General features: G+C 44.1%; 8 protein-coding genes and 1 non-coding gene across 20 annotated transcripts; 7 read left to right on the top strand and 2 right to left on the bottom strand.

Moving 5' to 3' along the window:
• The first annotated feature begins 22,173 nt into the window (after positions 1-22,173).
• LOC121443367 (procathepsin L) lies at positions 22,174-28,978 on the top strand. Its single transcript, XM_041645109.1, has 8 exons — positions 22,174-22,306; positions 23,532-23,668; positions 24,248-24,370; positions 24,463-24,609; positions 25,514-25,738; positions 25,930-26,092; positions 27,354-27,471; positions 28,589-28,978. The coding sequence occupies exons 2-8, from the start codon at positions 23,543-23,545 to the stop codon at positions 28,689-28,691; spliced, it is 1,005 nt and encodes a 334-aa protein (XP_041501043.1). The 5' UTR covers positions 22,174-22,306; positions 23,532-23,542; the 3' UTR covers positions 28,692-28,978.
• A 45,190-nt stretch (positions 28,979-74,168) lies between these two features.
• LOC121443356 (protein SPT2 homolog) lies at positions 74,169-76,199 on the top strand. The gene has a single exon (XM_041645088.1). It carries the CDS (start codon positions 74,169-74,171, stop codon positions 76,197-76,199), a length of 2,031 nt encoding a protein of 676 aa, XP_041501022.1.
• A 1,309-nt stretch (positions 76,200-77,508) lies between these two features.
• Positions 77,509-94,532, top strand: LOC121443371 (peroxiredoxin-like 2C). Its single transcript, XM_041645115.1, has 6 exons — positions 77,509-77,744; positions 77,903-77,971; positions 81,410-81,463; positions 81,617-81,722; positions 88,927-89,058; positions 93,026-94,532. Exons 1-6 carry the CDS (start codon positions 77,553-77,555, stop codon positions 93,151-93,153), a joined length of 681 nt encoding a protein of 226 aa, XP_041501049.1. The 5' UTR covers positions 77,509-77,552; the 3' UTR covers positions 93,154-94,532.
• Positions 94,533-95,307: 775 nt separating this feature from the next.
• On the top strand, positions 95,308-95,414 carry LOC121443407. The gene has a single exon (XR_005973662.1). It is a non-coding gene; the product is annotated as a U6 spliceosomal RNA (small nuclear RNA).
• Positions 95,415-108,015: 12,601 nt separating this feature from the next.
• LOC121443361 (dual specificity protein phosphatase CDC14B) lies at positions 108,016-182,831 on the top strand. 11 transcript variants are annotated; one of them, XR_005973655.1, is made up of 15 exons: positions 108,016-108,912; positions 135,710-135,800; positions 136,370-136,445; positions 139,176-139,268; positions 153,443-153,519; positions 157,313-157,379; positions 158,702-158,764; positions 162,031-162,118; positions 162,536-162,766; positions 167,935-168,073; positions 168,186-168,345; positions 169,125-169,222; positions 172,702-172,848; positions 179,235-179,294; positions 179,585-179,595. XR_005973655.1 is itself a non-coding variant. In XM_041645093.1 (15 exons), the coding sequence occupies exons 1-15, from the start codon at positions 108,753-108,755 to the stop codon at positions 179,619-179,621; spliced, it is 1,557 nt and encodes a 518-aa protein (XP_041501027.1). In that variant the 5' UTR covers positions 108,016-108,752; the 3' UTR covers positions 179,622-182,831. The 11 variants fall into 11 exon arrangements, 9 of the variants coding, with proteins under 9 accessions (XP_041501027.1, XP_041501028.1, XP_041501029.1 ...); XM_041645093.1 differs by lacking the exon at positions 172,702-172,848 and adding an exon at positions 177,306-177,422 and having other exon boundaries at positions 179,585-182,831; XM_041645097.1 differs by lacking the exons at positions 108,016-108,912; positions 172,702-172,848 and adding exons at positions 134,372-134,500; positions 177,306-177,422 and having other exon boundaries at positions 179,585-182,831.
• LOC121443362 (40S ribosomal protein S16) lies at positions 129,223-129,763 on the bottom strand. Its single transcript, XM_041645103.1, has one exon. The coding sequence runs from the start codon at positions 129,713-129,715 to the stop codon at positions 129,275-129,277; it is 441 nt and encodes a 146-aa protein (XP_041501037.1). The 5' UTR covers positions 129,716-129,763; the 3' UTR covers positions 129,223-129,274.
• A 5,433-nt stretch (positions 182,832-188,264) lies between the features above and the next one.
• On the bottom strand, positions 188,265-220,298 carry LOC121443329 (intracellular hyaluronan-binding protein 4). The gene is made up of 8 exons (XM_041645047.1): positions 219,829-220,298; positions 214,651-214,810; positions 210,941-211,102; positions 210,540-210,608; positions 208,119-208,202; positions 202,307-202,478; positions 198,709-198,894; positions 188,265-189,629 (listed from the first exon to the last, which is right to left on the bottom strand). Exons 1-8 carry the CDS (start codon positions 220,172-220,174, stop codon positions 189,573-189,575), a joined length of 1,236 nt encoding a protein of 411 aa, XP_041500981.1. The 5' UTR covers positions 220,175-220,298; the 3' UTR covers positions 188,265-189,572.
• An 11,273-nt stretch (positions 220,299-231,571) lies between these two features.
• Positions 231,572-246,319, top strand: LOC121443402 (zinc finger protein 367). Its single transcript, XM_041645163.1, has 5 exons — positions 231,572-232,147; positions 238,772-238,922; positions 240,141-240,260; positions 241,531-241,669; positions 243,902-246,319. Exons 1-5 carry the CDS (start codon positions 231,728-231,730, stop codon positions 244,122-244,124), a joined length of 1,053 nt encoding a protein of 350 aa, XP_041501097.1. The 5' UTR covers positions 231,572-231,727; the 3' UTR covers positions 244,125-246,319.
• A 4,040-nt stretch (positions 246,320-250,359) lies between these two features.
• LOC121443368 (UDP-N-acetylglucosamine/UDP-glucose/GDP-mannose transporter) lies at positions 250,360-283,443 on the top strand. 2 transcript variants are annotated; one of them, XM_041645111.1, is made up of 12 exons: positions 250,360-250,588; positions 257,302-257,335; positions 258,539-258,625; positions 260,728-260,795; positions 265,504-265,575; positions 266,933-267,001; positions 271,472-271,574; positions 272,810-272,902; positions 275,023-275,090; positions 281,345-281,423; positions 282,294-282,376; positions 282,942-283,443. In XM_041645111.1, exons 1-12 carry the CDS (start codon positions 250,467-250,469, stop codon positions 283,042-283,044), a joined length of 981 nt encoding a protein of 326 aa, XP_041501045.1. In that variant the 5' UTR covers positions 250,360-250,466; the 3' UTR covers positions 283,045-283,443. The 2 variants fall into 2 exon arrangements, with proteins under 2 accessions (XP_041501045.1, XP_041501046.1); XM_041645112.1 differs by lacking the exon at positions 250,360-250,588 and adding an exon at positions 254,219-254,270.
• The last annotated feature ends 3,690 nt before the right edge of the window (positions 283,444-287,133 follow it).

The raw sequence follows: 287,133 nt of genomic DNA, 5'->3' as shown, positions 1-287,133 counted from the left end.
TGAACGTATAGATCACATTTGTACGTCAAAACATTTTAAAGTAAATGAATTATATACTGAAAAACTATAAATTTACATGAAATAGAAGGCAGTGAGGAAAGTTTACTAGTAGTCTGTATGATCACATAAGAGCATAAATTCCTTCTATTTGTCTACCACTAACAGAAGTTATTCTGACAAATATGAAATATTATCTATATTTCTTTAATAATTAGTGGCAATCAGATTCTTTTTTTGTTTTGATTTTTGAGAGAGATGGTATCCTGTAGTCTAGGTTGGTCTCAAGATTAACTAACTATATAGCCTCCTGCCTCCACCTCCTGACTACAGGGGATGAAACATCAGCCTGTAAGGAGTCTTTCTTAGGAACACCAGCTCCTGAATAATGACATGGAGACTTTTCATTAAGCATGAAAGTGTGGCTTTAGTTTAGGCTTGTTCCCAACTAGCTCTGGAAACTTAAATTAACCTGTTTATATTAATCTCCATTCTGCCACGTGGCTCATTACCTCTCCTCGGTACTGAATGTCCAACTTCCTCCATTACTGGCTGGTGAATCTTCTGAGCCAGATTCTTCCCAAAGTTCCTATCTCTGCCCAGAAGTCCCACCTATCCTCTCCTGCCTAGCTATTGGCCATTCAGCTCTTTATTAAACCAATCAGAAGATGTTTTAGGCAGTTGAGGTTAAACAGAGATACATCTTCACAGTGTGATCAAATATTCCCCAAGATTGTCATTGTTGTGGGATAGTTTGATCAAGCTCTGATACTCCCTGGACTGCCAATAAAGTTTACCTTGAATCAGAGGGCAAAGATAACTAATAGCTGACCAAAATTAGCCATAGAGGTTTTGGAGGACCCAGGACACAAAAACACAGGAAGTAATAGGGAGAGAATTAGAAAGATTCTAGGCCTTTTTGGATCAAGAAAGAAGATAGAAAGGAGGACATTGGTCATTTCTCCTCTGCTTCTCTGATCAATTGGGTTCTTACCCCAATATCTGACTCCCAAGTTTTTATTGACGAAGAATAATTAGATAAATGTTTCAGGCCATCATGGTGTTCAGGGCTAAACCCAAGGCTTTGTGCACAAAAGATGGACACACCATTGGTTGGGCTTCATGCTCAGCCCTGCTGAGCATTTAAATGCATCTGCTGGATGTTTGCTTGCATTCTTTAGAGAAACAGGGAGAGGGGTGTTTGGTTTGGCCTTAAGGCAGTGTCTCACTACATTGCCCCATCTGTTCTGGAACTTACTAGTAAACCAGGCTGACCTTGAACACTCAGCGATCCTCCTGCCTCTGTTTCCCAAGTACAGTACTTGAATTCAAGGCAGGTGCCATCACACCCAACTGCTACCTTATTTTTTGAGAAAGGAGAGCTCTGAACCTGAGGCTCACTGGTTTAGCCAGACTGACTGGCCAGTGAGCTCCTGGGACTCTCTAGTTTCTGTCCCACAGAACCAAAATATAGGCACAGATGGCCATGCCCTGGCTTTTATGTGGATGCTGGAGATTTAGGGCCTCTTACTTTCACAGCAATACTCTTACCCACAAAACCATCTCTCCAGGCCTCTTTTTTTTTTTTCTTTTTTATCGGAAGGCAACATGTGGGAATTGGTTCTCTCTTTCTACCGTGTAGGTCCCAGAGATCAAACTCACATCAGCGAGCATGCACACAGGTGCCTTTACTTACTGAACCATTGCCTCATCCCTTAAACTAATTTTTATTCTTACAGTGGCAGGAACAAAACAGTGTCTCACACATCCAAGGAAGCAGTCTGCTGCTGAGCCATATCTGCAGCTCATCAATTGACGTTAATTGTGTAATTATTTAAATGCCTAGTATGTGTTTGCTGGTGAAGGCATTAGATCTTTGACTTTTCCTTTTTAATTTTTTTAAAATTAGAAATAGATAGTACTAGAGAGAGAGAGAGAGAGAGAGAGAGAGAGAGTTAGTTTTGTTTTTGAGATGTTTCTTTGTATAGCCCTGGCTATTCTGGAAATCTCTCTGTAGACCAGGCTGGCCTCAAACTCAAAGATCTACCTGTCTCTGTCTCACTAATACTAATCTTAAAGGTATTCACCACTATGCCTGGCTCTTGGATTTTCTCTTATGAAAGAGATTTTAGTACTGATTACCTTCTTTACTCTTTATTAGTCTACCCAGATTGTTTTTGGTTTTGTATTTTAATTATTGCTGAAGGTTTTTGAGGTGCGGGCATTGTTTGAGATCAAGCCTCATTAAACCCATACTGGTTTCAAAATCATTACATAGCCGGGCGTTGGTGGCGCACGCCTTTAATCCCAGCACTCGGGAGGCAGAGGCAGGTGGATCTCTGTGAGTTCGAGACCAGCCTGGTCTACAGAGCTAGTTCCAGGACAGGCTCCAAAGCCACAGAGAAACCCTGTCTCGAAAAACCAAAAAAAAAAAAAAAAAAAAAAAAAAAAAAAAAAAATCATTACATAACCGAGAATGGCCTTGAAAGTCTGATTCTCCTGCCTTCCACCCCCCATCCTCCAGAGCCCCTGGAGTTACAGGTGTACATCATCACCCCCAGTTTTACAAGTCTAAACCCAGGGCTTCACACATGCTAGGCAGGTACTCTACCTAGTGACCACACCCCCGTCCCAAAGTTCCTATTTGAAAGATATTTTGAGGTACATATTTTTGGTTTTTTTTTTTTTTTTTTTTTTTAAAGATTTTATTTATTTATTATGTACACAACACTCTGCCTGCATGAAGAGGGCGCCAGATCTCATCACAGATGGTTGTGAGCCACCATGTGGTTGCTGGGAATTGAACTCAGGACCTCCGGAAGAGCAGCCAGTGCTCTTAACCACTGAGCCATTTCTCCAGCCCCATATTTTTGGTTTTGAAGGGACTACTTATCTTCTAGAAGTGTGCTCCCTTCTACTCACACCGACAATACGACATGATCTTGGAGTTAGGGAGTCCTCAGAAGCAGCTGACTTCTTCTCTGACTTCTTGACCCAAAAGTTTCTCCTCACGTGAGAGGAGGAGGAAGTTTGAGGCATCCTCGTCCCCTAAGAAGAAGGCTGAGAATGATCTGCTTTACAGGGTCCTTCCAAAAGTGCAGGCAGATGCTTACAGAGTATTTGTCATTGTTCATCCTGACTATCACGGGTCTGTGAGTCACGTCTGACTTCCGATGCAATCCTCAAGTAAAACAATGAAGAATCTTATTGCCTAAGGTTCAAAATCTGAATTTTCAATTAAATGCATATGTGTGTCTCATGTCAGTCAGATTGTTTTTATTGTCTGACTCAGGCTTCTTGCTTCATCTTCTCATTTATTTAATGGTTAACTTCTGTGGGAGTTTTGGGAAGTTTTGGTAGATCTTGAGCCATAAGAAGCAGCTGTGTCCCTCAAATAAACAGTCACCCTATACAGCCACTGGCTTTCAGAAAGTCTCTAACCAGAGATGCCTTTGGGGCTTGGTCTAGAACAGTGACTAAGCACTGTCAAGCAGAATGTCCTGTGTTGCTCTGAGGTATGAAGCATTACCTGTTTGATGCAGAGACATTACATAACTGCTATGCCTGAGCCTTTCCAGTCCGGCGACTCATCAGTTTCATGGAGCCATTCATCAACATCATTATCCTGGTCACCATCAATTACTGTTTGCAGAGCACCCACACGGAGATGACAGTGTGCTCAGGGCCTGGGAGAGCACAAGGAAGACAAAGAATACAGGTGCTAAAGTAAACTTCTCGGGCCACACATCTGAATATGAACCATAGAACAAACATACCTGTGAGTCCAAGCCTACCAAGTCACACGCGGTAGAACCAACTCACTGAAACGCACCCTGGTTCTGCACAATGCTGATTTGTATTGCAGAGAGCACTGAGCAGATGGTCTTCCCACACGAGGAATCTTGAGAAAGGCTCCCAGACTCTTTGAGGACCCCAGAATCAGGCTCTAAGGGTTAAGAAAGGCAGTGAGGCGTGGTGGCTTGGGCCTATAATCCAGTCCTAGCACTTGGGAGGAAGGGAAGAGACAGGAAGAGTTCAAGGTCATCTTGGCTATGTAGTATCTCATTTTTAAATTTCCAAGTATTTGTGTGGATTTTTTAATTATTTGTCACATTTTGTCTATTTATTTCTATGTGTGTGGCGGTGCACACATGCTGTGGTGTGCATGTGGAGGTCCGAGGACAACTTTCAGGAATAAGTTCTCTCTTTCCACTATTGGATTCTGGGGATTGACTGACCAGAGCCTTTAGCTGCTAAATCATCTAACCAAGCCCCTACATAATGAGTCTGAGAACAGCCTGGGCTGCATGAGACATTGTCTCAAAACAAAATCAACAAAAGAATTTGGAAAGGCCATTGTTAACCAATGAACCAAACTCTCCAAAATCCTTTTAGAATATCCCTGACTGAGAATAATGTATAATTAGTGATCACTATCTCTAAAGATTTGGAGAGTGTTCAAATTCCAGGGGAGATTTCTTGGGCTAAGAAATTGAAATCTGGGGCTAGAGAGATGGCTCAGTAGCTAAGAGTACTAGCTCCTCCTCCAGAGAACCCAAGTTTAATTGCCAGTACCCACATGGCATCTTACAACTGTCTGAACTCCAGTTCCAGGGCATTCAACACCTTCACACAGACATACATGCAGGTAAAACACCAACGCACATAAAAAATAAATAAATAAATAAATCTTTTTTTAAAAAAAATAAAGACAAGTAAAGAAAAAAAACCTGAAATCTTAGAAAATTCTATGAGGAAATTATAGTGCTGGGAACTGACTCCTTGGGTAAGGCAATTGCTGTATGAGTTTGAATCCCCCAAATCTACACCAAATCCGGACACATTAAGATGCATCTGAAACCCCAGTTATCTCCTGTCAGTAACTTCTGATTTTCAGGTGGGTACTGGCGTTGAACCAAGACCATTTTCTTCCATCATCACTAATTCCAAATTCCTCCTCACCGTTTTACACCCTCTTCACTTCCTTTTGGTGCTATATTAAGGAAGAACAGAAAGAAAAACAAGTTGACAACTCTAATTTGATTCTTAGGGCTGGAGATACCACGCGCAGAACCCTGAGTTCCGTTCTCAGCACTCCATAAACTGGGGATGACCACATGTACCTGTCACCCCAGCACTGGGAGACTGAAGCAGGGGGATTCTCAGGACATTTAACAAGTTCAAAGCCAGCCTAGGCTCCATGAGCCCTGTCTCAAAAAGGGACAGACAGGCAGGCAGGCAGACAGACAGGCAGGCAGGCATCAATTTGTTCCCATGTCCTCCTGAGGAGCACATTCAAGCTTCCTATAGGACTTAAACATGAACCCGGCAGTTCATAAGCAGGTCTGAGTCCTTAGTATGGGACCATTCCCAGTTCCGAAAACAAGGCATGTGTCTGCTATCACCCTGTGCTTGGTAGCTGGGCACTGAGATTGGCTGGTACATAGCAGCTTCTTGTTTGGAAAAATACCAGAAGGGAATGCCACACCAATCACACATTACGGCTAACCCTGTAAACAGAACGTTTTCCCCCAGGAAGCCCAGTACTCACCTGTAGAATCAGGGCCTCACTTCCCTCTCACTGCCCAGTGCAAAGCTACCAGAGGCAGGGAGGGCTCCCTAGTGTCTCCTGATACTGCAGCCTAAGAAAAGAAGAGAAATGGGAGCCAGGATCCCGCCAGCCAGCTCTAGGTGCTGAGCAAGGAGACCTCCTTGCCTGTCACGGCAGCTTTCCTGATCCACAGACCTGTCCAGTATGGCATTCTCACTCAGAACTGGAAAGTGGCCACTGTGGAGATGCCCTGCCCTCCGTGTGTTCATAGTTCAAGAAGCAGAGCTTGATGAGGTCAGGGTTCTTCTGTCTGTTGACCATGTAGGGTGTCCGGTCCTGGGCTCATGTGAGCAGAGATAATAAACAGAGGGGCTGGAGCTGTAACCTCGGCTGAGTCAGCCATGCATGAATGAGCGACAAGGAGCAGGAGTTGAAACGGTTGCTCTGTGGACCCCACCTCTCTGGGCCCTGGTGAGATTCAGAACAGGGAAACCCAACAGAGGTTGCACCCCCAAGCAATTTGCAGAGAAGAAGGAGCCAAGCATGTCCAACAGTCACTGTGTGAGAAGACATAGTCAAGAAACTTTAGAAAACCTAGAAGTAACCTTCATATTACTCACTGACATTAAATAATGAACTTACTTTAAAATGAATTTAATTTTTTTTAATTTTTTTTTTTCGAGACAGGGTTTCTCTGTAGCTTTTGGTTCCTGTCCTGGAACTAGCTCTTATAGACCAGGCTGACCTCGAACTCTCAGAGATCCGCCTGCCTCTGCCTCCCGAGTGCTGGGATTAAAGGTGTGCGCCACCACCGCCCGGCTTTAAAATGAATTTATAATGTGACCAATGACCTAATAGAAATTATACAAAGACAATAAAACGTTTGATTTTTTTAAAGAAATACAGACAGTATGAAATAATGCCATATCATTTAGCATCATGCTAAATGAAAGATGTAACAAAGAATACGTAATACACATGCCTGTTCCTACAAGGTTCATGGCCCAGACTAGTCTTAAACTTGATATACAGCACAAGGCAGCCTTAAATTCATGATCTTACTGCCTCCACTTCCCAAGTGCTGGGATTATAGACCTATGTCTCTATGCCTGGTTATATGAAATTCTAATAAAGCAAAGCCAGGGGCTATAAAGATTGCTCCAGTGGTTAGGAGCAGTTGCTGCCCTTCCAGAGGATCTCAGTTCAGGTCCCAGAACCCATGCTAGGAAGCTTATGCCTTCCTTTAACTCCTGCTTCAGGAAGTCCAAGTTCCTTTACTAGACTCTATGGGCACTTGAAAACACATGGCACACACATAAATTAATTGATTGATTAAATTTTAATATAATTTAAAGTAAAAAAAAGCAAAGCTAGGGGGATGGAGAACAGATGGGTTGATGTCAGGTATGGAAGAGGGGGTTTGGGGGATGCAGATATTCCTTAGCTTGATTTTGATAGATATATATTTTTATGTATTTGAAGCTTACCCAAATATACACTTAAAACTGGTGAATTCTATTGTATGTAAACTATATCTCGATTGTACAGTCAAATGAGGAAGTCACATAAAAGGTCCAAGGAAAACACTGAACTTTCTTTTCTCTTTTATAAATGGAGAAACTGATGCCCAGAAAGGGGTTTTTATTATTCAGAATTACACAACCCTGCTCACAGACCTAAGCCTGTCTCCTTTCTTATTTCTTTCCTTCCTGCCTGCCTGCCTGTCTGCCCTTTCCTTTTCCTCCTCCTCCTTCACTCCCTCCTTTCCTTCCTTCTTCCTTCTTTCCCTTCCTGACTCCTTCCTTTCCCCTTTCCTTCCTATTTTCCCTCTTGGCCTCCCTTTCAACTCCTCTGCCCCTCCTTCTTTCCTTCCTTCCAGAGAAGTTAGACCTGGACCATCACACAGGGGCTCACAATGACTCCAGTTAATGCCTGCAATCTTTTTCTACAGTATCTAATTAACTTATTCCTTGGATGATACCACATCAAGTACAGCAGGTAATAAGAGATCTTTTTTTTTTTTTCTTGTGAGACAGGATTTCTCTGTGTAACAGTCCTGGCTGTCCTGGCATATGCTTTGTAGACCAGGCTGGCCTTGAACTCACAGAGATCTGCCTGCCTGTGCTGGGATTAAAGGCGTACACCAGCACTGCCTAGCAAACATGAGATCTTTTCATTCTTCCTGTTCTGCTTCCTTGCCAGCACATTTAAATTTTGTTGTCATACATATAATTCACAGGCATCCTAACCCGATTTGCAGATATTCAGTAGTTTCATCTGAACACATCCTCCCTGTACTCAGGAGGCAGAAGCAGTAGGAGCTCTTAACAGACTTATTGCAAAGAAATGATTGGTACATTGTGTGGGCTCACTAGGCAGAGCAGGACATCAGGAAAAGCTTGCCAGGACTTGCCGGAAGAGTCAAGACCGTGGGTGGATTTCCCTTCCTCCCCAAGGAAGCCGTAGTCTAACAATTAATGCTCTATGAATATTGACATAGAAGACATCCGTGGTATGACAGCAGATATAAAACAGACAGAAGAAGATACCCATGGTAATGCTGCACATAAAAGACACAGAGGGAGACATGCATGGTGACCCCAGATGTAAAATAGACAGAGCAGTTGGAGAGATGGCTCAGCAATTAAGACAATGGCTGCTCTTCCAGAGGATTTTCAGCACCCACATAGTGGCCCATAACTGTGTGTAACTCCAGTTCCAGTGGTTATGATACCCTCTTCTGGCACTAGCCATGAATGTGGTGCACAGATATACATGTAGGCAAAGCACATAGAGTAAAAATTTTAAAAATAAAAACAAACAGGCCACATACATGGTGACTGCGCACACCATTAATCCCAGCCCTTGGGAGGCAGAGGCAATCCAATCTCTGAATTTGAGGTCAGCCTGGTTTAAAGCATGAGTTCCAGGACAGTCAAGGCTACACAGAGAGAGAAACCCTGTCTTGAAAATTTACAAGTTAATTAATTAGACAAAGACAGCTATGGTGTGACACCAGATGTAAAACAGGAAGATAGTTATATAGCGGTGCTGGTTGTAAAAAGTTGCAGTTCTATGCCATATAAGCTCCTAGATGTTTCTTAAGACCCTAAGTGGTAGACGTTTTAGATTTTTGGATCTATTCTACTAACACGATTCTTCGGCCTCTGAGAAAGATCTGATGGTGTCTGGTTTATACTCCATGTCTGCAAGCCTGACAGCTACACTGCCCCAACCATCACCTGTTCTCTGCTGTGGAAATAGCCACCTTAGTACTCCAGGTCACCACTACAGCTATGCAGGATCTACCCCTCAACTACAGTTATAGATGCCTTGAAAACAGGGATCAGATGCCAGGTCCCTGTCAAAGGAGCTGGGGCAGAGCCAGTAACAGACTGTGAGCCTTACAGTTTGGGCAGAGTCAAAGAATCACATTCCATCCATAGTGAAGGCAACAGCCAGCTTTGTCAGAGTGTCTGTAGCACGATTAATAAAAACCCAGACACTGATATTGGGGTTCAACCTGAAGGTCCGAAAAGTGAAACAGCCAGCCACTGGCTCTTACTTCTACCTCAGTCCGAAACGGCAATCCTACCTCCAGGAATCCTCAGAATGAGACTGACTAAGATCAAGGTAAGAGTTAGTGGCTGACTCTTTTGCTTTTCTCAACTTCAGATTGAACCCCAATACCTGCTTCTGGGTTTTTATTAATTGTACTACAGGTGTCTTTAAAGACAGAGAGTAACAAACAGCACATCGGGCTTTTCCAAGATGAAATCTCAAGGAACAGAGGCCCCTCAACTAGAGAGATTCGGTGTCAATGTGAACCTTATGCTATGTAAGGACTCAATCTTCCCCTCAAAACTTTCTGTGTTAGACTCTTGGTCTCCAGTGTGGCAGTATTGAGAGAGGCGGGGCCTAGTGGATGGTGGTTTGATAATGGGAAAGAATGCTGTTCTTACAAGACTAGGTTAGTTCTGCAGTAGGCTGATATAAAAAGCAAAAGTCTGACCCCTCCTTAGGTTTTTCATTCTCTTATGCATGTGTCCCTTCAGAAAACACACATTTTCCTATCCTCCTCTCTAAATATTATGACATAGCCAGGAAACCCTTCTTATGATTCCTGGACCTTTATCTTCCAACTGTGAGCCCAAGTTAATCTCTTTTCTATATACATTATCCAGCCTCATGTATTTTATTACAGACAAAAAATAGACCAGGACATTTCACTACTTAGGGACCCCCAAAACAAGAAAATTACCTGGGATGTTAGGTTAATATTAAAAAAATTATTCAAAGGAAATATTGATCACTGTCTACTGCTTCATTGAACTGAAGCCACCTAGCACAGGAGTGGGTCATACTGAGGCCTGACATAGAAGAGACTCAACAAGGGTTTTCAAAATGAAAGAACAGGAAACCACCACTTCCTGCATCCAAGAAGTGAGCATCTATCATCCCAAGCTCCCTGCCCTTTTCATCTCAACACTTCACACTTTCTCCCTATCAGGAACAGGAACATGAGGAGGCTACTTAAAAAATAAGAGTCCAGTTCCACAGATCTGACCAAAGCCCTAGAAGTCAGAACCAAGCCTGTTATCTGTGTTATTCTGGCCTCCTTCCCCAAGTGAGCACCAAGCAAATCAAATCTGAACTACTCAAGACCCTCTGCCTCAAAGCCAACACCTTTTCTCCAGTGGAACTGGAGTATTTTATAAGGAAGAAGGGGAGGAGCAGTGGGAGAGAAGAACGAGAAGGATGAGGAGGAGCAGAGAAGAAGAGGAAACTGAAGTAGAGGTGGAAAGGATGAGGAAGAGAAGAGGAAAGAGTAAAATTTGCCACGTTCAGGTGCAGGATTTGTATGGCTTTACGTTGACTGGTGACTCGTTTCTCAAGGATATATGTGTCTTCAAGAGAGAAACTCTGGAAGTGGTTGGTTTATATCACAACTGTTATCCCATCTCATTGTTTCATGCAGTCTTATGAGGTCATCATCACTCAATATTTTATAGTAGATGAAGCCAAGGCTTCAAAAGAGCACATCACGCCGGGCGGTGGTGGCGCACGCCTTTAATCCCAGCACTCGGGAGGCAGAGGCAGGCGGATCTCTGTGAGTTTGAGGCCAGCCTGGTCTACAAGAGCTAGTTCCAGGACAGGCTCCAAAAACCACAGAGAAACCCTGTCTCGAAAAAGGCCGGGCGGTGGTGGCGCACGCCTTTAATCCCAGCACTCGGGAGGCAGAGGCAGGCGGATCTCTGTGAGTTCGAGACCAGCCTGGTCTACAAGAGCTAGTTCCAGGACAGGCTCCAAAACCACAGAGAAACCCTGTCTCGAAAAAACCAAAAAAAAAAAAAAAAAAAAAAAAAAAGAGCACATCACTGGTCTCAAGTTTCTGCTTGCAAAAGTGAGACTGAAATTCTCCGCGTTTCAGTCCTCATAAGTTGGATGGTAAACTGGGCTAAAGGATAATGAAAGTTGTTCCTGGGATTGATTGGCTCATTATTTTTCCAATGAGGGTGGATGAGATGGCTCGGCAGGTGGAAGAAGAGATCTGATTTCTCTCTGATTGCTACACGTGTGCAATAGCACTAGAGCACACACACATACACAGGCTGCAATAATAATAATAAATAATAGTAATAACGGCTATCATCATCTCCTCTTGCAGGAGAAGCAGAACTAAGTAACATCTCCATCTCTCCACAGAAGCACTCAAGGCCAGAAGTTTTGTTTCACACTCTGGGATCTCATCTGTGGTAGACACTCACTAAATTAGCACTGTAGGTGGCGTCTCTTAGACTAAGAGAGAAGCTGCTGCTAGTGTGGCTACAGTTTCCTGGAGATCCTGGGATGTGACCCCAGAACTCAACAGGTCTCAAACAGACTCCTGGAAACCCTTGGTCCCAGGACATATAAAACCCATGAATTTCTCATGTCCTTTGTAAGCTTTGAAATGTTCCCAGGGAGCCTGGATCTCCCTTGTTGCTTCTTTCTGGGTGTCTGCAGAATGTGTATATATAGTTGTCTGTGTTCACACATGTAAACATGAATGTACAAGCAAGAGATTGATGTGAGTCTGTTCCTCAGCTACTCTCTCCACATTTTGTTTTGTTTTGTTTTTCAAGACAGGATATCTCTGTAACAGCCCTAGCTGTCCTGGAACTCACCACCCACGTGGACCAGGCTGGCCTTGAACTCACAGAGATCCACCTGCCTCTGCCTCCCAAGTGCTAGGATTAAAGGTGTGTGCCACCACCTCATTTTTTGAAACAGAGTCTCTTGCTGAAGAGCTCACTGATTAGGCTGGATAGGATGCCCAGCAAACTCCAGGAATCCTGTCTGAATCTCCAGCTCTGATATTACAGGTACATACCTCCACAACTGATACCTTAACCTGCTGAGACATCTTGCTTTCTTTTTGCTCCCTGGGTGTGACCCTCCTTGAATGAAGGCACTAAGAGTCACACAACAGCAACGCTTCACATGGAGTTCCTTTAGAAGCCAGGAAAGTGTAAGGGGCTGGAAAGGCTGTGCTGAGGAATTGGTGCCTTTCTGGAACACGGGGCCTTATCCCAGTATATATGCTAATTAGCCTGAGAATACCCACCTGTGTGATCCTTGCTCCCTAGTCAGAAAACCTAGAATGCTGTGTAGACACTGAGGTAGAACAGCCAATCTCCAAGCCAGTCGCCATGTGGCAGGGTTACAAAGCCAGGATACCTCCTTCTGCCTTCATCTGAACCTGCTTATTGACGGGGAGGGGCAGCATCTGGGCAGAGGATCTTATGAACAGGATGCATTTAAAAGAAGCAATTCTTCCTTTAAGGCAGGCAAATGCAGAGAATAGCTTAGAAACCTGAGAGGCACACACCCCTCTTCTGTCTAAACACTTGGCAATCTAGGACCCCGACCTATCATGCTGTGTACAAACACCTCTCTCCTAATAAGGCATCTAGTAACCAAGCACCTCATCTCCTGCATTTACTTCCCACTCTAAACAATGGATTAAGTTTCTCCTTGACAAGCATAAAGTGTGAATAATTTCTACCCAAACAGTTATAACTGTAACTGGATAGAAAGGGGACCACCAACCCAGCCTGAACTGGCTTTGGATGTGTGTGCAGTAAAACAAACCATGTCCACCAGTGAACTTTCAGGGGGAATTTCCTATTTACTATCTTATACCTATGCATAATTGGATGTGTATGCAATTAAAGTCAGATGAATTCTGGGAAGGAACATTCACAGTCAAGATTACATGACTCAAATCTGTCAATCAAAATAGAAAACTACCCCCTGGACATTATGGCACATGCCTGTTATGGGATAATCTTTTTGTACACTATAAAGATGTGTCTCTGCCTAAGGCACCTTCTGATTGGCTTAATAAAGAGCTGAATAGACAATAGTGAAGCAGGAAGAGGTTAGGTTGAAGTTCTGGGCAGAGATAGGAACTCAGGATGAAGCTAGGTGTGGAGAGGGACACTAGTGAGACATGGAGGGAATCAGACATTCAGAATGGAAGTAAGGTAAGAGCCACACACCAGAACATAGATTAATAGAAACAGGTTAAGTTAAGAGCTAGTTTGGAACAAGCCTGAGCTAAAGGCCAAGCTTTCACCAACAATAAGTCTCTGTGTCATTATTTGGGGCTGGCAACCCAAAGAGAGTCTGACAAGAAAACTTACCACACATACCTTTAGTCCCACCCCTAGGAAAGCAGAGGCAGGTAGCCTCTGAGTTCTAGGCTAACCAGGGAGATGTAGCAAAACCCTGTCTCAAAAACAATAAGTAGAATCAGGGCTGCAAACCCTTAACCCCAGCACTTGGAAGGCAGAAGCAGACAGATCTCTATAAATTCAAGGCCAGCCTGGTCTACATAGTGAGTCCCAAGCCAGTCAAAGCTATAACAGAAAGACCTGTCAAAATAAATAAATAAATAAATAAAACAGATCAAACCCCCTTATGTATGCAAGTATTCTACCACTGAGCTACGACCTCAGAGATTTATTATATATGTGTATATATGTGTGCATATATATGTTTATAAGACACATACACAAATAAAACCTTTGCTGGTAATAAATCATAAAGAAAAAAAAACTGTGGTTTTGGCATACACATGGGAGACACAGGCATAAGATCTCTGAGTTTCAGACCACTTTGATTTACTGTGCAAGTTCCAGGATAGCCAGTGCTATACAAAGAAACCCCGTCTCTTATTTAAGGTATTATGATTGTGCAGATCATTTTAAAAAGTGATGTATAATTGAGAAATAAAATTAATAGTCAATTATAATAGTCAAACTGTAAAAAAAAAAAAAACAAAGAAACCCTGTCTCAAAAAAACAGGAAGAAAAAAAACCTAAAAAGTAGAGCGAACCACCCAAATTACATTCCTTAGTAATCAGCCCCTCATTCCTTGAGACCCATAAAAAATTAAAATGAAATAAAATAAAACAAAGCCTGACAACCTGAGTTTGATCCCTGGGACGCACATGGTAGGAGAGAACCAACTCCCAGAACTTGTCCTCTGACTTCTACATGCAGGTCGTGGCACACGTATATACACACTCATAGGAACACAGAATAAAGGAACTGGAAATACCCAGCTCAGACCCTGGCCATGGTGATGCTTGCTTGGGTCAGACTATATACGTTATACTGAGCCCTTCCTTTGCACTTCATCTTAGCAGTGAGCCCCAGGAAACAAAGGCTTCTTTATTCAGAAAGAGATCCGTTCTTCAAAGACATGGCTTCTTTGTTAGCGCATGTAGACTTCAGGATGAAGCTCAGATGTGCTTATTTAAATCACAGTCATGGGTCTGAAAGCTATTTAAAGAGGCAACAGCTGTTGCTGTGGGGAAACTGGGGGAGGGATCAGGGGACCATGGAGTCAGTAACTTAGCAAAACTTCCTAAGTGTATTATGGGGAGAGTTCCTTGATTTGGGTTTTTGAGGGACTCCTGGAGAGAACTTGGGATGCTTGACTACATGATTCTAGTTCTTTCTGTGAACTAAAAAAATATATAAAAAATGTTTTATTACTGGGTCTTTGAATTGATGAATAAATGGATCCCACTTTTTTAGTACCTAAGATTGTCACTTAAGCACAGTACCTAATTAGGCTTAGTAACCTGACCTTGAATCCATCCTAGGGAAGGTGTCTCCTAGCCACACCCAGGAGGCACAAGGCAGAATGACCTCCTGAAGTCTGGCAGGGCAGGAAAGTTCAGATATCAGCCCAGACTGAGCAACATACCTTCTGCATGGCTCATCTGTCTTTTCCTCCTTCCAGGGTGACACCAGATGAGCTGGCATCTGCATCAAAGTCAAGAGACTGGCCAGGGGAGTCTTGAAGCTTTACTTCCTATGGCCCCAGTAATCACATTCTACTTCTCCAGGTGTCCTGGGACTGAGCAAGTGATGGCAGAAGAACATACAGCAAAAGCTCAAAAGCTCAGCTTCCTTTTCAAAGCTGCGCTGGCCTGTCTCGCACTTCTTCACTTTAGGAAGGGACCTGACATGTTACCCATCTACAGTATCTGCATCTCTTAGGAACTTTTTTAAAAAGCAAATTCTAGAGGCTAGGGAGGTAATTCAATGGGTAAAATGTTTGTTGTTTAAACCTGAGGAGCTGAGTTTAGATCCCCAACACCCACATAAAAGCCAGACACCAAAGTATGAGGCTGTAAACCCAGAGTTAGGCTGGGAAAAGAGGCTGAGACAGGCAGATTCCAAATTGGTGATTTCCAGGTTCAGAAAGAAACCATCTCAAAATAATAATAATAATAATAACAGTAATAATAATAATAATAATGTGGAGAGTGACTTAAGACCTCTGGCTTCCATGTGCACACACTCATGCACACACATGCACAGGCATCTGTGGGCACGTATATACACACATGAACCTGCACACACACAAAAACAAATTCTAGAGTTCTGTCCCAAACCTACTGGATAAAAAGATCCAGGGGTGGGCTTCAATTACCTGCTTTCCCAAGCCCAACAGGAAGTTTGAGAACCATCTCACAGTGGTCACAGGAGTGACAGCAGGAGCATGTGTGAGGTGCTCAGAACTGTGCCTGAAGCTCCGGAGTTGCTCAGTTACAATACCATCTGAATCAGCACTACCACAGCCTGTTCCAGCGAGGCTTTCATCGCTGCCGTAGCACTGGGTTCTCACAGATGGTGACGTCCTTCCCCTGAAACAACCCAGGTCAGGTGTGTGTGCACCTGACTGTCACATTACAAAGATCTTCACTGTCTTTGCCATGAACCATAACGAGACACACAGAATCGGGGGGTGGAGGGGGAGCAAGTCCTTGCATGAGTAAGGGAATAATTTATTAATTGGGTCTACCGTAATAGAGCGATTCTCCTAGCCTGAGCCGGAAACATTGCGGGGGGGGGGGGGGGGGGGCTGGCTGAGCAATGCTTTCACAGTTAGGGTTCATGTGATGGATGGCTGTGGAGAGAGTAAAGGTCATGGCAAAAATTCTTGTGTAGGGGGTCCTGACACTTACTTTAAACCCTGGGACAATGGCTGAACGGGAGATGGATCACTGGGTAGCAGCGCTTACTGCCAAAACCAGTGAACTGAGTTTAACTGCCAGAACCCATGTGGTGGAACAAGAGCCCCAACTTCTGCAGTCATCCTCTGACTTCCGGGGGCACACCATGGCTTGTGTGCATACAGGCGCACACACTTGTGTCCGTGCACATACACACTTAAAATGTTTTATTTTCTTAAGTTTTTTTCCAAAACAGTGGATCAAACACTGCAAGGCAAAATTGAAGCAGAAAATGTTTGCAGGAAGGCACGCAAGGCATAGATTTGAGACTTATATGGAACAAAGAAGTGACCATATGGGAAGTTCCCTGGAGCCTGGGACCTAAATGTCCTAGTTAGAACAGACTCAACTTTTCACTTTGTTATTGTTTTGGTTTGGTTTCGGTTTTTCCAGATAGGGTTTCTTTGTGTAGCCTTGGCTGTCCTGGAACTAGCTCTGTAGGCCAGGCTGACCCTGAGCTCACAGAGATCCGCCTTTCTCTGCTTTCCAACTGCTGAGGTTAAAGGAGTGTGCTACCACCACCTGGCATGGGCCGCCTTATCTAATAGGGAGCACAGTGTTCTTCAGATTTGTCACGAAACAGACCCTGCGGCTGGGATTATAGTTGGGTAGAGTGCTTGCCTAGCGTTCATGAAGCCTAGGGCTGGATGCCTAAACCACATAAACCAGACGTGACGGCACACACTTATCATTCCAGCCTTGGATGGTAGAGGCTGGGAGATCAGTTCAGGGTCATCCTCTGCTATACACGGAATTAGAGGCTAGCGTGGGGTGCAAGAGACCCTGTCAATGAAGAAAAGGAGGGAGGGAGAGCGACAGGAGGAAGGAGACTTACTTACGTCACATGTGACAGAATGAACATAATTGCCAAAATATGAAAGGTTAATTCCTGGAACCAGAAACTTATATTCTACAGCAAAGTTTCTGCAAATGTGCTTAGGATCCCGGGGAGGAGAGACTGTCCCTGAATGATTACTTGTGTGAGTCCCAAACACAGTCACTATGTCTGTGGAGGACAAAGACAGAGAAAGATAGGACAACTGTAGAAGAAAGCAGTGTTATCACAGAGATTAGAGTGCTGCTCTGTCAGCCAAGGAAGCAGCAGAGGCTGCTGACACCTTGTTTTCGGTCCAGTGAGGACAATTTTGGACTCCTGACCTCCACCATGTGAGATAATGAAGCCAGTCCTGGTCTGCACAGTGTGGGGGGGGGAGGGGGACACAACTACATATTGTTTCTTTCATTCTCTTTTTCTCTTATATCCCAGCTGGCCTTGAGCTTAGCGTGCAGCAGGGGACAACACTGAACGCCTCATCCTCCTGCCCCAGTTCCTGAGAGCTGAGATTCCAGGCATGTACCACTGGTTTATGCAGTACTCAGGATCAAATCCAGGACTCCCAGCATGCTTTGCTAGGCAAGCACTCTTCCAGCTGAGCTACAACCCCAGTCTGGATATTGTTTTTAAAGACTAATTCTCAACTTCATGAATTTTAAAAATGTGGAGGGGTGGTTACACTGGAGAGACGCCACTGTCCTGAATACCACGGGATTAAACATGTCAGTATATACACATCAGGAAAACAGGAGTTGGGAAATTCAGCCAACTGTATTTTATCAAAAAATGGAGCTAAGGCTCAGTCACATGACTAAAACATGACTGTCTTAAGAATTAGTATTCATCAAGATAAGTAGAAATCAAACAATAGGAAACAGCCAAAAAAGAGGGGTTAGTGGTGAAAGCACTGGCCTGTTAGTGAACTTAGAAATGTGCTATTAACAGTGATTAGGATCCTTTTCATGTTCCAAACTTTTCTTAAGTTATTGGTGTGTGCGTTATTTCTCAATACTGTAACAGGCTATGGGTAGGTATAAGTAGACACTGATTTGGAATAGTGACCTCCACTCCTATCTAATTGCTGTCTCCCACGTTTCCTGTATTTAATATTCTTTGACTTAAGTTAGGTTTGGGGGGGGGGCATAAAAGGACCTAATGCTTTCTCCAAGACGACCGCATCACACACCAAAAGGCAGAGGAATGCCATTCTCTGGGGCACTTCTGCTTGGCCTGCAGCCAGAGAGATGATAGTTGCTTAAGGAGAGGGAGCTTAGAGCTGAGGCAGGTTTTTCCGCCCCAGTGCAATCTTGGGAGCCGTGGCCCAAGGGCAGCTGTAAAACCCACGTGTTAAAATAACTTAGATTGCTTGTGATAGACAGAGTAAACAAACACAATGGGACAGCTAAGCAGCACAGAACTCTGACCCACAGAAGAAAAGAAACAACTGCCTGGATGAATAGCTCTGAATCTCGATTTACTCAATACCAGATGACTTCATTTGTTCCTTCTATTTCCTTGGATGAACCTGAGAACACCAGGTATGTTCTCCAAACCCAAGTCCCCCATATCAATCCCAAGGATGTCCCATTTCTGGTCACTCCTCCTCCCCCAGCTTCCAAGTGACAGACTCCAATCAGTTAGGGCATACCCGACTGGGTCCCCACCCTCACCCCAAAGCATCACCTTCTCTCTCTTTGCTTCGTCTCCTTGTTATAGCAAGTTATCTGCTACCCCAGCCCACCTGAGGTGGTGGGTACTTATTCCCATCCATGAATGGCTGTTTTGAAAACTATGATTATTACCATTATAAATGGCTTTTTAAAAGTTCCCCCAAGAAAGGGTTTCTCTGTAGCCATGGCTGTCCTGAAGCTCACTCTATAGACTAGCCTGGCCATGAACTCTTAGAGATCCACCTGCCTCTTGCCTCCCAAGTACTAGGGTGAAAGGCATGTACCATCACCACCCAGTTGCTAAAAAAAAAAAAAAAAAAAAAAAGGGAAAACTGATTAACTTGAGGGTAGGAGATACTTTTTTTTAATCAGCTGAGAACTTCTAGTTCTAGTTACACTTGAGAGAACTCAACTAGAACTTCTAGTTCTAGTTACACTTTACAACTCGAGCAGTAAAATGATGCCAAGAAAAATTTCAACAAATTGTCCAGGCATGGTGGCTCAAACCTTTAATCCCAGCCTTCAGGAGGCAGAGGGAGGCAGATCTCTGAGTCTGAGGTCCACTTGGTCTATTGAGCAAGTTCCAGGACAGCCACGACTACACAGAGAAACACTCTCTTGAAAACCCAAACCAAACCAAACAAACTTGCTTGAACCCTGGTCTGGAGACTCCACCCTGGAAATCCAGCTACTCAAGAGACCAAGTTCAAAGTCAGCCTGGGCAACACCACAAGACTGTTTCAAAATAAAAGAAGGGGTGTGAAAATATAAATCCGTGGTCTTCCTCAACATGTTCCAGCAACAACAGAATTTATTCCAGCTGAATTCTGTGGCACATACTTGTAACTCCAGCAGTCCAGAGGTTGAAGCAAGACAATGTTCAGACTGAGGCCAAGCTGGACTATATATAAGGAAGACTGTCTCAAAACAAACAAAAAAAGTTCCTGTTATTTAAAAAAAAAAAAAAAGGCCAGGCAGTCGTGGCAAATGCCTTTAATCCCACCACTTGGGAGACAGAGGCAGCTGGATCTCTGTGAGTTCGAGACCAGCCTGGTCTACAAAGCGAGTTCCAGGACAGCGAGGGCTACACAGGAAAAACCCTGACTCAGGGAAAACACACACACACAAAACTGCCTGTGTTTCTAGAAAGCCTGTCTGTTTGTCTTTGCTGTTTTTTCACCTTCAATTTAGATTTTTTAATTTTTTTATGTTTACACATATGCATAGTAAGTCCATTTGTGTGTGTGCTCACAAGCTTATAAGTATGCCACAGTGAGCAGTCACTTGCACAGGCCAGGAGAGGACAGCATATACTCTTTGGAGTTAGAGATACAGGCAGTTACAAACCACAGTTTGCATCCTGGGAATTAATCTGGCTTCCTCTGGGAAAGCTGAGCCATCACCTCATTCTTGTTTAAAAAGAAAATTAGAAGAGAACTATGGGGAAGACTATTTTTCTATTTTTTTCTGTAGTGAATATGCTTTTTGTTTGTGTGAATATGTTTTTTTGTTTGGTTTGGGTTTTTTTGTTGTTGTTGTTTTGTTTTGTTTTTGAGACAGGGTTTCTTTGGAAGCCTGACCTAGAACTAGGCTCTTGTAGACCAGGCTGGCCTTGAAATCCCAGAGATCCACCTGCCTCTACCTCCCAAGTGCTGGGATTGAAGGTGTGCGCCATCACTACCTGGTATGAATATGTATTTTAAAGAAGACACTTTTAATTAAAAACTCATTTTGCATAGATGTGCATGTGCCAACAGCCCATAAGGCCAGTGAACAACTTTAGGGAGTTGGATCTCTTTTTTCACCATATAGGTGTCTGAGTTTGAATTCAGGTCCTTAGACTTGGCTTCAGACAACCCTAACACTGAGCAATCTCACCAAGCCCTGAATATGACTTTTAAAATTATTAGCATTATTGTTGCTCTTTTGGAGTTTTTGTTTGTTTTGTGGTTTAGTTTGGTTTTTCAAGTTAGGGTTTGTCTGTGTATCCCTGGAACTCACTCTGCAGACCAGGTTGGCCGTGAACTCAGAGATCCACTTGCTTCTGTCTCCCAAGTGCCTGTCAAAGTTATTTTTAAAAAATTACCATTTTAACCAGGTGGTGGTGCAAACGCCTTTAAACCCAGTACTTCAGAGGCAGAGGGAGGCAGGTCTCTGTGAGTTCAAGGCCAGCCTGGTCTACAAAGCAAGTTCCAGGACAGCCAGAGCTGTTACACAGAGAAACCCTGTCTCGCAAAAGCAAATAAATGAATCAAAATAAAAATACTATGTTAAACCTCATTATAAAGGCATTGCAAATTTTAAAGATCACATATTGAAATTAAACTTTATTCAACTCAATGAACTAAACAAAATCGCCAATAGAAAAAAATCCTTTTTTTGTTTTTTGTTTTTGTTTGTTTTCTTTTGCTTTTCGAGACAGGGTTTCTCAGTAGCTAAGGAGCCAGTCCTGGAACTCACTTTGTAGACCAGGCAGGCCTCCTGCTCACAGATATGTGCCTGCCTCTAACTCCTGAGTGCTGGGATTAAAGACATACACCACCACTGCCAGGCAGAAAAAAAAAATTCTTATGTGACTAAAAAAATGACACTTTTCTGAATTATTGTCCTTAAGTCCTTATATCTGTATATTTTTCCCTATCCAAATAATTTCTTCAAGCTACACAACTACAGGCTTCATATTAAATATTACTCCTCTCGAGTGAGGGGAGGCTGGGAGGAGGAAACTGAGAAGGATAGCACCAAAATACCTTGTGCCGGACTAGTGTTTCACACCTTCAATCCCGACATCTGAGAAGCAGAGTCGGGAGAATACCTGTGAGTTCAAACCCAGCCTGGTGTACAGAGTGAAACCATATAAAACCCTATCTAAAAATAAATGTATATACATTTCCAGCGAATTCATCAAATTCCAGAAGCATTTTAAGACTAAGGAAAACAATTCACAACGCAGAGAAGGAAAAGCAGCTTTCATCGTTTTCAACCCCCCCTCTTTATTTTAAAGCCACCACCCAACCTTTCCTGCCACACACACACCACGTGAATAATGTCTAGTAGGTTTGAGAGAAAGGCTCCTAAGGAATAATTCGTGAATAGGTAAGACAGGAAGTACGGTGCTGGGAGAAGCTACGTGTTGATCATGACTTCATCTTATTGGATTTATTTCCTCCATCTCTAGACTTTTCTAAATTCTATGGAAGCCCGCTCAGACTCTTGCCCATGGCTCTGCCTTCTTCCACTTAGACCCAGCCTTGTGCGTTAAACAGAAATCACGCGATTATATATAAACTCCCACCCCGCAGATTTTAATCCAAAACTCTTAAAACTAAAAGCAGAAGGGTTGGGTGGATATTCCGCAGCAGACCCTCGTTCCGGAGCTTATCTTTTTGGAGCGAGGCACCACACGGACCCGGATCCTCTAGGGAGGAGGTCAGCCGGAGCCCCAGGCGATCACACAGCAGGACAGGTTAGGACCTGGCGGCGTCACGCGCCTGGAGCCCACAGGCTCCGCCCCCAGGCAGACACAGCCAATGGCGGTGCGGGGGCGGGCCCTGCCGGGGCCGCAGCCTGGAAGGCTTTAAAGTCCGAGCCCAGCGTTCCTTGGCCAGATTTTCGGACCTCGGCGACCTCCGGAATATTAGTTTGTGGAGTATTCGTAAGTAGCTGGCTGCTCCAGGTGAGTGACCCCAGCGGGCCTAAACGCTGCGCGAACGGTTATAGGGAGGAAAATGGAGATCCCGGGACCACAGCATCTGCAACCCGTGCTGGGGACCCCAGGATGGGCCAGGACCTCGGGGTGGGGGATCCCTCGGCCTCCCTGGAGTGACGGAGTCCGTGTTGCCAAGCGGGGTCGTCGCAAGGCCGCTTGACTCCGGGCCTGATGGGACCCGAAGGGGCAGCAGCAAGACCCCCTTGAAGCTGGTCACGGGGGCCCAGGGCTCCCTGTGCCGCCATAACACCCGTGGGCGGTGGCTACGAGGGCGGAGCAGACGACAAGCCCCCCCCCCCCCCACTTCCCCCGGCCCAGCGTGGGCCCCTAACCCGAGCCGGGATCACCCGGGGGAGGGTATCGCCTCGAGGCTTTCGTTCTGGAAACTCGGTTCAGACCGGTCCCCAGCTGTGCATTAAAGTGTGAGGGGACTTCTATATCCCCCGTTTGGGCTCACTCAACACTGTCAGCACATGTAGCACATGACCTGGACCAAGTTGTCCCCTTAAGTTTCTTAGTCATACAGTACCGGGAGACTCAAGACTATCATGCCACTATAATGGAAAAGAGTTTATCCCAGTTTCTATGCCACTTACTTGGCAAGTTTTCATTATCATTATCGACACAGGGTTTCACTGTGTAGCCCTGGCTGTCCAGGAACTCTGTAGACCAGGCTGGCCTCGAACTCAGAGATCCTCCTGTCTCTGCCTCCCGAGTGCTGGGATTAAAGGCATGCACCACCACCACCCCACGAATCGAGTAAATTTCAAAGATTAATTTCTGGCTTGTTTTTCTCCACTCACACCCATACTTATTAACACGTGTAAAGACATTTCTGTTTTATTAAGGTGGTTTTAACTAATATTTTAAATGAACCAGTTTGCTGCTGGCCTAATGGCTCATGACTAAAAATCACAGCGCTTGAGAGATGAAACCAAATAAGAGTGCAAAGTCTGCCTGAACTACCAGAGATCCTGTCCATGAAAGAAAAATGTTTAAATGTTTAGCCGGGTGGTCCTGGCATGTGCTTTTAATCCCAGAACTCGGGAGAGACAGGCATATCTGAGTTCAAGGTCAGCCTGGTCTGCAGAGTGAGTTCCAGGACAGGCTCCAAAGCTGTCTGAAACCAAAAAAAATTAAAATAAAATAAAAAGGCTTTGTCAGATCCTTATTTCCTCTTTTCCTTCCCTAGGTGTTTGAACCATGAATCGTTTACTCCTCCTGGCTACCCTGTGCTTGGGGACAGCCTTAGCCACTCCAAAATTTAATCACACGTTTAATGCCCAATGGCACCAGTGGAAGTCTACACACAGAAGACTGTATGGCGCGGTATGTAATGTTTCCAGTGTCTCGAGAGAGTGAGTGGTCCTCCTTGCCCTTGGACGTTTAATGCTAGACAGTAGTAGTCTCTAGAAGCCAGCTCTTAGTGGGAACATCCCAATCACACACCCACTGTGAACGGAATAGAGCACAAATATCCCTGTTGTATGCTTTCGGGAGGAGAAATGCTTTCGTCGGGTGGGTTGGATTTTTTAAGACTTATTTATAGACTTACAAAGAGTGTTTTGCTTGCATTTATGTCAGTGCATCATATGCATCATGGAACTAGAGTTATGGATGGTTGTGACCTGTGTGTGGTGCTGAGAATTAAACCTGGGTCTTCACCCACAAGACAAGTGTTCTTAACAACTGAGCCATCTCTCCAGCCCCTTAGCCCCTCTTTTTTGTTGGGGTTGACAGGGTTTCACTGTCGTGCAACTCACTAGAGACCAGATTGGCCTCAAACTCACAGACATTCGCCTGCCTCTGCCTCCCCAGTACTGAGATTTAAAGACATGTGCCAACCTACCTGGCTTCCCCTCGATTTTTAACAAAAATAAAAACTGCCAGTTCTATGTTTGCTTCTAGAATGAGGAAGAGTGGAGGAGAGCAGTGTGGGAGAAGAATATGCAGATGATTGAGCTGCACAATGGGGAATACAGTGAGGGGAAACACGGCTTCACCATGGAGATGAACGCCTTTGGGGACATGGTGAGTGTGATGTGATACAAGCTCTCTGGACTTTGTTTTCTTTTTACAAAATTATCTCACCTCTTCAATTTTTTTTTTGTCTTTCTCGGAAGACCAATGAGGAGTTCCGGCAGTTGGTGAATGGCTATAAGCACCAGAGGCACAGGAAGGGGAAAGTATTTCAGGAGCCTCTGATGCTTCAGATCCCCAAGTCTGTGGACTGGAGAGAGAAAGGTTGTGTGACTCCCGTGAAGAATCAGGTATGAGGGCTGGGAGACGTCTCAGCTGTGTGAGTGGGAGAACCTGAGTTTTATCCCCACAGCCCACACCTGGGAGAGAGAAAGTTGATGTGGTAGCACTTCTGCCAGTAAGTAGGAAGCAAGGCAGATAGGTTCCCAGGGCTTACTGGCCCACCAGCATGGCCAAGTCAATGAGTTCCAGCCAAAAGTGAGACAGCCTGTCTCAGAAAACAAGGTAGATAGTGACTGAGAAGCAATGCCCAAGGTTGGCCTCTGGCATGAACATACACACATACACACACACCTAACCCTGCCTGCCCCTCAAAAAAATCAGGTGTTGACCTTGTCTGGTTCATACCTTTTCCCACAGAATGGCCAAGAAGGTCTGGAGTTTGCTATAATGCTGTGTGATGTACAAGTTCTTTATTATTATTCTTGGCAATTTTATACACTCAGCCCCCAACATCCTCCCCTCAACCATATCAACACCAACACCCCCAACGAGTACCCATCTCACCCTCAGGTCTTTTTGTTCTGTAGCCCGTGGAGTTTAACCAGGGCCACCCAGCCTACCGTGCACACATAGGTGTGGCGTAGCTATCCACCCACTAGAGCCTGGGCAACTCCATACTGACAGCATCACTGAAGATGACTCCCCTCCTCCGGTAGCCACCAACTGCCTGTCGCTCCTGTGCTTTAGCCTGGACCCTACACAGTATTTTGGTCTGTCTGCTCTTGGGCATATTACACCTTTGGAGCGTGAATGGAACAGGGTCTCAAGATTGCCTAGCCTGGCCCCAAGCTTAGAATCTCCCAAGTGGATTTCGGCCACGCATCGCCACATCCAGTTTCCTGTTTAAAGGCACATGTAAAAGCTGTTGACTATCTTTGTCTTGTAAACCCCCTTATCTCTTTCTCTTTCCAGGGCCAGTGTGGTTCGTGTTGGGCTTTTAGTGCCAGTGGGGCCCTGGAAGGACAGATGTTCCTTAAGACTGGCAAACTGGTCTCCCTGAGTGAGCAGAACCTTGTGGACTGTTCCCGGGCTGAAGGCAATCAGGGATGCAATGGTGGCTTGATGGATTATGCCTTCCAGTACATTATGAACAACAAAGGTCTGGACTCAGAGGAGTCCTATCCCTATGAAGCAAAGGTAATTGGTTTGTTTCCTCTCTGTTTTTAGAAACATTACCAGACATGGTTTTCATAGTTCGTGCTTTGTGGATAGCTAACAGCCTTTTGTTTTGAGGGTTGGTTTGTGAGTACTGACCTGACATTATGAACTGAACGTTGCTAAGGGTTTTGTTTCTAGTTGTGATCGAGTCTCTCCTTTAACTTTCAAAGGAAGGACCTTGTAAGTACAGATCTGAGTTTGCTGTGGCTAATGACACAGGATACGTGGATATCCCTCAGCAAGAGAAGGCTCTCATGAAGGCCGTGGCAACTGTGGGGCCTATTGCTGTGGCTATGGATGCAAGCCATCCGTCTTTCCAGTTCTATCGTTCAGGTAATTGTTAGAATTAGTGCCACCCTGCCTTTGCAGATGAGTTTTGCTTCTACTGTTGGGGATTTTGAGTCTACGTTTAATATACAGATGTTTTGGTTTGATCAATTGGGCATTTTCAAGGTTTCTTTTTTTTTTTTTTTTTTTGGTTTTTCGAGACAGGGTTTCTCTGTGGCTTTGGAGCCTGTCCTGGAACTAGCTCTGTAGACCAGGCTGGTCTCGAACTCACAGAGATCCGCCTGCCTCTGCCTCCCGAGTGCTGGGATTAAAGGCGTGCGCCACCATCGCCCGGCATTTTCAAGGTTTCTTAATTAATTATGCTGGGGACAGCGGTGCATGTAAGTGCAGGTGCCCTGAAGTATCAGATCCCTTGGAACTGGACTGAGAGGCAATTGTAAGCCACCCAGTGGGTGCTGGAACCAGACTCAGGTTCCCTGCCAGAGCAGTGGATACACGTAACTGCCGAGACATCTCTCCAGCACCCCTCTCTTTAAATCTTAATGCTTTTATTTGGGGATGCGTGCGACTGCTATGCATGCATATGGAGGTAAGAAGACAACTTGCAGGAGTTGGTTCCTTTCCACTGTGTGTGACCCCAGAATCAGACTCAGGCCCTGAGCCTTTTTAACAAGCACCTTTACCTGATAAGCCATCCCACCATCTGAAATGTTTCTTTAAAGATTATGAATTACTTCTATAGATAGACCCTAATTTACCTAACTCTTCTCCAATAGCTGGATCTTTTTCCAAAAGATTTATTGCTGTAATTAGGACTTTTAAGGAGCCTGTCGTTCAATAGAGGAAAGCGGGGAGAGAGCTTGTTCATCCTTTTTTTAGATTTAAGAGTAGCAGGGTTTATGGTTTTGGTATGCTAGCTAGAAGATGGAGCCTATCGCCATAGGCTTTAAAACAATAGGATTTTTCTTTTATAATTCATTCCTGTAATCCCAGCTCTCAGGAGGCAGAGGCAGGATCAAGGTCAGGCCCATCCTTGGTTACATAGCCTGTTGGAGGTCAGCTTGAACTACATCAAACCTGTCAAATACTGAGACAGGATTTCACTATTGTCGACCAGGCTGGCCTTCTCTGCTGTGCTGGGATTAGGGCATGCACCAGGTCACCCAACATGTCCACTACTATTTTTTGACTAGTATCTTCTAGTCAAATTTGGGACTTTGGGATCTGTGACATTGTGGGGAACAAGGTGGATCACAGTCCCATGGTGACTAGGACCTCTCACCAATTGTTCATTTAACTCTGCCAGGCATCTACTATGAACCGGACTGTAGCAGCAAGGACCTCGACCACGGGGTTCTGGTGGTTGGCTATGGATTTGAAGGAACAGATTCAGCTAAGAATAAATTTTGGATTGTCAAGAACAGGTAAGACTCAAAATGTTTTATTTTAAATTGAAAAGGGAATTCTTTTAGGGTTTTCAATATTTGGATGCAAGTTCACAGACATTCAAATTTTATTTTATTTTATTTTTATTTTTTTTGGTTTTTCGAGACAGGGTTTCTCTGTGGTTTTGGAGCCTGTCCTGGAACTAGCTCTTGTAGACCAGGCTGGTCTCGAACTCACAGAGATCCGCCTGCCTCTGCCTCCCAAGTGCTGGGATTAAAGGCGTGCGCCACCACCGCCCGGCTAGACATTCAAATTTTAAAACTCTGGACGTCTTACAGAGTGAAGGGTTTGTGTTTTAGATTCTGAACTAAGCTTGTGGAGGAGATTCTTACATATTTGTAACATTGAATTTCCAAATTTGGCTTAAATTTCAATAAGCCTATGAGACCTGTGTGATTTCACCTTGCTTTTTAGTCTTCAGCAAGAGATGGCCAGCAGAAACCTTAGCCCATCTCCCTGTATTATCTTCATTTTGCTCTCAACAGCCTTAAAGCCTGTCAAAATTAAGTCTCACAACTAATTATCTTTCACTGAGATAAAACATAACATTGGTTGTGGAGAAAATCATTCTGTTAAAATCTAGTTTGCCTCAATGATGTATCTTGCCCAGAATATGCAGAACTCTGGGTTCAGTCTCTAGCACCACCATGTAACACCTGGTGTGTGGTGTGGTTGGACCTTGACCTAACACAGGAGGTCAAGGTCCAAGTATTCAAGGGCATCCTCTTAGGGAACCAGTGAGGTTAACCTTGGCTACACAAAACCCTATCTCAAAATAAGTGAGGGGCCAAGGTGACTTGTCACCCAGTCCTGTGGACCTATGTTCGTATCCCCAGCACCCTCAAAAGCCGTGTACTGCAACACACACTGTACCCCCAGGGCTGGCCATCAGGGGGCTGTGAGCTCTGGGTTCAGTGGGAGATCCTATCAAAAAAGTAAAAGAAGGAGATGACGGCACCAGCATTGACAGTAAACAGGAATGAATGCCTCTGTGTATTTTATGTGTAGATCTTAGAGCACTCAGCGCTAAGTTCAGTCCTATTTTTTCAAGTGTTAATTATTAATCATTCTCATGTTTCCTTGAATCTCTTTCAGCTGGGGTCCTGAATGGGGTATGGAAGGCTTCGTCCATATAGCCAAAGACAGGAACAACCATTGTGGACTTGCTACTGCGGCCAGCTACCCTACCGTGAATTGATGGGGAGCGGTAATGAAAGACTCCTGGACACTGCGTCCAAAGGGATGTGTCTTAAAACTGACCAAACCCTTACTGAGACCATAGTACTTGAATCACTGAAGATCCAAGTCATGATTTGAATTCTGTGACATTTTTACCTGGGTTAAATGTTACCACTACTTAAACTACTCTACACACAGCTTTATCATATTGAACACTCATTGCTTAATTCTGAGTCTGGAATATTTGTTTTATAAAGGATGTATAAAGATTTCTTTAGCTTTTAAAATAAATTTCAGTTCAGTGTATGTAGGTGGGACTTCCTTTTGTAATGTGCTGACAAGTGTTTGGGGCTAAAGACTGGCTTGGGGTGTTGTGGTACAGCATGGAAAACGACCGGTGCTGCTGGGCTTTCTGATTTTAAAGATAATAGATTTAACCTCAGTTTCCCATCAGGTATATGATAAGTTAGCTATGGGGTAATTGTTGTTTGTTTACACCTTCATTTTCTGTTTCTGTGTGTGTGTGTGTTAGATGTGATGCATGCATGCTGCAATACATGTGTGAGGTCAGAGCCTAACTTGGTGGAGTCAGTTCTTCTACAGTGTTTGTCCTAGGGATCAAAATCAGGTTGTGAGGCCACAATGCCTTTACCATGGAGCTGTCTTGCCAGCCCCACTTGTTTTAAGTGGCATATAATTACATATGTTTTTGAAATACAATAAAATGTTTTGATACATGTATAATATGAAATAATCAGATAGGGCTAATAAGTTTACCTCAAATATTTTATCACTTTATTTAACTTTTTTAGCTGTTTTTTTAAAGTTCACAGTATGTTACTATTAGACAGTCTTATTTATATACCCTAGTCTGGCCTTAAACCCATGATCCCTCTCCTTCATCCTTCTAAGGGCTAAAATAACAAGCATGTATTATACCCAGTCTCAACTCATATCTGGAAAAACTTGACAAATCCAGAAGAATAAGAGCAAATTGTTCTACACAGTGGTTCTCAACCTTCCTCATATTGTGACCCTTTAATATAGTTCCTCATGTGGTGACCCCCCCCCCACCATAAAAGTATTTTTATTGCTACTTCATAATGTGATAACCTCCAACCATATTATGTGTTGTTTCTTCATAACTTATTTGTGCTACTGTTACGAATCATAATTAAATATTTTTGGAGACAGAGGTGTGCCAAAGGAGTCTAGAACCACAGGCTGTTCTAGAGTATGCAGACTCAGATGTGCAGGTTTTATGCGTTAGAAGATTGCTTCCCTGCCTGGAAGGGGCTAGGTGTGACAAGGTTGAGGTGCTAGTTACAGGCAAAGACCACAGTACTGCTTCGAAGTTCAAGAAAAGACCAGGCACAGGTGGCTTGCAGGAACACCTGGCTCCTGGGAAACCTCCTGCTGCCCAGGATTGGCAACAGCACATTGAGCGGTTGTGATTAACATCGAGGTGTTTGTGACCAGAAGTGTGTTCAAGGTCATTGAGAAATCAGGTGAGACCACAAAAGTTGTTCTCTGGCTTTGAAAGATGACTGAGAACCCATGAGGGAAGGACAGGGGAGAAATCTCTAGGTCAGTAGTAACCTAATCCCTGACTTAATAAACTTGGAAGGGGATAAAATAGACAAACATAGTCACACAGCTAGTAAGTGTGGCTAAAACAGTATTTTTTGTTTTTGTTGGTTGGTTTGGTTTGTTTCTTGGTATTACCTTTTATTTTTTACATATCAACCCCAAATACCCCTCCCTCTTGTTCCCTCTCCTCCCCTCCCCACACCTCATCTGCTCCTCAGAGGGTAAGGCCTCCCCTGGGAAGTCAACAAAGTCTGTTTTTAAGACAGGGTCTCTACGTAGCCCTGGCTATCCTAGAGTTCTCTTTGTAGACCAGGAAGCCCCAAACTTCCAGATCCACCTACCTTTTCCTCCCAATTGCTGGGATTAAAGATGTGTGGCACACGCCTTTTATCCTAGTACTTGGGAGGCAGAGGCCGTGGATCTCTGAGTTCGGATCTGAGTTTGAGGTCAGCCTGGTCTACAAGAAAGAGCTAGTTCAGAGAAATTCTTGTCTCGAAAAACAAAACAAAAAAAGATGTACACCACTACGTCCAACAATATTATTTAAAAGACAGTGAAAATATCCCTTGTGTATGTGTGAAATGTGTATGTCCTCGATCAAATAAAGAAATACAGGTGATAAACGGGTGACATACTTACCAGAGACACAAGTTGTGACAGAAATGGGTGATGAGAAACAGGAATGAGGTACTATGAGGTGACTTTTTTTTTGGTTTTTCAAGGCAGGGTTTCTCTGTAGATTTGGAGCCTGTCCTGGCACTAGCTCTTGTAGACCAGGCTGGCTCGAACTCACAGAGATCCGCCTGTCTCTGCCTCCCTAGTGATATGATATGCCTAGATCTTAAATTTCTTTAATTTTTTTATTACACATTTTGAGGAAGAATGTATGTGTCTCACACATATATTCAGTTGAGGACAAGCTGTGGGTCATTGTTCTACCATAAAAATGATAGAGATTGAATTCAGATTATTCTCCACTACAAGTCTTTATTTTTTAAAAAAATATTTAAAAAAAAAAAAAAACTCTTTTTTCCTTTTACGTGCCAAATCCCTTTCCCACCCCCTCCCCTCCTGCTCTCTGCCTTCTCCCCACCCCCATCCATTCCTCAAAGAAGGTAAGACTTCCCTTGGGGGAGTGAACAGAGTCTAGCGCATTGTTTTGAGGCTCAGCTACAAGTCTTCACACTCAGAGCCAGCGCTGGGGTGTGGAAATCAGGGTGAGTTGACCTGCTGTCTTTCTGGGTCAGAAACAGAAAGTTCTACCCAGTTCTCCACGGCAGTGTAATTCAACATTGACAGTAGACTGCTGGACAGACCCTAGACTCTTGGGAAAATCTGAGCACTAAATTGGGCTAATATGTGGCAGCTTATTTAAACACAATTTCAAGGTTGGCTGAGCAGAGCCCTCCGATGTCTTGAACTATGATACAGGAAGGTTTTGTCATTTCCAGAAGTTTTAAATAAACTTTCAGATGACAAGCCACATTTGTCATCTGAAAACTGTTTTAAAAGGGTTAGTTTGTAAGGCAGTGATGGTGCACGCCCTTAATCCCAGCATTCTGGAGTCAGGGACAGCCTGGTCTACAAGAGAGTTTCAGGACCTATAGAGAAACCCTGTCTTGAAACACACTGTGTTTCAAGTGACATGGTACATTTACCATGTCAAGGCCAGATGAGGACATCAGATTCCCTGGAGCTGATGTTTTAAACAGTCTGATGGGTACTGGGAACCACACTCAGTTCCTCTGAGCCTGTCTTAAGGTTTCTGCTGTGAAAAGACAGCGTGACCTCAGCAAGTTAACAACACCCTTAATACCAGCACTCTGGAGGCAGGAACAGACAGATCTCTGAGTTCAAGGCCAATCTGGTCTATAAGAGCTAGTTCTTAGAACAGGCTCCAAAACTACACAGAGAAACTTTGTCTCTAAAAATGAAATAAAAAGTCCTTCTGCATTGATTGGCCTGTGATAGGGCAGAATAGAGCTAGGCAGGGAAAACTAAACTAAATGCTAGGAGAAAGAAGGACTCAGAAAAGCCATGCAGCCCCACTGGAACTGGACGGAACTTTACCTGGTAAGCCATAGCCCTGTGGAGATGCACAGATTAATAGAAATAGGTTAACCGAAGATTTAAGAGCTAGCCAATAAGTTGGAGCTAATAGACCAAGCAGTGATTTTAAATAATATAGTTTTCTGTGTGGTTATTTAGGGTCTGGGCAGTCGAGAACAAACAAGCGGCCTCCCCTTACAGGAGACAGAGCATTTAGTTGAGGTTCAGTCCATTATTATGGTGTGATATGGTGGCCTGCAGGCAGACATGGTACTGGGGGAGCAGCTGAGAGTCCTAGATCTTGCCAGAAGCGAACTGAGATTCTGGACTTGAGAATATCTTGAACACTCCCTGAATGTTTTTCAAAGATATTGATAGGCATGAAATCAAGTCAGGGGACTGGAGAGATGGCTCAGGGGTTAAGAGCACTGACTGCTGTTCCGGAGGTCCTGAGTTCAATTCCTAGCAACCACATGGTGGCTCACAATCATCTGTAATGAGATCTGGTGCTCTCTTCTGGCCTGTAGGCATACATGTAGAAAGAATATTGTATACATAATAAGTAAATAAACCTTTAAAAAAAAGAAAAAATCAAGTCAGAAGCACAAACCTACAGTAGAGTTTTCTAGCATCTAAGTATCATAATGTGTATTTAACTCTTGACTTTTAGGGGCACTCACCACCCAGTTCCCCCCCAAAAAAATTATACACGGAGGTTTATTCATTATGAATGCCTAGCCTTTGCTTGGCTTGTTTCTTGCCAACTTATCTTAAATTAACCCATTTACCTTTTATCTCTGGTCCTTTATCTGTGTATCTTTACTTCTTCCTCCGTGGGTATCTAGGTGACTGGCCCCTGACGTCCTCCTCTGCTCCTAGTTCTCTCTTCTCCCAGATTTCTCCTATTTATACTCTCTGCCTGCCAGCCCTGCCTGTCCTTGCTGCTACTGCCTTGATATTGGCCATTCAACTCTATTAGGATCATCAGGTGTTTTTAGACAGGCAAAGAATCACAGCTTCACAGTTAATCAAATGAAGCATAACAAAAGTCACATACCTTAAAATAATATTCCCCAACAGTTAAATTGCAATGGAAGTCTAGAAAGGTGGAAAATGATTGCATATCAAGATAACCAGGTCAGGTCACAGGGAAAGTTATGACACAGGCATCTTAGAATAGGGAGGGGCTTAGAGTAAATAGGAAGCCCCCACAGCACGGGGATGTCTCGTTTGTGTTTACCTGTGGCATTTAAAATTAATCCTTGCTAGGTGGTGGTGGTGGCACACACCTTTAACCCCAGCACTTTGGGCAGAGGCGTACAGATCTCTGAGTTCAAGGCCAGCCTGGTCTACAAGAGCGAGTTCCAGGACAGGCTCCAAAGCTACACAGAGAAACCCTGTCTCGAAAAAAATAAATAAATAAAAATAAAATTAATCCTTTATTATATTTATTTACTGGAGGTGGAGCATGCATGTTGTAGTTTGACTCTTTATCTCTTACATTTGAATGCTTGCTTGGTCTGCAGTTGGTGAAAGTTTGGGAAGGATTAGGAGGTGTGGCCTTGTTGGAGGTGTGTCAAGGGGACTGAGGGTCTTCTGAAGCCTATGCCCATCCAGTTAGCTCTTTATTCCTCCTAGTTGTTAGCTCAACACATAAGCTTTTATCTAATGCTCCTGTGCCATACCTGCCTGCCTGCTGCCATGCTTCCTGCCATGGTGGTCCTGGACTAACCTGAAATTGTAAGCAAGCCTCTAATTAACTGCTTTTATAACTTGCCTTATTTATGTTTTATCATGGCAATAAAGATAACTAAGAAGTAAACATTGAAATATATAAATGTTCCTTATTCTCCATTTTTAAATTAAGGCATTACCAGAACTGACCCTACTTCCTATATTTTAAAACTTTTTTTGCTTTTTTTTTGGAATGGGGAGTGCTACTTCATTTTTTTTTTTCAAGACAGGGTTTTGCCAGGCGTTGGTGGCGCACGCCTTTAATCCCAGCACTCGGGAGGCAGAGGCAGGCGGATCTCTGTGAGTTCGAGACCAGCCTGGTCTACAGAGCTAGTTCCAGGACAGGCTCCAAAGCCACAGAGAAACCCTGTCTCGAAAAAAAAAATAAAAAAAAAGACAGGGTTTTTCAGTAGCTATGGAGCCAGTCCTGGAATTCTCTCTTGTAGACCAGGCTGGCCTCACACTCACAGATCTGTGTGCCTCTGCCTCCCAAGTGCTGGGATTAAAGGTGTGCACCACCACCGCCTGGCTCATTTTAAAACTTTTGTAATTCTTGTTACTTACATTGAAATGTGTGTTAGACACCTAGGCAACAACTCTGAGCTGCCTCTGGGGATGAAAGAATTAAATGAATAGTCATGATTCCTCCCAACCTACACATGGCCGCTTGTTTGGGTCATACTGTGTGGCCACCGGGGAAGGCCAGCAGGCACCTATAATCAGAAACCCTCTCCTGTGATGTCACCTTCCACCCACCCATTTTTTTTTCTTCTGCTCCTTCCAAGTTTCTGAGCAGTCAAACCCTCAGCCACAGACCATGAAATCAGTATATAGATGTGTCTAGTCATTTCCTTCTGAGCAAAATGAATTATCAGGGCTCCCCTCACCCTGTCCTGTAGGAACATTCCAGACAAGCAATGTAGGACCGCCTCTGTCACTCTGGTGCTGTACGCATAGTGCTACAAACCCACTGGATCCAAGTTTTCTCTTAATTATCGAGAGCTTTCCATGATACCCTGCTTGTAGCTAAAGTGACAGGACCAAGGGCCATCAGCCTTTAAAACATATTCCTGCATTACTTATCGGTATTTCATCAAGCTCAACCATATGTTTCACTTCCATCGATCAAATTTTAGGTCATGGTGGATCACACAATACTGAATTTATGGCAAACAACTTGCTTCACAGGGTAACTAGATGTCATATGAACTGACCTGGAGAGATAGCATGGTGGGTAAAACCACTTGCCATGGAAGGGCAAGAAGTTGAGTCCAGATTCCCTAAAGCATATACAAAACCAGGTAAAGTAGCACGTGCCTCTAATTCCAGAGCTTCTACAGTCAGATAGACCAGAATCCCCAGTAGCTCCCAGGTATCATAGGTATGCACCCACACACACCCCGCTTTTAATGAAATACTAGAGACCAACCATGGGACTTCGTGTGTGCTAGGCAAGTCCTCTCTACCAACTGAGCTATGATTCCAGTTCAGAGGAGTATTTTTACAATTTTTTTTAATCCATAATTTCTGGTTGAAGTGCTCTTTTGATGGTCACCTAAAAACCCTCATCAAATAATTATAATATCTTATCTGTCTTGGCATTGCTGTCTACTGGCATTTCTTCTTATTCTTGTGATGTTGCTGATTCTTAGTGTAGCACATGACTTTGCTGTATCCTACAGACAGAGGCTGTGGATCCTAACTACCTTTAACAGCTACAGCTCAAAGGTCAGGCGTGTGTGTTTGTTCAGCTTCCTGGTTAAGCTTCTCCAAACCATCCAGACGGACAAAAAAACAAAAATGGGGCTCTGACTCACACTGCATAGCTGCAGAGGGTGGGGTGAAAGTTCAAACCCTCCCTCCCCCACAGTCACCTTCCCGGTAAACTGGGGCAGTGACTCAGGCAGTGGCCTTATTGACTCTGAACTAGATTGTGTGATCAGAATATAAGCTCCATTCTACCTCCTTGTGATGCCAAAGAAAATTGGTCAGCTTTGTTAAGAATTTCTCCTAACACGAGCTCCCAATCAAGTCAAATCACAACAAGCCAAATTAAAAATATCCAGGTTTAACGGGATTCCTGTGCTCTCGGGTGTCCCAGAGGGGGAATGGGGGGAGGGGGAACCACGCATTTCTCTTCTGGGAGCTCACTTAAATACCCTGTGGGAGTGGTACTGCCCCTTCCCAGGGAGGGGTCAGGACCTGGCATGCTGGGATTTAGAATCCAGACCGATACAACTCCCAGACACGGGGGCTGGGGGCTGGGGGCTGGGGGCTATGCTCCCAATTTAGCAAGCTTCCCAGATGGTCTTGACAGCCGGAGTTGGAGGAGAGAAGCCTAATTTGAAGCTAGCTTTGCCTTATACTGCCTATCAGAATAAATTAATGTTGGGTGGGGACAGAGGCTCGGCTGCCTACTAACACTACCCTGGTGGAGAATCCAAGTCCTGCCTGCTTCAGGCAGGGAACAGAACCTCAGCTCCTTCAACACTACCTTGCAAATTCAGATTCTGTGTTCACTTCTTCCAAAGTGGAAAGAAGATCAGCGCCACTCGGCTTTGCTAACACCGTTTGACTAGAGAATGGGGGTTGGGTGGTTTGCTTGCTTCTGCCAGGGAAAGGCTTCTGCAGTGCCCTGTCTGCCTCACGTCAAAGGCATGCAGAAACCTGGGCAGTTCAGTCCCTGCTCTCACCTCCGTTTTCATCGATTCAGGAGGTCTTTGGACGGTCCTTCCATGTAGGCTTCAGTGTCCTACGTTTATGGTTTAAACATAGAGTCTTTTATTTGTACGAAGCACTGAGGAACGGGGCTACTCTGTCTTTGAAGATCCAGAAGTCTTACTAGCTTTTGTCATTAGAGTTGGATAATAACAATGCCACATTATGAATAGTGGTGACTGTGTCCAGCTTTCCCATGGCCTAAGGCTGTTTCCATTGGGTAAATAGAGTAAAATAGAAATTAAGCCATTTCTATTTTAAAAATTCAGGATCCGTTAACCTTTCTTACAATTTTAGTATTCTTTTCTCCACAGAGACCCATTGAAGGCAAATTGACTGGGGCTGGGATGTAGCTCAGCTGGTAAAATATCTCATCAAGGAATGAGGATGAATTTGATCCCCCAGCACCCACGTTAAAAACAATAAAAACACCCAGGTATAAAGGCAGCCAGTGCCTATAATCCCAGAGCCTGGAGGTATGGAGATCAGCAGATCCTTAAAGCCCACTGGCCAACCAGTCTTGTCTTTTAGAAAGTTCTAGGTTCAAGACCCTGTGTCAAAAAATAAGGTGAAGGCTGGCAAGGTATCTCAACAGGCAAAGGCATCTGCTGCCAGATCCAAAGAGCCCTCTTCCATGTTTTGTTCCCTAACCTGCAGATGTGTGAGCCATGACATGCATTCATGCACACAAGTGTGTGTGCACACACACATACACACAAAGCTAAAAATCAAAATGTACTGTATATTATTATACCCACAAAACACATTACAACCTGGTATAGTTTATTTCACCAATGCAAAATTGGTTCAATATTTGAAAGTCAACTAATGTTATCTGAAAATTTGATAAGGCAAAAACACATGATTGTGACAGCTGGTGTAGGGAAAACACAAGACTGCATCCGATATCCATTCAGTAATAACTGTCAACAAACTGTAAACAGCAGGACCCCTCCAGCCCGATAAGGAGAAGCTACAAATAAAGCCGAAGGTCTTGGTGCTTTTTCTTTACTATCAAAACTAAGGCAAATGTGTCAGTTCTCCTTTGGATTCATAAAATATTGCAGCCTAAGAGACCAGCTCCCAGGACTGTACCCAGGGCTGCAGGAAGGATGCCTTCAGTGTAGCAGGACGTAAAAACTTTTCTATGTATCTGAGGGAAAAGGACTTACACACGCAATCTGCCGGTCATGTGCTTTGTTCTTTCCAGCTCTAATTCCCCCTCGATTCTGTTTACACAGCTTATATATGCTTCAACAACAAACTTTAGGCAATAAAAAAGGTTACAAAAGCTGTTTCTCAGGGTCATAATGCATTCCTTGAGTAAACAATAAGGAACACCTGCAAAATAAACCGGTCAGCTTTCTCATTAGCAGGCAGGTGTAAAGGGGAGTTCAGCTATAATCTTAACTCTTTTTTTTACACAAAGTCAATACCGAGTAAAACAAGTGTGGTAGTACAATTGTGTAATTCAAGCACTCAGGTGGCAGAGGCAGGAGGATCATAGATTCAAAGTCATCCTCCACTATGGAGTTCAGGGTTAGCCTGGGATGATCTGTTTGTTTTGTTTGTTTTGGGGGGATGGTGTTTTGAGACAGGGTTTCTCTGTGTAGCTTCGGAGAGCCTCTCATGGCACTCACTTTGTAGACCAGGCTGACCTTGAACTCACAGAGGTCCACCTGCCTCTGCCTCTCAAGTGCTGCCTGGGATGATCTGTACAAGTCTTTCTCAAAAATAAATTAATTAATGGGTTCTATAATGCTATTTCTGTGTTAAATGTAACAATTAATAAAATAAACCAAGGACTCAAAGGTACCAGTGAGTTGAATACACAAGTAGTTCATCCACGTGGAATTTACCCATATGCTTCCACGACATGACCATCAGCAGACTTCCCAGATCCACGGAGAGCCACTTTACAGCGGGGAGAAAAAGCATCCGACTAGTTAATAGATAGATTTGAAACGTGTGGAGTGTCACCTAAAAGTGAGCGATTACTGTATCACAACCTGTTCAGGGAAAGAAGACTCTGGGAGACTATGATAATATATATAATATAATTCTCTAGGCAGAAGGAGGCACATTTGGTTGTTTTCTTCATCTGAATATAAACATAACTGATAATCCAGGTCTAGGAGAATATAATGGGAAAGTTTGCAAGGAGCTATTGGTATAACTATGCTGGCCTGCCCCGTCACTTGGGTGCAGTGTCCTTTAAAGGACAGGCTCTGCCCACTCCCAGTCTCCCCCTTCCTGCCAAGGCAAGCCCGATCTCTTGGATCTCCTGCCTCCTCTCTTCATTTCTCTCTCTCTCTGTCGTTCTTCTTCTGAAGAGGCAGCCTCTGCACCCCCTTTCCCCTCTATCTCTTTCTCTATCTCTCTCTTTCTCTCTCTCTCTCTTTCTCTCTCGCCTTCGTGACCTCCCTCTATATAAACTCTAGGACTAAGATCTCTCCACATGGTGTATCTGTCTCCCACCCACCGTGGCCTCTCCCACTCACAGTGGGACCTGCTAGGGTCACCCCACACCATAAATCATAACAGCTAATATGAATTCTAGAGACGATGGCATGTAGCTCAGTTGGCTGGATGTCTGCCCTAGCATACATGAAGGCCTGGGTTCGAGCTTCAACACCCCACAAAGCAAGTGTACAGTACACGCCTGTCATCCCAGCTTCAGAGTACAGCAGAATAGGAGAGTATAATAAGTGCTCACAAGGGACAGGGTATCACTGGTAACCCAAACACAAAGTTTGTTCTAATTTATCCCTTCGACAGTCTTATGCTGACCCATGAGCCTGCCGTCACAAGGTTCTTCTTGAGCACATGACTCTGGGGTTGTCTTTGAAACGCCTTAGATGTGGGACTCGAGGGAGATGCTGAGACAGACAGTCTTTTAGGAGTAGGAAGTTTGTTAGAAGACTCATTAATGCCATGAACCAAGAAAAGAAAATATCAGCATAGTGAGACTCAGAGTTGAGCTCCAGCGCCAGAAAGAGACAGCAAGTCAGCAGCTCTAGGGAGAACTCAGGCCCAGAAAGCAAAGCGGGAGTTGCCTCTTGAAAGGCTGTCTCTGATACCCCAGCAGGCAACGAGGAAAGGGTGTATTAAGTTTCTCTTCTCTTGCTGTGATAAAATATCATGTATATCATAAAATACCAAAAACAACTTAAGGAAGAAAGAGTCTATTATGAGTTACAGTTCCAGACGGCTCATGTCCATCGTGGCAGGGAAGGCATATCATAGTGGCAGGAGCATGAAGCTGGCTGATCACATTTTTACCCAAACACAAGAAGCAGTGAGAGCAGGAAGTGGGGTGAGACTACAGACGCTCAAATCTCAACCCTACTGGTGTACTTCCTACAGTAAGACTATTCTCCTGGAGGTTCCATAACCTCCTCCAAACAGCCACCAACTGGGGACCAAGTGTTTAAGTATGTGATCGTAGAGGGGCGTTTCTCATCAAAACCACCACAGGTCCATCAGTAGCCCCCTTTTCTGTGTCTGGTGTGTCCTGCATGTTTGCACACTCACTTGGAAAAGTAAGAAATCTGGGTGCCTGGGTGCTAGAGAGTCAAGGCAGACTCTGAGACTGGTGCTTGCTGGGATCCGTGAGACCAGGAGGAGGGGGAAAGGCTGCTGCCATGGTTGTTGACTGAGCAGCAGTCTGGTCTGAATTCAGCACATTCTGGTAATTTTCTATTTCTCTTTGAAGAATGCCTGGTAGTGACAAAAGCTCCCTCTGCCAGTAGGGCCGGGAGCCTCTCTGAGACAACCGTGTTCAAGCTCTTTGTCAAAGTCTCTTTCATCACAAGCCCTTAAGTATCCCATTGTTTCTCAACAATGGACCATACCAGAGTGGGCCATTTTATCTCTTTCTTCCTTGTTAGTATGACATCAGTGTTGGAATGATATCTCATCACACAAAAGGTTGGGTGTGTAGACAAATGTGGTGGCCAGAGGAAAGCCTTGAGTGTCAAAGGGTCATCACCAAGTCTGTCAAGATGACTAGCCAGAGAGCCCCAGGGACCACCACCCTAGCACTGGGATTAAAATCAAAGACAAGGTCTCCTGGAGCTCAGGGCATTGTGGAGGATGCCCCCAACTCTGATCCTACCTTCCTAGTGGGGGTTAGCACTGGTAGCACAGCAGCAGGGAGCAGGGTTCACGCAGGGCTGTGAATGGTAACCAGGGCTTCCTGCATGATAGACATGGTAGACACTCTGCCAACTGAGCTTCATCTCTAGTCCGTTTTTAGATAGGTTTCTCTAGGTTTCTCTGTGTAACAGCCCTGCCTGTCCTGGAACTAGCTCTTGTAGACCAGGCTGGCCTGGAACTCACAAAGCTCCGCCTGCCTCTGCCTCCCAAGTGCTGGGATTAAAGACACGCGCCACTACCGCCCAATTTAGCCATAACTTTTTAACTCTACCCCTTCCCCCTCTTCCATACGAGTTAGGATCCAAAATGTAAATTTATTCTTTCATGAAAGAAATGACTAGTGTTAATATCAGCTAATGGGTTTTCCGTACCCAATAATAGATTTCTCTGCCAATGCAGCAAGCCAAATCAAGCCTAATTGAAAAAGTATAGCAAGCCGGGCGATGGTGGCACACGCCTTTAATCCCAGCACTCTGGAGGCAGAAGCAGGCGGATCTCTGTGAGTTCGAGACCAGCCTGGTCTACAGAGCTAGTTCCAGGACAGCCACAGAGAAACCCTGTCTCGAAAAACCAAAAAAAAAAAAAAAAAAAAAAAAAAAAAAAAAAAAAAAGAAAGAAAAAGTATAGCAAGAGGTTTGTTTGAATAAAGCAACTCCTGGACAGGTCCGCCAGTCCCAGAGATGGAGGCCAGAGAAGCTTCGCACCCGAACTAAAGCAGGGAAATACAGCTTGTAGGCGAGGGGTGTGTCATAAGCTGGGTTTATGGGGTCTGGGCTACTGCAACTTTAGGGGAAGGGCAGCCTTAGCCACCGAGAATGCGGAACTGGGCTTTTAGGTTCCAGAGTTTGGAGAGAAAGACAGAAATGGGGCTTTCCGGCTCTTGCAGGGGTGGGACGAGCTGAAGGTTCCAACAGAACATTACCCAAACACATGTTTCACATATCTGATTATGCCCATGTGCCCCTAATTTAAGAAAACAAAAAATAAAAAACACAAGGATGCTGCCTTAAGGTCTAAGGTTTAAATGTGGCAGCTCTGACAGATGCATTCTCTATTATTTATTTATTTATTTATTATGTATACAGCGTTCTGTCTGCATTTTTGCCTGCAATCCAGAAGAGGGCACCAGACCTCATTATAGATTGTGAGCCACCATGTGGTTGCTGGGAATTGAACTCAGAACCTCTGGAAGAACAGTCAGTGTTCTTAGTCCTCTGAGCCATCTTCCCAGCTCTTTTTTTTTTTAAGATTTTTCTTTTTTTTTTTTTTTTTTTGGTTTTTCGAGACAGGGTTTCTCTGTGGCTTTGGAGCCTGTCCTGGAACTAGCTCTGTAGACCAGGCTGGTCTCGAACTCACAGAGATCCGCCTGCCTCTGCCTCCCGAGTGCTGGGATTAAAGGCGTGCGCCACCAACGCCCGGCAAGATTTTTCTTTTTTTAATATTTATTTATTATGCATACAATATTCTGTTTGTGTATATGTCTGCAGGCCAGAAGAGGGCACCAGACCTCATTACAGATGGTTGTGAGCCACCATGTGGTTGCTGGGAATTGAACTCAGGACCTTTGGAAGAGCAGGCACTGCTCTTAACCACTGAGCCATCTCTCCAGCCCCCCAATTTTTTTTTTTTTTTTGGATTTTTTCGAGACAGGGTTTCTCTGTAGCTTTTTGGTTCCTGTCCTGGAACTAGCTCTTGTAGACCAGGCTGGCCTCGAGCTCACAGAGATCCTCCTGCCTCTGCCTCCCAAGTGCTGGGATTAAAGGCGTGCACCACCACCGCCCGGCCCGCATTCTCTACTTAGTAACTATCACTATTGTATTTTTCCATTTTATTTAATTTTAATAGTTTTTTTAATGGAGGTAGAGGGTGTTCCTGAAATAAATTCTGTTAGTCCCAGATTTTATAGTGCTGTTGTACTTCATGTGTAAAGAACTTTAACTTTCCCATGAGATATTTATTTTGGTTTCCCTTTGAGTTTAAAGGGCATCTTAATGGAGACAGAATCCTTACCACATTTTGCCTTTAAATTGCAAAAATTTCAGGGACACAAAAGGTAAAAACTGACAAAGTGGATAATCATCTGTAGCTATACCCTTGGTTTAAGAAAATGTACTCTTTGTACTCTTTTTTATGAGTTTCTTTGAATATTTTTTGTGAAAATAAGTTGTAAAGTGAATTAGCAAAGAATTCTAAAGTCAAGTACTTTGCCATGTATTCCTTTGTAAGGATTAATATTGTTCAATATTATTCCATTTAAAATAAGTGTAATATTTGTTAAAATTGCTTTATTTTATTTTATGAGGCAGAGTCTCACTCTGTAGCCCGGGCTAGTCTGGAACTCGCTGTGTAAGTGGATTGGACTAGACTTTGTGGCAACCCTCTTGTTTCAGTCTTCCAGAAGAACGTTGGAATTAAAATGTATATGCCATTACCGCTAGCTGATTCTGTAAATTTCTCATTCCTAGCCCACATTCAAATTTCTCAAATTGTCCCCAATGTCTTTGATAGCTGTTTTCAATCGGGATTTTGTGATGGACCACGCGTTGTATTGGGCTGCAGAATTGAAGTTTAGTACACAAATAAAGTCTGGGGGTGGGCGGTACACACTTGGAGAACCCTCCAACCAGAGGTGAAGGATTAAAGTCTGCAATGTCACCTCCTCAAGGCTAGGAGATTTGTGGGAAGTGTAGTCTGGAATGAGCCTAGTTTAACTCCACCCCGAACTCCCAAAGCTGCCTTGCTGGACTAGGTTTCCAGGCTTCCATCAACTCAGTCCAAAGCTGTAACAGGTTGTGAGCTACACAGAGGATACACAGATGGAGTGGGATGGAGTCCGGGGACAGTTTCCTTGAAACCTGGCAAAAAAAAAAAAAAAAAAAAAAAAAAAAGTCCAGATGTCCTACAGCGTAGGAGAGGGAAGCTTGGGGGTCCAAGATCCAGCCCCCTCGTGTGGGAGCGCTGGGGTGCTGGTGGGTGTGAGTGTTCCTGGCCGTCGCTGCAGCCAGGAGTGCAGGACCCAAAGCCTGCCCGACTTCGTGCTAGGGCTTGCGGGCGCGGGTCGGCTGGGAGACCCCGAGCTCCAGAACCACAAAATCCCAGCAGATTCCATCTCATTGCCCAGCTGGACATGAGGATTTTAATCATTATTGGTCACATGGTCTTGTTTCGAAACAGATCACCTGCATAGAGAGACAAACAACCCTGTGCAGGTTCCTAAGTCCTGATTGACAGCTTCTGTTCTGTTTAGAAAAGACGTTGTTTGCATTGGGAGTCTTACATAAACTTCATAGCACGATGAGGTCAGCATAGCTGTGCTCATTAAGGATAACAAGCTAGGCTCAGGTGGGTGGAACGATGTGTGTGCAGCCTACAAGCTAATGTTGAGGAAGCGCTGTTTCAAGGGTAGGCATGACTGACTTCCTGTCTCTGGCACGAATTCTGTACCTGCCCCAAGTCAGCATCTGGGCCTTCACAGTAACCTGTCAGCATGTAGGTCCGTGGTGGAAAATGAACCTCATATCTGATGTTAGATTCTAAGAATTCTGGTGTGTTGTCGGGTTCTTAGCTGAGGCAGGTTCCTTCTTTGCAAGGCTGCGTTTTCAGTCTGATACAGAAAATTACAGAGGGTCAGGTTTGTGTTATAAAATTGGTTTTCTAGTCCCAGGTTTTAGCTTCTGGTAACCATAGTTGTTTGAGAGTAGTGAGCTGTGAACTAGGAAGCGGGGAACCACAGGGATTGAACTTTACTCCAGAAGAGAGAGCCGTCTTCTGACCTCCCTGACAAACAGGAGCAAGTGGCAGTTGCCAGAGTTAGGGGTCTTGCTATGCATTCCAGGCTGGCCTCAAGTTTGTAATCCTACTACCTCAACCTCCAAGTGTTTAGATTACAGGTATGTGCCATCACACCTGGCTTCCATGGTCATTACTTCTGATTCATTTCCAACTTTGCTGAAACTGGATCTTTGTCCATGGCAACATCATTTGTGAATGCCCCAGAAATCAAGGGCTCGTTGCACCAAGTCTGCCACAGGCATGATGTTCATATTTTAGTTCATTGTTTCTGATGAGAGGTGATCATGACATGGCTAAGCCACAATTTATTCATATATGTGAGTGATTTCCACATAAACATTGAATGTCTCCGTTCTCTAAGGTTTACAACAAGAATTAAGCAGAAATTCTGGGTCAGTGCACAACACTGTAAGAACCTGTCAGGGGCCACTGTCAGGGCAGGTGAGATGGCGCTGCTGGAAAAGGGCTTTACCACCCAAGCCTGGAAAGAAGAACCCACATGCTGGAACGAGAGACCTACCTCTGAAAGTTGTTCTCTGATCTCTTCACCCCGCCACACACAATAATAATAAAAATGCCAGGTGTGGTGTGGTACTGCAGGACTTTAATTCCAACACACAGGAGGCAGAACTAGGCAGATCTCTGTGAGCTCAAGCCTGGCCTGTTCTAAATATTGAGTTCCAGGAGAGCCAGAGCTACAGAATAGAGACCCTGCTTTTAAAAATTATTATTATTTAATACTTCAATAAGTTATTTATTAAATTTAATAATAAAATAGAAACCAGTCTGGATGGTTTTTTAAATATATTACAAAGTAGCATTCTATCAGCACTGAAGATTCTAGGGATGCTAAGACTCTGCATGTTTATTGCTGTCTGTCTGTCTGTCTGTCTGTCTGTCTGTCTGTTTTAAGACAGGTTTCACATTTATCATAGCCAGAACCCGGAAACAACTGAAATGCCCCTCGCTCGAAGAATGAATAAGGAAAATGTGGTACATTTACACAATGGAGTACTACACAGCAGAAAAAAATAACGACAGCTTGAATTTTGCAGGAAAATGGATGGAGCTAGAAAACATTATTTTGAGTGAGGTAACCCAGACACAGAAAGACAATTATCACATGTACTCACTCATAGATGGTTTTTAAACATAAAGCAAAGAAAGACATCCTACAAACCACAGTCCCAGAAAACCTAGACAATAATGCGGACACTAAGAGAGACTTACATAGATCTAATCTACATGGGAAGTAGAAAGTAGAAAAAGACAAGATCTCCTGAGTAAATTGGGGGCATAGAGACCTTGGGGGAGAATTGAAGGGGGAAGGGGAGAGATGGAGAGGGGAGCAGAGAAAAATGTAGAGCTCAATAAATATCAATAATATATATGTATACATATATATATATATATATGAGACATTAGTTACAAAAGAGTAAACCTTAAAAAAAAAAAGAAGAAGAAGAAGACAGGTTTTACATAATCCAAACTGGTACTGAACTCTTGATCTTCCTGTCTCTATCTCTCAAGAGGTGCAATTATAGGCATGTGCTGGAATACCCAGCCAAACTCTGCATCTTTTTTGTTAACTTAATTTTATTTATTTTTATTTATCATTATTACGATTATTGTGTGTGTGCACACTTGTAGAGCTCAGGAAACAACTCTTAGGAGTTTGTTCTCCCCACCATGGGCTCCAGGGGTTGAACTCAGGTTGTACAGCAAGCACCTCTTGCTGATCCAAGCCCCACATCTTTACTAGCATTCAACAGCATCCTTGTTACTTCCTTTTACATTTGCTCCATTACATTAGGCTTGTAACAGTTTTTCAATTTGGTTTAAATTTGCCTTCTCCTAATGTTTAATAATGAGCTTTTGACCCGCCCAGCAGGTCCTAAGTTATTCCAGGGTCTGAAGAGGCACTATCTGAAAGACATGGGCGGGGAGAGAAACGGACGCCAAGCAGTATTCCTTGTCAAGGGATCCCGTTTATTGAAGCAAATTTTATGTCTTATATACTCCTCAGTGAGGAGCTCGGGAAGGGGGAACTGAGGAAGGGGGAAAAGAGGGAAGGAAAGGAGGGGCTCGGTAGCTAGGCAGCAAAGTGGGGCAGTTGCAAGGTCAGTGGCTAGAGCACCTGCTGTTAGTGATAAGCAGCAAACAAAGAAGACGCTCTGAGGTGCCTTCTGGAAGCTTGAATCTCCAAGGTCAGTGTAAAACGTCTCAGTTAACTTTAAGTTTTTCTGTCTGAAGATTTCCACCTCAAGGCCCTGTGAGACTTGAGAAAGGAGAAGCCTGAAATGGCTCCTGACAAGCTTTTTTTTTTTTTTTTTTTTTGCTTGGGAGAAGTGCCCATTCAACTCTTTTCCCCCATATTTATTACTGAGGTAAAGAGTACTGTATTCTATAAAATATTCATTTGGGATTTGTGACTGTTTTCTCACATCGTTTTTGAAGGGACTCCAGCCAGCTCGAGCACACAGGACTCTGGCAGGCCTTGCCCTTCTGCCCCATTCCCTCTGTCTTGCTAAAAACAAAAAACTGTTAGATTGCATTCCTAAAGCTAGCTGCCAGGATCTATTCCCTTATTTGTCCACTTCCTCCTCCTCAGGCTGACTACCAAGGTCCAGATATCAAAGTATTAAAGTCTGGCAATAAAAAGTCCCTTTTGATTTACCTAATTAACATTCCTAGTCAAAATATACCACTGCATCTTATTATAGCCCTTTCTAACACAGACTTTTTTCTTTTAAAAATTACACCTACAGGGCTGGAGAGATGGCTCAGAGGTTAAGAGCACCGGCTGCTCTTCCAGAGGTCCTGAGTTCAATTCTCAGCAACCACATGGTGGCTCACAACCATCTGTAATGAGATCTGGCACTGTATCCTGGAAAGTGTATATATAATAAATTAATTAATTTAAAAAAATTACACCTGCAAGGTTATTTGCTGTTGTTTTCTTCCTCAGTCAGAAAGCAGACACTTTAACTTTTCTCCCTGACCCCCACCCTCAATAAAGGCTCTCTCTGTGAAAACAGGAGTTTGGATGTGGTTTGTGCCTAATCTGGGGTCCAGGAGGGAGCCTCCAATGTGTGATGATGGAGGGTCTCCTTTATTTTTCTTCATAGACTTCCTTTCTTTCTTAGATAGGACCTCACTATGTTCCCCATATCAAACTTTCTGTCTTCCCACTTCAGTCCCCTGAGTCCAAAGCATTATCGTATCCAGCTTTTTCTAGGTTTGTTTGTTTGTGTTTGTCTTGAGACAGCCCTGGCTGGCCTGGAATTCACTAAGTAGACCAGTTTGGCTTTGAACACATAGAAATATGCCTGCCTCTGCCTCCAAGGTACTGGGATTAAAGGCGTGTACCACCAAGCTGGACACCTTTTCTAATCTTAATAGTAATTTCCTCAGAGCAAGAGGCTTTGTGTGAATTAATTTTTCTTAAATTTTTTCTCTTATGAATATGTTAGTCTGCTCAGGTCACCATAAAAACATACCACAGACAGATGAGTTAAACAGCAGAAATTTAAGTTCTTAGTGTTGGTGGCTGGAAATCCAGAATTAAGTTTTGCAAGATTGGTTTCTGGAGCCTCTCCTGGCTTTCAGACAGCTGTGGGCTCCCTGTGTCCTCACATGACCCTTCCTTTGTACTCATGGGGAGGGAGGAGGGGAAGACAGAGGGAAAGAGACACTAGTCCCTTCAGCTACTCTGTGGCTTCATTAGCCTTAATTACTCACAAACCGATCTATAGATGGAGTCACACAAGGGATTAGGGTTTCAAAATATAAGTTTATGAACACCTATGATAACAACCCATTCAAAAATAGGCAAGAGTTTTGTCATTTCTGCAAAGACACACAAATGATTAATCAGCTCATTAGAAATGCCCAGAGCTGCTGGCCCTTAAAGGACTATAACCCAAGTCACATTGAGGTGTCACCTCGTATCCAATAGGATTGCTTGTATGAGGAAGCAAAACAGAAACTGAAGCACTGTGGGAATGAGAAGAAATGGAAACCTCTCTGCACTGTTGGTACAGAACAGCAGCTGCTGTCAGAGGCAGGAGGCCACGCCTGTGTTAAGGAAGCATTCAGATACAGTAAAGAGCAGCTCCGCTCCGAAGTACAGATGGCCTCCATCTCAGAGGTTCAAATTACATTTTTAAATCTTTTATAATGCTTTGAAGCGAAGCACATTCAATAGGAACTTCACTTTGTATGCAGTGGTGGTAGTGTGTGTATATGTACGTGGTAGTGTGTGTATATGTACATGTTTGTGTGGTATGTGTATATGTACGTGGTAGTGCGTGTATATGTACGTGGTAGTATGTGTATATGTACATGTTTGTGTGGGTGTGTGCACATGGTAGCCAGAGTTGGCATCAGGCACTTACCTTTTTTTTTACACACAAATGCTGGGGATCCAAAGTTAGTTCTTCATACTTGCGTGGTGTGCCAACTTCTCAGTCCCAGAAACTATACTTTGACTTTGAAATTTGGTTCTTGTCCTGGGCTAAATGTATGTGGAATAATACTCTCTTGTTTTATGGGAAGAAGGCAGAAAGCTGTGTTCCCTATTAAGCCACAGAAATATGAAGATAAACACCTCTATACTGAAACCCAGTGGTGGTGGCATACATCTTTAATCCCAGCACTCTGGAGGCAGAGGTAAGGGATCTCTGTGAGTTTGAGGCCAGTCCGGTCTACAGAGTGACTTCCAGGATAACCAGAGCTACACAGAGAAACCCTGTCTTGAAAATCAAACAAAAAATCACTATACTACAGGGGAGAGTATCTAATATGAGATACTTGTCACCTTATTATATTGCTTATGTTTGATTATTTTAGTCCTCTGTCAGCTAACATATGTATTCTGAAGCATATTTTGAGTAGGCTAGGGCCAGTGAGTTGGTTCAGTAGATGAGGGCACTTGCTGCCAAGAATAATTATCTGAGCTCTGTCCCCAGGACCCATTTGGTAGAGACAAGAACCAACTCCTGCAAGTTGGCCTCTAACCTCCAAACGCATGCTGTGGTGTCCACATGCCCACACAAATACATAGATACACACAGTAAATAAACGTAACTTGTTTGTTAATAATGTCAACTAGACCAAGTTATGATGTTTGGCGGGTTACAAGTATTAAATTTGATCCTGACATACAGTATTTCAACTTATGATGGGTTTTTTAGGACATAACCACAAATCAATGAACATCTGTATGAACCCAAAGGAACTGAAAGCAAGGGCAAAAATAGTTACTTCTGTGCCACGCCCAGAACAGCACTGCTTACAGAATAGGTATGGTGGGCACAACACAAATGATCATCAACACGTAAATGGATTGTTTTGTTGTTATTGTTTCAAGACAGGGTTTCTCTGTGTAGCTCTGGCTGTCCTGGAGCTCACTCTGTAGACAGGGCTGGCCTCGAACTCACAGACATCCACCTGCCTCTGCCTCCTAAATGCTGGGATTAAAGCCATGAGCCACCATCGCCTGGTTTATAAATAGATTTTTAAAAGTGACACACATTTTTTTTTTTTTTTTAGTTTTTCGAGACAGGGTTTCTCTGTAGCTTTGGAGCCTGTCCTGGCACTAGCTCTTGTAGACCAGGCTGGCCTCGAACTCACAGAGATCCGCCTGCCTCTGCCTCCCGAGTGCTGGGATTAAAGGCGTGCGCCACCACCGCCCGGCTGACACACATATTTCATAGCGTGTCATTGACCCTTAAAAGGAATTAAATTCTGACACATTCTACAATCCTGAAAACATGCTAAGTAAAATAAGCCAGATATAAACAGACAATCATTGCTATGCAAATACAGTCAGAAAGGAATAGACAGGTCCCAGAGACTGGAGGATGAGGTCATGGGGGATTATTGTGTGGTATAATGTTCCTGTTCTGGGAGAACGCCTTTAATCCCGGGACGTGGGAGGCAGAGGTTCTCTCCGTGTGCTGTAAGAGAGGGATGGAGAGCCCAGGTTGCAGAGTTGAGATAAGGTTTGAAGGTGATCTGTCTGTGACATGTCACCCCATTGATTGCCAGACTGGCTAGGCGGGTATCCTCATGAGTCTCCCTCCAGAAGCTACACTCAGTGGGAGAGAACTGTCGTCTTTCACTAAGAGAGAAGGACCAGCTGGACGGTGGTGGCGCACGTCTTTAATCTCAGCATTCCATTCAGGAGGCAGAGGCAGACAGATCTCAGTGAGTTCAAAGCCAGCTTGGTGTACAAAGCAGTTCCAAGCCAGTTAGGACTGTCACACAGAGAAATCCTGTCTCGAAAAACCAGAAAGAGAGAGAGACACACACACACACCTGTCTTCAGCCAAAGTAATTACTTTCCCCTGTGCCAAACATGCTCTCAAGTAAATAAACAGATAGATGTTTAAAAAAGCAAAACAAAACAACAACAAAAACCGCTTTTATGCCGGGCGGTGGTGGCGCACGCCTTTAATCCCAGCACTCGGGAGGCAGAGGCAGGCGGATCTCTGTGAGTTCGAGACCAGCCTGGTCTACAAGAGCTAGTTCCAGGACAGGCTCCAAAACCACAGAGAAACCCTGTCTCGAAAAACCAAAAAAAAAAAAACCGTTTTTATGTAACTTCACTTTTCACATACTTCCCAATACAATAGTAATTTCCCCAGTTGTTTCCCAAGTCCTGTGTCAGAAAATGCTGTTATTTCATTCGGGATCCAGCAAGACACTCCTTTGCTTTTGGTAACAGTGCAGTCTTTCAGTTTCTTCCATCTCCTTCACAGCCTTTCGGGAACTTTATCCTGAAGCAATCCTAAAAGCAGAAAGTGGTAAAAGGGCCAGAAATTTAGGGGAAATGTAGTTTTGAAATGTTGGAGGTTTTTGTTGTTGTTTTGTGCAACTCCCCCCCCCCCCCCCCCCCCCCCCCCCCCCCGCCATCCCTGCTTCCTAGCTTCTCCTTAGCCTTTTCCTCTGGCTTTTGTACTGGGCAGAAGTGGCGTGGCAATCTCTTCAGATGCATGCTGAAGGAGAGGGCCGGCACCTGGGTTGAGTGTGTGGAACTGCCCCTGGAAAGGAGATGAGAAAATTCCTGGACCTCCTCTCTGCACCGCCAACATTCTTAAACACTGGTGGGCTCTAGGCGGTGGAAGGCTAGTGGAGAGGCTTCCGGGTTCTGTGGGATGCAGGGACTCTGAGCCGGGACCAGGATGCACTAGACGGGTTTGTAACCTTAACAAGTAAAGCGAAGGCAGGAGCTAGGTCTCCCGGAGCTCTGGAGTCAGAAAGAGCCGCTTTAGTCCCGGCTGTCACCAGCAAGCCAAGTGACCTGAGTAAGATTTCTGGTTTCTCATCTGTCAGCTGATGCCTCTTACAAGGTGTGTATAAATTTCTAGACAAACCAGCATCTGTAAGATCAAGAGCAAAGTACAGGTTGGTGAGCCCCGAGTAAGAGACAGTCGGCTACCGTGTTTAGAAGATGCCGGCTTGTTTTTAAAACTGGATGCAAACCTGACATCATTCTGAAGAAGTCAGTGGAACCATTGACATTAAAAATAACCGAGGCACTGGGACTGTAGCTCAGTGGGTAGGGTAGCATGATAGGTGGATCATGCTAAAGGCCCTGGGTTTGATCCCCACCCCCATCTTCTAACCTGGGCACTGGCATACAACCCCACAGAGGATCAGCCAGCTTCTGGTCTCCCTGGGCTACCTAAGCATCTGCCTCAAATCAATCACTCAACAGAAAAGTTAGATCTCTTTCCTCATTCATCTTGTACGAGTATGAAGATGTTAAAGAAGAATACAAACACTGAGGTTCAGGTTCTTGGAGATGTAATCTCTTTCTTGTCAGCTGATGTAACACCTCCCTATGCCAACATCACAGTGGCTGCCCCCAGTATGGAGGAGCTTGCCTGTGTCGGGTATGTTCTGGGGTTTCTGATGTTCTTCTTTCATGTCCACCAGCCCTTTCTTCACCTCCCTCCTGTGGGACGGAAGTTCTAGTGAGTTCCAACAGTCAGATACTTGTCCCTAAAATGAATTAGTTTTGTAGATCCATGTCTTCGAAACAACAGCTCCTGGGGAGTGGGAAGCAGAGGGCCTCTGTGTACAGGCTGTTCACCTGGAAGAGAAAAGTCAGGATTCCTCTCCGACTCCTCTCAGAGCAGAAAAACAAGAGCCCAGAGAGAACCACTTCTTAGATAGGAAGCCATTCTTGGTCGTACAGCCGCATAAGACCCAGGCATGACGACAATGCCGCTCTCAGAGCTACCGCAGTCTATTTGATAATAGATGCAGGCCAGCTTTGAGAATAGCAGGTGAGACAAGGAGGTCCAGCCTAGGCTACCAGGGAAAAGCCACGTCATGGCAGAGCTGGTGTGGCGAGGTCTGCAGAAGCAGATATGGGCAAACAGTCAAAGCAGAGGTTTTTCCCGCTGTGCCCGGACAGCCCCAGTCCCTTCTCCGCTCTATAGGGTCTTCACTGACCTCACACAACATCACAGTATTTGACACTCGTGATTTTACCCTGGTGTCAGAGAATCCCAAAACAATGTTACAGTTCACACTTTCCAAAGTTGCCTGTTTTGACTCTGGGAAACTTAAAGAAATAAAATAAAATAAAAACACAGGAAACCAAACCAAACAAAAAGACCTTAGATGTAAAAAGTTTGCTGACTTTGCAAGGGTTTCTCAGTTGACAATAACAGGAAAACAGGGCAGCTCAGTAGTTCATGGTCTTCCTGGGTGAGTCACTGAAGGGATCTTATCTAAAAGTTTTACACGACATTCATCCTGTGAAACAAAAAGTTAAAAGTCCTTGAAATGTTTTAACATTTCATCTCTCTCTGTGTGTATATGGGTGTATTGTTGGGAGCTGTGAACCCCCAGATCCTGAATTTCTTGTAAACAACTTGTTTTCCTCTACTTGAGACAGCCTGCAGCTGCTCTGAGCACCAGAACCTCAGAAGTTCCTGAAGGCAGGAGAGTGGGTCTGGTGGGTTTGGCTGGGGCGTGGCTGTTAGTTATGGATCCCTATATAAGGGGCTCTGGTACACAGTAAAGGGGGCATTCCTGTTTCAAGGATGATCCGTGTCTCTGTCTCTGTGTCTTTGTGTGTTTCAATCTCCAGCCCCTTGCCCGGTTCACGAACTACGGTGGTGCATAGAGCATAGACAGGCGTGGTGCACTGCAGTGTATGTGTGACTGTATACGTATGTGTGTGAAAATCGGGGAAAAAAGGCATTTCATCTCTGCCAGCAAGGTAACTCAGTGGACAGAGGTACTTGTTGCCAATCCTGACAAACTGACTTTAGTTCCCAGGTGGGAGAGACCTGACTTTCACAGGTTACACTGTATACACACACATACACACATAACATGTAATACACAAACAAATGAAAACTTGGGTTTTTTGTTTGTTTTTTTCGTTTTTTCAAGTCAAGGTTTCTCTGTAGCTCTGGATGTCCTGGAACTGTCTGTAACCCATGCTGGCCTCAAACTCAGAGATCTGCCTGCCTCTGCCCCCCAAGTGCTGGGATTTAAGGTATGCGCCACCACTGCCTGGCTTTAGTAAATGTAATTTTTTTGAAAAACCATTAGGAGCCAGGCTGATCCAAGGCTTTCCCTGAAGCTCTGATGCACGGAGAAGGAGCATGCTGCGTTCCCCACTAAAGGGCTATAAGTTCCAAGGCGGCTGGGTCTGTGACTCACTTGAGATGCCCTGTGTTCCTTTGTGCAACATTGCTTGACTAGCTTCCTGCTGGCATTGCAATCCCTGGCAAAGCTGAAGCATGTATGGGCAGCCCATGTATGGTGGTTCTGTTGAATTTGTCCATATTAGGTTTCATGGTCTAAGTTGGTGAGGACGACTCACCAGTCTCTTCCTCAAGATAGCACCAGACCAGACCTCATTACAGATGGTTATGAGGCACCAGATGGTTGTTGGGAATTGACTCAGGACCTCTGAAAACTTTGTCTTGGAAAAAAAAAAAAAAGCTTTTATTATTTTTTCAGACAGAATCACAGGTGTTATTCTTGCACAATAAAAGTGAACTCGGAGCCGGGCGGTGGTGGCACACGCCTTTAATCCCAGCACTCGGGAGGCAGAGGCAGGCGGATCTCTGTGAGTTCGAGGCCAGCCTGGTCTACAAGAGCTAGTTCCAGGACAGGCACCAAGGCTACAGAGAAACCCTGTCTCGAAAAAAAAAAAAAAAGTGAACTCGGTTTTCTAAATTTTGTTTCAATGTACACTTTTGTTCACACTAGCTGTTCGTATATGTCTTCTCTTGGTCACTCTAAATTTAAGAACACTTAGGAACTGTGTTACATGACTTCCTGGGGAGACATGAACAAATATCTCTTCCCCTAGACAGGGCATCAACCACAGGCCAAAAAAGAATTCAAGTCTAGTTTGACGAGTCAGTAGATCTATTGGGGTTACTTGCAGGAGCAAAAGTGACTGGCCAGTATCTGCGCCACTGAAGAACCCCACACACCAACATGGGTGGCAGCTTTCAAAAGCTGACGTTTCCTGGGGTAACATGCAAACAGATATGGATTAACCTTCCTTCTTCAAACAGTTTTGCTGTGGAGTTTTGTAGATCTCTTGAGTCTGGATGCCTTTCTCCGGGCAAGAGAAAATATTTCTGTCTGTAGGGAAGAGCTATGCAGCTAAATGGACAGTTCAGATTTTCCCTGGATAAGCTTCATACTAAAATATTTTTTTTTTCCGAGACAGGGTTTCTCTGTGGCTTTGGAGCCTGTCCTGGAGCTAGCTCAGTAGACCAGGCTGGTCTCGAACTCACAGAGATCCGCCTGCCTCTGCCTCCCGACATACTAAAATATTTTGTCCAAGGCTAGCAAGATAGGGCAAGATGGCTCAGACGGTAAATTTATTTAATTTTGTTTTATGTGCATTGGTGTGAGGTTGTCAGATCCCCTGAAACTGGAGTTACAGACAGTTGTGAGCTGCCATGTAGGTGCTGGGCATTGAACCTGGGACCTCTGGAAGAGCAACCAGTGCTCTTAACTACTGAGCCATTTCTGTAGCCCCGGGTAAAGGTATTTGCTGCCAACTTTGACATCCTCAGTTGAATCCCAGGACCGACATAGTGGAAGGAGAGAACACTATTTCAGCCCTCCACCGGCACATGCACACACATGCACGCACGCACGCACGCACTTTTCCTCACGTAAAATGTGGGAAACAAAAAAACATGCCTAAACTGGGCGTTGGTAGCGCATGCCTTTAATCCCAGCACTCGGGAGACAAAGACAGGGAGATCTCTATGAGTTCTACAGCGTGGTCTACAGAACAAGTTCCAGGACAGCTTCCAAAGCTACAGAGAAACCCTGTCTCAAAAGAAAGAAAGGAAGAAAGAAAAGAAGAAAGGGAGAGAGAGAGAGAGAGAGAGAGAGACCTAGATTCAATAAGCGAACATATACAATATCTCTAGCCCAAAAGTACACATGGCATGCTTGAAATAAATTTGAAATGCATCGCTAAGAAGTGACCCCCAATTACCTACCTAATCCCAATGCAGTTACAAGAACAGAAGTCACGGTAACTTTCTTAACAGAAGTGTAATATCCAGTCCATAGACAAGCTTCCCTTACTGACCCTTGATGCATTTTGCAGCTTGGGCCCCCTGCAAACAAGATGTTGTACAGGACACACGTTGCATTTACTCCTGAGTTATAAAATCTAACTCATAGTCTCTGAAGCGCGGTAGAACTTGCGCTCCAGGCATCAAAATAGACTTTCCATAGTATGTTACTATTCCCTAAACCTTCCAAACACACCCGGATGAGCCAACTGAGCAGACGCGGAGCATTCTGGGAGATGTAGTCTTAATTAGCTAGGGTTACTGCGCAGCCTTCTGGGAATCCATCGCAAGCTCACTTAGCCCTCGCCTAGCTTTGCACGCGAGTGCAGGCTGCACAAGGCTTCGCTGGACTTCTCTGTCTTTTTGCTGCCTAGGTGAGAGCAGAGCCTCGCTGTGGGCTCCAAGGCTTTGAGGGTTGCAAGGAGAACCACGCCTATGGTTGGGGCCGTCCAGAAGACTGATCCTGAGGGAAGAAGCTCCCTGAGGATGGAAAACAGAAATCGCGGGACTGGAGCGCACAGTGTGGTCAGGTAGAGGACAGTATAGTTGTAGCCTTGACCCGCAAACCTGCCACGATTGCGAGTGGGTCCCTTAAAGGCCCAGGCTCAGGATTTTTTTTTTTGTCTTGCAGCATATTTTAGGATTTTTTTTTTATAGCTGTTTCATCACTAAAGAATGAGTGTTGGATGAGGTTCCAAAGGGCGATGGATTCAATATCAGAGACACTTCACTCCCCGTGAAATTTCTAAACTCATACTCGTCAGGAAGCAAAGCAGCCAGCCCTCACAACACTAGACTGATTGTGAAGTAGGTGTGGGCAGACTCACTGAAAAACTGGGCTTTCTGGAATATCCCCAGGGCCTGCGCTCCATGTCAAAGAACTTTTCCATTCAAAAATAATTACACTGTGGAGAACATGCCTATCAGTCTGATTCCCAGGCCAGAATCATCTTCTCCTGGTCAAATGGACTGTGTGTGGCAGAAGGAAGGAGCCTCAGGGTAGGGGTTCCACCCAAAAGAGAAGTCTTTCCCCTATTAGAGGCAATAAGTTCCCTTGCCCAGAGAGGGAACAGCCTTGGTGATGTCATACCTAGAGCAATAGGTACTATGATGGTAAAGGCTGTAGATGAACCTATAGAAGGAAGTTGTTGCCCAACTGCAACAACCACCCAGCTGCAACAAGCATTCTTAATTGCTGAACTGTTTTTCCAACCTCATCAAAGCTAACTTTTGGGTTTTTTTTTTTGTTTTTTCGAGACAGGGTTTCTCTGTAGCTTTTGAGTGTGTTCTGGAACTTGCTCTGTAGACCAGACTGGCCTCAAACTCATAGAAATCTGCCTAACTCTGCCTCTCGAGTGCTGGGATTAAAGGCATGTGCCACCACTGCCTAGCCAAAGCTAATCTTTAAATAAATGTTGTGACCAAACTTGGTGGTACACACATAAAATCCTAGCGCTCAAGAAACAAACATAGGATCACAGCAAGATTGCAGCAAGCTTGGTTTTATCAAGTTCAAGGCCAGCCAGGATTACACAGCAAGATGCTGTCTAAACTTAGCAAAACTCAAATTGCTAGTGTCTCTGCCCCGGGTGTAAGAGAAACAGGAATGACAGCAGTGACTCCAGCTTGCCACATGTTGGCCCCATGAAGGCTAAGGCAGAACATGAGGTCTGTCTGGGGTCCACAAGGAAACCCCACCTCAAACAGACAAACCAAACAACAGAAGGGGCGGGGTGTTAATGATAATCTTCCTGAGGCATGTCCATCACTTGCTGCTCTCGGAAGGGAGTGGAGCTCAGGGAAGTATCAGCTGTAGGTACGGATAAGGTCGTAAGTCTGGTGAACTTCTGACCTACTTCATACTTCACCACATCCCATAGGACAAATGTTTTCTGGGAACTGAGACCAGCAACAAGCTCCAAAGACAGTAACTCTCAGATTTGTGTATCTCTCTCTGTTTCCTGCTGGGCAGTGGTGGCGCACACCTTTAATCCCAGCACTCAGGAGGCAGAGGCAGGTGAGCTAGTTCCAGGACAGGCTCCAGAGCTACAGAGGAACCCTGTCTCAAAACAACAACAACAACAACAACAACAACGAAGAATGCTTATTGCCCTTCTAGAAGACCTGAGTTCAATTTCTAGAACTGGCAGCTCACGAGTGTTTTAACTCCAGCTCCAGGGAATCCACCTCCTGGGACTTCAGCTCCCTCTTCTGGCCTTCACTGGTACTACACTCACATGCACAAACCCCTCACACACTTGCACAGGTAAATAAAAATGAATACGTATTTTTTTTTTTTAAAGATTTGTTTGATGCAAAGCAACCACATTTAGATGCCCAATGGAACCTAAAGCATTGAAATCAGGGAAGAGATCTTAGTTGGCCTTTGTATAAGGGACAATGCAGTCATCCCAATAACAACTTTGAAAGACAAGCTATGTCTCTTCTCCTTCAGTGCACACAGAGGATGTAGTATCCAAGTGGGGCTTTCAACTCCATTTTCAGGGGAAAATAAAACAGATTGAGGTAGACAGTTTGTCTCATTCTCAACCTTTCAGATTAAACTGTTACAGGGCCTCTGTGTCATCTGAGGATGTGACCGCGGAACTCGGCTGGGAGGTGTGACAGCCATGGGCCTTTCTCAGAGGACCCTGTACAGAAATGTGATGGGGAGAACCACGGCCATCTTCTTGCCGTGGGTGAGTGGTTAAGTGCACAGCTCACATATGTGCCAACGTGAATACTTGTAACACAAACACCTGGTCTCATTCTTACTTTTGTTATATTGTTTAGTCCAAGCTGGTCTCAAAATCAGTCCTACTACTTGGGTGGTCACAGGTGCCGCCATGCCAAATATTACTCAAAAGGTTTGATTCAGGAATCCGGAGTAACTAAGCCCTTGGAAGACAACAAAGAACGTGTGTGTCATCAATACCCGGGGATAGATTCTACTGAACACCCTCAGGAACCCACTCCCCAATCTGTATCTCCCCCACTTTGGAAGATCAGAGATCTCATAGTTTGGGCTGGACTTCGGCCCTCACTGCCAATAGCATCTTTTCCTCCAAACTGATCTTCAAGTTGCAACAAGGAGAAGCACCTTGAATTTCAGAGGAGAAATTCTCAAACTGCAGTCACCCAGGTGAGCTGCTGAACACTGATAAATAGAACTAGCAGTGGTTGTTAAACCCAGGAGACTCAGTTTAGGGGCAAATACCTTTGCTTTGCAAGGCTTGTGTGAGAAGGCTAAAAACACAAAAAGTCAAAATAGTGAAAAATTATCGATAAACTTGACTCTATCAAAAATTTAAACCTTCTGCCAGGCGGTGGTGGTGCACTCCTTTAATCCCTGTACTCAGGAGGCAGAAGCAGGCAGATCTCTCTGAGTTCAAGGCCAGCCTGGTCTACAAAGTGAGTTCCAGGACAGCCAGAGCTGTTACACAGAAAAACCCTCTACACACACACACACACACACACACACACACACACCTTTCTAATGCTGGGTGTGGCAGTACTCTTGAGGTCTCAGCTACTTGGAATACTAAGCTGGGAGAATTGTTTAAGTCCAAGAGTTTAAGGGCAGCCTGAGCAGCATAGCAAGACCCTGGCTCAAAAAGAAAAAAAATTTTAATTAATTTTGAGAGGGGTCTCACTATGTAACTTTGACTGGCCTGGGGCTCACTATGTTGACCAGTCTGTTTGGAACTCACAGAGATTCACTTGCCTCTGCCTCTCCAGGCTAGGATTAAAGGCATGCTCTACCACACCTGGTCAAATAATTTTAAAACTTTGTTTCTAGCTGTGCAGTGGTGGTGCACACCTTTAATCCCAGAACTTGGGAGGCAGAGACGGGTGAATCTCTGTGAATTCAAGGCCAGCCTGGTCTACAGAACAAGTTCCAGGACAGGTTCCAAAGCTACAGAGAAACTCTATCTTGAAAAATTAAAACAAACAAAAACCAAGTTGTTTATATTAGGTAACATTATGGCTCTGTCTTGGTTAAGGTTTCTATTGCTGCAATGAAAAACCATGACCAAAAGCAAGTTGGAGAGGAAAGGGTTTATATGGCTCACATTTCCACATTGTAGTCTATCATCGAAGGAAACCAGAATAAACACTAAAACAGGCAGGAACCTAGAGGCAGAAACTGATGCAGAAGCAATGGAAGGGAGCTGCTTACTGACTTGCTCCCCATGGCGTGCTCAGCCTATAGAGGACCCCAGCCAAGGGATGGCACCAAGTACAATAGGCTGGGACCTCCCCCATCAATCACCAAGGTTCCTCCTCTCAGATGACTCTAGCTTGTGTCAAATTGACATAAAACTATCCAGCACAGGCTTGAGAAATGGCTCCATAGAGTGTTTGTCATACACGCATGAGGATCTGAATTAGAATCCTCAGCAACCACATTAAATATATAGTCATGGTCACATGTGGCTGTAACCCTAATATTAGGAGACACGCAGATTCTAGGAGGCCAGCCATCCTAGACAAGACGATTAGTTTTAGACTCAATAAGAGACCCTGTCTCGAATAAAATGAGACAGGAAGACACTGATATATATAATATATACTTCTGACCTCAGCATGAATAGGTACAATACCTTAAACAAAAGTAAAAAAAAAAAAACCTTACATTTGTATCAGTATGTGAAAAATACCTTAAACAAGAGTAGAAACATTTGTTTTAGTTAAGGTTTTTATTATTGTGAAGAGACACTCTGACCACAGCAACTTTATTGTTGTTTTGTTTTTGTTTTTAGAGGCAGGGTTTCTCTATGTAACAGCACTGGCTGTCCTGGAACTCACTCTGTAGACTAGGCTGGCCTTGAACTCACAGAGATCTGCCTGCCTCTGTATCCCAAATGCTGGGATTAAAGGCGTGCCCCACCACCCCCTGGTGACCACAGCAACTTTTATAAAGAAAACATTTAATTGCGGAAAGTTGCTTACAGTTCAGAAGTTTAATCCACTACTATGATGGGGAGCATGTAGGCATGCAGGCAGGGGGGTGCTGGAGTTACAGCTGAGAGTCCTATATCTTGTAGGCAACAGGAAGTCGACTGAGACACTCAGTGGTATCCTAAGCATGGGAATCCTCAAAGCCCACCCCTGCAGTGACACATTTCCTCCAGCAAGGGCACACAAATTCCAACAGACATATCTGCTAATAGTCTATTTCCTATGAGATTATGAGGACCAATTACATTCAAACCACTACAATAATACAACAAAATAACTTTAAATTTGTATCGGTATACAAAAATACCTCAAACAAGAGTGGAAACATATATACAGTATAACACCTTAAACTCATCACACAATGTGACTAGAATCCATTATTCTGCCTCTTGTTATATTATTGCAACTAAGCCATCCAAACCTGTTTACTAAGATGAGCAAGTGTTGCCTCTAATATTTGAAATTGTTATTAATAGTTTCACAGCTACTCAAGAATGAATATTTGATAATAGATTTTGGGATGAGTGCTATAGGAAAGGAAAGCGGGTTGGTTTGTTCATGGAAAGCTGTAAACTGTGTTTGCCATCTGAGGCTGATATTGCAATGGATGTATTTTGCCTAGGTAACTGACTGTGATCTCACTGACTTGACATTTTCAAATAAAGTTAAGAAGTGACTGACTTTAAGGGACTGGAGAGATGGCTCAGAGGTTCACAGCACTGACTGCTCTTCCAGAGGCCCTGAACTCAATTCCCGGCAACTACGTGGTTGCTCATGGCTTATCACTCTCTGTATTGAGATCTGGTGCCCTCTTCTGGCTGCAAGCATATATGCAGGCAGAACAGTGCATACATAATAAAGTCTTGAAAATAACGATGACTTTGATATAGACTCATAACAATACTCAACTCTGCCTCGTCTTTCCTATGAACTACACCACACAGCAAAATCTACTTTAGCTCTCAGATAGCAGATGTTACCACTGTATGAAAACTTGATGTTAGCTACTTAAGCTTCTCTATAAAGACTTTTTTCAAAAAATATTTTATTTATTATGTATACAGTGTTCTGCCTGCATGTATGCCTGCATGCCACCAGATCTCATTATAGATGACTGTGAGCCCCATATGGTTGCTGGGAATTGAACTCAGGACCTCTGGGAGAGCAGCCAATGCTCTTAACTGCTAAGCCATCCCTCCAGTCTCTTTTATAAAGACTTAAGAGGCAAAATGATATGCTTGTTTACTATAGTAAATTGTCTGACTTGACTTCTCTCTAAAATATTTTATCCTATTTTATAATACTGTTATGAAAATTCAAAAAGCATGGCTTAAGACAGAGGCTCTCAATTTGTGGGCTGTGATGTCATTGGCAGGGGTGGTTGATGCCATTGGAGGGGGATGGTGGGGTGCAAGGACACTTTCACATAGGTCGAATATCAGATACCGTGTATATCAGATTATGATTCTCTTCCTTATCCATTTAGAGAAAGGCAGAATGGCAGTACCTCCCTTACAGTTCACAAAAACTTGCACAACCAACTTCCTAATATTCCCCTTTAAGTCCTGTTTGAAACGGTGTGGCCTCCTCTTGGATGTTGATTCTGATTTTAATCAAGGACAAATCAAAGACATTGATGTGTATACTCACTTATTTCCACATATACAATCTTATATCACTTTACTGACACAATACTAATTTCAATAGATGTACAACACAGATTGTTTATATTGTCTCTGTTACTATGTGCACATGCTATGCTTAAGAACTAAAAATACTAATATTGTGATCCTATTATCACTTTTGTCCGAGAACCACAAATTCAAAGCCCTGACTTTGAACCCCAAGTATCCATATGAACACACGAGCTATTTTATCTTATTTATGTATAGAAAAATCTCAAATGTAATAACATACTGCACGATTTTAAAATGTTCCAAGTTCAAATGTCTGATGTCAATAAAAGGTTTAAATATTTGAAAAAATAACCTTAAATTTGTATCAATATACTGTACTGTCCGTGCTACTATGTGTACTACGGTACTACACGTGGGGTGTACTGCCTGCACTATGGGGCAGTTCGCAAACCAGGCAAGGGGCTAAACATTAGAACACACATATACACAGACAGACTTAGGTCATCCATGAATTCCCCAAGAATGCCCCCTTTATCGTGTTCCAGGGCAGCTTATATAGGGATCCTTAACTGATAGCCATGCCCCAGCCAAACCCACCAGAAACCACTCCCCTGCCATCAGGAACTCCTGAGGGTCTCATGCTCAGAGCAGCTGCAAACACAGGAAAACAAGTTGTTTTGCTCAGAGCAGCTGCAAGTATAACAAGTTGTTACAGAAAATTCAGGGTCTGGGGGTCCACAGCCCCCAACAATATACGAAAATCCAGATGAATGTAAAACATTTAAGACTAGTTGCCTTTTAGTTGAAAAGTAGATTCGATAATCTACCCTTTTTATCCTATCATTCCTGCCCCTGGGCCTGGAGTTCAGGTGATGTGAGGTGCCTGGATAGGTGCTGGGAAACACGCATGGTCCCTCTGCAAGAGCAGCAAGACCTTCCTTAACTGTGTCATATTTACACAAGGCCTCCATGATGCCCCATTTAAAACTACACCTCAGAAGTCGGGCGGTGGTGGTGCACGCCTTCAATCCCAGCACTCGGGAGGCAGAGGCAGGCGGATCTCTGTGAGTTCGAGACCAGCCTGGTCTACAAGAGCTAGTTCCAGGACAGGCTCCAAAACCACAGAGAAACCCTGTCTCAAAAAACCAAAAATAAATAAATAAAAAATAAAAAATAAATAAAACTACACCTCTCCTGTCACATCAGATGGGGACTCTGAGGACAGTATGGCCGGACGCATCTCCTTTTGAGTTCTTCTAGAATAAATCAGTGATGACAGAATGGAACTATAGATCACATGGAGTTACGGGATGGGCTTTCTTTTCATCAGATTATACAGTACTTGTGAATCACAGCTCAAGGATAAGTGGGAGGTTAAGCAATAACTCCCTCATATCGACATAGGAAAGTTGTTGCTGTCGGGTATTATTAGGTATTATCACTGAAGAGTCCGTGCTAATGAAATACATCGTATTGGAAGATTGTGAAGGATCCAGTGTAGCAGAAAAGGCGTTTCAAGAAAACCCCTTCAAGGGGCTGGAGAGATGGCCCAGTGGTTAAGAGCACTGACTGCTCTTCCAGAGGACCCGGGTTCGATTCCCAGCACCCACATGGCAGCTCACAACTGTCTGAAAATGCAGTTCCATGAGATCTGACACCTTCACACCAACAAACATAATAAAGTTAAGTAAATAAATAAATAAAAAAGTTTAAAAAAAAAAGAAAACCCTTCAGTATTCAGGCCACTCCTATTTGTTCGGGTTTCCTGTGACTCATAGGGCGTGAGCTGGCCAAGCTCTTCTGAATCTGTCATTAACAATACAAACTATTCAACAGAAAACATCAGGTTACCATAAGAGATGTGAGAAACTGCCTTTCACAATTAGGTTTGATAGGACTCCAACAGGAGAGAGCTATTATGAATGTAATAAAAGGATGAAAACCCTCAGCTATACGGAGAATCTTCCTGAGCACCTGAAGTGTCAAACATCAAAACAAGATTTCAATGGTAACAATTGGAAAATCTACATGTGTTCAGGTTGACTGTGTTGTACTTAAGAGTTCTCATGCAGAAGAGAAACCCTGCAAAGAAGATGAATATAGGAAGCACTATGGTAAGACAACTGTCTCTGACCACAGAAGAAGGAGCACAGAGAAACACTCTTGTCCTTACTAGTGTGGGAAATCCTCTAAAAAGTCAACTCTGAAGGGAGACAATTAATTGAATCTGAGTCTGAAACACCATGAACGCATTGCGTGTGGGAATAACTGTAGGCATTCACACGTCATTCGACCCCAGGAAACTTTCACAGGAGGAGAGTGCGTTAGAACCTAATGACTGGACTCAAACTGAGGATAAGTCCTCTAGCTGCTATGAAAATATGCCCTTCTGGGCATTACACTAAATTCGCCAAAGGATTCATGGTGAGATAAATCCAGACAAATGCAACAGATGTGGAAAATCCTTCTGTCAGGAAGGACATCTCATGCAAAATCATAGAATTCACAGAGGCAGGAAACCATTTGCATGTAATGAATGTGGAAAGGCTTTCTCCCAGAAGTCACACCACAGTAGATAAACCATATAAATGTAACGAATGTGAGAAAACATTTGTCCAGAAGTCAGCTCTCAGGGACATTAGAGAATCCACACAGGAGCGAAACCATATAGATGTAGTAGGTGTGGGAAAACATTTGTCCAGAAATCAGCCTCAGAGATCATCATAGAATTCACATAGGAGAGACATCCTTTCAATGTAATGTATGTGGAAATCTTTTAGCCAGAAATCAAACATCAAAATAAATCAAAGAATTCATGGTGGATTAAAAACAGCACTGTAATGGCAGGGAAAAACCCTTCTGGCAAACGTATCATCTTCTTCAACATCAAAGGATTTACACAGGAAAGGAACTGTTTAAATGTCAGACTATGGGAAAAATTTGCCTGGATATCAACCCTCAGAGCACCAAAGAATCCACACTGGAGAGAAACCATTCAAGCGTAATGAATGTGGGGAAAGGCAATCCTTAGTGTCCACCAGAGAATTCACACAGTGTAAGGAATGTGTGAAAACTTTTGGCCAGAAATCAAACCTAAGAATACGTAGTGGGAAGAACTCTTATGAATGCAATTGTATAAGTCAGCTTTAAATGTATACCAGAGAATTCAGCAAGAGAGGATATCCTGGTTATGTAATGACTGGAAAGCCTTTCTGACAAAAGAAACATCCACTGACCTAAGAAGATTTTGACAGGAAAAACCACTTGAAAGTCTGTTTGTAAGAAAACAGTTCCTGCCGGGTGGTGGTGACGCACACTCGGGAGGCAGAGGCAGGTGGATCCCTGTGAGTTTGAGGCTAACCTGGTCTACAGAGCAAGTTCTAGGATAGCCAAGGCTACACAGAGAAACCATCCCCCCAAACAAACAAAAGCAAACAGTTCTTGTTGTCGACACACAGAGAAACAGGATTCCTACAGGAGAACCCATATTGAACATGAATGCACAAAACGCTTTGTTCAAAAGCTGCCAGCCGGATATATCAAAGAATCCACAGAGCTTCCTGGTTCTTTCAGAAGACTATGGAAACCCCTTCTAGATGGAATGTTTGTTTTGTTTGTTTGTTTGTTTCTAGGCAGTGTTTCTCTGTGAAGCTCTTGCTGTCCTGGAACTCGCTTTGTAACCGAGTTGGTCTCTCTGGGTACTGGGAATGAAGGCATGTGCCACCATGCCTGGAGAAATCATTTCTTGTTAGATGATTCTCACAAATAATGGAGTCATTATTCTGTTTGTAAGTGATAATTTTATTTTTCCTCCATGCATGTAGCCACTCTAATATTTCCAATCTCCACTTCATGTAGGTCTCACTTACAGACCAACCCACATGACCCACTCACGTGACCGACTCACGTGACTGACTCACGTGACTGTCGGTATTAGTATTTAGGCATCTGCACTAGCCTGCCCTTAGGTCCTAACCGGATACTTTTCAGCTGTAGCCACTAAGAGCACTTCTGTGCACACTCACTATGTTCCCTTTTAAAAGGTGGGCCTTGCCCACCTCCCATCTCTTTCTCTTATTCTCTCTTCCTCTTCGGCCGCTCTTGTCCCCAGGGACTGGTCTCTGACCCCCTCTATGTCCCCTTCTCTAACCCTTCTCTCTGCTCTTCCAATAAACCTCCCATGGAAACCCTGTTGCATGGTGTGATTTCTCTTGGCGGTGTTTTTTTAAGTTACAACAGCTGGAACTGGGATGCCTGTGATGTATGCCACAACCAGGTCTGACAAATACAAGATCCCCCTTCAGAATAAAATGAGGACCGAAGAGATGGCTTAGTCATGGTTACGCAATAGGTCAGCTGACATGTAGATTTACACATCAGATGGAGATTAAATTCACACAGGCACGGCCTGTGAAAAATACTCCTTTTGGCTGTCTCTAACTGCAAATTCTCCTGTGTGTTAACATGCCCCCTTTTAGCTCAACTTCGGGACTCTGAAGCAGTGTATTCCTCATTTGCCAGGCATAATTTTCCTGTGTTGTGTTAGTAGGATGACTTTTCCCCCAAACTGTGTAAGTCTAGCAAGTAAGACAGTCAAACTTTTTGCCCCTCACTGCAATAAACAAACAAACAAACAAACACTTAGAAGCTTGTTCTCTACAATTAACTTCCTGACCTGACAGTATGCTTTGGCCGGACACGAGTCCTTGTGGAGTGATCACAACAGCAAGTTTCACAGAGTGGAGTTGCAGATGTCTGGCCTTGCTAGGTTTACGTCCTTCAAAGATTATGACAAGTTAGAGAGGTATTACAGGTGTCTGTCCTTATTGTACAGCAGTCCTTGGGGAGATCAATGGCACCTAAGTTGCCCTAAGTTTCCTGCATGGACACCTCCCTGATCTGAGCGATTAACACTTTGTACCAACTTTTGATGCACTAGAATAACTGTTTTTGTTTAGGTCCTGAAATTCAGGTGATTAAAAAAAAAAGACTGTTTAACTGATGACAATTTATACTGGAGAGATTGTGGTGGAAAGGGAACACTTTTGCATTGCTGGTGGGAATACACGCTGGTACAACCCCTTTGGATGTCAGTGTGGTGATTTCTCAGAAAACTAGGAAACAACCTTCCTCAAGACCCAGTGATATATCCACTTTTGGGTATATATCCAAAGGATGCTCAATCGTGCCACAAGGACATGTGCTCAGCTATGTTCATAGCAGCTTTGTTTGTCATAGCCAGAACCTGGAAACAACCTAAATGCCCCTCAACTAAAGAATGGATAAGGAAAATGTGGTATATTTACACAACGGAGTACTACACAGCAGAAAAAAATAACGACAGCTTGAATTTGCAGGAAAATGATTGAAGCTAGAAGACATTATTTTGAGTGAGGTACTCATACACAGAAAGACAATTATCACATGTACTCACTCATAGGTGGTTTTTAAACATAAAGCAAAAAGAAAGCCATCCTACAAACCACAATCCCAGAGAACTTAAACAACAATGAGGACACTAAGAGAGACTTACATAGATCTAATCTACATGGGAAGTAGAAAGTAGAAAAAGACAAGATCCCCTGAGTAAATTGAGAGCATGGGGAGCATTGGGAGTGTGGGGAGCGTGGGGATCTTAGAGGAAGATTGAAGGAGGGAGGGGGAGGCAGGAAGGGGAGCAGAGAAAAATGTAGTGCTCAATAAATATCAATTTAAAAAAAACAGAGAAAAAAAGACTGTTTATTGACTCACCATGTCCAGATACTATTAATCACACTTAAGGAATGTATAATAAAGCATGTATTCTTTGCCTTTTTCTTAAATCTCTTAATGGTTTAGTTTTCTCCCTTTGTAAACTGTAGCAGCCCCTTTAAGAGAGGGCTGGAGGGGCTGGAGAGATGGCTCAGTGGTTAAGAGCATTGCCTGCTCTTCCAAAGGTTCTGAGTTCAATTAACAGCAACCACATGATGGCTCACAACCATCTGTAATGAGGTTTGGTGTCCTCTTCTGGCCTGCAGACATACACACAGACAGAATATTGAATACATAATAAATAAATAAATATTTTTTTAAAAAAGAGAGGGCTGGAATAGCTGCGGCTGTGGTTAGCTACAAACTAGCTGATTAAGTTTTGCTACATATCTTCAAAGGATGCCTGTATCCCTGAGAATTTTCCTTGTAGTTTTTTATTACTAACAAGTTACTAGTGAATATATATGCTTGGGAATTTGTAACAGCAGAAGAAATAAGATTGGAAGAGTAAAGAATGTAGAAAGATAAAGAATGTAGGAAAAGGAAGAAGAAGGAAAACGTAAATAATTGGAACAAAAACAAATTAGAAAAGAGATTTGTAACTGGAATTAGAATTGAGACAGAGAATTAGAGCAAAGAAATTATAGACAATTAGGGCAAGAAAACCAGAATTAAAGCAGAACAAGAAAGAGACCTGACTGGAAGGGCAAGCCTGTGAGTCCTTTCCCTCAGATTAGAGCTATCCTGAGATCCCTTTCGCCACGCTGAGGCAACCTGGCCGAACCCTGGGCAGAAGTCAGCAGAACTGGACTTTGATGGCTTAACTAGCAAAAACACTTGCCACACAATGCTTATAACCCGAGTTACATTCTGGAAACACCTTAAAATGAAGGATATGGTGGCAAGGATCTGTAATCCCAGCTGTGAGATGGGAGCTGGATAAAAGGAAATCAGCTGAAATTTCATGAGTCGACTACCGTTGAGTAGATGCAGGGGAGGAAACAAACAAAACTCTACTTCAAAACAATCTGAAAGGAGAGAGTTCTCTGACCTCCAAATGTGAGCAGAGGACACTTCCAACTCCACCCCTAAAACTCCAAATAAATTAAAAAATAATAAAATAAATCTGGCTTATAAGTCTCACCTTGGATATCATGCTTTAATGCCATTTTTAAAGAAGGATGCCTGAATAATTATTAGGAGTAAAACTCTCCACATCTTTAGTAGTTGAAGTTAAACCTTAATTATATTTCTCTCTCTCTCTCTCTCTCTCTCTCTCTCTCTCTCTCTCTCTCTGTTTGTGTGGGGTTGGTTTCTCCAGACAGGGTTTCTCTGTGTAATTCCTGGCTGTCCTGGAATTCACTTGTAGACCAGGCTAGCCTTGAACTCACAGGGATCCACCTGCTCAACCAGGGATGACCTTCACACTCATGACCTGGAACTCACTTGTAGACCAGGCTAGCCTTGAACTCTCAACCAGGGATGACCTTCACACTCATGTGCATTTGCACACATGTGTACACACACACAAAGAAAAAAATAAATTTTGACATCAAGTCTGTTTTGTAGATAGTTTTATTCCTTGTGGTTCATTGTCCCAATACTGTCCCTAACCTTACTTCTTAAGTCAAAGGAAGGAATGAGGTGTTTGTTTTATTTGCCATCTGTTTAACAAGAGCCCACTGATTGCCCATTATGTACCAAGGGGTATTTTAGTTGTGGTGGGAGGCAGAGTAGTGACCGAGACAGATCCGCTCAGGAAAGTGTCATGTTTTAGTAGACACAAAAGTGAATGGATGGATTACGCAGCACTTTAGATCATGATGGGTGCTAACGTGGTGACTGAAGAAGACAGCAGTGCTTGGGTGACCCCATGGGATTCGCTGAGAAATAACTGGTCGACGTGAATTTTTGTAGTATGAGTTGTCTTCCCACAGCCTGGCTCCTGGCCGCCTGGCTAGCTTATACCCCGAAATAACAACACACAAACTGTATTCATTTAAACACTGCCTGGCCCATTTCTATTACTGTGTGTAGCACCGAGGTGAGCTTACCGGGAAGATTCTAGCCTACGTCCATCCTAGGTTGGAGCTTCATCGCGTCTGCCCCAGAGAGGAGAAGAGAGGAGATGGCTTCTGTCTGAGGCATCTTACCTCACTTCCTCTTCCTTCCAGAATTCTGTTCTGTTTACTCCACCCACCTAAGGCTTTATTTTAACTCTATTTTGTTTATTTTTACTTTTTGAGACAGGTTTTCTGTATATCTTTGACCTGGAATAACTCTGAAGACCAAGATGTCCTTGAACTCTCAGAGATCCATCTGTCTCTGCCTCCCAGGCGTTGGGATTAAAGGTGTGTGCTACCACACCCAACTACTCTCTTTCTTCCTTTTTTTTTGTTTTTTACTTTAAGAACTTTAACTTTTAGTCTGCAAATATTTTTAACACACTGTAAATCATTTAGAGGTTTTCTTTGTTTTTGAATCTCTCTTTACTGTATCTCTCTCTCTTTTTCTGAACACATGAGCCTTTAAATTACAGAGCAATATGGGTAGGGTTAAAGCCGTGGCTTTGGCAGCTAGATCCAGCCTCATGGCGGAGGTACAGGTTGTAGCCATGTTTACTGCCACAACTCTATGGCATTTTAAGGTCCCTGCCAGCAAGCAAACTGCAGCATTCTGCTCACAGACCACATTCAGTCAGACTACCTGCTTGAGTCTGAGTCAGAGTTTGCCCTGGCAGGACGGCCCAGAAAACTGGCATTTTAAAACAGCACAACTTTTTTCCTGCTACAGCTGAAAACAAACAAGCATTCAGTCGGCTTTTATCAACACCATTTAAGTATTTCGTGGCAGGACCTCTTAAGAGCTGCAGGGTTTTGCAGCTAAAGCTGAGTCAGGAAGCCTCTCTTAGATGAGAGTGCTTGCTTGCCTCTAGCAAGCAGAGCAGACCCGAGAAATTGCTGCTACCACATCGGGCGCCATTCTGTAGTATGAGCTGAGGGCCTCTTCCCACAGCCCGGCTCCTGGCCGCCTGGCTAGCTTATACCCTGAAATAACAACACACAAACTGTATTCATTTAAATACTGCCTGGCCCATTTCTATTAATGTGTGTAGCACCGAGGTGAGCTTACCGTGAAGATTCTAGCCTACGTCCATCCTAGTTTGGAGCTTCATCGTGCCTGCCCCAGTGATGAGCTACATGGCGTCTGTCTGAGGTGTCTTACCTCACTTCCTCTTCCTCCCAGCATTTTGTTCTGTTTACTCCACCCACCTATGTTCTAATCTATTAGGTCCAAGCAATTTCTTTATTAATTAACCAACGACCTTCCTCCATCAAATTTTTTTTTTTTTTTGGTTTTTCGAGACAGGGTTTCTCTGTAGCTTTGGTGCCTGTCCTGGAACCAGCTCTTGTAGACCAGGCTGGCCTCAAACTCGCAGAGATCCACCTGCCTCTGCCTCCCGAGTGCTGGGATTAAAGGCATACGCCACCACTGCCCAGCTGACGTGAATATTTTTGACAATACGTTTTCCACAATGAGTGTGATTGACAAATAAGGAAGTAAGTCCCCAGAGACCATTTTTAGTTAAGGGCTTCACAAAGCAAAATGTACGTGAACAAATGTGCATCTATAAGTCTTCCATGTACAAATATAAACAGTGTCACCTACTGGATGTCTCTGGTAAGAATAGTTGTCTGTCTAACAGTCATTTATAAAGCATTGCTTATGCACACCTCCGCCACAGCACCTGTGTAGAGGTCAAAGGTCAGCAGTTCTGGGAGTATTTTCTCCTCCCATCTGACCTCGATCAGCTCAGACATCTTACCAGACCCTATGACAAACATTAAATATTGTATATGGCAGTTGTATGTAAAAACTGGTTTTCAACAAGAGGTGGTTGGTGGGGGCTGGAGAGATGGCTCAGTGGTTAAGAGCATTGCCTGCTCTTCCAAAGGTCCTGAGTTCAATTCCCGGCAACCAAGTGATGGCTCACAACCATCTGTACCGAGATCTGGCGCCCTCTTCTGGCCTGCAGACATACACACAGACAGAATATTGTATACATAATAAATAAATATTTTAAAAAAAAAAGAGGTGGTTGGTGCACACCTTTAATTCCAGCAAGTGGGAGGCAGAGGCAGGTGGGTCTCTGTGAGTTAGAGGCCAGCCTGGGCTATGGAGTGAGTTCTAGAACAGCCACGGCTACACAAAGACAATCCTGTCTCAAAACAAAACTGGTTCTTGGGGGCTAGAGAGACGGCGGTTAAGAGCATTGCTTGCTCTTCCAAAGGTCCTGAGTTCAATTCTCAGCAACCACATGGTGGCTCACAACCAACTGTAATGAGGTCTGGTGCCCTCCTCTGGCCTGCAGGCATACACACAGACAGAATACTGTATACATAATAAATAAATAAAAATTAAAAAAAACCTGGTTCTTCATACCATGTTGGTTTTTATCTTTTTATTTAGTGAATCACCCCATATGTGAAATATAACAGGAATTCTGGTTCATGTTTTCTACCATGCTGGATCAATTCATAGACTGTTATATTTTATTTGACTTCTGAACGGTGAGTTGTGATTTTCCTTTGTTCTAACCTGTCAACAATCCTCAGAAAGAACTTGACTTCAGGGACTGGGGTTATGGAGAACACATACAGGTCAAGGCCTTCTTCAGAGTTGTGCCCCAAAGTCACCAGCACTCAGAATCCAATCTTTATAGTTAAAGTGTTTTTTTAAAAAGGCCATTGAGGGCTGGAGAGATGGCTCAGTGGTTAAGAGCATTGCCTGCTCTTCCAAAGGTCCTGAGTTCAATTCCCAGCAACCACATGGTGGCTCACAACCATCTGTAATGAGATCTGGTGCCCTCTTCTGGCCTGCAGACATACACACAGACAGAATATTGTATACATAATAAAAAAAAAAAAAAAGGCCATTGAAACAGCTCAACGGATAATAGCTATCAGGAGATGTGGTGATGTTTTAACAAATAAAGCTTGCCTGAAGATCAGAGTGCAGAGCTAGCCAGTAGTTAGCCATAGAGGCCAGGTAGCGCTGGAACACACGTTTAATCGCCACACTCTGAGATCTCTGAGAGCCCAAGGCCATCCTAGGCTATGCGAGTTGGAATCCACCTTAAAGAAAGTACTGCCGGCAGCTCACACCTTTAATCCCAGCACTTGGAGGTGGAGTCAGGAGGTGGTGGCACGGTGGGCGGGGCTTAGAGAGGATATAAATTCGGAGGGGAGACAGGGGCTTGTGTTTCAGTCTGAAGTTTCATAGAGGCAGCATTCAGTCTGAGCACTTGTAGAGAGAGGATACCGTATTCGGTCTGAAGATTTGTGGAGATAAGAACTAGTGGCCTGCTCTATTTCTCTGATCTTTCAGCTTTCACGCCCTAATATCTGACTCGGGGTTTTTACTATTAAAACCAATTAGAATTCGCACTGCCAGCGACAAGACTCGCGTCCCCTGCGACCCGAGACCCGGGCCCAGCCGGATTTTTCTCTTCGGGCAGACATGGACTTCAAAGAGATCCTCCTGATTGCTTCCAAGGGACAAGGTGTCAACCATGTTCCGAAAAGATACAGTTTGGCAGTGGGGCCTCCTAAGAAAGATCCAAAGGTGAAAGGTGTCCAGCCGGCAGCTGTGCAAGCTTTCCTGCGGAGGAAAGAAGAGGAGCTTAGGCGGACCGCCTTAGAGGAGAAAAGGAGGCGAGAAGAACTAGTCAGAAAACGAATTGAGCTCAAACATGACAGGAGAGCCAGAGCTATGGCCAGAAGGACAAAGGACAATTTTTATGGCTACGACGGGATTCCTGTTAAGGAAAAGACAAAGAAGAGCCAGAGAGCAGAAAGCCGCCCAAACCAGGGCACTGACCCAGAGTATGAGGTGGAGACAGGAGAATTCCCAGACTACAGTCAGGGTGAGATGGAGCAGGAATTCAAGGAGGACCAAGAGCCTCTCAAAGCTGAAAGCCAACCAAAGGCCTCCCTTAAAAGGACCCCTCCCCCCATGACCTTCACTGAATTAATGAGGTTAGCTGAGAAGAAGCAGTTTGAACCAGTGGAGGTCAAGGCAGTAAGAAAAGCAGAAGAGAGGCCCTTGACTGCAAAGGAACTCAGGGAGCAAGAGTTTCTTGGACGAATGCGTAAGAACAAGAAACCTGAGACAGAAGCCAAATTCCCTCTGCCTGTGTCTCCCTTTCATAGAGACAGTGTGGGCACAAAACCCAGCAAGGGTTCTGGGGACAGGCAGCCTTTTTCCAAAGGATTGCTGTTTCCTTGTGCTGAGAAGACATCCAAACCTAGCACAGGCAAGGAGAAGCAAGTAGCTTTGTCTCCATGCAAATCCACTCCAGGAGAGAGGATTAAGGCCGAATCTGGCAGTAGCTCCCAGGCCTCACACAATAGACCTGTCTCCCATGGGGCTGGAAAGCCCCAGCCCAGCACCTGTTCCTCAAGTGTCCCAAAGACTTCTGCTAGTGGGACTCAGAAGTCTGCTTCTGAGCAGAAAGCCAGAAAACCTCTTCCTTCTCATCCAAGTCATTCCAAACCTGGGCCCACAGTCTTCCCACACAACAAAGCTAAGAGTCCAGGTATCAGACAGCCAGGCAGCAACACCAACTCAGCTTCTGGACGACCTAGCCCAGGGACAGCTTGGCCCACAGTTAGTTCTGGCGCCATGCCCAGGCGCCAGAACAGCAGCTCCAGCTCAGGACCCGAGCAATCCATCAGTGGGATCAGAAAGCTGGCCAGCAATCCGCATCCCTCTGGACGAACAGTCAATGGCACAAATGGTACTGGACTACCTGCCAGCAGCTCCACTGGCCCTGGGCAACCCATCAGTAGCCCTGGTGGTTCTGGAAGATCTTCGAGCAGTTCTGGAGGTCCTAGGGGGCCTGTAAACAGTCCACATGACATCCGACGACCAGTGAGCAGCCTAGGTCCCCCTGGACGGTCAGTCAGTGGCCCTGGGAGGTCTATAAGTGGTTCCGTTCCAGCTAGAAGGACTGTCAGTTCAGGCCCTGGAAGACCAGTGAGCAGCTTGGGACCTGGACGCACAGTTAGTAGCCCAGGCCTCCCCATAAAACCCAAGTGCACTGTTGTCTCAGAAACAATTTCTTTAAAGAATATTATTAGTCAGTCAAGCAATGGACAGATAAATGGAATGAAGCCTCTGCCGTCTGGCTACAGATCTGTCCCAGGTCCTCAAAGGCTCCCCTTCCCTACTGGCTACAAAAGGCTTCGAGAGTGTAAAGAAGAAAGTGATGATGAATATGACCCAGACATGGATGATTTCATCGAAGATGAAGGAGACCCTCAGGAAGAAATCTCCAAGCACATTCGGGAAATCTTTGGCTATGACCGACGAAAGTATAAAGATGAAAGTGACTATGCTTTACGTAACATGGAGAGCAGCTGGCAGGAGCAGCAGAAGGAGGAAGCCAAGAGTTTAAGACTAGGAAAGCAAGAGGACCTCCAGGAGATGAGACGTGAGGAGGAAGAAAGGAAACGCCAAAAGGCCAAGAAGCTGAAGCTTCTGAAGTGAGCTCCTGCTAACTTTGTGAATCTAGGACACTGGTGCAAGGATTTCTGCCTTCAACTGAACAAGCCCCTTACCAGTTTAGATGGACACCTGGGCACTCAGGGGGAAGGAATGAGAGAATGCAGACTGTCCTGTCATTGCGGGCTATCATTTGAGTGTACTGCGTTATCAGTGTTCTCAAAGAGACCAGGGTGGAATCTATAATGCATGTGATACGATGTGTGCTCTGAGCTCTGGTGAAGTTATCCCTTCACTGGTGCCGGCTTAGATCCTGAGGAGCTGTGCACGCTCATGTCGGGGACAACTACCAGTCAGCTGGTCTTTTATTGTTCCTTTGCTACTTTTGAATGGAGACAAAGATTGATGTGTGAGTGGGGTACTACCCAGAACTCAGTCGTACTTGTCCTTAGGAACGGCCTAGCCCTTCTTTGAATGCTGCAAGCAAATAAATAAAAGCTCATACCCACACAGGACAACACATACATGAATACAAAATAAAGAAAATGTAACTTAAATTTTGTTGGTTTGTTTGTTTATTCAAGACTGGGTTTTTCTATGTAGTTCTGGCTGTCCTGGAACTTGCTCTGCAGACCAGGCTGGCTTATAACACAGAGATTTGCCTCCTGAATGATGAGATTAAAGGAGTGTGCCACCACCTCCTGGCCATTAACTTAAATTTTTAAATGAATTGCTCTATTTTTAATCCCTCCCCTTTCCCTTCCTTCCATTCTGTGAGGGCAGATGCCTGAGTCCCCAAGGAGGCAGTCAGAAGTTACAGGCGGTTGTGAAGGTTTGATGTGGGACCTGAGAATCTAACGTGGGTCCTCTGCAGGAGCAGTAGACACTCCTCTGAGCGGTGCCTATGGAGGCTGGGATAGAGTATCAGATACCCTGGAACTGAAGTTACAATCGAGCTACTATGTGGATGCTGGAAACAGAATCCTGGTTCTCTACAAGAGAAGCCAGCGCTCTTAACCAGTGATCTTTCCAGCCCCGTTTTTAACTGGGAGGTTCAGTAGGCAGTAGAAAGAGGTACTACCACAACTTCACCTACCATAGCATGCTCCTCTCCATTGGCACTAAAACTGAAAGATGGGTTTAGAGCTTAGTCCCCCGCCCCTGCTCCTGTAGCCCCGACCCGCCCCCTCGTGGCCACGCCCCCTAAGGATCCATCCTGTCTCGCGTGGCTCAGCTCCCTGAGAACTAGCCCCTGTCCACTCTCGCGACTCCGCATCCTCCGGTGTGGATCGGCTTCCGAGCCTCAGCCCCGCCCCATCCCGCTGCGCCCTGCCCCATCCCGCTGGGCCACGCCTCCCCCGGCCCCGGGCGGACCCCAGCGGTCGCCCTACCCCCGCTATGGCCGCGCCGGTGACGCGGCAGGTCAGCGGCTGCGCGGGTCCAGTCCTGACCCCAACCGGCTCGGACACAGAACCCGGGCAGCCCCTAGCAGCTGCCGTGGCTGATCTGCCGGTGCTGGATGCATCCGGGAGACGGGTGTCGTTCGGCGCGCTTTTCCGGGAGCGTCGGGCCGTGGTGGTGTTCGTGAGGGTGAGCAGGGTAGGGCGGGACGGGAAGGGCCTCCCGGAGGCCGCCCCGCTGCTGGGTCCGTGTGGGTACCGCCCTTCACCCGGAATCTAGCGCCTGAACCTTCCAGACCCGGCTGCTGCCTTGCTGACGTGCTCTTCCGCATTGTTGTTGCCTTTCAGCATTTCTTGTGTTACGTCTGTAAAGAATATGTCGAGGATCTGGCCAAAATCCCCAAGAGCTTCCTCCGAGTAAGTTTCCTGAGTGAGCGGCAATGACCTGTGCGATGGGGGAACCGTGTGTGGCTGTCACCTCTTCTTCCGTCTTCTAGTGAAGCAGAGACCTAATGAGCTCCTTTGCGCCCTCTTGACTACGTACTAACCATCATTTTTGTTACCTGTAAGCTGCCTGTGTCAAACCCAGTGTTGCGTAAGAATGCAAAATCAAAACAAGACATAGGCTTCAACTGCCTTATATTTTTGACGCTTTAATTTTATAACTCAAATAGTTATTTGGTGCTCCTCCTTGCAACAGTTATTCATTATATGAAAATGTTGTCATATCTTGGAAGTGCAGGTTTGTACTTGCCAATAAGTTCCAAGTCCCGAGCCGGGCGGTGGTGGCGCACGCCTTTAATCCCAGCACTCGGGAGGCAGAGGCAGGCCGATCTCTGTGAGTTCGAGACCAGCCTGGTCTACAAGAGCTAGTTCCAGGACAGGCTCCAAAGCCACAGAGAAACCCTGTCTTGAAAAACCAAAAAAAAAAAAAAAATTAAAAAAAAGTTCCAAGTCCCACGTCCCTGTTTTTCTTCGGTCACCAGATGTGGGTGGAAAATGTGAGTGGAAGACATCCAGATGTGAATGTGATGTATGGATAGAAGGTGTAAATGGAGACACATCCCCGTCCCCAGATGTGGATGGAAGATCTGAGTGGAAGACATTTGTAGAAATAAAGCCTATTTTCAGCACACATGTATCAGTTAGGGTGTATGAGGGAAAAAATGGCCTCTCTTCCTTTTGTTTGCATGTTAATATTCTGAAGCCTCTTTCCAATGTAAAGGCATTACATCTACCTAATATTTTTAATATTATTGACATTGTTGATTTACTGAACATACAAATGGGTCTTCTTATATTTTCATGTGTGAATACTTTGTTCTTATTTGCTGCTTCTCCCTTCCTCCAGAGCCACACTGACTTTGCTGTCTTCATACATATCTTCATATTCCTTTACCCTCTCATGCCCTTCTACCGCAGACCTCATCCTCTCAGCCTCCTTTCTACTTTAATATCCTACGTAAATGCATGCATAGAAATTTAAACCTAGATCCTACATGTGAGAGAAAACAAACATATATGTCTTGCGTGGCTTCTTTGACTTGGCACGCCGATGTCCACTTCCGCCCATTTCCTGCACTTATCATGACCTCATTCTTTATGGCTGATTGCATTTCCATGTGTCTCTGTGATGTTTTTGTTGGTATTGATTTTTTATTTGTTTGTTTTTGTTTTTTGTTTTTCAAGATAGGTTTTCTCTGTGTAGCTCTGGCTGTCCTGGAACTCACTCTGTTGTCCAGGCTGGCCTCAAACTCACAGAGATCCACCTGCCTCTGCCTCCCAAGTGCTGGGATTAAAGGTGTGTGCTACCACACCAGGCTATCAAAATACAAAGAACTTTAAAGGGGATGGATTTTTGGTGATTTTGAAATAGACAGCATGTTGCTAGTCACTATGTCAGTATGCTGGGCAGTAGATTTCTGAAATGATCGTCTTCCTCATATACAACTGAAACTGTACCCTTTGAATGATTTTCTCCCAGACTGTGGTAACCAGACACTGTTTTTTTTTCCTCTACATCCATGAGTTAGACTGTTTGAATCCATATGTATTATAAGTAGAATCGTCTAGTTTTTGTCTTTCTGTTCCTGGCTTATTTCACTTAGCATAATGTCCTCCCTGTTTTCACAGTTGACAAGAAAACAAACCTCCTTTTCCACGAAATGCTACTTCATAGGGATTTATCCTATTTGACCGCTGATAGACACTTGGGTCGCATCCTTGTCTTAGCTGCTGTTGATCGTGCTGCAGTGAACATGGAAGTGTGGGGTCTCTTTGCACGCCCATTTCATTTACTTTTAGTGCATAACCAATTAGTGGCATTTCTGGATCATGTGGTAGCTCTGCCTTTAATTTTTTGAATAGCCTGTGTACTGTTTTCATAAAGTCTATCCTAATTTATTCTCATTAATGCCACAGAAGGATTCTCTTTGTTCTATGTCCTCACTGATAGTTACCTTTTTTTTTTTTTTTTTTTGGTTTTTCGAGACAGGGTTTCTCTGTGGTTTTGGAGCCTGTCCTGGAACTAGCTCTTGTAGACCAGGCTGGTCTCGAACTCACAGAGATCCTCCTGCCTCTGCCTCCCGAGTGCTGGGATTAAAGGCGTGCGCCACCACGGCCCGGCGATAGTTACCTTTTTTTAAAATATGTATTTATTTATTTATTATGTATACAATGTTCTGTCTGTGTATATGCCTGCAGGCCAGAAGAGGGCACCAGACCTCATTACAGATGGTTGTGAGCCACCATGTGGTTGCTGGGAATTGAACTCAGGACCTTTGGAAGAGCAGGCAATGCTCTTAACCGCTGAGCCATCTCTCCAGCCCCCTAGTTACCTTTTTTTGGTTAGTAACATTGCTCCTGGGGTGAAGAGATACTTAATTGCTGTTTTCATTTCCATGTCTCTAATGACTAGTGATGATCATTATTTTTGTGTCGAGAGTGTACAAATTCGTATGCACAGAGGTCAGCCACAGGTGTTGTTTCTCAGGTGCCATTCACCTTGTTTTTTATGTAACGTCCCTCGTTGGCCTGGAGCTTGCTGATTTAAACGGGCTGGCTGAATTGGGACCCCCAGGATCCACCTGTCTCCAACCCATTGCTGGGATCACAGCACTCGCTGCTGCACTGGAATGGATTCTGGGATAGAACTCAAATCATCATGCAAGCACTTCACCCACTGAGCCATCTCCGCAGCCCAAGAATTTTTCATATAGCTACTAACTATTTGTATGTCTACTGTCTTTTGAGAACTGTCTAAGTTTTAACCCCCTCATTGCTGGAGATCAAATCCAGATCCTATGCATACTAGACAGGCCCTGATCCCTAGCCCATTAAGTCTCTTGACAAGTGCATAATTTGCATAGTTTTTCTTAGTCCAGTCAGTGGCCTCTGTCTTTGTTGTTTCCTTTGCTATATAGAATAACACAACTTCTTGTGTGTTTACTTTCATTGTTCTGCTTTATTGATTTATATGTGCATGTGTGGAGGTCAGACAGCCTGCAGGAGTCAGTTCTCTCCTACCTGTGGGTCTCTGAGATGGGAACTCAGGTGATCAGGGACAGCAGCACCTTTACTCACTGAACCAAATCATTGTTATACTGAATTTCCCCCTGTGTTTTCTTCTGGTAGTTTGATGTTTAATGTTTAAGTCTTGAAATTCTTACATAGAGAAAACAAATTATCTGAATTACTCAAATATTGTGCCATATATATCCTTCTACTCATGGAGTTTTGTTTTCTATTCTCCTAGAAGCCTATAGGTGGCATCAGAACAAAACGAAAGAGCTGCTCGAGGGACAGTTCTTAAGGCATGCTTTCTAATAATATGCACTTGTCCCTCTTTTCCCAAAGGAAGCGGATGTCACCCTCATAGTGATTGGGCAATCATCGTACCATCATATTGAGGTAACTAACAAGACAAGAAGCCCCATTTAAATGTGTTTCAGATATAAAAACTGCATTTGCTGAGCCCCTGTATAGTCTCAATTGGCAGAAAAATTTTAGATTGCCATTACTTTTTAGTTGTTCTAATAGGAAGTCTAATTACTCTCGTTTTAGCCTTTCTGCAAACTGACTGGATATTCTCATGAAATCTATGTTGATCCTGAGAGAGAAATTTATAAAAGATTGGGAATGAAAAGAGGTGAAGAAATTTCCTCCTCAGGTAAGACATTGCACATACAGTGTAGTTCTCTCAAGCACGTGTGTCTTCTCACACTAGAGCATATATGCATAGCAAAGCTGTGTTTGATCCTTTTCCTGTTGTTGTGACAAAATAGATATCAAAGGGGCTGGTGAGATAACTCAGTGATTAAGGGCACCTGCTGCTTTTGCGGAGGACCTAGGTTCAGGTCCCAGCACCAACATAGTAACTCACAACAACTTTTAACTCCAGTTCCGAGGAATCTGACACCCTCTTCTGACATCCAAGGGCTCCTGCACACACACACTTAAATATTATTTTTTAGATAATAACAATAAAAATACATCTTAAAAAATTTTGGAGCCGGGCAGTGGTGGCGCACGCCTTTAATCCCAGCACTCGGGAGGCAGAGGCAGGCAGATCTCTGTGAGTTCGAAACCAGCCTGGTCTACAAGAGCTAGTTCCAGGACAGGCTCCAAAACCACAGAGAAACCCTGTCTCGAAAAACCAAAAAAAAAAAATTGGCAAAGGAAATTGTAGGCAGAAGTTTCTGTCCCACAGCAACTCCCAAATACCCAGCAGCTGCTTCTGAAATTACAACAGAGAAGCTTATATTATAAATGCTCGGTCGGTAGCTCAAGCTTATTACTAACTAGCTCTTACGCTTAAATTAACCCACACTTCTTATCTATGTTTAGCCACATGGCTTGGTACCTTTTCTCAGTACAGCTTTCTCATCTGGCTTCCTCTGCATCTGCCCTTCCTCTTCCCAGCATTCTTAGTTTGGTTCCCCAGCCTATCCTTCCTGCCTGGCTACTTCTAATCAGTGTATTATTAAACCGATTCAAGTGACAAATCTTTACAGTTTACAAAGGGATTATTCCACAGCAGGGAATTTAAGGTATCAACACTGTTCAGAAGTCCAAAGGCTCCCCTGAGATTCAGGCTTTTAACTGTGAGCTCTCAAAAAAAAGAAGACAAGATCTCCGGAGTAAATTGGAAGCATGGGGGGGGGGGAGTAGTAGGGGGAAAGGTCAAAGGGGAGAGGAGAGGAGGGAAGGGAAGTGGGAGAAAATGTACAGCTGTTGGGGCCCATGCTTCAACAAGGATACCACTTACCAGGGTCGGGGCATGGGGATTAGGAAAATAGTAAAGAAAATGAAGACGTTAATGGAAATAATAAAACAGAAAACATAGGATAGAATTGGGAGGGCGTTCCAGTGAATCCTGAAATTCACCTACATTTAATTTTCCATACACTTTTATACCCCAGTCCCACAGGGGTAAGAAGACAAAAGACCATGTGATACAAAGGAGAACTCAAATAGTTACTTGCTTCAATACTTTGAGACATCAAGTCAACATTTTGTTGTTTAGGCAGTGAACCCGCCGTAGACCAAGTATCCTGAATGCAGCCACTCCCAGGGTCAAACCTCCTATTTTCCTGCACTGGGAGGGAGGGAAGAGGTAGCTGGATCTCTGTGAGTTCGAGGCTCCGCCTGTTCTACAGAGTGAGTTCCAGGACAAGCTCCAAAGCTACAGAGAAACCCTGTCTTGAAAAACCAAAACCAAACAAAAAAATCAAAAGAAGGAGCAGCAGAAGTATGCTTGAATTTCCTGACCCTTGGTCAGGGGATAGTGAATCTACCATCTTAATGTCAAAAGGACCAAGTAAGCCTGGCGGTGGTGGCGCACGCCTAATCCCAGCACTTGGGAGGCAGAGGCAGGCGGATCTCTGTGAGTTCGAGACCAGCCTGGTGTACAAGAGCTAGTTCCAGGACAGGCTCCAAAACCACAGAGAAACCCTGTCTCGAAAAACCAAAAAAAAAAAAAAAAAAAAAAAGGACCAAGTAACCACACCCTCGGTCAGGACGTGTCGACAATTTTGAGCAACCTCTAACTCTCTGACCTTCAGACAAGGTGGAAATCGTCTCACATTTTTGGGCCTCCACGTAATAGCACATTCTTATCTAAACAATTAAAATGAGAAGGATTTTAAAAATAAATAAATAATATCTTAAAAATTTTACATATTATAGCTGGGCGGGGGTGGCACACACCTTTAATCCCAGCACTCAGGGAGGCAGAGGCAGGCAAATCTCAGTGAGTTTGAGGCCAGCCAGGTCTACAGAGTGAATTCCAGGACAACCAGAGATACACAGAGAAACCCTGTGTCAAAAACCAAAAAGGAAAAAGAAAGACTTATTTTAAATGTACATATTTTATTAATTTTATAAAATACAATGGTGCAGAGTAAACACTCCCATTCCAGAAAAAAAGAAAGGAAAGCTAATTGGTGTCTTAGTAAGGATTTCTGCTGTGGTGATGAAACACCATCACCAGAACTAACCTAGGGGAGGAAAGGGCTCATTTCGTCTTATACATCCACGTCACAGTTGTCGTTGAAGGATGCCAGGGCAGGAATCAAGGCTGGGACCTGGAGGCCTGAAGTGAAGCAGAAGTCTACTTATTGGCTTGTTCCCCATGCCTTGTCAGTCTGCTTTCTTATACACCCTAGGATCACCTGCCCGGGGGTGGTACCACCCACAGTGAGATGGACCCTCCCACATCAATCATTAATTAAGGAAATGCCCCACAGATTGCCTACAGGCCAATCTCATGGAGGCATTTTTCTCAATTAAGATTATCTCTTCCTAGATGTTTCTAAGTTTGTGTCAAAAACTAACCAGGGCAGCAAGGAAAGACCAAACACTGCAGGACTAGCACCAAATCCTGCAACTCCAGGTCCCAAATCTGGAACTCCTGGTGGAATCCTCACCCATCCGGTTCTACCGTCTGCAGCACGGGTTGCCTTTCTGTTGATCTGGCTCCACTTCATGCCTGAGGCTTGCTTCCTTAAAATTTATTTATTTATTTACTTGTGTTAATTAAATTTAATCATTTATTGCCTGAGGCTTTCTTTAGCAGATGTCCCACAGCCTTGGCATTTTTAGCATCGTGGTATTCCCAGAGCAGCCTAAGTTTCACCTTCACACCTCTGTGCCATCCCTGCCAAGCTGCTTGCCAAGAATGTGACCCTGCCACACACTGCCTGGCCCCAGTGGCTCTGTGGGACATGGGTGCAAGCTGTCATGACCTCACAACTTTGCATTTCTTGTGTCCACAAAACCACACAGGCAACGCTTCCTAGCTCTGCCAGCTCAAGTAGCAGAGGGGCCCCTTCTACAACAGTGTTGATGACCTGAGTCTTGGCTATTGAACCTGGGCAAACACTTCCTTGAGCAGTTGTCTTGGACTGAGAGCCCCTCTGACGGACAGAGTACTGTCAGTTCATGCTCTTCTTAGGTGGATTTACATTCGCACAAGTCTGAGGCTCCAGTCTTGGGGTCCTGCCCTCAAAGCAGCTCTCCTGTCTGTGAAGAGCTTTCATACGTTCTGTGGGGGCATTTACTTCCATGATTAATATAAAAATATGATGAGTTTACATGCTTTTGCCCTGTCTCTGCCTCCCAAATACTGGGATTAAAGGAGTTCACACCACTGTTTGGCAAATACACACATTTTAAATGAAAAATACTAGATTCTATAAAGCAATTTTTTTTTTTTGAGACAGGGTTTATCTGTGTAGCCCTAGCTATCCTGGAATTCACTCTGTAGACCAGGTTGGCCTTAAACTCACAGAGATCCACCTGCCTCTGCCTCTGAGTGCTGGGATTAAAGGTGTTCATGTGTACCATCTGGAAAGATTTTATAAAGTGATTTTTAAAGTTTTATTTTTATTTTATGTGTGTGAGTATTTTGCCTGTATGTACCATGTGCAGTGTCCATGGAGACCTGAAGAGGGAATTGGATCCCTTGGGGCTGAAGTTTCAGACTGTGAACTACTTGGGGTGCTGGGAACTGAGCCGTCCCTTTACTTCATAAAATGCTTTGAAAGGTTCTTCACAGTTCTGAGAGTCATTCCTAGGATATTCAAAAGCTAAATCACTAAGGGTGGGGAAATGGCTTAGTGGTTAAGATATTGGTTGCTCTTTCAAAGGACACAGGTTCATTCCCAGCACCCACATGGTATCTCACAACCATCTGTAATTCTGATTCTAGGGGACCTGATGCCCTCTTCTGGCCTCTGTGGGCACTGCATGTACATGGTGCACAGCTCTATGTGCAGGCAAAATGCCCATGCAAGTAAAATAAAAATTTAAATAATAAATCTGCTAAGTTTATATTTTATGCTAAATGTTAAGTGATTATGTCATAGTTTCATTTCTGCGGCTGTGATAAAACATCCTGCCAAATGCAACGTGAGGGAGAGAAGGTGTACTTGGCTCATGATCCTAGACTATAGGCCTTCAGTACAGAAAGTCAAGGTTGCAGGGACTTGCCGCAACCAGTCACATTACATCACAATCAAGGCGAGAGCCTTGAATGAACGTGTGCTTGCTTGTGCTCAGCCTCCTTTCTACTCATACGTAATCCAGGATCCCCTAACCAGAGAGAGAATGGTGCCACCCACAGTGGATACACTAACCATAATTTCCCACAAACCTGTCATCTAGACAGTTCTTCACTGAAATTCCCTTCCCAGATGATTCTAGACCATCTCAAACTAACATTAGCATTAACCACCATAGACTGTTTGCTTGAATCTGTGAGTCAGTCAAGAAAACTCATTGCATTCCAAAAGGGCTTGTAGGAATCCCACTATAACCAGTCACAGTCTTCTGGTGTGCAGACATATATAACACCCATATACATAAAATAAATACATTTTTTTTTAAAAAAAATTTGTTTTTCGAGACAGGTTTCTCTGTGTAGCTTTGGAACCTGTCCTGGCACTCACGTAGACCAGGCTGACCTCCAACTCACAGAGATCCACCTGCCTCTGCCTTCCAAGTGCTGGGATTAAAGGCGTGTGCCTGGCTCAGTTTTGAAAAATTAAACGACCTAGGCTTGTGGTTACTGTCTGTATTAGATAGGGACTTATCTTGAAACCTAGCCTTCCACCTGTCTGATCTGACATTATCTTCAGGTAGATTTTTGTCACCACCAAGTTACTGCTTGCTTGGCTTGTAGATAAAGGTGTCTTCACGTAGCTGGAGCCAAACTGATCTGAGTCAGAAGAATGCAGTAGAGGAAGGTAAGTTTAGTCTGAGTGGTTTTTTTTCTGTATAGTCATCAAACTTTAAAAGTCAGACATAAACAAGGCAAGAATAAGAGAAAAATAGTTATAAGATACAGCAGAGACTGAGTTTCTCAGCTCAAAAGGAGCAGGAATGTTAGTCACAGAGCAGAAACTGTGAAAAAAAAATCAGTCACTGTGAAAAGAGAAGTAGATGACAGGCATCAAGCCTTCTGAGACCCAGGCCTTGCCCTCCTGTGACTGTGTCATTTCCCATCCAAGGTTTCCAAGATTTGGAGAGAGGTTTTGGGAGCTTGCTCCAGAAGCAACCCCTTCACTCAGTAACTAGAACATTACCACAGCTAATGTGAGGGAAACCGGAAAGGGCAGCCTAGTCATGGGCCCAGGAAGGCAAGGTGTTGACCGTCGCTGAACAGCCTGTGCAGACTGTGTTCTGGGGAGGAGGCAAGGAACCAAGCAAGTGTACATGGGAGACTAAGAAGCAAGACAAATGAGAAGTTTGCAGTGATGTTCTCTGTGGCAGATTGTAGTAATAAGGGCGGCGGGGCTGCGTTCCCAGCACCCCGGCTGCCTGCTTAGCTTATGCCCAAAATAACACACAAACTGTCTTCATTTAATCACTGCTTGGCCCTTTAGCTCTAGCCCTTACAGGCTAATTCTGATATCCCAATCAACCCATCTCTAATAATCTGTGAGCACCGGTTTTACCGGGAAAGGTTCAGCATGTCTAACCTGGCGGCTTGCTTCATCGCGTGCGTCTGCCCGGGAGAGCGGAGCATGGCATCTCTCTGAGGCGTCTGCTCCCGAGAGGAGAGCTGTGGAGTCTGAGCTCACTTCCTCTTCCTCCCAGCGTTCTGTTCTGTTTACTCCTCCCACCTATCTTCTAACCAATGAGGGCCAAGCAGTTTCTTTTTATTTAACCAATGACCTTCCTCCACCAGCAGATGGCCCAGGTCCATCCCTTCTTCCTTTAAGACAGTGTCCTCAGCAGACATTACCCTCCTGGCATGTTTGTCCTTCACTGGAGATAGTTTTCGGTTGTCCAACTCAGTGACCAGTGTTATGGACATTTAGCAGTTGTAGAAAGCAAGGATGTTGTTGCCAAATGTCTTACACTATACTAGAAAAGGACTGCCTCTGCCAGTGCAGCGGCAGGGTAAGCCGTTGTTAAAGTTCAGTACTGTGCTTTCTGCTGCAGAGTCAGGAAAGGATGATGGCCCCAATACAGAGTGCTTCCAGACTGGAGAGATGATGGCTCAGCCACTGGGAGCTCTCACTGCTCTTGTGAAGGACCCAAGTTCAGTTACCAGTGCTCACAACCACTTATAACTCCATCTGCAGGGGATTCAGCACCTTCTTCTGCCCTCCAGTGGGCACAACACGCACATGTACAATCACACACGGATACAGACATACATACAGACAGACAGACAGACATAATTTAAAGTAAGTCTTTTTTTAAAGAATGTTTTATACAAGAACTGACGTGTTTTTTAAATTTATTGTACATGCTGACCACAATTAATCATCCCTCCTCTTCTCTTCCCTCTCCCCATCCCCATGCACTCCTCCTCTGTCTCCATTCAGAAAGGGGCAGGCCTCCCATGAGAGTCGACAAAGCATGCACATCAAGTTGAGGCCGGACCTCTAAGGCAACCCAGCATGGGGAATGGGTTCCCAAAAGCTAGCTCAAGTACCTGGAACAGGTCCTAATCCCACTGCTAGGAGCCCCACAAACAGAGCAAGCTACATAACTGTCACACACATGCAGAACGCCTAGGTCAGTTCCAGGCAAGCTCCCTAGCTGATGGTCTAGAGTCGGTGAGCTCCCATGAGCTCAGGTCAACTGTCTCTCTGGGGTCCCCTGTCATGACCCTGACCCCCTCCCCCTGGCTCATACAATCCTCCCTCCCTCTCTCTCTTCAACAGAACTCCCAGAGCTTGGCCAGTGCTTGGCTGTGGATCTTTGCATCTAACACTTACTTGCTGAATGTTCTCTAATGCAATTAGGATAGTCACCAGCCTGATAACAGGAGGAGGTCAGTTCAGGCCCCCTCTCCACTATTGCTAGGACTGACATCTTATTGGAATACAAACACCTAAAGACAATTTTCAATATTTCAGGACAGAGCCCCCACATAAAATCCAACCTGCTTTCAGGAAGCCTTCAGAGCCTGTGGCGGGCAGTCACTGGCCCGCTTTTTGATTTCCAAGGAGACCCAGCTCAGCAAGGCGGAACCTTCATTTTAGGTCCAGGTGAGCATCAAGGACAGGTTATGTCTCGGTGCCCTCGGCAGTCTAAGAGCCATCCACCTTCCTTATGTGATAGATACTGGTCTAATGAGAGGGCGTGCTCTGATAAGGAGCATCTTTCATTTTCAGAGACTTCTGGGTATTGATGTCTGTGTTTGATGAGGGTCCTCATCACTATAGAGTGAGGGCAGGGACTTGGGACACAGAGAGTAAGCTATGAGTTGCTGATTAAAAGTTCAACGGGGCTTAAAGAAATTGCTCAGCGTTTATGAGCACTGTGTGCTCTTGCGATGGACCTAATTCAGTTCCCAGCACCTATATCAGGTGACTCACAACCACCTATAACTTTAGCTCCTAGGGATCTGATGCCCTCTTCTGGCCTCCTTGGGGACCTACACTCATGTGTACAACCTCCCCCTCCCCACATACTTATAAATATACATAATTAAAAATAAAATAAATCTTAAAGGAGTTCAGTGCTCACTTTGGCAGCACATATCCTAAAATTGGGACAATGCAAAGACGAGCATGGTCGCTGCATAAAGGACAACATTCGGATTTGCATCCTAGTCCACATTGTTCCTTCGGCACTCAGAAGAAATCTGGAAATTTCCATGAACAAAGTGGGGGATCCAGATGTGCACAGTGATACCAGGCTGGTCAGAGCCATCTGGCCCAAAGGAATAGGAATGCTCCAGAGTGGGCCCCTGTCCATTTGTCCAGAAAACGAATTGAGGCTGAGGAGTCACCAGTCTCTACACTTTGATAACCTGTGTCCTTATCACCCATTAAAAAAAATCTCCAGACAGAAAAACAGACATAGTTGGGAGGTAGAGGCAGGTAGATTTTTGATTTCAAGGCCATCCTGGTTTATAGACTGAGTTCCAGGACAGCCAGGGCTTAAAAGGAAAAAAAAAAAAACTAAAAAGCAAAAAACCAAAACAAACAAAAAACCTACAGTTAGTGCGAATGAGAATATGGAATAAAGTTACAGAACTGTCAAAATATAAGTTCAATAGGGGCCTGACCAGATAGCTTCCCAGATAAAAACACTTGCTATTCAAGCTTGGAGAGGTGAGTTCCTTTTGTAAATGAAAGAATCTTTACTTTTGCTGACTGAAGTAAGAAACCCACACAGTGTTGGAAAGCGAGCCAGTACCAGGGTTAGCTCGTTCTGAAGTGAGGACTGCCATAAGGCACGGCTTCAACAACCGCATTGACCGTGTCTGGGCCAGCAGTGTGGAAAGCAGACTTTCTCCACATTCACGGTCTGCAGTAACAGACCAAACAGCCACTGGCGTAGGCAGATTTTTCTTCATTCTCTGCCTCTTTAAAATTGTACCTCCTGGTGAATTATTAACACGTCTACCAGTCCCAGACTCTTCAAAGGCCTGCTTTTGACTAAGTGTTTTGTTTTTTGTAGCAGGCACACTTGTACCCATCTCTTACAAATGTAGATCATTTAAAAAAATAAAGAAAAAGAAAAAGCTCTTTGGAGCTGGAGTTGTAACTCAGTGGAAGGTGCATTGTCTCCTAGGCTCATCATCGATAAATGACTAAGTAAATACGTGAGCCCATTTTGAGCTCAGCTCAGAGCTCGCTCCTTTCCATCCTCCCCCCCTTTTTTTCTTTTTTTGAGACAGCGTCTCCTGACGTACCTGTGGCTGTTCTAGACCTCCCTCTGTAGTCCAGGCTGGCCTTCAACTCACAGAGATCGGCCTGTCTCTGCCTCCTGAGTGCTGGGATTCTTTAATCCACTACCTCCCAGCCTCCATATTCTTTTCTTTCTCCATAGTATCGGGTATTTCACCCAGGATCTTGTGTACTATACCGGTGCTTCCATCACTGAGCTACACCCCAATCTTCCAGACCCATATTTTTGCATAACTAATTTGCATCCCCAGACCTGGAAGGTGTTGTTGGAGGCTGTTCGTTTGTTCCCAGACATTCAGACCCAAAATAATTACACAGAAACTATATTATTTAAAACACTGCTTGGCGCCGGGCGGTGGTGGTGCAGGCCTGCCTTTAATCCCAGCACTCAGGAGGCAGAGGCAGGCGGATCTCTGTGAGTTCGAGACCAGCCTGGTCTACAAGAGCTAGTTCCAGGACAGGAACCAAAACCACAGAGAAACCCTGTCTCGAAAAACAAACAAACAAAAAAGAGAGTAAAACACTGCTTGGCCAATAGCTTAAGCGTATTGCTAGCTAGCTCTTATATCTTAAATTAACCCATTTTCATGATTTTATATTTTACCACAAGGCTTGTGGTTTACTGGTAAAGTTCCCAGGCATCTGTCTCCTTCCGTGGCAGCTACATGGCATCTCACCGACTCTGCCTACCTTCTCTGTACATCTATGTTTGGATTTCCCGCCTGGCTTTACTCTGTTAAGCCACTGGCCAAAAGCAGCTTTATTCATTAACCAATAAAAGCAACACATATACAGAAGGCCCTCCCACACCAGGAAAGGGTTGTTGATTTTTACCCCATTCCTCATCTCATGTCACTGAGTCATTTGACCATTGTCTTAGTATTTCTACTGCTGTAGAGACATCAACAGCAACTGTTGGTGATGGTGATGATGATGATGATGATGATGATATACAGTGTTCTGCTTGTGTGTATGTCTGTACTCCAGAAGAGGGCACCAGATCTCATTACAAATGGTTGTGAGCCACTGCGTAGTTCCTGGGAATTGAACTCAGGACCTCTGGAAGAGCTGTGACTGCTCTTAACCTCTGAGCTATCTCTCCAGACAGGGTTTCATCAACTGTTATATAGGAAAACATTTAATTGGGGCTGGCTTGCAGTTCAGAGGTTGAATTCATTATCGTCATGACAGGAAGCATGGCAGCATGCAGGCAGACATGGTGCTGTAGAGATAGCTGAAAGTGCTACATCTGATTTGTCAGGCAGCAAGAAGAGAAAGTGCCACATGGGACCTAGCTTGAGCTTCTGAAACTTCAAAGTGGTCCTGTTGACATAGTTCCAATAAGACCTTACCTACTCCAACAAGGCCACATGTCCTAATCCTTTCAAATAATGCCTTATAAGCCACACCATATCCACAGGGGATGAAGAATTAAACCTGTTGCTATAGATGTGGCCAGTGGACATGATGCCAAAAAGCATGTTCTTTGAGCTAATGTTTCAAGTTAAATTCTGGTTTTGGCTGCATGGTGGCACATACCTTTAATCCCAGCATTTTGGAGTCAGAGGCAGGAGGATCTCTGTGAGTTCAATCTACATAGTATTTCCAGGCCAACCAGTGCTATATAATAGAGAGATCCTGACTCAAAACAAACAAAAATTCTGGTTTTGAGTTGCAGGTGGAACTAACAGGATTTAGGCGATAAATTACAACTTGAGTGTATAGGATTGTGGGTGTCTAGGTTTACTGTAGCTAGCTGGCTTCCTGCCTTCACTCCTAACCTCTTTGGTTAGTTATAAAGCATTCTATGAAATCAGTGTTTTTCTTTCCTTCTCGCTCTCTCTCTTTTTTTTTGTGGCAGTGCTAGGGATGACCCAGAGCCTCATGAGTACTGCACCCCCTAGCCCCCAGGAGTGAATTTTTTGAAGCAAATGATTTATTTTATTATTGCATATGCTAAGGAAATAGATCTTAATTTCCCAGCTGATACCTATGTTAGTTCCAAATTCTGCCTGTCTGGTTGGATGTTTTATTTAATTATACTTGAAACTGAATAGAAGGGTATAATTTAGGATGCTGTTCCCTCAGAGCTCATAATTTGTTAAGAAACACTCTTATTCAACCATTGCCTTGTCATGGTTAATTGCCATGATGCAGAATTATGGTGGCATTACATAGGAAGTATAATGGACTCCAGGTAATTAATTTTTCCCTTTGGACTAATTAGCAATTGCAATACTTCCTTGATCCCGGTAAGCAGTAAATCTAAAGACTAGCACGGCATTTGCCCTCAGCATTTGTCCTTGTTCTCTTCTAGGTAACAGCATCCACTTTGTGCACCGAGACAGAAATAGGTTGGATCACAAGCCCATAAACTCTGTTTTACAGCTTGTGGGAGTTCAGCCTGTGAACTTCATGAGCAGACCTACAGTTATCCATGTGTGAATGGGCCCTTGAAACGTGAGACAAAATACCAGGCTTCATGAGATTATGAAAATAAAACTCATGTGCCTATAGAATTATATTGAGAGGCATCAGGAAAAAGCATTTTAAATTTTATAGCCTCTATAATTATTCATTCAATGAAAGATTTTTGGCAACTAAAATATAAGAAGGGGGCTGGAAAGATCACTTCGTGATTAAGAGCACTTGCTTCTCTTGCAGAGGACCTAGGTTTGGCTCACAATCATCTGTAGCCCCAGTTCTAAGGTATCCAACACCTTCTTCTGGCCTTGGGGACCAGGTGCACATGTGGTAAACATGCATAAATGTAGGCAAGCACATGAAAGAAGGATAAATAAATCCTATAAAACTACATACATATGTGCATACATGCATGCATGTATGAAGGAAGGGAAGAATGGGCCAGGTATGATGGCACAGGTTTGTAATCCTAACACTGAGAAATGGGACAAGAATTCAGCCTGCCCAAGCAATGGGTGGTACACACCTTTAAACCCAGTGCTTGGGAGGCAGAGGCAGGAGGATCTCTTGTGAGTTCGAGGCCAGCCTGGTCTACAGAGCTAGTTCCAGGACAGGATCTAAAAGCTACAGGGAAACCCTGTCTCTAAAAACCAAATAAATAAATAAAATAACAAAAAGCAAATAAATGTACAGCCAGATGTGGTGGTGCGTGGGGAGGAGGCAGGAATTCTAGAACAGACTTACATTTCTAGATACCTGCTTTTCTCACCCCCAAATCTGTCTTATTTAGAAAACTATTGTCATATTTTACTTTTTAAGAATTTTAGTTTGGCCAGGCAGTGGTGGCACACACCTCTATTCCCAGCACTCAGGAGGCAAAGGCATCTCTTCAAGTTGGAGGTCAGCCTGGTCTACAGAGCAAGCACCAGGATAACCAAGGCTAAATAGACAAACCCAGTCTCAAAAACCAAAGGAAGCAGGGGAGAATCTTAGTTTTTTTTTGTTTGGTGTTTTTGTTGTTGTTGTTGTTGCTGTTGTTGCTTTTTCTATTCTTTGAGACAAGGTTTTTCTGTATAGTCTTAGCTGTTCTGGGACTCCTGCTCTGTAGACCAGGCTGACCTAGAACTCAGAGATCTGCCTGCCTTTGCCTCACAAGTGCTAGGATCAAAGGTGTGTGCCACAACCACCCAGCTAAGAATCTTAGTTTTGTCTCAGAAATTCTCAAGAAAACTATCTCAAAATCAAAATATTGATAATTCTTAGCAACTGTAATACTACTATGACCTTATACTTTTATATAAGCATATTAACTCACAAAACTATTTAATGTATTTTCACACAAATATATATGGACAGTCATGGTTTTAAATCAATAAATTTAAAATTAAATTTTTTTGCTATTTTTTGTTTGGAATATTTTGTTTGTTCTGGGGTCCTTTGGGGGTGAGGGAGAACAGTTCCTCATTATGTCGTAGGCTGGCTTAGGCTTCCCTAGCCCATTGAGAGATGGCTCATCCTCCTCTTATAGAGGTCCTGGGTTTGTTTTCCTGCACCCATACCAGGCCTCTCACAAATGCTTATAACTCCAGTTCCAGGGGATCTGACCTCATCAGCATGTGCATGCAAATGGCGTACATGTCCTCTGATACACACACATACAATGTGTAAGGAATAAATCTTAAAACAACCACAAACCTGTCTATCTTAGGCTGGTCTTGAACTCTCAAGCCTCCTGCCCCAACCTCTCGGTGCCGGAATTAATACAGGTATATGCTGTCACACCCAGCCTGTTCTATTTTGAACATAAAAGAAAGAATAATAGCCAGATCCCCTTTTGCCAGTTTTAACCAAAATTTATATATTTGCAAGTATAAATAAGTGTTATATTTGTGGCTTTAGGGAGGTACAGATCCATAAGGACTGTGCATACGGTTGCCACCCGAATATATGAATACCAAGGCAACAGCTGGGTGTGATGCTGTCTGTGAAGGGGTACCATGATCACGGCGACTCTTTGTTGTTGTTGTCTTCGAGACAGCCTTGGCTGTGAAACTTGCTTTGTAGAGCAGGCTGGTCTTGAACTCACAGAGATCCACCTGCCTCTGCCTCCTGAGTGCTGGGATTAAAGGCATGTGCCACCACTGCCCAACTCTTTAAAAAAAAAAAAGCATTTAAGTACTCGCTTTGGCAACATACATACTAAAATCTGAATGATACAGAGAAGATTAGCATAGCCTCTTCACAAGCATAACATATAGATTTGTAAAGCCTTCCATATTTTTGTAGAATTCTGCAGTTTAAAAAAGGCATTTAATTGGGGATGTGTTTACAGTTTCAGAGACTCAAAGCATTAGCATCATGGCAGGAAGCATGGTGGTATGTAGGTGTTGTAAGACCTTTACATCCTGATCTGCAGGCAGAGACAGACAGACAGACAGATAATGCTTATGGGCTTTTGAAACCTCAGAGCCCACCCTCCAGTGGTATACCTCTTCCACCAAGGCCACATCTTCTAACCCTTCTAATCCTTTCAAACAGTCCAATTCCCTGGTGACTAAGCATTCAAATACATGAGCCTCTGGGGACCATTGTAATTTAAACCATCACAGGTAACATGCACCTATAGTCTCACTTACTTGGGAAATGGATCATTCACTGGCGCCCAGGACCAGCCTGGGCATTGTGTGTGTGTTATAAAATTATAATGCACACTGAACTATATAAACATACTCCCACCCAGGTCATGATTATACTAAAATCGAAATCCTGAAACTCTTTCTATGAAAAATGTAGACATTGTAGATAAAACAATAATATTGGACTGGGGAGTGTGGCTCAGTACTTACCTAGCATGTTCAAGGCACTGGGTTCTTACACAATACCACCAAACAAAACAAAACTAAAACATTTTTGTGGTGCTCTGTGTTCACCTATACACTCTTTGCACACCGTGTGGAATTACTATTATAACCATCATCCAGAACACACATTTCACAGAGAAGAACCTTTTTTACAAGAAACTCCAGAGGGGCCACAAACAACCTGAAAGCAGGCTGATGACAATGTGTGAAGTCACGGATCACCTGGGAGGCAGGAACTCATTCCCAGCTTATGAGAAAGCTGTTCTTTGGCCACTTCAAACAACAGATAGAGTTAACTACGACCCTTGCATGAAACCCTCTGAAGACAACACCTGGGGTCCGAGACCCATGGGCTGCACCTTCTCAGAACGGTCAGATTCCCCATGGGCCATGACCCCATGAGGGAATTCACTGGGAACCTTCTGCAGTGAACCTCTGTGCAAACAAAAACCTCGATGACATAACAGCAGATTTTGAAAAGTATGGCTGAAAGCAAGGAACAGTCAACTAAACTGCAGTCACAACTACTCAGGACGCTGAGGCAAGATCTCTTAGCCCACAAGTCGCATAACAGCCCTGGCAACAGCAGCCCCTAGCTAATAAAGGAAAACAAACCAATCAGGCTGGCCTGTAGCTCATTGACAGTATTTGTCTCACGTTATCTTGAGCACTGGGGGGAAATCATGCTCAGATTTTTGTTTTAGGGGAAGGGTATGTAGTTCCATGGTAAAATGCTTGCCCAGCATGTACAAGGTCCCTGAGTTCCATCCCTAGAAACAAAGTAAATCTTAATTTAAAATAGAGAATGAACCCCAAGAGGACTTGGGATAGACGAGAAATCTGCAAACACTTGCTAAAGTTACCTTCTACCATGCAGCCGAGGTGAACTCTGACCATGTAGATGGAGAAACGTCTAAGGATGTGTAGTGTTCTACTTCAAAATCAATAGTCATTTTAAGCAGAGCGTTCTAGGGCTGGGTTGTGACATGGTGGTAGATGCTTGCTTAGCAGCACAGGCAGATGAAAGAATGGATGATGGATGGATGGATCATTTAAGACGTGCTCTTGACATGCATACATTTTGTAAAAAAATGGTTTTCAATTTAGCTTAAAAAATTCATTTTAGCTAGGCATGGTTGCATATACTTTTAATCCCAGCATTCAGAAGGCAGAAGGAAGTAGATCACTATGAGTTTGCGCCAGGCTGCTCTACATAGTGAGTTCTAGGCCACCTAGGTATATAGTGATGCTCTGCCCCCCAAAAGAAAAACCTCAACAAACCAAATCCTCCATAATTGTTAGGGGCTAGTGAGATGACTCAGAGAGGAAAAGGTACTTGTCACCAAGCCTGAAAGCTTGTGTTCTGTTCTTGGTAGAAAGGGGGAATCAATTTCTGAAAGTTGTTTTCTAACCGCACATGCACTGTAATGTTTATAAACACATATGTACACACGTGCACACCACCACTGCCTACGTGTTTTTTAAATCACAAAAAACAAAAAAAGTTCCTAGAAAAATATCAATGATATTTTGGATTTAGACAAGATTCAGACAAATAAAATAAAAACAGGCTAAATAATAAAAACATTTAAAGAACATTTGTTGTTCTGGTTTTTTTTTTTTTGTTTTGTTTTCTTTGTTTTTTTTGTTTTTCGAGACAGGGTTTCTTTGTGGCTTTGGAGCCTGTCCTGGAACTAGCTCTGTAGACATTTATTGTTCTGTTTATTTTATTCTTAGTTAAGAATTATTCAATATTAAGATCACATACTGAACCAGGCAGTGGTGGTGCACATCTTTAATCCCAGGCCTTGGGAGGCAGAAGCCAACTTGGTCGACAGAGCTAGTTCTAGGATGGCAAGGCCAAAGAAACTGTCTTGAAAAGCAAAACAAAACAAAAAACAAGCAACAACCAAAAAAAAAAAAAAAAAAAAAAAAAAAAAAACACTGATCTTCAGAGGACCCAAATCCAGGTAGCTCACAACCACAAGTGACTCCAGCTCCAGAGGACCCAACACGCTCTTCAGGACTCCTTGGGCACTGCACACATATGTGCATACACACACACACACACACACACACACACACACACACACACACAATCAGCCAGGCATGGTAGTACACACCTGTAATCCCAGCACTGTATACATCTCCAGAGTCTGCCTCACATAGAAGCCAGACAAGAGGCTGGAGGATGCCAACTGTAACACTGTCACAGCTATGAACTGGAGATGCCCCAAATGTCCAGCACCAGAAAAATGGTCAAGGACATTGTGTTTATCGTATATACCCGTGAGATACAAACCAAAAGCGTGCATAGCTGAGAGGCGTGTCTTAGTTACTTTTTATTGCTGTTCAGAGATGTCACGACCAAGGGAACTTACAGAGGGAAACATCTAAAGGGACTCAGTTTCAGAGGGGTTAGAACCTGCAACTGTCGTGGCAGGCGTGTACTGTAGCTGAGAGGTCACGTTTAGACAGTGAGACAGAGAGCCAACTGGAATGGTACGGGTTTGTAAACCTCAAAGCCCTCCACTGTGACACACCTCCTCCTTCCCAAACAGGTCTACCCACTGGGGACCAAGTATTTAAATATGTAAGTCTATGGGGATCATTTTCACTTATGTTACCACACAACATGATCCCAGAAAACAAAGCAGTTACAGAGAAAAAAAATCCTTTATGTAATACACACATTTATATATATACATATATGTGTACTGTATATATATTATACATGTATATGTATACATACATACACATATACATACACACATACATACACACATATTTAGGCTGGGCAGTGGTGGCACACACCTTTAATCCCAGCACTTAGGAGGCGGAAGCAGGCAGATCTCTTTGAGTTCGAGGCCAGCCTGGACAGGCCCCAAAGCTACGAGAAACTCTGTCTCAAAAAAAAAAAACAAAATAAACAAGCAAATAAACAAAATTTATAAATATATATTTAAATGTGTGTGTAGTTTCTTGCTTTTTTGTTTTATGAGGCAGGATCTCACTATGTAGCCCTGTTTGGCCTCATGCTCACTATGTGGATTAGACTGGTTTAAAATTTACATAGCTTTACCTACTCTGCTTCCCAAATTAAATCCTGATGAACTGAGTTCAATTCCTGGGACCCATTTGGTGGAATGAGAGAACTGAGTAATGTATGTTGTTCTCTGACAGCCTTCTAACATACACACACACACACACACACACACACGCACACACCTACACACACATGTGCACACACACATGCTGTGGCAAACACGTGAATACATACATATATACTCACACACAAAAACAAATAAATGTAATTTTAAAAAGAAGGCTAGGGAACATAGCTCAGCAAGTAGAGTGGCTGACACCCATGAAGCCCAGATTCCCAGTGCTGCATATGCCCAGACACAGTGCCACATCTCTGCAGCTCAAGCACTTTGGAGATGGAGGCAGAAGGACCAGAAGTTCAGGTCATCCTCAGCTACATAGTGAGTATGAGACCAGCCTGGGCTACTACATAAGACCCTGATTCAAAAACAAAGTACGAAATGAGTGACAAGCATCCCTTTGCATGGGGCAGACTAGTTCACAGGAACTGGAAGGTTGGGGACTACAGTCAGTAGAAGCTCCAGAGTTCAGAGCAGCTCCCAGCAGCTACGCATCAGCCTTGTTCATCACAGTAAGACACTGGATCAAAGCACTTACAGAAGTCAAACTGGTTTCAAGAAAAGCATTTTGCATGCTATGCCGATCTTCGTACAATGACTTAAAAATGTAGGTAGGAAGTCAGAATGTTTTAAAAGGTTCTTTAGTGAGTCCTACAGCTGGCTGTTATTTAGTCTTATTCAGCTAGCAGTCTGGAATCGGTGAGTCACTGGCATTTCTAGATTTCAACCATTAAGGCCTTGAAATGTCATACGTGAGCACATTTACTGACTTAATGTAAACGGAACAGCTTTTCATTTCCAGGCATTGTGTGGGAATGGAGGCCTGCACTCTCACCTCCACAGTACAGAATGAGAGACAGGAGGATAGTAGTTTGAGACCAGAGACCCTGTCTCGCAACCCTCTTTGTCAGAGGGCTGGGAGTGTAGCTCGGTGGTTGAGTTCTTGCCTCGCATGCTTGTGGCTATCATTTGCTTCCCAGAACCTTAAATATGTCTACCTACACAAATGATCCATATTTGTTAGGATTTTGGGAAATTAAAATTTAGCCCCAGAGACTTCCTGGTATGGAGACATGTCACCACACTTAAACACCATAAGCACTGACACTTTTGGAGGAGAGAAAAAAAGTGTCACTTCCCTACATTGGAAACTAGTGTGTGGATGGAGAACTCCGGGCTGTCAATGACATCACACAAAATTCATTAAAATCCTAGCACTCAGGAGGCAAACAGAGCTCTGTGAGTTCTAAGCTATCTTTGGGGTTGCTTAGCAAGAAGACTCTGTCTCAAGCAAAATAACAACATCCCCCAAAACCCAGTAGGGAGAGGGATGTAGGTTAGTGGTAGGACATTTAGCTGGCATAAGAGATAACGTGGGGGGGGGGGGCTGGAGAGATGGCTCAGAGGTTAAGAGCACCGACTGCTCTTCTAGAGGTCCTGAGTTCAATTTCCAGCAAACACATGGTGGCTCACAACCATCTGTAATGAGATCTGGTGCCCTCTTCTGGCATGCGGGCATACATGGAGGCCAAACACTGTGTACATAATAAATAAATAAATCTTAAAAAAAAAAAGAGAGAGATAATGTAGGGGCCGGGCGATGGTGGCGCACACCTTTAATCCCAGCACTCGGTAGGCAGAGGCAGGCAGATCTCTGTGAGTTCGAGACCAGCCTGGTCTACAGAGCTAGTTCCAGGACAGGTTCAACCCTGTCTCGAAAAAAACAAAAAGAGAGAGAGAGAGAACGTGGGACTGGCTGGTGGTGGTACAGGCAAATCTCTGAGTTAGAGGCCAGCCTGGTCTACAGAGTGAGAGAAACCATGTCTCAAAAAACAAACAACAGGGGGCTGGAGAGATGGCTCAGAGGTTGAGAGCACTGGCTGCTCTTCCAGAGGTCCTGAGTTCAATTCCCAGCAACCACATGGTGGCTCACAACCATCTGTACTGAGATCTGGCGCCCTCCTCTGGCGTACAGGCATACATGGAGGCAGAATGTTGTATACATAATAAATATTAAAAAAAAACAAACAACAAACAAAACAGAGAGTGCACGAGAGAGCAAGGGAGAACATGGGTTCCGCTCCTAGCATCAACACCCCATTATAATGTATCAAATTATTTATATATACATATATTTATATATTTTTATTTATATATACATTTTATATATACATATATATTTTTTCTACTTGTATGCCTTCTTAAGTTTTGTCTCAGGATTGAAAAATAGACCAGAGCCAACTGTAGCAGTACGCACCCTTGGTCCCAAGCCTGAGTCAGGTGGACCTCTCTGAGCAGAGCAAGAGCAGGGATCACCTGCAGAAGGCAATGTGTGTCCTAGAAGGGATGTAAGGGTAGCAGCAGGTGAGTCCCTGAAGTCCCTTAGCCATCCAGCCACTGAATCAGATGAACATCAAACTCAATGAGAAACGCTGCCTCAAAAAATAAAGGTGGAGGGGCTGGAGAGATGGCTCAGAACACTGACTGTGCTTCCAGGTTCTGTTCTACATGAGAGCTCATAGCCATCTGTAACTCCAGTTCCAGAGAATCCAAGGCCCTCTTTGTCCTCCAGGCACCAGGCACCAGGCATGCAGGCAAACCACCCACACATATAAAATCAAAAATTTAAATTAACATATAAAAAGATGGAGATTTATTGAGGAAAGACACCTGTCAACCTTTGGCTACCACACACACGGGCATAACTGTATATGACCTTATGTGTATACACACAACACACACAGAGGCACACACATAAACTCACGCAAGCACAGACATGCACAAGACATGAGTCACTTTCACTAATTTTCATAATTTGGTTGCTTGTGTTATGGGTTCCTTAACCTTTGGATGTTTTCCCTCTTCCCTAGCTACTGACTTTGGATTAAAGGATTCACTGTTTGCATGATTGCATTTAAAAACAGAATGAGGGCTGAAGAGGTGGCTCAGGCTGTTTTGTTACTGCTCTTGCAGAAGACCAGGACACATATGGTAGATTACTCCTGAAACTCAGGTTCCAGGGAATCTGAGGCCCTCTTCTGGCCTTTGTGGGAAAACGGAGACCTAAGGGTGGACTAGGACTTCCTCCCCACACAGGGGCTTGAATAAAAAAAAGGCCCAGAGGAAATCACTGTATTCGAATTGGTAGTTAGTTCTCTTCTCAAACTGGACAATCTTCGAGAATGTTCTTCCTAGCCCCACCAGGAGATGAAGAATAAATTGCTTTTACATTGCGACAGACTAAGAGACTTGAAATTGATGTCTTTCAATTACTTCCATATCTGTAAGGGGAGAGTTAGACAAGAATGTCTGTCTTGTTTTGTAATAGTTGGCAAAAAAAAAAAAAAAAAAAAAAAGGTGTAGCGTGGGTAAAGGAGCAGGTTGGCTATCTCCAGTTACATGATTATCTTTGCTGATTTTGACTGTGAAGCCTACTGTCTCCTGCCCTGGGAGGAGGCCGCCTAGTCTGGCAGCAGGGCCCATAGGCAGAGTCTACTTGGATCTGCAGCCACTTCCGAAGAGTCTGGGAGAAACTGTCCAAGCCCCGTGTGTCTAAGAGTACCTGGATTCAGCCAGAAGAGCTGATCCAACTCGGTCAGGATGAGAGCGCCAGAAATAAATTTCAGAAGCCAAAGTAGCGTGCCAGAAGCTATATCTGACCTGGAGAGTAGAAAGTGAAGCAAAAAGAGGGAGTTGGAGGCAGGGGAATGGCTACAGGACATGGTTTGGGTAGAGGTCTGACCTACAGAATCATGCTCATGTCTGTATGTAGGGTTAGCTCATGGTTATTACTGTAACAGAATACCAGAGGTTAGTTATTTCAAAAAAAAAAAGAGATTTGTTTAGCTCACAGTGTTGGAAGTTTACTAGGGTGATGGCACACACCTTTGACCCCAGCACGTGGGGCATAGCCCCAGTGTGTACTGGGTAAATGGTGAAAACTGCAGCAGTTTGAGAGTAGCAAGTGACACACACAGAAGAGAGATTCAGGTGAAGTGCTAGCCTCTCCTCTATTAATCTACCCTCTTAGGGGCTAACCTTGGTGTAGGACACCTGTATTAATCCCTTCTAAAGGTGGTACCCCCAAGACTTACTAACTTTCTACTAATCCCTTCTCTTAAAAGTTCCATCATATCAATACCCCCATGTTGAACACCAAGCCCCCAACATAAATGAATCTTTGGGAAGTAGGAGGCATGGGCATGCATGGGCAGCCCATATATGGTGGTTTTGTTGAGCTTGTCCATATTGGATTTCATGGTCTAAGTTGATGAGGACGACTGGCCAGGTCCTCTTCCTCAGGAGGGCACCAGATCTCATTATAGATGGTTGTGAGCTACCATGTGGTTGCTGGGAATTGAACTCAGGACCCTTGGAAGATCAGGCAGTACTCTTAACTGCTGAGCCATCTCTCCAGCCCTTTGGGAGGTATCCTCAAATCAAATTTAAACTACAGGAGGTGATATTTTAAAAAGACTCATTGGGAGCTGGGCATGGTGTCACATGCTTTTAATACCAGTACTCAGAAAGCAGAGGCAGACAGAGCTGGATCCAGGTCACCCTGATCTACATAGTGAGTTTCAGACAGTCAGAGCTACATAGACACTGTCTCAAGAAATAAAACAAATAAAAAAGACTCACTGGTTATATAACTTGTTTTGGTCAGTGGTTACCTACCATAAAGAATTTTATAACTCACTGAACTAATACCTAATGTGTTAGCTTTCATTTCTGTAAGAAAATACCTGAGAAAATCAACTTAAAAAGAAGAATTGTTATATTGACTTATAGTTTCAGAGGCTTACACTTGGTTGGTTCACTGCTTTGGGGCCATTGGTGAGACAACAGATATGGCAAACATAAAGTGTAGAATAAAGCTGCTAACTTCATAGTCAAGAACTGAAAGCCGGGCGGTGGTGGCGCACGCCTTTAATCCCAGCACTCGGGAGGCAGAGGCAGGCGGATCTCTGTGAGTTCGAGGCCAGCCTGGTCTACAAGAGCTAGTTCCAGGACAGGAACCAAAAGCTACGGAGAAACCCTGTCTCGAAAAATAAAAAAAAAAAAAAAAAAAAAAAAGAACTGAAAAATGTCTCACAGTTCCCTATAATGGCATGCTACCAATGACTGAAAACCTCTTAGTAGGGCCTGCCTCTTTGATTCCCACCATTTCCCATAGTGCTTAGGGAGAACCAAACCTTTAACACACGAGCCTTTCGAGTCCACTCAAAATCCTTGTACAATCTTTGTTTTTACCATTGCTAATTATACTTTTTAAAAAATTTACTTTGAGCCAGACATGGTGGTGTATACCTTTAATTCCAGCACTTGGGAGGCTGATGTAGCAAATCTTTGTCCCATGAGCCAGCTCCCAAATAACCACATGGAGACTTCTTATTGATTATGAAAGCTCAGCTGATAGATTAGGCTTGTTAGCTCTTATAACTTAAATTAACTCATTTCTACTAATTTACTTTCTGCCTTGTGGCTTTATTACTTCATCTCTGTAGTGTCCTTCTGCTTGTTCTGCATCTCTTGGCGTTTTCACCTTTCTTCTTCCCAGCATCCTCTCTGCCCCAAAAATCCTGCCTAAACTATTGGCCTTTCAGATTTTTATTAAACCAATCTGAGTGACCATATTCATAGTGGCTTTATTACCTCATCTTCATAGTGCCCATCCTGATGACTCTGCATCTCCTGGCATCTCTGCCCCTCTTCTTCCCAGTGTCCTCTCTGCCCCCAAAATCTTGCCTTTCAGCTTTTTATTAAACCAATCTGAGTGACACACATTCACAGTGTACAAAAAAGATTATTCCACAACACGCCGAGGCAGGCAGATCTCTGAGTCTGAAGCCGTTGTGGTCTACATTCTGAGTTCCAGAACAACCAGAGCTACATAGTGAGGCTCTTTCTCAAAAAACCGAAAACAATTAAAATTTACTTTGGGTTTTGGAGATAATGTCTCACTCTATATTCCAGCTGACATGAAGTTCACTAGGTGGCCCAGGCTGACCTCAAACTCACCATACTTCTCCGGCTTCAACCTCCCATGGGTTAAAGGGGTGTCATCATGCCCAGCAGGAAACAGTTTTATTTTAAAAAGAAATGATTTTACAGGCTTGGCGTTTTGTCTGCGTGCATGTCCGTGTGAGGGTGTCAGAGGCCTTAGAACTGGAGTTGCAGACTATAGTGAGCTGCCATATGAGCACAATTTAACTCGGGTCCTCTGGAAGAGTAGCCACCGCTCTTAACCATGGAGTCATCTCTCCAGCCCCATGGGATGAGTTTATTTTTAAAAGATATAAAACACACCAGCCCCTGAAAATATTTCTATATAAAAGAATATTGAACCTTTGCAAATTAGGCTTTACCAAGAAGACTTCAATTTGAACCTTTACAACAACACTGTGCTGGAATTGTGTGTGCGTTCATGTGGGTGCACAAGCACCTGTGTGTGTGTGGAGGCAGACTGGCCATGGAGCCTCAGAAATCCTCCTATGTCTGTCTCCTCAATGCTGGGATTATACATACTTATCCGTGGGTTTTTTTTTTTTTTTTATTTACATGGGTACTAGGGATCCAAACTCAGGCCCTCATTGTTACATCAAAATTACTTTACCCGCTGAGCCATCTCCCAGTCTGGAACTTTTCTGGAATTATTCATGTACCGCAGTACATATGCGTTCAGGTGCTTAGGTTGCCAGATTCTCTGGAGCTGGAGTTTCAGGCAGTAGTGAGCAGCTTGACCTGGGTGCTAGAAACCAAACTGCAAAAGCAGTGTTCACTCTTAACTTCTCAACCATCTCTCTGGTCCTAGTCTGAAATTCTTGGTTCTCAGCTGCTAAGATCCTTCAGTGAGAATTCTGAGTAAGGGGCTTCTCCTTCCCAGGCCCCCATAATGTTCCCTGTCTTTCTATCTTGACTGACCACTCCTCTGTGTCCCCTGTCCTCACTGTCAAAGGAGAGCCTCAGACCAAATACTGTTTAAGGTGCTTTCAAACTCTACAATTCTGTGGCCAGTGAGCAAACAATGAACAATAATATACTCATACAAGCAAACTCAGGCACTTTCCTGCAGCCAAAGTTTCAGAACCTAGAAACCAGACCATTCAAAGGCAATGTCACACACACAACAAAGATCAGCTGAGATAGTTCCTGCCACTATATAACCATGACAGGAAAACAAAATATAAGGAGAGCTTGAGGTTACATTTACTTATTTCTTTATGTTTGGAGGGGTATGCGGCAGAAGACAGTTTGCGGGAGCTGGTTCTCTTCTAACAAATGGGTGCCCAGAGATTGAACTCAGGTTGTGACATTTGCTGGCATGTGCCTTTTCCCATGTGCCATCTGACTGGTCTTAAATCTTTTTATTTGGATCTGGTTGTAGCCTAATTTAAGAGAGGATGATCTTAAACTCCGTATCCTCCAGCCTCCACCTTCCAAATGCTTATATATTATAGGCCTGTGTGGCCATACCCAAATGATGAACATGTTTAACACGTGGCTTCTAGTTCCCCAAAATGAAAGACATGTCTGAATAATTAGAAGGTTTAATCAAAAGCCTTGATTTAAAAATACTATTTCAGCAAGATCACAAAATTATGAATTTGCAAAATACGAAAATGCTTACATGGTATAATTGTGTATACATAAGCTCTCCCCCTTTACTTAAGCCATATATGCATTTTGTTAGAATTTCCAACAACTAGAATCTAGCCCATACACTCTATTTGAAGGTGAGAGGAAATCAGCTGAATATGGAAACTACTTGGCTCTTAGACATTTGACAAAGCCAGTCTCAAAAAATAACGTGGGCCAGGAATTTGATTTACTAATAGATCACGTGCAAGGCCCTGGGTGAAAATCCCAGAACCTCGAAAAGTGTAACACACTGGACACACGCACAGAAAAAACCCTGTAAGGTGCCTGCGGTGGCCCACATCTGTAATCCCAGCACTGGAGAGGCTAGTCTGCTTAGTAAGACACAACACATAATCTTTTAGAATACTTTCTTCTCTATAATCCTAGGGACCCACTGGAGTAACCCTGATGTAATTATTAAAAAAAAATCTACTCTTAAAATTTCTGATTGTGACACGTGGTGGCCTTTCTACTGGAACAGTGTGAAAAGACTTCCTCTTCCAGGTCAAATGTTTTTGCTCCCACGACAAACATGTAGAACATTTTAAATCTAAGGCCTACGTTGGCATCCTTACGGAAAACCGAAAGATGAACACGAAACCGAGCAAGTTCTTAAGCGGTTCCTGGCTAAGGCGACGTCCCACTCTCTTTATTTTCCCACTTAGCTGTTTTAATGGATCGCTTTAAAACAAAAGCCAAAACTACCCTAGAGCGAGGAACTCCGTGAAATCTGCATTTCTGAGAGGTTCCTTGGGGGAAGGGAAGAGGTGCTGAAATTTATTCCTGACTCTGGCTTCCCTTGCAGACTGGGAGTTAAATCGCTGTGGACAACAGGAATTGTCCTGCAGATGGAGAATTTGGGACCACCGACTCCAAAGGCAGTTTCCAGACTTCTCGCCTATTTAGATGCTACGGTGGAGCTAGGCCCTTCAAAATGGCAGCTGTGGTCAAGTTCCGAAAAGGTCTGACAAATTTTTAACACAGTAGCAAAATATGGGACTGCATTCCTGCAGAACTGAAAGAGCAAAGTCCGAGGGCCCCGCTGGCCACGTGCTCCTACACTTCTTGTTAAATCAGACCGTGGGCACCCGGGCTACGCACGGCAGGAGTGAGCGCAGCTCCAGGGTCCCGGGACGAGGTGCGGAAGGGGCAAACCACGGCAAATCAAGTCTCCAGGTGGCTTGTCTTTTTTTTTTTTTTTTTTAAACCGACTCCGAGAAGCCCTCATTGCTCTGTCCCGATAGGTGGAGAAAAGCAGCGCGGGGCTGAACTTCCAAGTTCCGAGGTACGCTCTGCCTTGTGACCACTGGGCTGCTGACCTCTTCAGCAGGCTACACTCTCCTAGCAGGCGGCCATGACAAGGCTCCCTTGGCGCGAATTACAAGGAAACCCAAGAAACACTTTTAAAAAAGAAAGAAAAGAAAATTCCATCCCAAAGCCCCGGAGTGGAGTCACTTGGGCAGGGCTGTGCAGGAACCTGGGGACTCACTCGAAGAACTGGGGGCTGGGGCGTCGCACCTGGACACGGGAGACAAAAGTTAGGGGCATCCCACCCAGGGGTCGCCAGCATGCTTTCTGCCCGATTGGCGGAAGCGCTCAGACTTTTCTTTATGGCGTCACCGGGTACCTGCCTGTAGGAAGGCCCCGGCTGCGTGACGTCACGCCGCGCTGACCAATGAACGGCCCTAGCCGGCGGGCCCCGAGGAGGGTTGTGGGCCCTTCTTTTTTGTGAATGAAGCTCCACGGAACATCCCTCCTGGGGGTCCCCGGGAGCTGCGGCCCGCAGAGCTCGGACGCCCACGCAGCAGCGTTCCAGGGCGCGCGCGCTTTGCCCCAGCCGCTGGCCAGCGCTGTGTGGCCCCCGGGGCGCGGGCGGCGGGAGACGCAGCTCGAGGACTCGGGGCCGGGCTGCCGGGCCATGGTCGCGGTCCCCTGACGGGCCGCGGCCGCCTCCATGAAGCGCAAGAGCGAGCGGCGCTCGGCTTGGGCTACCGCGCCCCCCTGCTCGCGCCGCATCTCGTCCTCCTCTCCCGGCGTGAAGAAGAGCCGCAGCTCCACGCCGCAGGAGCTGCACCGCCTGGAGCAGCAGGACGACCTGTACCTGGACATCACGGGTGAGCCCCCCGCCACACCCCCCACGAGACTCGCGGCTTCCTCGCGACTCTCGCGCCGGCGGCTGCAACTTTTACACCGAGAGGGGCCGAGGGTCACCTCTGTAAAATGCACCCGGCCTCCGGAGGCGGTGAGGACTGTGCCCTCGAACCCACCTCACTTCGGGAAAGCTGGCGCGGTTGTTCTCACGCCTGTCCGAGTTTCTGCTGAGCTCCGAGGGCGCTGATCTTTACTGGCCCGAGGGCCCAAGCCCCCGCTGCGCCTTAGCAACGCGAGGGATCGCCCCCCCACCCCGAGCCCCTGGCCCTTGCCCCCTCTTCCCCACGCCGTCGCGCCCTCCTCAGGCCTCCTCGGAGATCCTTGCCCTCCCTCCGGCGCATCCAGAGAGGTGTCACGGTGATGGCGTTGGAACCATCCAGCGTTCTGAGAGCCCAGAGGTGTCACTTTTGAGAAATCCCCGCCAGTTCGGACTGGCATGTAGAAAAACCGCTTTCGAGGGGTGATTTTTCTTAGTGTCTCAGTCCTTGAAATTAATTTGGCAACTGCTGGGTTTGCCGGGATTGGTGTCGAAGCCAGAGCTTGCCTTCGGTGTGCTGCTGTACGTGAAATCGCTTTATCAACTGCATAGCTGTCTGCGCGGTTGAGGGAATGTGCCGCGTTTTCTGGGGCGGATGGTGTCCACCTCGGCGTGGGGTTTTAAGAAACGGTTTTCAGGCCTTGGACTTGGACTTTCTTAGGTGGGCTCAGTTGGCGACAACGTTATTGATTTAGGAAGTGTTTACACAGACACAGAAATTTAGTAGAAACTATATTCTAGATTGATGGGCATCTAGAAAATAAGACCGATTTTAAAGGAAGCCGAGAGGAGAGGGGAAGGTTTCTTAGCGTTTGAAGGAGGAAGAGAAAGGAGTTGCTTTAAGTACAGCCTCTGACTGGCTTCTTTCCAGGCCTAGGGGTGGCCCTGCAGGAGGAGATGCCAGCTTGCCCAGGTTCCTTCGTGCTGGTGGGATCTGCGCATTCTTTCCGCTCTTTCTTACACTTCTTAAAATCATCTTTGGTTAGGGCTATTTATTATGGGAACAAGTTAAGCCCTGTATAGCTCTGAATTGTAGAGGTACACAAGAGTATACTGAGAAAAGTTGGTGGCAAAGAACAGGAGTGTCCAAATGTAACCGATGTTGCCAATTTCTCGTGAATCTTTCCAGAAACACCTTGAACCCGCGCACATATGTATCTATTCTTTGCAAATCCGTGCGGGATGGCATACAGTTGACTTTGCATTGCTCTGCAGAGTACTTCAGGGCAGAATGTCAGCCTCCAGTTGCTGTGTTCAAAACCTCATTTGATTAATTACTACCTAAACCAAAGGATGTGTGGCTTTAAAGGATAAAACTTAAAAAAAAAGGTTTATGGATTTAAACACAGTTATAGATTTAAATGTTTTATAAATTTAGACAGTTCTCTGTTGAACATTTAGATAGTTTTCATTAAAAGTTGTAAGACTGGGCCTTTAATCCTAATAGCACTCTTTAGGCAGAGTCAGGTGGATCTTTGTGAGTTCAAGGTTAGCCTCATCTGTATAGTGAATTCCAGAACAGCCAGGTCTGTGTAGAGAGATCCTGTCTCAAAACAAAAACAAAAAGAAAAGAAAAAAAAAAGCTGTAATAAGATTAGGTGGTTGCTTTCAAATAGAAATTGTTAGTGGCCCCGAAGCTGGCATCAGGGCTTTGTGCGTGCTAGGCTAGCTCTCCCAGCATTGAGCTACAACCCACCAGAAGAATTTTGACAGCAGTCGGAGGAAATATTTCTATTTCATGGGGATAGAGTGTAACTTGGCAAGCCTTCTTGAGGAAACCATCAAAGAATTAATTTTAGAAAATGTCAACTGTTGGGCAGTGGTGGCCCGCGCCTTCAATCCCAGCATTTGGGAGGCAGAGGCAAACGGATCTCTATGAGTTTGAGGTCAGCTTGGTCTACATAGTGAGTTCAGAACAGCCAAAGCTATACAGAGAAGCCCAGTCTCGAAAAACAAAAACAATACAAAAGTTGGAAAGATCAGATTACTTTTAATTTTATTTATTTTGTGTGAGGTGCTGATGGAGGAAGGCTTTGTGCTTAGCAAATGGCACCTGGTCTTTTAATTTCCCAAATTGTTTTTGCCCCAGTCATTGTCTTACTGTAATTTGCTTTTCGATACAGGGTCTCACTCTGTAGCAAGCTGGTTTGGGTTTTCCTGCCTCTACTTCCCCAAGTGCTGGGATTAAAGGGATGTGCCACCATACTTGATACCCGACAGTTTTCTTTCTTGCTTTTTTTTTTTTTTCCTTTCGAGACAGGGCTTCTCTGTGTAGCTTTGGAGCCTGCCCTGGAACTCACTCTGGAATTAAAGGTGTGTGCCACCACCGTCCAGGCCTGACAGTTTTCTTAATTGTTTAAGAAAATCAGACATTATTACCAAAACAGTTTGGTCTTTTTTTTTTTTTAATCCTTCACTTTTTTTAATTTTAATTTTTACTTTATCTGTGTTGGGGGATGGAGGGGAGTTATTGATTTCACCTTAACGGGGCCCAGTGTACAAGTCAGGATAGCTTGTGGGAGCTGATTCACTTCTACCACACGGGTTTCCAGAATTGAACTAAGGTCATCAGTCTTGGCTGGAGGCTCTCTTTCCAGCTGAGCCATCAGGATGGTTGTTTTTAACTGCCGAGTGCTATCATATTGTATGGCTGAATCACGATTTCTTTAGCAGTAGTGAGCGAGAATACTTGGGAATGTGTTCGGTTCTATTGCAAATGGCTGTGGAAGCATCCCCGTGGATGGAGTCTGTGTATTTGTGACTGCATTTTTGAGCGGATTCTAGAAATAAAAATGTCGGGCCAATTTATACAGCTTCAGTGGACTTTTGGACCTGTATGCATGTTGCCACCATCCACCTTTGTGTTCAGGACATGCTCAGCTCCTTTGATGCGTAGCTGGGAGTATACTTCTTGAATTGTGTGCTAACTTCGTGTTTTCATCTTTGGCAGCTGCCAGACTGTTTTAAAAAGAGCTTTCGCCGTCAGCTTTCTACCCTTGAGGTGCCAATCATTTCTACGTCTTTACCAATACTCGTTAGTGAACAGAAAGACTCTTGTAGCAGGCATGGTTTGGAAAAATTAAACCATGTTGTCTGTTTCGCCTGTTCTGTTCCTAAAGCTTTTTTTCTCACACAGTTTAGGTTTGCCTCAAGTGCGCTGTGTAGCTGAGGAGGGCTCTTGAACATGTGAGCCTTCCATCTGGGTGCTGGGATTATAAACACAAATGACTTTGCCTGGTCTTACGTGGTACTGGGATAAATCCAGGGCTTCAACATCCTAGGCAAGCACTGAGCTACATCTCTAGACCCCAGACAAGACCCTTGATATAATTAATTAATTAAATTATTTTTGAGACAGGATTTCTCTGTGTAGCCCTGGCTAGCTTTGTAGACAAGACGGGGCCTTGAATTTACAGAGGTTTGCCTGCCTCTGTTTCCCAAGTACTGGGATTAAAGGATTTGCCACCATTGCAGGTGGATCCTTGATTTTTTTTTTTTTTTTTTTTTTTTTTTTTTTTTAGTTTTTCGAGACAGGGTTTCTCTATGGCTTTGGAGCCTGTCCTGGAACTAGCTCTGTAGACCAGGCTGGTCTCAAACTCACAGAGATCCGCTTGCCTCTGCCTCCCGAGTGCTGGGATTAAAGGCGTGCACCACCATCGCCTGGCGGATCCTTGATATTTTTATGATGGCTTATTCAATCTGTAAATTGAATTCCTGCCGACACCAGAGTGCAGCATTGTGTGGTCATCATTCTTGTTTGGTCCAGAGACTGGCTAGCCTCACTGCTGTGCTCTGGGTGGGGGCTTTACTCTTTCCAGGAGCCAACCTACTCAATAGTGGTTTAATTCTTACCCCGACACAAGCAGTATGCTTTGTTATTGATTTTTTTTTTTTAAACTTGAACTGTATTTCTGGTGTACCGTGAAAACCAAATCTCCTAAAGACAGGTGAACTGTGTAGCTGATACCCCGAGATACTAAAGATACACAAAGGAAGCAGAGAAAAAAAAGAGGACTTGAGTTTTCAGTGGGTTGAAAACTGTAAGATCCAAAATTGGGACAATAGATGAGAAAAAATGGTTGAATGCAGGCAGGGATTTAATTTTTTTTATGAACCTCCTTGGTGCCAGAGTTCCAAAGGTTTTTTTTTTCAACTGTCAAATCATTAAATAGGGCCTTCCATTAAGTGGCCATGCAAAACTTCCTTTTTTGTTAATAACAAGGACAGTCTCCCTTGTCCAAATATTTGTTTTGTGAGGGGCCGGAAGTGATGGCAGAGTCTCTCTATATTGAACTTGAACTCCATATGTAGACCAGCCTTGAACTCCAGGAGATCAAGACAGAGCCTGCCTCTGTCTCCAGAGTGCTGGCATTAAAGGCGAGCACTGCCACCACCACCCGGTCTGAAGATATTTTTTAAGCATTCCATCACAGCTGCAAAGTCTGATCATTTTCAGGATCGAATAGTTGATGCAGACTTTTGATTTATTTCAGTATCTTAATCTTTTAAGTTTATAATTATTGAAGAAAATTAGTAATAGTTGCTATTGCCCAAAAGACAATTTAATTTTATTTGCTTGTTTTTAGAGACAGAGTCTCATTTGTGTAGCTCAGTATAGCCTAGAAGTTGGTATGTAACCAGGGTTGTCTTGGAACTTCTGATCCTCTGCCTTCACCTCCCTAGTGCTGTGATTATGGGCCTGGTTTATCAGTGCTGGGGATGGATGGAGCCCAGGCCCTTCTGCATGCTAGGCAAGTACTCTAATGACTGAGCTACGTCTACAGCCCCTGTTTTAAAGTTCTTTTTTATTTTTATTTTTAATTTTTAAAAAATTTTCAAGACAGGGTTTCTCTATGTAACAGTCCTAGCTGTCCTGGAAGTCACTCTATAGACCAGGCTGGCCTCGAACTCAGAGATTCGCCTACCTCTGCGTCCCAAGTGCTGAGATTAAAGGTGTGCATCACCACTGCCTGACTCTGTTTTAAGTTACTCTATTCTTCCTCCTTTTACGTTTCCTGGTGTTTGCCATGATTTAGCCTTAGGGGTGTCTATGTAATAATAGGATTTACTGGAGAAACCCTAGTAGAGGTCAGGCTGGTCCCATCCGAGCACTGGGTAGCAGCAGCACAGGCGACTCATCAAATGAAATCAACAGACGCATCTCTTGCCCCCTCTCCTTTCTCTTTAGGATCCTTAAAATTCACAGCAGATGTCATTAGGCTAGGAAATGTATTCATTAATTCGAGAAGTGTTTATTGAATGCTTACTATGTAAAATCCTCATGCATATTCATTGTTTGCCCTAATGGAAGTGTCTTTTTCTGGATAGAAGAGAAAATACTGTGACACAGAACATTGAGCCAGAGGGCAAAATAAATCCATTTTCATGGCTCCTTTTGTAGTCAAGGTGGCTGAGTTTCAGGAACCAGAACTCCGTGAGCTGCTCATTTGTCTTCCCACCTGCGACATGTTTCTGCACTTCGTGTCTCTTGTTTTCTCTGCTTCCTGGCTGTTCTTCTTTGCTTCTGGTTGGTGATGATACTTGCCTTTAAATCTTCTAGCTAAGGCATTTACAGCCCACATACAGGTAAAAAGTTAGCCTCAAATGTTATCCGTTTATGGCCTTAGAGTGGCAAGGCATAGAGGTGAGGGGAATGTGGGTAACTTCCCAGCCCTAAAGCCAGGGAGTGAGCAGTTAGTGATCACTGTTAGTTCTCTGTGTTAGTGAGTGGGGCTGGAGCCAGCGGTGCCAAAGTCACTCTGGGTTCTTAAGATGTAAATAGAAGGCAATGGTGCAGCTCTTGAAAAATCCTGATTGTCCCTGAGCTATAGGGAAGGTGCTGTGTTTTTAACATTTTAAATTATGTTATTACTCGTGGTTGTGTGTGTGTGTGTGTGTGTGTGTGTGTGTGTGTGAGAGAGAGAGAGAGAGAGAGAGAGAGAGAGAGAGAGAGAGACAGCACTCAGGACAACTTGCAGGAATTGGTTCTTTCTACTGTATTATGAGTCCTAAGGATTGAACTCAGGTCGTCAGGCTTCTGAGGCATCTTCCCAGCCATAGGTGTGTGTTTTAAATAATTCCAACTGGTCATCTACAGATAATACAACCCTTCACTCTCCCACTGAGGATGCCAACCCAATGCAAGAGACTGGTGACTGGTCCAACGGATGGTTTCTGTTTGATAAAGCCTTGACTGTCTGACTTTGCCTTCTTCCAGCAGGTAAAACTGCTTCGTAGTTGTACAAAACTTACTTGTCACGTTGACCATTTAATTTAGTAGAACATCCTGTGCCACTTAGGCAAGTAGGCATGTCGTGATGGGCACTTGGTGACCATTACCTGCGAGGGTGAATTTAGCTGGTGAACTTTGGCAGGTGTAATCTGTGGGTCCTCCCAGTGCACGCTGTTTCCCAAATTGACCACCAACATAGCCCCAACTTTTCAGATATTCCTTTCATTCAACAGTGTCTCAAGTGCTGAAAAAAAAAAGACATCACTAGGATGTGTGTGTGTGTGTGTGTGTGTGTGTGTGTGTATGTGTGAATTGAGAAGACAGAACTTGGAGGGTGAAGCTGAGAGAGAAGATGGCAAGCGTGTACTGTGTTTGAAATCCTTGGGGGCAGGTTCTGAAGAGCAAGACCAGGCTTTTGGAAGGCTGAAGGACTCAGGAGGAACCTTACTTGGTCCCTGCTACCGCTCATGGGACTGACTCAGGCTGATTTTGTTCATAACCCTTTGGAGCCTCAACTCCCCAGTGTGTCAGGGGTGAAGTGAAAGGGATGCCTGGGAAAATGCTGAGGATCGTGGCTGCACCAGGCTCCAGGGTTTCCCCGGTGACGGTGGTGGGGTGTGTGTGGGGGGGGAGAAGGTCATTATGCTGGAAGTCTCCTAGTTGAGGAGGATGCAGTCGTCCCCTTCCCGTGAATCAACACGGAGGTAGTGCTGTTCTGCTGACAGCTCCCAGTTGCTGCACGGTTGTCACAGGAAGCATCAGAGCCAGCAATGAGGCCAGAGACACCGAGGAGTGTTCTTTAAAGACTTCAAAGCGTAGCACTACACCAAAGCTCCGATTTCACGTCTGAGCCGTTATCCTGCAGGGCCTATAGTTGCTAAGTTTACATGTGTCTTCGTGTGGGAAACACAGGTAGAAGGTTTCAGAATGTAAAACAAACACACACTGAGCCAACAACCATTTTCAGGATGGTTAATTGCAAGCATGATTGTGTCCTGTCGTATCTGTATTCCACAGATGGCCAGCTGCTCAAGGGTTTGGTCTGGTGTTGCCTGTCTACCAGGGGGCCTGGTTTTAGTTTGCTCTTTGTTTTGTAAAGCAGATTGGCTTCCAGAGGCCCTTTCATTAATTACTTCATGAGGAGCAGAGACATGTTATATGGAAGGGTCAAAAGCCAGAAATAGATCCCCCCCCCACCAAGACAGGGTTTCTCTGTGTAACAGTCCTAGCTATGCTGGAATTCCTCTTGTAGACCTCTCTGGCTGGCCTTGAACTCGTGGAGATTTGCCCGCCTCTGCCTCCCGAGTGCTGGGATTAAAGGCGTGCACCACCACCACCCAACTTTAGTTTGTTTTTTAATTATTTTTTATATGTAGATACGTGTTTTGTCTGCATGTGTGTCCATGCACTCCATGTATGCTTGGTGTCTGTAGAGGCCAGAAGTGGATGTCAGATCCCTTGGACCTGGAGTTGTGGGCGTTGGGAATGGAACCTGGGTCCTCTGCAAGAGCAGTAAGTGCTCTCAGGCCCCCTATCTTCTGGTGTTTTTCGTTGTTTGTTTTTAGATGGTCTGGCTTCCAATATTTTACAGAGATTACTGTAGAAAACATTTTCAAACATAAAATTGATTACAAAAACAAGGCAGGAGAGAAGGCTCATTAGCTAAGATTGTGTAGTGTTCCTACAGACGTGGTTCCCAGCACCTACGTCAGGCAGCTTACAATCTCATAACTCCAGCTCTAGGGGATGCAGTGCCTGCTTGGTGTCCTTGAGAACCTGTAGACACAGTTAAAAATAAGTTTTAAAAACTGATTTTAACTTTCCCAAAGCCAAAGATAAATATTTTTAAATTTTTAAAATTTATATTTCTTTAGTGTGTGTATGTATGTGACCGTGTGCGTGTGTGTATACATGAATAAGCGTAGGTGCTGGAGAATTGATTTTCTCCCATAACAGTCTGTGTCCCTGGGATCCAACTCTGTCAGGCTTGGTGGCAAGCCCTTACTACAAGTTAAGTATCACCCTGGCCCTCAAAGTCAAGACTATCGAAGTGTGATGTGTACATCTCATCTGGGCCCTGTTGCGATGGAAATTTTACGCCCTTCTCTCTCTCTTCTGTAGCTTTTCATGGATATTCCCCAACAAAGGTATTCAGATCCTTGCCTACTTTGTGGTTCTTTCTGGTAACTTTTTTTTTAAATTTATTTTATTTATATGTATACAATGGTCTGCCTGCATGTGTCCCTGCAGACAGAAGAGGGCATCAGATCTAATTACCAGTGTTTGTGAGCCACCATATGGTTGCTGGGATTTGAACTCAGGACCTCTGGAAGAGCAGTCAATGCTCTTAACCACTGAGCCATCTCTCCAGCCCCCTCTGGTAACTTTTAAACAATAAAATCTCACCGTTGAGTTGTGGCTCTTGGTTCTGTCTGTGTCTGCTTGTCCGTCCTTGTGGTGACAGATTCAGCTCTGACTTCTTCACAGCTGAAGAGTTGATTTCTGTGTATGATAATACCAAATGTGATTTCCAGATATTTTACTGATTATGAATGCTAAGTGGTGAATATTTTTGATAGCATTAAAGTTTGTATTTTAAAATTGAAATACCTTTGAATGTGCTTTCTGAAGGAATTTTATATAACTGTTATAGCAGGTATTATTTTGGTTTGTTTGTTTTGTTTGTTTGAGTGGGCGTTTTTAAAATCTTGCCATTTTTTAGGATTTTTGTGCCTACCGGGCAGGCTTATGTTTTTGTTGTTATTGTTGTTTTCCATGAAGCAGTAGGGAAATTTCATGAAATTCTAATTTCAGTTTGGGGCTCGGGAAGTGCTTTTATGTTCTGTTTTGGGTTCAGACAGGGAATCAAGCTGGATGCTAGGGTTCAGTCCCAGGGCCTCATGTGTGATTGGCAGGTCCTCTGCCTTGGAGCCGCAGAGCTACAGCAGAAGTCATTCTCTGTTTTATTTAAAAATTTTAAATATTTTAATTTATTTTGACTTTCGAGTGTTCAAATAAGGAGAGAGTGATCTCATACATACAATAAGTAGCATATATTTCAATTATTCACTTTTTCTTTATATATATATATATATATATATATAATTTTATCTGTATGAATGTTTTGTCTGCATGTAAGTGGACCATATGTGTGGGATGCCCGAGAAAGCAAGAAAAGGCCACCAGATCTCCTCAACTGGAGTTGCAGATGGTTGTGAGTTGTCATGTGGGTGCTGGAAATTGAGTGTAGGTTCTCTGCAAGAGCAGCCAGTGCTCTTAATTTCTGAGCCATCTCTCCAGCCCTGTACCGTTCTTAGTATTGTATATATTCCACAGGGGCAGTTCTGGAGGATGCTATGTTCACCAATCAGATTTAGTCCCTTTGTCTGGAAAGCAGAGGAAGCTGGGATGGAATTAATACTAGACCACATCACTCGCTGACTCCATTTTCCAGGTAGTTCACTTTTATCCCATTAAAATTCTGTTGGCAGCCTGCTCTTCACAGAAGCAAAACATCTTGTTCCTGATGTCACTGGAATTTGTTGTTCCTTCAGGTTCTCATTTGGAAGTGAAATTATTCTCAGCTCTGCTGTGCAGTTTATGACATTGATCTTTTTATACCCAATCCATAATTCTTTAATATCGTTTACGAATTTCAAATTCTGCAAAGCTCCCTATTTTAGAACCATCTCCGCTGAATCATTCTCTGCATTTTGCTCATCTGTATGAATTATTCTATGGAATTAAATAAAATATCTATTTAATAAGGATTTATTGCGCAATTGCTATGAGCAAGGAGTTGAACCAAGTGTTACTGAGGGGAGGGGGCAGAGGACTAGAAGATTTATAATAGCACACAGAGAGCAGTGGATTCTTGGTCATCTCAGTGAGGACAGGTAACAAGGACTTAACCATGTAGCTTTCCTCTTTAAAGTACCAGTTTGAGACAGTTTTATGTCCCTTGATCATTCCTGCTCAGTGTATCTTTGTGTGTGTTTCTGTGTGCATGTTTTACTTTAAAATTATTCGTTTATGCTTTAGTTTTTTTCTTGTTAGAAACAAGCTAGAGTCATCTGAAAGAGGGAATCTCTCCCATGCTCCCAGACAGGGCTTCTCTAAAGAGGAAATCCTAATTGAGGAATTACTTTCATCAGATTGGCTAGTGGGCTTGTCTGGCTGTGGGGCATTTTCTTGGTTACTGTTAGATGTGGAAGAGTGTGTCCTTAGGTCTGAATAAGAGAGCAATAAATTTTTAGTCATTTGGCCTCAACTGTATGGTTTCAGATTTTGCCCTTAGGTCTGTGCCTTCAGTTCCCTCAGTGATAGACTATCATCTGGGAATGTAAGACGAAATAAGTCCTCTCCTCCCCAGGTTGCTTTTGATCTCTTATGTGGAAGTCACTAAATATTAATTAAATTGCTAACTATTTCAGTAGCTGAGCAGAAAAACACCCTAAGTTTCACATTCCTTTAGGGTGCTGAAGGAGAATTGCTTTGACAAGCATTGTGATGGAATTAAAATCATGTTAACTTTATGGAAGATGTTCTCAAACTGTATTTGGAACTTACTGTTGAAATACCGTCTAAGTGGTTTGTTGGAAGTGCCGCATACATGGAACTGGAGCATCTTAACATGCATTTCTCCCTTTTGATACTGAAATATCAGCCAGGCTTAGTTTATAAAGCCAGGGACACAGCTAAGCATGGATTTTTAACTCCACTGTTAATGTGTTCTCATTTTAATATCATTGAAACTGAAAGGGCCTAAAGCACAAATTCAATCAAGACACACTTGAATGCATTTTCCATTTTCATCCTTGCACTGGCTGCAGGGAGAGCTGCAGCAGAGACTCAGCAAGGGAGCTAGAAAGGATGAGGTGTGGCCTGGTGCTGCTCTTGCTGTGTGCAGTGGATGCCTTGGGATGATGGGATACCTGGAAGTTTGAGTAGGATTTTCAGGCTTCCTTTCTCTCCCTCTCCCTCCCTCCCTGCTCCTCTCTCTGTCCCTTTTCTTTATAATTAAAAAAAGGTTTTTTGAGCCTGGCAGTGGCGCATGCCTTTAATCCCAGCACTCGGGAGGCAGAGACCGTGGATCACTGTGAATTCGAGGCCAGCCTGGTCCACAAGAGCTAGTTCCAGGACATCGGGGATTGTTACTCAGAGAAACCCTGTTTGTGGAGGGATGGGGGAGTTTTTTTGAGACAGGGTCTCACTATATAGCCTTGGCTGGCCTGGAACTTGCTTTGTAGATCAAGCTAGCCTCAAATTCACAGAGCTCCACCTACCTCTGGCTCCTGAGTGCTGGGATTGAAGGTGTGTGCCACCATACCCAAGTAAACATTTTTATTATGATGATTTAGTGTGTGTGTGTACATGTGAGCATATACACACCCGCACTCACACACTAAATACACACATACACACATGCTCTCACACACTAAATACACACATACACACATGCTCTCACACACTAAATACACACATACACACATGCTCTCACACACTAAATACACACATACACACATGCTCTTACACACTAAATACACACATATACACACATGCACTCACACTAAATACACACACATACACACATGCACTCACACACTAAATACACACGAATACACACATGCACTCACACACTAAATACATACACCCATGCACTCACACTAAATACACACATGCACTCACACACTAAATACACACATATACACATGCACTCACACACTAAACACACATGAATACACACATGCACTCACACACTAAATACACACATACACACATGCACTCACACACTAAATACACACGAATACACATGTACTCACACACTAAACACACATGAATACACACATGCACTCACACTAAATACACACGAATATACACATGCACTCACACTAAATACACACATACACATGCACTCACGCACTAAACACACATGAATACACACATGCACTCACACACTAAATACACAAATACACACATGCACTCACACACTAAATATACACATATACACACATGCACTCACACACTAAATACACACGAATACACATGTACTCACACACTAAACACACATGAATACACACCTGCACTCACACTAAATACACACGAATATACACATGCACTCACACACTAAATACACACATATACACATGCACTCACGGACTAAACACACATGAATACACACATGCACTCACACACTAAATACACACAAATACACACATGCACTCACACACTAAATATACACATATACACACATGCACTCACACACTAAATACACACACATACACACATGCACTCACACACTAAACACACACGAATACACACATGCACTCACACACTAAATACACACATACACCCATGCACTCACACTAAATACACACGAATACACACATGCACTCACAAACTAAATACACATATACACACATGCACTCACACACTAAACACACACATATACACCATGCACTCAGCTATCCCCTGCCCTGCTAGTCTTGGATCAAACCCAGACAGCCAGGCTTGGCAGCTGACTCTAAAGATTGTCTTACTTCCCCTCTAGAGCAAACAGGAACTGATTTTATTTATTTATTCACTCATTTAATTTTTGAGACAGTTCATGTGACCAGGCTAGCTTCAAATTTAGTAGTCAAGTATGGCCTTGAATTTCTGATCCTTCTGCCTCTACTTGAGTGCTGGGAGTACAGATGTATTACCCTAGGAATTTTTCCTTAAGCAGAAAGTTTTGATAATTTCCAAAATGAAGGTGTGAAATATTTTGAAAAGTAACATATACTGTATCTTGTTCTTCATTATTATTATTATTATTATTATTATTATTATTACTATTATTATTATTTTGAGATAAGGCATCACTTATATAGCCTAGACTGGCTTTTAAAATCATAATTCTCCTGCCTCAGCCTTTCTAGTGCTGGGGTTGCAGGCATGCTTCTTTAAATTTTTAAATTGAAGCTTTGAGTTAAGAATCATTTTTAAATGATATATAGGCCCTGAAAGTGTCACTAGATGGTATTTAACAGCATACTTTAATCCCCAGGTTCAGTACCCATCACCCCTCACCCTTATAGGAATACTGTTTTCTGTTAGTTTGTTTTCAAGTCGGTCGACTTTGTGCAGGGGCCGTTCTTAATCTTGGATATTGTTCTAATTTTAGTTTCTGAGCTAATGAAACAAGCATGAAATAGGAGATTTATGCTTTGAGTAATTTTTAATAAGGCCATTTTTGTAAACACAAAACCCTTGGCAAATGTTGCTTTGTTGCAATTACATTGTCTTTGAAGAAGTCTACTGAAAATAAGCAGGCTTGTGTAGAGCTGAACCCAGTGCCATTGTCTATCAAGTTGTTGCTGTAGAGACCTGGAAGCCAATTTGGGTGCTAGCCTGCAGTTACCAGAGTGTATAGGCCTCTTATGTTTATAAATCGGTGGGTGACACAGTCATTGCCCGAGGGCTACTTGTGGCAGAGTTTTCAGGGACTGTCAGGTTGGGCCAAGCAGTCTCCTAGGTAGAGAAAGCCTTGAAAGGAATGTTGATGCAATTGAATTGAGCTGGAAATCAGGAGGGGTTGTTAGGCTTTTCTCTTCTGAGAAGGCCTCGTGTAGCTCAGGCTAGCCTTGAACTCACTACGTAGCTCAACCTAGCTGAGGTTGACCCTTGTTCATCTACTTGTTCTACCACTCCCGATTTTTAAAAATTATTTATTTATTTATTTGCTGGTAGTACTAGAAGCTCAGGTTCTTATATATCTAAGCTTGCACTCACTCCTGAGCCAAAATGCCAGCCCCTGGATGAGGTTCTTAAAGTGCTTGCTTCAGATAGTTATGTAGTTAAGGTTTTCCCTTCCTGTTTTTTATTGTGAAGCTTTAACTTATTGCACCCTCTGCCCCAGCAAATGTGATATTGTCACTGTTAGTATTCAGGCACCTGTACTGTACTGACCGTGGGGTCCTGACAGGATACTTCCTCAGCTGCAGCCACTAAGAGCACCTTCTGTGCCTGTTCACTAAGTTCCCTTTTAAGAGGGCCCTGCCCACCTCCCCCCTATCTCTCCCCCACTACCTCTCTGCTCTTCTGCTGCTCCTGTCCCCAGAGACCAGTCTCCCCCCTCTTTTACGTTCCCTTTCCCCTAATAAAAGCCTCTCCACATGAGATGTGTTGCATGGTGTCTTTCTCGCGTGGCGCTTTTTTAAAATTAGAACAATCATTGTGTCGTGTCTGGCTAGTTGGCATTTTTGGGCTAATGGGAGAATACCAGGCTGGATGTTGACGATGGAAACCTAACAAGACTTTTTTTCAAAGACACATGTGTGCTGGGTCTGCTTTTTTTGTTGTTGTTGTTTTGTTTTGTTTTCTCTTTTAAACCCCATCAGCTTGACACAAGCTAGAGTCTTCTGAGAAGAGGGAACCTCAACTAAGAAAAATGTCTCCATTAGATTGGCTGCAAGCAAGTCTGATTAGTGATTGATGGTCTATGTGGGAGGGCACAGGCCACTGTGGGGGGTGCCACTCCTACTCAGGCGATTCTGATAGACATAAGAAAGGTGGCTAAATGTGAGCATGGAGAGTAAGCCATAGCTGCTTTCTTCCACAGTCTCTGTCTAGTTCCTCCCTCCAGGTGCTGCCTCAACAACCCTCTGTGATAGTCTGTATGTTGAAATAAAGCCCTTTTCCTCCAAGTTGCTTCCGGTCATGGTGTTATCAGAGCAACGGAGAGCAAACGAGGACACAATTGGTACTGGAAAGTAGGTGGTTGCTGTGACACACCTGACCGTGTTTTTGGGGGGAAGGTTGTGGACCTTTAGACTAGAAGAGCATTGAATGGTTGGAGTTCAGTGAACTGTTGTTCTTTTTTTTTTTTTTTTTGGTTTTTCGAGACAGGGTTTCTCTGTGGCTTTGGAGCCTGTCCTGGAACTAGCTCTGTAGACCAGGCTGGTCTCGAACTCACAAAGATCCGCCTGCCTCTGCCTCCCGAGTGCTGGGATTAAAGGCGTTCTTTAGGAACCTGGAAGGTGATGTTGAGAGAGGTGCAGATGGTGGAGCCTGTCTCCTGAAGGTTCAGAAAGGTGTAAAGATGACCGGGGCTGTTTATGGAATCGTCAGTTCCTCTCAAGAATATGGCTGTAAGTGTTGTAGCTCTGAGGAGAAAGATTTCCTGGGAGTTGGGAGCCAAGGAATACCATAAAGTCACACTGCAACAAACCTCACAGAAGGGAAAAACTCCAGAGGGTAGCTGCCCCTGCTCTGGGCAGAGGCAACAGGGAACTGAGTGTAAGGCAGGCTTTTACAGGGTTTCTTGGGGAGGGGTGGGGTTCCGGGGTGGGGGGCTGGTGGGATTTTAAGCTCAGGGATTGGTGGATTTTCCAGCCCAGAAGTGAAGATGTGCTTTTTACCCTATATTCCCTTTTTTTTTTTCTATTAATAAACAGTCAGGGGTTGCAAAAGGGGCTGGTGTTATCGTTACGTTAGACTGCTTCCGTTGGTTGGAGGGCATCAAAGTACTTGAGCAGAAATTACTTGAAGATCGCTGCCTCGCCAAAGCCCCCACCCTAACATGGGTGAGCTCACACAAGCATGGCCTGTGGGCAGCTAACAGTTTGGAGAGTTCCCTTTCCAGGTGCCTCAGTTGGTCTAAATCTCCTTCAGGCTGTCAGGCTAGTTTCTGCTGCTTCTGGGCAGCCTATGTGGTTTCTGTCTTTGCAGCTTTGCCTGTGTGAAAGTTGTCTTCGCAGCTTGGCTTCTCTTTGTCTGAGAGGATCTTTCAGCTCTTGTTTACTCTAGTGGAGAGGGGCCTAGTGAATCTGGTCAGTTTCAGGAGCTGCCTGAAGTTATTTTGAGTTGCTTACCTTCCTGAGTTTGGTGGTTTTGATTGAGACAGGGGTTCTCTGTTTAGTCCCAGATCTGGAACTCCCTCCGTAAACCATGCTGGCCTCTGACTCGGAGATTGCCTGACTCTGCCTCCTGGTTGCTGGGATAAAAGGCGTGTGCCGAGCTTTCACCCTTTTTTTTTTTTTTTTTAGCTTCCCTGCAGGATTGAATGTTTCAGTCTGGGAGGATATGTTATACAACAGTGAGTTGAGCGGGTAGGAGAGAGGGGAAAAAAAAGAGTCTGGATTGTGTCCATTGTGGCCGAAGAGTCAGCTGTGATTAACAAGACCACAGCCACTGAGGTGAAACCTTTGCTTTACTGGGACAAAGTTGGTGAGCTGGGTTGAAAGATCAGACGTCATCAGCGAGACCAGCATCCCTGAGGCGAGGTCTTTCAGCGGGAGACTTGTAAACATTCCTGCTGCTTGAAGCTTCTATTAGCAGTTGTGTCAGGAACATCCAGAAGGTGGTGAGAAGGCAGATCTTGACTGTGGTGAATGTGGTGAGACTGGAAGAACCAAACCATTGCCGAGGTGCAATGCCAGGAATGGGTCTCCATGGAGACTCAGCCGACTCAGAGTCAAGTTCCATTTCCAGGAACTCTTTGTTCTCAGCTAAATGGAGTGTGCACAAGTATATGAAGCCAACTTTAAGTCTGTCTTCTAACAAGGCCTTCCTGGGACTAATGCAAGATATATACCCTGCAGGTCGAACTGCTCGGGACTTGGATTGACTGTGTGTGACAGGCTTGTATGAAGTTATATGCCTGGAAAGTAGGGATGCCGTGGTTTACAGGATGTGATTTAGTAACTGAACACTGCCTTCCACCTTCTGGGTTGCATTCTCTTACTTACCAAAGCCTTGCACAACAACGTGTTTCCTTTGGGAAGAATGCATTCTTAGTCCACAGAAAATAAAACTGCTCACTCTGGCAGACCTGTCATTGAACAAAACTGAAGCTTTCTCCTGGTATCCGCATTCAGAGACTAAAGTCTTGACTTTGGAAGCATGAGAGATAATTTTTCCTTAGTCTACTGAATATCAGTTGGCAGCTTTAGAATTTCCTAGATTAGAGCTTCTCGTCTTACCTACCATTTTGAGCCTGTTCCCTGAACTAGGGGTGCAGTTAGTATTCTGGGTTCTTCACACATCATGTGTTTCAGAGTTTATGGAGACTTCTGGTCACACTTGATGGTGCTGCCTGGAGATCATTCAAAAAGGCAACACTGCCCCTAATAATTTGGAAATATTAGAGTGTTTTCAGGGACAAGCTTGGGAGCAGTAATGGGGACAGGAGGGCTGCAGGTTAACCACGTGTGACCCTGCCTCAGAATAAAGAGGGCTGTGGATAGAGCACCTGTTTAACATGCACAAGACTCTGGGCTCCGTTCCTAGTACCATATACACAGATTTTTCATGTTTATTCTTTTTAAAAGTTAATTACATTTTTTTGTTGTGAATCTGTGGGTGGGGTGTGTCATGGCATCCTCAACTCTGAAGTCTAGTATTATTTGAATAGATGGTCTCTTGGGGATTGTTGGCTGTCTGTCAAAAGTGTTTCACACGGGATGACTCCGTCCACATTGTCACATTAACTTGAAAAATATATGCAGAGGATTTTGCCCTCCAAAGCATGCACATAGCTTGTCTTAAGAGCCTCTGGCTTCCCACTTCCTGTGGAGCCGATGCCAGGTCCGTGTGCAGCACAGCTACTGTGGCTGGAGCTAAACGACACCACAGGGAAATCAGCTGTAATTAAGTTGACCTGTAAGTAAAGGTGGGGATGCCTGACGGAACAGCATTGCTTCGCTGTCTGGGTCCTTGCTGGGCACCCCATCTAGTCCCTTCTGCTCTACTTGGCATTGTGTCCTCTGGAAGGTGCAGAGCTGAGGGGAAGCTCACATGCATGGGCTTCATTGCTCCCACTGCACCTTGTTTTTTCTTTCCTTTTTCCTTTTTTTTTTTTTTTTCCAAATCGTTCATGCCATCTGATCCAGAATCGGCAGTTGGATGTGGAACTTAATTACTGCCACCAGGCGCTCACAGGAGTCACGCTGTGATGCAGTAATCAGGACCGAGCGAGGAGAGGGCATCAGTCACGCTTGCCTAGTGTGCACAAAGCCTGGAATTCTGTCCTTAGCACCACATCAGCCTGTCAAAGTGGTGCATGCCTGTACACAGCACTGGCAAGGCTGAGACAGGAACATCAGAAATCCAAGATCAGGTTGAGCCAGCCTGTACTACATGAGTCTCTGTGTCAAAAAATAAAAGAAAGTCTTTTTCCTTAGCTCCAGCAGCGTCAGTTCTGACTGCATAAGGTGGTTGGTTCTGTGGGGTCAGAGCTTTGATTTACCCAGATGGCACAAACCAAATGATGTAGCACAGTTGGTTTGTCTCTCTTGATGCTTTCTGCTGTTTCCTTATTTATTAGGTTCAGGGTCTGGGTTCTGGCAGCCCTAAGAAGCCTGCCTTGACCACCTGTTCTCAGTAAGCGAGTTAAACAAATGAGGCCTAGTGAAAAATAGAAAAAGAAATTTATTCAGTGGGGCCACATTGAGAAGGGGAATAAACAAAGAGATCCATGTGCCCTGCCCCCCAGTCCATGTTCTAGAGTTTTGATGTAAAATTTAGGTGTAATTGGGGTCCAAGTTTGATACAGAAGCACACACCTTTTATCCCAGCACTCTGAAGGCAGAATCCGGTACTCTGTGAGTTCCAGACCAGCTTGTTCTACTACTTAGCAAGTTCTAGTAGGCCAGCCAGGGCTACATGAGACCAGGCCCAAGGTATGCTTAGCTACGCAAGACTGGTTGAGGTCTGGTCACTAATGCCATCATTCTCTGTGAAGGCACAAGACACCCCAAGACCAAATTCTCAGCACAAAGGAGATTTGCCCCAGAGGAGACAGAGTCAGGAGATAGAGGATGAGGGAGAGGGACAAGAGAGACAAGGGTGTTTTTCCTGGTGTGTGTGTGTGTGTGTGTGTCGGTGGGGGGGAGGGCGTGGCCCATAGACAGTTGGCAGTTTTATAAAGGTAAATGGGATACTCGGTGTTAGGATGAGGCCTTAAATTTTGATTGGGCATGCTAATTAGGGCAAGCCAAAGAGAGTTTTTGATAGCTGAACTTTAATAGATGGATTTTGGTAGTCAGCCTCTGGCGGAAGAAGAGGCCAAATAAGGAAGCAGACCTTGGTAGCTAGCTTCAGGAATGTAATCTGTTTTTAGCCAGGCAGAGGGAATGGAGGAGAAGGGCCAGGCCTGCCAGAGCCATTTTGCCGTGCCTGAGCTGGCAGAGAGTCCCTTCAGTCTAGGCTCCAGTTTCTCCCAAAAGGCAGTGCAGTTCCCAGAAAGTTCCTCCTCTGGCTGGCCTCAGACTTCAGTCTCTCCCTTTTCTCAACATGGAATTTCTGGGGAAATCCCAGTTTCTTGGAGTGTATAGTCTGATAGCCAAAAGGAGGGGCTCAGTGTCTCTTTAGAATACTTTTTAGTTTCTACCAAAATGGTAACACTCCCCGTGGTGAAGTTGGGGTGCCCGGGCATCATTAGATGCTGGATGCCAAGATGCCCTAGTCGGGTGCTTAGACCAGGATGGACTCCTAGGGTCCCTTTTGTTCAGCTTCACTTGTATTTCCTTCGGGTCGTTAAACAGGTGTTGGTTAAGTGCCTGTTGTGTTTCCCTGGGGCTGAGAAGCTTGGTGCTGGGGAGTTCTCCAAAGGGCCTCCAGAGTGGCAGGAAAGCCCAGCTCCAGTTAGAAACTAGAACTGAGAGACCTGTAAGCTCGCTGGGCACCAGAGCAGCGGACAGGCGGATAGGCACAGGCACCATCTCTGCAGAGGGCTGTGCCGACAGCTGCAGGAACTGCTCTTTCTCCTTATTCTTAATCCAGTTCACATTTTATTTTTAAAAAATTTTTAAGGACTTTTTTTTTATGATTTATGTAACTTTATTTTATGTGCATTGGTGTGAAGGTGTCAGATCCCCTGGAACTGGATTTAGAGACAGTTGTGAGCTGCCATGTGGGTGCTGGGAATCGAACCCAGCCTCTCTGGAAGAGCAGTCAGTCTCTCAACCACTGCGCCATCTCCCCAGCCCCTAGTTCACCTTTTATTTTTTTATTTTTTTTTTTTTAAACCCTAGGATGTTTATTACAAAGGTAAACCCTGATCCTTGAGTTGGGCTTATCGGTAGGATTTCTGGTATCGAGCACGGGCACCAGGACCTCCGAACTTTTTGGATTCACAGCGCCGAGGATCAGCTACAAGCAGGGTCCGATCATACTGGATGAGGATATCTTTGATCTCCTTCTTAGAGGCCTCATCCACATACTTTTGGTAGTAGGCCACCAGGGCTTTCGAGATGGACTGCCGGATAGCATAAATTTGGGCCACATGACCACCACCCTTCACACGGACCCGGATATCCACACCCGCGAATCGCTCCTTGCCCAGCAGCAGAACAGGCTCCAGTAACTTGTACTGCAGCGTGCGCGGCTCGATCATCTCCAGGGGACGTCCGTTCACCTTGATGAGCCCATTCCCCCGTTTGCAGTGCGCCACGGCTGTGGCTGTCTTCTTGCGTCCGAAGACTTGCACGGACTGCAGCGGACCCTTGGCCGGCATAGCTGCGAATATGAACACGAGGTCCTCACCGCTCGGCGCCGCCACCGGAAAAGCTCACCTTTTAAATAATAAATAAAATGTGGTTTACTTGTCAGGAAGGGCAGATGATCCTAAGGAAAGTAGAAGTCCCCGGGGGTGTAGTTCAGCGGTGGTTCACCTGCCTAATCCCTTCCACTCACTGCCCCTCCCCACAGAGAGCACCTGGTTTCTGTGACCTTTCCTTTGTGAAGACCTCAGCACCCCAGTCCCTATTTTGTTTAGAATTTTCTATTCCTCTTATTATTATTCTGAGCAAACAGTTTTGACTGAAAATAAGTAAAAATCATATTTTTATTATCTTAGTTTGGGACAGTTCTTTCTGTTATGTAGTTCTGGCTGTCCTGGAACTAGGCTGGCCTCAGACTCAGAGCGATCCACTTGCCTCTGCTTCCCAGATGCTGAGATTAAAGACGTGTCACCATGCCCAGCATAATAATACTATTTAAAGAATCTTAAATTTTTTTTTTTTTACTATCCTTAATGTGTTATCTGGCAAATCTTTAGGGGTCAGGGTCTCTGTAACCTAGACTTTGACTGCAGCTGAGGATAACCCTGCCATCGCTGCCCACATCAGTTTTAGGCAGTGCCAGGGAGCTAACCCCAGGCTTCCTGCGCACTCGACAAGTGCTCTCTCCATTGAACCTCGTTCTCACCTCATTGCTTCCCTAGTTTTAGGTGCAGTATACTTTATTATTTATGATCTTGAGATAATTAGGTTAACATTATCCTTCATTGTGTTCAACATAGAACATTTTGTTTCACAAGTCTAAGGTAGTCAGAATTCTTTAATTTTTATTTATTTAAGATTTGTTCATTATATATACAATGTTCTGCCTGAATGTATGCTTACGAGCCAGAAGAGGGCACCAAATCTCATTACATATGGTTGTGAGCCTCCTTGTGGTTCCTGAGAATTGAACTCAGGACCTCTGGAAGAATAGCCAGTGGTTTTCTTGTTTGTTTGTTTGTTTGTTTGTTTTTGGTTTTTAGAGACAGAGTTTCTCTGTGTAAGACAACCCTGGCTGTCCTGGAAATCACTTTGTAGACCAGGCTGTCCTCGAACTCACTATCCACCTGCCTCTGCCTCCCTGCTTCTTATAAAGAGGTTCAGTTTCCTAATCTGTGAGGTGCAGCCCCGTGTAGAGCTGGGTAGCTGAATGTTCAGGTAGCTAAAAAATGGTAATAGTAAAAAACTTCTAAAGCGTACAGTGAGCAAATACTCATTCAGAATCAAACCAGAGTGGCCATGAGGTGTCCCTGGCAGCCCTTGCTGGTGGTGTTGCCTGGGCAGCCTCACTGCATCCTTGTTTTTTTTTTTTTTTTAATATTTATTTATTTATTATGTATACAATATTCTTTCTGCGTGTATGTCTGCAGGCCAGAAGAGGGCACCAGACCTCATTACAGATGGTTGTGAGCCACCATGTGGTTGCTGGGAATTGAACTCAGGACCTTTGGAAGAGCAGGCAATGCTCTTAACCACTGAGCCATCTCTCCAGCCCTGCATCCTTGGTTTTGAAACACAACATAGCGGTTTCTACTGTGCATGTCTCTGTGCAGCTTTAACCAGCGCTCCCTGGGACACCTCTTAGATTGCATGGTTTGCTGCACATAAGTTCTCTTCTCTCACAGACATTCAGTTTAATTATCGAAGGCAGAGACTTTGGTCATCCTTCCCGCTGCCACCTCAGCATGTATGTGTCAGACAATCTATCTTTGGGTTGTGTTATAGTAAAATATTTGATTTTAAAAATTGCTGACTTGAGTTTGTTAGACAAACTAAAATGTTTGAGTTTTGCATTGAGATTGGGACAGAATTGAGACAGTTTCTGAAATGACTTTATAAACGTATCTATGACATTTTGTACTATATGTTTATGTAAAAGTTGCATGTGTTCTCAAGCACTGATGATTGTAAAGTCAAAATGTTGAATTCTGAAAAAATCTTGAAGATGCTTTGTGTCCTGCATTATCAGATATTCGCCCCGAAATTCATTGTTTGTGTGAAAACAAGCAGCACGTCCGTCCAGCTGGCCATTTCGGTTTAGCCTTAGTGGTAAAGTCCACATGTGTGCCAAAGAAGTGCGTAAAAATAAGTTTCCTCGTGATTTGCATGCCTATTTCATACACCCGTGTTTTACCTAGGTTAATATAAAAAATTCCATGGGCAAAGTGGTCTTCGGCAAAAAACAAAACAAACAAAAAAAAACAAACACACAAAAAAACAACTTTAAGAAGGCCTTCAGTGAAGTATGTTGAAAATATTCCTTAGGGCAAATTTTCCCTTTGAAATCAGGTAAATATAGAGGTAAATCCCCTCTGATGAAATTACTTAAATAGAAAGATAAGAATGTTAAGTTCCTGGCGCATAACCATAGATGAGCATCCATCTGGCTAACGTGCCTGTGTGTGACTTCTCTCTGGGTCAGCTCTGCCCACTGTGCCTCCTGGGTATGCATGGGACCTGCTCTCTGACCGCACTGAGTCAGTTGTAGTCAGACTTTTATTGCTGTGATTAATACCATGGCCAGAAGCAACTTGGGAAGGAAAGGGTTAATTTTAGCTGAAAACTCTCAGTTCAAATTTTATCACTAAGAGAAGTCAGGGGAGGAACCTGAAGCCAGAGACCATGGAGGAGCTCTGCTTATTGGCTTGTTGTTATGACTTACGCAGCCTGCTTTCTTATACAACTGAGGACCATCTGCCTAGGGAGGGCATCACCCACACCGAGGTGGGCCTTCTGCATCAGTCTACCACAGGCCAGTATGATGAAGGCAACTCCTCAGTGGAGATTCTCTTTTTTAACATCCATTTCTGAAAAATCTTGAGTAGAGGGAGTTTGATAACACCCTCACCCTTGGCTGTGGTCATACTCAGAGATCAGGTTCTCTTTGGGCAGACTCCGATATCTCTTGTATAAGATTGTTATTCTTGGTATTAGTACCACTCAACTGGTACTTCATAGCCAGGAACTTGATGGGAGGGGACTGCGTGGTAACCAGCTTCCTAAAATAATAGTCTTCCTAGGCGCTCTCTCTCTCTCTCTCTCTGTGTGTGTGTGTGTGTACGCACGCGTGTGTGTTGGTAATGAAGCCATGGGCCTTTTGCTGCTAAGCAGCACAGCACTGGAGCACTGGGCTACACCTTTACCTGAAACGAAGGTCTTGTTTGTTTTTGAGATGGGTTTTCTGTCTCCCAGGCTGGCCTCGAACTTCTGTAGCTAAAGATGACCTTGAACTCCAGCTTCCCCTGATTCCACTTTTCTGGTTTTTCTTTTCTTTCGGTTTTTCGAGACAGGGTTTCTCAGTAGCTTTCGAGACTGCCCTGGAACTCAGTTTGTAGACCAGGCTGGCCTCGAACTCACAGGGATTCGCCTGCCGCTGCTTCCCAAGTGCTTTAGGCGGGCGCCATCACCGCCCAGCCAATTCTACTTTTCAAGAGCTGAGATTACAGCTGTGGGGTACCATGCGGTTTTATGTGGTGCTAGGGATCAAATTCGGGCTTTGTGCCTAGACAGTGTATCATTGAACCGCATCTCCAGCTGAAACTAGAATATGAACTGGAGTTTTTCACATAATCAGAGAGCGTGTGAGACATGCCGGGCTGACCCGGCCCCCCCTCACCCCCGTGAAGTTTCAGGGCCCCTCGCTTTAAAGGATAGTCATCATTTTCTCGTCTCTGGGTCAGTCAGTGGGCATATACAGGAGTCACACAAGGCTGAAAGGATTTTATCTTTAATTTAAAAAATAGTGTGTGCACATGACCTGTGGGAGGTCAGAGGATAACTTTGTAGGCCTTTCCACCATTATGGGGGGTTTGGGCATTAAACTCGGGTCATTGGGCTTGAATCTTTGAGGAGTAAGCACCTTTACCTGCTAAGCTTCTTAACACCTATTTATTGAGAGAGACTCTCAACTTAGGTTGGCCTTGAGTTTTCTTTAGGTGAGACTGACCTTGAACTCTTGATTTTTCCTTCTACCTCCGTCTTCCAAATGAGAGTAGCCCAACTCCAGCAGGCTAAACTCACCGTGCTTTATTTACAGTTTATTGCGGAGCCTTTCTGCAGGCCTGTCTGGTCCAAGCGGTGGCGCTCAGCTTTGTGGGTCGCACAGCGCCCCCTCGTGGTAGTGGGGGTGGCGGGCTACGGGTGGGAGGCGGGGGAGGCGGTGGTGGGCGGGAATCCCGAGCCTGTGGCGGAGGCTGTAGGCCTGGCTCCAAATCCTTCTTCACGCGTGCCTGGATTGTGCGAGATGGCGGGTTTTGAATTGTTCCTGTGTACCTTGAGCTAACTGAGTCGCGCATTTTGCAAGACAACTGGGCACACGCTCCTGTTTGTCTGGTCGCCTCCTTTACTGGACAGCTGGCCCTAATTGCGTATGCCTGTGGGCCAGGTCTCTCATTTTGCAGGGCATTTGACCCTTAGTCGCGCGTACCCGTGGGCTGGGCCCTTTTGCAGGACACTGGCCCCTGGCCACCCCGGGGACGTCCCAGAGTTTGGACTTCCGGGGTTGGCTCCCAGTCTGCTGCTTGTCACCCGCCAGGGCGTCGCCGTGCCAGTGCATGGGCGAGGCCCTTTAAAACTTCACTGTTTTTTAAACTTGGGGGTGTGGTCGCCCTTGCATTCTTTTTCCCGTGGCCGGTCATCCCCGGACCCGCCAGGTCCTTCTCTTGTCCTGCCTTCCAGATGCTTTGGAGTCATGAGCCGGGAGGGCCCAGGGACCCCTTGGGTGGCCGAGGTGATCCGAGGTGAGTGCTCAGGGCAGGGTAGGGTTCGGGCTGGCTAGAGGAGCGATCTGCTGCCCCAGAGTCCCAACTGGCCTCCCCTCTGGGGCTAGTGGCTTTGGGGCTAACCGACACCTTAGTGTGCTTATGACCTCTGTGCCCTACACCCTCTCCACCCACGCTTGGAAGCTACTGAAATCCCAGGCACTGAGCGCCGCGCATCAAAGGTCATTTGTGGTTGGAAAGGACTAAGCCCTGTCACTCGTTTGAATGCAGTTGCTGGGAGTTTGTAGTTGCGTTTACTAGGACGATATGCAGCGGCTCTAAGAGTGGAGGTGCAAATGGAAAAGAAAAGTTTAAATTGCTGTTTGGGGAAAAGCATGTGCCAGCTTGTGTTGTTTCTTACCCCTAATAAGTTGGTTGAAAATAGTATATATATTTCAAAGGCTGTCCTTGATTTTTGCCATGTTTGAGTGTAGGCATCTAATTACTGTGAGATAGTGCCCTTTTCTGGGGGTTGGGGGTAAGGGTGGAGCCTTTGGGTTTTACCGCCCTTCTTGCTGAACTCCATGGCATTCTGCATTCATGCAACAGATGCCATCCCAGTCTGGCCTCCCACTGCTTCGGTTTTAACAGTAACTGTAAGAAACTCAAAGCCACGATTCCAAAATTAAAAAAAAAATAAGCATCTGTGCAAAGAATTGGGTAAACACACCTTGTGTTGTATTGGTATAATCAGCAATATTGAAAAATTATTTGTTTCTACTTTTAAAAGGTTTGTTTCCTGCTGCATGTCTTTTCACGATGTCCTCATAAACCTGATGCTTGGCTGCAGGCTAGCCTTCAAATGCATGTTGTATTTCCCAAGATTCCTTAGTCTAGTTACTTCAGAAGGCAAAACAGTATCCCTGCAACCACTGTAGGAACTGACAGATTAAGGCATTCCTTCTTTAAAAACATTTGCTTATTTATTGTTATTCACCAAAAGAGACTGTTTAGAAATTTTGCATTGTCACCTTTTCCATCACCACGGAGTGGGGGTGGGTTCACGCTAACTAGAAAATTAAACCTTGTTATCTTTCCTATGTGAAATGTGGGGTGGGCATGGACACACAAAATCAATTTAGAAAAAAACCAACTTCCATCTTTTAATTCATCAGAAAAGAATTGGGTCTTGACTTGGGACACTTTTAAGAGCACGAAGGAAGGAACATTGCAATTTTTCCATTTCAGATCGCCTTTGTTTTGCCATTCTCTACAGCAGACCAAAGAGTGCGTCAAACGAGCATTATTTCAGCATAGATAATGAACTTGAGTATGAGAAGTAAGTATTGCCCCTTGAAAGACAGAAACTTTCAAACTGTGTTCTGAGGAATCTCCTGATGTGAGCACAGAGGACAGAGCCTCGGAGACTCCTATATCTGATGCTCACTTACAGCTGGGTGCTGTTTCAAATCTTGGTAATAAAATAGATCTTTGAGAACTTCCATTTATACACTGAGATTTGATACTGCCGTAGTTTGCACCGCAGAGCTATGTGAAATATGAATATGTAAGATACTGGGTTTGCTAATGGAAAATGTGTGCAAGAACAGTTTTCATAATTGAGGTTAGAGTTAGTCAGCACCTCTGGGGTGTGTGTTGGGGAGGGGCTGCAAGGCCTGGTGCATGCTAGCTGAGCTTTCTCCACCAATGAGGTGCAACTCTACCCCATGCATTGCCTATTTAAACAGGTGTTGGTTACCAAAATGTTCCTTCTGTTAGCGTTAGTAGGACAGGGCCTTAGAGTTGATTTGGGTTGGTGGAGGCCCTCTTGCCGTAACTTGTTTTTAGCAGCTTGTTTTTACGTTCACAACAGCTAATTCATACTTGTTTCTGTCCATTTTTTTAAAGCTTCTACGCGGATTTTGGACCGCTCAATCTGGCAATGGTTTACAGATATTGTTGCAAGATAAATAAGAAGCTCAAGGTAAATCTTTTAAGTCAAGGTTGACTGAGGTGATCACTCAGCAGCATTTTAGAGTAAAGCAGAGGAGACTCGGCTCCTTTTTAAAAAGTGTTTAAAAAATTCAAAATTTGAAGGAACGCTTCCTCTTACAAAACCAAAACAGTTTCAGACCAGGTGTGCTGGTGCACATGCTGGACATATGAGCATTCAGGTGGTGGGGGGTCCCAAGTTCAAGGCAAGCCTGTGCTAGACAGAAAGATCTTATCTTCACAAAACATAAAGGGCTTACCAAGAAACGAGTTTTCTACTGAAGTGTGTCTTGAGGACATACTAAACGTTTTAGCAGTGTGGTAGAATGCACCTTGTAATCTCATACTCTGGGGGATTGCTGTGAGTTCACTGGTATATAGTCACTGTATGAGATTATATAGCCTGATCTGCCTTGTGAGAGTCTATCTCATAAAAAGGTCTTGTGTCTCATTGTAGTAGTATTTAGAGTATATACTTTATTTTTATTAAGTAATAATAATAAAATGATTTTTTCTAAACAACTACTGCATGCATTTTTTTTCCTAGAGTTTTTTCTGGGTTTTGAGACATACTTATGTGTAACCCAGACTGGTCTAGCAGTGTCTGCATCCCCTCGTGAATGCTAACACACGTAACTCGGTTCCTAGAGTAGGTTATGCTTGGATTATCTTGATTCTGGTTTGGGTTTAGGATCCTCAGTGAAAGGCAGTTAGTTAACTAGGTCCCTTTTTGTCTGACCTAATGGGAGCTGAAGCTGGGACAAGAGAAGAATTTCCCTTGCTTTGGCCATCATTCTTCCCACCTTCCCCTCAAAGTGAAGCTGATGCATGGCCGGGAAAGCAGAGCCTGGTTTCTCTCTCTGAGCTGGAAACTCATGGACTGTGGCATGGGTTGCTCTTCAACTTGGATCCTTTACACATCTAATGGGAAGGGAGAGAAACAAAGGTCATTGACCTGTCCTCAGCTGCCTCCCTGAGAGCACAGTGTGAACACAAACCCCATTCCTTCATTTAAAAACTTTGAATTACTGATCAGATACTTCAGGAGTACCTAGGTGGGCTTGATGGTGCATGCTTTGATCTCAGCACATGGGAGGCAGAGGCAGGTTGATCTCTGTGAGTTTGTGACCAGTATAATTGACATAGAGTGAGTTTCAGGACTACATAGTGAGGCTGTGTCTCAAATTTTAAAAAAGTAACTAGTCATTATAAACTGTCAAGTAGGAAATACTGAATTTGTTATCAGTAATTAAAAACAAAAACTTATCAATGGGTTACCTACCATAGAACAATGCAAAAAAAAACATTTATTTTTGCTTAATATTGTTACAAGTTTGAATAAAGGAGACATTTCTCCTCCTGAGCATCAACTGTATTCACTACACATTCAGACACAAGAGTAGATTTCTTCCTAGGCTCTCTTAAATAGCAAAGTAAACACCTGTGGCCTTCTTTCTTTGGGTCCCTCTCCCCTTTTCCACTTGTCACAGGCAGTCTTTTGTTCCTACAGGACCGAGAGGCTAAATATAATCCCCTCTCCTTCCAACTATTGTCATTGGCTTTAGTTTTGAAAGAGTAAGTCTGCATGTGTGCACCTGTGCACACACCTTCATGCCTAGCCTGTTGGAGACTTATTGTGTCCACCAGAAATGAGTGCATTCCTTTCTAATGACTTGCTAGAAGCCCTGAAAAGTTGAGCACCAGCCTGTCTGAAAACTCACTGGCCGTTTAGCTGGTGTGATTCAGAGAGTCCTAGATGAGTCGGGTGCCTGTGCTGCCAATGACTGACTGGGTTTTGGTTTTGGTTTTAGTAGATTTAGGTTCCTAAGTTTATGTAAATCACTAGGAGAGAAAATAGCACACATGAACGGCAGAGGCACTGGAACAGGCAGACAGGCAGGGCTTTCCAGCTGAGCTAAGCCCCTCTCTGTTCTAGCCTTGGTACATCTCACGTTCGTGAAGTGCCCCTGGGGACTTGCTGGGTGATGATGACTTCCTCTTCTTTTTAACTTTCTGTCGAAGTGTAACATGCATAGAGAAACATACACAGATCCCCAGTGTACACTTAGTTTTCATAAATTAAGAAGAGGCCTTTCAGCTGCTGGCTCATGAATTGTCTTTGTTCTGCATATCCTTTTAATTTACTGGCTTTAAGACTAGAGATTAATTTTTTCAAAAAAATTTTGTTTTTTTTACTTTATAAGTATTTTTCGTGTGTGTGTATGCAGTGCCCTTGGATTTCAGAGGAGTACATTGGATCTCCTGGGACTGGAATTAACAGACAGACATGAGCTGCCATGTGGGTGCTGGGAATCAAACCCAGGTCTTTTTCAAAAGCAGCAAGATAGGCAGATCTCTGTGAGTTAAGAGGTCAGCCTGGTCTACAGAGCTAGTTCCAGGACAGGCCCCAAAGCTACAGTGAAACCCTGTCTCGAAAAACCAAAAATCAAACCAAAACAAACAACAACAAAAAAAGAGTTCTCGGCTTTATTCCCAGCTTTCTGAAATGACCGGGAGGTTGGCCTGTCCTGTAGGCAGTTCCCTTTCTCCCTTAAGTCATTCTAATGTCACCGCAGGTCTCATGGGAAGGCACCTGAGATTTCAGGGCATCGGGGTTCTTCTGGGAGGTTCTGATATCTAGATTACTTCTGCGTGTGAGATGTAGAATTTAGGAAGCTTGAAGTGGTCAAGAGAAGACTAACAGCAGTTTGTTTTGGTGCAGTCCATTACGATGCTGAGGAAGAGAATTATCCACTTCACTGGCACCGATCAGAGAAAACAAGCGAATGCTGCTTTCCTTGTTGGGTGTTATATGGTAAGTGTCAGCGGGCCGAAGGTCGGTCAGTGTGCGCAGCTGGGCTGCGTTACAGTCGGGGTGGGTATTTTGAAACTACTCTTTGCTAAGGTACTGTCTTGGCTTGTTTCCAGAGGGGATGTGTTTTTCTTTTTGAAAACCGCTCACTCAGGGAGACTTTGCTCATGCTGCTGGGGACCACATGAGTCTCTGTCTACCAGTTTTACTGTGAACTTAGAATGTGAAAACAAAATTTTATTAAGGATTTTTTGACTGATTACTATGAAAAAGTTGATATCTTTTAACTTTTAAGGTTAGTGAATAATGTTCCATAGCTGCTTTTATTAATCCATGATCCATTTAGAGATTTGTAAAGTCATTTTATTGGGGTCAATTCCAATGTAGACTGTGTGTGTGTGTGTGTGTGTGTGTGTGTGTGTGTGTGTGTTAGACGATGGCTTTCAGGATTGTTTCTCTCTTTCTACCTTGTGGGTTTCAGTTTGTCAAGCTTGGTAGCAATCACCCTGACATGCTGAGCCATCTCTCCAGATACCTCTGCCCCCTTTAAAGACTTGTTTATTTGTGTGGATATTTCTCTGTGAATGTATGAGCTTGTGTGTGTAGCTTCGTGTACACTGGACACACGCAGGGGAGGGTGTTAGATCTGGAGTTAGATCAGGCATTTTGCATGCATACACACACACACACTCATTCTGATTTGAAATGAGGTCATGATTGTGCAGCACGAGCTCTTAACCGCTGAACTATTGCTCCTGCTCTGATAGGTTTATATGCTTGCATGTAGAAGGAAACTGCACGTTGGTTTCCCGGCTGCCCAGGCCCAAATAATTGTACAGAAACCATATTAATTACAACACTGTTTGCCAATAGCTTAGGCATATTCCTAGCTAGCTCTTACATCTTAAATTAACCCATTTCTATTAATTTGTGTAGCTCCACAAGGCTGTGGCCTACTGATAAGGTTCGGAGTCTTTCTTCTTTGGCAGCTACATGGTGTCTCTTTGACTGCGCTTAATCTCTCTAAATATCTTTATTCAGATTTCCTGCTTGGCTTTACTCTGCTAAGAGTAACTTTATCAACCAATAAAAGTAACACCTACAAAGAAGGACATCCCACATCGTTTGCATTTGTGATGTTGACCCCAGGCCCTTTTTTTAGGCTAGGTATCTCTTTCTCACTGGGCTGGATCCCCAACACAAGTCTTATACCACCCCATACTCATTTATAATTTTCTGTCATACAGTTTGGTAATCTGGTTTACAAAGATTGAGTCAAAAAACTTGGTGGAGTTAGTTGAAGGTGCACCTCAAAATTTGATTTTTTGTTTGTTTGTTTGTTTGTTTGTTTGTTTTAGAGACTGGATTGCTTTGTAGCTTTAGAGCCTGTCCTGGAACTAGCTCTTGTAGACCAGGCTGGCCTCAAACTCACAAAGCTAGAAATATACTTAAGCTATTGGCCAAACAGTATTGCAAATAATATAGTTTCTGAGTAATTATTTCGGCTCTGGGCAGCTGGGTATGAATGAACAGTCACCGCCAACAGCTCATGCACATCAATTCTATGTATGTATGTATTCATTCAATCATTCATTCATTTTGGTTTTTTGAGACAGGTTTTCTCTGTTTAGCTTTGGTGCCTGTCCTGGAACTAGCGTTTGTGGGTAGACCAGGCTGGTCTTAGACTCACAGAGCTCCTCCCGCCTTTGCCTCCCAAGTGCTGGGATTAAAGGTGTGTGCCACCACCATCTGACTTTTTAAAAATTTTATTTATATACATTGGTGTTTTGCCTACATGTATGTCTGGGTAAGGGTGTTGGGTCCTCTGGAACTGGAGTTACAGACAGCTGTAAGCTGTCTATGTGGGTGTTGGGAATTGAATTCGGCGCTTCTGGTAGAGAAGTCAGTGCTCTTAACCGCTGAGCCTTCTCTCCAGCCCCACACATGACTTCTTAACCAGGGTTACCCCTCGATCGATTTCTTGTCCATTGTCAGATAAAGCACTGGTGGCCATGTTGTATGGAGCCAGCTGCTGTAATTTTAGAGTGGAAAATTTCTCAGAAAATGATTGAGGATATGGAGGAATCTTAGGGTTAAAACCAGAAAGTACTGGATAATTTTATAAACATGAAGTTGTTCTTGCTGTAGTGTTTTTGTTGTTGTTTTGTTTGATTTGGTTTGGTTTTAGTTTTTTGAGAGAATTTCTCTGTGTAGCCCTGGCTGTCTTGAAACTCATTTTGTAGATCAGGCTGGCCTTGAACTCAGATTCTCTCCTATCCAAGCCTGGTATTAAAGGTGTAAACCACCACACCCAGCTCATTCTTGCTGTTTTTATTCGTTGGTTCTTTGGATTAAACTTGGGGCCGTCAGTATCTAAGGTGTTCTACCATAAAGCTGTGTACCTAGCCCACAGCTGGTGTTTTTCAACAGTGAAAAAGATAACTTCTTGTATATATGGACAGTGTCTTGACTCTTGACTTAGCTAGCGGTTGTATTTGGGCACACTGAGGCTGAGTTTATTTTTGTTTTCATAGTTAATATATCTGGATTTAGAATTCTGCTGAGAGGTTTACCCTTGCACGTCAATGCCAATTCCATGGTAAAGAATTTGCCGGGAAAGCTGGACAGACTTGAATATTCACCAAGGAGTTTATTTCTCTGCTCATATAGAAGCCAGTTCCCAGGAGGGATTAGTGAATGGCCATGACAGGTGCCTTTGAGGCCATAGTGGGTGGTCAAATGGGGGAGTTTGGTGGGGAAACAGGAGAAAGATTTCCAAGAAAAGAAAGTTGTTCATAGTTGGAAAGAGTGTTGACACGTGATAAGGACACTTGAGAAGATAAAACACCTAAGTCATCAAGGCCTCTATTGCTTAAAGTCAGTTTAGTTATCTGGTTAAAGTATTGTAGAGTTGAGCGCTAACCCCTATGAATTGAAGTTTTGGTAACTTCTTCTAGAGTTGTTGAAATTTGGAGATAGGAAAGCTTGAACAGTAATTCTGAAACAAATCCAAAAATGTGGATAGAATTTTCCAGCTCAGTGGTAGATTGAACACTTGACCTAGCATGCAAGGGGCCCTGAGCTCCACCCCCAGTACTACAGGGGAAAAAAATTCAACAATTAACAAAAAGAAACAGAACAAAGAAAAACTGGGAAGATGGAGCAGTGGATAAAACTGCTTACTGTGTGAGTGTAAGGATCTTCAGTACCCATGTGAAAAAAACGAGCAGAGCTGCATGAGCCTGTAGTGTGCCGATAGGCAGCCCTAACTCTGAGGAGACAAATGAGCTTTCAGTTTAGTGAGAGACCTTGTCTCAAGGGAGTAAGTTAGCAACACAGGAGGACACGTGATGTCTTCCTCTGGCCTCTGCATATATGTGCACATGTGTGTACCCACACTCATGTGGATAATGCACACATTGGTACACATAGGCATGTACAGAGGCACATATATATGCATACATAAACACATGCTTGCACATGCACACACATGCATGCAAACACACACACACATATACATATACATACACATATCTATTTAATTGCTGGTTGTGCAAATAAAATATTTTTTAGGCCAGACAGTGTTGGTACACTCCATTAATCTCAGCATTTGGGAGACAGAGGAAGGTAGATCTCTCAAGTTTAAGGCCAGCCAGGGCTACACAAAGAAACCCTGTCAAAAAATCAAAACAAACAAACATATATATATATATATATATATGTTGCAAAACAATTTTATTAACAGTTTTAAAGTTATTAAAAAAGGGTTAGTGGGTTTTGAACGTATTTGCTCAACATTTTACAAAATGCCTGTCAATTTCCAATTTTTTTAATAAAAGATTTATGTATGTTATAGATTTTTTTCCTGCAGGTATGTTTGTGCTCCATGTATTTGTCTGGGACCTTCAGAGGTCAGAAGAGGGTGTCGGACCTCCTGGCCTGACTAATGTGGGTGCTAGAACCTGAATTCGGGTCCTTTGGAAGAGCAACAAGCTTTCTTAACCACTGAGTCACCTTCTCAGCCCCCGAGCTTCCCTTGACCTGCCCCCCTCACACACACTTAATTTGGGATTGAACGTAGGACTTAATGCCTGCTGGTTAAGTGCTCCACTGAGCTACATTTATCTTAATTTGTGTGTGGATGTGCTTGTGCACACCATGGAACACATTTGGAGGTCAGAGAACAACATCTAGAAGTCAGTTCTCTTCCACCGTGTGGGGCCCAGGGATCAAGCTGAGATTGTCAGCCTTGGTGGCAAACTCCTTCACCCACTGATCTGTCTTGCTGCCTTGAAATCTGCTTTTTAAATTAAAAACAGTTGCTATTCTGTCTTACTGGTTCTTACCTTCTAGGTTACACATACTTCTGAAGGCAAGGCTTTTTTGTTTGTTGACTTTTCAATACAGGGTTTCATTGTGTCGTGTAACTCTGACTATTCTGGATCTCGCTGTGTAGACCAGGCTGGCCTTGAACTCTCAGAGATCCACTTGCCACTGCCTCCCAGGTACTGGGATTAAAGGCCAGGGCCACCACCTCCCAGCTGACTGGAACATTTTCCTCTATAAATAAATAAATAAATAGAATTAATTCAAAGGCTCCTAGTGTAGACTCCATGACACAGCAGACTCCTTATCGTATAGCTTGCAAGTTTGCTTTCCTCCATGGTTAATAAATTACTCTGGAAGAACTAATTCTGGTAACTTGTAGGTTCCCTAGTAAATATTTGTCACTGTATGTTTTTTAAATGGTTCTTATAGTCTTTAGAATGGCTTACTTATAAGCATTCATATGGAAAATTATGGTCCTAATTAATTCCTGAGAATATATTAGCTCAGCAGTCTGTGAGTAGAATCCCACAGTGTGAGATTGCCTTAACAGTCAAGCTGAGAACTTCAGGACTTTATTTAGTGGTGGACTTTTGGACCTCTGCTGCACTTTTTAAGTGATTTCATTATTTTGGACTCTCAGTAGCCAATTAAGGTGGCTCCAGGGCAGAGGGACTGGACAGGATAGGGGGAGGCTGAAGGTCAGATTACAGTTCAACCTGCCCTACAAATGGGGCAATGGAAACCATAGGGGTAGAACCAGGTGGGATGGTAACAGGCTCTGTAAACACTCTGGGGTAAACCTTGGATGTTAAAGGCTGTAAACATAGCAAGCAGCCAGGCCCACAGGCAGACGCCGCACACACAGCATCTCCGCTGTACAGGGTGGAGGCAGATGCTGCTCCCAGCTCATGAGGCTTACTTCTCTGTCCACTCGGGTCAGCGCCCCCGAGACTCTGCAGCCCCTGGGATATCAGCTGAGTGATATTAACTGACTCTTTGAGCATGTGTGATTCTTGTTTGCAAATCTGTTGCTCTTATCTTTTCAGTCCTGCTTTTAGACAGGGTGGTTTCTTGTGTATAAATTAGGGTCGGGCAGTGGTCTCTTATCAGCAACAAGCAGAGTGACACCAAATGAGCAGTTAATGCCACCTTTGGAGAAGAGCAGCCGTCCAGGGTTATGTAACTAACAATATTTTTAAATAGTTGTAGTCCTCCACCCTCACACATGTTTAAAAATTGTGATCCCAGAACTGGGGATATATAGTTCAGTTGGCAGAAGCTTGACCAGCATGCAGCAAACCTAGGACTTGATCCCTAATGTGGAATAAACATGGTGTGGTGGTACCTGCTTATAATCCTTAACACTTTGGAGTTGGAGGATAAAACATTCATGATAAGTCTTGGTTACATAGCGGGGTTTGAAGCCAGCACAGGCTACATGAGACTCAATGCTAATAAATAGATAAATAGATAATAAATAAGTAAAATACAGGGCTGGATAGGTGGCTCAGGGGTTAAGAGCACTGACTGTTCTTCTAAAGGACTGGGATTCAGTTCCCAGTACCCAAAGGCAGTTCACAACTGTCTGCAATTCTAGGATCTGACATCTTCACACAGTCATACATGCAGGCAAAACACCAATGCACATAAAAAATAAAAATATCAAAAAAATGGTGATCTTTCTTTTAAAAAACTCAGAATGTGCTGGGCATGGTGGCACATGCCTTCAGTTGAAGCACTGGGAAGGCAGAGACAGGCAGGTGGATGAATCTTTTTTAGTTAGAGACCAGCCTTGTATACATAGCAAGTTCCATGCCATCCAGGGTGATACAGTGATACCCTGTTTCACAAATCAAAAACAAAGCCACATGACTAAAACATTTTTATATACATGTATGAAACTATCAGAAAAAAATAAAAAAGCATCGAGTTTTTTTTTTTTTGTAAACAGAGACTGCACTTTATTTCCCGACTGCCCAGACACAGAAACTATATTAATTACAACACTGTTTAGCCAGAAGCTTAGGCATAGTCTTACTTAGCTCTTATATCTTAAATTACCTATTTCTGTTTATCTTTGTATCGCCACAAGGCTATGGCCCTACTGGAAAGGTTCTGGCATCTTTCTGCTATGTGATGTGACGTCTGCCTGACTCCACCTTCTTTCTCCCCGCATTCAGTTTAGTTTTCTCATCTAGCTCTGTTCTGTCCTGCTATAGGCCAAAGCAGCTTTTTATTAACCTAAAACATATTCACAACATACAGAGGGGAATTCCACATTTTTTGTATACATATGTATTTATTTGTTTATTTGTTCAGGGGCAGGGTTTCTCTGTGTAACAGCCCTCACTGTCCTAGAAGTCACCCTGTAGACCAGGCTGGCCTCAGACCCACAGAGATCCTCCTGCCTCTGCCTCCCAAGTGCTGGACTAAAGGTGTGTGCCATTGCAGCTGGATAGTAGAGAGATTTGGTATTCTGACTTACAGTTCTTATACTTAAGCTAAGGAACTTAATGCCAGCCATAATATGCTTATAAGTAAAAGTAATTACAAGCTAAAGCTATTGTAATGTCTTTGGTTTTTGTTTCCTTTTGAAGCAGGTTGGGGCTTTGTAGCTCAGGCTGATTTCAGATTCTCCATCCTTGTGCCTCTGCTTCCCTAGTGTTAACAGGCCTGTGCCACCATACCTGGATACCATCTGATAGTTTTACAATGTGAGTTAGTGGCTGGGCTTGATTACTAAAGTACTTGAGGATCTGAGTTTGATTCCCAGGACCTGTATAAAAAAGCTGGGTGTGGTGTTTAGCCTAGAGACAGGTGTGGACAGAAGTTTCTGTCCCACCTGGAGGGGAACTGCTGTGGGATAATGCTGTTGTACACTATAAAGATTTGTCACTTGCATTGTTTTTTTGTTTTTTATTTATTAAAGATTTCTGCCTCCTCCCCGCCACCCCCTCCCCCATCAAGTTCCCCTCCCTCGTCAGCCCAAAGAGCAATCAGGGTTCCCTGCCCTGTGGGAAGTCCAAGGACCACCCACCTCCATCCAGGTCTAGTAAGGTGAGCTTCCAAACTGCCTAGGCTCCCACAAAGCCAGTACGTGCAGTAGGATCAAAAACCCATTGCCATTGTTCTTGAGTTCTCAGTAGTCCTCATTGTCCGCTATGTTCAGTGAGTCCGGTTTTATCCCAGGCTTTTCCAGACCCAGGCCAGCCGGCCTTGGTGAGTTTTAAAACACTGATTGGCCAGTAGCCCAGCAGGAGTTAAAGGCGGTGCAGCCAGACGCAGAGGAGCCTGTGGAGAGGGAAGGCAGAGAGGCAGTCCCCAGCCAGATGCAGAGGAAGCAAGATGAGAGTGCCTCACTGAGAAAAGGTACTAAGCCACGTGGCTAAACAGAATTATTTATGGGTGAGTTTAAGTTGTAAGAGCTAGTTAGTAATAAGCCTGAACAATCGGCCAGACAATAGACAACCTGCCTGAGGTTGACAGCTGAGATTGTCTGCCAGCTTCCACGTGTACACACACATTAGAAAAAACAATTGTGACATTTTTTGTTAGTTTTTATGTGGGTCTGTGAGTTATGTACATTCTGCAACTTTTCGCAGCTGAATATGAACTTCTGTTGATTTTGTGCAAGTTCTTGGCACACAAAAGACTGTGTCATCTGGCTGACATGTGAAAATAGTTACAGGAGCCTTTAAAGACTCCAAACATTGTGACATTTTTTTGCATGAAGAATATTTGCAAATAGTTTATTGGTTTCTCCTGTGGCTGTGTTTGTTGTTGGGCTCCAAATGCCTTTTGTTCTTAACTGGGACTGGTGTGATGTTTGGTCTTGACACATTATCAGAGCCTCTCTAAGTATGTAGATGAAGCTTCAAAGTGTGTATAAGAACAGAAATGAGAAACACATGTTATGTTGGGTCTTCGTGGCCAGAGGCTGGGCTTGTCAGAATTAAAACCATACATGATGAGTAGGGGCGCCTTTTCTAGGTCACCAAGCCCTCTGTCACTAGTGGCATCTTCCAGTATTCCAGGGTCACGGGTCCAGGACCCAGAACTTGTAATCAAAGACTTAAAAAGACTAAATAAGAAGGGTTGTAGTGTGGGGCGGTCTAAATGGGACCTGTCGTTTGTTTTTGTGTCTGTGTCAGAGAGTCTCATCGTTCCACTCAAGCTGACCTTGTATTCCCATCCTTAAGCTTCCTGCCAACTAGCTGGGACCACAGTCTCTGTCTCTGTTTCTGCACCACACCACCATTCTTGGCTGGCTGTGATTCATTGATTTAAAAAGGATCATCTTGCTGCAAGTACTTAATACTTTCTTGGGACTTCAGTTGCTGAATAAAAATTACTGATCATATCATATCTCTGCAATGGTCATGTAATTTTCATAAACCAACTGGAAAATTACATGATTATTGCAGAGATATGATACGACGAGTAATTTTTATGCAGTTGTTTTATCTAGTATTATAAACTGAGTTTTTTCCTTACCACTGGGCCTGCTACTGTATAACCTACTGCTGCCCACGTCACCTCTAGAGTTGGTGACCTAAAATAATAGGAAGTGATCTGGTTTTTGTTTGTTTGTTTTGATGAAGGGTGTCATGTTACCCAGGTTTACTTTGAATCTGCCTTGCCCTGTTTTATGTGGTGCTGGAGACAAAAGCCAGGACTTTGTGCTTCTAAGACAAGCACTCTTTCAACTGAGCTTCAGTCCCAGCAAATACTCTCTGGGTTAGGAGTTGTGAGGGCTTCTCTTGGGTGGGTCTGGTTCTCAAGCTCCTAGTCCTCAGTAATCTTGAGGATCTTCTCCAGAGATGGCTTACTTACATCTCTGGCAAGTCACTGTTGAACTTTGGCAGGAGACACTGTTCACCATGTGATGTTCCCAAAGTGACAGTTTGCTTTACTCAGTGTGAGGGATCAAGGCAGAGCCACATTCTCTGTGTCCCGTCTCAGAAGTCTCTCTGCTGGGTCTTTGTTCCCTCCATTAAACATTTGTATTTGTTTATGTTTATGGGTGTTTTTTTCCCCTGCGTGTGTCTGTATCGCATGTGTCCTGTGCCCTTGGAGGCCAGAAGACAGTGTCTGAGCCTCTAGAACTGGAGTTACAGATCATTTACCACCAAGTAAGTGTTGCGAGTAAAACCAGGGTCCTCTGGAAGAGTTGCTGGTGCTCCTAACCACTGAGCCCTCTCCCCAGTCCCACGCTCTTGTTGTCTCTGTAATTTGTGACAATGCACACATTGTCCATGTTACTGTACAAGAGGAGAGGTTAAAGGTGGAAATACAAGGAGCTAATGTGATTTGGGAGTGTCTTGGAATCTGGCGATCATAGTGTCTAATCTTTCTCTTGGTAATCATCTGTTTCTTGGCTTCAAAATAGCATCATGACATTCGAGTGGGCATTCTGTATACATAGCTTCTGATATAAATATCCTGAAAGCATTTGCCAAGGCATTCCTTGTGTCCAAGTAGCCGGCAGTGATATATTATGAAATTGTGTTGATTCTTGATAATTTTTGCTCATCTGAGCATTTGTGTTAATATAGAAACCAATTAATAGGGTTCCTCCTGAGAGCCACTTTGAGAATAACTTCAGGTGGGAAGAAGGTCTTCGGGTCAGAAAGACAAGTAGGTGTGAAAGGAAAAACTGCAGATATTAGCAGACATTTTTTAAAGATTTGTTTTTACTTTATGTGGAAAAGTGCTTGCCTATGGCTTTGTACACCGCGTGCATGCAGTGTTTGTGGCGACTACAAGAGGGTGTCAGATCCCCTGGATCTAGGGTCATTTATGGTTGTGAGCCACCAACTGGGAATGAGCCCGGGTCCTCTGCAAGATCAGCAAGAGCTCTTAACCACTAGGCCATCTCTCCAGCTTGCTAGCAAGTATTTAATAGTTATATGTACAGGGGCTTAGATTAAATCTCTAAGTTTATTTCAATTTATCCTGTTAAGTCTTATAATATCTATTTCTATGTATTCATTTCCCAAACAGATTTTAAAACCACAGCTTTTTTAAAAGTTCATTGCTGGGAATCTGGAGTTTTCCCTCACCATCCCCCATAGGAAAAAAAATGCTACGTTGTTCTCTTCTTCTGAATTGAACTTGTATTCCAAGACTAACCCACAGTTAATGAATTAAAAGGCCATTTTTTCTCTTGAAATTTAGAAAGAAATCAGGGCATTACCATTTTGGTATTTAAAGAAACCATGAAGCTACAGTCTGGCGGAATAAAAATCACTTTAAATTGATGTTTAAGCAAAAAGCTTGTATAGTTTTATACAGAGAAGGTGGTCTTGGAAAGCTAGAGAAACTTTGAAAGAAGGTTCTCTGGATTTCATTAGTTTGAATTACGTGTGTATGCAGTGCTCTTCTCACTGACTAGTGGGCTTTGGTTCTGTGTATTTGTTCAGGTGATTCATTCAGGAGTACAGTGTCTTAGCTTTGTTTTCTTGGCAGTTCTCTTTATTATAATTCTAGCATCCCCCAGGAGAGAGTTTATCTGATGTGTCTCACATGTCCAGGAGTTTACAGCATGATGTCTGATTCGATCACTAATAAAAGTTGCAGTGAACCAGGAGCCTTTAATCCCAGCAGTGTGGCGATTTCTCAGAAAATTAGGAAAAAACCTTCCTCAAGACCCAGTGATAACCACTTTTGGGTATATATCCAAAGGATGCTCAATCGTGCCACAAGGACATGTGCTCAACTATGTTCATAGCAGCTTTGTTTGTCATAGCCAGAACCTGGAAACAACCTAAATGCCCCTCGACCGAAGAATGGATAAGGAAAATGTGGTACATTTACACAATGGAGTACTACACAGCAGAAAAAAAATAATGACAGCTTGAATTTTGCAGGAAAATGGATGGAGCTAGAAAACATTATTTTGAGTGAGGTAACCCAGACACAGAAAGACAATTATCACATGTACTCACTCTTGGTGGTTTTTAAACATAAAGCAAAGAAAGTCAGCCTACAAACCACAATTCCAGAGAACTTAGACAATAATGCAGACACTAAGAGAGACTTACATAGATCTAATCTACATGGGAAGTAGAAAGTAGAAAAAGACAAAATCTCCTGAGTAAATTGGGAGCATGGGGACCTTGGGGGAGGGTTGAAGTGGGGAGGGGAAAGGCAGGGAGGGGAGCAGAGAAAAATGTAGAGCTCAATAAATATCAATAAAAAAGAATACCTTTCTTTGTTCTTGAAATTGATTGATGTTATGGTAGACCTTTTCATAACGTCACTGAAGATAAGTAAATATTTGAGCATTCTGTTAATTATTTTCCCATTGCTGTAACTAAATACTTAACAAAAATAATGTAATAGAAGGATTTATTTTGGCTCCTGGTCAAAGAGAGTTCAGTGTAGTTTATGATAGGGGAGGTGGCTGAGATTCTTCACTTCTCAGCTGACAAAGAAACAGAACAGGGAATCCTGCCTAGTCTGAAGCCTCAGCCCACTGGAGAACAAGTCTTTTCTCTTTAAATTGCTCTAGAAATGCTTCAGAGACTGGTAGAGGTTGTGCGTCTTCTAGATGATTCCAAACCCAGTCAAGTTGATAGGGAAGGTTTACAGCTATAGTTTGTGGTCTTTTGAGACTAAAAGGAATAAAATTCTAGCAAGAAATAGTTCAGATATTGGGGAGACAGGCCATTTATAACTGTTAAAACAAAATAATTGAAATATCCTCTGAAAGTTGTCAAGTTTTTATTATTTGTTCTAAGATCTTGCTTTATGCTTTAAGATTTTTGCTCAATATATTAACGTGTTGTTGACGTGTGTGTGTGTGTGTGTGTGTGTGTATATATACACATATGTATAGAGACAAGAGGTAGATGTATGTGTCTTCCTCATTTTCCACCTCCTTTTTTTGAGGCAGGATCTCTCACTGAGCCTGGAGGCTCATCAGTTTGGCTAGGCTGTTCTGACCACTGGGCTTCAGAGATCTGCCTGTCCGCTTCCCAGCACTGCAGTTAGAGACTTGCATTGGCAAGTCTTTTACACAGATCCTGGAGATCCGACTTCGAATGCTCATGCTTGCTTAGTAATCACTTTACCAAATGAACCCGTCCCCAGCTGTGGTCTCTTAATCTTTGTTTTGAGACACGATTTCTCAATGTAGTCCTGTCTGTCCTGGAACTCTCTTCTCTGTAGGCTAGGCTGGGCTTGAACTCAAGAGATTCAACTGTCTGCCTCCCGAGTACATGGACTAAGAGCATGCACCACCATGTCTGGCTTTGTTACTTTCTTTTTTTAAAGAATAATTGCTTTTAATCTAGTGATGGGCTTACATTAAAGTCAACTTACTTATGAACTGTTATTAAGTGCTCTTTATTATCCTAAGTACATTGGGTTCTACATAGTAGAACCATTCATTTATGCTTGGACAGGAGTTGAGTGATAGGAAACACAGCCTTCACTTCAGAACGCCTCCAGCCATAAGAACAACTTTCACTTAGAGTATTAAGCACTAGAGACAGAAGCTTGTAATTGAGCTGATGCTGGTGGTGCAGGCCTTCAATCCTAGCATTCAGGAGGTAGATGCAGGTGAATCTTTGAGTTTGTGGCTAACCTGGTCTCCAGATAGAGTTCCAGGATAGCCAGGGCTGCCCAGGGAAACCCTGTCTTGAGAAACAAAAACCAAAAGAAGCAGCAATAGCTTGTAAGTAACTTGGTAGTGTTTTTTCCCTTTTATTCTGTTTCTCGGACCTAGGGAATCAAATTCAGGGCCTTCTGCACTCTGCTACCAAGATACTCCTAACCTAGATTTGATTTTTTATTTATTTATTTATTTTTGCTATTGTAATTTAAAATCTATTTTCCGTAAATAAGCTTTGGAATTTAGTTTCTGTCTTCATATGTGTCTAACTGAATGTATGTGGGTCCCTGGTTCCTGCATGGGATTTGGGAACACCCTGCAGATAGTGGTGGCTGGGGAAAATGGGATCAGCTTCTTCAGAGATACAGGTAAAGCTCTCAGATGAAAAGACCTCAAAACAATATACAAAAGTTGAAGAAAAGACTCCAGGCCACAATCAAGGTATCTCAGCATGAACTACAATTGGTAAAGAAGGGGATTTGTCCAGGTCTGGTAGTGCATTCCTGGGGTAGGTGCATCTCCGTGAGTTTAAGGCCAGCCTGGTCTGCATAGTGAGTTCTAGGTCAGCCAGGGCTACAAAGCTCATGAGACTGTCTCAACAAAAAGAAAGAAAGAAAATGTGTTTTTAAAGTGCTACACTTCTTAGCACAGGTTGTTTAGTGTTGGTGCACTCAGGGTTCATGTGGCAAGGAGGACTCTTCCCTGGTAGGTTGTGCTGTGGGAAATGCTTTTGTTCATTGTAAAGATTTGTCTTTCATATTGGTTTAATAAAATGCTGATTGGCCAGTAGCCCAACAGGAAGCATAGGTGGGGCAACCAGACTAGGAGAATTCTGGGAAGAGGAGAGGCAGAGAGTCAGTCATTACCCAGACACAGGAAGCAAGATGAGAATGCCTACTGGGAAAAGGTACCAAGCCACGTGGCTAAACATACATAAGAATTATGGGTTAGTTTAAGTTGTAAGAGCTCGTTAGTAATAAGCCCGAGCAATAGTCCAAACAGTTTATAATTAATATAAGACTTTGTGTGTCTATTTGGGACTGAATGGCTGTGGGACTGGGCAGGCCAGAAACCTCTGTGTATAAGGTTGAAACAAACAATTAACTTAGGATCCTGGGAGCCTGAGAACTTGGCTCTGCTGCTAGGCTAGAACTTTTGTAAAAACTGCTTCTTGGTGACCGAACTCTGTCATTTAGAAGTAAATTGCCCTTTTCTTTTTTTCCAAATACAGGTTATATATTTGGGGAGGACTCCAGAAGATGCATATAGAACATTAATCTTTGGAGATACAGCTTATATTCCTTTCAGGTAAATGTATAGATCTATTTGTATACATGTATAAATCTATAGACCAAATAGACCTACTTGATCTGTTTGGTCAGATCCTTACCAAGAAGTTCTTAGTGGTAATTCTTTATCTTTTTAAATGAATTTTTTATTTTTTTTAACGCCTCGACCACAGTTTTCCCTCCCTCCACTTTTCCCAGTCTCCCCTTCACCAGCTACCTCTCAGCCCCACCCCCATCTACTTCTCTATTTCTATTCAGAAAAGAGCAGGCCCCTCATGGTAAAACCCAAACATGGCATCTCAAGTTGCAGTAAGACTAGGCAGGCGCTTCCTCTCTCTTTTTTTTTTTTTTATTTTATTTGCATTGGTATTTTTCCTGCATGTGTATCTGTATGTGGAGTCAGAGACAGCTGTTAGCTGCCATATGGGTGCTGGGAACAGAACCCGGGTCCTCTGGAAGAGCAGCAGTTAGTGCTCTTAACCACTAAGCCATCTCTCCGGCTCCCCGCTTCCTCTCTTATTAAGGCTGGACGAGGCAACCAAGTAGGAGGAAGGGGTTCCAAAGGCTGTCAAGAGTTAGAGACAGCCCTTACTTCCACTGTTGAGAGTCCCACAAGAGGACCAAGCTGTCACATATATGTAGAGGGCATAGGCCAGCCCCATGCAGGCTCCCTGACTGTCAGTTCAGTCTCTGTGAGCCTCTATGAGCCCTGGTTAGTTGATTCTGTGGGTTTTCTTGACCCCTCTGACTCCTATAATTCTTTCCTCCCTCTTCTGCAGGATTCCCCGAGCTCTGCCTATTGTTTGGCTGTGGGTCTTTGGATCTGTTTCTGTCAGTTGCTGGATAAAGCCTATCTGATGTTTCTGATGTTAATTGGGCTTGGCTCCAGTCTATGAGTATAGCAGACTATCATTAGGCATCATTACATTGACTTTTTTTTTTCTGCCAGTCGTGTTTGGTTCTATCCTAGGTCTCTGGGCTGTCCAGCCTCCGAATCCTGGCACTCTAGGCAGTGTCCGGTGTGGGCTTCTCCTGGCATGGGTCTCAGACTGGACCAGTCAGTCATTGATTGGCCATTCCCTCAATTTCTGCTCCTTCTTTACCCCAGCATATCTTGTATGCAGGACAAATTGTAAGTCCGTAGTTATGTAGATGGTTGATGTCCCAGTCCCTCCTCTGGAAGTCTTGGCTACAGGAGATGACCTGTTCAGGCTGCATATGCACTATTGCTAGGAGTCTTGGGGTCACCCTGTAGATTTCTTGGGAGTTTTCATTACACTAGGTTTCTCCCTCACCCCAAATGCCCCCCTCCAGTGTCTCTTCCAGTACTCTTTCCTCTCCGTCTCCACCAACTTGATCTCTCCTATTCCCATCCCCACCCATCCCAGTCCATTTGTAAAATATATTCTGTTTCCCCTTCCCAGGGAGATCCAGGCGTCTCCCTTTGAGCCCTCCTTATTACTTAGCTTCTTTGGTTGGTTCTGTGGATTTGTAGCATGATTGTCCTTTACTTTACAGCTGATACCACTTATGAAGTGAGCACACACCATGTTTGCCTTTCTGGGTCTGGGTTACCTCACTCAGGATGATGTCTTTTCTAGTTCTATCTTTTTTTTTCTGCAAATTTCATGATGTCATTGTCTTTAACAACTGAGTAATACTCCACTTGGTAAATGTACCGCATTTTCTTTATCCATTCTTTGATTGAGGTACATCTAGGTTGTTTGTAGTTTCTGGCTATTACGAATTTAAAGCTGCTATGAACATAGTTGAGCAAGTGTCCTTGTGGTAAGATGGAGCATCCTTTGGGTAGATGCCCAAGAGCTGGGTCTTGAGGTAGATTGAGTCCCAGTTTTCTGAGAAAACGCCATATTGGTTTCCAAAGTGGCTGTACGAGTTTGGACTCTTACCAGCAGTGGGAGAGTGTACCCCTTGCTCCACATCCTCACCAACATGAGCTGTCACTTGTAGTTTTGATCTTAGTCATTCTTGACAGGTGTAAGATGAAATCTCAGAGTTGTTTTGATTTACGTTTCCCTGATGGCTAAATGTGCTCAATGTTTCTTTAAATGTTTGTCAGCCATTTGAGATTCTTCTGTCGAGAATTTTCTGTTTTAACTTTGTACCCCATTTTTTAATTGAGTTATTTGTTTTTTGTCGTTGTTGAGATACAGTTTTTTTGAGATGCAGTTCGCATTGTCCCTTGATCCTCTTCTTTGCACCTCCGAAATTCTAGGGTTACAGGCATGCACTACCATGCCTGTCCTGTGGTTGTTAATAGCTCGCTTTGGTTATCAGATAGAAAACTGGTTCTCAGCTTTGCTGTTGTCTCCTTTACAATCTTAAGCCTCCATTTGTAATGAAGATAGGAACTATGACCTGCAGAGGTTATGCACATAAAAACAAACAAGCAGATTTAGTGCCTGCTCTCACCCACTGTTTGCTCAGTGTTCATAGCCCTTTCTCTTTTTTTAAAGTTGTTGCATATTTGGAATTTGGAAAGGAAACACTAATGTAAACAGACATTGCATACAAACGTGTACATGTGCACATGTATGTGTGCAGCACTTAAGAGTTGAACTCAGGCATTGCACGGGCACACACCACTGAGCCTGAACCCCAGCACAAAACACTAATCTGAATTATACAGCTGAGTCTTACACATGTATGTGTGACTGCCACACTTTTGGGTGTAGAACTTGGCTCTTATTCCCAAAGATTCCCTCTTGCCCTGGAGACTGCTCTTAGGTTACCTTTCCTGCTGTGTCTTAGACCTGTTTGCTTTTGAACTTCCTGTATTTGGAGTCCTCCAGTGTGCATCTTGAGGGGATGGCTCAGTGATTAAAGCAGTTGCTACACAGGCCTGGAGACCAGGGTTTAGGTTCTCCAGTACCCATGAATGCTGGGTGGGAATGACAGCCTGCCTGTAATTCCTGCCTTGGAAAACAAAGACAGTGTATCCCTAGAGCAAGCTAGGCTAGCAAGGCCAGTCATGTTGGTGGACTCTGGGTTCGCTGAGAGATCTTACCTCAATGAATAAGGTGGACGAGCAATTGAGGATGATTTCTGATGGCTCAGGTCAAGGGTATTCATGAAGCAAGCATGTGTGTTCAGATAGGGGGTGAGGCTTGAATAGAGCAGGCCTTCAGCTACCGTGGTTCTCAGAGAGATCGTGCATCAGATTCTTTGCAAGGTTGAATCTGCAAGCCTTTAGCTGGGTTGGAGAATTGTCGATCACATTAAGGAATTAATGATAGTAATTAACAGTTGCTGTCAAAGTCGTATTACTGCACTTGGAGAGTTTCCTCTCTTCCTATTGATTGATATAGGGCTGGTGTATTTGACTGTCTGTCGGCTAATTGTGCACTTGCTCAGATGTGGAGAGGTTTTTGTTTTTTTTGTTTTTTGTTTTTTTACCTAAAGGTTTGGATGCTCTTTTGCTCTAGTTTTTTTTTATTGGAATTTTGACCCTTAAGAATTAGAAAGGGGTCAGGAGAGATGGCTTAGCAGTTAAGGGCACTGGCTGCTTTTCCAGAGGACCTGGGTTCAATTCCCAGTACCCACATGACAGCTCACAACAGTCTGTAATTCCAGTTCCAGGGACTCTTATCCCAGTGTGCATAAAATCAAGTTAAATAAATTAAAAAAGAAAAGAATTAGGAAAAAGTTACCCAGTTAAAGTTGTGATATAGCTGTAGGAACAAAATGCTTGGGACTGCTTTAGAGATCATTGGTGCATTGACTTCTAGCCAGCTTTGTCTGGGGTGAGTATGCTGTAGAACATTAACAGAGTAACACTTTGGGAATTTCAGAGACGCTGCCTACGGAAGCTGCAGTTTCTATATTACACTTCTCGACTGTTTTCACGCAGTAAAGAAGGTGAGTGTCTTGGAGAAGATGAGGCGTTCTGCACAGCTCTGTTAGAATTTCTTCAAAAGAGGGGTGTGAGGTCAGAAGTATTCCAGTCCCAGTTAACATTAAAGGGACCCCAAAGCGATAGACAGCTCATTCTGAATTTCTCATTGCTTCTCTGCATGAATGGGATGGAAAAGGCACAGGCAGGAGATAGGCTGGGTTTGTCCGTTAGTTGGTTGAGCACTAGTATAGTGTTGACTGAGGTTTCTGTCCTGCCCAGTTCCCGCAGCTGTTAAAAAATCACAGAGAGGCCTACATTAATCATAAACTGATTGGCCCAAAGCTCAGGCTTTTTTATTAATTGATTCTTATAATTTATATCAGCCCACAATTCTTGTCTGCGTTAGCCACGTGGCTTGGTACCTTATTTGTGTTGACCGAGGTTTCTGTCCTGCCCAGTCCTGCAGCCGTTTAGTCCCAAATAAATTCACCAAGGCCTACATTAATTATAAACTGATTAGCCTGTTAGCTCAGGCTTCTTATTAACTAGTTCTTACATTTTACATTAACCTATTATTTTTATCTGTGTTAGCCACGTGGCTTGGTACCTTTTTTGGCTTCCTCAGAGGCTGGGTCACGACTGTAGAGTGAGCTTTCCTCTTTCCACAGTTTTCCTGTTCTCATTGCCCCGCCTCTATTTCTTCCTTGGTTGCCCTGCCTATATTTCCTGCCTGGCTACTGGCCAATCAGCATTTTATTAAAAATAATACAAGTGACAGAATAAAAGATCGTTGTCCCACGGCAGTGTAGCATGTGAGAGGCTAAGGGTTCAACCCCAGCATCACAAAAATAAGGCACAAATAAGAGAGTTAAGTAATTCGGTTCTAGATACAGTATTAGTTTTGAGTGTGTCTGATTTAAAATAAAAAAGTTGAATACTTTTTCCTCCCAAGTTCTGTTTATGTATCTGTAACATAGTAGCCGTGGGGCAGAGACTTGCTCAGTGACATTGTTGGGTTAGCATATACAATGTCCTAGGTCCCAGCCCCTGTACCAACAACACAGTAACTTGAGACTCAGTTTTCTTTCCAGGCATTGAACTTTGAGTTCAACATTGTTACAAAGTTGTATATAAAAACAAGTGAGTCACAATTGCTTTCACAGAAAGTTTCAGGGCTGGGGGTATGGCATAGGGCCCAGCAACAAATAAGCGAACAGAAATCCTCAGCATGAATTCAGTGATACTTTCTAGGACGTTTCCTGGTGCTTAGTAGAAACTTGGGTAGGACATTGGTTTTTTTTTGTTTATACCTTTGTTCTTAAAAAGTTTTCCTTTCGTATTTTAGGCAATGCAGTATGGCTTTTTAAATTTCAACGCATTTAACCTTGATGAATATGAACACTATGAAGTAAGTTCCCGGCTCTTCTCAAACTCCCTGCCCCACACTTCACTGAAATGCCCTTGATCGGCGTATCTATATTAGTGCACAAAGTAATGCTTTTAATTTGTTGTTACTGTTATTATTATTTATATGTGTGTAAATGATGTGCATTGGTAAGCTTGTGAGGTCAGAGGACAACTTAGCAGAGCCAATTTTCTCCTTTCACATCTGCGTGGGTTCTGGGGCCCAACTTGTCATCAGGCTTGTGTGGCAACTGCATGACCTGTTAAGTCACCCCACTGGCCGGGATGATGTTTTGATGGATATGTGCTTGCGAAACGGGTCCCTGAGTCAAGTTCATTCACACGTGTGTTATCTCTGCAGTGTGTGTGCTGAAAACATTTAAGATGTAGGAACAACTTGACAGCGGTGACTGGTGGTGGCTCACACCTTTAATCCCAACACTCGGAAGGTAGAGGCAGTAGATCTCCGTGAATTTGAGGCCAGCCTGGTCTACAGAGTTGGTTCCAGGACAGCCTGGGCTGTTACACAGAAAAACCCTGTCTCTTAAAAAAAAAAAAAAAAAAAAAAAAAATCCCAGCACTCAGGAGACAGAGGCAGATTTCTGAGTTTAATAAGTGGTTCCAGGGTGAACAGTTTTTCATTGGTATAGTCTTTGCAATGCTTAGTTTAAATTCTGTTTTTAGTCTTGGTGATTTTCCTGTAGTGGTGGGGATACAGGTTTTGAAGTCCTCAGTGTGGACACAGAAAGGTAATTAGTTGCTGTGTCTAGTGACCGCCAAAGTATATTTGACTGTTGTTAGAGCCTATTTGTATTGTCTGGACACTTCTGTTTTCCGTTATGAAAACTAAGCACAAATAACCAGGCCTGGTGTCAGACACCTTTAATCCCAGTACTCCGGTAGATCTCTGTATCTTTGAGGCCAGCCTGGTCTCATATAGTGAGTTTCAGGCCAGCCTGTAGTTTGAGGCTACATAGTGACACCCTATCTAAAAACAAAAAGCCCCAAATGTTTTAGATAAAAGAGTGAGCCTTTTACTGGAATCCGCACGTTAAAAATCCAGGAGCAGAGCTGGGGAGATGACTCAGTAGATAAAATGGTTATTGTGTAAGAGCGAGAACCTTATTTAGATCTCAGTGTCCGTGAAAGGAGCCCAGTGTGGCAGCAGACATCTTTAATGCCAGCACTGGGGAGGTACAGAGAGCAGTGTCCCTGGGGCCCACTGTTCAACTGTTTTAGCTGATATCGGTAAGCTCCAGATTCGGTGAGAAAACCTGTCTCAAAAAATAAGGTGGTGCAACCCATGTTGGGGTTCTAGCTGAAGATCAGAAAAGCAAAACAACCAAGCCACAGAAAAATCATACCTCTTACAAGGCTGATGGGCTGCAGACTGAGCCCCGAGCCTCTATCCCCTCCCCTTTAGTGCTGGGATTAAAGGCCTATGACTCCCTAGTACTTGCATTAAAGGTGTGAGCCACTACCACCTGGATCTGTTTCTGCATTGATCTTGTTTAGCCCAGGTAGAAACTCTGTCTCCCAAATCCTAGGATTAAAGGTGTGTGACACCACTGCCTGGCCTCTAGTGGCTTAGTTTTACCCTCTGATCTTCAGGTAAGCTTTATTTATTAAAACATAAATAAGTATCACTATAAGGTGGAGAGGAAGTCGACCTCCAGCCCACACACATACGCACACACACACACATACACATTTGCGTACACACACATACACACACATACACACACACGCACATACACACACATACACATTTGCGTACACAAGCGCAACACACACTCATGTGGGAATGTGGATTATTATTACCAGACTGAAGTCTCTTCCAGGAGCTCTGGTCCTGGCCTACCCTATCAGATAAAGAAGATGGAGAAGATGGGGCAGGAGAAAGTATCCAGGCAGGAAAATTCACAGATATCTTTAAGTTATATATCTTTTAACTTAAAGATAAAAAAAAAAAAAAAAAAAAAAACAGAAAATCCTCGGTTCCAGATGTCCTCATCCAAACAGATGAGTAAGAGGAAAGCTGTAGTTACTTTGAGGAGAGGAGGCTCTTTAGACCGTACTCCATGCATTCATATCCCAAGTCCGTAGGTAATTAGCTTTTGCTGTCGGTTTCTAAAGAGCTTTTATTTAGAAGTCTGAAGTAGAATTGAAGTGTTTTGTTGACGATCTGGGCTGTTTTCATGGCAAAGATAGAGCAAATCCTTGGGGTTCGCTCATGGCAACTGTGTCCTCCTTGTGATGCCAATGAGTAAGCCAGGCAGGCATGGCTGAGACCTGTAATCCCAGCACTTGAAAGAAGAGACAGATGATTCCAGGGGTGGGCCAGACCGGCCTAGTTAGTGTCCGCAGGCTCTGGCTTTAGCAAGAGACCGTGTTCCAACAAATGAAGCAGAGAGTCATTGAACATCAGATGTCAACTTCCACACATGCGAACATGCACACATACATGTGCACCATATGCACTTAAAAATACTTTTTCTAGGTGTATGAAATATTAAAATAGCAGTTGGCACATGAAGCGCGGTGTTTCTTCTACTGTAGTTGAGTGATTTTTCTCTCTCTTGGCGCTGATTCTCTCTGTCACAGTCAATTGCCTTTTGTTGCTTTAAAAGTCTTGTTCTGCCAGGCGTGGTGGTGTATGCTCATAGCGGGTTGAGACCATCCAAGGTTACAGTAAGAGCAAGGTGGACAGCACCTGAGGGATGGCACCAAGGCTGTCTCTGTCCTCTGCACACACACACACAGCATAAAGTGTTTTCTTGCTTCCCTCTTGTTAGATGGAAGCAGTGGAGACCGTGCTTCTATCTGACACATTCCCTGTTTTTACTCAGGGAGTCAAAATTAAAATTGTTTACATAGCAAGTTACTCGTCTGTTTAGGATAATGGGTGAGAGACCTTTTAGAGTCCTCGTACACTAGACACGTTTGCTTCCTTACTAGGAATTAGTTTCCTATCATAAGAATTTTTTCAGATAAAATAACCAGGTAGTTGAAATATAGTAATTGAGTACAGAGTATGTTTTCTAGGCTGATGACCCAAGCAAAGAAATACTTTTAAAACAAAGTGATTGACACCAGGAAGGTTAGCCACCCCTTGGGAATACCCAAAGCAAGGCACAATAGATTTCTATCTTGTGCTCACTAATAAACAACAACATGCTAACGCCAGTGGCTTGGAACTCTGAGAGTATTGAGAAGGGAGGTGGAAGGAGATGGGGTTCAAAGGTTATTTGTCCTGGTCTTCCTTTGCAGAAAGCAGAAAATGGAGATTTTAACTGGATAATACCAGAGCGGTTTCTTGCCTTCTGTGGACCTCATTCAAGATCGAGGCTTGAAAGTGGTATGCAAAACTATGGAACCATTGTAGCCTTTGGAAGTGGAAGCACAAGCTGGGCATAGTAGAGTGTGCCTGTTCTCTCAGCTGTTTGAGAGTCTGAGTGAGGCAGGAGGAAGAGTCCTGAGTTCTGGTGTGCTGTGGGGTTGGCTGCCGGTATTGCCATGGTCACCTCTGAGAATGACCCAGCCCAGCTTAGAAAGAGACGAAAGAATTAAGCTAAGCTTGACTCAGTCTGTATGATTTAATCACTCTTGGTGGTTATTGGAGCGCATTGTTTTGCCTGGATTTTAACTTTTTACAACTTTTGTGTTTTACAGTTATAATCAAATCCAGACACTGTTTCCACCCTCTTTCAGGTGAAACTATTTTTCATTCTTTCCTTCCTGCATTTTACAAGATGTGGTGCATTTCTTCATGTAGGTTACCACCAACATTCTCCTGAGACTTATATTCCATATTTTAAGAATCACAATGTAACTACCATTATCCGTCTGAATAAGAGGATGTATGATGCTAAGCGCTTTACGGATGCTGGTTTCGATCACCATGATCTTTTCTTTCCGGATGGCAGCACCCCTGCTGAGGCAATTGTCCAAGAGTTTCTGGATATTTGTGAAAATGTTGAGGGTGCCATTGCAGTGCACTGCAAAGGTAAGCGGCTGGGCTGGGCTAAAGAACAGTGTACACGGATGAGTACGCGTGGAGATACGTGTCGTATCCGCTTGTGTTACCGGGAGACATACGACACTGTTTTTGAAAGAATGGTTTAAAGTTTTTCTATGACATTATCGTGTGTGTGTGCATGCGTGTGCGCGTACACATGTGTGTGTGTGTGCGTGAGCACGTGTGTGTGTGTGTTCTCTTACCATATAGTTTCTGGGGATGAAACTCACATCATCAGACTGATAGCAAGTTACCAGTGGATCCATCTCACTGGCCAGAAAGAATGATTTTAAAACCCTAAAATCATGAAAAGCATAGTAAATTATTTTCATGAATAAGCCTACAAAGGCTTATCACATTGAAATGTGTGTATTTATTCAAATGTCTGTCGTGTGCCTATGTGGTAAGTCCTTAGGTTGTCAGTGATAGAGCAAGGTCTTACTGCAGCTTGCTGTGTGGAGAATAAGATCTGACAAGGTGTATTTCAGCAGCCGTAGCAGTTTCTCATACTAAATGTTCCGTGAATGACTGTAAATGACACACTGTATGGATATAGTAGAGTTTATTTAACTTTAATGTGAACTGGTTAAGGAGGCAAGGGATATAATCACTAAGAAAAGTTCAATAGCAAGATAAAGAAAAAATAAAACAACCACCAAATTAATTTCTGGAATTAAAACTGTATTTGTAGTTAGGAGTCGAGCTATAACCCCAACATTCAAATGTTCATTTTGCAGTGGAAGATGACAAGGCATACCAAAAAGTAAAGTGGAAGGGGAGACAGGAAAAGTATAAAAAAATCCACAAAAATACCCTTGAATTGAACAGTGGTGGTGCACACCTTTAATCCCAGTACTTGGGAGGCAGAGGCAGGCAGATCTCAGTGAGTTCGAGGCCAGCCTGGTTTACGAAGAGAGTTCCAGGACAGCCAGGACTATTACGTAGAGAAACCCTTCTCGAAAAACAAAACAACAACAAACCAACCCCCCCTAAAAACAAAACAAAACAAAACTATCCTTGACAAGGATCAGATAGTGGATTCTTTAGATGATTTAACACAGCACCCTCAACGGTGCTCATGATGAAAAGAAAATAAGGGAAAAGGCGAGGGGGGGGGGATTGTGAGCAAAATCTAAGTGTCAATAGAAGACAAAAACCACAAAGTGAACCCAAAAAGCAGTTCTGAAAATACATTTAAAAACTTACTGACAGGGGTTGGGGATTTAGCTCAGTGGTAGAGCGCTTGTCTAGCAAGCACAATGCCCTGGGTTCAGTCCTCAGCTTCAGAAAAAAAAAAAAGACAAAATAACAAAAACTTACTGACAGGGTCCCAAGGAAGACTTGCGCAGGCAGAAGGAAGAAGTAGGACGGTTAAGAGCAGAACAAAACCATTAAAATGTCACCAGGCAGGGACTGGAGAGATAAGAGCACTGGCCACTCTGGCTGCTCTTCCAAAGGACCTGGGTTCCATTCCCAGGACCCTCATGGCAGTTCACAACTGTCTGTAACTCACGATCTAGGGGATGTGCAGCCTCACACAGACATACATACAGCAAAGCCCCAATATACATTTGAGAGAGAGGGGGAAGAAAAAGTCACCAGGTCTAGCAGAGTTGTGGGATGGAGCCCATAAGACCAGCTCCATTGTGTGGAGGAAGCTCCAGCAGAGGAGAGGGAGAAAGGAGGCAAACGCTTGGCCTGGAAAATTTTCCCACTTTGATGAAAGACATGATTGTAAACATTCTCCAAACTCAGCAAACTCCAAACGAAACCAACGCAGAAACTCCCGTGAAGATGCATTATAATGAGACTGTCTAAAGACAGACGACAGACACTGGAAGAAGCACGAGAGGAAACTCTAGTTAACCAGATCTTCTGTTAGAAGTTCTGTGGAGATCAGAGGCAGTGAATTGATACTAATCTAATTGCTGAAGGAAAAACCCTACAACCAAGAGTCCTATAAGTCTTCAAAACTCTCTCAAAAATCAGGAGAAATTAAACCACCCTCAGATGGTCCTGTGCTCTGTTGGGTGGAGTGGAAAGACCCCCGCAGGTATTTCTGGTAGAGGTGAAATTGCACGTGGACAGTTAAAGACTAGTTAGTGATAGCTTTTGATATTGTCATTATTGTAATATAAATACTGTAACATTGAAAAGATTGGAAACCAGTACAAATATCCAGGATTGGTTCTGCACAAAGTCTAACAAAAATCACAAACCTTTAGTTATATTGATGAAGAGAAAGGAGAAAAGGCTCAGATTATTAAATCGAGACGTGACCATGTGGACACTAACGGAGAGTCTATAGAAATGACAAGAGGACCTGAACTTGGATCCACGTGTAAAAGTTAGGCAAGGCTGAATGTACCTATAATTTCTGTATGGGACTTGGGACACACAGGAAGATCGCTGGGCATAGCAGCCTGTCAGCCTAGGTGAAACCAGCAAGCTCTGGGATCACGGAGAGACCATATCTCAAGGGTCTGGGGTTGAAAGTGATAAAGATGACTATGAGCAGTTGCAGAACAGAAAGTTGGGTAATGGAGATGAAGTGGAAAATTCCTGGAAACACAAAGCCTACCAAGACAGAGTTTCCGTGAGACGTAGACAGTGGGTTTAAAGTCTAAAACACAGAGAAGGTTGAAATGAAGTTTCCAGGTGAAGGAAAAACACTGGACCATGCTTATCCCCTGTGAATAACACCGATTCTCAGAGACTTACTCAAAGTTTAGGAGAATGAAGACCACAAGTTGTTGTGTGAGGCTCGGATTGCCTTGCTCCCAAGTACAAACAAAGAAGCCGTAAGGTACTGTCAGTATTGTAAGCATCCTGAACAAAGGTGTTTACCAGCTGAGCTCAGTAACATGTAAATGGATTACAGGGAGCTGGGTCTCTGTTGGTAGAAGGCTTGCTTTGCAAACATGATCTGCAGCACTGCCTAACCCAAGTGCTGTGGTACGCACTGCAGTCCTAGCGTTGAGGATCAGAATTCAAGATTATCCTCAGCCACATAGTGAGTCTGGGGTACAGGAGATAATACGATACAGTAAAATATTGTGCACGCTAATAAAGTGTTTGTCCTGGAGTCACAGAAGTAGTGCAACATAAAAAAGTCGGTGTGAATCTCCACGGCAACAGTGAATTCCAAAACCCACATCATCAGCTCTGCTAATACGGGAATGGCATTTGATGGAATTCAGCCCCTCCCTTTTGTGATAAAACCACGGAGAACAAAGTAGGCCCAGAAGGAAAGTGTCTCAACATAATAAAAGCCGTGTTTAAAAAGCCCACGGCCGCTGTCACCCTGTGGGTTGTAAGAGAGGGAAACTGTTCGCGGCTTGCTCTGATCTGGGGTGGTTTTCCTAATATCTGCCTCTGTTCTCTCCCATATAATTCCAGTTCCAAAGCCACTGCCACAGTTTCATGTATTTGCTTCATGGGACCCTATTTCTAATCGTGGGGATCAGGGAGGGTCCGCTAGAGAACAATAGCGTGTTTATATATAGCATGGTTTATTAAAAGAAATTGTGGAGTCGGTGAGTCCATCCATCATCTGTACTATGAGCTGCCTGCCTGGAGGCATGAAGGCAGACCTGCTTTTGGGTGGAAAGAAAGCTAGTCTTTTTGTTCTGTTCAGACTTTGAATGGTTTGGAAGAGGACTGCCCACATTATGGAAAGCAGTGTGCTTGCTAAAAATGGCACCAATTGAAATGCTGGTTTTTAATCAGAAATTCCTTCCAAGATGACACAGACCATAGGAGTTAATCATGATGGGCTCTGTAGGAGGAGAGAAGGCCAGGAGATGACTCAGCATCTAACGTTCTGCCACACCAAGCCTGAGACTGGAGTTCAGATCTCCTTGACACACATAAACACTGGGTGGTCATGTAGCTCACTGATAGTTACAGCGAAGGAAGAGACAAGGATTTCCACACTAGCTAGCCAAACCAGCCATTTGGGTGAGATCTGTCAGGTTCAATTTAGAAAGCCTGCCTTAGTGAGTAAGGCGGGGAGCAATGAAGGAAGACTCTTAGACTTCTACTTAGGGCTTCCTCATGCATGTGCCCCCCAAAATGCAACCATACATACACACTCACATGCACATCACATACAGAGACACACACAAAATGGGGGGAAGAAAAGGAAAAGAGTTGAGGGTATATTTAGGGCAGAGTGCTTGTCTAACATGTCCAAGCACCCCTCAGCCAAAGCAGAGCGTGAACAGTTACGGATGCTGAGAAAGTGATTTGATAGCGGATGTAAGGCTTGGGCAGAAAACACTTCTTAAAAATTTATTTTTATTTGTGTGCATGTGTGTGGCTCTTGAGCCAGAGAGTGTCTGATCTCCTAGAAATGGAGTTACAGGCAGTTATAAGCCACCTGGTAGTGGGTGCTGGGAACTGAACCTGGGTCTTCTGTGAGAGCAGGAGTGCTTGTAGTACAAATAACTTTCTTTTTTTATTTTAGACAAAAAGGGGAAGTATAGTGATATTTTCTTTGTGTTTTAATAAATAAAGCTCATCTGAAGATCAGAGTGCAAAGCTAGCCACACCAGTCAGCCATACAGGCCAGGCAGTAGTGGCACACACCTTTAATCCCAGGAGCCACAGTAGTTAGCCACAGAGGCTGGGCAGTGGTGGTACACGCCTCTAATCCCAGCACCAGAGAGGAATATAAGGTGGGAGGAGACAGGAACTCACCCTTTTCAGTCTGAAGATTTCACAGAGGTAAGAGCTCAACGATAGTTTGCTTTTCTGATCTCCAGCTTGCACCCCAGTATCTATCTGTCTCTGGGTTTTTATTGTTTGTGCTGCAAGTGTTCTTTACCATTGGGTCTCCTCTCCACCACCACATTTCTTAAGAATCTTAAGAATCCCTGTTCAGAAAACAAGTCTCAGTCTTTGGCTTCACATCGAATCCTCCGGGGATTTTAGAAGGATCCAGTCTCTGTTCCTAGGCTGCATCCTCCTAGGTCTTGAGGATGAAACCTGGTACTGCCCTTTTTACAGACCTCTTAAGACTGACTCAGAGAACCTCTGTGGAGGGAGGCAAAACCCTGGGAAGGGTTTAATATTTTGGCTTTTTTTTTCTTCCTCCTGTTCCAAAAATTCTGGAGGATGTGCAACCAGGTTTCATGGATTGTTTGTTTTTCTAGCTGGCCTTGGCCGAACAGGTACTCTGATAGGCTGCTACCTCATGAAGCATTATAGGATGACGGCAGCCGAAAGCATTGCCTGGCTCAGAATCTGTAGACCGGGTTCCGTGATTGGGCCCCAGCAGCAGTTTCTAGTCATGTAAGTACCCTGGAAGCTTGTCTCCTGTAACAGCAGGAGTGTGAGTAGGGGCGGGGGATGGGAGGGCGTCCTTAATGGAAAGCTGTATTTTCTTGTTGTCTAAACACCCTAGGAAACAGTCAAGCCTCTGGCTGGAAGGTGACTATTACCGCCAGAAGTTGAGAGGGCAGGAGAATGGACCCCTCAGAACAGCCTTCTCCAAACAACTCTCGGATATTGACGACATTTCGATAAGTGGGCTTGAGAATCAAGACAATCAAGAGCCAGAGCCGGTAATGGAACCGTCCCGATCACGCTGTTGTTATTGCTGTAAATGCTGTTGAGATCCTTGTAGGGCATGGAGAAAACCATAGGTAAAGATAATAAAGTGACCTTGGAGGGCTGCCACCACACAGTTGTGTTAAGATACAACCCTCTCTGGAAGTGTTTGACTGGAAAGAAAGTTGTGTGCTCGTAGTGTCTTACTTCCTAAACACAGATGTAAATGAGCAGTAGGGAGCCATCTTCAGCTGGATCTGGTCACTGCCCCACCCCAGCGCCCTGTCCTCTTAGCTGCTTTAGAGGTTCAAGTCGAGAACTTTCAAAGAGCTGCACTTTCAGAGGCAGCAATACTAGGCTAAGGGGTATTGAATGAATGTCCAAACTATTACAAGTTCTAATACCAAAAGCCTATTATGTATCTTTACTCTTTTACATATGAGGGCTTTGGGTCCAGTGACTCCAAAAGTCAGCTTTGATTGTCGTGAAATATATGGCTGATAGTTTGATTTTTGAAAACTCTTGTAGCATTCAGAAGAAACTTAAAGTATGTGTGTTTGCATGTGCGCATGAATACACATACCTCTCTGAGTGCTCACCCATGCCTCTGAGTGTGTTTGTATAAGTTTGCATGTTTCTGTGTGTGTACATGTGTGCATAAATGCATACATGCTTTGTGTGTGTGTGTGCATGCCTGTGTGTGTCTGGATAAGTAGCCACTTTGCTTCAGTAGGAACCTAAGTTAAGAGCTCAGTGTTTTCTTTTTCTGTTGCTGTTGCTTTAATCCACACAGTATAGTGATGATGATGAAATCAGTGGAGTAACACAAGGAGACAAGCTTCGGGCCCTGAAAAGTCGGAGACAGTCCAAAGCCAACACTATCCCCCTCACGTGAGTGGTTTTCCTTCACTGTGCTCATCCTCGTTTATGTCGTGTAGGTTCCTAGTGGACGTTTTTCCTGCATTTTTTTCTCCCTAGCTGCACACCTGTGATGCAGTGATCACACGTGTGATTTAAAATATATAGGTGCTCACCTGGGAAGCGCTCAGCCGTTCACTTATCTCTGTGTTCTCTTGTAAGCCTCAGGAGCCATGATAGGTAAGAAAACGATATTAGCAAAGCTTTTGTCCAGAGACAGTCCGCTGTGCACCTTCAAGAGAGGAATCGCAGATGTCAAGACCAGAATGACAGAGTTGGCCGTAGTTATTAAGATGATTACATGTCAGTCCTCAGTCTGCACACAGTAGGATGGAGTCAGTTGTCATGTGATGTCTTAAAATCATTCTGTCATCTCAGGGTAATGATAAACTCATCCCCAAATTATGTTCTTATAATTTTTTTTTTTTGTCTGGAGAATTAGTTTCAAATTGTCGACAGAGATTTAGTACAATAAGAAATTTTATAGTGGGTATCTTTATCCCCACGTGAACTCCTTAAGCACTGTGTTAATTTGGCTCCAACTACAGGGAACAAATTGGTGTACAAATACGGGAACTCAAGCTATGTAACCTCCTAGCAGCTCTCCACACACCCAGCTGAGCTTTTGAGTCATGTGGGCACTTACCTTATTAATGCAACTTCTGGTTGGAACTTTTGGGGTGGGATTCTTATTTCTTTCTTTTTTTTTTTTTTAAATTAATTTATTTATTATATATACCCTTTTCAGAGAGTGCACCAGATCTCATTACAGATGGTTGTGAACCACCATGTGGTTGCTGGGAATTGAACTCAGCCAGTGCTCTTACCTCTGAGCCATCTCTCCAGCCCTAGGATTCTTATTTCTAGCAAGCCTCTTTTCCTGCCCCTTACTCCTGGCCTGGTAGGTTGGTGGGGCACGATACCCTTTGAATTGCAAAGCCTAGGAAGCGAATGCTTCTGTAGGTTACACATTTTTTGTGCTAAGACTATCCATTGCCAGTTTAATTTTTAATAGATTGTTTTATTCCATATTCAGAAGGTAGGGGATACATATTCTGCTTGATCAAAAGTTCTTGTTATCAGCTAGAGAGATGGCTCAGTTGCTTGAGAGTACTTGCTGCTCTTGCCGAGGCCCCAGGTTTGCCTCCCAGCAGTACCCAGATCAAGCAGCACATAATCACCTGTAACTCCAGCTCCAGGGAGCCTCTCCTCTCTGCAGGTGCGCACATACGCACACAAATAAAAAGATAAATCCTTTTTTTTAAAAAAAAAAAACTATTCTTGTTAAATAGAACTTTCAGGAAATGTTACCTTCTCCACTCTTTAGATCTCTTGGGGATGCTGAGATTATGTAATTCATAGCCTTGGGTGTATGGAGACTAAAATTTAAAGACCTTTGGAACTGGCAGAAGATGTCAGATGTCCCTCCACTCAGCAGGGTATGAGACTGGGCTAGACGGATGCTGTTCTCAATGAATGAAAGCCACTAGAGGGGTTGGGGTGAGCTCAGTGGGAGGATGCTTGCAGGGGGCTGGGATTTAATCCTCTTCACTGCTGGAAAAGGAGGAGAGGGAAGGAAGAAAGGGGAGAGGGATTTAGGAAAGACTGGGTGAAAAGACTGGCCTTCTCTGCAGGCATTTGTTTAGTTATACCCTTCCCCCACTGGGATTAAAAAGAACAAAAGAATGGTAGATGCCCAAGCTTTTACTGTTGCTGTGTTTAAAATACTGGAAGCGGGGGTGTTATTTAGGCTCAACTCACAGTGTAATTCATCATGGTGGAAAAGTCAGGGCAGAAGACTTGGTCACAGTGTAATTAACCGTGGTGGAAAAGTCAGGGCAGGAGACCTGGTCACATGTCATTTGATGTTTGTGTGTGCTCAGCCAACTTTCTCCTTCTGGGGATGGCACCACGAGGAGGGTTCCATTTCAGTTAATCTTAGATAACCCTCTCAGACACATCTTGCCTCTTGGATGGTTAATCTATATTCCGTCAGGTTGACAGTATTGACCACCAGATGGCCTGTCACTCTGTTTGCCACTAACTTTCTGTGTTAGATCTCCAGGAAAGAATGCATGGAGGCGGGGTTGCAGTTGTATCCTACGTGGTCATAAGGTAGAAGCATACAATCACTTTAGAAAAACCACTTAAATCCAACAGTGCAAAAAAGACAAGTGAACATTTCAACAAAGAAAAGTAACTCTTAAGCTTTGAGTTTTACCAGAGGAACAAATGAAGATCTCTAGTGCAGACACCCCGTTTGCATGCCGCTACCCACTGAGATAACATTGTAGTCAGTAACTGTAAGTGAAAATAAGGTGGAGGACAATTGAGAAAGACCCTGGCATTAACCTCTGTCTTCCACACACATCCACACAGGCGTGTGCTCACATGTGAATACCTACAGCACACACACAAGAAACTGGGTATGTGATACACACTTGTAATCCTAGCACGTTAGCACTTGAAAGGTGGCGGTAGGAAGTTCAAGGTCACACTCCGCTACATAGTAAAGTCAAGGCCAGCCTGGGCAATAGGAGACATTGTCTTAAGAAAGAAGGGAAAATTAGGAAAAAGGAAAATTAATATCAAATTTTGGGTGTGTATTAGATACTTTTCCATTGCTATGATACACACCATAACCAAGGCAGCTTGCAGAAGGAAATGTGTATTTGGGCTTTTTGTTCCAGGGGGTTGGAGTCCATGAGCATCATAGGGAAGCGACAGCATGCATGGTGGCAGGCCACCTGGGAATAAATAGCAAGAGGCTTAGAAACCTCAAAGCCCACTCCCAGTAACATAGTTTCCCCCATCAAGGCCACACCTCCTACAGCTACCTACCCAAACCATCTAACCAACTGCAGACTAAGCACTTAAACTCCCAAGGCTGTGAGGTCCATCTTTTTCATATCACCTCAGGTTGTGTAAAGAAAACAAGGAACCACACATAGCGTGACCACAGTAGTGAAGTTGATGGTTTCTGGTCAGGTCTGCTTCTGTAATCCCTGCTGTCAAGTCTGCAGATCACCTGGACTTCCAACTAAAACTCAGTTCCCTGTTCATAGCCACGCCTTCTGATCTTGTCAGACGTCTGTGGGTTGTTTCTGCCTCCTTTTCTCCCGGTGCTCAGGTGTAGAGTTTTGTATGAGCATACTGCGTATTTGACTATGGCCAAATCTGTTTTGTTAAGTCAGGATGGTGGGGTGGTTATCCAGCCAGACATGGAGTCTAACCATTTGTTTCTGTGTGCTAAACTAAAGTCAGCATTTTTGTCTCAACAGAAATTGGACCACCACCACCACCACCCTCCTTTCCCACCCCTTTGCCATCACAGTTGGCTGCTTTGGGACTTTTAGGGTATCTCAAAGCCATAGGCAGCTCTGTGTTTTATTACAGGATTTGTTTTGGCTTCCCAATGTGAACATCTGTTATTTCCCCTTCGCCCTTTCCAGATGTCCCCTAGCTGTGCTGACCTCTGCACTGTGTAGTGTTGCCATCTGGTGGATTGTGTGTGACTACATCCTTCCCACCCTGCTGTTCTGTCTTGATGGCTTCAGAACACAGTAGCCATCCGGACCCTTTGACAGATAGTTTGCTGTGTAAGTTTCTTGTTCCCGTTTCTCTCCTGCATTCCCTTGTTGTCCAGTGTGGTTTTCAAGGTGCATGTGTTTCTCCTTCTGGCTCTCCTGGCTGTTTTGGTTTGCTTATTTTCCAGGGTTCTCTTTCTGAATCTTTTCCATGAACTGCATGATGGTAGCAGCAGGGGGTGGGGCGGGGCCTCAATGATCCTTTGAAGCCAAGAATGTTGAAAAATGACACCCATTTTTGAAAGTTGTGCTAGTTATTTATATAAGTGGACTTTGGAATAGTTCTCTTCCCTGTAGAAATGTTAAGGTAGTTGGCCTGATTAGTGTGATCTCCTTTCTACCAGGGTCTGCACACTCCTCTCATGTTCTGTACCTTGAGTGTGTCTCCAGTCAAAAGGGTTTTATCTCCATTCTTATTTTATCAAAGATTGGGTTTGTAGCATGGAGGGCTAGCAAGGACTGTAGCGTGATTTCTGCCCACGGAGCATCTCTCTTGAGGTCGCCTGTCTTTGGTGGTAGAGCACACACGGTCATGTCGCATCCTCCTCTGTTGAGTGAGAGTAGCAGACAGAGCTGGCTGTCTCCTTCCTGCTCAGGTTTCCACCTTACAGTCTCTAGACTCCGCCTTTTTCCTTTCTTAAGCGTAGCTAGACTGTCTTTATTAGATTATGTACCCAGGTTTGTAGTCTCTTGAGATCTGTCATCTTCTTTTCAGCAGAGTGTTGTAAAAAACACCCATGTGGAGCACCACAGTTGAGACCCACAGAGGGAGACTTTGTCCCACAGCAACAACACCCCAAATCTGTCTGTTTTCCGTAACCTTTCTTCTGTTCATTCGAAAAATGACTCTTCTTGTCTCAGATTGGACTTAGAAATTACCAAAGCATTTGGAATTCCTTTCTAGAATCTCTTCCAAAGTAAAAGTGCATTGCAACCAACCCTGGTCCTTTGTGGTTCTGTTGAGTGTTTTCATATGACTGAGAAAAATAAAAAATTAATCAGTGCCAATTCTTGAAGATTAAAGAAAACCTACTGAACACATTTTTATTTATGACATTTTCTTGAATATCTTAGGTGAATTTATAATCTTACATTCACACTCAGGTTTCTATAGAATTTAATTTTTTTTTTTTTTTTTTTTTTTTTGCCTCTTCTGTCAACTGAAGAGCGGTGTTGCCTTTTATAGTTCCTCTCAGACCATTCCAAGTGGCCAGGATGTTCTGAGTGGGTGGAGTTGCTGCTAATAATATTTGTCTTCAGGCTCAAATGTCTTCAACTTAAGTGTTGCTTCTGCTGGGGATTTCCTCCTCGGCGTCCTCTGCCAGATAGTCAGGTCACCTGTAACGGGTTGCCACCACACTTCAGGACCTAAGCAGGGCATTCCATTTAGCCTGCCTACTGATTTGAACTTACAAAAGCAAAAGCCTTTCCGTAGCTGATCTTCGTAGCCATCTGTGTGATCTTTATAACCACTAGTTCCTGGTCACTTTCTTCCAAAGTGGCTTCATTTGTGGGTGATGGTCCGTTGCTGTGAGCTGGTAAGAGAGCCTTGCCTAGCAACCGTTAAGACTCCATTAGCTGGTTGTCTGGAACCTGAAATCCAGAAAGCTTTTAGTGTTCTATGTCTAGTGCATGCATGGGGGGCGGTATCGCTAGAGAAATTTGGAGGGTTTTGTGGGGCATCATACAAAAAACTCTGTGGCAGTCAGTGGTCCCTTAGAAAGCCGGCCAGGCGTTTGGAGGCTCAGAGAACACACTGGTCAAACATTTGGTTTTGGTTTTTTGTTTGTTTGTTTGTTATACTATAAACTTTGGTATGGCTCATCATTTGCTTTTTGTTTTTATTTTTTTTTTAAACTTTGCTGTGTCTCTCACATGGTCACTGTCTGAGATTTGGGGCAGCTGAGGCTCCATAGACACCACAGAGAGGGCACTGGTCTATTGTTTGGGCACAAGTTGAGGAAGACCAATGCAAATTTCATTGGGAAAGAGGGGAGAAAATGTATATTCTGCATATTGCTTGGGAAAAGCCAGGTGAGGAGAGCAGGTGGCAGAGGGAAACACCTGAGTTTGGCTTCCTTGCCCTGTCTGAGTTCATGTATGTCAGCGTGGTTCTGGAGCTTCCCACTGTACTGATGTGCTAACTGCTCACTCGGGTCGGATAACCTGAGGCTTCTCTGGTGTGGTTAATGCATACTGAATTTCCTTCTGAGCGTCAAAATTCCACAGAAATTAGTAACCGCTAATATCACTATTTCACATTCCTTTACACTATTTTATAGAAAAATTAATGCTCTAAAAATTTATTTTCAGTCAGCCTAAGAAATAATTATTGACTCAGTTGCAATTCTTTGTTTGCTTTTTGTTTTTTGAGACAGGGTTTCTCTGGGTAGTCTTGGAACTTGCTCTGTAGACCAGGCTGGCCTTGAACTCACTGAGATCCACCTCCCTCTGCCTCCCAAGTGCTGGGACTAAAGGGGTGCACCACCAGTGCCCAGCCTTTTTGGGGGATGTGGGTGGGAGGGGGGGTTGTAGTTCTTCATATTGTATAGCACTTAAACTTTCAGTTTCAGTTTTAAGAAACCAGGAGCAGATTTCCTGAGCAGGCGGTGCACTGGTTTCTTTTTTTTTTTTTTATTTGTGCTAATGATCTTACAGTACGGTAGTTACCCTTGCTTTTGACCTCAAATGATTTGAAATAGAGGAGTGACATTTCAGAAAAATGCAGTCTCATCTTTCTCTTTTGTCAAGAAGCCATAGAGGAGAATCAAGTATACACCCTGCCCAGAAACCTGGAAAAATCAAACCAAACCTGGTGGATTTGGTTGCCTTTATGCAAATTCTAGATTCATATCCTTAAGAGAGATAAATAAATATTTCCTCCTCAATTTGTATTAGCAGAAAGAAATTTTAGCAGTTGGTTGGGAGTAGTATCAGTATTCTGTATAGCCCAGTATGGGTAACTGTGGTGACGACTGACAGAATTTCTTAAGGCGAGGGAGGGGCCTTGAAGGTTTCCAGCACTAGGGATGATGGATGAGGCCGGGCTGAGTCAGCTCCTCCATCTTACTGTTATACATTATATACACATACTGAAGTGAGTCCTCGTGCCCAATAAATATGTGGGATTATGATGTGCATCCTAAATTGTTACGTCATTCCTTAAAAAGAACTTTCACTAAATCCTATTTTGGGTATCTGGGCTCATGTTGGTTCCTTCCTGAGTCACATTTTTGCACGCACCTACTGTTTCTACTTAGAATATTTCAGGTCAGTTGTGTGACACGGGCAGATTCAGCCAGGGCCTGCGTTGCCTGTGAAGTTGCAGGGCTTTTGGAACAGCAGTGGGTTGACAGCTCCGCCTGTTCTCACTCTGTTGTGAGCCAAGCAGTGAGGTGTTTGGGTGCCTTTACTGCGGGCAGTCCACCATCATCAGAACTTCGGAACCTGTGCTTCATTAGGAGGACCAGTTGTCAATCATCCTGGCCATGACAGGCCTGTGAAGCGGACTCCTCCAGAGCTGAAAGGACTTATTTTTACTCCCTGGAGCTGGTCTCTTGCAGATTGTTATTGGCTCTCCCGACTATAGTTTGACTTAAAAGGAGGGAGCCCACTCTACCCCCAGACAGGGTTTCTCTGTGTAGCCCTGGCTGTCCTGGAATTCGCTTTGTAGACCAGACTGGCCTCTAACTCACTGAGATCCACCTGCCTCTGCCTCCTAAGCTGTGATTAAAGGCCTCACCACCACTGCCCGGCTAAGGAGGAAGCTTTAAAGTCAGTGTTTTCTCCTTCCTCTAGCAAACGCTGATGGAGGTAAATGAGTGCATGTGGTTCTGAAGCAAAGACTGGCCTGCCAACATCTTTTGGTGTTTTCTGCTATTTTCTCTTCTGACCGTTTAATGAGACTCACTTATGGGGAGCATGCTTTGTGTGTGACCTGCTTGCTCTGTTTTGTGATTTTTCCTTCTGGGCAGTCTTCTGTCATAGAAAGGCTTTTAGGTTTTAACTAAGACAAGTTTCACAGCATTTAAGTGATTAACTGAACATTTAGTACATAGTTATGATACAGACAAAACTGAAATTTTGCTTGAACGTTATTTAAATTTTCCATTGGCATATAAAATTATTTGTTGTTTATTATATCTGCTTTCTGCTCTGACCAGTGAATATTATGTAGCTGTTTTGCTACGTTTATATTTAGACGTATATTTGAAATACGGGATTTATGACTATTCTGGTTATCTCCGAATAACCTTCAAAGAGAAACGAGATGCTTGGTGTAGTAATGTGCTTCAAGGTGTGTGTGTGTGTGTGTGTGTGTGTGTGTGTGTGTGGCAAATGTTGACTGCATAATATTCTTCAATTTGCAAAACAAATAATTATATCAAAGTGCAAAATTGCCTTTCTCTGTCAACTATTTAAAAGTTGTTTTAGTGACTGTAATCTTACCTTTTTCCAACTGTTTTCAGAGTAATTCTTCAGCCCAGTGTTCAGAGCTGTAAAACCCCTGAACCTAACCTTTCTGGCAGTGCAGGCATTACTAAACGAACCACCAGATCTGCTTCGGGGAAAAGCAGTCTAAAAAGGTGAGAAAAGAGTCCTGCTCTGGAGGGCCCATGTGTCTCCAGTTTACTCTCTTGGCCCCAGCTTCTGGGGCAGACATGAAGATAGGAAGGTGGAGTTTCTGTGATGAGAACGGAGGCTTCTGTGTTACTGGCTGTCCAGAGGAAATTCCTTGTGTTGCAAGTGCTGTCTCTGGCATGACATGGGGAAGCTGAGGGCGTTGCCCCAGAACTCTTCCAGGGTGCTGCGCCCGTCTTGGAGGAAGCCCCTTCATGTCATGTCTGTCAGGTCCAGCTCAGTGAGTCATGGCAGAGCAATCTCTGGCCACAGCTCTCTCTTCAAGACCTGCCGTGGCTGCTTCCTCTGCTGTCTCCTCAGTTGTTATGCTAGGCTCTGTTGAGAAAGTTTTCCACTGTCTCTGGATGTTTGTTGTAAACCAAAGGCACTTGTGTAATTTTTAAGCTGTCCTGAGACCCAGCCTCTGATGAGGGACAGACCACAGGGTCGCTGTTTCCCGCCCATAGGTAGACAGCAGGAGCTTGGGCGCCATCTGCTGGCGGTGGTGCCGCTCCACTTTGAAATGGGTAGCTCTGAGCTTATCCTGAGCCAGACTCTGCATTCTCCTCGCCCGCCTCTTTTACAGTCTTGTCCTTTCCTGGGAAGTCTTCATCCTCATCACTTACATCGGTGTAAGTTTGCCCTCATGTTGTGTGTCCATCTGGACTGAAACCACGTCCAGACGGCGTGGAGCATGCAGACTGCGGGATAGAGAGGTTTGGTTCCTGCGCTGGTGCCCTGCGTGGCTCCTGCTCATTTGTCAGGTTCAGAAGGAAGTTTGTAGTCTCCACACTTTACACCCCCTACCTCCTCTCAGGAGTGTAAATCCATTACAATGCTGCCTTTCTGTGTTTCCACCCTCACTCTGAAGCACCCTCATCGCACCTCCAGGTGGACGACTTCACCCCATCGCTGCACTTCCTTTTGTATGGTCCTTTCTTTTTCATTATTTCATCCCATTTTCCTAAGTCTGTCTTGTCCAAGTGACTTTTCAGGTTGCATCTTTGGGAACCATCACTCTTCTGCCACCAAACTGTCCTAACGCCTATGGCTCGGGGTAACTTGTACCTTGTCATCCTGTTACGTGGTGTGGTGTGGTGCTCGGGGTCCTTCATTACTCATCCAAACCACAAATCAGTGTGTCTGTGACCATCTCACCTGAGATGGACTTTTGAAGTCCTTGCTGTGAAATCCATGGCCATCTTTCCTGTCTTTGCATCACGACTCTCACGGTCTCGGCCCCTGGGTCCTGTTCCATTGCTCTGGGATTTCATCCTTCATCCACCATCATCTCCAGGAGTCCTGGGATGTTGTCTCTATTTTTAAGTGCTGGCATTTGGATTCCAGTTATATTTCCGTTTGATTAGACCTGCCAGTTGTCTTTGTACTCAGTACTCTTAGCTCATGTCTGTAAAAACTACACACCAAATTCAGATGTGTCTTCTGTTAGCCAAGTGAGGGTCACCTCCCGATCAGAAGCAGTTTTATGGGTGACTTTGTCTTTTCTTTTTCTCGCTCTTCCTTTTTCTCTGAAAGTTGCCAGTGGGTTTGAAACATAACATTGTGGGAGGAAGGAAGAGAGGAAGGGTGAGTCAGGTTGATTTCTGGTGAGCCCAGATCTCCTTACAGACAGGCCAAGCACTCTGAGAAGGTGGGGCTGCCAAAACTAGAAACTGCTTGAGGCGCTGGAGCTTTTCCTGTGACCACATTCTGGCCTTGGAACCACCCAGTAACCCCTCTCTCTCTCTCTCTTTCCGTTCTTCCCTCTTCCCCCACAGCCTGGCTCCTTGGAGGGAGAGGAGGAACGCTTTGCGACAAATGCCCGTGCTGGCGTTATGGTACCTTGCCTTGCTCTGCTGCCTGCGCCTGCTTGTGTTTGTTTATTTTGTTTGTTTCTATTGCTTTTTTTTTTTAATGAAATTTGAACTTTCCTCTGCCCTGCCTTCCTCTCGTGTCTGTCTTCATGGTTGGTGGTGTCCTGTCTCTTCCAAAGAGTCAGATGAACCACACCACGTATGCGCTTCTCCGCGTGTCCCTGCTTGTCTCGTGTTGCCGCCCTTGTCTTCGGAAACTCCCTCTGGGACGCTTGAAAGTCTTCATGGTAAATCTTTTTCTTTTTTCTCCTCAGTCCAGCCGTTTCAAGGACTAAGACAGTCTTGCGTTAAAAAACCGCTGACCAGCACTCCAGGGAAGACTAGGAACAGAAAACCCCAACAGGAGTTAGCCAATCGCTCTGAAAACAAAACAGACACTGCAAAGGCCTTAGTTTCTCTCCACATAAGAAGTTCATTCAATGAAGAAAATATCACCGGCCTCTCAGCCACACACTGACTGTAGGGCGTGGCTGAACATTTGAGGGCCCGACTCCCCCTTTGTAATCTCAAGTTGGATGAAAGCTGCTATCGAAAGTTTAGTCTCAGGTGTCAATACCCGGCCCTCCGCCACCAGAGAGCTGTCTGGTGATCGTGGTACATGTGTGTTCCTGTGATGGCAATCGTGTTCGCTGCTGGCCTTCAGAAGGATCTGATGAAGGTCTCTTGGGTATTTATTTTTTGTTCAGCCTGTGACCGCCGTCTTGTGATTAAAGATGAAAGAAGAGGAGCATCTCTCCAGTGGTACCCTCCGTCTAAGACAGGATTTGGTACAATGTTTCATTTTGTTCCTGTTAATACTGTCGTGATGTTCACTGTGTGAAGTACCCAAGCTGCTTGTCTTTCACCAAAGAGTGCTTTAATAACAATCTGTGAAAACTACATTTAAACACTGTTACGTGTTGCTGTGGTTACCAAAACATGCTAAAGAATGTTGATAGAGTGTTTGAACCTTTTCTCAGTTGAAAGGTTGTGTAAGTCCTTCCTTGTGTCCTTTAGGATGAAGACTTCAGGGCTGAGCGTTAGATCGCTCAGTCACACGTCAGAATTGTGTTTCCTCCATTAAAACCAAACAGCAATGCTGGTGTTTGGTGGCTTTAAAGACAAAATTGTTCACCCTCTGTAGAGTCTTTTCTCTGTGCTGCTGTGGAGTTTTGTTATTTGTATGATCCACAGTTTGATTTTAGCGGCAATTGCTTGCTTCTGGAGTTAGGCTGTTTGTGTAAGAGAACTCACTGTTGCCTTTGGTTAGGGAATATGACTAGAAACTGTAGCGTGCCTTCTCTCTTCACCCCTGCTGGAAGTCAACAGCACCTGTGCCATGAAGCAATTGCAAAAGCCAGAATTTATCTGTTGCCAAAAAGAAAAAGACAGAGCCAATCGTTAGAGAATGCTTTAGAGTTGTCCTGGTTACCTCCACAGCAGAGGAATGGTTTTTATTGACTCTTCCCAGTTTGGAGACTAGAGAAATGCAGTATTGAAAGCCATTGAGAGCCAGTGCCTTCCTAAGACAGACGAGTGTCAGGCGAGCAGGCGACCCTACTTGAACAATTGACCTTCTTGTAGATGGAATGAATAAGTTAAAGTCTGGTAAATTAAAAAAAAAGAAAGAAAGAAATGGAAAGACATAGGGTCCCCCGTTTCAGTGTTTCTATCCTCTATGGCACTGGCTGACATTGAGTTGGGGGCCTAGGGATATCAATGTAGAATCCACACGAAGAGCCCCTCCCCAGTCAGCTTTTAAACACCAGAGAAAGGCAGTTAAGGTCTAGGTAGGAGGACATTTCGTTTACTTGTAATGCTCAATCAAACTGCACCTGAGTCTAAAATAGCACCCTCGCAGGGAGGTTCTCCCTCCCCTGAGCAAGCCAGGCCTAGTACTTAACCTTACTTCCTTGTGAACCAAGCTGGATTTGCCCTGTGTATCAGGATGGATGAACAGGGCCCGCCCACCGTGACTCATGGTGATTGAGTCTGGGAATAAAACCACTTGGGCGTCAGTGATAACCACAGTGCTTTTTAGAAATTGCCCCTTTGTTTTCAGCTCCAATTGCTACCACTGTGGTGTGGCTCTTGCTAAAATTTCCTCTCTTGCCTGGTTGCTTAGGAAACGTGAGTTGGTGAGGACACATTCCCAGGAAATCCTACTTCGTTCAGATGCTGTGGTGATAATTCTAGGGATGGACAGTCACCAGCACCGACTGGTGGCATCTAGGACGCAGGAGGTCTGGGTCTGACTAATGGAAAATCCTTCCTGCTTTGAATTAGTGGGCAGAAGACCCTGTTGCTGCAGAGCATAAATCAGTGGCTGTTGGGTGGAGGGGCCCCTTAACTTCAGATGGCTTTGAAAGTCATCAAGTCCTTCTCCAGCAGAATTAGAACTGGGAAGTATGCATATAGGTGAAGGGGAACTCAGAGCCTCCAGAGTTCCAGAGAGTAATCTCTGCAAAGCTGGGCTTCAGGACTTACAGATAGATGAATACAGTTACGAGGCCCAGCTAGAACTCTGTTGCCAAGAGGCAGGAAGGATGGGCCCTGAACAATGGTAGCTGTATTGGTCAAACATGGCCACATGATGCTCTTCCTCAGAACTTTACAGCTTTAACTTGATCCCCCAAACGTAGCCCCTACCCATTGTCCTGCCCCATGCCCTCCCGCCTCTCCCCCACGGGTGGCTTCTACCTCTTGGCTTGGGCCCCGACAGGTCATAGAGGCTTTCTCAAGTGTTCTCATGAGGCTCTTGGAGCGTTTTCGGGTCTAACAGACCTTTCCAGCTATCTGGGTAACTTTGTGCCTGGAACGCTTAGGCCTCCGTTACCTTGAATCGCTGTCGTTTGGTGTGTGTCCTAGAAGTAACAGCTGCTTTCTGCATATATTTTCTGAAAGTTCTTACCGGAGTTTAGAAAGCAGTTAGTCAGAAACCTTAAAAATCTATTTTCTTTAAGATTTCTCTTCCACTGAAATGTCCTAGTAAGGTTAGCGACCGCTCTTTCGTTTCTCCTTAAATCTGAGTGTTTCCCATGCCACTGGGTGGAAATAATACTACAGATGTGTTTGATAGGAGTTTGCCTATCCTGTATAAGAAATTACCTCCTTAGTGACCCAGTAGAACTCACTGTGGATGGATGTGTCCGTCAGATTAGAGAACCGCAGTTCTGCATCCTTCATTTGAAGACTGTTGTACGCTCATGTGCAGGTGATTAAGTGAAGTTTTAAAGTGTAACTGATGAATCAGTATTTGATCAATCGTCTTGATATTTTATTAAATTGTATATTTCTAATCATATTTTTTAAAGCTGAGAGAAGTGGTTGGATGTTTATTCTCCTGAAGGTATTTTTAAGACAAAGCTTCACCGTAGCCTGTAAACTTGGCACATACATGTAGTTTTTGATACTTCTTGTTGCATTTGAAAATCTTGTGTATTGTAAAATGGTTTTATACAAAATATTAAATAGTAGAAATTGTATAATTTACAATCATATAATTAAAAATATTAAACAGTTTTTTGACTTACTGCGTCCACTTACTGAGCAAAATCAGTAGATAGTAATTTAAATATAAAATGGATTTGATTTTGTTTTCTCAAGACAGGTTTCTCTGTAGTTTTTGGAGCCTGGCCTGGAACTCACTCTGTAGACCGGGCTGACCTCGAACTCACAGAGATCCGCCTGCCTCTGCTTCCCAAGTGCTGGGATTAAAGGCGTGTGATTTAATTTTTAGCTTGCAGGGGACATCAAAACAAAACACTACAGACTGTGTGGGACAAGTAAAGAAAAATATATTCCCTTAGCGCCGGAAGCACAAATCTCAAGATCAAGATGTCAGCGGGGTGGGTTTCTCTTGAGGTTGCTGTTCTTGGCTTGCTGATGGACCCTTCTCACTGGATGTCCTCTTTGTCTGCCCATCCCTGGAGTTGTCTTATGAGGTCACCAGTGAGAATGGATTAGGGCCATGGTAGTGGCTTGCCTTCACTTCTTTAAAAGTCCTGCCTCTAGATGTAGCCAGTTGTAAGGTACAGAGGGGTTAGGGCTTCAGGATGCACAGGAGGTGAGTGAGTGAGGGTGCCTGCTATAAAATCATTCCACACTGGACAACCTGGAAGATAAGAGTCAGGAATAGTAGGCGTGGGGCCTGTAGGTCCTGGATCATAGCATGCAGCCTGGCCGCATACCTGGCAAAGCCCTTTATGTCTCAGCTCCCTGGGTTATCTGCTTGTGTGACCCGGGGCCACACGGTCTGTAGTCTCATCTCCACACTGACATTCCTTCCCTAGTGAACCAAATGAAACAGTTCATGCAGAGTATTCCCCACGACTGGAACACAGGTTTGCGGAGGTTATTTTGTACCTTTTAGCACAAGTGAATGTCTGATAACGTAGCCTGATTTTAGATTTATAGCTCCCATGTTTCCTGGTATCTTTGGTATGTAAGCTCATGCATCGGAATGGGGTCAGTTCACATTATCTTTGCGGGAAGGTGGAAATACACCCAAAGCAGGCAAGTCTCTGGGAGTGTCTTCTTCCAGGCGAAGGGAAAGCTAAGCAAAAGGGCTACCAAGATGGCCCAACTAGAAGCCACAGAAAGGTGGAAGGAAAGAACTCGACACAACTGTCCTCAGCCCTCTACAGGGTGCACACACTCCCATCCCCAACATACACACAAACATTTCCTTTTAAAGAAGCAAAGCCAGTTTTCACGCCTATGTTGGTAGGAGCATGGTAGGAGCAGGAGAGCCCAGACTGGTTTTGTATAAAACTGGTCTCTGACCACTATCGACTGGAACTGAGTCAATCGATCTGTTTCTACTTCTATAAGATGGGGATGATAATATTCCTGCTGGATTATATGAGTTAATACCATGAGCCACTCAGGGCAAGTGCTTGGTATGTACTAATATGTATTTTTCAATTAAAAAAATATGAAAATATTGCTATAGTGCTTTTCAAATGGATGGTAACAGCTCCCGTTGGTAGCTGTTGAGACATGGATGAGCTGGTTAGTCAGATAGCAGGATATTGACCCCCCGCCCTGCACTGAGGTCATGGATGGGGTCTCTTTTATCCAGATTTGAAGTGTTTTGTTGTTGGTGACTGGCACAGTATGACCCTGTTTCTATCATGTTTGTTGTGGGAGGAAAAAGGACCCTTCTGGGCAATCTGTACAGTCTCTTCCCTCGCTCCCTTTTTGAGGGGACTGGTTCATGTGTGTGGGAGTCCTTAGGTGCTTCCCTGTACCACGCCTGCAGTCCTGCCTTGTTTCTAACGGAGTCTCATCTCTTTGTCAGCCAGTCTGCATGGCCTTGACGAGCTCATGGATGACCAGTGTTCTGTGCAAACAGAATTGGCCAGGTAAGGAGGCACTTGGCCCGGAGGACCGGATCTCATAGGGCTGCCTGCTACCAGTACTCACCAGTGTTCACAGAACAGCACAGTTTTAAACAGCCTCTGGGTAGGAGAAGGCGGGGGAGGAGGTACAGGCTGGGTGGGTGCTGCCTTACTGGGAGCGAGCTTACGGAACGAATCTTTTCAGAGGACAGTTCTCCCTTGTGTAGGACTCTAGATGATGCTGGGTGTCTGGCAGTCCCACCCACACCTCAGTGCCAGCCAGAGTCCCAAACATTGGACAGCCCCCGTCCCCTCCTCTCCCATTTCTGCCAACGTCAGGGGATTCTGCTGCCCTGCCCCCAGAATGACTAAGTGCGTATAGAGCTTTTGTTGGAAGCATCAAAGCTGCCGCCCAAGCACTGGATCCTGCTGAAATAGGGGTTCCTTGCCCTTTCTGCTCTGATCCAAGACCAATGGGAAGGGAAAAGACATCACTTAGAGACAGTGGAAAAGTGGAGCTTCTGAGGCCCAAATTCTAGGGTGAGCTTGGGGTTGTCTAGTCAGCTATTTTCCTGCCTGATCCTAGGTGTCTTCACGGTAACCTGTATCTGTTTTCCCTTGGAGATGGGGGAGGTCTGTGGTCTGACTGGACGACACAGGAAACACCTCAGGCAGGCCTGGGGTTGGCAGCAAGTCCTCCAGCATTGTGGGTTGGCAGGACAGGACGGGGAGGGGAGCTAGCGGCGGTCATGGTGTACTTATCCGGAGGGACATTCTGCAAGGGTCTCATTGGTCATGCTTTGCCATGAGCACAATGGCTGGCCCTGGACTAGGGGTAAGAACAGGTTTGAGAACAGCTTAACCATCTCCTCCTTTTCCAGTGATAGCTGGCTGTCTCGGGCTGTAACCTTTCTAGACCGGCTTTTGATATGGCTCAGAGTCCGCAGGGCCTAACCCTCCAGAGATCCCTCCTGACTACGGTGCTGCGCTCCTCACTGCGAATCTTGTACAATGTAAGCCTATTTTCTCGGGCTTGTGCCTCAGCCACCCCGCAAACGTGTCTGCCTCGTTCTTCCAGTATTGCCACTGGGTGTCACGTCGGCTCTGTTGGTGGGTGAGGTGGGAGCACAGTTGACAGCCCTGGGGTAGCTGCTCAGTTACAAGCCCAGTGGGGCTGTTACCACTTGAGCCCTCTCAGCTCAATGCCTCCCGTGGGCAAAAGACCCTCAACTTCTCCAGCAGCATGGCTGGTTCCACGGGTGCACAGCATGCCGGGGAGAACAACCTGTTTGCCTGTTACCTCAAGGCCTTATGGGATGCTCAGAGAACATCCTCAACAGTGGTCACGCCGGTCATGGTTCACTTACCTCATAGGCCGCCTGGTATTATTTCTTCCCTTTCTGCCCTTCCAAAAGCCAATCTGCATTCCTGAGCACTTGGGACTTTATTAAATAAAGAGCCTCCTGTTGCTGTCCCATGAAGCCGTCAGCTAGTGTCTCCGTGGGCCACCAGTACGGTTCTGGGGTTCATCAGGAATGAGCACATAGGTGCCCGTGGTGCCTTTAGTATTTGACAACTCAGGACTGCCTCTCTGTTCACCCCCTTATAAATGTTTCTGTGTCCCCAGCTACAGTTGGCCATCTGCAACTGGGCATTCTTATGAAGAGTGCTTTAAAGGCTTCTGTGGCTCTGCCCTGTTGATTGGACCTGCCAGGCCCACAGGTGGTTCTCTGGTTTGTAAACACCTGTTTTGATTAGGGACATTCCTGCTACCAAGCCTTGTAGCCTGAGCAAAAGTTCTGGAGCAGAGATGGATGGGGTTGAGGCAGCAGGAGCCGCTAGGGTCTTAAGACTAAGCTCTCCCTTGGTTCCTAGTCTACCCCAGTTCCTCTCTGATGGTGGTCCTTGGGGTAGCTAAAGCAGGAGCGTGTCACAAATACTCCAGGATTCCTATGTCCCACTGAGGTACACATGGTCCTTTGTGTTCCAGTTACAGTGCCTAGAAAGAACACTGGGCTCGGGGAATGGGGCCTTTGTCTGCCTTGGGCTCTTCCCATGGTGGGGACACCCGTGCTGTGGGTGGTCTGAGTTGTATTGTTTCCTTTTAATAGTAATTCTGGTGGGTCAGGATATGGTGCCTTGAGGGAGAAATGACGTCAGCACAGACTCTGAGGAAAAGTGTTTTGGTGTGGACTTTAGTCATCAAAAGTTCTATCTGTTTAAGGACGGTTTCATCTATTTAAGGAAAGTTTCGGGTGAACCCGTTTGTTTTTTGTTTTTTTTTTTTCTTAATCCTTTCCTGTACCATATAAACATAGGTGACTACAGGACATTGCCCAGCCAATTCAGTGCTCAGGGTCCACTCGGAGTTGTCCCTTGGGTTGTACCTAGGGCCACAGAGGGAGTAGACTGGACCCTGGGAAATTGATTCTCACAGGGATGGTGGGAGGTAGCAGTAGCAGGAAATATGGGCGGACCTTGCCTCTCCTTGTAGTACTGCATGGTAAGCCTGCAGTGGGCAGCACATGTTCACAAGAGTGTGGTCAGTTTTCCCACCCTGGGACAGCTGGCTCTTCAGCCTTGCCTGCACATGAGGAACTAAGGCTGACAAGACAGTGTGTGCCTGACCTGCCTGGAAACAGCAAAGACGTTTGCAGAACAGCCTGGCCAAGAGTGCAGACCTGTGGAGGCCCTTACAGCAGACATCCCTAGCGCAGCAGCAGCTTCTGGTTCCCAAACGCCTTAAGTTGTCACTCATCCAGAGATGGGAAACGATGTGTTGGCACGGCTCATGCCCCAGCAAGGCAAGCAGAATTCCTTTGCCCGGCTATGTTCTACAGCCCTGAAGTCTGAAACCACTTGGTTCAGAAGTCACACACACACACAGGCCACCCCGGAATGGTCTCCCACTTCTAAGAGACAAGGTTTCTCTGGTATGACTAATCTGTTTGGGTTTTAAGTTATCGGTCAGAATCACCGGTTGAGAGTGCCCACCTCATGACATGTTTCCCTCAGCCCCTCAAAGGAGCCTGGCAGGCAACTTTGAGCCTGGGTCCTACTTTGGGTATACATCCATGCAGAATGATCTTGCTGATGGCTTTCTCTGCCCTTGACTTTTTTTTTTTTTTTTTGGTTTTTCGAGACAGGGTTTCTCTGTGGTTTTGGAGCCTGTCCTGGAACTAGCTCTTATAGACCAGGTTGGTCTTGAACTCACAGAGATCCGCCTGCCTCTGCCTCCCAAGTGCTGGGATTAAAGGCGTGTGCCACCACCGCCCGGCCCTTGACTTGTATTCTGCCATCTTCTCTGGAATACCCAGGCTGTGACCCAAGGTACAAGCAATAATTAAATCAACTCGCCCCATCAAATCAGCAAGGTGTCCATCGTCTGACCGTGTGACTCAAGGCAGCATTGCTTCAAGCTTTCCCAGTGTCATTGACAACTCAGATGGGAATGTTCTTAACAGGCAGCCTTGCTCGGCTGACCTTCAGAGCCAAGGGAGGCAGAATGATGTCGTGGGGCAGCCCTTACACTGCCCCAGCCATCCCATAGTACTCACAAGCAGTGTGCCAGCTCCAGGGAAAATGAATAAGACAGTCAGTTCATATATCTTTGTACTCATTCATTTAATAAACATGGGATCAGAAGCAGGAGGACACCCGAAGCGAACATCCTTGGTAGTAACGTATCTAGAGGTTCAACTTTGATTCAACCAAACCCCAAGAGAGTTCAGAGGGAACGCCGACCCTCACACCTGGGTCCAGTTCAGCACCATCTCAGACTATGACCAAGTGGGAAGGACACGGGTCTTGGAGGCGAGGCTCCACCATAAGCACATCTCCACAGCTGTGATACCTTGGCTCGGCCCTCCCCCACATGAGGAATCTTCCGATTTTACCAGTGGCTGGGTGGCTTTGCCTTAGTGGGCTTCCAGGTGAGTGACTGACCCATGAAGTGATTCCTAAACTCCACCAGAGGTGGGAAGAACAACACAGGAACTAGAGGGTGGCCCAGAGGAGGAGCCTGCCACGGTGTTCACAGTTGGTAAGTGGGACTGAGTTATAAGTCCGTAGTAACAGCGCTGAATTCTGACACTATTGTTTTGTTTTGTCTGTTTTAGAGACAGAGTCTCACTCACTATGTAGCTCTGACTGTCCTGAAACTTGCTCTATAGACCAGGCTGGCCTTGAACTCTGCTCTGAATGCTGGGATTAAAGGTGTGTGCCACCACTGCCAGGTGACATTAGTTTTAAGAAAGAAAAACTATACATTTACCAGGAAGCTTTTCATTTGATGAGTGACTTAAATAACACAGTTTTAAATCATACACCTAACAACCATCTGAACACTAAGTGTGCACAGACATATACCACGAGGTAGTTTAAATCACCACTGAAAGCTAGTACTTCCTCTGCCTCACCGAGTGGTTGTTACTGGTGCGTGATGGACAATGGTGTGAAAACCAGGCTATGGCTGCTTTAAATGGGCAGCTCCTGAAATGCTGGAGGGCTTGTCTAGACAACTCCCTAAGTCATCTCAATAGGTGGTTCTTTTTTATTTTTATTTTCTTGGATTTTCACAATTCACTCTGTAGACAAATCTGTCCTCCAAGTGCTGAATTTAAAGGCGTGCGCCACCATGCCCAGCGGCTCTGCCGTCTGATTACTTTACACTGGACTTCGGTGGCAGAACTGTTAGAATCTATGTATACGTTTGAAACATTATTCCTTACTAAGGTCTCCATCGCTCACCTGTGGGAAGTGCCTGACCTCATGGGACCTGCACTTCACATCCCACAGAGCAAGAAAGTGCAGCCAGTTCACACGACACGGGAAAAGCAACATCTATTGTTCTTAGAGTCTGACTCTTCTCGCGGCAAGGAAAGTCTCTTCATAGTGCTGCTCTGCTGACGGGGAATGGCTGTTAGGCCAGGGCCGGGAAGTCCTCAGGGTCATCCGGGTTGGGAGCGACATCTTGGGTCTAAAGAAAAGAGAGGTTTTAAAGTCACTTCCCCTACCCAGCTGTGGCCAGCATTAGACCACTTACTGGGTGACACATTTCCACCTCATTTCTACCCCTGACAGCCCAGGGAGGAACCAATGGAGCCACAGTGGCCTGAGGGCCACCGTCAGGAGCTGTCTCCTTCTTGCCCTCTGGATCTGACACTTTCTTGTCCCAATATGTAACTGTTTAGGGCTGTAGAGTAGGCTCAGTGGTTAAGAACATTGGCTGCTCTTCCAGAGGACCAGGGTTTGATCCCTAACATTCACATGGTAACTCACAGTGTTGCGGGAGGTCCTCCCACTCCTCCAGCCTATCACCGCTGAGGTACCAGCCCACTGGGGCGTGGTTTCTCTCCCTTTAAAAAAGCGGCCACTTCCCTCTCCTCGCTCTCTTCACTTCCTGCTCCGCCTGCGACTAGACTCCTTTCCTGGTTGCGAAGAGGGCTGTTGCCTGGGACAGTGATCTGTAAGTTTTTTCCCCTTTAAATAAATACCACCCTAATAATCATAACCCCGAATTGGTGTGGCATTGTTTGTGACTTACGCCTTCATTTTTGGCGCCCAACATTTGGTTTTAGAACCTCTCCTTTCCGCACTCGCAGCCGCGAGTTCGGCTTGGCGGCCCCAAGTTCGGCTTGGCGGCTGCGGGCTTGGCGGGTGCAAGTTCAGCTTGGCGGCCGCCGGCTTGGCGGGCTCTAGTTCGGCTTGGCGGGAGCCCTCCCCTTCCACAGCCGCCAGCGGCCTTGGACTCCCCACGTGGATTTAAACTCCACAGGCCCGCGTAGTCTCTGGCCGCGTGGTTTGCTCTTTTCTGAGTCATTTTTAAATCTCCCTTGCAAGTACAGCTCTTAAATGGCACGAACCAGAGCACGTGGTTGCTGAAAGCTGCAACCCCTCAGGGTGACTTGTTCCGTCTCAGGAATTGATTTAATTAGATTTATTTTGTTGAGAAACTTGCATTTTCCAGTTTTTAACATCTACTAAGGCACTGAAACAGGACCATGTTTTCACCGCGACTCTGCAACAGCGCCACCTGCTGGATAATAGGTAATATTGCAGTTTTTGTTTCTAACGCAAATTTTACTGCTTTGTTTTCACTAATACAATGGATTAGTAAATTTATATTTACTAATACAATGAATTACATCATACAAGGTTTATATGATTATGGGGATACCTTAATTTGCTTGTTACTAGCCTTCAGTTTTCTTTTCCATATTCTATCATTAAGGAAGAATATGGCACTCCTAAAAATGATAGAATCTTTACGAACTAATAATGAACAACTAATTGACAGGATTAAAATTATTGAAAATCAGAGGTTATCTGAACAAGTGGATACTATGACAGACAAAATTGATTCCATATCCAAGGGAATTAGAAAGTTACCTGAAAGGGTTCAGGCTGTTGAATTTGATGTTCAGACTTTATCACAAAGTTTTGATAAGGTAACAGACAGAATGTACCTCCAAGATGGGAATTTACATGATATACAAGAAAAGTTTAAGGAGGACATGTTATCTTTGAAGGAAAAAATTAAAGCTTTGGAATCACAGGTGCAGAATGGGGACCAAAAAATTGATACCTCAGTGAAATCACTGGAGATATATACAGGTCAGGAGATTCAGGATTTAAGAGAGACAATGATAAAAAGATTTGAAAAGATTGGGGAAATTATTGCAGCTGGTGAACAGAGTAAGGAGGCACAAGGACAGGATACAAGGCCTCCACCAGCTATTAGAACTGGCTTACCCAGGGTTCTAGCGACATACCCTATACTTAATTCTGAAAAAGCATCAACTTCTAAAGGCTCAAAGGGAGTCAGAGAAGCTAGATGGACGCCAATAGCAATGAATGATCTGAAAGAAATTAAGCAAGCTGTTGTTAATTTTGGCTTGCACAATGCATATGTAAAGGAAATGATAAGGACTTGGGCTTCTAATGCTAGAGCTACTCCCCATGATTTCCATCAGTTAGTGTCTGCAGTTTTAGATAATGGACCTTCCTTGATGTTCGGAATTTATTTCAGAGAAGAATCCAAACATATGGAACAGCAAGGAAGAGCAAAAGGTATTGAGGTTTCCCAAGATCAAATTCTTGGTGCAGGAGAATATGCTGATCCACAGGTCCAAGCTCTTTATGACGATGAAGTACTGTGTCTATGTCACCAAGCAGCTTTAAATGCTTGGAATAGGATACAAGATCCAGCAAAAAGGGTTGAATCATATACCAGAATTAGGCAGGGACAGAGAGAACCCTTTATTGACTTTTTGCAAAGATTAATTAAGGCTCTGGACATAGGGGTAACAGACCCAGAAGCTAGACGAATACTTCTTGAATCTCTAGCTTTTGAGAATGCAAACATAGAATGCAAAAAGATAATTGGGCCTTTAAAGTCTAGATCAGCACCTATGGATGAATGGATTCAGCATACGATGAATGTTGAGACGTTTAGCTATAATGATGAATCTTGGGTAGGAGAAGCGATTTCCAAAGCAATGAGGAGACATCAAACTGCCAGGTGTTTTAATTGTGGTAAATTAGGACATTTGCAAAGGAATTGCAGGCAAAGAATTTCTAGGAATAATATCTCTTCTGGGAATGACAAAAATAGGAGACCTCGGCCTTCAGGTATATGTAGGAGATGCGGTAAAGGCAGGCATTGGTCCAACGAATGTAGGTCAACAACAGACAGACGGGGCAATCCGATATCATCGGGAAACTCCTTGGGGGGCCTCTCGCAGGCCCCCAAGCCAACAGTAGCCCAGTCATTCCCAGTCACAGTGGAGAACGTGCCTCACCAAGAAAATTAAAAGCTCCAATTTCTGCTGTAAAAAGTAATACTGGTCTAAATGAAGAATTACGTGTGGAGGATGAGTCAAAAAACCCAATAGGACAGAGTAAACGTATATTTTGGCAGACTTCTATTAATGATCAAAGACCAAAGCTAAGAGTCTGTATAAATGGCACTTTTATTGAAGGCTTATTAGACACAGGTGCGGATGTAAGTATCATTACCCCAGAATCTTGGCATCCGAATTGGCCTCTTCAAGAGGTAGATGTTCAGTTCCTGGGAATTGGAACCCTATCTCGTGTAAAACAAAGCACAAGATGGGTTGAATGCATAGGGCCCGAAGGGCAAATAGGAAGACTAAGGCCATATATAGCCAATATTGCCATAAATTTATGGGGCCGTGACCTACTACAGCAATGGAATACCCAGATTAACATTCCTGTATTTCCAGGAACTCATAATTCTGGGAAGGATATGATGAGGTATTATGGAAAAAGGTCACCAGCCATTCAGGCTGTACAAGAACATACAGCAAATACCAAACTTTTAGAGGTACCAACGGCCCTACCTTTAAAATGGCTAACTGAGAAGCCAATATGGACCAAACAATGGCCTCTAGCTGAAGATAAACTACAGGCATTGGAACAGCTGGTGCAAGAGCAACTAGATGCTCACCATATTGAAGAATCAACCAGCCCTTGGAATTCTCCTGTGTTTGTTGTAAAAAAGAAATCTGGTAAATGGAGAATGGTGACAGATCTAAGAGCTGTCAACAAAGTAATTCAACCTATGGGCCCACTACAATCTGGAATTCCTTTGCCTTCTCTGTTACCAAAAGGATGGCCTCTTATAGTTATTGATTTGAAAGATTGTTTTTTCACTATACCGTTACAAGAAAAGGATAGAGAAAAATTTGCCTTCACAGTGCCTACTTATAATAATTCTCAGCCTAATAGGAGATATCAGTGGACTGTCCTCCCACAGGGTATGCTCAATAGTCCTACACTGTGCCAATATTTTGTAAGTAAGCCATTGGAAATAATTCGTAAACAATTCCCCAAGTCCATCATTTATCATTACATGGATGACATCTTATTATCTGATTCAAATAAAGATACTTTAGAAAGGATGTTTGAAGAAATAAAGAAAGTCTTGCCTAGGTGGGGATTACAAATTGCCCCTGAAAAGATTCAAAGAGGAAATTCTATTAATTACCTAGGTTACAGAATAGGGTTAGAGAAAATTAAAACGCAAAAGGCACAAATTAGGAGAGACCGGTTAAAGACTCTTAATGACTTCCAAAGATTGTTAGGAGACATTTCCAGTCTACGACCAGCTGTTGGGATAACACCTGATCTAATAGTTCATTTAAACAAAACCTTAGATGGTGATAAAGATTTGAATAGTCCAAGAGAACTGACAGCTGAAGCAGAAAAGGAACTGACAATGATTGAGGAAAAATTACAGGAGGCACATGTGGATAGGGTGAACCCAAATCTTAGCTGCATCCTAGTCATATTGCCTTCCAGAATTTCTCCTACAGGGATTCTAATGCAGAGGGAAGATATTATTTTAGAGTGGATATTTATACCTAATAAACCAAGTAAAAAATTAAAAACTTATGTGGAAAAGGTCTCTGAATTAATTATAAAAGGTAAGCTGAGACTTCGTCAACTAGCAGGTATAGACCCAGCAGAAATTATAGTGCCTTTTACTACTGAAGAAATAAAAAAGTTATGGGAAGACAATGAACCGTGGCAAAGAGCTTGTGCTAACTTTTTGGGAGAAATTAATAGCAACTATCCCAAAACTGATAGACTTAATCTCATAAAAAGAACTTCTTGGATTCTTCCTAGAATTGTACGTGATGCTCCAATAACTGGAGCCCGTACGTTCTATACTGATGCAAATAAATCAGGGAAAGCAGGTTACAAGTCAGATGAATTGAGTAAGGTGGAACAAAGCCCTTATAATTCTGTCCAGAAGGCAGAATTATATGCCATTCTTATGGTGCTAAGGGATTTTAAAGAACCTCTTAATATAGTTACAGATTCACAATATGCAGAAAGAGTTATCTTGCATATTGAAACCGCTGAATTTATACCAGATGACACAGAGTTGACTTCATTGTTTATCCAGGTACAAGACATAATCAGGAACAGGCTTTGTCCGATGTACATAACACACATCCGGTCCCATACAGGTCTGCCTGGTCCTCTAGCCCAAGGCAATGCTGAGATTGATCAATTATTGATTGGAAGTGTGTTGCAGGCCTCGGAATTTCATAAGAAGCATCATGTCAATAGTAAAGGCCTAAAGAAAGAATTTTCCATTACTTGGCAACAAGCTAAGGACATTATAAAGAGATGCCCTACTTGTTCTTTCTATAATCAAACACCGTTGCCTGCAGGGAGTAACCCAAAGGGTACTAAGAGAAATGAAATCTGGCAGATGGATGTGTTTCACTTTATGGAATTTGGTAAATTAAAATATGTACACCACACCATAGACACGTATTCAGGTTTTCAATGGGCTACTGCCCTGAGCTCAGAAAAGGCTGATTCAGTAATCACACATTTATTGGAAGTTATGGCCATCATGGGTATACCTGCGCAAATAAAGACAGATAATGGTCCAGCATATGTATCTAAGAAAATGAAACGCTTTTTTGATTATTATAATATAAAACACATTACAGGTATACCAAATAATCCTACAGGTCAGGCAGTTATAGAAAGATCAAATCGTACTATAAAGGATATGCTGAACAAACAGAAAGGGACTGAAAATACCCCCAGAAATAGATTACATAATGCTTTATTAACCTTGAATTTTCTTAACGCTAATGAGAAAGGAACGACAGCAGCAGAAAGACATTGGATAATGGAAAAGTCTGCTGAACTAAATCAACCGATTTATTTCAAAGATGTGCTGACCTCTCATTGGAAGCCAGGAGATGTGCTACGTTGGGGAAGGGGTTTTGCTCTTGTTTCCACAGGAGAAGAAAAATTGTGGATACCATCAAAATTAATAAAGTTTCGATTTGAAGAGGAGAAACCTCTTGGAAAGGAGAAATGACAACTCATCCACAATGATGATATTCATACAGGTGGTAAGAAAAACATAGAATGGGGGCAGGGTTCTGTTCTTATCTCCACAGGAAAACACTCATCTTTGAGAAATTCAAGGGACCCTGGATGTTTGGATACTGACAGATGGAAAAATACCTGCCCAATAGGAAATATCAAGACAACTGAATGGATTGTGTAAGTAATATTAAACCATATTTCTAAATTTATAAAGCTGGTTTTGAAGTTGGACTCTGGCTCAGTCCCTCTCCAATTCCAAGCCTGTTAGTAAGAGAAAAACCCAGATTTTCTGGAGTTTCTGTCTCATGTCAAGAGCCATGATATGGGACAGAAAGAAATATGAGTTTAGAAAACATCTTTGCTTTTCTTCATATCTATCATACTTTTCATTGAATATATCATGTCTTTCATTGAATATATATATGTCTATATATGTCTATATGATTAATGTTTAAGTTTTTCATAATGAACAATGAGTTTTTCCTGAAATGACATTTGAAGTTTCCAGGAAGAAGATGGGGCCCCATAACAACAACTCCACCTGGTTGATATGACGTCATGATACTGATAGCGCTACTACAAGACCTGCTTTTGGTACCAGCTGCACAAGACAGTTCCAACTTGGTTAGCTGAAATGGTGCACATCTTATACAACATTTTGGCCAGACCTGCACAAAATACTCAGAGACTATTGGCAATTTTAAAAGACATTGATCTTGAAATTTAACCATCATTTCACTTTCACAGGATCCCCCAGAAAGAACGTCGCCCCCATGACAGCTGGAAGCAATTCTAGAGGACGACGTCCCCTTTCCCAATAAAACTTGCCCTTGGGTTTAGGGACATCATTTAGGGGTTGATTATAATTAGTATACGATTGAGGGTTGGGGGAGGAATTTTATACGCTCAGGGATCATTTTGAAAAAAAAAAAAAAAAAAGAGGGATGATGGGATAATAGATTTGTAATTGTGAGTTACTGTTTTTAGACAAATACATTGCTATAGATTCTTGTATATTGATACAAAGTTAAATTATATTGACTATTGTACGCATGCATGTTTCTACCTCTGTTTAAAACATTTTTTATGTATTGACATATATTGTATTGATATATATATATTGTATATATTTACCATATTGCAGTGTACATTTCTACCTCTGATTAAGATACTTATATAATGATTGTGTATTGATATATATTTACCTACTGCAATGTTTATTTGTACATTGTTTATATATGGAGGCCATTGTCCTCATTTGTTTCACAGTCGTTTATTGTCTTAGTCTTTAAGTTAGATAGATATTGAGAATTATATAGACTAATAGTCATCTAAGTTTGTCATTTATAATAGACTAATCAGGTTCTTTAGATATATAGAGATTATACTCAGTATAGATAGATAATCTTCAACTTCTTCAAAGAGCTGTAGAAAATGGCCTTTAATCTAACTCAGAGTTTTGTGGTAGTGAGACACAATTGCTCCTGGCAACACCACTCAATTCCCGAGAGAATGTTGAGCACCAAAGACACTCCACCTGGAGCCTTTCTTTTTGGCAGAACTGGCGTTTGGGCAAAGAAATGCCCATACCTCTACAACTGACAAAGATACAGAGCATGCATCAATGGATAAAACAGGACTGTCATATCCTGCCAAGACAGGGTAAGATAGTTTTGAAAAGTTGCTTGCCTTAGAAAATGGTATGTCAGTTATGTTAGGCCTTAGCCAAAGTTGGTTGCTTCAACGCTGCTAATGTGACTTTGGGTGATTGCCCAGGTAGCTAGTTGTCTCTGTAATTTGTTGCATGTTTTGGAAGTTGTTTTACTGAACTTCCTAATTACCCAGGTAACATTATTTCCCTTCTCAGATCTTCGATGGGGTTGAAGACTATATAAATGTAGTTACTTTCTCTCATGACTTGGCCAAGTTATTTATTATATAAGACCTAAGCTAGTTAGAATAGGATATTTGTACTTATTGTATATAATTTCATAGTAGGTTTAGAACTCTCTTATTTAAACAAAAGGGGGAGGTGTTGCGGGAGGTCCTCCCACTCCTCCAGCCTATCACCGCTGAGGTACCAGCCCACTGGGGCGTGGTTTCTCTCCCTTTAAAAAAGCGGCCACTTCCCTCTCCTCGCTCTCTTCACTTCCTGCTCCGCCTGCGACTAGACTCCTTTCCTGGTTGCGAAGAGGGCTGTTGCCTGGGACAGTGATCTGTAAGTTTTTTCCCCTTTAAATAAATACCACCCTAATAATCATAACCCCGAATTGGTGTGGCATTGTTTGTGACTTACGCCTTCATCACAGCCATCTAGATCCAATGCCCTCTTCTGGCCTCCAAGGGCACCAGGCATACAGGTGGTAGACACACACATGTAAAGTACTCATAGTATAAAATAAACCTAAAAAGTAACCATTTACTACAGGCTAGGTACCTAAGGTAAGCAAGAATGAATTCACAGTTTCCCACACAGAGCTTAAGTTTCAGGGAGACCTGAAGTGGGGAACTTAAGTCACAGCAAGGGGTTCAGTGTCACAGCAAGGTTTTCTGAAGAGTCCTGAGATGAGCCTCAGCATAGGAGCAGGGGACAGATGTGGCACCTGTGTCCTGCACGAGTTTGCGGTTGTTCGCTCAACAGGAGTGGCAGTTACTGTTCACAGAATACATTTGTTTTTACTTCAAGTGTGTGCTTAAAAAGGTCTTGTCTTTGTCTTTTTTAATATTTATTTATTTATTATGTATGCAATATTCTGTCTGTGTATATGCCTGCAGACCAGAAGAGGGCACCAGACCTCATTCCAGATGGTTGTGAGCCACCATGTGGTTGCTGGGAATTGAACTCAGGACCTTTGGAAGAGCAGACAATGCTCTTAACCACTGAGCCTGTGTTTGTGTCTTTAACAAGCTACAGACCCTTCATCCCAGCACAGGAGACTGGGCTGGGACTGGGTATAGCCTCCTGGAGGGAGCAGCACTGATGGGTGATCGCGCAGTAGGGGGACACAGCAGGAAGAAATGGTTCATGAGGGAAGCCTTTGCTCAGAAACCTCAACTGTTGGAGGGTGCTTTAGAGGCTGGGGATCTACGCGAGATTGGCAGGGGAAGACACACAGTTGAGGCTCTGGGGTGCGGCCTGCTGCAGCTGGTCACAAAAGGCCGTCAGGACTTACCACCACTTCTGCTCTGGGGACATAGTTCTCTGTTCTTCTGATCCTTCCTCGGCCTCCTCGGGCATTGCCTCTGGCTCCCCGTCCGGGCCGAGAGAGGTTACCAAAGTTAATCTCCAGCTGGGATGTGATGTCATTGGCAGCTTTCCGGAAGACATGGGACTCATCCTCATAGTCATCCTTCACCATCTGGAACACAGCCACAGGTCAGGCGGTCACACGCACGGCCATCTCCACAGATGCACAGCCTGGGCCTAGTAACGAACATTTTTAAAACGTTGCACTGGTGGCCTGTGTGTCCCTGTGGACTTGGAAGACCCTGGATGTGTCCTAGCTAGACACCAGACACTGGTCTAATACAAGCAAAACTACCCAGGCTGCTTTCCTGCCCTCAGCCTCCCAAGTGCTGGGGATATAGGTATGGGATCCTAGTTAGTCTCTGACCAAGCATCTTTGAATTTACTATTCAAGTAGAACCAAAATCCTATTGGGTGTGGTAGCTCATGCCTTTAATCCCAGCACTCAGGAAACAGGCAGGTGAATCTCTGAGTCTGAGGCCATCCTGATCTACATAGTAAATTTCAAGGCAACCAGAACTACATAGTAAGACCCTGTCTTAAAAGGAACAAATAAAAAAATAAATAACCCACTCTGGGTATGTTAAAATGTAAGATTATATTAGCATGTTTCAAGTGTATTTTGAATGTCAATGAGTTAGCTAACATAGTTACATCAAATATTCCGACAGATCTCTGCAGCCAGGGAATATGAATCGGACTCGGCTAGTTTGGTTTCAATAAAGTAAATGTCTTTGGCAGGGCGATGGTAGCGCACGCCTTTAATCCCAGCACTCGGGAGGCAGAGGCAGGCGGATCTCTGTGAGTTCGAGACCAGCCTGGTCTACAGAGCTAGTTCCAGGACAGGCTCCAAAGCCACAGAGAAACCCCGTCTCGAAAAACCAAAAAAAAAAAAAAAAAAAAAAAAAAAAGGTAAATGTCTTTGGTCCTAGTTAATCTATGACATTATGACATTTTTAGCCAGGATCGTTCTTAAACCAACATGAGCCAAATCTTGGGGTTGCTAACTTACTTTGGTTTCGGGGTCTTTTGGTTTTTTGAGACAGGGTTTCTCTGTAGCTTTGGAGCCTGTCCTGGAACTAGCTCTTACAGACTAGGCTACCCTCGAAGATTTTGGTGTCTTAAGAGACCTCCCACCAAAGAAAGTCCTAGGATAATATGTATTGTTTGAGGAACCGGCTACTATTTTTACCTGTTTCCCAGCCTTAACAGTACTGGGCTTCACAGGAAGCTACATTTTTAGTGTTCACAACAGAAAAGAATAACAAAAAGACGTGCTGCCTGCTAAGCCAACTCTGGCCTCCTAGGTCTCTGGTGGAACATCTCAGAATTTACCAGTCAAGTGTCTTAGACCTTGAGCTGACCAGGAAGGCAGAGTGGATATACTGTGTCATCAGCAGCCTCCTAAATGAAGTACTCAAGGTAACTGACCAAAGTGCGCATGAAAATCCTCACAGGAATCTGGAGGAGGTGGGCATGGTAAGAGGAAGTGGGTCGTGGGGCTGAGTCCCAGATGGGGACATCATTAGGACATCAGCTCCTTCCTGTCTGTTTCTTGGCCGCAGTGAGGCAAGCATACGGCTTTCTGCCATCTGCTTGCATCTTTGGGTCACACAACCTGAGGCTGAATCAAAACTTTTCTCATAAGTGATCTCAGACATTTTGCTACAACACTGGAAATCTAACTAATAGAGAAACACAGAGAAAAATACACAGTGTTCTGAGCTGACTGGAAGTTGGCGAGTCTCCCCAGCGGGGAAGATTGCTTATCACCACAGTCTGGCTTGTGCTGGGACAACAGGAATTCTTTTTTTAATATTTATTTATTTATTATGTATACAATATTCTGTCTGTGTATATGCCTGCAGGCCAGAAGAGGGCACCAGACCCCATTATAGATGGCTGTGAGCCACCATGTGGTTGCTGGGAATTGAACTCAGAACCTTTGGAAGAGCAGGCAATGCTCTTAACCACTGAGCCATCTCTCCAGCCCTGACAACAGGAATTCTAAACTCTGCACCTGGGTGCTTCAGTGTTCCTTTAACTTCAGTAACAGGAGAAAGTGGTAAGGGATCAGCCTTGTAAACATTATTTACTTATTATAAACATTATTTCCCTGGAGCCTCTCTGTCCAGGCATCTGGTAAAAAGCCCCATGCTGAGCTGGGGAGATACTGGGGAGGTGCTTGCATAAAGCATGAGGGTTGAGTGGATCCCAGCACTCGTGTAAAAAGCTGAGCGCATCTGTAACCCCAACAGCGGGGGGCAGAGACAGGATTAGGATTGTTGGAGCTTGTTAGCCAGTCTACTTGAATTGGTGAGTCTTGTCTCAAAACATGTCTCAAAACAAAAGTGAAGAGTGATAGACACACGAGTAAGTATGTATACACACACACACACACACACACACACACACACACACACACACAGGATCAGTGCTAGACAGGAACTGTGAAGAATAACCCTACACAACACAGAGTCCATAATAATGCCCTCAGTACAGCTGGCTGCAGTCTGGTACCTGACAGTGCCATCAGCGATCTAGGAACTTCTCAGCAGTTTCTGGAGTTAGACAGAGGAAGCAGTGCTGTTCAAATACCGTAACAAAGGGATCACAGAATATAGGTGCTGTGGGATGTCTTTCTGTATACTGTGAATATGTGGTCTCATTGGTTGATAAATAAGAGCCAGGAGGGAAATCCAAGCAGAGATAGAGGAGAAGAAGGGCAGAGTCTTGGAAATGCCAGCCAGCCAGCAACAAAGGAAGCAAGACATGTAGAAAATGAGAACAAGCCACGAACCATGTGGTAAAGCATAGATAAGAAACACCGGGTAATTTAAATGTTAAGAGCTAGCTGGTAAGAAGGCTTAGCCATCAGCCATGCACTTATAAGTACTAGTAAGCCTCTGAGTATTTTAAAAGCAGCTGCAGGACTGGGCGGAGCAGCAGAAAGCCTCTGTTTACATATAGGTTCCCTGGTCTTGGTTCAACTCATAACTGACCCAGTGGAATGCTCATCATGAAAGAGGAGTGTGGTGGTGCAAACCTTAGCCTGGCCCTCGGGACACTGAAACATGGGTGGATGGAGAGTCTGAGGCCAGACCAGGCTACATACTCAAGACTTTGTCTTAAACAAAAGAACCCGAGGGGATGGCGATCTAATCATCAAAATAGTAGCCTTTGAAACAGCTGCTCTGTGCCTCCGAGAGGCCAAGGTGGACGGAACCCTTGGCGCTTGTGTCTTCCTGGCTTACTTTCAAGGCCAGCAGACAATGCGGTATTCTCCTGTCGACACACCAAGTGCCATTCCTTCCCATCACCCTTGGTGAGGCCTGAGCAGAAACAAGAACCTCAGGTGGAGGGGCTGGAGAGATGGCCTCAGTGCTGAGAACCACACGTCTCCTCTGGCCTCCACATCACACTCCCCACACAGATGGTTCTGTTTTCACGTCCTCCAAGAGAGGTCTGATTGTGCCTGATGAGGGCAGCAGTACATATTCCCCCAAGACAGAAGGCTTACTTACATCGTCTCTGTATTTGGACTTGTGAATCACCACTGCCTTGGAAGGAACTGTGGACTCTGGCTTGCGGATGTTGAACTCAGGCTTTGGTCTGGTTTGCTCTTGAAGGTTTTTCCACTCATCCAAGGTCATCTCTTGGACTTGATTTTCCTCTTCTACCTCCAACTCAGGAACTCTGTAAAGGTATATTATCATAATTTTTTTTGCTGATGGAACTTTTGTAGCACTTTATTAGAAATGTAGTAAGGTGGAAAGTAACCAGACCCTTGGGGTCACATCTGAGTTTTATCTCTTCCATCCTATCCTGCACTGCAAACTAAAGGTACCTTCACAGTGGTTTGTGAAAATGACGTCATCACCCCATGTTCTCCCCATCAATTACACCATCATGCACCTTTTCTGACGGCAGGGGGCAATATGATAATTGGGGAAAAATAAGAGATGTTGTGGACACAAAGTCATGGAAACCATGGACTGAAGTCTTAAAACAATGGGTCACAAAGTACACTTTTATAAATACCCCTTCTGTTGGTTCAGACTCTCTCCAGGCCCATGCTCCAAACCCTTTTTAGACCTCTTCCTCATTATGCCAGAACTATTTTTGATCACATTATAAGTTTAGGTTTTCTTGTGGCCTCATTATATCTTCATGCTTATTTCCACATTTGTCTGGTAACTTCATCGTGAGAACCTGTTAAAAATCGTTCATGTTTTACCCTCTTCTATGAGTCAGTTTGGAGTGAGGTTTTTATTGTAGACCTTTTTGGAGCACTGTGGGTGGAGCTTAGGAGTAGCATGTGTTGAGCAAACGTTCTGTCCCCATCCTATCTAAAACAGACTAGGAGATGGCTGGCTCTGGAAGCACCAGTTCCAAGGAATCTTGTGCCCTCGTATGGCTTCCAAAGGAACTGCATTTGCACATACACATGCAGGCAAAATAGACACATTAAAAACCTTTTCAAATGCCCAATATCATTAGTTGTCAGAGAAGGGTGGCAAACCACAAGAAGTTACCCCATTCCACACCTAACAGGACAACTGGTATCAAAAAGGCATTTTAAGGGTTGCAGAGATGGTTCATCAGCAAGAGTACTTGCAGCTCTTGCAGAAGACCTGGGTTTGGGTCTCAGGATTCACGTGGTGGCTTACAACCAGCTGTATTCAAGGGGATCCAATGCTCTTTTCTGGACCCCATGGCACCAGGCACGCATGTGGTATACATGTATGCAGGCAAAGCACTCATAAAAATAATTCTTTTTTAAGAAGGAAAAAAAGTGTCTTTAAAGGCATTTAAAAAGTGTTGACAAGGGTGTCAAAAATATATGGTTAGGGAATTGTGTGTCAATTTAGAAAACAGTCTGGTGGGTGTTCAAATTTTACAGTCAGGTGTGGTAGTTCACGCCTTTAAACCCAGCATTAGGGAGGTAAGGTCAGCTGGACCTCTGTGAGTTCAAGGACAGCTGAGCCCCAAGACTGCTGAGGCTACATAGCAAATTCTAATGCAGCCTACATAGAGAGATCTTGTCTCGAAATTTTTTTTTCTGACAGTTCATATATGACCTAGTAATTTCACACCTGAGAGAAATGAGAACATGCATCCATATGAGACCACACACGAATGTTCACAGTGGTACTACACATGCCTCAAACTACAAACTACCAGTGTCTATTGTCTGATGAACAGATAAGGAAAATAAGGGATTAAAAAAATAACAAAGGCTGGGCATGGTGGCACATGCCTTTAATGACAGCACTCGGGAGGCAGAGCCAGGTGATTTCTAAGTTTAAGCCCAGCCTGGTCTCCAGAGTGAGTTCCAGGATAGCCACAGCTGTTACACAGAGAAACCCTGTCCCAAAAACAAAGCAAAACAAAAGTATTAAGGAAGGTCATTAAATGACAGAAATTTGGAAACATGATGAAGAGTGAAATAAACCAGCGTGTCCTCTTTCCTGTGTAAGATCCCACTTATGTGAGGTCTCCAGTGAAGAGGAAAACTCAGAGACCAAAGCAGTCAGGGTAGCAGACTCCCTCCAACGTCAGAACGCTGTGATGAGGAACAATTCAGCTGCTGCGTGAAGCAAGGGAGGAAGTGTATAACACATCAGTAAACTGGCCAAACTGGAAGAGTAAGTGTGTGTTTTAGGTTGTACATGCAGGATTCAAGCTCTTCCGTCGAGAAGTTCTGAGCCCGAGAGGTGAACTGGAGCTGCACTGTGGCTAATGCTGAAAGCCCAATGTCAAGTCAGTCAGCCAGAGCCACGAGGAGAGAACATTATTGGCAAGGAATGGAATTTTTAAACCATCAAAAATGGCACATCGCTATGAGATTTCCATGATTTTGAAGTTTGACGGGGCCAAAGAAACAAGAGCTCCTCAACATTGGCCAACATGGTTACTCTGCTGGCCGCACTGAATTCCCACGGAGGCTTACATTCTGCTGCTCTGCACAGAGCAGCATGGTGGCCTTGCTTAGCCTCCTCCAGTGTTAGTCCATCCTACCTTGTCTAAAATTAGGAAGGCTACTGTGTCTTAATTCTGTCAATTAGAATGATAAAAACCTGCTGGCTTTCAACCTCCGTGCACCTGAACACACACAAGTGTTTACTCCTCTAACAGTGTTTCCTACATAATTCACTTTCCCAGAAATTATGCGTCTGTTTCTTTAGTTAACACTGTCCAAATAGGCACATTAACTATGAGTCCGATTTTAAAAACACATTCTTAGTTGTTTTGAGCAGTAAGTTCGCAGCTGTTGCGACTGTCAGTCACTGCCAATCTTATAAGAAGCAAAGATGAGACTGGCAGGTATTTACATGGCAACCAAGCTCTGGCTCCATTCTCGGTGCCCCTCCCTCTCTCCCACTTGTGGATATGAACATAGCCATGCACACAACACAGTCCTTACAACTCCATGCTGCGGCAGCTGGTTAGCCCCATTTTACAGATGAGGGCAGATTAAATAACTTGATCAAACTGGTGCAGTCTATTCTGCAGCTGAAGGTGAGTAAGAAGCCAGCAGCAGGGTCAAGAGCAGAATTCAGCAAGCAGGGAAGCAAGCCTACGGCTCCCAGTGGGGTGAGGATAAGGTACATTCAGAACACGAAGTAGGGGCCACAAAATGAATCCTGGGAAGGCACAAGAATAGTCAAACTTGAGCATCCCAGCGAGGCCAGGCCCTGCGGGACTGTACACATCAGGGTAAGAACAGGGAGGGAACAGGAAGCCACTGGAGGGGGTTTCAAGGGGTCGGAGGACATGACACTCAGAGAACCAGTCTAAGAGCCACTCTGGTGCAGTGGGAATGCAGAGGCCATCGGGAGCTGCAGTGACAACCAGAAAACAGGTTAGGTTGTACCAGTGACAGACAGTGAACAGTTAGGGTCTGAGCGCAGGCCTGAATTTGGGGGTGGGAAAGGACTGAAGACAGGGCTTCCCAGGGAGACTTCTTAGCTTCCATTGTGGAAGCTAACAGGTGATAATGCTGTTCCAGCAGACAGACACTGGTGAGGTCAGACGTCTATGGGGAAGCAAGCAGTGCAGTCACCTGAGCGTGCAAAGCGGAGGGGATGCTGGAGAAGGCGTGCAAGAGACGCACACAGACCTTGAGCTCTTACTGAAGGAGGAAGCCACTGATCTGTATTCTGGTGTCAACACAGGCATGACAATTTAAGCAGCAGGTATGTAAGATACTGTAAAGATTCAGAAAAGGAGAAGAGGCCTAAGGCAAAACCCTCATGAGTCACAAAGGAGATGTTCAAGGCAGAGGGAAACCAGAGCCAGAGAGCAGAGCTCAAATCCGCACAAATCCAGAATGAAGTAGCCATTAAGCCTGGTGACATGGAGGGAGTGTTCAGAGGGTAATGACAACAGGAGGCAGGTCTGGAGTTAAAAGAACGAGTAAGAGAGGAAATAACCGTGGCACAGTGCAAGGCCAGTAGGAGACTGCACACATTTAAAATGTCAAGAAGACCAGAGCTGGGGAGGAATACATGAACACACTGACAGCTTGAGGGTTTGAGGAAATCTGTGGGAATGGACCCAAAGCTCTAAGAGGTGGGAGAAGAGATGGTACAGTGTTCTGCACCGAGGAAAAGAGGCTCTGAGGATGGGAAGACCACCAGCTTCCTGTCTGGGGCACTGGATTGCTCAGAGGTGTGGCAACACCAGGGGAAAGTCCTGTCAAGGTTTGGGATGCTGCACGGTGTGATTGTCCAGAGGGGATGGAGAGATGGCCCAATGGGTAAAGGTGCTGTACACAAGCCTAGTGACCTGGGATAGATCCTGGAATCCACATAGAGGAGGGAGGAGAGAACAATGTACAAAGCTGTTCTCTGACCTCCACATGCACATGTGATGCATACACACACATAGTAATAATAAAAATAAAAACCAAACTAAACAACAAAAACCTTTCAAAGGTTCCAATTAGCCCTGCCTTGTGACTTGCTTGGCTATGGATTCCAGGAGGTGGCTTTGCCTTGAGAGACAAAACTAGGAAACAGGAGGATCCTACAAGTTCTGTGGCTAGCACCCTCGCTCATTCACAGGGAAAGGAGGCTTAAAGCCTCAGTGTGCTAGGTATGAACAAGAGACCCGGTCTTCATGGAAAAAAGGAAGACAGGAGAATAAAGGGGACAAAAGCAAAACAGAAGAGGTAAGGGGGCAGAAGACACAATGCTTGAATTTAATCTATTCTCACTTAAAAAAAAAAACCTATCAGATTACTTAACTAGTTTGTTAATAAGATCAACCCAGTATGATATGAGAAAGGACTCAGCTTTTAAAACCATTAAGGAAAGACTAGAGAGATGGCTCAGTGGGTTAAGAATGCTTGCTCCAGCTGGGTAAGGTGTGTGCACCTTTAATCCCAGCGTTGGGGCGCAGAGAGAAGTGAGGCTGTGTGAGCTCAAGGTCAGTCTGGTCTGAATATTGCATTATAGGACAGCGAGGGCTACACAGAGAGACCCCTGCTTTGAATATTGCATTATAGGACAGCCAGGGCTACACAGAGAGACCCCTGGTCTGAATTTTGCACTATAGGACAGCCAGGGCTACACAGAGAGACCCCTGGTCTGAATTTTGCACTATAGGACAGCCAGGGCTACACAGAGAGACCCCTGGTCTGAATTTTGCACTATAGGACAGCCAGGGCTACACAGAGAGACCCCTGGTCTGAATTTTGCACTATAGGACAGCCAGGGCTACACAGAGAGACCCCTGGTCTGAATTTTGCACTATAGGACAGCCAGGGCTACACAGAGAGACCCCTGGTCTGAATTTTGCACTATAGGACAGCCAGGGCTACACAGAGAGACCCCTGGTCTGAATTTTGCACTATAGGACAGCCAGGGCTACACAGAGAGACCCCTGGTCTGAATTTTGCACTATAGGACAGCCAGGGCTACACAGAGAGATCCCATCTTCTTTGAGAGTACCTGCAAACATGAGGACCACAGTGTGAATGTCCAACACCCACCTAAAAATTCCAGGAATGTGGAGTGGAGACAGAAGGATCCTAAGAATTCACTGGCAACCTAACTTAGCTGAAATAGTGAGCTTTCATTTGTGAGGGACCCATCTCAAGGCAACAAGGGACAAAACCACAGAGAAAGACACCCAGTACCCTGCTCTGGCCTCTACATTCACACAAGCAACCTCCCCGCACACACACACACGCACACACACGCTCGCATGCACACATGCACATTCTCACACGCACATGCACACAGTGTCCAATCTTGAGAGGGGAGGGGAAATGTATCATTAAGAATCACTATGAGAGATAACCCATAGGTCTAAGAAGCAGCTGCCTACTTGGTGGGAGACTCCTCATCCAGGGTGCCTTGGGACTCCTCCATCGCTGAGATCTCGTCCATGGGTGCAGCTGGCTCCGTGTCACTGAAAAGCAGCAAGAACATTTGTCATACAGTCTGTCACGCCAAGGGAACACAATTTAGGCCTCGTTTCTTAGGGGCATGCCCTTGAAGCGACCATGTCCACACTGTAGTGAAAAACAGTAGTAAGGGCTGCTTAAAAATATGTTATTTCCCACTCAGGAGCAGAGGCAGGAAGATCTCTGTGAGTCCAAGGCCAGCCTGGTCTACAAAGCAAGTTCCAGGACAGTCAGGGCTACAAAGAGAAATCCTGCCTTAAAAACAAAAAGTTATTTCCAAAATGTTAGAGATAAATAGAAACATCCATAAATGCTCTAAATTTAAGACCAGACGATAATGATCAGGGGAAAAAAATCCAAACTCTTATAATACTGGAGAATCTATCTTTTCATTTTCTCTCTCTTTTTTTTTTTATTTATTATGTATACAATATTCTGTCTGTGTGTGTGCCTGCAGGCCAGAAGAGGGCACCAGACCTCTTTACAGATGGTTGTGAGCCACCATGTGGTTGCTGGGAATTGAACTCAGGACCTTTGGAAGAGCAGGCAATGCTCTTACCCTCTGAGCCATCTCTCCAGCCCCTCATTTTCTCTTTTTATATATTTTATTTTTGAGTAAATGTCTCACTGTGTAGCCCCGAGTGTCTGAGAGCTCACTGTGTAGACCAGGCTACCCTCAAACTCACATACAAATCTCCCTCCCTCTGCAATGGGCTGGGATCCTCCCGCCAAGTGCTGGACTCACAGGTGTATGTTACCAAGCCTGGCAAGAATTCCAGCTTTGGGGGCTGGAGAGATGGTTCAGAGGTCTTGAGTTTAATTCCCAGCAAACATATGGTGGCTCACGGCCATCTATAATGGGATCTGGCGCCCTCTTCTGACATGCAAGTGTACATGCAGATAGACAGAGCACAATATACGTAAAATAAGTAAACCTCAAAAAATGATTTTAAAAAATTATTATAGCTTTCAATTTTTTTAAAAGCTTATTTTATTTTCTGTATATGTGTGTTTGTCTGCATGCCTGTATGGGTACTGTGTGGGCACAGTGCCCACCAAAGATAGAAGAGTTATTCAAAACTTCTGAAACTCCCTTATATGAGCAGCAAGTGCTCAATTTGATACAAGGCTTCATGAACTCCTTATTTGCTACAGATAACCTTGAACGTCAGAACCTGGGATTACAGGTATGCACCATCACTCCCAGTTCATACGGTGCTGGAAACAGACCCAGACTTTTCTGTATGCTAAGCAAAAAAAAAAAAAATTTTTTTTTTTGAGACAGGGTTTCTCTGTGTAACTTTGGAGCCTGTCCTAGAACTAGCTCTTGTAGACCAGGCTGGCCTTGAACTCACGGAGATCCACCTGCCTCTGCCTCCAGAGTGCTGGGATTAAAGGCATGCACTACCACCACCCAGTTGTGAGTTGTTCTACCTGAGCCACATGTAAAGACCCTGCAAAATACTTTACCAAATAAACAGCTGTAAGAACTTTGGACACTCACAGGGAAATAAAGTACAGGTCTGAGTGTGATGCATATGTCTATAACCCCAGCACTTGGAAAGCTAAGGCAGAAGGATTCACAGTAATCTGGGCCAAATATTGAGAACCTGTCTCATATATATATATATATATATATATATATATATATATATATATATATATATATATATAAACATATTCTGAGATGTGCAAGTGTACACACCATATACTTAAGATATATGAGCATATATGTGGCCATCTGTTTGTCAAGTAGAAATTGATGTGGATTGTTGTTTAGGGCGTGTGTGTGTGTGTGTGTGTGTACATCTGCAATTGACTGAATCAGGAGAAATCTTTTAAAAACATAGTTGTTATGTTGTATTTAGACTCAAAATTGTTTTTAAGGTCTATTTGCTTATTTACTTGCTTTATTTATTTGAGACAGAGTCTCATGATGTAGCCCTGGCTGGCCTGGAACTCATTATATAGACCAGGCTGGTCCAGAATTCGTTGAGAGCCTCCTACCTCTGCCTCCCAATCCAAAGCATCTGCCACCATACCCGACCCCCTAAAGGTCTATTATTTTATCTTATTTTAGCTAAGTTAAAAACAGTCTAAGAATCTAAGTACAACACAACAACTATGTTTTAAAAAGCTTTCTCCTGATTCAGTCAATTGCACACATACACACATGCGCGCGCGCACACACACACACACACACACATACACACTCCAAACAACAATCCACATCAATTTCTACTTGACAAACAGAACCAGAGAGAACACAGTTTTTAAAAAGTCAAGGTTCAGGGACTCTGGCTCCACTGCAGGCTCTCAGAGAACACACCCTTGCACCTTACCTAGTGTCTTTACCTGATCCCCAGGAGCGCACACCGCAGACACCCATGCTGTCCTCCATTCTGTTTGCTCTGAAGAAACAAAGAACAGCCATGTTCCTCATCGGCCTCCCAATCAGAAAGCACTGCCCCAGTGTCTGCGGAGACAACTCTTACAAAGGGCCTGGGTTTAATTTCCAGTACTTACATTAGACAGCAACAACTGTCTGTAACTCTGGCATCATCTTCTAGCCTCTACAGGCACGGCACTCATGCATGTCACAGCCCACCCCCACAACATACACACAGATGCTCGTAATCTTACAGAATGAAATCCTGTTCCACGAGAATGACAGCGCTCGTATTAAGCTGATCATCAACAGACACAAAAGCTGAAGTAGAAATGGCACAGCAAAGGAGCTTACGCTTTATCATTGCTGCTGTATCTCTCAAAGTCTCGCTTCCCTCTTTGGTCAAAGGAGTCAAAAGCTCTGTTCCCGGGTCCACCTCGGCCTCTGCTCCTCAGGCCTCCTCTGGGGCCTCCACGTCCTCTCAGTGGCCTGTCTCGGTCAAACCTGTCAACTGGTCTAGGAGAAGACAGGAATGACGAGAAGTGGTGAACTGGACTTAAAAGGTCTGAAGCCTTTTTGAGAAGAACATACCAACTCTAGAAGGCAGCTATGGTTATAAGTCAGAAAGCATGATGGCTTGACTAAACAGTTCACCACTAAACACAGTACCTGGCACTTCTCTGGGCACTGAACACACAGCACTTTAATGTTCACAGCCACGTTTAATACACAGAACTTCTGTAAAGAGACGAAAACCTGAAGCAGCACAGGAAGGATCTGCCCCGGGTCACATGGGTATCAGGTAGGGAGCACAGGTCCTTGTTCTTTCTCAACTGGCTTTCACTTGTGAATTCAGTTTCCTCGTTTATATACAATGACTGTGTTAGTTAAATGTAAAGGTTCTTTCCTGTCTTGGTATTAAACACTTAATTTGAAATGGTCTGTGTAAGAAAAATGCTTCATCTTTAAAAATTATCCCTCCAAATCTCTCTTCTAAACATACCCAGAAGGTGATATTTAGAGCTGAAATCTTTAACATACTGAACTTTTTTCTATTCTGTGACCAAAGACAGGGAAGACTAGTGATTTTTAAGATTAATTTATTTATTTTGTTTTTTGAGACAAGGTTCCACTGTGTAAGAGCCTTGTCTGTCCTGAAACTAGCTCTAGACCAAGCTGGCCTCGAACTCATGGAGATCCACCTGCCTCTCTCTGTCTCCCAAGTGCTGGAATTAAAGGAATGTGCCACCACCACCCAGTGACTTACTTTAGTTTTATTTATGTGTATGCCTGTGTCAATCTCTATGTAAGCAAACATCTCTGTGTGTGCCCTTGGAGGCCAGAGCTGGAATTACAGGCAGTTGTGAGCTCCTGGTACATAAGTGCGCTGTAAACCAAACTCAGTTCCTCTGGAAGAACAGCAGGTGCTCGCCTGCCAAACCTAAAAAGTCTATGTTCAGAGGGTTCGATTAAGTTCACTAAGAGGCCTAAGGAAAAGCTTCTGCTTCACTCAAAGGAATATTTGCACCCCAGATCCACATACACCAACATGACTATTCTCTGCATCTGATCCTGGGCTCGGTCAACTCCTCACACAAAGGATGTCACTTCTGAAGGAAAACACGTGTTCTGCCTGTATAGAGTCAACATCCTTGTCAACTAACTGAGACCCGAGTCACTCCAACTCTAGGTCTCTGTTTTCCATCTCTAAGGGCTGAATTTAGACTCTTTTAAGATAACAAAAATTTTATAATTTTGTCTAGTAACGTGTATCAAGAAATTCGAAGTAAGTGCACTTTAATTCAAATAAGCAAAAGCCAACCTGGATTACAGCCCAGTTTGCAGACTGTGCTGCGGGAGATGCTATCCCAGATAAGTGACAAAGCGAGCTGGTAGGTAGCTGTGACTGTGGTTTGTCACACTGGGTCGACAAGCCTCCCCCATCCCAATTTTATCTGTTTTTATACCATCTCTACCCACCTAACTTTGTACTAAAGCAGATGCAGGTTACAACCTCACCTGGCTTCTAATTGTAGGACTCTACTGAGGAAATGCCTGACACAGAGCAAAAGCTGCTTCTGCTCCCATGCGTCATTAAAAAGCCTGATGCTGAGCCAAGCACAGGCCCATTAGCACTGAACAAGTGGCGATGTATGAGACACCCAAATAATGGGTCACTGAGTACACAATTAACCACTGAGTGTACAGTTAACGCATTGTGTGCAGTTAGCACACAACCAAAAACACCAAGCAAACGCTGCTGATCCCATGGGAAACCGTCATGTGTGTCAAGAAGAATAAGGGAATAGAGTGGTCAGGCGTGTGCACTACCATAGGGTCACATGTTTGGATGTTTCCCTCGTAGTTGGTGGAACTGTTTGGGAAGGACCAGAGGTGTGGGAAGGATTAGAAGGTGTGGGCTTGATGAAGGAGGTGTGCCATGGGGGGTGGGCTTTGAGGTTTCAAAAGCTCTCACTAGCCCACTCCTGTCTCAGTTAGCTTGATCTCTGCCTCGTGGTTATAGATGAGAAACGAGCTCTCAGCTGCTGCTCCAGAACCATTCTGCCTGCCTGCTGCCATGCTCCCTGGCATGACGGTTAAAGACACACCCACTGAAGTTTTAAGGCCCCTATTAAATGCTTTCTTTTTTCATAAGTTGCCTTGATCATGATATCTTGTCACAGCAACAGAAAACTAATGGGGCTGGAGAGATGGCGCAGCGATTATGAGCACTGGCTGCTCTTCCAGAGGATCTGGATTCAATTCCCAGCACCCACATGGCGGCTCACAACTGTCTGTAACTCCTGCTCCAGGGGCTCAAACATCGTCACACAGACACAGATGCAGGCAAAACACCAATGTACATAAAATACAAATAAATAAATTTTTTTAAAAGTAAAATTTTTAAAAAGAAAGAAAAATAACTAATATGTCACTTTACTACCTCAGTAGATTAACAGATGGAAAAATGTTGATTGGTTTTGTGATTTCACATGTGTTTGTTTATTGTGTGTGCATGAACACACATGTACAACAGTTTACATGAGGAGGTCATGAGACAACTGCTAATCTCATAGTGATTATATCCCTAAACCCAAAATTAGTTTCCTAATCTAACTTCAGAAGAATTTTTAACCTCTTCAATATACTTGTGTGTGTGTGTGTGTTTTGTTGGTTATTTTTGTTTTGTTTTGTTTTGTTTTATAACATGAGGGCTTTTCAGGAGTTGGAGAAATGGTTCAGAGGTTAAGAGTGCTGGCAGTTAAGAGATCTTAAAAATGACCTGGGTTTGATTTCCAGCATCTAGGCTTATAACCATTTGTAACTCTGCTTCTGGGGGATCTGATACCCCTCTGGCCTCCATGAACACCAGGCACAGATGTGGTACACATATATACACAAAGGCGGAGTCCCACAAACATAAAATAAGTTTTTGTTTGTTTGTTTGTTTTTTTCGAGACAGGGTTTCTCTGTGGCTTTGGAGCCTGTCCTGGAACTAGCTCTGTAGACCAGGCTGGTCTCAAACTCCCAGAGATCCACCTGCCTCTGCCTCCCGAGTGCTGGGATTAAAGGCATGCGCCACCATCGCCCGGCTAAAATAAGTTTTTTTTAAATGCTTTTTGTATGAACCTTCTGTTCTTTGAGCTTTATGCATGGTAGGCAAATGCTCAACCACTGAGCTGCACCCCAAACCCACAATTTTTTTTTTGTTTTGTTTTTCAAGACAGGGTTTCTCTGCACAGCCCTGGCTGTCCTGGAACTCCCTCTGTAGACCAGGCTGGCCTTGAACTCAGAGATCTGCCCACCTCTGCCTCTCAAGTACTGGGATTAAAGCCGTGCACCATCACCCGGCCACAATTAATTTTCAATTGTATAATCATTTCCTATATACTAAGGTATAGGTAAATGGAAGATCCTTCATGTTCTACTGAAGGTAACATGACTTGAGACTTACCTTGGCAAATTATTCGTAGGACTGCCACCACAGAAATGTCACAAAGCCTAGTAGTTATCTGGAAATCTCTGGGGCCCCGGCCACCCTAACCGAGGACTAAGGTACATACTTTTCATCTGTAAACTTCTCCGCTGCCAAGTCTGCCTGTCTCTCAGTGTCATAGAGTCGATATTCCCTGTAGGGCCTTCGCTCTGCTCTATCAAGCGCGTCTGTCCCCCGGTTGTCATTCCATCCTTGCTGCTCCCCTCTTCTGGGAGTCCGCTTCTGGCCTGCGGGGAACCAAAGCAAAGCTCGAGCACAGCATCCACAGCACCACGGTTTCTGCCCAGAATCAAAGTCGCTGGAAAGCGAGGGCTTCAGGGAGAAACAGTCACCGCCTCCCAGTGCCGCCTCTGCTAATTAGAAAACTGCACCATGTCCTGGAAATGCCAGGGACTTACAGGATTGATGACCATCTTGCCTCGGGTGTGCCACCATGCTTGGCTAGTCTGACATTTTTTCGGTGCCTCTGTGAATGCTGTCAGGTGTCTTTTACTGGATGGATGGCATTTCACAAATACACCTTTACCAAGCCATAGTGATAAAGACTCATCTAAGAAAATTAAAGGATTAAAAACCCTGTACCTCAGACAATACTTTTAGGATCCCATCTGCAGCTGGGCTTGGTGGTGCTTTAATCCCAGCACTCAGGAGGCAGAGGCAGGTGAATCTCTGAGAGTTCCAGGACAGCCAGGACTACACAGAAAAACCCTGTCTTGAAAAGCTAAACAAAAACAAAACAAAACAAAAAAGAATCCTAGCTACAAACAAACCAAGGGCAACTAGGGTCTATCTTCTGGCATGAAGATAGGTGTTTGTGGTATGCTTAGAACATCGAGAGATATAAATAGAACTTTGATTGCAAAAATTTACATTACCAAGAAATCAAAATTGGGTGCTGGAGAGATGGCTCAGTGGGCAAAGTGCTTGTTGTGCAAATTATGAGGACCAGAGTTCAGACACCCAGAACCTAGAGAAAAGCCAAGAGTGATGAAGAATGCCTGTAACACCAACACTAGGGAGGCAGACTAGCCTTAGTCAGCTAGTACAGATACACAGTAGAGTTCTGGCTTTATTGAAAGACCATGTCTCAGGCAGTGGTGGCAAAGGCCTTTACTCCCAGCACTTGGGAAGAAGGTGGATCTCTGAGTTCAAGAACAGCCTGGTCTACAGAGAGTCCCAGGACAGTCAAGATTACACAGAGAAATCTGGGCTCAGAAAAAGAAAAAAGAATGAAAGAGAGAAAGGGAAAGGAAAGAAAAGTATGTCTCTAGGGGGCTGAAGAGATAGATGGCTCAGCTATTGGGAGCACTGACTGCTCTTCCAGAGGTCCTGGGTTCACTTCCCAGCACCCACATGACAGCTCACAACTGTTGGTAACTCCAGTTTCAAAGGATCCGACACCCTCACACAGACATGTATGCAAGCAAAATATCAATGTACATGAAATAAAATAAGTCATTAAATTTATTTTAAAGGACCCTGTCTCAAGAAAATAAGGTGAGGGCTGGAGAGATGCCTCAGAGGTTAAGAGCATTCGCTGCTCTTCCAGAGGTCCTGAGTTCAATTCCCAGCAACCACATGGTAGCTCACAGCCATCTGTAACTCCAGTTCTGGGGATCTGACACCCTCTTCTGGCCTCTGTGGGCATTGAAATGCATATACACTGTATATATACACACATGAAGGCAAATATGCTCACACATAAAAGACAAAAAAGATCTTTTCAAGAAAAGAACTATTATTTTTAATCAGCTTCTGATTTCCCACTTGCCACTCATATTTTTAACTATGTATCTCCGTTCAGCTACAGAATTGCTGAAGTGCTTATTCTCACTTCTTTCTGCTTCTCTTAGTTATTTCTTTCTTTTTTTTTTTTTTTCGAGACAGGGTTTCTCTATAGCTTTGGTGCCTGTCCTGGAACTAGCTCTTGTGGACCAGGCTGGCCTCGAACTCCCAGAGATCCACCTGCCTCTGCCTCCCGAGTGCTGGGATTAAAGGCATGCGCCACCACCGCCCGGCTTCTCTTAGTTATTTCTAAGACACTTAATCGATTAAGTGTCTTCCAGTGTCCCTGTGTATAAACTGAAACTACTAAATGTAATTTATTATAATAATGGAATACCTTGCAAACATTACAGTTCTCTAAAATCCCAAAACAAAGGTAACCAGAGAGATTTCCGTGTTCCCCCACAACTTGGTTCTAGGAGATCCAGATGCAACTGGACCTAGCTTGTTTCTCTGTGCTGAATCAGCAAGGCAGTTGCAGATGCTGCATTTCCCCAGCCCTTTCAATAAGGAGCTGTCAGCTGTCTACAATAAGACTTCCTAAAAGAAAGAACTGAATGTGGGCTTATCCACCAGAACCCTGAAAGTCTATGAAAACAAGAATGGAACAACCAATGATTGAAGAATGAATTTATTGGACAAGGCTCACCCAAGGGTCATCATTAGACCGACAAGAACACTAGAAATCTGTATTTCCATGGGAAAAATAGTGACTTCTACATCATTGAGATCAGCAACTGTTCTGTTACACAGCAAATGTGCTGAGTATTTGTGCTCACTACATTCACTCAGGACATTCAAAGTTTGCATTTTTTTCTTTTTCTTTTTTTCCAAGACAGAGTTTCTTTGTGTAGCCTTGGCTGTCCTAGAACTAGCTCTGTAGACCAGGCTGGCCTGGAACTCACAGAGACCGGCTTGCCTCTGCCTCCTGAGTGCTGGGATTAAAGGTGTGCGCCACCACTGCCCGGCTAAATTAAAAAAAAAAAATTTGAGTACAGTGAACCATGGTCTTTCATGTCAGTTAGCACTAACACCTACAGTCACTCTCTGCGGTCCATCAGATACATTTAGAACAGGAGCCTCGGGCATGGTAATCATGCACACTTGGAAAAAGAACCCTCGTTTCAAAATTTCCATTCTAACAGCATCAACTAGGTCTCTAAAGCCAGAACCCCTAGACTGTGGACTGACAGAAGAAAGTTCTAAGTCTACTAGCTTACAGTTCCAAGTGAGAGAGTAGATTGCAAAAACAGAAACAGCAATGTGCTGTGTGCACGCGTGTGCCAGTGTGCGCATGGATCCAGAAGCGAGAGTAAACCCTGGTTCATACCCTCTGAGACCAGGCCTCTCTCTGGGGCTCATGGATTCAGACTAGGGATTGAACATGAGGTCCTTATGTTTTCGACCCACACTGTGCTTTCATTACATAAATATATGTATATAATGCATAGTGCTACTGATAATAAAAAATAAGGGACCCATTTGCTAGCTTCATACATTTCTGAGATTGCTTGAGGGGGGGTGGATCACTTGCTCATCATGCATCAAACACTGGGTCATCATAACAAAAATATTTCTAATTTTTAAAGGGCTAAAAAAAATCGACATTTTAGCCAGGCGTAGTGGTACACGTCTTTAATCTCAGCACTAGGGAAGCAGAGGCAGGCATATATCTCTTTGAGTTCAAGGCCAGACTGGTCTACAAAGCTAGTTGCAGGACAGCCAGGGCTGTCATACAGAGAAACCCTGTCTCAAAAAACAAACAAACAACAACAATAACAAATTAAAAATTTAACTGGTACTCTTCAAAGGCTAATATATTTTCACTTGATTAAGAAGTAAATAGAGGGGAGGATGGAGGGAGGGTGGCACGCCTTTAATCCCAGCACTCGGGAGGCAGAGACAGGCAGATCTCTGAGTTTGAGGCCAGCTTGGTCTACGAGCAAGTTCCAGGACAGGCTCCAAAGCTACAGAGAAACGCTGTCTCAAAAAACAAACAAAACAGAAGTAAATAGGCAAAACAGCCTTTCTCTAATCTTTCCCTTCCATTTTTATAAATGCGTTTAAGAGAAATACATAGTAAAACTGTACAGTTTAATGCATTTCAATTTTAAAAGAAATCCTACACCCACTGTGGTATCCATCTTCGTTGTAATAATTTTGATTCTCAAGCAATGTCTCAAATTAACTTCACAGATTACAGTAAACATTACCTAGCCGAAGCCTCAACCGTAAAGCTAGAGGTTTTCTAGACCGTTTTTCTCAAGCAAGGACAAAGCAATAATGCTCACAGGAATACCTGCCTACCCCGTGGTTAAACTGCACTCCGGTCTCAATACTCCTTCTTGCCAACCCTACATACGGTCATAGTGTTATCACGGGGAAAACGGGGCAAGCAGGCGGCAAGAGCGTGGCTGCAAAAGCCTTGACGCAGTTCAGGTGACAGCCCCGAAGTCTGAAGGAGCCTGCTGTGCACACAAGCACACCCAGCAGAGGGTTGGCCCTTCTGCTAACCAGAAAGGGTAACTTTGAACATTTTGACTGCAAAGGTTAAAGCCGGCTCTCCAAAAGCAGTACTGAATCAATTACAGTTACACTCCCCACCTACGCTATCTGTTCCACCTGCAATCGATGCCACAGAAGCTACGAGAGGGAGATAAAGAAAAGGGATAAGGCGCAGAGAAGCCGGGACCCCAAGCTCAGGGTCTGCCGTTCCGGGGCTCCTGCACCCTCGGGTGCCCAGGCCTCCCTGAATCTCGAGGCCCAGAGTCTGGGATCCCTGAAGGCTTCAACTGCGCGTCGCCTACGGAGCTGAATCCCGCAGAGGCCCGCGGGGGGGCGGGGGGGGTGAAGGAATGAAGGATGCAGCCAGGGGCAGATGTCGGGATCTTAGCTTCGCAACCCTCAGCCTGTCAGTCCCCGGACCCTCCACCGAACCTGGACCCCGGGCCTTCTCATCCATCAAGAACCTCCAGCTCGGTCCACTCCATCCCCGATGCAGAGCGAGTCCATAGGGACAAGGACCCCCCGACCCCACTAGGGAGGATGACTCCCCTACCCCTTCTCGAGGATAAGGGATCCTGGGAGAGTAACCAAGGATCCTCGGTCCATCAAAATTCACTGCCCTGCTTACTCTCCCTCAACTGTGATGAGCCCACCGGGATTAAGACCCTGGCCTCTATACCGAGACAGGGTGACCTGGAAAAGTGACAACCCAGAAGGGTGGCCCTGGAGGGTCATATCTTGCGAGAGACTGACTCCAGGAAATTTGACTCTGAGGGGGTGACCCTGGAGGGTAGGATATTATAATAACCCACGGGAGGGTTATTAGGGTGATTACCCTGGAGGGGGCCCTGCGCCCATCAGGACTCCCAGCTCTGACTTGACTCGCCCACGCGGGACCTGTCCCCGCGACCAGAGTCCAGCGGCGGAGGGGGTGAGCTGGATGCCCACGGCGTACCTGACGGCTGCGGGCCCCCAGGGTTGTCCGGCTCCTGTGCGCTCGCTGCCGCGAGGCTTTTGCGCTCTTTCTGCGACTCCCTGCGGCCGGCCGCGCCGGGTCTGTGTCCTGAGACCACAGCCGTGCTCCGGCCGCCGCGGTGCCCGACCCCGCTGGCTGCCGCCGCCTCGTCGCGCCGCTTGCGCTGCAGCTGCTGCTGGCGCCGGTGCTCGGCCTCGCGCAGGATGTCGAACGGGTCGGACTCGTCGTCCAGCAGCTGGTGGAAGCGGTTGGCCACGACGCAGCCGAACGTCTCCTGCATCGCGGCGCCCGCGGCGGCCACCGGGCTCCCCAGGGCCCCTTTCATGCCGCCGCCGCTGCGGGCGCCGCGGGCAGCCTAGGCCAGCGAGGCTCAGGGAAGCCGCGGGCGAGGACCCATGCTGCCGCCGCCGCCGCGCTCCCGGCCCGCGGTCGGCTCCGCCCCGCCGGCGCGCGCCAGCCAATCAGCGCTCCTAGACACGCCCCCCGGCCCCGGCGCGCACGACGACCCAATGGGCAGCCGCTGTCTGTGACGTCACGCCCCACCTTATCCTCCCCGCCCCCCCGGTCTGTGGGCGTGGTGGTGCGGGACTGGGGCGGAGCTACCACGGGAGGCACCCCGGAGGCAGCTCGCCTTTGCGCAGCACAGCCTGGTGGGAATCCGGTTGCGCCTCGCTGCACTTCACCTAGGTTACCTGGTCACTAGTCTTTCAGGGGCTGCGTGTTCGGGGAATGGCTGTAGACTGAGAGAAAGTGCTTAGAGGAGAGTCAGAGTTCTCAGGAGATGGAAGTATTGCTGGGAACTGAGCCAGTCAGGCTTGCAGAGACTTGAGCTTCTGACAGAGGTGACAGGGGCAAAAGAGCAAACCAAAGAAATAACCCCGCGACCCACTGTGATGAGGTGATGCGTGCAGGCGCGGACAGGGTGAGGTTTAGATAGTGGTTGTTTGCTTTTGAGACAGTCAGTTAAGGCCTGGTTTCTGGTACTCAAATTCCAAACTAGCTGTCAGGCTTGCTGGAAAGTGCCTTTACTTCCTGAGCCATCTTTCTTGTCCTGAAAATTAACTTTGTAAGTTATCGTGCAAGTAATGGTTCTGTGGTATATGTGTTTATATATGTGTATATATGCATATATATGCCGTTACGCTTTCTTCAAAATTGTTCCCTTCCCTCACTTCTCCATGCCCCACCCCTGCCTTCTGTTCACATGTAAAAGGAATAGTTAAACCCACGCGTTAAAAGGTCTGAGTTTTACTGCTATTCTACTTTCCTGTGCAAAGAAGTCGAAAATGATTTTTGTCTCAAGTTGTAATCCCCCAGACTTGCCATTCAGGCAGCTGATAGATTCTCAGTAAATACTTGTTGAATTGTCTAGAGATTTTAAGAAGCTGGTCATTTCCTTTTTTGAATTAAAGAATAATGCCTGCATTTTCTAGCAAAAATTGAAAACAGTTATTGAAATAAAAACGTGTGTTATTCTCAAAGGTGCTATTCATAGTGAGCAGAAGGCAGAGGCAACTCAATGAAGTGTGCCACAGCAGCAGCTTGTATTCTGGGCAGAAAAAGAACACTCTGCAGCGCAGATGAACCTTGAAACATTGTGCAAAGGGTCAGGTCATATCAGGAATGGGTAAATCCACATGGTTTAGTTACCTTTGCCTCGCTGCATTCACAATAGCACATTAGATTTGTTTTGGCTCCTAGTATCAGAGGTATCTGGTTCATCATGGCAAGGAAGGCATGGGAAAGCATTCAGTTCATGTCGGGAGCCTGGGGTGGAGGCTGTTCTCATCATGATGGACCAAAAAACCGAGAGCAAAAGAGGAACCAGGCAGGGGTAACTTATCCTCCAAGGACTCATCCATCCAGGCGCTCTCTCCTAAAGACTCCATAGTCTCCCCAGATAACACTACCAGCTGAAGAACAAGTGTTTAAAACCATGACCCCACGTGGGCATTTCAATATTCCAGCTGTATCACTTGAAACAGAAAGCAGGTTAGGAATTTAATTGGAATGCCTTCTTTTCTAGAAACTAAGGTATTCAATGATTTGTTATGTGGTGTAGATTCATGGCATTTAGTTTATTCTGTGAATGCAATCCTGCTATGGGATAATGGTCTCACACACTGTAAAGATTTGTCACTCATGTAGGTTTAATACAGTGGTGATTGGCCAGTAGCCAGGCAGGAAGTATAGGTGGGGCAACCAGAGTAGGAGAATTCTGGGAAGAGAAAAGTCAATCACCAGCCATATGCAGAGGGAGCAAGATGAGAATGCCTTACTGAAAAGGTACTGAGTCACATGGCTAACTATAGACAAGAATTATGGGTGGATTTAAGTAATAAGAGCTAGTTAGCAATAAGTCAGAGCAATAGGCCAAACAGTTTATAATTAATATAAGCCTCTGTGTGTTTATTTGGGACTGAATGGCTGTGGGACTGGGCAGGACAGAAACTTCTGTCTACACAATCCTGAACTACATTTTGTTGTTGTGTTTTGGTTTTTTGAGACCGATTTCTCTGTGTAGCCCTGGCTGTCCTGGAACTTACTCTTTGGACCAAACTGGCCTCAAACTCAGAGATCCACCTGTGTCTGCCTCTCAAGTGCTGGACTTAAAGGCATTGTGGCACCACCACTGGCTTATATTATTCATTTTGTTGCCCATGTCAGTGCAGCTTTAGACACAGGACCTTTCTCATTGACTCCTGTGTTGCTTTGAGATACATAATGATAGTGTTCCCATACTTTCTGGAAGTAAAGATGATTATTTACTCCTGGAAGCTCTTGGCATCAGCCATTTCTCCAAAGAGACTTGATTCCTATTACTGATGATTGATTTTAGAGACCAGAAGCTGTGGGAAGGTGATCTCTTTGTAAATATGACATCAAATGCACAAGCAAGTCACACTTCATCAAATTTAGCTGTTAAGGAAAATGGAAATAAAAGCTACCTGTGACAGCCTGGCACATTTTCTCTGATAACTGGCATTTATATTATTCCATTGTATTTTTTCCCATTTTTACATGTGTGTGGTGTGCATGTTTACATGTGTTTGAGCACGTATGTATGGATGTGTGTGCACCTGTGTGCAAGTGCTTGTGGAGGTAGGTCTGAGGTTGATATTAGGAATTATTCTCATTTACTCTCCCACCTTATTTATTGAAGTAGAGTGCCTCAGTCAAACCCAGAGCTTGCCGATGTTGCTAGTCTCCCTTAGCCGGCTTGGTTAGGGGAGTCTCCTGGCATGGCTGTAATTTTTAAAGGAAAACAAAATATACATTAGGAGGATGTGAAGAGGTTTGGACTTTCAGTGTGAGCACTGGAGGAAAGAGCAGGGCAAGTCTTTAAAAAATTAAACTTCAGCCGGGCGGTGGTGGCGCACGCCTTTAATCCCAGCACTCGGGAGGCAGAGGCAGGCGGATCTCTGTGAGTTTGAGACCAACCTGGTCTACAAGAGCTAGTTCCAGGACAGGCTCCAAAACCACAGAGAAACCCTGTCTCGAAAAACCAAAAAAAAAAAAAAATTAAACTTCAGAGGTTCTAAATGGGCTTCTGCTTCATGTAGACATGTTGGAGGGTGGATTTAGAAATTAAATAGAATCAGGCAGAAAAGGATTCAGAAATGAAGACATTTGTAACTGTGAGATATGTATAAGTAGATTTGAAACACACACCCAAACAGAAACTTATACACAAATGACGCTGGCATTATTAACAAAAACAACAGCCCAAACTTGGAAGCTACCTAGCACTTATCAGCTGATGGCTGGAAGAACATTTTAGGGATTTTAACTTTCTCTCTCTCTCTCTCTCTCTCTCTCTCTGTGTGTGTGTGTGTGTGTGTGTGTGTGTGTATCCTTTGGAACTGGAGTTATAGGCTGTTGTGAGCCACCTGGTGTGGGTCCTGGAAATCAAGCTCTGGTCTTCTGTAAGAACAGTTAGCACTCTTAATTATAGAACTATTTTTCCAGCTGCATTTCTATAACATTATAGTAAATAAAAGAAGCCAGACACAATATGCCAAAGGCAATAGGATTCCACTTATGGAAAATATCAATTATAAAGTTCATACAGACAGAAAGTAAATTAGTGGTTTCCAAGGGGTGGTATCTACATATTACAAAAGCCTCCTGTTTAATTTTTTTCAGATTTAAATATTTTGTGTGTGTGAGTTTTTGCCTTCATGTATGTGTGTGCATCATATGAGTACTTGGTACTGGTGGAATCCAAAGAGGGTGCAGGATCCCTCAGAACTAGAGTTGTGGGTAGTCGTGAGTCATTATGTGGGTGCTGAATGCTGAACCAGGATCCTCTTCAAGGACAAGTGCTCTTAACCCCAGAGTCAATGCTCCATCCCTCAAGTCTCCTGTTGTAAATGCAAAATTCCACTTAATAAACTTAAAGCTTTGTGCACCATTGTTACAATCTAGTTTTTAAGCTTTTCCCCTCCACTTCAGAAGATACCTCTGGCCAATCAGTCAACCTACTTTCTACCTTTAGCACAAGGCAACCACTAATTTTGTGTTCTAGCTCTATTGATGGATAAGTGTGTGATTTTGTTAAATATTTGTATTGCTTTTGTGGAGCCCTCACAGTGTCTGTCTTAGTGTTCTCGTGTGTGTCTTAGACACCATGACCACAGCATGTCTTTTTCTCTAAAAAGAAAAAAAAAGCATTTAATTGGGGCTTGCTTATAGTTTCAGGAGGTTTATTCTGTTGTCATAGTGGGAAGCATGGTGGCACACAGGCAGACATGGTGCTGGAGAGGTAGTTGAGGGTTCTACATCCTGATCCACAGGCAGTAGGGAAAGAGAGCAACTGGCCCGAGCTTGGGCCTCTGAAAACCTCAAAGCCCACCCCCAGGAACACAGGCGCTCCAACAAAGGCCACACCTCCTAATCCTTCCTAGTAGTGCCACTCCTACTGACCAAGCATCCAAGTCTATGAGCCTGTGGGGGCTATTCTCATTCACATCACCAGAGTGTCCTCATGTATAAGTAGTGTTATTATATTATATTAAACCTACATGAGAAAGATGACCTGATTTGAGCTTATCAAAAAGAGGTAATTCACTCCCTAACCTATTTTTTCAACTGTTGTACATGGACAATGTCATACATGCAAGTAATTCTAAGCGTCTATCTCTATATAGCTCACATTTATTATTACTATATTTTAGTAGGGAGGGGCCTTGCATGCCACAGTGAGAATGTGGTCTGAGGACAAGTTGCAAGACTCAGTTTTTTCCTTTCCTGCTGTGAGTCCAGGTATTGAACTCAGGTTGTCAGTCTTGGTGGCATAGGTCCTTACTGGCTGAGCCATCTTGCTGATCCCATCTCTATTCGTAGGTAGCAATCGAATTTTTAAATCTTTCTGAGTTGTTCAAGAATGTCTCCCAGGTCCTATTGCCTCTGTTTATTTGTTTGCTTTATTTTTCCTGCTGGCTGTCATGTGGAACTTCTACAATTGCAGCCACACCAGCCCTGGAAGGTGTGAACAAGGTGCCAAACAGTCTTCTATTGTCTTCATTCCTCACAGACTGTAGTAGAACACACCCCTGAGTGTACCAGACTTTACCAAGTGGTTGGACTTATTGCACGAAAGAACTTGAAGTTCCAGGTGAGATTACTGAAACTGGACTTATGTGTTTGAATGCTTAACCATAGGAGTGGCACTATTAAGAGGTGTAGTCTTATCACAGGAACTGTATCACTGTGGAGGTGGGCTTTGAGGTCAAATACATGCTCAAGCCATGCCCAGTGAGATAGACTCCTTCTGCCTGCTGATCAAGATGTAGAACTCTCAGCTCCTTCTCCAGCACCTTGTCTGCCTGCGTGCTGCCATGTGATAATGGACTAAACCTCTGAAACTGTTATCCACCCGCAATTAAATCTTTTCCTTTGTAAGAATTGTCATGGTTGCTGGGCGGTGGTGGCACACAACTTTTATCCTAGCACTTGGGAGGCAGAGGCAGGTGGATCTCTGTGAGTTTGAGGTCTACAAGGGCTAGTTCCCAAACAGGTTCCAAAGTTACAGAGAAATTCTATCTCAAAAAATGAGGAAAAAAAATATCATCGTGCCTCTTCACAACAGTAGAAACCCTAACCAACACCTCCACAAACAGTGGCTTTCTTTCTTCCTCTCTCCTCCTCTCCTCTGCCCCTCGTTCTACTCCTCCACTCTTCCTTTCTTAGAACAGGGCATTGTAGGGCTGGTGAGATGGGTCGGAGGTTAAGAGCACTGGCTGCTCTTCCAGAGGTCCTGAGTAATCACATGGTGGCTCACAACCATCTCTAGTGCCCTCTTCCAGTGTGCAGTCATACATGCAGGTAGAACACTGTATACATAATAAAAATCTTTAAAAAACAAAGAAACAAACGAAAACCAAACCGGCGCCTTATATAGCCCAGGTGGCCTCAAACTAGTTTACAGTCAAAGATGGGCTTCCTCTTCAGATCCTCTTGCTCCCAGTTTTGAGTGCCGGAGTTACAGGTTTGGGTCACCTTTCCTGAATCAGGAACTCTTTTCTTGCTATAATTCTTTGCTTCCCTGTCATGGGTTACACTTTACTATGAAAGAACTTCCTAATTAACCCTGCCATACAGGTATCTCCCATCTCTGTCACTCTTTAAATAAGCCTGTTTCCTACACACAGGATCGTGATTCTTTTTAGGATCTGAGTTTTTCCTGGAGCCGTTTAAATCCTCAAGTATGAGTTAGTCCATCTAAATTAGAATAATATCCCAAGGATTGGGGCTGGGATACTGACTACAGTATACTATAGGATACTTCTACAGAAGTTTGCTGTATCATAATGTAAAAGCTGCTTCTTGGGGCTGCAGAGTTGGCTCGGTAGTTAAGAGCATTGACTGCTTTTCCAGAGGATCTGGGTTTCATTCCCAGCCCCCACATGGCAGCTCACAATGGTCTGTAATTCCAGTTCTAGAGGATCTGGCACCCTCACACAGATATCAATGCATATAAAAATAAATATATTTTTGTTGTTTTTGGTTTTGGTTTTTGAGATAGGGCTTCTCTGTGTAATAACTCTGGCTTTCCTGGAACTTGCTTTGTAGACCAGGTTGGCCTTGAACTCACAGAGATCTTCCTGGCATTGCCTACTGAGTACTGGGGTTAACCACTACTGTCAGGCAATATATATATATATTAAAAGGCTTCTTGGGCTGAAGAGATGGCTCAGTGGTTAAGAGCACTGCCTGCTTTTCTAAAGGTTCTGAGTTCAATTCCCAGCAAGCACATGGTGGCTTATAACCATCTGCAATGAGATCTGGTGTTTTCTTCCGGCCTGCAGGCATACATGCAGGCAGAATACCGTATACGCAATAAATAAATAAATCTTTTTAAAAGAAAGCTTTTTCTTGATCAATGGAATCTGCCTTTGACATTATTTAGTAAATGTTGTAATATGAACAGTGTTTACGATTCCTTCCTGTTATTGTAATAAAACACTTTGATAAGAAAAAACTTAGGGGGGCTGGAGAGATGGCTCAGAGGTTAAGAACATTGCCTGCTCTTCCAAAGGTCCTGAGTTCAATTCCCAGCAACCACATGGTGGCTCACAACCATCTGTAATGGGATCTTGTGCCCTCTTCTGGCCTGCAGGCATATACACAGACAGAATATTGTATACATAATGAATAAATAAATATTTAAAAAAAAAAAAAAGAAAAAACTTAGGGGAGGAAAAGTTTTCTTTCCTCTGATATTCCCAGGTCACAGTCCATCACTGAGAGAACTAAGGGCATGAATTCAAGGCAGGAACCTGGAAGCAGGAGACATGGAGGAATGCTGCTTGTTGGCTCACTCAGAGACTCATGTTTGGCTAGCCTTTCTACACAGCCTGAGAACACCTGCCAAGGGAATGGAGCTGCCCACAGTGGGCTGAGCCCTCCTACATCAGTTAACCTAGACAATTTCCCACAGAATTACCCCAGGCAATCTGATCTGGACAATCTTTCAACTGAGTCTCCCTTCTCAGGTGATTCTAGGCTGTGTCACGTTGATAGTTAAAGCTAATTAGAGTACATAACTTTAGTTCTTTTATCTTCCTCTTCCTTTGCTTTCACACTGTGATCGCTCAGATCTTCCAAGGAAACAAAGTAATCCTGCTGATAGCCTGTAACTTTTTTTTCTTTTTCCTTTTTAAGGGACAGCCTTGGGAGCCTGTGACTCTTACTGGATGCTTCTTTAGCTGTATTGGACCAGTGCTTGCTTATTCTTCAAAGACTCTTGGCTAAGATAGGTCATACTCTGTCTAGACAGAGGCCATAATCCTGTAGATGTAAGTTTATAATTTCTATTTTACTAAACAGCTCACAGATATGGTGGTACTTTGTTAGCCTTTATTGAATGATGCCTCTAAATAGCACCAATATGAACTGTTGACTTCAGAGCAGAAGACTAGAAAATTGCTTTAAAATAAGTTTTTTAATCTAGGGATTTGATTAGAATCTGGTAAGGATCAAATAAAATTATTCAGGATTAATGAAAACAAGAGGAGTGTTTGTAGCCTGGGGACTCAATGAATCAAAGGCATATATATATATTTATTGTATATGCTGATGAGCCTGAGTCCGGAAGGGGTTGTCAGATGCCCTGGAACTGGAGTTTCAGGCAGTTGTGATCCACCAGACATGCATGCTGGGAAACAAACCAAGGTCCTCTGCAAGAGCATTAAATATGACCGAGTCATCTCTCCAGCCTCCCAGCTTCCATTTTCAAAGCTGCTTCATGTATATTTTCCATGACAGCAAATCACTTTATTTAAAAAATTACTATGTAGTCAGTCAGTGATGGTGCATGCCTTTAGTCCCAGCACTTGGGAGGCAGAGGCAGATGGATCTCTTAAGTTTGAGGCCAGTCTGAGTACATAGTGAGTCCCAGAACAGCCAGGGTTACACAGAGAAATTCTGGAAAAAGGACAAAACAACAAACAACAACTACCATAACACCCAGAAATTTAGTGTCAAAAACTTTAAAAATTTTTGTATTAATTAGCAATAAAGTAGACTCGTGCTTCTTTATGCACTGCATGTTCAAATTGAAAAATCTTTTTTACTTCCATTTTGAGACTTTAAGATACATTTAAAAAGACTTTTATCAGACTTTTTTTTTCCATAGTGGGTGCTGAGGATTGAGTCCAAAACCTTACATATTCCTAGGTGTACCACTAAACCACACTCCCAGGCCCTAGGGACTACAGTTTGAATAATTAGTCAAATAAAATAATGTAATCTGTTTTCTGAGATTTTTGTTTGTTTTTTGAGATGGTTTCTTTGTGTAGCCCTGGAACTCACTGTGTAGCTCAGGCTGGTGTTGAACTTAGAAATCCATCTGCTGCTGCCTCCTGAGTGTCTGGACTAGAAGCACGTGTTGTCACCACCTGGCCTCAGATGGGTTTTAGTTTGTCTTCAGAGTTATTCCACATCATTAGACTGTTTGTTAATTATATCAGATTTCCAGAATATAACCACACTTCATTTAGCCCCCTGGGAGCACAGAAGTGAAACCAGAAGCAGCTCTCAAAGTGACTTCAATTCTCCCAGCATCACACTCAGGTGAATCCCCACATTCCTGATATGTTTTTCATTCTCTTGAGGCTGGAAGCCAATGGAATTTCCCAGTTACCCTTGCTCAGGGGTAATTTTTAGAAGCATTAAGTCAGTGTACTGCTTGCTCTGTGATTCATCCTGCATATGGGCATGTTGTGAATGTTACACAGGAACTATTGGCCAGTGTTTAACCGTCGACTCTTGCCAGCCCCTAATTCGAGTGTTCCTGTGGCCATCACTCTTTTCCCTTTCACTTATCAAGTGCCAGATAGATGACTTATAGTTCCCTTTCAGGGGATTCCAAAAATTGTAGTAAGGCTTTTTTGTTTTTAAATTGTAAAACTTTTTTGTTTCACAATTTTATTACATTAAGGGAAACAAAAGCTGAGCGTTCAGTTTCCAAATTGACTATTAAAATCTCATCTGAATTTGCCCTACACATACAGTAGATACCAGCTCTAGTAGCCAGCCTCCAGGAAAGAAAGAATACATATTTACAATTTTAAATATGTATGGGTGTTATGCTTCCTTCGTGTATATCATATGCATACATTGTCCTAGGAAACCAGAAGAGGGAATCACATGCTGCTACCATAGGTGCTAGAACTCAGGTTCCTGAAGAGCAGCGAGTGCTCTTAACCATGGAGCCATCTGTCTGTCTGCCCAGTTCCTTATTTTTTGAAAGGATATTTTCACTTGTCCCACTTCAAAGATACACATTATTCAGTGTATCCCCTTGAAACATTTTCACTTCTGTTTCCAAGTTACTTTCTCTCCATGAAATCAGATTTGATTTGTGTGTCTTGCCATATTTTGTTTATGGCAAAATAAAATGTGATTTCTCCACTTAAAAAAAAATAAAACATAAGACGCACACTATTGGCTGCTTTGATTTGTTAACTTGGGAAGTTCCCTTTAAAGCAAAACAAAACATTGTGGCTAAATTAACTTACGCATAACTTTGCATTAGCAGGTTTAGTTAACGTGTTATTTTGCACACATGATGGAGTTACCAGTTCTATCGCTTGACCACTGGATATTCATTCGATATATATATATAAAAATCTTTACTGAACCGCTATTAGGATCAGGCTGCCAGGAAAATACAGCGAATGAGTCAGTTACCAGATCTATCCTTTAACCACTTAATTTATTTGTCGATTCAAGTCTTTGAACCGCTACTGGGGCGTCGGACTGCCTGGAAAATACGGCAAGCAAGTGGGCCGGAGCCACGCTTGCACCTTCCAGTGAGGAGGTTGGGCCTTCGATTTGCCACTGTTCGGGCACTGGGTGCTGAGACGGGAAGGGAGCAGAGGGCGGGAGCCGCCTTATGAGTGCACGGTCGTTCCTGCACCCCACCGCGGTCCCAAGCTTGGTGGCAAGCTCCCGGAGGCGGGGGACGCTGCAGGACTCATTCTTAGCGACGCTGGTCCCAGGACTCCATTAGGCGGGCATGCTGGCGCTCGCCTTAGTCCTAGCAATCCAGAGGCAGGGGAATGTGAGTTGGAGGCCAGCCTGGTCTACACAGTGAGCTCCGGGCCAGCGAGGGTTATGTCGAGAGACTCGGATGACTCGTCTCGAACACAAAAAACCTGTACCCTGCTGTCGCTGAGCTCGGGGTAGGGCCAGGGCCCCGCACGGCCACAGCCCTTTAAACAGGCTCCGCGCGGGAACCACCGCCCAACAGACACAGGCGGGCCCCAGACGGGCGGGGTTCGGTTGGGTGGGGAGGTGGGGAGCCCTTCCTGCCCAGCAGCGACCTTTACTGATGTGGGCGGGGCCGAGGGTACTCTGTCCCCGCCCCTTCCCCGCAGCGCTCCAATCATCAGCCTCCTTTTGCAGGGCACACCGGCGGGGGCGGAGCTTCCGACGGGTGTGTCCGGAGGAGGAGCGCGCTCCCACCGACTTTTCGAACGCAGTGGGCCCTCAATACAAAAAAAAAAAAAGGAGAAAAAAAAAATATGAGAGCGGCGTCCAATGACGTGGCAGTAAGGACCCGCGCTCGGACTTGGTTCCGCCCCCTCCGGACGAAACACAGCCTGGGCCCTGCTATTGGCCCGCGAGACCTGTCACTCATCGCGGCGGCCAGCCGCAGGGTCCTCGCGGTGACTGGTTCCGCCCAGGCGCGAAATGTAACGCGGGAAAAGTCGGAGCGGGGGGACCGCGGCGGCAGGTTGTTATTCTCGGGGACTCTGGTCAGCGCCGCCTGCCATGAGCCGGCGGCTGTAAGGCGCCGAGGCGGAGCAGCACGGGCGAGCAATCCGAAGCTCGAGCTGAGAGCGCGAGGGCTGCAGACGGGCCGGTCGGCATGATCCGCGGCGCCCCGGTACCCATGGCGGAGCCGCCGCCGGTCATCTTCTGCCACGACTCCCCGAAGCGCGTGCTGGTGTCAGTCATCAGGACCACGCCGGCAACGCCTCCATGCAGCGGCAGCGGCAGCAGCAGCGGCGGCGGTGGCGTGGGAGAGCCCGAGCAGCCGCCGCCGCTCGTCCCCACCAGCCCTGGTTTCAGCGACTTCATGGTGTACCCGTGGCGCTGGGGGGAGAACGCGCATAACGTGACGCTCAGCCCGGGGGCGGCGGCGGGCGGCGTCGTGTCGGCTGGGCTGCCCGCGGCCGCTGAGCTTCCGACGCTGCGGGGTGCGCCGCCATCCACCGCCTCGGTGACCGGGGCGTCGGGCGGGGAGGACGAAGAGGAGGCGAGCAGCCCAGACAGCGGCCACCTCAAGGTGAGCGAGGGCGGGCGGTCGGGGCGCGGGGCAGCCTGGGCCCGTTAACGGTGCGGCTCGGCCGCGGGGCGGGGCGGGGCTGGGGAGGAGAAGCGGGGCGGCGGGGGCAGTGGCTGACAGGACGCTGACGTCACTGCCGCGCGCCAAAACCGGACCCCTGGGGGCGGGGCGGTCACGTGACGGGCGCGGAGCTAAGGCCGGGCGGAGGGCAGCAGGTGCAGCGGGGTGATGAGGGAGGCTGGCCGAGTCCGTGGTCCAGACACTCCGCACCTCAGGCTTCTAGATCTGGGAAGAAAGGTTGTGAGCTCCCGGCTTCAGCCTTCATGGGGGTAGGGGTCGAGGTATCAGTGTAGCCCTGGCTGGCCGGGGACTCCCTAACTAGACCAGGCTGGCCCCGATCTCTCAGAGTTCCACCCTTCTTTACCTTCCGAGTGCTGAGATTCTAGGCTAGCGCCACCATGCCCAATAAATACTTTCTATCCGGAGCAGCTGAGGCTTCAGAGTTTGTTGAACCGTTTTCATTAAGATCGCATAGTTGGCTACTGGGAGTGCTGGTCAAGATTTTGTGGGGAGCCTTCCTTGAGTGTTGGTACAGGGTGACTGCTTGGATGGTCCCGGTACTGTGTCTGTGGACTTTAATACTTTACAGTCGTCAGCGCTCGATAAAGGTGCCGGTAAATTTGTGTGTGGAATAAGTATTGATAATACGAGATAGATATCCAAGTTCTATTGGTTCGGTGCCAGAATAACATAGGTTTGCTACAGATGTAGTGAGCAAATCACCTAGCTACAGATGTATCACCTAGTGGATAAAGGGATACTTTGTTTATAAATTGAAACAAGTTTAATCCCATTACGGTCTTTAACTAGAATGTTGAAACTGTTTCGGTGGAGGAAATCAGTCTTTACCTGTGGCATTATTATTGGAGAGCAGTTAAGTTTTAAGACTGCTTTGGCACATTTCAAGTACTGAAACTGCACATCAGTGCATATCTGAAAGAGCAGTCGAGGTGTTGGTACCTGTGTTGGTGTAGGGAACAGCTGCTGTTGTCGGCTTTAGGTAGTCTCCTAGGATAACATCTTAGGTGCCTTAGGTAGCTGTAATTTTTGTGTTAATGTTTTAGTCTTTCTTAGAACATACCTTGTAAGGTTAAGCAGTGTAATGGCTTACATGCACAAATACTTGTGGAAGGTTTTGTATTTGTGACTTTTAATTTTTAATTACTTTATGTGTATAGATGCTTTTGTTCCATGTATGTCTACACATGTGCATGCCTGGAACTGGAGTCATAGACAGTTATGAGCCACCATGTGGGTGCTGGAAATCTAGATTGAGTCTTCTGGAAAAGTGCTCTTAACCACTGAGCTATCTCTACCCATTCCTCCCATGTCTTAATCTTAGCTTTAACTCAATGTTTTTGGATTATCAAAGAAAAATAATGTTGTAAATCAATGGTTCTTAACCCTCCTAATGCTGTGACCCTTTCATACAGTTGCTCATGTTGTGAAATTATTTCATTGCTACTTCATATTTGTAATTTCTACTATGAGAAATTGTAATGTGAATATCTGTATTTTCTGATGGTCTTAGGCAACTCCTGTGAAAGGGTTATTTGACCCTCCCCCTAGGGGCCACTACCCATGAGTTGAGAACCACTGTTATAAATAAGTAAAATCATAACTGTGTTCTTTTTTACTTGAGTCAGACTTATCTTTACACAGATCTGTGTAAATGTTCTCACAGTGCATAAACTTGAGTTTTATTTCTGCATCTTCACCTCTTTTAGAGGAAAATATACCAGAAGTAATGTGGAAGTTAAAAAGCTGTTACAGCCGGGCGATGGTGGCGCACGCCTTTAATCCCAGCACTCGGGAGGCAGAGGCAGGAGGATCTCTGTGAGTTCGAGACCAGCCTGGTCTACAGAGCTAGTTCCAGGACAGGCTCCAAAGCTACAGAGAAACACTGTCTCGAAAAAAAAAAAAAAAAAAGGAATTTAGGGCTGGAGAGATGGCTCAGAGGTTAAGAAAAAGCTGTTACATATGTATTTTTTTTCTTCTCACAGAATATTTGTAATTTTCAGAAGTAATTTGATTACAGATTCTGCCTTTTTTATTTTCATTAGTGAAGACATCCAAGTGCAGCTCGAGAAATTCATTTAGGATTCTAAACCTGAGAGAAAGTGCTGGAATATGCTTTTATTTGAGAAGGGGACCTTGTCTGGTTTCTGGTCAAGGTGTTGGTTTAAAGAGGGAGTTCAGTGCCCCTTGTGTTACAGTGATGATCTCTGAGTGAGTCATGACGCTTGCCCAAGTCTGTGGGTAGCCTGTGTCAGCAGCTCTTTGCACCGAATGGCTGTGAGCAGTGTTTACTTTCTGTTTGTTGCTATGACTTCTAGGGGAGGTGTTAACATCTGAGTTGTGCACACTCTGTATCAGCTTTCTGTTGCTCTTTTGTGTGTCCCTACCTATGCTGTCTTCCTGAGTGGATAAAGAATATGTCACCTGCTAGCTTGTTTTGGTTCCTGCTTGTCCTGTATTCATTTTTAATATCCAAACATCTAGAGTCTGTGTAGTCTTATACATAGTTGATTTGTATATAGTAATTTTTGATCATCATCACCTAAAAAATCTATTCTTTTAGTATAGTAGCTACCATTTGTTACATGACATGAAGTGGACACTTTGTAGTGTCAGGAGTAAACAACCAGGCTGGCATTGCTTTTTCTTTGAATCACCAATAATCTTGACAAGATTTGTCTTTCAGGCCAGGGATACAATTGGTTGCTAATAAACTTGCCTAGAAACATGGTTTTCTTATTTTTAAGACAAAAATGAAAAGGGACTATTCAAATAGTACTGGTTATTTTAATATATGGTTGGGACTGGGGAGGCTGCTCAGGGTGCAAAAAGCATGATGACCTGTGTTCAGATCCCTAGCACCCACATAAAAGGTGAAACACATCTATCTATGTCCACAGTGATGAATGTAGAAAGACAGGCAGATCCCGGGGCCTCTGGCCAGGTAGCTTAGTAGAAATGGTGAGCTTCAGGTTCAGCTAGAGACCCTCAAAAATAAGGTGGAGAGGGATAGAGGACACTTGACACTGGCCTCTGGTTCCCAGATGTGCAGACACAGGCATGCATGCCTGTATGCAGCACATGCACACAAATATGTGTGGCTAGTAAATACTGCTCATTATTGAGCTACTACCTGTACATGGCAAATATGTTGTATTTGTGTGCCCCTTACAACTGAACATGTCTTATTTTTCTCTAGTAGTAAAGAAAATAGTAGTGGGTTCTTTAATTAATTATTCTTTTTCTTTTTGGTTATTTGAGACGGGTTTTCTGTATAGTCCTGGCTGTCTGGAACTAGCTCTGTACACCAGGCTGGCCTTGAACTCACTAATCTAGAGTACTGGAATTAAAGGTGTGTGCCACCATGCCTGTTGTGAGTTTCTCTTTCAAAGTGAAAATTGACTGAAAGAAATTTGGTTAGAGCCAAATTTTCATTCTAGGTTTGAGGCTAAGATTTATGCTTTGGAAACCTGTAGGTTTTTACAAGAAAAGCAGTGACAACATCTTCACAGTGCTTGTAGCTGTGCATGATACTTGTAGCACTGTTCGGTTTTCATGTAACCTATGAATGTGACAACTTACCTGGAAAATAAAATGAGTTCTTAAAGAAAAACATGTCCTTTTAGATTAGAGGAGATAGTCCAGACTTCCCATGAACACTATTCAGTTCTGCCTTGTTGTCGTTACTGTAATACATTTGTGACACACTGGAACTGGAATGCTATCAGCTATTTCAATTGTCTTTTGTTTGTTGGTTGGTTTTGAGATAGAGTTTCATTTGTAGCCCAGGCAGGCCTCAGACTCACTTGTAATCATCCTGCCTCTACTCCTGAGTGCAGGGATTACAGGTATGTGCCATTATAGTGTCTTGATTTTTTTTTTTAATTTAATTTTTTTTTCTTTTTGAGGCTTGTGTAGTCTTGATTGGCCTTGAACTCAGAAAAATCCATCTGCCTCTGCCAAGTGCTGGGATTAAAGACTTGAACCTTTTTTTTTTTTTAAATTAAGGTAAAACTGTATGGCATTAAATTATTAACATTATGAAGTGTACAATTCTGACATTTAGGGTATTGATGGTTGTACAACTTTTAGAACTTCATCACTGTCCCTGCATCCACTGAACAGCGATCCTAGAGCCCCGTTTCCCAGCACACACAGAATGACCCTTTCCAATTTGGGAGCTTGTCTTAGGTTGTACTGATGTCTTTAGACCTTCAGATTCCTGACTCAGGAGTTGTAATCTGTTTTCAGTTATATCAAAATGTTTTCTCTTTTGTCTTGTACAGCTTTTGAGTATTTAATTCTCTAAGGTTTTTTTCTTTCTTTCCGTTTTTCCATGTGTTGTTAACTTACAGCTTCATTCTTTGTGTCCAGGAAAGGGGTCTAGGATACATTGAGATGTGTTTCACCCTGCTAAGGCAGGGTCTGTCCTCTTTCTTTGTGGTCCTGCTTATTTGCCTTACACACTTTTGAAGTCTCCAGATTATTTTGAACTATTTCTTCCATTAATTATGTCATCTTTAATTGTGCATATTAGGGAGTCTATTTGGTGTGAAGTATTTGTAATTATCTTTTTTATGTCCTTTTACTAATATAGTCATGTTTTATCTAAATTAAATCTTGTGGAAAGCATGTAGTTGTCATTGAAAATCTCAGTCTTAGCATTTTAATGGGAGACTTTGCCCTCCTCATTTTCAAAGTAGTTACTGATGAGGAAGGACTTCTGTTTGTTTTTTTTTTTTTAATGTTCATTCAACTTGGTCTGTTTTTCAATTTCTTTATTGATGCCTTGTATGTTGAGCTGACTTTCCCTCATACACCATTTTAATTTATTTTTTAAACTTCCTGGCGATTGTCCTGAAATTATTAATTCACCTTTTAAATGTATAATAATTTATTTTGAATCCACATTACCTTAGTTTCAGTAGCCTATTAAAACTACACCTGTGCCGTTTTCGTTTATGATTATCTCTTTCTAGGGCAGAGGACTGAGATTAAGCTTAGGGCCTCCGGCGTAAGCAAGTGCCTCCACCCTGAGCCACATTCTCAACTGTGGATACGTTTAGCTTACCTACCTGTTTACAGCTGCTACAGCTTTCACGTTCTTGTGTGTTGAGCTTGATCAGCTCCAGATAGAGCTTCTGACTGGGTTCAGGGTTTTCTGGGAGTATGCTCAGTTTTCTGTGTTTTTCGGTGTCCTAACTTTACAAAAAAAAAAAAAAAAACCTTTCTCCCTGATTTTTTCCTCCCACGCTTTTCCTGTGTCTGCTTGCTTTAGCTGAAACCAATAATTTGGTTCAGAGAACAGCAGGTTGTTTTACAAGGTTTATGAGCAATGCCCTCTCGGTAGTTAGTCTTAAATCCTGACAGATATCCAAATTAGGTGAGGCAAAGACAAGTGCCTTGTGTCAGTTCATCAGATGCCCAGTCCAGGTCACAGCAGACAGTTCATGTTGAACAGGGTCTGGTCTGCCGTCTCTGCAAGTGGGGACAAGGGCCACACACTAAGAATATAGACATTTTGAAAGTTGCTACTGGATAAAGAAAGAATGGGTAAGTGAAAATGCTGTAAGGATGTTTGTTGATTCAGTATTTGATGAGATAATTGCTGGTAGACTATACTAAGTCTGTGACCACTGATTCTAGTTTTCTGTTATCTGTGGAGAGGTGAGCTATTGGAGCCCATTCTTGCTGATGCTACTAAGTTTGTATCATTTTTATTTATATATATATATACATATATATGTATATTTATATAAAATTTCATTTTACATTCCAACCCCATTTCTCCTTCCCACCCCTCCTCCCACCCTCCCTCACCTTCCCCCAGCCCACTCCCCATCCATTTCTCCCAAAGGGTAAGTAAGTCCTTCCTTGGTGAGTCAACAAAGCCTGGCCCATTAAGTTGAGATGGCAGAACCAGGCCCCTCCCTCCCCTGCATTATGGTTGAGCAGGGCATCCCACCATAGGTAATGGGCTCCAGCAAGCTAGCTCATGAACCAGAGACAGATCCTGGTCCTACTTCCAGGGGCCCCTCAGATAGACCAAGCTACACAACTGTCTCCAACATGCAGAGGGCCTAGTTCGGTCCCATGGAGGCTCCACAGCTGTTGGTCTAGAGTTCATGAGTTCCTACAAACTTGATTCAGCTGTCTCTGTAGATTTCCCCTTCATGATCTTGACTTCCCTTGCTGACATATTCCCTCCTCCCTCTCTTTGACTGGATTCCTGGAGCTTGGCCTGGTATTTGGTTGTGGTTCCTTCAATGGCTGAATGAAGGTTCTATGATGACATCAGGGTATTCGCGAATCTGATTACAGGAAAGGCCAATTCAGGCACCCTCTTCTCTATTGCTAGGAGTCTTACTGGGGTCATTTTGATGGATTCCTGGGAATTTCCCTAGCACCAGGTTTCTCCTTAACCCCATAATGGCTCTGTCAAGATCTCCCTTTCATTGTTCTCCCATTCCATCCTTCCCCCAACTCGACCATCCGGTGTACTGCTTTGATTATAGGAAATTATTAAAGTCTATAAAATGTCAACAGGATGGAATCCGACGTGGTAGACCCAGAGCAGACACTGTCCGGGACTTAATAAATGAAGGAGAACATTCGTCCAGCAGGATCCGCTGTAACATCTGTAACAGGGTGTTTCCGAGGGAGAAATCACTCCAGGCTCACAAAAGGACTCATACAGGTAAGATGACAACATTGTAGAAATGGCTAGAAGTAATACTTGGTTAGTTGGGGGCTCGAACTCACAGAGATCTGCCTGCCTCTGCCTCCTGACTGCTAGGATTAAATGCGTGCACCACCATTGCCTGGTTGCATATATAGCTATCATGACTGTAAATGTCTCTGCAAGTAATGTGATATAAAGGGATGTGTCATTGTTTTGAGTCATATTGAAAGACTTGTAATTGGTTAAAGTTTGTCATTTGCAATAAATAATACATTAATTAAAATTGATATTTTTGAGCATCTTATCTAGCTTTCATTATGTTGTATGTAGAAATTTAAATGATGCAGAAAGTAAGAATTTCTGCAGGAGTCTCCTGTGGTAAATAAATACCACAGGACACTTCATGGGGGGTACAAAGTGCTGCTGAGAGCCTGTGTGAGGATTTGAAAGGGCAGGGAGGATGGTGTGGGTTTGTTTGTTTATGGTTTTTTTTTTTTTTTTTTTGAGACAGTTTTTTTGTATAGTCTTGGCTTCCTGGAACTAGCTCTGTAGACCAGGCTGACCTCTGCTTCCTGAGTGCTGGGATTTAAAGGTGTGCTCCACTATTATCAGTATTTTTAAGGATAAAAAACAGATAAAAAGGCATTGCCTCCTGGCTGGAATGTCTCTTCTGAAGGAAAATAAAGACCCTTCTCCAAGTAGCTAATGAATTTGGTGACATTGCCTGCAGAGAAGATATTAGGAACCGTTTAAAAATCAGCAGGCAACTTTCAGTTGTCCAAGGAGCTCAGCAGGGCTTGGGATGGTCTGAGGAATTACTGGTACTACAAACACAAAAGCAGTTTTCTGTGCTGGTGCGTCCAGCTTGAGGCACAGTGTATGGAGGCTGGAGATCAGCTAGCAGACTATTACAGCATCCCCTCTGGTGAGCAAGACCCAGGAAATAGCCACAGACAGCAGAGTTGGAAGTAGTGTATCAATCAGGAAAGCCTCATAGCTGGAGTGTTGAGGAGAAAAGTATACAGAAGCTGAAGATGTTACTATTAAGGACTATACCCTGGGTTTCTAAATCCTCAAGACCTAGAGGAAGCAGTGTGCTCTGTGGAGGAGGGCTGCTCTGGTGTGTTGGGCATTGCTCACTGGAGTTCTGATCCCTGTAAAGAGGATTGTCCTCCTGTCCCTTCCTCCTCTTGCCTTTCTGCCTCAGGTCTGATATGATGTCTGTCTTCTTAGGTGAGAGACCATATCTGTGTGACTATCCTGATTGTGGAAAAGCCTTTGTTCAGAGTGGGCAGCTAAAAACACATCAACGTCTTCACACCGGAGAGAAGCCTTTTGTCTGCTCAGAAAATGGTATGGTGTTAGAAGTGATATTTTAGAGTAGTTAGAGTAAGGTTTACTTAGATTTTTAGTAACCATCGGGTAGTTTTACTTAGATTTTTTGAGAAGAGAGAATTGTTGAAAAGCTTTTATAAAACATAAATCTACCCCCATGCTATGGATTAAGCTCAGATCTTGGCACATGCTAGACAGGTACTGTATTAACTGGAGTAGATATATATTCTTTTTCTTTTTAAATTTTTTTTTTTTTTTTTTTGGTTTTTCGAGACAGGGTTTCTCTGTGGCTTTGGAGCCTGTCCTGGAACTAGCTCTGTAGACCAGGCTGGTCTCGAACTCACAGAGATCCGCCTACCTCTGCCTCCCGAGTGCTGGGATTAAAGGCGTGCGCCACCATCGCCCGGCTCTTTTTAAATTTTTAAGTATGTATTTTGAGTATGAGTGCTCTATCTGCACGCATGCCTGCATGCCACAAGAGGGCATCAGACCCCATCATAGATGGTTGAGAGCTGCCATGTGGTTGCTGGGAATTGAACCCAGGACCTCTGAAAGAGCAGCCAGTGCTCTTAACTGCTGAACCATCTCTCCAGCCCCATTGTATATCTTTTCTAAAGTGATCTATTTTTACATCCATCTATTTGTGTGTGTGGTCGGGAGACTACTTGGATTCTAGGGATCAGACTTAGGTTTTCAGGCTTGGATGCAATTGCCTTTACCCATTGAACCATCTTGCTGGCCCTGAAGTGTTATTTTTTTAAATCACAGTGTCCAAAAAAAATTTTTTTAAAGTGCGTAAATTTTCAGTTATATTTCAGTATAGTTCTGCCCTTTTTTGGTGGTTTTCTTGATAATTTACCTACATCTTATGTTTACAGGGTATTTATTTTTAGTTTCCACATATGAGAGGAAACTTCTTTTTCTTTCTGAGACAGGGTCTCACATGTAGCATTGCAGGGCCTGGAACTCACTTTGTAGACCAAGCTGGCTTCAAACTCAAAGAAATCCATCTGCCTCTGTCTTCTGAGTGCTGGATTCAAAGGTGTATAAAACCACAGCTGACATGATAGAAAGCTTAATTTTTTAAATTTATTTTATGAGCATGTGTTTATCTGTATGCATATATACATACTGTATGTATTCTTGGTGCCCTCAGGTCAGAAGAGGGCATTGGATCCCATGGATGTGACTATGGAAGTTTGTTTGGTTATAGAATGTATTGAAGCTGAGCATGTTTAGTATGTCTGAGTGTCCAGTTTCTAGTGAGCATTTCTTCTGTGTTTTAAAGGCTGCCTAAGCAGATTCACCCATGCAAACCGCCACTGTCCAAAGCACCCCTATGCCAGGCTGAAGAGAGAAGAGCCAACAGATACACTCAGCAAGCATCAGTCTGCAGACAACAAAGCTGCTGCCGAGTGGCTGGCAAAGTAAGGCTGCGTGTGTTGTCTCCCAGAAAGGTGCCTTTGGGGCTTGGGTTCATGTTACATTTTGAGAATTCTCCTCTTATTTTAAATAAATTACTTTTATACGTACTTTACAAAATAGTTCAGATAACTCTTAATTTCCTATAGAGTTGTTAATGGTTCTTGGGGTCTATGTGTGATAAAAATGAAATATAATAGTTTGTGTGCTGCCTCAAGAATAGAGTGTCTCATTTTCTTTGTTTCACTGTTGAAAAATATGAAATACTCATGAATTTGCAAGTCATGGCAACAAGGAAGTTTGTATTAAAATCTTTCTCTTAGGATATTTGACTTAAAGACTTGTCTGATGCAAACATCCTTACAGCTTCTCAGCAGTGCTGCTGTGGCTCCGCCTCCCCCAGCCACAGTGGGCCCTTGTTTGCTTTTAGCAGCTGAGAGACTGTTGTTTGGGGCCTGTGCTCTTGACTGGAGCACTCCCTTCTTCCTTTAGCAGGTCTGCTTATCCTGGAACTCGCTCTGTAGCCCAGGCTGGCCTTGAGATGACAGAGCTGTGCCTGCCTCTGCTTTATACGTGCTGGGATTAAAGACGTGTGCCACCACGCCCAGCTTTTGGTCATATTTCATAGGTTTAATGTTTAATTCTGCCAAAAGTTAACCATTGTCTTGCCCCCCACCCCCTCAAAAAAGCTGAGCAGTGGTGGCACATGTCTTTAATCCCAGCACTTGTGAGGCAGAGGCAGTTAGATCTCCGGAGTTAAAAAATAAGAAAGGTGTTGTCTAAAGCTCATTCATATATAATCATAGAGGTAGGGGGTTTGTTTGTTTTTTCCTGGTGTTGGGGATTGAACTCAGGGCCTTTGATACATGTTATGCAAATGTTCTACCTTTGAGCTGAGCTACAGACATGGCACCACATGGTGTAATGGTGAACAGATGATAGAGCATGGAGTATGAGGGCTGAAACAGCAAGGACTGACTGTAGATGCCTGAGGGAGGAGTCTTCTCCTGAATTTCATGTCCCTGTGCTACCTCTGAATAGTTACAGAAAAACAATTACTAAAGAACCGCTTTAACAACATACCATTTTTATTAATATATCTTCACTGGATATTGTAATAGACTTCATTAAATACATAAAAGTCTATCAGGTAATATGATCACAGTAATCCCTCCATATCCTTTTCTTCTAGTCACCTTTATTCCCTTGGACATTCTTGTTTCTACTTTACACATAAACGATTTAATGAAACTATATAAAATCTGAGATCCACAAATTAGTGAAGACATGCTATTTGTCTTTCATGTCTACATAATTTTGTTCTTTATGGCTGAATAAAATCCATTATATTTGAGCCGGGCGGTGGTGGCGCACGCCTGTAATCCCAGCACTCGGGAGGCAGAGGCAGGCGGATCTCTGTGAGTTCGAGACCAGCCTGGTCTACAAGAGCTAGTTCCAGGACAGGCTCCAAAACCACAGAGAAACCTTGTCTCGAAAAAACCAAAAAAAAAAAAAAAATCCATTATATTTGATTTACTGTTGTAAAGGTGGTGGAACCTGGAGAATGGAGCTGACCAATGAGGCTGACTACAGTCTCATGCAATAGATAACTTATTTAGAGCATCAGACAATTTATACCCTGAGGGCTAAGAGGAGCCATGTTAGGAAAGTGCATGGGGGCAGCACTGACACTCGCAAGTGCTCAGACAATGTGCATCTACAACATTTTCCTCATTTGTTCATCTACTCAGACCTAGGCTGATCCATAATGTGGCTACTGTGAGTGCCGGAGTAAGCCTACAGTACACGGATCCTATGGGATAGCTGAAGTGGCTGAGCTATTTCTATTCCTATCAGTATGTATAATAGGTCTGGTTGAGGCAAGATAGGATCTCAGTGTAATTTTAATTTTCCTGATAGTTAAAGATGTTGAATTTTTTTAACATGTTTATTTACTGTTTTTGCTTCATCTTTTGAGAACTACTTTTAAAAGCATTTATTTTGTGTGTGTGCTCCTGCATGTATGTTTGTGCAGGAGTTCATGAGGGCCTGAAAAGGGCATCAGATTCCCTGGAACTGGAAGTACAGATGGTTGTGAGCTGTCATGTAGGTGCTGGGGACCTAAGACAGGTCTTCTGGGAGAGGAGCTAGTGCTGAGCCATCTCTCCAGCCCCACTAAGAAAATATTTGACAACCTGATATCTACTATGTAAATAATCTGCCTGCCTTTCACACAGGTACTGGGAGATGAGAGAGCAGCGCACGCCCACCCTGAAAGGCAAGCTAGTTCCGAAGGCTGATCAGGAGCAGCAGGACCCGCTGGAGTACCTCCAGTCTGATGGCGAGGACGATGAGAAGAGCGGCGCCCAGCGCCGACTGCAGGAGCAGCGAGAGCGGCTGCATGGGGCCCTGGCGCTCATTGAGCTGGCCAACCTAACAGGGGCGCCACTCCGCCAGTAGCCCCGACACTGACTCTTCACTGTACAAAAGTACTGCCCAGCATACTTAAAAAGTAGATCCTTGGGCATAAGCTAAGCACCTTATTTGCTTATCATAGGCTGCTATTCTGTAGAAACTTATGAAGAATGTTGTTGCCTCAGACATGGGGTGAGAGAGAATTGCACTTTTTTTTTTATACAGAAATGGATTTGATGTAAAGTTTAAAATATTTTGTAAATATGGACTGCAGTTACAGGGTAGAAGCTACATGTTGTGGGAAGCTAGGTTTTGCAAGTTTAATGCATTCATTGAAAGCAGTTCTCACAGGAAGCACTTTGTGAATAAGACATTTGTATGAAAAAACAGATTGGTACAAATAGCCAAAGAAGGTTGAAATAGATTATTTATAAGATCATTTTAAACAGTTTTAGTATGTGTGACAGTACTGTAAACACTGAAACAGGGCAGTGTGAGACATATGTATAAGATACATATTTTTTAAATTGTAAAATCACATGCCCATTAAGGCTAGAGAACTGGGAGGCCAACTATTTGTAAAGATGCTATAAGTTATAGACTTGGAAGAAAATAGGTATTTGAGGATCTTGGTAAGGGGCAGTAGTTGAGAGTTTTTTAAATTGGTGAAAAATGAGTCTTATCCCACCTTTCTGGGCTTTTTACTCACTGTAGTGCTGATGCCCAGAAAGCGCTCCTCACCCAGCTTGTGGCCTGGGGACTTTTGCACATTGCTCAGCTGCTGGGCCTGAGTGATTAATCTTGCAAAGTCTAGGTAACCCAGCAACTGGTGCGTGTGTGTGTGTGTATGTGTGTGTGTACATCAGAGAGATCTTTATGGGTCCTGTATTGAGATTGGCACTTGTGTTTATATTAATAAAAGGGACATCTGCAGGGCTGTTTTGTAGTGGAATGTTTTAGGTCTTTTGATAGTAAACACTAAATTTTAATTGTACTGCTTGTTTAGCATTACTAGCAAATGGGAGCCTCCATATTTATATTTCAGTGCATATTCCCACCTTTCTGCTTCACTTCAGAATAACATGCCAAGCTATTTTGTGTTCACTAAATCGAGCTATCAGTTAAACACTTGAATAAATATTCGCTACTCTAGTGTGCAGGCTTCTGAGATAGTTTAACTGTAAGTGTGTTGTCTGGTGGTTCAAAACCATTTTCTCCAAATAGGAAGTTATTGAACACACGCTGTGTATTTAGGAATGAACAGAATCCCAGGGCCAGGCAGCCACCTCTTTTATGGAGTCAGGAATCTCTGTCACTTGAGCTTTTGTTCAAAGGGGAATGAAATTAGATACAGAACACGGTGATTTATGGACCCCTTAACTGAAGACTTCAAAGTAACGGGGAAGACGGGCTCCTCAGTGCCTTCTCTCTGAGTTGAGAGAGCACCCGACAAGTTTAGATTACACCGGTAGTTAGACTGTGCGGCCTGGAGAGGGAGAAGGGGGGTAGCACTGGTATGAAACTGAGGTGGTAGTTACAATAATGTGTGACGAGGACACACTGTAAAAATGGAGTCCTCTGTACAGTCAATTGCAGATCTTTAGGGGCTTTTTGTAATGACAGAATTTATATTTGTAATGGTCTAAGAATTTTATTTGTAGTCTGGTATGTAGACTTTTAACTTGGAGCACTTATAAGTTTGGTAAGAGACCATAGCATCTGAATTTTCTTGGTTTGGGGTTCAACATTGTCTCTAGAACTTTCCCTCAGAAAATGAATGGGAGTATGTGGATCAAAGTGCAGCACTCATCAGTATTGGGAAGTTTGGAATCTGATCAGCTCACCTTGAGGACAGCAGTACAGTTTGAAAAATGCAGTTAGCCAGTTCACAGATGATAAAAGGGCTTTTTTCTCCAGCTGACTTTGTCACCCATGTAGTTATGTTCCCAAGTATTTTTATTTGTATGATTGGACAGTTTAAGAAATTATTCCAACTGCTTACCATTGGCCATGTTTTAAAGGGTATATATATGCTATGTACTTGGACAAAATACATTGACATCTAAAATTTGAGGTGTGTTATGACTGCTTTTTGTTTTAAAAATGTGGTTACATTCAGATTTTTGAAGTGTTTTATGCTTCATATGGCTAAGTTGTAGTTTGGCAGAGTTAACAGCATATTAATAAACATGCTGTAATTTTAAAAGATGCTTTGAATAAAATTTTATTTTAATTTAAAGCTTAAAGGACATGGGTCATTCTTGCAGCTTTTATAATTTATTTCTCTATCAAAAATAAAATAACTGCTATAAAAACAAACCCTAAAAAAATAGAAACAACCCATAACTCTCAGATAGCTTTTCTAAGGTTCAGGGCCACAAAAAAAAAAAAAAAAAAAGGGCAAGCATCCTACCACTGAACTACATCATATATCCAGCCTTCAGCATCATATATATAGTCAGAATTACTCTTTTTTTTTTTTTGCTTTTTGAGACAGGGTTTCTCTGTAGCTTTGGAGACTGTCCTGGAACTAGCTCTTGTAGACCAGGCTGGCCTCAAACTCACAGAGTTCCACCTGCTCTGCCTCCTGAGTGCTGAGATTAAAGGCATGTGCCACCACCACCTGGCCAAATTACTGTTTCTTTAAAACTGGTTTGAGACAGGGTCTCACTTTGTAGCCCTGACTGATGTGGATTTCCCTCTGTAGATCTGTGTCTGTGCCTCTTGAATGCTGGGATTAAAAGCTTACCGTATGATATTGGCTTGGTGTGGATGTTAATTTCCTCACCTCATTCATTATCACAGTGCTAAAATTATGCTGGGGCTGGGGAGATGGCCCAGTGGGCCAAGTGCATGCTGCACAGACGTGAGGACTGGAGTTCGATCCCCAGCACCCACATAAAAGCTGGGCAGGGTGGTGAGGCCTCCAGCTCCAGTGGATCAAAGGGGCTCTCTTGCCTATCAGCCAACCTACCCAAAATGGCAGGCTCCAGTTTCCGCTAAAATAGGTCAAGGAGAGATTGAGGAAAGATCCCAGCATTCCGCCCAGAAGTGGCACACACCTTTAGTCCCAGCATTTGGGGGGCAGAGGCAGGCGGATCTCTGAGTTCAAGACCAGATGGATTTCCAGGGCATCAAAGACTACACAGAGAAACCCTGTCTCTAAAAACAACCACGCACACAAAATCCCAGTGTCAATCTCTAGCCTCCACATGTGCTGGGATGAGTGGGTACATCTCTATACATGTATGTGTGGGCATACATATACTGATGTTGGGTCTCAAACCTGGGACAAATGGCTGACCGAGGTGCTTTTAACATATCAAGGTGGTCACCAGGTTCTTCCAGCATCCCTCAGTCCTTACCTGTTACAAGGTCCTCCTGGCAGGCACATCCCGCCGCCTGCCCTGAACTCTCCCTGCCCTGAACTCTCCCTACCCAGGGACTGGGCCCTTCCCTGTAGCACAAATTCTAACTGTTCTCAATGATAAAAACCTGGAGTAAAAGCTGGAAAACCAGAGAAGCCTTGCAGCCAGCCACTAGAGAGACCTTTATTTCTACCAGTGCTCAGAGCACAGGGGCAATCCTGTCCTCAGACTGCAACTGTATCCACCAAACCTCAGACTACACTGAGCTCCTGTCTCCTCCCACTTTATATTCTTCTCTCTACCCAGCCATATCAATCCTGTCTCCACCTCCCTGGTGTGGGATCCCAACTGCTGAGATAACCTTTATTTCTCTTTTGGAGGGAATAACCCAGGGTGGCTTTGAGCTAACATCTCTGCCTCTGTCTCCCTCGTGGGACTTAAGGTATAAGCCATTACTCCCTGGCCTCCAGTGACTTAGCTCTGCACTCTGATCTTCAGGCAACCTTAATTTGTTAAAACAAGCAAAATATCACTACACTTCCGCCAGCTGCTTCCCCCTATATAATAAGCCACTTTGGCCATGCTGGTCCTTTTGGTCTTTTGGTCTCTTGGTCTCCTGTCTCTCCCCTCTTCCTTCTCCACTCTCCTCATACAGCCAGGCTCAGGGTTTTGTTCACTCTGGGACTCCTCCAGATGCCTCTGCCTCTGGCCATATTTTCCCTTTTATCTACAATAAGCCTCTTCCACCACACCTAGGGACAGTCATCTTTTTTTTATTTCTCATTCAATTATATTGGTGAAGTTAATTTTTAGAAAAACAAAACATGGGTGGTGGTGGGTGGGTGGGTGGGTGGGGGGAGGTGCATTGCCCTGGGTTTATGTGTGGAGGCCAGGAGATAACTTGGAACGGGCTCTCTAACGTGTCGATTCTGGGGACCAGACTTGGGTATCAGGCATGCGTTTTTATCTTCTTTGCTATCTCAAAGGCTCTAGTGTAGTTAAGTATTAATTATTGCCAGCCCTACCCTAAGGCCTTAGAGTAATAGGGAAGGCAGTGAGCCTGCCCTTTTGTGTGTGTGGGGGGGAGATGGGACGGGATTAGTAACGTGCTGGGCTTAGTACTTCATGTCTGCAAGACTGTAAATGTGACTATGTGGAGAGTGATCAGAAACAACAGATCTTTGGGAGGAAATCAGCCCAAGTGACTATATTCAGAGTTTTCTTTTATTGTTAATTCTGGCTATGTTTGTGTATATCTGCCCAGGCCAGAAGCTCGGATCTGCACGGATCTGGGGTTATAGGCAGTTTTGAGCTGCCTGGTTTCCGTGCTAGAACAGCCTGGGTTCTCAACAAGAACAACTAGAGGTCCTAACCCCTGCTCCTCTCTCCATAATTCAGATTTTAAAATCTTGCATGCCCCCACATCCGCCTTGGGGGTAATCTAGCCAAAATTTTCAGAGGTAGACCACTTCTCAAAAGTTCCACTCAGCTTGTAATCCAGCTGTTGGCAGACAGTTCGAGCCTTTATACAGTTGGATTTCAGCTTTATTTAAAAGGGAATCTTAAGCATTTCTAAAAGGCTAAAATCTCAGATTTTTAAAATAAATTAGAATTAAAAATATGGGACACTTCATTTGAAATAACACTACAGCCGTTCTGCAGTTCCCAGCCTTGATTCCCAAGAATCAGTGATCCTGCACTGCTGTCCTAGGGAGAAGTGGATCCTGGGTGAGGGAGGCCTGAAGCATCCACAAGAGAAGCCGAATACTTGACTACCCCTGCTCTGCCGCACCAGTCCTAGGCATTCATGAACGGGAAACAGAAGCTCCACACAAGCGCTTGCCCTTCAATGTGCCTAGAAGTGTTTAGTAATTGTACATTGGGAACGACCAAAATTCCATCATTGGCAAATGGACCGAAGTAGTTGGGGGTGCTTCCAAGCACCGAACCATCCGAAAGAAGGTCTAACGCAGTGCCACAGCAGAAGAGAGTTCCAGAGCTCCGTCCGGAAGGGCCTAGGGGAACTCTCACGCTTTAAGAGGATGTTGAGCTATGTTCAGCAAGTCCGGTTTTATCCCAAGCTTTTTCAGACCCAGGCCAGCTGGCCTTGGTGAGTTCCCGATAGAACATCCCCATTGTCTCAGTGTGTGGGTGCACCCCTCGCGGTCCTGAGTTCCTTGCTCGTGCTCCCTCTCCTGCACCTGATTTGAACCTTGAGATTTCTGTCCCGTGCTCCGATGTGGGTCTCTGAGGACTACTGAGAACTCAAGAACAATGGCAATGGGTTTTTGATCCTACTGCACGTACTGGCTTTGTGGGAGCCTAGGCAGTTTGGATGCTCACCTTACTAAACCTGGATGGAGGTGGGCGGTCCTTGGACTTCCCACAGGTCAGGGAACCCTGATTGCTCTTCGAGGGACTTGATCAGGGGAGGGGGAGGGAAACGGGAGGCGGTGGCGGGGAGGAGGCAGAAATCCTTAATGAATAAATAAATTTAAAATAAAAAAATAAATAAAAATAAATAAATAAATTGACAGACACAGATGGAAAAAAAATAAAAGGTAAACATTCCTGAACATGTAAAGCTCAAAAAAAAATTATCAATAAAATATTTGCAAACCAAAAAAAAAAAAAAGAGGATGTTGAGCTTGGATTTTCGTGTATACTTGGATGTATTCATTTGTCAAATACGCATCTCAAATTAGCAGCTCAGGCGCGTCCTGTAGGATGTAAATTACACTTCTTTTTTTTTTTTTTAAACAAACCAAAGGGAAAAAAAAGCGGAAGCAAATCTCAGCCTTGCTGGAGGTGTGGCCTGAGGGCGGTCCAGTGGACCGCGGGCTAAGGCCGGCTTTTCAGCAGTACCCGGTACTGGGCGCTTACGAGGCGAGAGCGCACTAGGGGCGCGGGCCGTCTTGGGGTTCGCGCCCCGGCTCCTCCTGTTCCTGCCGCACCCTCTTCCCGGGCGGCTAGGGGCGGGACCGGGGGCTGAGTGGCGGCGAGGCGGCGGCCGGCGGAGATGGAGGAGCCTGACGCGGCCCGCCTGCCCTCTCGCCTGGCCAGGCTGCTGTCGGCGCTCTTCTACGGGACGTGCTCCTTCCTCATCGTGTTGGTCAACAAGGCTCTGCTGACCACCTACGGGTGAGGCTGGTTATGCGGGACGCAGGGTGGCCGGGGCCTGGAACCGTTGTCTCTGGTTTGCCTTCACCAAGTCACAACACAACAAAGTCCACTTGCAGTCAGGGGCACAGCACACACCAGCTGAACTTGGAAAGCCGCCGTCGCAGGCTTTAAATAAATACACCAACTGAGAAAACTTAATTTTGAAACAGGCATTCATCAGGTAGCTCACGCTGGCCTTGCTCAAATCCTCATGGCTGAGCCTCCTTAGTGTTGGCATTACAGGTGTGAAGCAGCATAAACATGTGTATTTTGAGCAAATTATTACTTTTTAATCTTTGTGGTGTTTTTGACACAAGGTTTCGTGCATCCCGGGCTAACTTCGGGACTCCCTAGCAGCTTTCCTGTCCCCCACCTCCGCCGCATAACACCACACCTGTTTTAGACAGTGTAGGGAAGCAGCCCAAGACTTTTCTCTCTAACATCTCCAGCCAGCCTCAAGCAAAACAAACAAAACAAAAGTGTCCCACAGAGTACAGTCTGGACTTGTGATCATCCGTTTATATGGGTTGATCATCTATTCTCAAATAACCATTACATTTCTGGAGAACCAGAACAAACAGAAGTTTACAAGCTGAGTTTTGGATTAGAGTTGAGTGCACCAGCAACTCTATGCTTCTTTGAATTTATTGTAAAGACTACAATGTCCTATTTAATTCTACTGTGTGGTAGAACCCCTGAGAGAACTGTGGGCTTAAATCCAGCCCCAGGGGTGAGGGCTCTGCCCCCTGGCACTAGTCCATACTTAGCATTTTCCTTAGATGCAAAACCTAGCTGGCTGCAAACCTGGTACTGACCTCACAGGGCCTTGCCTAAGATGCCACAAGTTGGGGCTCTTTGTAAACTATAGGACTGCCTTTTTGTTTTATATCTGGGAAAACTCACACCCCCATCAGGAACACAGGCTGTAAGGACTACAGATATTGAGCGTCTGTTAGGCGCCCACGGTGGACACTGGGAAAATGGTACGGACCGTGTGAGACATCTTCAAGGGTAGAGAGTAAACGAACAGGTTCAAGAACAGATACGACATCGCCTGTGATTGGAGAGAAGTGAGAGGTCGGTGCCAGGACATCAGGCCAACCCCCGGGAGGAGCAGAATGTGAGCAGGGCTGGATGACCGAAGGGAGTGAGCAGGTGCCACGTGATAGGAGAGCTCAGTAGAGCTTTATAGGAGCAGCAGGGGTCAGAGCCTTCATTCATTCACCCAGTGACACTGTGTGCTCAGGGTGTGCCAGCCTTGGTCTCAAGCACATCGGTGAAGTTACCTATGTGAAGAGAAGAGGTAAAAACCCTTAATCTCATACCCTAGTTTGCCAATAATAAACTAGCAACATTTAAAGTGTGTGTGTGTGTGTGTAGGTCAGAAGACAACTTTCAGGAGTCAGTTTTCTTCTGCCACTGTGTGGGTCCCAGGGATGGAACTCAGCTTGTTAGGTCTGGCAGCGGTTCCTTTACCCACCAAACCATCTTGCCAGCCTAGCACTCCCATGGTGTGGCTGGCAACTACCTGTAACTTCAACTCCAGGGGGTCTGACAACTCTAGGGAGTCTGGCCTCTTCAGTGAATGATATACATTCACAAACACATAAATAAAAATAAATTAAAAAAAAAAGTGCCGGGCAGTGATGGCACACACCTTTAATCCCAGAACTCCAGAGGCAGAGGCAGGTAGATCTCTATGAGTTTGAGGCCAGCCTGGTCTACAGAGCGAGTTCCAGGACAGGCTCCAAAGCTACACAGAGAAACCCTGTCTCGAAAAACCAGCAGTAGTAGTAGTAGTAATAATAATAATAGTAATATAATAATAGTAATATAATAAATTATATAATAAATAATAAAAATCCCGCAAACCCCATGTTGTAAAAGCAGAAATGAACATACACTTAAGCCACTTAATACACATAGTGCATGGTAATAAAGGGAAGGAACTGTCAGGGTGGAGATGAGGCTGTGGCGGTGCTGGCCTAGAATACAATGTGCTGGGTTCAGTCCCTGGCACGCATAGTGGTGGACACCTGTAAAGAATCCCATTGCTTGGGAGGTGGAGGCAGCAAAATCAGAAGTTCAAGGTCATCCGACACACTGAGTTCAAGACCAGCTTGAGCTATAAGAGACCTTGTCTCGAAGTTAAAAAAAAAAAATGTAAAGGGCTTGGTGAAATGGCTCAGCAGTTAAGAACACTAGCTACTCTTGCGGAGGACCCAGTTTGGTTCCCAGCACCTACAGGTTGGCTCACAACCATCCATAACTCCGGTTCAAGGGGATGCAGTACCCTCTTCTGGCCTTATTGGGTGCATACATTTATGCAGGCGAAACACCTAAACACATAAAAGAAAATAAATATTTTAAAAAATAAGACATTGGCAGGTGGTGGCACACACTTTTGATCCCAGCACTGGGGAGGCAGAGGCAGGTGGAGCTTTGTGAGTTTTGAGGTCAGTTTGGTCTATTAGAGCGAGTTCCAGGACAGCCAGAGCTATTACACGGAGAAACCAACAAATAAATAAAACATCAAAATCTACAATTGAAAACATGAGGGTGTCATGGGCATATTTAAGAGTAATGTTGTTATGTCAGCCAAAGGCTGAGGATAAGTCTGTTTTGCGTTGGAGTTTGTGGGCTTCTGACTGGCTGTGATTTTAATGCCTCTAAGAAACACATTCTTCTTGTTTTCAGCAGGAGCCAATGAACACTGGCCACTGCTCTGAAGACAATGGGTGTCTAATCATTGAGAGATCTCAGACACTGGCCCTTTTGTTTTTAAGATTTTGAGTTCCAGACTAGGGGGTGTGTGTAGCCTAAGTAATCGACTACCACTTAAGTCTGGAGTTTCATAAGTTTCATAAGTATGACTGAGTGGTGGGAAAGATTTCTGTGACTAAAGTTCTTACCTTGGGAAAGCTAAAGCACTTATACTGTTTGTGAAGACACCCCACCCCGTTTCTGTAGTGTAATATTATACATCCGGGCTCGGTCAAAATAACATTCATTCTCTCATTTCAAGATTCCTGAAGCACACATTGTTGAGACAGGGATTGGGGTGATTTCGTTACAACGAACCATAGCAACCTGACCCCAGCAATAGCTGTTTGAGCAGACTGTATTCTGGAGGCCAGAAGGAAGAAGTTTTTTCGTTTGTTTTGTTTTTGACAGTTCTCTGACAAGACTGTAGGTGTGGAGGGAGCTCAGGGGACTTCTTCTGTTCCATTTTGAACAGATTCTTTCTGGTTGGGGTACAAGCCTTGTTGTGTGTGGTCTTAGCTTCTTGTTAGTTTAAGTTCATGCTTTTCCTGGCTACTTTATTGACACAAGTTAGAAGTGCTATCATAAACCATAATTGAGAAAATGCCTCCATAAGATTGGCCTCTAGGGTATTGGGTTACTCTTTTTTAATATGAAAAACGCTGGCTCTAGGAATTAATATAGGCATATTTTGTTAATTTTATGCTAATAAATTTTTTAAAATATTTATTTATTATGTATACAATATTCTGTCTGTGTGTATGCCTGCAGGCCAGAAGAGGGCACCATACCCCATTAGAGATGGTTGTGAGCCACCATGTGGTTGCCGGGAATTGAACTCAGGACCTTTGGAAGAGCAGGCAATGCTCTTAACCTCTGAGCCATCTCTCCAGCCCCGGTAATAAATTTTAAAAATTAAAATATAATATAGTTATTTTTAAACTGTTGAATATACATTATAAACTGTGTTTATAACTCGTGAGAGAATGACCAAGATAAGTAGACACCAGCTGCTCTCATTAAGTGACTTGTCAGGAGATTGTGGCGTAAAATGACAGACTGTGTATCAGTGTCTTTCTCACAGAGAATACAGACTGGAAATAACATTCCTTAGTAAGTGATTAAATTTACAACCCCAGTCTCGGCCCACCCATTGTGGTGGTGCCAGTTCTGGCAGGAGGTCCTGGGTGTATAAGAAACTAGGCTGAGGGGCTGGAGAGATGGCTCAGTGGTTAAGAGCATTGCCTGATCTTCCAAAGGTCCTGAGTTCAATTCCTGGCAACCACATGGTGGCTCACAACCATCTGTAATGAGGTCTGGTGCCCTCTTCTGGCCTGCAGACATACACACAGACAGAATATTGTACATAATAAATAAATATTAAAAAAATAATGTTTAAAAAAAAAAAAGAAACTAGGCTGAGCAAGCCATGGGGAACAAGTCACTAAGCAGGGTCCTTCCATGGCTTCTGCTTTACTTCCTGCCCTGACTTCAGTGTAAGATGAAATAAACCCTTCCTTCCCCAAGCTGCTTTTGCTCACGGTGTTTTATCACAGCAATAGAAACCTTAACTAAGGCAGAAATTTGTATCAGCCCATAGGGCATTGCTGTGACAAACCTGACCATGTGTTTTGGAGAGGGTTGTGGTGGCATTTGAACTTTGTGCTGGAAATTCCTTTGAGTGCTCAGAGCTCAGTAGGCTGTTCTGTGGAAGCTTGGAGGATAAGACGTTGGGAACAATGCAGGCCATGGGTGTCTAGTTTGTGAAGTTTCAGGGAGAAGCAAAGACTCTGTCAGGGCTGTTTATGTGATATTTTTAATTAAGAATCTGTGTTTTTCTGATCAGCTCTAGCTGACCAGAGAATCAGCTGTGGTTCACAACAGACCGCACCCGCTAGCTTGAAATCTTGCTCTGCTGGGACAGTCAGTACTGGCCATCTGGGGCTGGAGAATCAGCTATGATTAAGAAGAGACCAGCATCACTGAAGAAAAATCTGGGAAGTATTTCCTTAAGGCCAGCATGCAGAAGCTGTGGTCCAGAGGGGCCCAAGATTGTACCTTGGGTTAGCAGATGAACTTGTGTGAGAGTTTCCCAGGTTTGTGGTGAGCATCTGTGGCTTGGCACTTAGAGAAGCCAGGGCAATTCTACTGCTAGATTTACCTGGCAGGAAAGGGATTCTGTGAGCATGTGAACTCAGTGGCTTTCAAGGGCTAGAACAAAAGGAGGCCCATGAAGGAGTTTGTGTTTTAATAGTCTGGTCAACTGGCCACAGTTGTGATCATAAGGGTTGTACAAGCAGACAACTTTTGTGTTTCCCATGAATACTCTTCTCTAGGACATGAAAATTTACTAATGACATCTTATTAAAACATATTGAATCCTAAAGCTGGGTACATCTGTGATATCAGCACTCAGGAGGTGAGGCAGGACGGTCGCTAAGTTTGAGAACCATCTGAACTATATAGGGTGCCCTTGTCTTAAAAAAAATCAAATTTGTTTTATCCAGTTCAACAAATATTTGTTGAGAACTTGCTGTGTGTATTTGCTTTATGATTCACCAGAGAGTATCTTCAATCAATCTCCACCCTCTCAGACAGGATCTCATTGGAGCTGGCTGATTGGCTATTGTTGCTGACCAGCAAGTTCCAGGAATCCTGTCTCTGCCTCAGTGCTGAGATTACAGGCATGGGTGCATAAGAATTGGGGGCATCTTATTTAACTTTTTGAGGGTTACCTGTTTATCTGCCTGCCTACTTTGTCTAAAGGTTTTTTTTTTTTTTGGTCTGGCTCCAAATATGTGTCTATGTATGTGTCTGTGTACATGTGCTATGACTTTGGAGATGGGGTGATAGGAGCCGGTGAGCTGCCCACATGGGTGTTGGGAACTGAACTTGGGTCCCTGAGAAGGGCAGAAAGAGCTTTTAACCACTGAGCCATGTCTTTAGTCCCTTGTTTTTCTTTCTTCAGAGAAGGGGCTCACTTACTTGTTCAGGCTGGCCTTGAACTTGAGATACTTTTACCTAACCTTGCAGTTAGCCAGGTAACAGCCTGCCTGCACCAACAGACTTGATTCTTCTTTGACTTTTAACTTTGGTTTAGTTTTCTATGTAGAGGCGTCTTAGTCAGTGTTCCATTGCTGTAAAATGGCAACTCTGTTTACAAAGGAAAGAATTTAATTGGAGCTTGCTTCCAGTGTCGGAAGTTTAGTCCATTATCATCATGGTGGGGAACATGGCAGCACACAGGTAAACATGGTGTTGGAGAGATAACTGAGAGTTTTACATCCTGAACCATAGGCAGAGAGAGACAGAGATTGGGCCTGGCATGGACTTTTGAACCCTCAAAGCCCACCTAGTGACACACTTTCTCCAACAAGGCCACACCCCCTAATCCTTCTAATTCTTTCAAAAAGTGCCACTCCCTGGTGACCAAGCATTCAAATATATGAACCTGTGGGGCCATCCTCATTCAAACTACCACACGGGGTCTTCTTGTATATGGCATTTTAAATATTATTTTATTAACTTTATTTATTGTATTACTCTATTTCTTTCCAGTATGCACAATTATGACTAGTTTACCTTCACAGAACAAAGGAAAGCTGGCAAGTTTAGCAACCATCATTTTTTGTTGTTTTTCTGTTTTTTGAGAGAGGGTTTCTCTGTGTAGTGTTGGAACTCGCTCTGTAGCCCAGGCTGGCCTTGAACTCATAGAGATCCACCTGCTTCTGCCTCCTGAGTGCTGGTATTAAAGGTGTGCTCCACCACCCAGCAGCAACCATTAGTTTTTAAAAAAAAAATGAAAAAGAAACGGACACAAATTTTTGAAGTTTCCATTGTCTAATGCCTATAACAGCTCTTTATGTCATTATGGTCTTCAACCTTTTTTTATGTTGCTAAACTGATTCATTATTTTATATTTCTTGCAGTTTTCCCTCACCAATTGTTCTTGGAATTGGGCAGGTAAGTTGAAAAAAAAAAACCAGTCTTAACTCGCCATTGGTGTTCAGGCTGGCCTTGAACTCACAGAGATCCACCTGCCTCAGCCTCCTAAGTGCTTGGATTAAAGATGTGCTCCACACCCACAAGGCTATTTACTTATTTTTGAGACAAGATCTTACAGTGTATCCCTGGCTGGTCTTGCACTCTTAGAGATCAGCCTGCCTTTGACTCCAGAGTGCTGGGATTAAATCTCCGCCGGGCTGAGATTTATTTTATTTTTAACTATGAATGTTTGTGTGTGTTCATGTGTGGGTATATAAGTGTGAACACAAGAACTCAATGGCCAGAGGTCATAGTTTCCCCTAGAGTTAGAATTCCAGGGAGTTGTGAGTTTCCTGAAGTGAGGACGTGGGTGCTGAGCACTAAACTCAGGTCCCCCAGAAGAGCAGCAGGTGCTGCTCCATCTTTCCAGGCCCTGAGAGGAAAAAAATCTTAATTCTGGACTTCTCGAAAATACACTCTGACTTTTCTTAGGACATTTTTATTAACTTGTATTTATTGTACAAAATAATGAGTCTCATGATATTTTCAGTGTGTATAATGCCTTTTAATCATATTCACCTCCAATACACCCTCTCTCAACTTCTTTCAAAAAGTTTCGGTCTATTTTCATTATCTTTCGATGGGTGCAAGGAGTCGGTACCTTCTCACACCCTTTTGAGACAGGGTCTCTCTATGTAGCTGTTGTTGTCCTGGAATTCCAGCCTCAAACGCACAGAAATCTGCCTGCCTCTCCTTCCTGGGATGAAATGTGAGTGTCACCATGCCTGCCTAGGAGTTTTTCCTTTTTAAAAATTGTTTCCTCTTGCTGGCCTTTAAGGGAAGTTAACAGACCATACACTCCGTTTGTGGAAGTGTGGTCCAGGGTCATCTGGTCAGTCTGGTTACTCTCAGAGGCAATCCTTTGTTTACTCCATGGCTGTTTCTAGAGCCCCCGAGACAATGTATCCAGGTAAGTCCACTCAATGATACATTTTACCTGTTCTGATTCGAACAGCTTCTCATCCATGGTGAGAATCTTAGCTTCCACGAGATCCCTCCCTTCAGCCTGAAAAGTAGATTTTTGGGTTCTGTTTCTGATAAATATGCTTTGATTACACCATTGTATCAGTAAACCTCACACTGTCTTTCCAGATAGTATTTTGCTGTTTCTTTCTCTTCTAGATGGCCACCACCATAATGATACTGTATGTATCCAAGCTAAATAAAATAATCCACTTCCCTGATTTTGACAAGAAAATTCCCGGAAAGGTATGTTTGAAAGATAAAAAACAAACAAACTAAAAAATGAAAAGCAAGCAAGCAAACACACAAAAGATCCAATTGGATTAAAGTAGGGATCCATTTCATACACTGTGGATCTTCCTTTCCCCTTACACTCAGTAGAAAGTTGGTTTTCTTTATTTTTCTTCTTTGGAATTGGCTCTTATGTATCTTTCCAGGTCAGATTTGAACTAGAAATCCTTTTCTTAAGCCTCATCAGTGCTGGAAGAAAAATTTGTTATTTTTTACTTTTTGGTTTTTGAGCCTGAGTTTCTCTGTGTAGCCCTGCTGTCCTGGAACTTGCTCTGTAGACCAGGCTGGCCTTGAACTCACAGATCTGCCTGCCTCTGCCTCCCGAGTGCTGGACTAAAAGTGTGTTCCATTACCACCTGTATGAGAAAGTTTTTAATAAATATTTTATACATAAATATCTATTTGTATAACTCAATGAAGATGCAGACAGGCTGAGCTGGGCTTGTGAGATCTGTAAGTGTGTAAAGTGCTTGCTGAGGAAGTGTGAGACCTGAGCTTGGATCCCTTGCACCTGTGTAAAGCCTTACCTCAGCACGGCTGCATCGAGGTAGGAGGCAGAGAAAAATGTGAACGTAGGTGTTTAACAACACAAATGCTCTTAGTTTTTAAAGCCTGTGTTTTGCGAACTCTTTGGCTAAGGGCCGGACTCACTGTTTATTGTACCGTGAAAGAAGCCCTGTGTGACACACAAATGAGTCAGTGCGGTCATATTATGATAAAGCTTTATATAAATAAGCATGGGCCAGATTTGCCCTGGGTCCTAGCTTACTGACTTACGTTTTCAGATTTTATTTTTAGGTTTTTTTTGTTTGTTTGTTTGTTGTTTTTTGACAGAGTTTACTGTGTAACAAAGCTCTGATTTGATTTGTAGACCAGGCTGGCCTTGCACTCACCTGTCTCTGCCACCCGAGTGCTGGACTAATGGTGTTTGACAGCACTCCCGGCTTGCATTTTCACCCTAACCTGATATAAGCTAGAGTTAAGAATACAGTTTGATACATTGAATAAATGTACAAGTACACACGGAAGCCGCATTGAAGGATCTGTCTTCCTACTGGGAATATGGAGTGGAAGTAATTTTTAACAACTGGCTGCAGGGGGCCAGGCTTGAGACAGACATTAAATTCTTAGAGTAACCCTTTGATGGATGATATGAAGTAGCTAATGGTAGTGTTTGGATTAACAGGTTTAACTGGTGTTTCTTAAGAAACCCTTGAATAGCTTCTTCATATATATTTACAGTTGATAATCATAGGATATTAGGTCAGATACTAATATATCTATTATAAAGATATATTATATTAAATATATATTAAAGGTAGATGGCTTTCAAAGGGACTAAATATAGCCCAAGATAATTTGTCTCTTGCATTTTAATTCTCCATAACCTTGAAGTTTCCCTATTAGTCCTTCTAGAATCTTCCATACAAGTGAAGTTTCTCCTGTCTTCCTCTCCCACCTTCCTCCGTCTCCATCTCCCTACCTTCCCCAACCCTTTTGGGAACTTCAGTCCACAGTGTGTACAATAAGGAGCGTTAATGATGCTTTATTAGACATGTTTTTTTTTGTCTTTTTTTGTATGTAGGTTCAAGTTATCCAATCAAAATTACTCCCCGAGAAGCTAATTTTCATGTCTTTTACCTTCTTTGCTGTGTAGCTCATGTTGATAAAAATGGCATCTTTGGTCTCAAAGTAAGGGCTTAAATATTTCATCATGAAGCAGGGCTCTGTGGGTTTTTGGGGGCCGTGCCATTTACTCTTTGCTGTATAATGTAATGGCTCAAAACGGTAATCTTTTTATTGTCTATCATACTGACTGAGGAGTCTTCGCAAGGCTTGGCCAAGCAGTTTTGACTTAAGGCCCTCCTTTCCTTGCGGACACAAGGAGAACTGTGTTAATTATGAGCGTGGTTAGCGCAGGTGGGAGGTGGCCACCCATCTGTCTCTTGCTGTCTAAGAACTCTACATACATACATAAATACATACATACATACACACACACACATAAGGAAAGCATGCAAATGAAGTTCTAACGGCATCTTTTCCCTTTTATGAAGCTCTTTCCTCTGCCTCTTCTCTACGTTGGAAACCATATCAGTGGCCTATCAAGCACCAGTAAATTAAGGTACAGTTCAAGATGACAGTGGGGAGGGGTATCCATCACCTCTGGTGGTGCAAACGCTGAGTTTGGTTTTCTAGATTTTGCTTGGGGTGATGTTCTAGTCTGCTCTCTGTTTCTGTGATAAATGCTATGGCTCAAACTACTGTGGGCAGGAAAGGGTTTATTTTAGCTTCCAGGTTACCTTCGGTTGGGGGAAGGCAGGGCAGGAACTGGAGCAGAGACCACAGGGTAGTGCTGCTTCCTCGTACACTTCCCCACTTCCTCCGGCTTGCTCTCTGCCCAGAGTGGACTGGGTCCTACATCCATTAACAATCATGAAAATGCCACACAGCCATCCCCACAAGGCCTTCTGATGGAGGCAGTTTTTCACTCACAGTGCCTCTTCCCAGGTAGGTCGGTTTGAATCACAGGTATCACGTGGGAAACATTAGTATTTAACAATTTGAGAAAGTATAGCTTTGAGTTTAATTAGAAACGTCTTTAGGAAAGTTTAAAAAGCTTATGCTTTTCTTGATGGTCATGTCTCAACATAAGTATGAGGTCTGTGTTTGTCAGATAGAGAAAAGGTGATCACCTGGGGTGGATTTGTTTATACGCATATGACCATGGTAACTTTTCATCGTAGTTGTATAGAAACAGGAATATCCTGTCAGACTTGGCACAGATCACGTTTGGGGTAAGGAAAAAATGAATGTCAGACAATAGGTTTAAGTATGGACTACAGTTGACATGTTTGCATCTTTGTTTATTTCACCATGCTTTGATTAATCTTATTAAAAGCTACTGTAGAAAATGAAAATCATTTATAGAAAGGTCACACTATCAAACTACTAACCAGAAACTGTGATCTGAAATCTACAGAAACAAGACTCGTGTGCAAGCTGATCGATGGTGTGTGTGTGCATGTGTGTGCAGGGGTGGGTGGGAATTGTGAGGAGGGTTGATCATCAGCCCGACTAACGTAAGCTACAAGCCTTGGGCACTGTCTAGGTTAAGACAGTCTGAGAGCGGCTGGGGAATAGTTTTGGTTAGGTTGCCCTTCCCTGGTCTGGGGTCCTAGACGCTGTGCCTGGGGAAGCCGAGGTGAGTACCAGCCTACCTTGTTCTGCTGCCTGATTATCATACGATCTGCCACTTTCTTCCCATCATGATGGACTGTGCTCTTGAACTGTGAGCCAGAAGCAAACCCTCCTTCCTTAAGTTGCTTTTGTAAAGGTCTTTTTCGCAGCAGCAGGGAAAGAACTCTTCACGGGAGAGATGTGTTTTCCTCTATCACTCTTTGTCTTATTTTTGGAGATAGGGTCTTTCCCTGAGTCTAGAGGTCACTGATTGGCCAGACCAGCTGGTGAGCAAGTCCCAGGGATCCTCCTGTCTCTGTCCCTAGTGCTGTGTTTATAGATGTCCATACCTGCGCATGCTAGAGAACCAGACGAGGTGGGGGGGCTCATGTTTTTATGGCAGACAGTGTACTTTGAAACACCAAAATTTTAAAGTCTTTCTAATTTAGATAAAGTATATATAATACAAAGTTTATCTCTGTATCTGTTTTAAATGTACAATTCAAGTTCATTAATTATATTTACATGTGTGTGTAATCCCAGTATTTGGGAGGCTGAAGCACTGTAGCAGCGTAAATGAATACAGACAGATTGTAAAAAATATACACAGCTTTAATGGGGAAAATAGACTTACAGTACCACGGTTCCCACAGAGAACAGGAAGCAGAAGGGAAGGGTGGGCGCACACCCGGCAGATTTATAGGTAAACATTAGCCCGAGGCGAACCCGCCCCCAATGGGCTGGGCTTAACCCTACAAAGCATGATTGCTGAGCCTTCCAGGCCAGACTTGCTACATAATGATTTTGAGGCTAGACTCTATCTCTAAAAAAGTATATGCACAGTGTAACCACCACCATTATTTATTTCAGAACCCTTTTCATCATCCCAAACAGAAACTCTGAGTCCACTAAACAATAATCCTCTTAGTTAGTCTCAATTTCTCAGTCTCTTGATGTGGGAATTCCCCTCTGTATGCTGTGAATATGTTTTACTACCATTGATTAATATACAAAGCTACTTTGGCCTATAGCAAGGCAGAAAATAGCCAAGCTGGAAAAGATATATATGCAGAGAGAGAGAGACAGACAGACAGAGAGAGACAGAGAGAGAGAGAGAGAGAGAGAGAGAGAGAGAGAGAGAGAATACAGAGTTAGAGAGACGCCATGTAGCTGCCAGAGGAGACAGATGCCAGAGAATCTTACTGGTAAACCACGAGTCTTGTGGTAAAATACAAAATAATAAAAATGGGTTAATTTAAGATGTAAGAGCTAGCTAGAAATACGCTTAAGCTATTGGCCAAACAGTGTTGTAATTAATACAGTTTCTGTGTGATTTTTAGGGTCTGGGAAGCTGGGAACGAACAAGCAGTCTCCACCCACAGTCTCTGGATCTCTTTCTTTCTCTTTCCCTCTCCGTCCCTCCTCCCCTCCCTCTCCCTCTCTTATGTGTTGCGTGCATGTGAGTTTGCATGTGGTATGTGTGCCCACGAGGAGGCTAGAGGGGGATGTTGGGTTTTCTCTGTTACTCTCCATCTTATTCCCTTGAGACAGGGTCTCTCAATGAATTGGAAGTTCACCTTGTTGGTGAGGCTAGTTGACTAGCAGGCTTCTGGCATCTACTGGTCTCTTCCTCCCAATACCAAGGTTACAGGCATATACGAACATGCTTAACTTCATATGTAGATGCTGGGGATTTGAACTCAGGTCCTCATGATAGTACAGCAAGGGCTCTCTTGCCCACTGAGCGATCTCCTTAGCCCCCAGCTACTGGTAATCTCTGCTTTATGTTCTGCACCTGTAGCTTTGCCTTCTCTGGGTAGATACAAACAATTGTCCAGTTTTGGGGGGTGAGGATCTGGATTATTTCCATAGCATGGTGTCTTCAGAGTTCATCCATGGTAGAGTGCCTCTGACTTCCATTTCTTTTAAGAGTTGAATTATAATCCATTTATATGTGCATCCTGCTGATAAACATAAAACATCAAAGTTTTAAATTTTAATTATTTCTACTTTAGATATTGTTTCTATATTGTTTTTATTTTTGTAGTTCTGGGGATTGAACTCCTGGCGTTGCATATGCTACAGAGGTGCTCTACCACTGAGCTACATTCCTGTGCATCCTTTCTTTTGCTGACTATGTTGTTGGTATTGTATCTGAGAAGGCTTGCTTGATCCAGGATCGTGAGCATTCTCTCTTATACAGCTTTAGTTCCTGCACTTAAGTCCTTGTTATATTTCATGTCAGATAATAAATATATAAGGTCGATGTCCTTTATGTGTGTGTGTATGTGTGTGTGTATGTGTGTGTGTAGTGTGATGTGTGTAGGAATTCAGTTTCATTCTTTCATGGGAGTTATAGATGTCCTAGCACCGTCCTTTGGAAAGTTATATCTTTCTTCCATTGTGTTATCTTACAACCCTTGGTAAAATCAATCTATTGATCTGGGAGAGGTGTTGCATGCCTGTAATTGTACTATTTAGGAGGCAGAGGCAGGAGACCACAAGTTCTGTGCCAGCCTGGACTGCATTTGTCTGCTTCACATGTCTAGAGTGGGCAAGTTTACAAAGATGGGGCACAGGATAGATAACCAGTAGCTTGGAGCTAAGGGATAAGGAATTACTGTTGAGCAGGTTCTAAGACCCTGCTCTGGGGAATGGAGCTTCGGAAATCGATTATAGGGATGAGTATGCAACAAAGACAATAAAAAGAAACAAGATAATTGCAAGCCTTTATTTTCTGTCCTTCAATTCTATTCCATTAATTACATATATATTATTAAATCAGTAATAGGTAGTCTTGGTTTCTGTAGCTTGTAGTAAATCTTGAAGTTGGGAAATGTGAGTGCACCTACTTTGCTAACTTTATTTTTAAAACATTCAGAAATCTCTCTCTCTCTCTCTCTCTCTCTCTCTCTCTCTCTCTGTCTCTCTCTCTCTCTGCACATGGAGGTTGAAAGACAACTTTTAGGAACTGGTCCTCTTCTTCGGCTAATCTGTATCATGAGATTAAACTCAGGTTATTAGGCTTAGCAGAGGGTGTCTTTACCAGCCAAGCTGTCCCACCAGCACCCAACTTGGTTATCTTTTAAAATATATATTTTAAAATAATTGATTTTATTTTTAATTATGTGTGTACGTGTGTGTGTGCATGAGTTTGTGCGTGTGAGTGCAAGTGCCCATGAAGAACAAAAGAGAGTGTCAGATCCGCTGGAACTGAAGTTATAGGTGGTTGTGAGCCTCCATGTGGGTGTTGGGAACTGAAATTGTGTCTCTGCAAGAGCAGCGAGTGCTCTTAACCACTGAGCCATCTCTCTAGCCCCTTGACTTTGTTATCCTTCAACATGGTTTGGCTCTCTGAGGCCCTTGAATTTCTATATTTATTTTGGAATTAACTTGCCAGTTTCTGTAGGAAAAAGAAAGCCAGATAAGATTTGACAGATTTTGTGTTGAATCAGTTTGCCAAAGTGGCAGGAAATTATTCAATCCCTGTTTTATGACTTAATATGATTTGTTAATGGTAAATATTACAATGAATGTTAACTCATTATATTTAATTTGGAAAATGACCTTAATTAAAAACGTTTACCATGTTTAAAACAAAAATAGCAGCTGACACTATGTGCCTGACGTTAGGGTTGGATCTTTTCTGACAGCTTGCCAATGTTCACTGTGCTCAGGAAATTCACAATTCCACTGACTTTACTTCTGGAAGCCGTCATCCTCGGGTGAGTCTGCTTTTCCTTCAATCCTTCATTATGTTTCCGACATACTGTGTTTATTCGTGTGAGTGGGTAGTATGTTCACATATATGACGTGGGAGTGCGAGGCTATGTGTGTGCATGTGGAAGACATGTGTTGATGTCCTGTATTTTTCTTTTTCTTTTTAAGAATTTATTTATTTACTATGTATACAGTATTGTATCTGCCTGCACAACAGAAGAGGGCACCAGGTCTCATTACAGAGGGTTGTGAGCCACCATGTAGTTGCTGGGAATTGAACTCAGGACCTTTGGAAGGGCAGTCAGTGCTCTTAACCACTGAGTCATCTCTCCAGCCCTGACCTGTATTTTTCTCTATTGTTCTCTGCTATTGTTTGAGACAGGGTCTCTCACTGGCCTTGGAGTTCACCTACTGACTAGGTGGGCTGGCCAGCAAGCTCCCGGATCTGTCTCTGCCACCTAGGCTTGTGCTATTCTGCCTAGATTTTCATGAGTCCTGGACCTCTGAATTCAGATTGTCAGGCTTGATGCTTGTTTGACAAAACTTTACCCACTGAGTCGTCTCCCCAGTCCCTCTCACCTTGGGGTCCTCTTTCTGAGTAACTGATTAGAATTACTGCTTGCAGCAGCTTAAGGAACTATTATTTGTTCATTTAAAAGGAGTCAGCTGTACCCACAATTCCCTAAAATATTAACGAGGGCTATTTAAATGTTTGTTTTTGCAGCAGACTAATAGCATGCTTGTAGTAGAGAGTTATAATAGAATTAGCAACCACGCTTAAGCAGATATGAACCTGTGTGCTGAACTGGAGAGGACGAAAAGAGACAAAGAACTGCCCACAGACAGGAAGGGCAGGCAGGAGAGCAAGGGACAGGGTTCTGATGCTCCACGACATGAGGTCAGAATAAATTAACTTTACAAATGTTGATATAGAGCTTTCTCACGAGGATACCCAGGCTGACCCATGCAAACTTTGATTTTGCAGTAAAGACTGTATGGCAGTGAAGTTTAGTTACAATGTTGGGAGCCTTGCTATGGACCTAATCTTTGAATGTGCCGTAGATGCTCCTGCAAACTAAATGCACAGCAGCCCCTCTTCTTTATTTCACCCCAGCATCCTTCCAGGGAGAAGAGAAAAAATCACATGATTAGGTTAAGGAAACAGCTTAAGAAATAACTAAATTTGGCCTGACTTACACTTCTAGCACCTTCTCTGTATAAAGATGTTAAGTTTTAGCCACAAAGTCACTAAATTTGTTTTCAGGTTGGTTTTTGTTTGTTTGTTTGTTTTCTGTTTTTTTAAACATAAAATCCATATTTTAATTCTTTCTCCCCACCCCCTTTCTTCTTTCTTGACTACAGGAAACAGTATTCCTTGAACATCATCCTCAGCGTTTTGGCTATTGTACTTGGGGCTTTCATAGCAGCCGGGTGAGACTTGGCATTCCCTGCCGCTCGGTGGCTTCTCTGTGTCTTTGACAGTAGGCAGCGCTGTCCGAGAGATTTTCCTTTTCCATCTGACTGCGGCTGGGTTGGGCAGCTAAGAGACAAATCTGTTGAGTTAGTGGCATCCCCATGTGTCCCTCATCAGAAAGTAGGTCCCACATTGTCAGGAAATGCTTCTGAGAACTCGTGCAGGCATGTCTACCCATGGGGGTACGGCCCAATACAACTTAAACTATTATGAGACTTTTTTGGTGATTTTTTCCCCTTGTAACTCACTTGTGTGAGTCTTGAGTGTAAATTCTGTAAATGACAATGTCCTGTCCTAAGCATCACTGGGTATTAACGCAGCTACACTTGACAAAGGGGAGTTTACTTCTGTCATTGAATGCCCTTCAAGTTTTATTTGAAGTGTTCTTAGGCATTTGCTTTAAAATAACAGATTTGGGCTTGGGGTGTTACTCAGTGGTAGAATGTGTACTTAGTGTATACTAGGGCCCATGTTCACTCCACAGTGCCCAACACACACACACACACACACACACACACACACACACACACGCCCAAAACAAGCCAACAGGTTTATAAACCCAATTATTGCTGTTTTATTGTTCTGTGATGACTGACAGACTGTGGTCATTACATATGCTGATATATTTCAGAACAGGTCAATGCTAATTAGCTCAGATTTCCTACCTGACCTAATTCATCATTCAATGTAGAGACGGAGCAGGAGGAGATGACTCTGTCTGTCCTTCTAGGCGTGTAATCCCACACCATGTTAAAAAAAAAGAAGCCGGAAGTGGTAACACACACCTGTATCCCAGTACTGACCTGTAGAGACAGGCAGTCTCTGAGACTCACTTGGCCAGCTAATGTATCCAAAATCGCGAGTATAAGGTTCAGTGAAGGGACCCTGTGTCAAAAACTGAGGTGGAAAGTGACCAAGGAAGACATGTGAGTGACATCAGCCTCCGGCCTCCACACACAGCAGTGTACATACGTGCATGTGTGTCAGCACACACTTGTGTGCATGTACATTCTTAAGTCTTTGGTGAGGAGTGGCCAGCGTAGAACCTGAATGAGTCCAGCTGATTTTGAACACATTGATAATTGTTTCTAATATCATCTTACTTTTGCCCAAGCGGCAGCTTGGAGCAGCAATCCTGACTTTCCCTTCCTCAGGCACTCACCAGATGGATGCCTTCCTGAGGAGCGACATCCAGGGCCCTGAGCCACAGGACACCTGTGACACCAACTTCTGCCCTCCTAGTGAAGTTTCCTCTGCCCCCCACACCAGCTTTGCCCGTTTTTGTGCTCCAGAAAGAGTACTCCATAGGATGCAGTGGCAGGTCAAGCACTTAACAGTTTAATTAGAGCAAGTGAGAAATCAGGCTGTACTCCTCCTAGCAGATCGATGGCTTCTCCTTGTACTTCCCATGTGTCTACTCCAGGGTGAGCCTTTCCAAGAAGGGGCATGCTTTTCTCAGAAGCCCAACTTATCCAGAATTCAGTCTGTTACAAGTAGATGTATAAAATGCAAAAGTAGAGAAAGATAGCCCGTTGGCCAAGTGGACCCAGGTTCAGATCCCAGCACCTACATGGTGGCGGGCAACTATCCATAACTCCAGTTCCAGGGGATCTGATGCCCTCTCTTTGGGTACCAGGGACACACATGGTACACATACATGCATGCAAACAAAATACTCATATAAAAATGTTTAATACAGAAAGTTGCAAGAGTATATATGGGGTTTCTCACCCCCAAAGGTGAAAAGTTTACTGGAGGAAAGGGTACCAGCACTCTGCATGCTTCTTGGTGAGGAAGTGGTGAGGAAGTTCCCGAAATAACTTCTACTTGACCAAGCTCGTTTGCTTGCTACCGCCCATTGTCATTTATATCCTGCTTTGGGGACCGTAGCTATCTGTCTGGGGTTGGCCATTACCAGTATCTTCATGTTGTAACCATCAGCCAACCATCACTGTTATCTTCCATCCTGTTTCAGGTCCCCGAGCAGACCCAACTATTGTTCCATGTGTCCTGTTTTTGGTGCCTGTTGATCAATCCTTTCCAGCACAACTTCCTGTCTACTGAAGCTAGCCAACCCCTGTGCCAATAGTCCCTCAGAAGTAGTTGGGATGAGCTAGGTTCACCTGCTGTAATAAGCAGGCCCAACAGTTTACTGTTTCCAAACATCAGCTATACACTTCCCTGATAGTAAACCTACTGGTTCTGTTTACCGAACCCAGGGACCCAGCCACGAGGTCCCTACCTCAGGCTTCCTTGGAGACCTAGGAAGAAAAGGGGGTTATTTCTGCCCTGGCTCATAAAACTTTTGCCCAAAAGTGACGTCAATTCCATTTCTTGTATCTCATTCACCCAGGGAAGCCACATGGCTGGAAATGTTGAAAGAGAATGTCTAGGAATGGACCAAATAACAGCCACATTCGGCTGACCCTGAATATGCGTTATTTTGTAGGCATCTGCATTCCTCATACACTTTGTTCTTATTACTGGTTCAGTAAGGATGGGTAAGAGTGGGGTGGGCCATACATCAGGGAGTACGCGTGCCACTATTGGGCATTCTTGCCCCCAGAGGAGACAGGACTCTGCAATCTAAAGCTCTCCCAGGAAGTGCCTTTTCCTCATGCCTCTAGAAGCCTGGCTTTTCTTGCTCATTCAAAATTAGAGTTTAGTTGTTTCATTAAAATATTTTGTACATATGTGATGTATTCACATGTGTATGGGCGTGTGTGTATGTTCACTTGTGTGTGTACAGCCCAGAGGTCAACATTGTTCCTCAGGAGTTGTCCACTTCATTTCTTGAGACAGTTTTCCTCACTGACTTGGAATTTGCTGAGTCATTTAGGTTGGCTGGCAAGCCCTAGAGATCCACTTGTCTCCCCTTCTCAGCAATAAGAGTATAATCAACAGAGTTTTAAATGTGGAGTCTGAGGTTGAATTAGGGTCCTTGTGTTTATCTGACAAATGTTTTGCCCATAGACCTACCTGTCCAGCCCCCAAAGAAAAGCCTATAGACAAGTTGAATTTAATAGTTCTATTGTCCAGTGGAATCTTTTGCAAATCTAGTAGTCCACAGAACCAGCACAGACTCAGCTCCCTCCAGCAATTCCTGCAGGAAGCATTTATGAACAGGAAGCTGCCAAAGTGACATAGCCAAAATGATTAGCCAAAACATGCTGCTTTGGCATCAGGGTTGTTCTGAAGTTAGAGGTAATTGAGAACCAAGAGATGCAAGGTTTTGCTGTCCTTTGTCCCTGACAGCTGGGTATAGTCTCTCTGTGGAAATGGCCAGCAAGAGCAGCCGCTTCTGCTGTTGGACACAGACAGTTGACACTGAGATTAAGTCTGCATAATTCAACTCTAAAATAACTTCTCCCTGCCACTGCTTCCTCCTGTTTCCTGCTAGGTCACGGTTTGGCTCTGGACATTGAAACCCTTTTTTCCTTTGTTAATATGTTACATAAATCTCAGTATCCAACTGCTTTGAGTTTCATTTTTCCGTGAATTACTGTGCATGAAAAATAGTAACACGATTTGTGTTCTTTTTCACTTGTCCATTCCATTAGCAGTTCACAACCATGAGAAGCAATGTTAGTTACCTCTAGTATTATCTACCACAAAGGGGTATTGTCTGAGTCGCAGACCCTCCAGGGCAAATGTAGTGAAATATTGTTAACTAAGTAACCAGCTAGCGAGTTAACTAAATTCATAAGCTCCAAGTATTCATCCTAAGAGGATATGTGAAAGGCTTGACTTCTGACAGTCTAGAGCATGAATTATGACCTGGGTCTGGGGCAGGAAGGAAGTGCAGGTGGGTGAATCACATTGCATATCCATTATAGTTGTCTGCCTCATCCGTAGGTCATATTCCCTCATGTTTTTATGTTGATGTTATTTATTTATGGAAGTTGCTGAGGTTCTGGAAGAAAGGAGCCCTGGAAGGCTTGCATAGGCACACAGGTCCTTGCTTCACCTTTTGACAGACACGGCACTTCCCCAGCTGTCCAACATGGGCTGTACCCTGGGGATGGCCCTGCTTAGAATAAGCAGGGATTCTGGTGGGTGGGCAAAGTGTGCCCTCGGGGCAGTCACGGCTCACCAGTTATTGTGCCAACCTGTCAGCTAGCAAATAAAGGATTTTGCAGTTAAGACAGTTCAGTCCCTGGTCCTGAGCGAAGTGTAATTACAACGGAGGTCAGCTGATGAGATGTCCCATTCTCTCTCCTCTGGGAGGAATCAGAGGCAGTAACAACGCACTACTAGTGTGTGTGTGTGTGTGTGTGTGTGTGTGTGTGTGTGTGTGTGTGGTTTCCCCAGAAAAGATGGCACCAGCACCGCACACAGATCTAACTAGACGAAGGACAAGCAGCCAGGCTCTGAGGCCGTGGTGAGAGTGTCTTATAACGGCCTCCCCTTCCTGTTCTCCCTGCCAGCTCTGACCTTGCATTCAACTTGGAAGGCTACATTTTTGTGTTCTTGAATGATATCTTCACAGCAGCAAATGGAGTTTATACCAAACAGAAAATGGACCCGAAGGTACCAGACTTCCCTCCTGCAGCTTTTTGCCTGTGCCATCTGGCTCCTGAAATGACATGAAAAATGAAAATTAACATGTTCAGTTGGCATGCAACTTGATGCGCACCCTGCGATCTAGAAACTACTAATTTCTCCTTACTTACCTTGTGTGTTATTATTAACCTCGTTAGTCTCGGCACTGTAAAAGTTTGGTTGAAAATTAGATAAGGAGAAAAAGATGTTACTAGTTTACATATACAATCAGAATATACACACATACATGCATGTAAATATGCACACACATGTACACACATGTATACACATACATAGGCACACATACATATTTACACACATACATACATGTACATGTGTACATACACAATACATGAATACATATATTTGAAAAGCAAATTCATTTTTTAAAACAGCATCATTAATGACCATGATAAATTCAGAAGAGGGGGCTGGTGCCATGATATTAGGCCATTCCAGCTTTAAACCTTCATTTCTCCAAACCTGTTTCCTCATCAAGAAGTGATATGGCCGGATGGTCATTTGTCATGTCCTCCAATGGCAGCCACCTCTTCTGATTGCAAGCTGTAGGGGCTGCCTGTTGTGCTGTCCCCAGCTCTCACCAAGCCCCAGCTGTGACCGGAAGTGGTCTGGGGTGGGTCAGGCATATGGGTCTTTGTTCTGTGCTCTTTGTGCTTTGTGAGGGAGTTCTCTCTGACTGATGGGTGCTTTTCTGTGAGCTATTTTTAAAATCTGTATGCCCATTTGTTCCCTTGAATGGTGACAGTTTTACAATGACGGGTTCTTTGCCTTCCTGAGAATACAATATGTCACCCTGTTTTTGGCAGAGAAGTGGGTGGCCACTTTAGTAGAAGCAAACACGGAAGGCTGCCATTCTTTAATGGATGGAGCAGATGTTGGGAAGGAGTTGGTTAGCATTTTAAATTTCCATTATCTCGTTTCAGATTTCCTATTTTGAATAACGGGCTTAAGAGCAGAGTGTTAGAGATGAGTAGAACATCAGAGGCGTTCTGTTTCCATCCGTTACATATGTAGTTGGTGTGGAAAGAATGTTTATTCTGAAGTTACAACACAGTAAAATGTTACATTTTACCAGACATTGGCCAAATGTCTCCCAGCACAGAGCCAGCCTGATACACATTCTAACTTTGCATAAATAGACAAACTGGCCCAGGGGATATGATGTATCTCTAAAGTTGAGTGCAGTTTTCTTATCCTCATAGGAGCTGGGGAAATACGGAGTGCTTTTCTACAATGCCTGTTTCATGATCATCCCCACCGTCATTATTAGCGTCTCTACTGGAGACTTCCAGCAGGTGAGAATGGCCCATGTGAAGAACATGGTTAAGGTAGGGGAGGCTGAGCTATGACGTCTGCTAGGGTGAGTGTACTCAAGGCATCTTTGACATTATTGTGTTTTCACTCTATAGGCTAATTGAGAGGTAACCCTGTTGTTGGTGAAGAGATATCTGTAGTTTATTAAGTCCTTATGATCTAGGAGACGATCGTCTGCTGGTGTGGTGCTGGAATGCCCATTGTTTGCCCCGTCTGGCCTCTTCCGTTTCAGATTCTGGAGACTTAGAAAGAACTCTATGAACTGAGAAATTGCCAGACCTTGAAACTGCAGATGAACCAACGACCTTTGTAGAATTATTATTAAGATGAAAATCATAATCAGAAAAATATATTTAAAGTCATAAGAACAATATCCAGAGCTGGGGATATAGCTCAATGATAGTCATTGGCTAGCATGCATAAGGTTGTGGGTTTGATCTTCACTGCTACAGAGGGAAGGGGGAATTGAGAGATTCTCTCTAAAGTGATAAAATGCTAAAGCTATAATGTTAAAATACAACTCTTTTGGGTTGGTGAGATAGCTTAGCAGGTGAAGGCACTGTTGTCAAGCCTGATGCCCTGAGTCACCCCAGGACCCACATTACAGACAGAGAGAGCTGACACTGGTGAATTATCCTCTAACTACCATCATGTGCTGTGTGTCTGCCCTACACCACACCACACCACACACAAACACATGTAATAGGAGACTTAAAATAAAATATGAGTACACCTTAAGTATTGTATGACAAGAGATGATCAGAGATGCAGGATGTAGACTGTAATTAGTAATGAACATCTAAAAGAAGAGATGACCTGTTTTTACTCTGTAATGGTTGTAATGTCCACTGAACTGTACTAAGATTGTTCAGCCGGTCACTTGGGTCCATGGCTGAATCAGTTTTAGAATTTGAACCAAATATGATAAAGAAGGAAATTCATGCACATTGGTATAAAGTTTGAGTTAAATACATTGAAAGCTGACGGACAGCACGGAGTGAAATCTTTACTCCCCTTTATTGGAGGAAGAAGAAGGGAGCAGACTGAGAGAGATGGAAAGGCCAAAGTTTTGGTGACTCACTGTTCTGGGAAGTGAGTCCTGGACTTCGGACTTGTATAGTTAGTAGATTATTAACTGCTTTGATTCTGCTTCTGGGAAATAAAGTCAGAGACAAAAGCCCCTGTGTTAATAAACCAGGTCCTTGGAAGAGACTCCTTTGGCCTTCTGTACAGAAGGGCCAAAATACACATAATGTGTTGCAACTGATGAAGAGGGATTTAAAAATGGACTTTTTTTTTTCTGGTTTAAAAACCCCCAAAAGTGCAAAACAAAAAAGTTCATAATCTAGAATTCTTTGTAAATGCTGGTTTTTTTTTTTTTGGTTTTTCAAGACAATGCTGTTTTTTAAAATGTCACCAGTATAGATTCAGTCTTAAAGAAATAAAATAAAACTAACATATATTAAAGTGTAGGTTGGTGGAGAATCTATATATTAAGGAATATTACTAAATAATTGCTCCTGGGTTTGTGATATCAGGAGTAAATAATTTTTTTTTTTTGGTTTTTCGAGACAGGGTTTCTCTGTGGCTCTGGAGCCTGTCCTGGAACTAGCTCCGTAGAACAGGCTGGTCTCGAACTCACAGAGATCCGCCTGCCTCTGCCTCCCGAGTGCTGGGATTAAAGGCGTGCGCCACCATCGCCCGGCCCGGAGTAAATAATTTTTATTTACTGTTCACATAAATACTTCTAGATCCTGGTTTTTAATTTATTACATTTATTATTATTATTATTTATGTGTGTGTGTGTGTGTATGTGTGAGTGTGCACTCATGCCCTGGTACACATAGGAAATCAGAGAACCTATTTTTTTTATTTGTAAGTAAAAATAAAATCTTTTTATAATGGAAACTTTCAACATATACAAAAATTTGGAAAGTAGTATAATAAACCCTTGTTTAAATCATTATCAATATTCACTGCATGTCTCTTTCCTAGGAGAAGTGGGTAATTATTAATAATACATCGACTGCATCAAAGGTAAACTGTGCCAACTGGGTTTGAACCGAGCTGTCACTAATCTCACCACGATCTTTCATTCCAGGCTACTGAATTCAGCCACTGGAAGAACGTCTTGTTTATCATTCAGTTTCTTCTCTCCTGTCTTTTGGGGTAAGAAGCTGCACATGAGCAGAGGAATTGGTTAATAGTATCTCTTGACAAGTCAGATCTAAATATGTCCTCTGTCTGTCTGCCTGCTCTGCCAGAACCCTGTTTCCTGTGTTTCTCTTGACTCTCTCTGGACAGTACACCCAACCCCATTGCACACACATTAGTAGAAGATGTTTTAAAAATGTGTCTGGGCTGGAAGTACAGACTTTATATTCTTGTTGGTCCAAACATTTCAGTGTCACAGCTATTAATGGAGGTCAGACAGAGTGCTAGGTGCCCTGGGACTAGAGGTACAGGTGTTGTGAGTCCCCGCATGGGCAGTAACACCTGAACCCAGGTCCTCTGCAAGAGCAGCCAGTGCTCTTAACCAGTGAGCCATCTCTCCAGCTTCCGTTAACTCTCTCTTTAACTTTGTTGGATTTAGTAATTATCCTGTTGATGGAGTTCTTAATTTATTATTATTGTTATTATTATTATTATTACTACTGTGTGTGTATGTGTGTGATGTGTATGTAAGTGTCCATATTCCCACTGTGGAGGTTTAGTCCTGGATTTGCCATTTACTAGCTCTGGATAAGCTGCTTAGCCTTGTCTTTTCATGAGGCTAGGATATTCATACTGCAAGATTTAATTATAAAGCAGACTTGGGACTTACTAAACACACAGAAAGGATTCAGTATGAACTGCTAAACTGTGCCCTGTGGGTGTGCCTATAGTTCCATCACCTGAGAGGCGGCTGCCAGAGATTCCCAGAGTTTATGGCCAGACTGAGCTAGAAGGAGGAGAAGAAAACAAAGAAAAGAAACATCCTTGTGGTTGCTGATATCCCTTTCTTGGTTTCGTCTTGGCCTTTTTTGAGAGTGGGTCTTATGTTATCCCAGGCTTGTGTTCTGGCTGTCCTGACTTTGCCTCCTGAGTGTTGGGACCACAGGATCACACCACCATGCTCTCCTGTTGAAATCGCTGAGTTTGGTTGTCTGCTTTCCCCAGATTGTCATGGTTTTTCTACTCTTTCATGTACTTTGCCCTCTTTTGTTCGGTTTGATTCCAAAACTGCGAGAAGAAAGCTTCAGCTTTGACGTGCTAGATTTTCGAGTTTCTGCTTCCTTGAGGATGCTTATAGTTAAAAGTTGCCACAGTCAGCTGCTTTGCTTCTCCACAAGCTCAAAAGTGGCTGTTCAGACCCTGGCCACTGACCAGGGCTGTCCACCCGGTAGGCATCTCAGGTTCAGTGACAGATGCATCCCAGGGCAGGACCCAGAGAGCCAGCTCCAGCGTCTTAGTTGATTTCACCACTTTCAAGTCTGTTTTCCAAACTTCTTTTTCTCAACCACCAGACCTTTATTGAACTTATAATTAAAAAATATTACATTAAAATTTTACTTTACATTTAACATTTACTTATTCATTGTGTGCATGTGTGTGTATGTCTGTGCGTGTGTGTGTGTCTGTGTGAGTGTGTGTAAGTGTGTGTGTATGTCTGTGTGTGTGTGTGTGTCTGTGTGAGTGTGTGTAAGTGTGTGCACATACCCATATGTTGCCTTCGTATGAATGTGGAGTTTATTCTCTTCTTTCACCATATTCATCCCAGGGATTGAACATAGGCTTTATCTGCTGAGCCGTCCCACTGGACTTTACGACATTTTGAATAAGCTTGTTACAAAGCCAGTAGAATGTTGAAAGGGTAGGTGTTTAATTTCCCTTTGAGTTATGGTGAGGTTGCACTAATCCTCTGGAAACTTCAGTGTGTGGTTAAGGGTTTTCTCATAGGCTGTGGGGGCTGAGTGCTTCAGGAAGGTGAGATGGACCATGGGAGCTCAAATGATCAGTGCATGCAAGGTGAAAAGCAGGCTGAGCCACAGGCTGGCAGCCTCAACTTGAAAAAGGCCACTCTGCCAAGAGATTACAGGTTTTAGTTCATTCCTTTAGCCGCAGGTACCGGTTTCCTGTCGTTCAAATGGATTATCCTAATCTATTTCCAAACTGTCGCAGGACCTTTGATCTCCCAGAGGAACAATATGCTCTATAATAGAAAGACAAATGCATCAGACCTCCCTACTCAGAGTGCCCAGAGTTGTTCGGCTCCTCCCCCTGCCTCTCTCTCACACACTTCTGCTTTTTGAATTTTCAGCCTGTACTTCTAAAGAGGCAGCTCAGAAGGATGGGTTCTGAGGATAGCTTGCACACAGGACGCAGGTATCTGCATGGTCTCTTGATAAGGCAGATTTTTTTCTTTTGTTTTGTTTTTGTTTTTCGAGACAGGGTTTCTCTGTGTAAACCTGGCTGGCCTGGAACTCGCTCTGTAGACCAGGCTGGCCTCAAACTCACAGATATATCCACCTGCCTCTGCCTCCTGAGTGCTGGGATTAAAGGCGTGTGGCACCTGATGATGCATGAGGCTGATGAGGCAGATCTTTTTTTATTCATCTTTCTTTCTTTCTTTCTTTCTTTCTTTCTTTCTTTCTGTCTACCTACTTATTATTGTTTCTGTTGAGCTATATATTTTCCTCCTCTCCCCTCCTTTCCTCCCTCTCCCCTCCTCCCTTCTCCCGTGACCCAGGCAGACCTTAACAGAACATCAAAGCTTCAGAAAGGCACGCCATGGTCAGCCTGTTCCCTTGCCTCTTTAGCACATTTTAGAGTCTTCCCAGAGCAGGAGAGCCGGGATTATTTGAAATTCTTTGAACTGCAGAGAATAATGCTCTTAGGTTCCCAGTAGAAAAACCAAATTCAAACCTAGATTTCCCTACCATACACTCACCACACAGGTCGCTTCTGCAACCTAGGAAGCCCTAGGGATTTCTCCTCACAAGCGTGTAAGTTATTCTTCAGAGGATACCCAGCTGGTGTCCTCCGGTTCAGTTCAGTTCTGACAGATCTACCTAGATAGAGGTAGTGCCAGATCCTGGCCCACTCAGGACCAGCTGGAGTCCAGCTCTCTCTCTCTCTCTCTCTCTCTCTCTCTCTCTCTCTCTCTCCCTCTCTCCCTCTCTTTCTCCTCCCCCTCTCCTTCCCACCTCTCTCTCTCTTCCTGTCTTCCCCGCTCCACATTGTGTGTGCCACCCCACAACCGTGTGTGTGGCCCAAATACAAAGGTCAGAACCGTTCCAGAATGTACGTTCTCCAAAGTTGTCAACCTTGTTCCTTAGAGACAGGGTCTCTTACTGGCCTGGAAGTCACTGACTCAGCTAGAGTGGCTGGCCATCAAGCCCTAAGGATCCACCCATTTCCCAGTGCTGAGGTTATAAGTACACTACCAAGCCCAGCTTCCCCCCACACCCCACACAAGTTTTAGAGATAGGACCCAGGTCCTTGAGCACTGTACCAACTGAGTTGTCTCCCAGCCCATAAGTCCAGGACTTCCAGAGCATTGGCTAAAACTGGGGTTCTCTTAACACCTTCTTTGGGTCCAAGCCATTTGCTAGAACAGCTCTCAAAACTCATAAAGAAAACAGCAGCTACCCTGAAGCTTGTTATAAAGGATAGTTTAAGGGATACAGATGAGCAGATAGAGGCAAAAATGCAGAGAGACTTGGGAGGGTCAATCATGGAGGTGGGGTACACCTGGTGAATGCAGGGTTCATCCTTGCTTCTCGGTTGCCACGGCACAGGCAGGATTGCAATGTGCACCGTGGTGTGGAAATGCAGTTGACAGACAAGCCATGCCTGGAAGGCCTTTCTGTTCAGATGTTCCCCACACTCTGAGTGGAGCTTCCTTTCTTCTAGGTGTGGGACCCCCTTCAGAAATGGGGTTCTTATGATCCCAGATAAGTCAGAGAGTTTCTTTAGGGTCAGCTCCAAGACAGAAGGAGGAGAAAGATGGAAGTATAAGCCTCCTCTCAGGAGAGGAGGAGGAGGAGAGATTCTGGTTTCTATGACCTACTTGTGACTATGGGTATTGAGCATGGAATCAAAGATGAGGAGACACTCTTCTCCCTGCTGTGACTCGCTGTTGGTGGCAGGAGAGCAAGGCGCTGTCACTGTAGTAAAGCAGAGAGAGATGAATACTGGTGACGGCCCTGCTCCTTTATATGCAGTCTGGGACTGAAGCCTAAGGGATTGTGCTGCTCACATCCAGGGTGGGTCTTCCCTTCCGTTAAAGTTAAACCTTTCTGGAAATTCCTTCGCAGAAATGTCTGGTAGCACCGTTCTGTGCTGATCCTAAGTTTAGTCATATTGACAGGATTGATCCATTACATCCGCCTGCGGGTGTGTAAATTGGCTTTTCTGGTCTAAACATGTGCACTACACTCGTGTATGTGCCGGTTTGTGTTGTATGGAACTCAGAAATAAGTCGATGAAGAAATACAAGCAGAAAGCAAGTGATGTGATTTGCTATGTGTGCTGGATAGTTTTATCTGACCCAACACAAGCTACAGTTATCTGAGTGGAGGGACCTCAACTGAGAAAATGCTTCCATGAGATCTGGCTGTAGGGCATTTTCTTAACTAGTGATTGATGGGGGAGGACCCATCATTGTGGGTGGTGCCATCCCTGGGCTGGTGGTCCTGGGTTCGATAAGAAAGCAGGTTGAGCAAGCCAGTAAGCAACACTCCTCCATGGCGCCTGCATCAGCTCCTGCCTCCGAGTTCCTGTCCTGTTTGTGTTCCTGTCCTGACTTCTTTCAGTGATGAACAGAGCTGTGGAAGTGTGAGCTGAATAAACCCTTGCTTCCCAAGTATCTTTGCTCATGGTGTTTTATCACAGCAATAATAACTCTAAGTAAATCACCATGTAGGAATTAATGAAGGCTCTTTTAGATCAAGGGCTTGGTCTTTTCCAATGCCCTAGAAGTGTTTCTTTAAAAATAATTTATAGTGTGTGTGTGTGTGTGTGTGTGTAGACATGCACATGTGTGTACGTGAGTCTGAAGCCAGTGGTTGACATCAGGTATCTCCTCCATCTCTCTCCACCTTGCTTGTTGACAAAGGGTCTCCCACTGAACCTAGAGTTCCCTGATTTGGCTATACTGGGTGACCAGCAAGCCCAAAGACCCTCTTTCCATCTCCTGGTCCTGGGATTACATGCGTGAACCATTATACCTGACTTTTTGTGCTCAAGATCTCAACACAAGCCCTCATTCTTGCCTAGCAAACCCTTTACAAGCTGAGTCCCATTTAAAAATAATTTCTAAAGCAAGCAAACAAACAAATGAAAAACCAAAACTGGGTGCTGGTAGCACACACCTTCAATCTTAGCTCGGGAGGCAGAGGCAAGTGGGACCTCTGTGAGTTCAAGGCCAGGGCCAGCCTGGTCTACCTAGCGAGCGAGTTCCAGGACAGTTAGAGCGACACAGAGAAACCCTGTCTTGAAAAACAAAAAGAAACAGAATTCTCCTTTTCTGAGGACATCTAGTGGGCATATTGAGAAGTGCAGCCTCTCTATCTGCTAGGAAGGACTAGGGTTCATTACCAGCAACTCCAGTTTGTTAGCCAGAGATCCCCGCCTAGTGGGCATATTGAGAAGTGCAGCCTCTCTAACTCTGTTAGGAAGGACTGGGGTTCTTTACCAACAACTGCAGTTTGTTAGCCAGAGATCTCCACCTCTAGCTCAGTGAAGTGATGAGTGAATGTCCTGGCTGCCCAGACTCCTGGCAGATGGGTAATGGCATCTGGGGTCTCCACCTACTGAGTCAGCAGGCGGGCCAAGGTGTTTTCTAGAGTGGCCTGACAAAACTAATAACACGTCTATCAAAATGACATGTTTACAGGCATGGTGTTGCATGCCCTTAACCCAAGTACTTGGAAAACAGAGGCAGGATCTCTCTGAATTTAAGGCCAGCCTTGTCTACCCAGTAAGTTCCACACCAGCTGGGGCTACATAGCAAGACCTGCTCTGTCTCAAAAAATAAATAAATAAATATAAAATAAAATAAAAAAAACATAAAAATTCAGCGAATCAGCAAAAACAAAGACAAAAGACTTCCCTTAACAAAAACAAAAGCCTCTTGACAATAGAAATAACTGAGAAGGGGGTAGTGGGAGTGGAATATGATCAAAATACGCTGTATACCGTATGAAGATCTCATAATGAAATGTGGAATTGATACATGTTGATAAGAAACCCTTTTCTTCCCCTCTCTTGTGGACACACGGAATGAGAAATGTAGGACATCTAATCAGGTTGGCTTATGCACACCTGAGCCTATTGTGAAAAAAAAAAAACCCTAATGATGGATATCTAAATGCAGGTTCTAGAACCATCATGACAGCCGGAAAAGGTCGGCGCTCATGCTGTTTTTCTCCTGCCCTCAGGTTTCTGCTGATGTACGCCACAGTTCTTTGTAGCTATTACAACTCAGCTCTGACCACAGCAGTGGTTGGAGCTATCAAGGTAAGTGATGGAACCTTGCACTGGACACTTGGGTGGGGAACAGATGGAAGCTGTGTGTGGAAAGCCGTTTGTGCTGTGGACAGAGACGTAGCGAGTGTGGAGGCTTGTGACTCCCTCAGGGGGGTCTATGTGACCCCTCTGCTGATCTGGCATGGGAGTGAGGTTGCTAACTCAAAAAGGTAAGAGACTATTGCTTTAAAATTGGAATCAGGTGAGGGCATACTTTGGGGGAAAAACAAGTAACAACTGGAAAGAAAAATAATCCAAATACCCGTGATCACTTTGTTGTCTGGAATTTGGTTGGCTGGGAGAACCTGCCCTCTGAGAAGACAAGCTCTCCCGAAGGAAGTTTTCAGTGATGCCTTTGCTCTGTGATAAAGCAATGAACTTGGACTGGTAGATTGTTGCAAACGTGTCTGTGTATGCTTGTGTGCGTTTGAAAACACACGCTCTTGAATAGAACGTGGTCTGAATTCCAGTCCACTCTTTCCTGTTCATACAGGCTCCGAGAGTGAGTGGGCAAATCTTACCTACTCCATCCAGTGGCTTCCTCAAGTAACTTTCACTGAGTTCTGCTTAGCGTTTAGCTGACTGCCCTCTCCAGGTTGGGGGTGATGGAATCAAGATGGTGGGAGCTGGCATGCTGGCTGCAACGCCACTCTCCCAGCTTTCGCCTGGAGTGCAGAAGGGATGAACAGTGCAGTGTTCGGTTACTACATTTTAGTTGACTTCATCTATTCCTAAAGCTGTATGTCATTAGGACTTCCATGCAAGCCTCTGTGCAAAGTAACCCACGGGTCTGGCTTCAGGCTTTGCACGTCTGCATTTCCGCCGAAGTTCCGTTCAGTGATGAGCCCCCTTTCTTTGCAGAATGTATCGGTTGCCTACATTGGGATGTTGGTTGGTGGAGACTACATTTTCTCTCTCCTAAACTTTATAGGGTTAAATATTTGGTAAGTGAACTCACAGTAAAGTGATGGACTTAACATGATTACCAGGTATATAAATAGGTGAAAAAGCAAAGAGAAAGGTTCTGTTTGTCACGCTGGGGATGGAACCAGGGCCACGTGCGTGCCAATCAAGTGCTCTGCCAACAAGCCACACCCCTGCTCCAGGCTCTTTGTGTTTGTAGGCATCGTTTTCATGTGGTCTCTGGGGGACACTTGTTACAAAGAACCTCAGGACTGAGGTTTCCTCCTGCCGTGTGGGTCTCATTATCTGGTGGCTTTTGAAGTGCTGTATCCTGAGGATGCCGGCGGGACTGTGATGCTTTTTTAACACAGTTTTGGGTTCTGGACATGGGTATCATATGCAGAATCATTGCATATATACTTTATTTAATAAAAATTGAGCACTTTCTTCTCCTGTCCCAAATGTTTGTAGAGAATAAATTCTCAATCTATAGCCCTGTGAGGGAAAAACCCAGAGATCCTAATAGTTGTGTGCAAATTAAGCTGATTGCAATTATAAAAACATTGACAGCCTCTGTGGGATTTTCACCTTCTCCCCTCTCTTCAGCATGGCAGGTGGTTTAAGATACTCCTTTTTAACACTGAACAGCCAATTAAAACCTAAACAACCCACGGATGAAGAAAGTGTCCCTCTGGATCTGAAGAGCTAGGCTGGAAGGCAGAGTTGCAGGCCTAGGCAGGAGAGGTCAGCCCCAGCAGGTGTGGACAACCCGGAGATCCCACAGAAGGGACAGTCACCTGCTTGGTCAGAGCACAAACAGGATTGTTTGCGAAATACAAAGAAAGCTACCTCATGTGTCTCTGCACAAGGAGCCAAAGGATCCCAAGACACACAGCACAGAACCTTCCCCAACCAAGTGAAGCAAATCCAGCCACGGGGCCCTACACTGTGTGCTGAGGGGGATGTTTCAAGGGTGACTTTGCTTATCAGCACCTTGGCCTTAATTTCAAAGGTCCCAGCCAAAGCAAGTGCCAGGGAGAACTTTTATTGTTGTTGTTGAAACATCTCTTTATTTTCATAAAAATAAACCAGTTTTGATTTAAACGATGCTGGTATGTTGTCTTCCAAGTCATCAAAGTGAAATAAAAAGCCGTTTTTATTTATGCCTCACAGTGTGATTGCGTTATGGTAGAAAATACAGTCGGTTGTTCAATGCCTAGGAATACTCCTGGGGCGGAGGTGATGGCCCAGTGATAGGGAGTGCTCACAGTACAGACATGAGACTCTGAGCGAGAGAGAGAGAGAGAGAGAGAGAGAGAGAGAGAGAAAGAGAGAGAGAGAGGGGTGGAGAACGGGTGAGGAAGACTCCCATCATCACCCTCGTGTCTCCATACACACATGTACGTGTGTGCACAATATGTCCACACACATTTATCCCTCCCTACGTATGCATTACTCCACCTTGAAGGGAACAAGGAAATACCCACTTTAGGACAAATGTTGGGAAAACTTGGCAAAAACCAAAAAAGTTCTCAGTACATCCCTTTGTTCTTGGACATTTGAATGTATGGTCCCCAGTTGGGTGGCCTTACTAGAGGAAGTGTGTCACTAGGGTGGGCTTTGAGGTTTCAAAGGCTCCGGCCATTTCAGGTTTGCTCTCTGAGCTTCCTGTTGGCAGTGTGATGAGCTCTCAGCCGTTCCTGCCATCATTGCTGCCTGCTACCATGGCTCCCTGCCGTGATGACCTCTCTGGAACTGAAGGCCCAAGTAAACTTTTTCTTCTATTAGTTGCCTTAGTCGTGTTTCTGTTGTTGTTTGAGTCTTGTTGTTTGTTTTTTAATCAAAGCAACAGAGAAGGGGCTGATGCAAGTGGCTAATCTGTCTCGTTCTGCCCAGTGCTTCCCCCAGGTGTATTCAATATAGTACAAATAATAAAAACCCAGAGACAGCTATTGGGGTTCAACCTGAAGATCAGAAAAGCAAAAAGCAAAGCAGCCAGCCACGAGAGGGACCTTTTACCTCTGCCAAATCTTCAGACCAAAAGGGCAAGATTCTGTCTCCACAAATACTCAAATTACACACTCCACTGAGTTCCTATCTCTTCCCCTTTATGTTTCTCTCTCTGCCCAGCCATATTGCTCCTGTCTCCACCTTCCTGGTGTTGGGATTACAGGTGTGTGATACCAAGTGCTGGGATCACCTTTGTGTGAGTTCTGTTTCTCTTTCAGACAGATTCAATCTCGTGTAGCTTAGGGTAGCCTTGAACTCACAGAGATCCATCTGCCTCTGTCTCCTGAGTCCTGGGATTAAAGGTGTGTGCCACCACTCCCTGGCCTGTATGGCTGACTAGTACAGCTGCTTTGCCCTCTGATCTTCAGGCAAGCTTCATGTATTAAAACACAAATAATATATCACTACAGTTCAAGGGAATTTGAAAGTTACAATGTGTGTGACTTTACTGAATTAATTCCCCAGCCCCACTGGCAACAACTAAGTTTGTAGAAGCGGAGCCAGAGGTAGTAGCAACTGAGGGAATATGCTTCCAACTACTAAATACAATTGTTGTGGTAGGTTTGTATATACATGTGCCATGACTGTGGGCATCAGAAGACAACTTTGTGGAGCTAGCTTTAAAAGCCATTCACTTCCCTGTGGGTTCTAAGGATTGAACTTGGATCAAGTGCCTTCTCCCACTGCCCTCTTGTCAGCCCAAGGACAGGATCTCACTGTGTAGTCTGGTCCCGTTGGAGTGAAAAACACACTGGCAGAAGCAATTTCATGGAGAAAGGGTTTGTTTGGCTTACAGGTGTAGGGTACACTCCACTGTGATGGGCAAGTCTTGATGACAAGAGTTGAGTTGGTCATGGACCCATAGTCAAGGGGCAGAAAGTCGTGGATGGAGGTGCTCAGCTGGCTTTCTCCTTTTTACAAAGTCTGGCACCCCAGCCCATGGAATTGTCACCCGCATTCAGAGTGGGTCTCCCCAAATTAATTAACCTAATCTAGATGACCCCACAGGCATGTTCAGAAGCTTGTCCCAGACGGTTCTAGATCTTGTCAAGTTGATGGTGTTGACTGTCACAATACCCCATTTGCCTATTCACTCAGCCATTGATCCCCTTGGGGTGTTTCTATCTTTAGGATTTTGGTGATTGGTGACACTCTAAATACAGAAGTACAAATATGTCTTCAAAACCCTGATCTCAGATGCACATTCATAATCACTGCACTTTGGAGGTTGAGGCCAGCCTGGGGGCACAGCAACATCCTGCCTCAAAAAGTAGAAGGTCACGCTTTCAATTATGTTTGGATTTATACACAGTAGTGGAATTCTAGTTAATTTGTTTTCAAGACAAGGTTTCTCTGTATAGCTCTGGTTGTCCCGGAATTCGTACTGTAGTCTAGGCTAGCCTCAAACTCAGAGATCTGCCTGCCTCGACCTCCTGAGTCCTGGGTTTAAACTTAGAGATCTGCCCGCCTCAACCTCCTGAGTCCTGGGATTAAAGGTGTGTGCCACTAGGCCCAGCTCTAGTTTTAATTTTTTAGGATCTGATACATTGTACTCTTTTCACAGTTACTGTGAAGTTTCTCATCTTTCACAAAACACATTTTGGCTTTGTTTTTCAGTAGTAACCATCCTGATGGATTTTTGGCTTGGACCTTTAATGCCCTATTTCTTCTGTTTCTGTTCAGGAAGGGGCAGGCCTCCCATGGGCGTCAACAAAGCAGAATCATTAGGTCATACTTCAAAAATCTTTACTTTACAAAATTGGAAAATCTAAAAGAAATGGACAACTTTCTTAATAGGTACCACATACCAAAATTAAATCAAGATCAGATAAACATGAATAGACTTATAAACCCTAAGGAAATAGAACCAGTCATTAAAGGGCTCCCAACCAAAAAGAAAAGTCCAGGGCCAGATGGTTTCAGGGCAGAATTCTACCAGAATTTTGATGAAGAGCTAATACCTTTATTCTTCAAATGGTTCCTCACAATAGAAACAGAAGGAGCATTGCTAAATTATTTTTATGAGTCACCCTGATACTCAAACCATACAAAGACTCAACAAAGAGAATTGTAAACCAATTTCCCTCATGAACATTGATGCTAAAATACTCAATAAAATACTAGCAAACCAAATCCAAGAACACACCAAAAAGATCACCCACCATGATCAAGTAGGTTTCATCCCAAAGATACAATAAATGTCAGTCATGTACCCCTTTTTGTTTCTGATTTTGTTTATTTGGGTATTCTCTCTCTGGACATTTCCTGGATGTTTTGTGTTAGAATTTTTTTGGATTTAGCAGTTTTTTGACTAATGAATGTATTCCTTGATCATATCTTCAGTGCCTCAGATCTCTCTGTCTTTTAGTTAGTTTGGATAAGGGTTTTGTTTATCTGTTGACTTTCTCAAAGAACCAACTCTGTTCCATTGATTCTTTGTGTTGTTCTCCTTGTTTCTATTTTATCAGTTTCAGTCCTGAGTTTGATTATTTCCTGCTGTCCTCTCCTCTGGGGTGCTTTTTCTTCCTTTTGTTCTAGAGCTTTCAGGGGTGCTGTTAAGTCACTAGTGTGAGATTTCTCTAAATTCTTTATTCGGGCACTTAGTGCTATGAACTTTCCTCTTACAGTGGTAAGTGTATTCTTTCGTGTGTTCTGTAAGCTTCTTGTAGCTTTAGGGCATGTCCTTCTTTAGGTTGAGAAAGCTTTCTTCTATGATTTTGTGAATACATTTTCTGTGCCTTTGAGTTGGGATTCTTGTCCTTCTATCTCTGTTATTCTTATATTTGGT

The sequence above is a fragment of the Microtus oregoni genome, unplaced genomic scaffold (assembly GCF_018167655.1).
Source record: "Microtus oregoni isolate MIOR12 unplaced genomic scaffold, Mior012 000105F_ref0000443, whole genome shotgun sequence".
In the NCBI taxonomy this organism is placed as follows: Eukaryota; Metazoa; Chordata; class Mammalia; order Rodentia; family Cricetidae; genus Microtus; species Microtus oregoni.
The sequence above is the reverse complement of the archived record's forward strand: the minus strand, read 5'-3'. Positions and strand labels throughout refer to the sequence as shown.

What these genes read in the sequence shown, in the direction of transcription:
- LOC121443367 (XM_041645109.1), top strand. Translation starts at nt 23,543, where the DNA reads ATGAATCGTTTACTCCTCCTGGCTACCCTGTGCTTGGGGACAGCCTTA. An exon ending in ACAGAAGACTGTATGGCGCG is followed by an intron (nt 23,669 to 24,247) that starts GTATGTAATGTT and finishes GTTTGCTTCTAG; the next exon opens with AATGAGGAAGAGTGGAGGAG. An exon ending in TGACTCCCGTGAAGAATCAG is followed by an intron (nt 24,610 to 25,513) that starts GTATGAGGGCTG and finishes TTCTCTTTCCAG; the next exon opens with GGCCAGTGTGGTTCGTGTTG.
- LOC121443356 (XM_041645088.1), top strand. Translation starts at nt 74,169, where the DNA reads ATGGACTTCAAAGAGATCCTCCTGATTGCTTCCAAGGGACAAGGTGTC.
- LOC121443371 (XM_041645115.1), top strand. Translation starts at nt 77,553, where the DNA reads ATGGCCGCGCCGGTGACGCGGCAGGTCAGCGGCTGCGCGGGTCCAGTC. An exon ending in CATCGTACCATCATATTGAG is followed by an intron (nt 81,464 to 81,616) that starts GTAACTAACAAG and finishes CTCTCGTTTTAG; the next exon opens with CCTTTCTGCAAACTGACTGG. An exon ending in TGAAGAAATTTCCTCCTCAG is followed by an intron (nt 81,723 to 88,926) that starts GTAAGACATTGC and finishes TCAATATTTCAG; the next exon opens with GACAGAGCCCCCACATAAAA.
- LOC121443361 (XM_041645093.1), top strand. Translation starts at nt 108,753, where the DNA reads ATGAAGCGCAAGAGCGAGCGGCGCTCGGCTTGGGCTACCGCGCCCCCC. An exon ending in ACAGCTTATATTCCTTTCAG is followed by an intron (nt 153,520 to 157,312) that starts GTAAATGTATAG and finishes TGGGAATTTCAG; the next exon opens with AGACGCTGCCTACGGAAGCT. An exon ending in ACAATCAAGAGCCAGAGCCG is followed by an intron (nt 168,346 to 169,124) that starts GTAATGGAACCG and finishes TAATCCACACAG; the next exon opens with TATAGTGATGATGATGAAAT.
- LOC121443362 (XM_041645103.1), bottom strand. Translation starts at nt 129,715, where the DNA reads ATGCCGGCCAAGGGTCCGCTGCAGTCCGTGCAAGTCTTCGGACGCAAG.
- LOC121443329 (XM_041645047.1), bottom strand. Translation starts at nt 220,174, where the DNA reads ATGAAAGGGGCCCTGGGGAGCCCGGTGGCCGCCGCGGGCGCCGCGATG. An exon ending in GAGAAGTTTACAGATGAAAA is followed by an intron (nt 211,103 to 214,650) that starts GTATGTACCTTA and finishes GTCTTCTCCTAG; the next exon opens with ACCAGTTGACAGGTTTGACC. An exon ending in AGTCCAAATACAGAGACGAT is followed by an intron (nt 198,895 to 202,306) that starts GTAAGTAAGCCT and finishes GCTGTGTTCCAG; the next exon opens with ATGGTGAAGGATGACTATGA.
- LOC121443402 (XM_041645163.1), top strand. Translation starts at nt 231,728, where the DNA reads ATGATCCGCGGCGCCCCGGTACCCATGGCGGAGCCGCCGCCGGTCATC. An exon ending in TTTTGTCTGCTCAGAAAATG is followed by an intron (nt 240,261 to 241,530) that starts GTATGGTGTTAG and finishes TGTGTTTTAAAG; the next exon opens with GCTGCCTAAGCAGATTCACC. An exon ending in GCTGCCGAGTGGCTGGCAAA is followed by an intron (nt 241,670 to 243,901) that starts GTAAGGCTGCGT and finishes CCTTTCACACAG; the next exon opens with GTACTGGGAGATGAGAGAGC.
- LOC121443368 (XM_041645111.1), top strand. Translation starts at nt 250,467, where the DNA reads ATGGAGGAGCCTGACGCGGCCCGCCTGCCCTCTCGCCTGGCCAGGCTG. An exon ending in TTGTTCTTGGAATTGGGCAG is followed by an intron (nt 257,336 to 258,538) that starts GTAAGTTGAAAA and finishes TTTCTCTTCTAG; the next exon opens with ATGGCCACCACCATAATGAT. An exon ending in AACAGAAAATGGACCCGAAG is followed by an intron (nt 271,575 to 272,809) that starts GTACCAGACTTC and finishes TTATCCTCATAG; the next exon opens with GAGCTGGGGAAATACGGAGT.